We start from the raw sequence: 214,232 nt of genomic DNA on the forward strand, positions 1-214,232 counted from the left end.
ATCCCCTGAGTCTTGTCTGGGGAGCCCAGGACCTCCAGACACACTGACCAGGCTTGCCCTCCAGGGAGGTCACTTCGATGCTGCAAATCCATTTGACTTCAGCCAAGCAGGCACACTCCATTGTCTCGAGACAAGCGGATGCCAATAATTCGAAACCCCGGGCACAGTTAGAAACTTGGATATATCAGCAAGGGGCCAAATAACTCCTTAAACCAAGGTTGCAGTTGCCAAAACAAAATGTCTAGTTGCCATTATGTGCTTTGCCACCTGGGGCTCCCAGCGATCAGCTTGCCCAGTGGTCAGGGCTGGTGATAATGGGAGCCCCAATAAAGGACATGCGGACAGAAGCAAGTGTTTAAAAAAGCTGTGTCGCCCTTTTAAAAGGTGGGTCCCTGGGTCTTGTGCAAGGCAGTCTCTCTCCTTTGACCTTTGGACTGCCAAATAGTTCCCTTTTGCCTATGGGGTGGGCTGTGTGGGAAAGCGGCTGGCGAGGCGTCGCTGGAGCTGCGAGAGGAACGGCTGCGTGTCAGGCTGGCTGGCCGGCCGCTTAACCCTCCAACTTTTTTCCCAGTGCATTCCCACGACCTTGCACTCCCAGCCGGCTGAGCCACGTGGAACTTTTTTTCTTACCATGAAACCGCATCCACTCTTTTTGACCGTCGCCTTGTTCCTCTTTGCCTTCCCCTTCTACATGATGGGCGGCCTGGCTGTCCTGGACAAGTGAGTATCATGTGAAGGCGTCGTCGGGGGGCGGGGGGGAGAGAAATAATAACAACCCTGACCATTTCTGAATCTCCTCTCCGGTGATCACCCCCACCTGGCCATCTGACCCTGGCCCTCTTGGGAGCAGCCAAAGCAATCATGCAGGTAAAACATACATTCTGGGTCCTGCCAACATACCCTCCAACATTTCTCCAATGAAAACGGGGACATCCTATTCCATACCCTCCAACATTTCTCTGATGAAAATAGAGGCGTCCCCTCCAATCTTTCTCCGATGAAAACGGGGACGTCAGCTTATTGGAAATTTCCCCCATTGGAGCACGGCCATTCAAAGGGACTGTGGGGTGACTCTGCTGATTTTATTTCTTTATTGCTTTAAGAAAGGAATTCTTAGTTACGTATTAAGGCCAAGGAGGTGGTTTGGGGGTTTTGCAGGCCGATCTTGCAACTTGTCAAGAAGGCAATTTTAGTGCCATTTTGGTGCATTGTTTTACTGGACTGTTTTGCTTTATTACTTGTTAAGGACCTAAGAAAAGCCTCCTGGATGAGACCAGTGACCCACAGTTGTCACTCAGATGCCACAATGGGAAACCTGAATGCGCAGAGCCAGGATTTGTGTTGTGGGGGTGGGCATGGCACCCACCCGTCCCCATCCTCTGCCTGGCTCTGTCTAGCAGATTCGGAATGAAATGTTTCAGCAGCAGTTGTTCCAAATTACTTTCTTTTGACCCCAAATGCTCAGAAAAATCCGTCAAAATCTTCATTCATTTGAAAGCTAGGAAGTCAAATAGAGAATTAACATCAGGGAGTACCTTTCATGCAATTGGCGAGTATATTTCGCAAAATTACAAAGAACACGCCTTTTTCATATTGTTTTTTAAAGGTTTTTTGGATTTGCTGAAAACCTTTTCAGCACTTCCTTCTCAAATCCCTCCTTTTCCCCAATGCAGTTTTTCTAGTAAGCACAGCCCAGGGAGATGCTCTCTTGCCCTTGTCAGCCCTAGCCAGGTCTTTGCTCTCCGCAAGGTACAGAATGACATCTGCCTGGCACAAGTGGTGCCTGGCTGAGCAAGAAAGATGCTGTAGTATCCTGAATTCTGATGTTCTGCAGAGAATAGCTTGCACATTGCAATGAAGGATGACATGATATGCTGCCTGCAAAAAGCAGGCACTGACTTTTTCTAGGGAAATGCTCGCTAGGGAGGGAGATGGTGGCATCTCAGCAAGCATTTCAATTTCAAATATTCAGATTATTTCTACTTTTAGTTAAGCTTTTTTTTTTAAAAAAAAAAAATCTTGCAAGCAGGATTTGAGCCCATGAGCCCTCTCCTGTCCTGCAGCAACTGGAATCCAGAAGCATTGCTGCCTCTGACTTTGTTTAATCCTGTGGCAGGGAGTTCCACAGTTTAACCATGCCACGCTTCTTCAATATTGCCATCTGAAGGAATGGGCATGCTCTATAGGGCAACAGCCTCCCCTATTAATGTAGAGCGATTCCTGCCGCACACAGGGGGGTTGGGGGTCCGCTTCAACTCCACAATCCTATGGTTCTACCTGAGGATCGACAAACATAAGAATTGGGGCGCAGATCCCCAGCATTTTCAGTGTCCCCAGTCTGAAATCCCAGACCCAGTCCCTATTTTCCAGGGACGGTCCCGGATTTACAGAAGCCGCCCGGTTTCTGATTTGATCCTGGAATGTCCCGCTTTTCCTTAGGACATCCCTATTTTCATCAGAGAAATGTTGGAGGGTCTGGAGTTATGCGACCCCCAAGCCAAGGAGATAAGTAACTGTACACCTTTAGAAGGCATCTGAAGGCAGCCCTGGATAGAGAAGATTTTTGATATTTAATGTTTTAATATTTATTGGAAGCCGCCCAGAATGGCTGGGGCAACCCAGCCAGATGAGTGGGGTATAAATAATAAAATTATTGCTGTTATTATTAGTAGCAGTAAACAGGACACCCCTATTTTCATTGGAGAAATGTTGGAGGGTATGTAATCCTGGAGTTGCTGCTACAGGTCAGAGCAGGCGATGCACCTATTTAAAACTGCCCTTTTCAGAAATGTGTGGATGGGGAAGAGCCGTTTAAGGAAGAAGCAGCTCAGTGGTTGCAGCATCTGCTTTGCACAAAGAGAACCAGGTTCAGTCCAACTTCAGGTAGGGATGGAAAAGACTCCTTGCTTGAAACCCTGGGGAGCTTCTGCCAGTCAGTGCAGACACTACTGAGACAGATGAACCAACAGCCATAAAGGCAGCTTTATTTGTTCCTGTTCAGTTTTGCCAGTTTATGAACAAAGTCTGCATTACTTCCAACCAAACCTTCCCACTATTGTTGCTTTGACCTTGTAATAAACAAAAATCTGCCCTTCTTCCCTTATGGGGGACACAAGAGCCCTTATAGAGTCATTTGTGGATTCTCCATCAGTCAGAGAAAATAACAGAGGCCAACCAGAGAATATTGAGAAGCAAAGCAGCTCATAAGCCTGGTTTTTATTGAACTGTTGCAACAGGGTGCCCCCTTCACACGCAGAAGAAGGAGGACCCCAAACAAAGGTGTGCCCGTCCTTATATAGACATTTTAAATTGCCCGCCCTGGAGCTCAAGACCACCCCTCCATACATCATACATACATCACAGAAGGGGTGTAACCCAAGACCCCCCCCCCCCAGATACATCATCCCTACATCACAGAAAAGGTGGTCTACAACAGAAATCTGAGTGCATTGTTTATCTCCTGTCTGGCAGGTTACCTGTTAATGGTCACTTGGCTGGATATCCTGGGGAGCCTGGCCAGTCTTTTGTAATGACAAACACTTAGTTCCTGAGCCAGGTCACAGGCTCACCCTATTCATACACAGACAGACATACTCTTAAGACAGGATTTGTGAAGGAAAAGACAATGGGGAGGCTTTTCCATTTTCCTTCGACCTTGCAGAGAAATATTTGAGGTCAATTTGGAACGGACAAAATGGTTTCCGGACTTTTTCTGTGGGGTTTCAGACATGTGGTTTATATATGCAGTTTGATATATATATATATATATATATATATATATATATATATATAACCTTAATTTTTTTATTTCAACCTCTACGACTCGAATAGTCAGCAAATGACATAACAACTTTTGGATGAGACCCCCCCCCCCATTATTTCTCACATCTATTTTTTTTTTTTTAATGCATGCATTAATATTCCATGCTGGATTTCTCACTCCTGTTACAAAGCGGACAATTGCCAACTTACCCCTGTTTGGCTATCAGCTTTCTAGCTGCATAGAATTATAGAATTGTAGAGTTGGAGGAGACCTCTGAGGGTCATCTAGTCCAACCCCCTGCAATGCAGGAATCTCAATGAAAGCGTCCATGACAGACGGCTGTTCAACCTCTGCCTAAAAACCTCCAAGGAAGAAGAGGCCACAAGCAGAGGAGTGGCAGGTGAAGTTTATGGAATATGCTGAATTAGCAAGTTTAGCTAGGAAAATTAAGGAGTGAGATGAGTCAGTCTTTAAGGAAGATTGGAAAATATTTGTAGGCGATATTTTTAAAAAACAACCATTGTAAATATGCTAAAATGCTAACAGGTTTGGAGTAAGGACAGCAGTAATCAAGATACTGAGGAAAAAGTTGGAGGAAAAAAGGCATGATATAATTACAATATGCAGCAGTAATAGAGAAATTGAGGAAATCATGGCGCGGGGTGAGGAAAGTTGAGTTTTGGAAAATCAATTACAGTGGTACCTCGGGTTAAGAACTTAATTTGTTCCGGAGGTCTGTTTTTACCCTGAAACTGTTCTTAACCTGAGGTACCACTGTAGCTAATGGGGCCTCCCACTGCCGCTGCACGATTTCTGTTCTCATCCTGAAGCAAAGTTCTTAACCCGAGGTACTATTTCTGGGTAAGCAGAGTCTGTAACCTGAGGCGTATGTAACCCAAGGTACCACTGTAATTAAACAAACAAACAAACAACTGTCAAACTGCTGCAGAGAACATATTTACTGCAGTTTCCCCCTACTATTTTAGTAAGGGTCGCATTGGGTCCATTTGCAAACACCCCCCCCCCCCCCCGCTTGGCCTGGTCTGGCAGCTGCCGGACTTGTGTCCTAAAGACTCTGCTGGCTGACGCCTGATGCACTCTGGACAGGTGGCCGAACTTTGATCTTTTCCCTGCGCTATCTGGGAAACAGGGACCTGCTATCTGGCCCAGCAGCCTGGTGAATCATAGCTAGGCTTACCCTTGAGCGGGGATGGGCAGGTTGGCGACATGCAAGCAGCCTTCCTATTAGCCACATCAGCTAATGAATAGCTTGCAAGGTTGTTGTTTTTAAAGGAATAAATTGAAACCCCAAGTTCAGGTGCAGTCTATCTCTAAATATCCATTAAATATATACAGTGGTACCTCGGGTTAAGAACTTAATTCGTTCCGGAGGTCCGTTCTTAACCTGAAACTGTTCTTAACCTGAAGCACCACTTTAGCTAATGGGGCCTCCTGCTGCTGCCGCACCGCCGGAGCCTGATTTCTGTTCCATCCTGAAGCAAAGTTCTTAACCCGAGGTACTATTTCTGGGTTAGCGGAGTCTGTAACCTGAAGCGTATGTAACCTGAGGTACCACTATATATATATTCAAGTAGTATAAGTAATGGTAAAGGTGAAGGACCCCTGGACAGTTAAGTCCAGTCAAACTTGACTATTGGGTTGCTGCACTCATCTCGCTTCAGGCCGAGTGAGCCGGCATTTGTCCACAGACAGCTTTCCGGTCATGTGGCCAGAATGACTAAACCACTTCTAGCGCACCGTGACGAGTGCAAGAGCGCATGGAAACGCTGTTTACCTTCCTGCCAGAGTGGTACCTATTTATCTACTTGCACTGGTGTGCTTTCAAACTGCTAGAGTGGCAGAAGCTGGGACTGAGCAACGGGAGCTCACCCCGTCGTGGGGATTCGAACCTCTGACCTTCCGATCGGCAAACCCAAGAGGCTCAGTGGTTTAGACCACAGCGCCACCACGTCCTATAACTAATGGAGGATAGCTCAGTCAGTAGAGCATGAGACTTTTAATCTCAGAGTTGTGGGTTAGAGAATCACACTGGGCAAAATATTCCAGCGTTGCCGGGGGTTGGACTAGATGACCCTCGGGATCCCTTCCAACTCTGCAGTTCTATGATTCTATATACCACTCAATCACACACAAACAGAGAGAGAAATTGCATTTATATCCCACCCTTTGCCCCAAGGAGCCCAGGGTGGCATATATGTATTTCACAGAATCATATAACTGTAGAGTTTCCTAAAGAAAAGTGGGACATTCCGGGATCAAATCAGAAACCAGGATGGCTTCTGTAAATCCGGGACTGTCCTTGGAAAACAGGGACACTTGAAGGGTCTGAAACTTCCTGGGTTCCTTGTAATTCAGCCCTTTGTTCATGAGGACCAGAATCCTGCTCTCCTCTTCCAGGGAAGGGACCCTAATCCACGCATGGAGTTTTATCGCTTGTGCATCTGCTGAAAGAGCCCTTTAAAAAAATCTGAACCGGGATAAATCTTCTTCCTCCGTGATCCACTTGTCCTCTGCCAGCTTCCACTGCAGGCAGCAATTGATCTGGAAAGACCCCCTGTGCAGCTCTGCGGATGCTGAGTGGCACTTTTTCTAGAGCCATATATATATAATCTGCTGCAAGGAGGTTTCTGAGTTTGGTCTGGATCTGCATTGCAGCTGTGTGGCTGATGCACAGTGGCTGCTTCTGAGCTGCCTCTCTCTCTCTCTCACACACACACACACACACAGAGAAAACCACCTTTCAATTTGCAGCCCAGGGGCTCTCCCTACCCCTTCCCAGCTGACATCTGCAGGTGCTGGAACTGCAGGTTTGCAGAGGAAAGGGGTTTTTTGTGTGACCTGAATGTCAATTCCGGTTTCAGACCAGGGTTGCAGCAGAACAGCTCCTGTGCATGCAGATGGTTGCAGCCTTGATCTCCAGCCTTGATCTGCACACAGACTTTCTGCCTGGAAGCCTGGAGAGCTATGGCCCTTCCTCAAACCCAAAGTTCTAGTCCTCAGGGTTTGGAATAAAGAGCTGAAATGATACCCTCTAACATGCCTCAGATGAAAGCGGGGGTGCTTCCCTCCCCCTGCGCAACTGACCCTCCTGGCCCCGCCAGGTTTTGTTGTTCCCCACCCCACAGCGCACTCCCTACCAGAAGGAAGGTGACTCCCTGCACCACTGCTCTATTAGGACACACAACACACAACCTCCACCTAGCTGAGAAAAGCCCTTAATCCCAGTTTTATGTTATTTTATTTTTCAGTAGGTTGCCAAAAAGAAAAGCACAAACCAAGGAATAAATTTGATAAAAGGGCAAGATTAGATGTGGACTCACAAAGCATTTTCATGGCATCCAACATTTCTCCAATGAAAATAGGGAAATCCTATATAATACTACTACTAGTACTAAATAATAATAATAATAATAATAATAATAATAATAATAATAATAATAGTTTATTATCTTTAGAAGACATCTGAAGGCAGCCCCATATAAAGGTAAAGGTAAAGGTACCCCTGCCCGTACGGGCCAGTCTTGACAGACTCTAGGGTTGTGCGCCCATCTCACTCAAGAGGCAGGGGGCCAGCGCTGTCCGGAGACACTTCCGGGTCACGTGGCCAGCGTGACATCGCTGCTCTGGCGAGCCAGAGCCGCACACAGAAACGCCATTTACCTTCCCGCTAGTAAGCGGTCCCTATTTATCTACTTGCACCCGAGAGTGCTTTCGAACTGCTAGGTTGGCAGGCGCTGGGACCGAACGACGGGAGCGCACCCCGCCGCGGGGATTCGAACCGCCGACCTTTCGATCGGCAAGTCCTAGGCGCTGAGGCTTTAACCCACAGCGCCACCCGCGTCCCATTACCAGCCCCATATAGGGAAGCTGTTTTAATGTTTAATGTTTTATTTTGTTTTTATATATGTTGCAAGCCGCCCAGACCGGTTGGAGCAACCCAGGCAGATGGGGTGGGGGGGGTTATAAAAATTGTTGTTGTTGTTAAATAGGCCATCTCCATCCCTAGAGAAATGTTGGAGGGTATGCTGTCGATGTCTCCTAGCTAGGACGGCTGTGCTCTGCCTCCCCCCAGTTGTCGGCAGCAGACTTCCGAATCGAGGCCAGGATGCTAGACTAGGTGGGCCCTGTGGGCTTGATCCAGCAGGATGACTCTTACGTGAAAGTAGCAGGATGTCTGGGCATATGAAGAAATGGTCAAGCCACGCAAAACCAAACATGTTGCTTCTTTTTCATTGTTTTTAACTTTGGATCCATCCTTGTTTTCTTCTCCCCCTTTCACCTTCTCCTCGCTTGCAGCCCCTCGGCCAACCCAGTGACTGCCTTCGGGATCCTCTTACTCTTGTTTGCTCTGGTTTACTCCGCAAGTGACTCTGAGGATGCCCTCTTCTATGGTAAGTCTCTCCTCTCTTTGGGCATCTTCATGCCTGCCCCCCCTCCTTTCCCTGCTTCTCTTTCTCTCTCTGTGTGTTTAATGTATGTGTGTAAACAGCTGACCACCTGGTCACCTTTCAAAAAATATATATGTCGCTATCCCTCATGAAACTCAAAAGTGCATTCAGTGGAAAACACAAATATTTATTTCTCCATATCCCTGCAGTGTTCGTTGTACTTTCCTTCGTGTCGGGAATCAACGCCGTCATTGTTCTGGAAGAAGATGGCTACATAAGCAGCTTCCTGGAAGGCTACACGAGACAGGCAAGTCCTCGCAGGCAGGAGTGCAACCGGGAGGGCGCGGAGGGTGTGCTACCCATATCAGACTCTTCAAACCTTTCTCTGAGCGGTGGGTGGTTTTATCACATAAAACCTTTCAGCCAGGTTTCCTTTCACCCAGGTCCCCGGAGACACAAGACCTTTCATGAGAAGAGGGTACATCTGTACCTTTCTACAGCTTGGGCATAGGTAGTGACGCCATTAACAGCCGGTGCTCAAAATTAGCCAGGCACTCTTTGCACCTATTGGCCACCTGTGACCAAGTGAGGATGCCCAGTGCCAGGATGGTGCCTGATGTCTTCACCATATGGAGGTGCCTGGGAATCATTGGATCTGGACTGTTTGTGCAAATAATAATAATAATAATAATAATAATAATAATCCCAATAATTTGGATGGTTGAAGGACGGGACAGGTCTCTGGCCGTGACTGACGTCTTGGTTTCTGCTTCCTATAGGGTGAGCCATACCTAAGCACAGCTCACGGTATGATGAGCTGCTATTGGGCTGCCACCACCCACTTCGCCCTCCAGCTGGCCATGATTGCAGCCATCACTCAAAGGTGAGATGGGTCTGTTGTCATAAACTTGTAGAGCTGGAAGGAATATCAAGGGTCATCTGTTTAAAAACCTCCAACAAAAGAGAGTCCAGAGGTCGTCCGTTCTGCTGGGGATTTTGCAGAACCTTTGTAAAGGTGCCAGGCAGAGGATTTTTCAGGCCTGGAGTGAGGGATGGGGGAATAGACCCCAATTGTACTTGGTGGGGCTGAGTAGGCAAGCTGTGCTGACTCTCTGTTTGCTCTCCAGGAAGAGTTACCGGAACCTTGGGCTCTACTGGGTCGGATCCCTCACCATGAACTTTGTCGTCTACCTGCTGGGGAATGTGGTTGGTGAGTTGCTCCCTGACAAACGCTTGCCATAACCCTCCCTTTCGAATGAAAAATGGGAAGAGCAGGAGTTTGGTTCTCCTTATCTCAGCTTTGGCTGAGATTTCGGCACTGCAGGGGGTTGGACTAGATGACCCTTGGGTCCCTTCCAACTATACTATGCTTCTGTTAGGGATTTGTCCAGACTGCTGGGTAGGATTTCTGACACACCGCAACAAGCTGCCTTTCTTCTGAGCCAGACCACATGGTCCACCCAAACCAGTATCATCCACACGGGCTGGCAGCAGCAGCTGGCCAGGGGTTCAGGCAGAGAGTACCTTTCTTTCCCAGTCCTTCTGTGTGCACAGCAGGTGTTCGACCTCTTTGCCCTTTCATTTCAGGGAAAAATAAACCAAGAGTCTAGTCCTCATGGTCTTGAATGAAGAACTAGGTTCAACAGAAAGCTGCCTTCTAATGAGATAGACCCCTGGCCCATCTAGCAAAGTATTGTCAGCACAGGCTGGCAGCAACAGCTCTCCGAGGCTCAAGAGAGGGAGCCTTTCCACAGCTCTCCCTGGAAAGGCCGGGGATGGGACCTGGGACCTGTTGCATTCCTCGGGGTTAGACTAGATGACCCTGGGGTCCCTTCCAGCTCTGTGATTCTATGCATGCGAAGCAAGTGCTCTGTTCATTGAGCTAAAGCCTGAGATTGGTGGCGCAGGGCCTGGAGGTGTCCTAACGCGACCACCTCTCTCTCTCTTAAAGATACATGCACATTCTTTTCTTTTCTTAATAATAATTTTGTATTAGTTTTTTACATAATGGTCAAGAAGACAGTTTCTGCAGAGGGGAGTGAGGGGCAGATGGGGCTCGCCCACCTGGGAAGGGAGCCCATTTAGAAGAAGGGAAACTTCTGCTGCCTTGTGGGGCATCTTTGGGAGAAGAGAAGACTAAGGAGTGAAGCCTACAGAAATCCAGAGTGGAGACCCGAAGGTGGCAAACTCATCCATTCCCTCCACCTCAGCCAAGGGCTGCAGGGGTTTGGAGTCCCGCAATCGCTGGGATGTGGGGGGCAGATTATTCCACCATCCATGTTCTAATAAAGTCCCCCAGGAGACTTGACTGGCGTCCCCAAGATTTAACTTTGTGGCTTAGGGCCCTTTTATTTACGGGACTGCCTCTCCTGGTCTGCCCCACAGAGGACCTTAAGGTCCATGAATAATCACAGTTTAGAGGTCCCGGGTCCTAAGGAAGTCAGACTTTCCTCCACCAGGGCCAGGGCCTTCTCAGTGATGGCTCCGACCTGGTGGAATGCTCTGTCCCAGGAGACCAGGGCCCTGCAGGATTTAACCTCCTTACATTGGGCCTGTAAAACAGAGCTATTCCGCCTGGCCTTTAATTTGAATCCAGCCTGATCTTTTATTTCCCTTCCCTCCCTCTCCCCTTTTATGAAGATCACCTGCTCTGAGACCCCACAGTTAATTCTCCCCTGGCCTCCTCGCTGGCCCAAATAGGACCAATTCAGCCAGCTAGCCCTGGTCATTATCTAATGCTTATTAGATGGATTTCCCCTAAATTGATTTCTGAACTTTGAATTTTATTGTTATTCATGTTTCTATACTGTATTTTATGCTGCTTTTACAATTAAGTGTTTTAAATTTGTTGTTAGCTGCCCTGAGCCTGGCTTTTGAACCGGGACGGGTATAAATAAAAAATTGTTGTTGTTGTTGTTGTTAAACTTGTGGGTGGACTGAGACCAATCCTTGCTTTCCCAGGGAAATACGGTTCTGAGATCCGTCCGGACTTCTTCCTCAATATCCCTTTGCTCCTCGCCCTCATTTGGGCTGCCTCCAGGATCTTTGCCCAGCCCAAGACGTTGTCCCTCGAGACGGCCGATAAGGTAATGGAAGAAATCTCCTTCTAAGCCAAAGCATCCTGTCTCTGGCAGCTAGAAACCCCCCAGCCCAGGAAGGCCTCAGAGGCACCAACCTTCTCTTTCCTCCAGCATTTGGTAGGAGGTAGACTGCCCTTTTGAGTGGAGGTTCTTCTTAGCTGCCCTAAACCACAGTCAGAAGAGCCTTCTTGGATCAGAGCAAAGGTCTGCCCGGTCCAGAATCTTGTTCCCAATTGACCTCCCCAGTGGTTCCTCTCCTTTCTTTCTTTCTTTTTTAATCACACATCAGGAGATTTAAGTACAGCTTTCAGCAGGGATAGCTCAGTTGGTTAGAGCATGGGGTGCCGATAACACAAAAGTTGCGAGTTCAATCCCCATATGATTCTATGATTTTATGGTGGTCAAAGCAATCTATGGTCAGAATAAAACAATAATCAGAAACACGCCCCCTGCAAAAAAACAGCAACAGTGATGGAAAGCATTTGAAAATAAGAATAACTAAAGCCATCTATCAGTTTAAAAGAAAACACGTTGAGACATCTGGCTAGGCTTGCCTAAATGAAAAACAGGAAAAAAGGCTTTTAGCAGCAGCCAATCAGACAGGACTTCCAAAGTTCGGTGCAGTCACACCCAAATGATCGCAGTCATCCTGTGACGGTGGCAGTTCTGCAGATTGAAGTGGCTGAAGGAGCCTGCATGATGTGAGGTGATGTCATAGGTGACCTCATTTCCCATCAGCAAAACAACCACTTTCCGCAAGTGGTTAAGGGGTTTTATTTGCTTGTTTGAACTTGGCCCGGTAGCCAATTGTCAACCAATGAAGATCTCTGAGCACAGAAGTGACACTCAGATGGCGTCTCACTCCTGTCAGCAATCTTGATGCAGCATTCTGCACCAACTGCGGGTTCCAGCTCAAGCGCTAGGAAATTATTATTATTATTATTATTATTAATTCTTCACCCATCTGTCCGGGTTTCCCCAGCCACTCTGGGCGGCTTCCAGCACATATAAAAACATAATAAGACGTCAAACATAAAAAACTTCCTCAAACAGAAAAGCCCCACATGTGGGGTGAGATAGACTGCGAATGTCCGCAGAAGATACAGTCAGTTACTATGGCAACTGATTATAGCCCTGTAGGGCCTATAAGGAACTGCCTTGGTGACTCAGACTGCCCAGCACAGTGCCCTGTTTCCAACAGGGGACAGCAAAATCCCCAGAGCCGGTCAGACCTCCACGCCTGAGTTTCAGAACCAATAATAATAATAATAATAATAATAATAATAATAATAATAATGTTATTATTTATACTCCAGCCACTCCTGGTTTATAGGCTCATGCAACACATATCAAACGCACCATCAACTCAAGACCCGCAGGGGGTTGGACTAGATGGCCCCTGGGGTTCCTTCCAGCTCAACAGTTCTATCATTCTGTCAGCTTACTTTCCTTTTTTCTCCTTTGGGGAAGGTTTCGGAAGAGCAGCGCAAAAGCCTCCTGCAGCGCCCGCTGGACTTGGTCCTGGTGGGCTTCTTCCTATTCGACATCAGCTTCACTCTGTTCCGGGGACTGGTGAGCATATGGTTATCTTCCGGAGGCAGCATTGCTCAGTGGTTAGAGTACCTGCTTTGCAGGCAGAATGTCCCAGTTTGGTCCCCTCCAGGTAGGGGGTTGGGGTGGAGGATGCAATTCCCTGCTTGAAAACCTGGAGACCCGCTGCCAAGTCAGTGAGACAGATGCCCAAACAGAATTCATGAGGACCAGAACCATCTTTTTTTAAAAAAATCATTTTTTTTTTTGGTGCCAAATATATTTCATTAAATTTCCAGAAATTTCACATGTGCATTCCAATACAGAACAGATTCTTCTTTTGCTTGGTCAACGTCCCCTCCCATTTTCCAGGGCGTTTTTTATTTCTCCCCCTGTCTTCCCTCCCTTACATTATGACAATAATTCAATAATCTCTCATTCGTTCTGTTACTCATAGTTCAAATCCTGCTTGTGAATTCATCATACGGTCCTATTTCTTTAAATAGTCCGAAAAAGGCTTCCATTCTTTCATAAAGCAATCATCGTTAAGCTCTCTCCTTTTAGCTATTAGCTTTGCTGATTCAGCATAGTCCACCACTTCACTAATCCATTCTTCTTCTTTCCATTTTTATGCATAGAGAAAATACGTTGCTGTTCACATACATAAACAGCGTAATCTTCTGTCCCTATAATCCCTAGGAGAAGAGCTTGATTTTTGAAAATATATAATCACTTTAAAGATCTGTTTTATCTCATCACATATCATTTCCCCAAATTTCCTTGCTTTATAAAACAAAACCCAAATCCTTATCAGTTCTGCTCTTTCATTGTCGTGCCCCCCAATATGGCCCAACTTTGACAAGTTTGTGGGGTGGGTGGGCAACCCACCTGACAACTGCCCATCATTCAGTGGCGTAGCGTGGGTTGTCAGCACCCGGGGCAAGGCAAGTAATTTGCGCCCCCTAACCTGTGGATTTGCACCCCCTAACCCATGGATTTGCGCCCCCTAACCCTAACCCCCAGATGTTGCGCCCGGTGCGGCCAGCCCCCCCTGCACCCCCCACGCTATGCCACTGCCATCATTGTAGCCATAGCCTGGTGGGTGGCCTCTCCCGTGGCAGCCAGCCAGGAGTTAGGGGCCTGGGAGTCGTTGGCTGGCCAAGTGACCAAGTTCCCCACGAGGAGCTGGCTCTCTCTACCTTGTGCCAACTTCGTCCCCCCAATAAAATATTTGAGGGGGCTGGGACCCTCCATAGTTAATGCACACTGCCATTCAAATGGTGCCCATGCACCGCAACATGTGATCGATGATGCGGGGGTGCCCCTCAATATTTTATCCAAGCTGGCAGCCCTGCCCTAATGTGCCGTACGTAAGACAGGTGGGTGTAGCTTTAGAGGCGGAGAAATGTCCTTGTGGTCCAAACTGGGACCCATGCTAGGCCAGATTTGGCCTGGGGGCCGGAGGCTGCCCACCCCTCCTCCCATTAGGTAAAGGTAAAGGGACCCCTGACCGTTAGGTCCAGTGGCGGACGACTCTGGGGTTGCGGCACTCATCTCACTTTATTGGCCAAGGGAGCCGGCGTACTGCTAGGGTGGGCAGGAGCAGGGACCGAGCAATGGGAGCTCACCCCGTCATGGGATTCGAACCGCCGACCTTCTGATCTGCAATCCCTAGGCTCTGTGGCTTAGACCACAGTGTCACCCGCGTCCTTCCATTAGCTGCTCCTAATTTCTCCTGATAAAAAGCCCCAACAAAATCTGCCCTCCATCCTCTTTGACCTGATCTTGCCTCCAGGTTGTTATGGACTGCAAGGCGGACGTCTGCTTTGACTACATCAACCAGCAGGAGCCGTACCTGCGCGACCCGGTGGCTTATCCCAAAATCCAGGTGAGCAGAGCCTCTTGTTCTTCTGCGGGGGAAAGGGAGCGTCCGTGGAGAGAGAAAGGTTTTCCTCCCTCTCTCGTAGCGCCAGAACTCACCAAAGCCCATACCCTCCAACATTTCTCTGATGAAAATAGGGATGTCCTCAGGGGAATCAGGACATTCTGGGATCAAATCACAATTTTTTTGTGGAAGAAATTGGGACCCATACTTGGCCAGCTGTTAGTCCTGAGCCCTGCTTGGATCCATTGCACACCTCAATCTGCCACAAATTAGACTACGTCACTGAGTGAAAGGAAGAGGTGGTTGCTCCCAGGCAACTTTGAGACAGCCAGACCGGCTCCCTCCTCACTGTCCTTCCACCAGCAGGCAAAGGCTTTTCTATTCCCGCAGGTCTGTGTTTTAAGGAAAGGGCTTTTTGATAGTGCTGTTTTTATTATGTGCATTTTATGATTTTTAAAAAAAATTCTGTCGGAGTTTAATTACATTTGACTCTTTTACATGTTTTAAGCTTTCTGTATTTTATCTGTGGCTGTTTTAATTTGTGCAAGCGTCCTGGCTGCAAGAAAGGCGGGATAGGAATAAGTATAAATATAACGACGACAACAACAACAACAACTGGATAGCTCCGTCAGTTGGAGCTGGGCGCTGAGAACACCAAGGTTGCAGCTTCAATCCCCTTATGGGACAGCTGCCTGTTCCTGCATTGCAGCGGGTTGGACTAGATGATCCTCAGGCTCCCTTCCAATTCTATGATTCTAACAACAAGCCTTTGCAAGCACACGGTTTCTCATTAAAAAAACAAAAAAAGTGGCCTGCTTTTTGTCCTTGTGTCTCAAAGGCAGTCAAGAGTTTCTGCGGTCGCCTTGAGATTCGACCAAACTCTGACTGCCACTCTGCTCTGCCCCCTGACTCTCCTGCCTGCCCTTCTTCCCAGATGCTCGTCTTCCTGTTTTACGGCCTGCCATATTTCTGCCTCTGCCTTTACGGATTGCTCACCCCGGGAAGCTCATGGATGCCCGACTGGGCCCTGATCTCCGCTGGCGCCGTTGCCCAGGTAACGTGGACACGTATGGACTGCAGCAGGGGCTAAGGAGCTTTCTTCTGCTTTGTCACAGGACACCAGTTCCAATTCTGGGATTTCCACAGGGTATTCTAAGCTGAGGGAGGCGAGGGCCGCACTCCGTTCTGGGCAGCTTTGTGGGGGCCACATCCCAATGGTGGGCGGGGCCATGACCAAATGTGGGCGGAGCAACACATGCCAGGTTTCTCTGTGCAGAACAGGCTGGTTCCCAGACTGCCTTTCACACAGCCCTCTCAGTCCTCCTTCCCGGCATGCTCAGATTTCACGGACACCCTGGTGAAAATGTTCAAGGAGGGTGGGAAACAGGGCTGGTGGGGGCTGTGGCTTGAGAGAGTGTGGTGGAATCTACACACATATAAAAAAACGCTGTGAAAATGCTTTTTAAAAAAATGTTTTGAGAAATATGCTGAATTTGCTGTAGCTCATCATCGCCATCTAGTGTTACATTTGAATACTGCACTTTTAAAAAAGGGAAAGGACCCCTGCCAGTTAAGTCCAGTCATGGACAACTCTGGGGTTGCGGCGCTCATCTCACTTTACTGGCCGAGGGAGCCGACATTTTGTCTGCAGACAGTTTTTCCAGGTCATGTGGCCAGCAGGACTAAGCCGCTTCTGGCGAACCAGAGCAGCGCATGGAAACGGCGTTTACCTTCCCACCAGAGCGGTACCTATTTGTCTACTTGCACTTTGACGTGCTTTTGAACTGCTAGGTTGGCAGGAGCAGGGACTGAGCAACGGGAGCTCACCCCTTCACGGGGGTTCGAACCGCCGACCTTCTGATCGGCAAGCCCAAGGCTCAGTGGTATAGCCACCCACTTAAAATGTTTTATTTGCAGCTGTATAGCTGAGTCCTGTGTGCGGTTTGTGGAGAGGGGTGTGGCTTAAGAGAGAGGGCGTGGCTTGGGAAGAGGGGTGGGGCCTGCCTTCAGATGTCTTCTAAATATTGTCTAGTGACTTATCCCTACCCTCCAACATTTCTCTGGTGAAGATAGGGACGTCCTAACAGCCCTCCTCTCTCTGTCTGTTCCTCCTTCCAGGCTCAGTTCTCTCATACTGGCTCTTCGATCCACCAGCACACCCCGTTTCCCTACCGCACCCCCGAAAGTGCCTGGTGGCTGGTCACCCTTTTCAACCTTGTATACGCCGTGGGGCCTCACCTTTTAGTGTACCGCTGCCTTCGCAATCCGGCCTTCTTCTCCCCGGTGGTCTCGCAAGACGACATCAAGAAGAAGCAATGAGGCAGAGGAGCAGGGGGTCGCCTCCCTCCACTGTCCAGCCGCAAACCAGATCGCATTGTGCAAAGCCCAAAAAACAGCAACCCTGCTCACCAGTTTGCCTGTGGGTTTTTGTTTTTTAATATCTCTGTGGCTTCAGGTCCACTCAGGGGTTCTCCAGAAGCTCCCAGCAGCAGCTGCCTTGTCCACTCTAGCACACTTCACAGAATTGTCAAGATGGAAGGGACCTCTGAGGGCCATCTAGTCCACCCCCCTGCAATGCAGGAATCTCGGCTGAAGGATCCCTGGCAGACAGCCACCCAACCTCTGTTTAAAAATCTCCAAGGAAAGAGACTCCATCACCTTCCATTCCACGGTTGAACAGCTCTCGCCATCAGAAAGTTGGAGTCCTCCTTCTTACTGCTTGAATGCGCTGGTTCGGGTCTGCCCAGACTAGCCAGCCAGGGCACCACAGTCAGCAAACATCGCCAGGTGTCTGGACAGAAAGGAGACAAGCCACTCTCTCAAATTTCAGCTGCAGATTGCCTGTTTCTGTGGCACTTGAGTGATGCTCTTGGGTGGTCTTTGGCTAAGGGGTTGGGCAGTTTCTAAAACCTTTAAAAGCTCTTATGCACCCTTGTTCTGCGCCCTCACCTCCTTGCAAAGTGGGAGACAGGAAAAATAAATATCTTCCTTGCTTTCCCTTTCCTGTTCCTGCCCACACTCACTTTCCTCTGACGGAGAACAGATTTAGGGGGACACTGGATCCCTTGATGGAGAGATGGGCTGTAAAAACCAACCCTGATTTTTTTCTAGAACAATGCTGACTTGTAAACGAAAGGTTCTGTTGCGCAAGATAGAAGTGGAAACCTAGAATTGGAACGGACATGGGGACACTCACATATGTCATTGTTTACAAAATAAAAACATTTATAGATGGTTTTTGAACTGCTTGCTTCTTGTTCGGTGTGTGTTTGTGTCTCCTCACCCCAACAAAAAAAAAAATTTATTGAGGTTTCCAGTGTCCCCAAACCACTGTGGCATTCTTTTAACTTGATGCATTTGAAATCTGGTGTTATAACCAGTGCTTTTTCTGGGGTGGGAGGAAAACTCATCCTGATATTTGTTTGCTTGTTTGTTTAACGTGGGCCCAGTCGCAGTGCCATTGCCACCCAAGCAGTGACTAAATGTAAGATGTGATTAATAAACTCAAGCAAACCGATATGCATTAGAAACCACCACAACTACAAATATAGGTGGGTTTTGGTCTCAGGCATTGGGTATTCCAGCCCCCCAGACCAAAAAAAGAAATTACTTAATTTTTTAAAGATGTAAGGGAACTCAGTTTCCTTGAGTTCCTACTCAAAAAACCCTCACCTAGTTATGACTGTTTCCTCTGTTTTACATTATAAAATTAAAAAAAAAATACCAAAAGAACAGGAAGCAGAAGAAAAAGAACACACCGGGAAAATCCCCAAAATTGGCACTGGTGTCTACGCTTGTGTACTTGGCTGGAGTCCTCCAGCTTTGAGGTTGCTTTGGAGAAAAGCGCCCAATAGGTTTGCAGGTTCTCCTTTAAAACATTCCCCCCCCCCCTTGCTCCCCACCCCATTTTTATCCCAAACCCTCCTTTCTTCTGCCCTCATTGCAGGCTGTCCCCTAATGCAGTTGTCCTTCTGCAAAACTTCTCTTTCTCCATCTCTCCCGCCTTCTTTCCCTCTCTCCTCCTCTCTCTCCTTTTCTCCCCCATAGAAGTCTGCTGACTAAGATTTGACAAAACGGAGGAGCCTGCAATACCGTCAGCATAATGCTGATGAACTGGGGTTGGGAAATAGAGGACAAGGAAGGAGGTTGAAAGGTGGGGGGAAACTCAAGGCACTCGGGGTGGGTGGGGCGGGAATCCTCTTTCTCTCTCAGCGCCCCCCCCCCCTCTCCTGCATCATCTCCATCTCAACTTCGGCTGAGCTTCTGAGATTTCTCTCTTTTTGCCCTGGGACGTCCCTCTTCTCAAGGAGAAACAGTGAGTCCTCCTCTTTTTTTTCCTGCAGGGTTGTCCTTTTTATTTTTAAAATCAAGTTCCATCCCCGGGTCCGTTCCTCCCCCCACCTGCCCCACATTTCACCTTGATGAAATGCAGTGCTGGCTCATTTGGGGTTTTGCTGCAGGATGCAGAGAGAGAGAGAGAGAATCATTTTACTGGCTGAGTTGGGTACCACTTTTTTGCAGGGATGCAGAGCTCTGTAGGAGGAAGATGAGCCACATCTTTGTAAAAAAGGGGTTTGTGTCGGATAGATGCAGGGGAGGAGAGAGATCAACCCCCCCCCCATGCAGAAAGTGACCACTTAAATCCTAGAAGTGGGGGGCACTTAATTTGGAAAACTGCTTGTTTGTTTGTTAGTTTGTTTAAAAGAAGACTCTTCTCTCGCCAAATTTTAAGCATTTTAGGAGGGCTCTGTGGGATGCTCAGAGATGTTCATAGATAGGGCATCCTTTCTCCTGGCTGAGTTGGGTACCACTTTTTAAATGATTTTTGTTTGCTTTATTTCTGCAAGGCGTTCTATCGGATGTAGTGGAAAGGAAACTGTATCCCTGGCTGAATGGGGGCGGGGGGGGGGGTTAGCTCTGAAAATTGCCTTTTTAAAAGACTGCTTTTGCCACATCTTGAAGGGAACATAGAAACTGATAATTTATCCTTTTCTCAGAGAACAGGGTTTGGAATCTTCCTTCCTGACCCTGCTTCTTAAAGGGATGGAATAATAATAATAATAATAATAATAATAATAATAATAATAATAATAATTAATAATAATAATTTGTTGGTCACAACAGGAGGTCAGGAGAATTTTGTAAATCCCTTCTGCTTTGTGTCCTTGTGAGGAAAGGATGTTTCTTTATATGGGTTAGGCAGGACAGAATTATTTCTCCTCTCTTGAGCAAAGTCTTGCCTGGCTGCCAGAGACTTCAGTATCATCTGCAACCTGGGTCTTTAACAAGCAAACTCCACCCCCCTGAGGCCCCCTGCTGCTTACCTGCAATCTAATGCCAAAGGATGTAGGAAGTTGTTTTATACCCTTAGAGAGGATGTATATATATACCTGTCTCACCGGAGATGCTGGGGACTGTACCTGTGCACCACCTTTTAAAAATGAAGTCAAGGTCTCAGTCCTCATTGTTCTGGCTTTAAACAGTGACGCTGGAAGGTGGCTTATACTTAATCAGGCCAGTCTTGCTTAGAATCATAGAATCATAGAATCATAGAGTTGGAAGAGACCACAAGGGTCATCGAGTCCAACCCCCTGCCAAGCAGGAAACACCATCAGAGCACTCCTGACATATGGTTGTCAAGCCTCTGCTTAAAGACCTCCAAAGAAGGAGACTCCACAACACTCCTTGGCAGCAAATTCCACTGTCGAACAGCTCTTACTGTCAGGAAGTTCTTCCTAATGTTTAGGTGGAATCTTCTTTCTTGTAGTTTGGATCCATTGCTCCGTGTCCGCTTCTCTGGAGCAGCAGAAAACAACCTTTCTCCCTCCTCTATGTGACATCCTTTTATATATTTGAACATGGCTATCATATCACCCCTTAACCTCCTCTTCTCCAGGCTAAACATGCCCAGCTCCCTTAGCCGTTCCTCATAAGGCATCGTTTCCAGGCCTTTGACCATTTTGGTTGCCCTCCTCTGGACACGTTCCAGTTTGTCAATGTCCTTCTTGAACTGTGGTGCCCAGAACTGGACACAGTACTCCAGGTGAGGTCTGACCAGAGCAGAATACAGTGGCACTATAACTTCCCTTGATCTAGACGCTATACTCCTATTGATGCAGCCCAGAATTGCATTGGCTTTTTTAGCTGCCGCGTCACACTGTTGACTCATGTCAAGTTTGTGGTCAACCAAGACTCCTAGATCCTTTTCACATGTACTGCTCTCAAGCCAGGTGTCACCCATCTTGTATTTGTGCCTCTCATTTTTTTTGCCCAAGTGCAATACTTTACATTTCTCCCTGTTAAAATTCATCTTGTTTGTTTTGGCCCAGTTCTCTAATCTGTCAAGGTCGTTTTGAAGTGTGATCCTGTCCTCTGGGGTGTTAGCCACCCCTCCCAGTTTGGTGTCATCTGCAAATTTGATCAGGATGCCCTTGAGTCCGTCATCCAAGTCGTTGATAAAGATGTTGAATAAGACTGGGCCCAAGACAGAACCCTGTGGCACCCCACTAGTCACTCTTCTCCAGGATGAAGAGGAACCATTGATGAGCACCCTTTGGGTCCGGTCAGTCAGCCAGTTACAAATCCACTGAGTGGTAGCATAGTCAAGACCGCATTTTACCAGCTTCTTTACAAGAATATCATGGGGCACCTTGTCAAATGCCTTGCTGAAATCAAGGTAGACTACATCCACTGCGTTCCCTTCATCTACCAGGCTTGTAATTCTGTCAAAAAATGAGATCAGGTTCGTCTGACATGACTTATTTTTCAGAAATCCATGCTGACTATTGGTGATCACAGCATTCCTTTCTAGGTGCTCACAGATTGTTTGCTTAATGATCTGCTCCAGAATCTTCCCTGGTATTGATGTCAGACTGACTGGACGGTAATTATTTGGGTCCTCTCTTTTCCCCTTTTTGAAAATAGGGACAACATTTGCCCTCCTCCAGTCTGCCGGGACTTCGCCTGTTCTCCAGGAATTCTCAAAGATGATTGCCAGTGGTTCTGAGATCACATCTGCCAGTTCTTTTAATACTCTTGGATGCAGTTCATCTGGCCCTGGAGACTTGAATACATCTAAACTAGCCAAGTATTCTTGTACTATCTCCTTAGTTATTCTGGGCTGTGTTTTCTCTACTGAATCATTTGCTCCAAATTCTTCAGGTCGGGCATTGTTTTCTTTATCGGAGAAGACTGAGGCAAAGAAGGCATTGAGGAGTTCAGCCCTTTCTGTGTCCCCTGTTTGCATTTCACCATCTTCTCCTCTGAGTGACCCCACTGTTTCTTTGTTCATCCTTTTGCTACGAACATACCCATAAAAGCCTTTTTTGTTGCTTTTAACCTCTCTAGCAAGCCTGAGTTCATTCTGTGCTTTAGCTTTTCTGACTTTGTGTCTACACGTGCTGGCTATTTGTTTGAATTCCTCTTTGGTGGTTTCCCCCCTTTTCCATTTTTTGTACACATCCTTTTTTAATCTTAACTCCGTTAAAAGTTCTTTAGATAGCCACCCTGGCTTCTTTAGGCACCTTCCATGTTTCCGTCTCATTGGTATTGCCTGAAGTTGTGCTTTTACTATCTCCCTCTTAACAAACTCCCAGCCATCATGAACTCCCTTTCCTTTTAGTATTACTGTCCATGGGATCTCACCCAGCACTTCCCTAAGTTTTATGAAGTCAGCTTTCTTAAAGTCAAGAAATTGAGTCCTAGTATGCTTGGCTGCTCCTTTCCGCTGTATAGTAAACTTCAGAAGAGCATGATCACTTGCGCCTAATGATCCTTCCACTTCTACCCCATTAACCAGGTCATCGACATTGGTTAGGACCAGATCTAAAATGGCTGTTCCTCTTGTTGCTTCTTCCACTTTCTGGACAATAAAGTTGTCTGCAAGGCCAGTGAGGAATCTCTTTGACCTTATGCTCTTGGCTGAGTTTGACATCCAACATATATCTGGGTAACTGAAGTCTCCCATTACTACTATCTCCCTTCCTTTTGCATGCTTGGCCATCTGTTCCATGAAGGCATCATCTATGTCCTCTGTTTGGCTTGGGGATCTATAGTAAACTCCCACAATGAGGTCACTGTTATTCTTCTCTCCCTTAATTTTGACCCAAATGCTTTCACTTTGGCTTTGAGGTTCTAAATCTTGGATTAGTATTAGTATCTATAGCTTAGTATTGTTTATTATTATTATTATTATTATTCTGCCCATGATGGATAGCTCAGTCCAATCCAAATCCAAATAACTTTATTGTACTAGCCATTGGCCAGACAAATCTCAATCAAAAATAAATGCAAGCAAAAGGGGTGTCACGCCACAAAGAATGGTCTCTGCTTAGATCTGTGTGTCTCCCTTACAGTTCACGGCTATATTGTCTTCTTTCTGATCTTTTGGGCTGCCAAAGCAAATGGCAACATAAAGAGCCACTGAAGTGTTTACATCGCCAAGAAACCATAGGACCTTTTCTGCTGAGCAGAGGATAGCCCAGTTGGTAGATGATGAGACTCTTAATCTCAGGTTTGTGGGTTCGAGCCTCATGTTGGGCAAAGGAATCCTGAATTGCAGGGGGTCAGACTGGATGACCCTCGTGGTCCCTTCCAGTTCTATGATTCTATTAAATTTATTCCCACCCACCTTGGGGGATAGCTTAGTTGGCTAGAGCGTGGTGCTGATAACACCAAGGTTGCAGGTTCACTCCCCATATGGGGCAGCGACATATTCCTTTCCAATTCTACAATTCTATGATTCTATGATCTATAGGTGTCTGTGGAGGGGATATATTGACTGAAAATGTCTAGCAAACCAGAGGATATTAGTAGACAGGATTATGACTTGGTTTTATATGCAACAACAGCAGCAAGAATATTATTGGCACAAAAATGGAAGCAAGAAGAATTGCCGACGAAAGAAGAATGGCAAATGAAATTAATGGACTATGCAGAATTAGATAAATTAACAGGAAGGATTTGAAACCTGCGGGGCCAGAGATTCTTAGAGGACTGGAGTAAACTATGAACTATTTGAAAAGCGATTATGATAAACAGATTGCGGTAGTAGGACTGCAAGAAGTTCTGTAAGGAGGACTTTGTGAAATATTGCAAGGAAGACTTTGAAAAGAATTATTAGTTAAGGACAAGTAAAAGTAACAGAGAAATTAAGAAATGCAGGACAAGTGATAAAGAACGGAAAATCTTCAGAGGTGCTTGACGGAAGTCTAAAATACTGTATAAGATAAGAAGTTATGTTAAATGATTGTTGGAACTGATGTGTGTGTGTGTGTGTGTGTGAAAATGTCTAGCAAACCGCTTTGGTAGTAGAGGGCATTCAGCAAACCCACATGACAGTGATGTGGGATTGAGGATTGGAGTGGTCATTTTGTGATATTATGGCCATGGACAAAGCTGTATTGTCACTTTTGAATAAATGTTACTTTATTATAATGATAATAATTTTAAGAAAACCTCCTCCCTACGGTCCCAGGGTGGGTTGCGGCAACATTAAAAGCAATTTTAAAAACTCACAGCCATGAAAGGTGACGTTTGATAAAAATAACAAGAGCATCTAGTGAAAAGGAACAAATGTCCGTAAAACTGCTTATATTATATTTAGATTTCCAATCTTTCAGTGTTATAAATCTATGCTAACGGGCAGCGGCTCCCTAGGAGATGCTGCAGATTGGAGCTTGGATGTCTTGCGTGCAAGGAGGGACTCTGCAAAAGAGTAAAGGTTGCAGGCTGTGTGCCTCTGAATAAAGGGCTGCCAGAGTTGGAAGGAACCTCAAGGGTCATCTAGTCCAACCCCCTGCAATGCAGGATGCCAGACTAGATAGGCCCCTGGCAGACTCTTTTATTCTCTCGAGGCTGCCTCCAAAAACTCCGGCAGTCTCCTGCCAGCCCAGGGGTGGATCTGCTATGAAACCAGTGAAGTTTTAGCTTCAGGGCTCCTAATCCCACAGGGGGGGCCCAAAAGCAACTTTAGTCCACATTGCTTAAGATTTTTGGGACTTTGATGCCTGTATATAATGTTTCCCTAATTTCCATCCCTAACTTGAAAACTATAAAGCATAGGAACTTTGTTTGCACACTGGTGACTTTGAAATCATCCAGTCCAGCAATTTTAATCAAAATCTGAGATGTAGTAGTTAATGTTTTTCACAAAATTGTGCTGATCTGTCCTGAACCCCACTGAAGAAGACGACACTGGTTGCCCAAACCTCATTGCCAAGGGGCCCCCATGACAGTTCAGGCTTCAGGGGCCCCACAAATGTAGGCCCGCCAGTGTTCCAGCCCCAGAGCTCAGCCGACTTGTTTGCAGACTTCAGAGTTGGTTCTACAAGCCCAGGCTCCTTGCCCATCACCCGCCTCTTCCTTGCTCTCCAGATGCTCCCTGCGAGGGCTGTGACAGGCACCTGCCTCCACCTTGCTGTCTTGATCCTCTGCTTCCGACTCGCGGCTCCTCAGAAAGGACGGAAGAAAGTCGTGCATGTCTCAGGTACGTGATGTGGAAGCTCAGCCCCCTCTCCCCTGGGATTGCATTCGGCAGATTCATGCAATAGGCTCCAAAGCACTTTGGCCTTGTACAACTGTTCAGCAGTTGCCAAAGTGGTGCCTGGGGGCACAGGGTGCCCTCGAGGTCTTTCTCTGGTGCCCACGAAGGCTCCACACACACTTCCTTGTTTGTAAAGCAGTGAAGGCGGTTATGCTACTCTCCCTCGAAAAGGAAATAGAGTTGAAGGGGACAGTGATCTCTCTGGGCTTCTCAGGGCGTGGCCTGGGGGAGAGGGCTGTGGTCTGTGAGAGGGGGCGTGGCCTGGGGAGAGTGGGCGTGGCTCCATAAATTGACATATTTGCCCATCCCTAACCTGGATCAGCTAACCTTGGATAGCTCAGTTGGGTAGATTGTGGTGCTGGTAATGCCAAGGTTGCAGGTTCGATCCCCTTTTGGGACAGCTGCATAGTCCTGCATGGCAGGGGGTTGGACTAGATGATCCTCAGGGTCCCTTCCAACTTGACGATCCTATGATTCTAACCCAGACTTTTTATTTCGCCTGCCAATCATGGGGCTTGTGGAGTATAGTTGTACCTTGGTTCTCGAACGCCTTGGTACTCATATGTTTTGCCTCCCAAATGCCAAAAACCTGGAAGCAAGTGTTCCGCTTTTCGAAGCCGAATGTCCAACGCGGCTTCCACTTGAGGGCAGGAAGCTCCTGCAGCCAATCGGAAGCCGTGCCTTGGTTTTGAACGAACTTCCGGAAACGATTAGGTTCGAGAAACAAGGTACGACTGTATTCCCATTCCGTTCAGCTGCAATTCCCCTTCCATCTCTACAATTCTATGATTCTATGACTTGCTGTTTTTAAAACATCTATTGTCACTACCATGTATTATTTCATTGCAAGGTGTGTTTGACTAACCTGCAGAAAACTGGGGCAGAAATTATAAAAAGAAGCAGCTGATTTGTAAATGATTAAGTGCATTATCATTTTTATTTATTCAGTACTGCTTTTTCTTAAGAAAGGGGAGCGGGAGAGATCCCAAATCTATTTAAAACCCCCACATATGAACCCAGTTTCAGTATGACGCAGCTCACAGCCCCATCTTGCATCCACCTGTCCTGGGTTCGAAATCCGGGATGCATAAAAAAACCGACAGCAAAACCCTTCTCTTTTCTGCTTGCAGAGGATGACAGTGGTGCCGTCGTGGTGCAGACGGCGCCGGGGAAAGTGGTCACCCACCGGGGTGGCACCATCATCCTGCCCTGCCGCTTCCACTACGATGTCTCGGCCCACGACCCGGACGAGATCCGCCTGAAGTGGACCAAGCTGGTGGAGCCCATGTCCTTTGAGGACGTCTTTGTGGCGATGGGCGTGGAGCGCAGGGCTTTCGGGAGCTACAGGGGCCGCACGGCGCTGCAGGAGGACGGCTCCGGGGACGCCTCCCTCATCATCCGGAACGTGACCCTCCAGGACTACGGGCGCTACGAATGCGAGGTGACCAATGAGCTGGAGGACGATGCCGGGATGGTGAACCTGGACTTGGAAGGTGAGGGGAGACGGGCGGGTTGGGTGGGGTGGTGCCCACTGGCTGTAGGAGGAAACTAGTGGGAGATAATAGAATCCTAGATTGTAGAGCTGGAAGGGATCCTGAGGGTCATCTAGTCCAACCCCCTGCAATTCAGGAATTTCAGCTAAAGTATCCCTGACAGATGACAGTCCAACCTCTGCTTAAAAACCTCCAGGGAAGGAGAGTCCACCACCTCCCAAGGGAAACCGTTCCACTGCCAAACAGCTCTTAACACCAGAAAGTTCCTCCTGATGTTGAGTCGGAATCTCCTTTCTTGTAACTTGAAGCCATGGGTTCGAGTCCAGAGCAGGAGAAAACAAGCTCGTTCCCTCTTTCATGTGACAATCCTTCAGATATTGGAAGGTGGCTATCATATCTCCTCTTAGTCTCCTCTTCTCCAGCTCCTTCAACCATTCCTCATCAGGCTTGGTTTCCAGACCCCTGATCACCTTGTTCGCCCTCCTCTGCACACTTTCCAGCTTGTCAACATCCTTCTTAAATTGTGGCACCCAGAACTGGACACAGGACTCCAGGTGTGGTCTGACCAGGGCAGAACAGAGTGGTACTTTTACTTCCCTTGATCTGGACACTAGACTTCTGTTGAATAGCATTAGCTGTTTTTGCTGCTGCATCACCCTGTTGGCTCATGTTCGGCTCATGGTCTGCCAAGACCCCCAGATCCTTTCCACAGGTACCGCTAATAAGCCATCTTATATTTGTGTGAAAGTGGTGTGGGAATGCCTCTCCTAAGATGGCATCATTCTGTCCTATATCAGCATGGCCAGGGAATGCCTCTTGACATAACAGCCTGATCCAGCAAGACTCAGAACCACAGAATTGTAGATTCAGAGGGGACCATGAGGATCATCTAGTCCAACCCCCTGCAATGCCTTGGCATTATCAACACCATCCTCTAACCAAATGAGTTATCTAGGCTGACTCTTCTTGCACTCTCACAGGAGATAAGAATGGATCCTCCTTGTCCGCAGGCAGTCCACCTCCTTGGAGGGTGTGGCGAGCAGCTGTTGCCTTTACCCCTCCTCCTTATCAATTTCCTAGAGGCCCCCGGCTGACCACTGTCAGAGGCAGGATACTGGGGAGGCTGGAACATCTCTGAAATTCTCATCTATCCACCTTTGCCTCCTTCAAGCCAGAAAGAGTGGAGGGAGCACCTCCAAAAGGAGAATCTCTTTCCTGTTCAGGATCTTCATAGCCAAATAAGTTGGAAGTGTGTGAGAGCAAGAGAGAGAGAGAGAGAGAGAAGGAAAGCTGGAATTCTACAAAACCCTCAATGCTATAATTCACCCCACCTCGCGGCAGCAAAAGCAACCCAATTCTCTCTCTTGTTGGGATGTTTTACGAATCCGCCAGCTGCTATCATTCTTCCTGGTTTTTATTAGCTTCTGACACCGAAACCTGCAGCGACAATGAAAGTCAATAAAAGCAGCAATAAAGCCCCCCAGAGACTCTCAAGCCGGGGAGGCGGAGGGAAGAGGAGAAGGAAATTGAGGGGGGGGGGAGAGACAGGACCCTGCATGCTCTCCGTGAGGGTGGGAGCTGCAAACAGAGGCTACTAGCTGTCTTTCATCCTGCATTCCTGTGGGGTTGGGGTGCCTTTTTAACCCGAGGGCTGCATTTTCTCCTTGAGGATCTTCTGGGGGCCACATCCCATAGCAGCGGGCAGAGCCAGAGGCGAAAGTGGTTGGAGCAACTGGTCTCAATTAGTTAATCACTGAATCTCTTGCAAAAATGTGGTTTCCACAGACTTGGTAGAGTGCCAGGCATAATGAGCAGAGCAGCTCATTCCCTTTCGTCTTCCTCCATGGAAATCAGTTGCCGATAATCCCCACCTCCCCACAGACATCTATGTCCTCATCTCTCCTGGTCCCCAGCCCCCAAGTAATTGGTGCTTGTGCCTTCATGAAACCAACCTCTCCTCTGCACTTTTCATGCCTCTCCTGGCCCTGGGAGACAAGGAGGGAGGGGGAGACACCGGTGACTCTGCACCATCTCTGCCTCCTGGCCTCCCTCCTCTCCCGCTTCAGCTTCTGCCTCTGAGTCTAGACTGCTCTCTGCCACAGACTCTCCCAGCCCACCAAGCCCTGTTGTCCCTTCAGCTTCCGACATCTCCCCTTCCCAGTCTTCTCCCTCTGACCACTCATCGTTGTCCCACCACCACTCCCCAGGCGGATCCTTCTGCCCTCAGTGGCTCCCCAGCTGGTTCCTCCCACCCTCCCTCTACATCCAAGCAGTCCCTGACACTCTTAGCAAGGCAATCACTCTCAGTAAAGAAGAAAAATAGAAGGTTTACTCGCATCCGAAAGACTGACAGGGTTCAAGAGATGTAGAGATGAAAATCAGGAAAGGATCCTAAAAAGTTGCAGAAGTCCATAAAAAGGTAAAGGGACCCCTGACCATTAGGTCCAGTCGTGGCCCACTCTGGGGTTGCGACGATCATCTCGCTTTATTGGCCAAGGGAGCTGGTGTACAGCTTCCGGGTCACGTGGCCAGCATGACTAAGCCGCTTCTGGCGAACAGAGCAGCGCACGGAAACGCCATTTACCTTCCTGCCAGAGTGGTACCTATTTATCTACTTGCACTTTGATGTGCTTTTGAACTGCTAGGTTGGCAGGAGCTGGGACCGAGCCTTCTGATCAGCAAGTCCTAGGCTCTGTGGTCTATCCCACAGCGCCACCCACGTCGCAGAAGTCCATAGTCCTTCTCAAAATGGAGAAGCGTCTGTGTGTGACTCTCTAGCAATTGTGTGTTTGTGATTCGGCTGCAGATTCTCCTGCACAGAAAAGGCATTCCAGCTGGTCAACATCCTTTTTTAACTGTGGTGTCCAGAACTGGACAGAGGACTTCAGGTGTGGTCTGGCAAAGGCCGAATTGAGTACTGCTATTTACTTCCCTTGACTTGGACGCTAGACTTCTGTTGATGCAGCCTCGAATAGGGAGCTGGGCATGTTTAGCCTGGAGAAGAGGAGGTTAAAGGGTGATATGATAGCCATGTTCAAATATAGAAAAGGATGTCACCTAGAGGAGGGAGAAAGGTGGTTTTCTGCTGCTCCAGAGAAGCGGACACGGAGCAATGGATCCAAACTACAAGAAAGAAGATTCCACCTAAACATTAGGAAGAACTTCCTGACAGTAAGAGCCGTTCGACAGTGGAATTTGCTGCTAAGGAGTGTGGTGGAGTCTCCTTCTTTGGAGGTCTTTAAGCAGAGGCTTGACAACCATATGTCAGGAGTGCTCTGGTGGTGTTTCCTGCTTGGCAGGGGGTTGGACTCAATGGCCCTTGTGGTCTCTTCCAACTCTATGATTCTATGAATAGCATTAGCTTTTTTTGCTGCTGCATCACCCTGTGGACCCATGTGCAGCTTGTGGTCCACCAAGACCCCTTGATCCTTTTCGCATGCACTGCTAGTAAGCCAATACTATTCCCTCCTGAGAATGCCTCTCCTTTGATCAGGGAGGGGGAACCAGCATGCTTCAGCAATGTTAACGGAGAAATCTGAGGGCTCCCTTGGACAAAAAACAAGGACACCAGCCAGGAATAGCAGAGCAAAACAGCAGCCAGGAGGCTTGGTCTTTATTGAAGACTGTCGCAACAGCACTCCCACCTGCCACCAGGTGGAACAAGATGGAAGCCCCAAACAAAAGAGCACCCAAACTTTTATTAGCTGCTAATCCCCATGTTACACCCCCCCAAACTACATCATGATTACATCATGAAAGGGGAGGTCTGGTGGCAGTAATATGAGCACCCTGGACCCTGCCCCATGGTTCCCCTTGCCCTCCACCAAACACCCATCAAGTGTAAGAAAAGAGATATTTACATTTCCCTGTTTCCCAGCCAAGTTAATCCCACCCTTTGGTCTTCCTCTGGGTTTGTTCTTTCTGGAATGGCTACCTGTCTGGCACTCAGGTATCAGGATGCCAGGGATTATCACTCAAGCAGAGGGGCTGCTCAGTAGCTGAGCTCACATGTCTGTATGAATTTCTGAAGTTTCCCCAGTGAGCCAGTACATAGAGACATTTGTCAGTGAATTCTTACATTTGGTATCATGCAGCTGAGGCCCTTTGAATAGATAGGAAGAAACTGTGATGTAGTGTTTTGTGGGGACAAATCACAAAAGTCACAAAAGTGATGGTGCTGGTTTTGGTAGTGGGCTGCATGTGCCTGAGATCTGCTGGAGGGGCAACCCGCCCCCAACCTATATTGTAAATTCCTGCAACAAGCAGTCCGGGTGATGATGGGGGCCGCAGTCCAAGAATGCCCGGAAGGCCCTGATCCGCTCTCGAGGTCTGTTTTTCCTCCTCCTCCTCTTCGCCTGCTTCTCTTTAGGGGTGATCTTCCCTTACCACCCGCGCCTGGGGCGCTACAGCCTGAACTTCCACGACGCCCAGCAGGCCTGCCTGGATCAGGACGGGATCCTGGCTTCCTACGACCAGCTCCACGAAGCCTGGCTGGAGGGCATGGACTGGTGCAACGCTGGCTGGCTGCAGGACGGCTCGGTCCAGTACCCCATCTCCAAGCCGCGGGACGAGTGCGGCCGGAAGGAGACCCCCGTCGGGGTGCGCAACTACGGCTACCGCCACAAGGACGACGAGCGCTACGACGCCTTCTGCTTCACTTCGAATCTGAACGGTGAGTCTAGAACCCTAGAATCACAGAATGGTAGAGGCGGAGGGGTCCCCTAAGGTCATCTAGCCCAACCCCCTGCAATGCGGGACTTGCAGCTAAAGGATCCCTGCTTAGGTGCCCAAGCAACCTCTGCTTAAAACTCCCCCCGTGATCATTCGTCCCACTGTCAAAGGACTCTTCCTGCCGAGCGTCAGGAGAGAGGGGGGGGACACACACACATTTCCCCAGTCTGCTTTCTTCGAGCCATGCATCATTTTATAGACTTCTAGGCTTCCTCGCTCCTCCTCGCACCCTCCGGAAAAATCTCAGAGCAACATTTAACCGATTGCTGGCCTTTTCCGCGTCCCACAGGACCAGGCAAGGAGGCAGTAATTCAGCTCAGCATGATGGATGAGCCTGCGGGGGTTTGTCCAAAGGCGTAAATTACTCTTTGCTGGGAGGGTCTGCGGGGGGGGGGGGGGGAGTTGGCAGGAGGGGGGCTTCATTTGTGTAATCAGGGGCAGGATAAATAGCCCTGGATCAACTCGGAAATGGAGTGCCTTTTGCTGCCTCATCCATCTTCCTGAAGGCAGGTGTTTAATTCTCCTCTCATTGGGCTTGGCAGCGTAAAAATGGAGGGGGTTTTTTGTGGGGAAGATGGGAAGAGTCAAGATCAGGGGTCAGCAAACTTTTTCAGCAGGGGGCTGGTCCACCGTCCCTCCGACCTTGTGGGGGGCTGGACTATATTTTTTTTTAGGGGGGGTGAACGAATTCCTATGCCCCACAAATAACCCAGATACATTTTAAATAAAAGGACACATTCTACTCATGTAAAAACAGGCTGATTCCTGGACTGTCCGTGGGCTGGATTTAGAAGGCGATTGGGCCGGATCCGTCCCCCGGGCCTTAGGTTGCCTACTCACGGTCAAGATATATCCCCCACATGTGTTTGGCTTTTGTTTTTTTAAGGGGGAAAGGGGATCTAGGAAGCAAACCCCGATAGCTCAGCTGGTAGAGCATGAGGCTCTTAATCTCAGGTCGTGGGTTTGAGCCCCACAGGGGGGGGGAAAGTTTCCCACCTTGCAGGGGGTTGGGCCAGATGACCCTCAGGGTCCCTTCCAACTCTTATGACTGGTGGGCACTAAGGTTTTTCTCCCACTCATTGTTGGCATCCATCCATCTGGAGGCACAATGGAGTGCACATCCGGGGGTGAAGTCAAACCGTTGCTTTGCAGCACTGAAATGTGCTCTTTTTGCTCTGTCAGGAAAGTGAGAACACCTGCTAAATCTGAGCTCCAGACTACATTTTAAGGACGCGGGTGGCGCTGTGGGTTAAACCAACTTGGGAATCGCTGCTTTAACCACTGCACCACATTGCCTCTTCCCCTCTTCTCCCTCCCAGGCAAAGTCTACTTCCTCAAGACCTACCGCAAGCTGAGCTTCCCGGAAGCCGTCCAGGCGTGCAAGAAGAACGGAGGCGCCGTGGCCAAAGTCGGCCAGCTCTACGCGGCCTGGAAGATCCAGCTCTTGGACAAGTGTGAGGCCGGCTGGGTGGGCGACGGCAGCATCCGCTACCCCATCGTCAACCCCAGATCCCGCTGCGGGGGCCGCGAGCCTGGCGTCCGCAACCTGGGCTTCCCCAACAAGAAATACAAGCTCTTTGGAGTCTATTGCTACAGAAGCGCCACCAGTGGAGGGTCCAAGGCGGCCGCCAAGGAGGGAGCAGGCAAGTGGAAACCTTTGCAGGTGTAAACAAGGTCGGCTTTGAACGGACACGAATCCTTGCATCTCCCTCCATCTTCCAGCCTTGAGGGACTGGGAGGATTTTCCCTTGACCTTCCTCTGGAGAAGGAAACAAGTCTGCTGTGAAAGATGCATTAGCTGGTCGAAGAAAAACCAGAAGAGAAGGGCCGTTCCAAATTCAGTTGATTCTTTGCGGACTTCCAGAAAGCCTGGGAGTCCAAGTTGCACCCAGCTTCTCACAAACCATGACTTACGATGCCCGCCCCCCGCTCTGCTTGAGTCTTCTTTTCCAAGAAGCCCTGGCTGTTTGCAATTTGCTATTATATTAACGCTTCAGATATAGCTTTTACAAGGTGTGTGGGGGGATCTCCCCTGCCTTTTGCAAAGGGAGGAGGCACACAGGGATTTGTCGCCACTGAGAATTCGCGAGGCATCTGCTCCCCCCCCCCTTATAAACTGCAAAATGAAGACAAATATTTCTTCTTTTATGCATGGTATTTGGGAGCGCCACAGTTAATTGGACAGCATTGCGTTGCACTGAAGGGCATTGCAGTCGTGCTGAGCTTCTTTTCTCTCTTCATCCTGCAACCTGAAAGACGGGGAGGCACACCCCCATTACCATTTCCGCTCTCCATGCTCCTCCAGAGGTCATTTTGCCCAGACAACCAAATCCTACAAGTTTCTGTTGTCGTCTAGAAAACTGGAAGCGCATGTTCATCAGTGTGTGGCTTGTTGGCAGAGACTGTAGGCTCCTTGGAGCACAGCTCCGGTCATTTTGTTATTTTATCTATCTATCTGTTATAGGGGGTTTGAATAGATGACTCTGTGGGGTCCCTTCTAACTCTACAGTTCTACAATTTATTGTCCTTTTTGCTTACGTTTACTCTGCGTAAGGCATTGTATACATGGACGACACTGTATACCTGTTAATAAAATTGTGCAGGGTGGTGTCAGTTCTGTGTTCTCGGCTCTGACATGTGACTCCTAGAAGCTGCCAGCGTGTGACAGCGGCCGCAATCCCAGGAAACAACTTTGACTGGCCAGCTGAACCAGGTGAAGGGAGCTGATGGGTCTCAAACCCTCAGTGAGTCAGGGGTTTCCCCTTCATGCAAAGACTGGCTCTGCCAGATGGAGCAGACAAGACCAAGAGGGGGGGTCCAGCGGTAAAGAAGGTGGTTTCTCTGTGTGCTATGGAGGGAAGTGAGGGGTAGGTGAGGAAACTTGTCTCCCATCTGGGAGAAGAAAAACTCTGGCCCTAAACTTCTGCTGTCCAGAACAAGAGGTGGAAGCTGAAGCAGGGAAGGAGTCATTGTGGCTAGAAGCCATTGATAAGCTTTACTCTCCATGAATTTGCCCAGCCCTCTTGTAATGGCAAGCTGGTCGCCACGCTGGTCAACTCCACAAACTCAGACCTGATTACAAAAACTTCATTTAAAGGGGAGAAAGAGACTGCCTTGAATTGCATGCTGCAAATGTGCCATGGAGGCGCATAACCCAGAGTAGTGCACCACCCGTGCGCAAGGTTTCTGCAAGCTTCGACCCCGGAGCGAAAGGAAGAAAGACAGACAGTGGTCTTAGGAACTGTTAAAAAAATTTATTAAAATGTCCAGCAGTACAGAGACCGCAAAGGGATTCCTCCCCACACTTCTCCCCCCTTTTTTTTGCACACAGGGGGCGGGGGAGAGAATGCCACAGGCGGAGGGGGCATAGAAGGGGAAACACACAGAGGAATACCGGACACTGCAGTTAACAAGGAAACAGCAGAGATCAGGGATGCATCCGCCACACGCCCAGCACTCTTGTGCGTGCGCACACTCACACAAACACATTTCACCACCCACCCCCTTTCCAAATTTTTGCATGGAAGGCTGTTTTCTGTTGCAAACATGGGCACTCACTTCACATGTGGCGGAAGAGAGCGGCTTGGGGTCGCCTCCTGCCATCCCTGGAAATTGGACTCCTTGTACACAGTTGCAAACCCTCCAAGTGCTCCTATTTTCCAGGGACATTCCCAGATTTACAGAAGCCGTCCTGGTTTCTGATTTGATCACAGAATGTCCTGCTTTTCCTTGGGACGTCCCTATTTTCACTGGAGAAATGTTGGAGGGTCTGGAGTTCTGCGACTCCCAAGCCAATAAAATAAGTAACTATGCAACCTTTAGAAGACATCTGAAGAAAACCCTGGATAGGGAAGTAAGTTCATGTTTCACTTTTATTATGTTTCTATATCTGTTGGAAGTCACCCAGAGTGGCGGGAGCTAACCCAGTCAGATGGGCAGGGTAGAAATAATAAAATTATTATATAGAATAGGACGTCCCTCGTTCCATTGGAGAAATGTTGGAGGGTATGGAGGTGGAGCACAGCAGCACCTTGGAGTGTGTGGGTCGGTTTCAGGCCCCCCAAGTGGGTGGGCTGAGTGACACAGCACAGTTGCACCATGCTCTCTCTCACCTGCCCACCCTCCATGCCATCTCTGCAGGCTGCATTGAGCGAGGGCCGCATGGAATGAGACAGAGGGCCGTGAGCTACGATGTCAAGGAGCAGAGAAGCCCCCAGGGTGTCCTGTGCTAATGGAGCCCAGGCAGGGTTAAGAGTTGCACAAAGCACTTTCCATGTGGTTACCTGCCTGCCCACCCCCCCGAAACACACACACACACACACACACACACACACACACACACACACACTCCTCACAATTGTGACATTTGTGGAAATCATTTTCTGGTGGGGAAAAGAGGGTCACACCCAAAGGTCAAAACAGGAAAGACTCTGTAAACAAACAAACAAACAACAAAACCTGGGGGGGGGGTGTTGGGTAAATCTGGGCTCCATCCTGACCAACCCCTCTTCCTGTGCAGGCTATCAAAAGGAACTTTGATAGAGCACTTTGGTAGGCATGTTTGCAGCACCTCCTCTGCAACGGCCCTGACGACGGCCCTGTGAGGCAGGCTGATGGTTCTGATCCCCCTGCTGCTGCGGAGGGGCAAGTAGCAAGGAGGAAAGGGATAGTTCCCTGCAGGTGATTAGCTGGGGTAATAAAGGGCCTCTCCTTCTCCTCCTCCTCCTCCTCCTCCTCCTCTGAAGCCACCTGGAGAGGGAGGAGAGGCTTTCAGAAAGAGAAAGTGAGCTTGAGAGAAGCAGATGTCAGGGAAAGAGAGAGAAGTGGATGTAAAAAAGACCTGTGGATGAGAGAGGAAGAGGGAGAAAGAGGGAAAGATGCTGACAGACTGCCTTCAACAGAATAAAGGTTTGCACAGCGGAGCTGCCTCAGGTAGCCTGAACTCAAGAAAACCTGTTTTCTGCAACCCCTGCAGATCCTTAGAAAAGGTGCAAATCATCTTCTGGCATTGTAAACTTGCACACGACAGCCAGCCAGCCACCCCTGTGAGGAGAAGGCTGACAGAAGAGATTTATCCACAGGGGAAGGAAGACGTGGGGGCATCAACGATTCCCATCTTTTCCTCGCTCACACACGCGCGCAAACCCATTGCATCTGTGGGGGGGGGGGAGGAAGGTCAAGGGGGGGGGGAATGGGGCGGGGAAGCGGAATTGGGAGCTTGTGCTTTCTTTCCCAGGCCCGTCATTAAAAGTAGTTCCCGTCTTCCTCCGTCCAGTCCAGCTTTGGGCGCTGCTTGGAGTGTTTCCTGCGGTCCTTGCGGGATTTATGCTGGTGGTGCTTGTGGTGGCGGCGATGGTGGCGGCGGATTCGGTGGGAGCGTCTGGCTGGAAGGCGAAGGGGGCGGGAAAAGAGATTCAGTTGCTAAGCTTTGCTAGGTTGCACTCCTAATGCAAATCCTTCCCTCCTCCCCCGGCCCACCCTGGTCCATCTAAGTTTCTCTCCTTCCTGCAAAGTAAAGGAAGATGCCAACATGTTTTCTCTCCTGCTGCTGACAGAAACACAGGCCAAACAGCTCCCTCTCACCCTTCAGTCCTGATGGGACTTTATGGAGGACAAGAAGTAATGAGCAGTCTCTTCTGAGCAGGTCAAGTCAAGCTTGGGCAAAGCCCAAGAGCTTTATTAACTACAAACCCTGGAATTTGGGGTCCCCTCCAAAGCTTGTTTTGCACCATTTTGTGCCACAAACCCTGAGGTTCATACCAACCCGGGTTCCTGCATTGCAGCGGGTTGGACTGGATGACCCTCAGGGTCCCTTCCAACTCTACAATTCTAAGAGTCCCAAAATCCTCTGGTGATGGTGACCCTCAAACAAACCATGCTGAACACACAGCCTCAGGTCGGATGCGCGGTGGCCCCACCGGTGCCGCTTCCCTGGGGACTCACGTTTTGTGCAAACGATTCTGGGCCTGTCCCACGTCCCGTTGACGTGGCATTTGATGGTGGGCACGTGCCTCTGCAGGAAGCCTTCCTGGCACTGGTAGCGGACGGTGGCGTGGACGCTGTACTTCTCTCGCTTCTTGCCGATGGGGAAGGCGTTCTCCACCGCGGGGGGAGGACCACACAGCACTGGAGGGGAGAGTGCAAAAGGGCGGAGGAGGAGGAGGCCGTGAGAAATGCCCTTCCTTTCACTTTTAATTTGTATGCTGCCTTTCCACATTACTAGGCACAAGGCGGCTTACAAACCGAAGAAATAACAAAATCGAGAGAGGATATGTTCCTGTGGTTTGGTTTGTCAGGAACATAAGAAGAGACCTGCAGGATGAGGCCAAAGGTCTGTCTGGCCAATCACAGGCCTCCAGGAACCCATAAGCAGGGATAAAAGACACCAGACCTCTTTTGAGAGGCAGTGTGGTGTAGTGGTTAAAGTGTTGAGCCAGGACCAGGGAGGGATGAGGGTTGGAATCCCTGCTGAGTCTTGAGGCTCATGCTAGGTGACCCTGGGGGCTAGTTGCTGCCTCTCAGCCTAACCTAACTACTACTACTACTAAATAATATGCTGCCCATCCGACTGAGTTGCCTCAGCCACTCTGGGCAGTTTCCAGCAAAATATAAAAACAAAGTAAACCTTAAAACCTTCAGATGTCTTCTAAAAGTCAGGTGTCAAGGAGATAAAGATCTCCTTGACATCTGATGGGAGGACATTCCACAGGGAGGGAGCCACCACTGAGAAGGCCAGGATGAATGGCAGGGGTGGAGATGCTCCTTTGGGGACACAGTGTGTTGGGGGGGGGACAGCCCTCTGGCCTGTGGATTAGACCTTGGCGCTGGATATTTTGCCAGGAACAGATGCACTGATAATGATTTACCGCAACTGTTGAGAGTGAATTTCCGACCAATTATTATTTGCTGATATTCTGACAGTTAATTTTATTGTGCTATTATATTCTAACAGATTATTGAATACGTATTACTTTATTGGATATGCTACTGATATATATTTATTGTGGGTATATATGACTTATTTTAAAGTCATAGATAAGTAGATAGCAAATTTATCCTACCAATCCTACCACAAACATATCTGTGGAGAGCCTATAATGACTATTAACGCGCTAAGATACATACAAATGAAATGAAATTGCCAGCTCTCAGCCACCAACACCCCACAGAATCGGAAGCTTGTATTTCTTGGGTGAACAGCTTGTGGTTAATGCAATTTCTCAGATAAGGAATGGGGTGGGCCGGGGCTTCCACCCTCCTAACGGCTTCATTTCCGAACACATTAATAAAGAGGAAATTGAGGTTGTCTGGGGAGAGGGCTTGAAGAGGGAAATGTTTCACCGCTGATGTCTTCCGTGGGTCGGGAAGCAAGGCAAATTAAGATCCCAGAGGGCTTGATTATGTGAAACTCCGCTTTAATTCTCTGCATTACAAAAAAAATCAACAGCAGCAAATAGTCCCAAGACAGAAAAGGTGATGGGATTGCTCAGCTGGTTAGAGCACTGTGCTGATAATGTGAAGGTTGCAGGTTCGATCCCCATGCAGGACAGCTGCATATTCTTGCATTGCAGGAGGTTGGACTAGATGACCCTCAGGGTCCCTTCCAACTCCACAATTCAATGTTTCTACGCTTCTAATATTCTCATATCCTCATTCCTGACCATTGAGCAGCGCTGCCTGCTGGGGTGGAGGTTGGAGTGGGATGGAGCCAGAGACATGACAGGCAGGACAAAGAGTCAATAACAGACAGGGGCCAGGCAGAAGCAATCCTAGAGAGGCAGTGTTGCATAGTGGTTAGAGTGCCAGACTAGGAGTTGGAAGAGACCAGAGTTCAAATCCCGACCCTCTTTCGGCCACGAAGCTCATATGTGCCATTCCCTGCCTCGCAGCCTAACCAGTGTTCCCCAAACTTGGATCTCTGCCTGTTTTTGGACTACAATGCCCATCATCCTAGTGGGTCAGGGATGATGGGAATTGTAGTCTGAAAACAGCCGGAGACCCAAGTTTGGGAAACACTGGCCTAACCTACTTCGCAGGGTTGCTGTGGGTGTTAAATGAGTAGGGGAAGAACGTGATGCATTAGACCTGAGCTGCTTGGAGAAAAAACTGGAAACTTTGCCTTCCTCCCCTTACCTAATAAGAGACCGGGGGCGGGGCCTATCCACACGCCAATGGCCAATCAGGGAAAGGGGAGCGAGTTTACCTGTATCCTTTTTGCAGACGTAGGGCAGGTTGTAATTGCAAGGGACATCATTCCACTTCCCGGTCTCATGGGACACCAGCACCACGCAGTCCTCACCGCCAGCGAAAAAGTTGTCCGGCTGGTTCTGGCGCCAGTTCTCGTATTGCTAGCCAACAGCAGAGGGCGACAAGGAGTTAGAAGCAGACAGAACAGGGGGTTGGGCTGGAGGACCCTTTAGGTCTCTTCCAACTCTGTGATTCTCTAATTCTAGAATACAAAGCGGCACTCAGGGCGGGTGTCGCCGTCACCACCGGGTAGGAGCCAATCTCTCTGTTTCATTTTTGCTCGGCTTCTCTCTCTTTTTGTAAAATCTGAAGTGCCAGTTGCAAATTTAACAAGGAAAGGACAAAAGAGAAAGAGATAAAACAAAATGAAAGAGAATTTTGTGTGTTGTTTTTAAATAATAATAATGTAATGTAACCTTGGAACTCCCTGCCAATTGACACCAGGCAGCCGACTTGGCTGTACCCTTTTCAAGCAACTGCTAAAAACATGTTTGCTTAGCAAAGCCGAAATGCTGACATGTGTTTTAATCCTTTTTTTAAAAAAAAGCTTATGGTTGATTTTATTTTTTTCAAAGGTTTTAAATAGTTGCCTTTAACCAGTCCGTCCAGCTCAGTATTGCTCAGGGACCGCTGGTCCGGCTCCCCTGCCCTGTCCACCCACCCGCCGGGCTCACCAGTCCGGTGTTGTCTGTCCACTGGAAATCCTGCTCCACAATGCGGTCGTTCAGGCCAATCCATGTGTTCTCCTGTCCAAAGCCTGCGTGGAAAAGAAGGGGTGAGTGGACACGGGGAGCAGAGGAGGAGGAGATCACGGCTGCTACATATGACGGCTACTTTCCACACCTGTAGGGAGTCAGTCTCCAAAGTGCCACTGACTGGGAATTGCAAGAGGGGTGCAATTGCTGCTGTCGTGCTCAGGATCTATTCGGGGGGGGGGGGTCCCCATTGGGGTGAATCTGGCTGACGACCAGCGGCCGGCCTTCATTCTGGGGGTTCTGGAGCTTGACCTGCCATGGCGCACCTTTGCATCCAGCAACGAGGTCTAGGCAACTGCGAGGGCTGGGTGATATATCAGCCCAAACAGGTTTGAAGTCCATTTTGTGATACCAGTTCCGTAATCTTTGACCTGGCAATATATCACGAATCATGATGTGTGTCCAATGCAAAAAGCTACTTGTTGCTTACTGTCGTAACCATTGTTTTCTCAAACTTATCTTCTGCACCATGAAAATAATAAAAAAACAGTACTGAAAATAAAAAATCACGATGCGGGAAAAACCGTGAAGCCAGCCTACGCCACCTCTCAATAGTTCTGTGGCAGAGGCCTTGGGATCCAACTCTACGATTTTGTCATGATCCTGATGTTTGCTAGAGAGCAACGCAGCAGAGAAGGTCTGTTTCCTCACATGCCCTGCCTGTGAGATTCCCATTGGTACACTGCTTGGAGATTGATTGGTTGATTGATTGTTGAGTGATCCATTTTTTAAAAAAAGTAAATTGATTAAGCGATCTTAGAAATTTAGATTCTATGTGCTCTTAGGACATCAATTTAGGAAAGAGACCTAGCTGGGCACCATATAAGAGGGGCTGTAGATTTTGCTTCAAATAATTTCAATGGTAGAACAGTCTCTTTTCGATCTAAAGAATTTTTGTATAGCCAATGAGTTCCTCTGAGCATTGCTAGAAACATGGTCCCCATGCGCTTTTCTGCAATTGGTGTCCTTTGCTTTGATACTGGTCATTGACTGTAATAAAATGACTAGTACAGCGGTACCTCTGGTTGTGAATGGGATCCGTTCTGGAGCCCCGTTCGCAACATGAGCAGAACGCAACCCGTGTCTGCGCGTGTGTGGGTCACGATCCGCCACTTCTGCGCATGTGTGTAATGTCATTTTGAGCATCAGCGCATGCGCGAGCGGCGAAACCCAGAAGTAACCCTTTCCAGTACTTCTGGGTCGCCGCAAAATGCAACCTGAAAAGATTTAACCTGAAGCGAACATAACAAGGTATTACTGTACTTGATGAAGCGATTTATACATTCTTTTGAAAATAATTAAAGCAGGCTTTTATATGGGATTCTTCCCCCTGCCCGCCAGCCGTGGGGCACCTCCTTCTCTCCCACCCCTGGACTGCCAACCTACTATTGATGAAGTTGTGCTCCTCCCATGAATGGATGCTGGTCAGGTGACCCGACCGATGGCGGCAGTCCCTCTCGGCGTCCTCCCAGGAGCGTCGGTGGGCGAAGTAGCGGTAGCAGTGGCCCTGGAACTTGTTCCAGTTGTGCTCGCAGCCCTCCGTGTCTGAGCGGGAGAGAAAGGAGCGTGAGAATTGGCAGAGGAGCCCTGAGAGTTGACACTCGTCTAAGGCGAAGCATGGGCACCCTGTGGGAGATTAGCAATTGGCAATGCTACACCCTGTGGAGGAGGGAGCGTGGGAAGGGGGGGGGGGAAACTTCTTCTTCTTCTTCTTCTTTATTAAAATATGTATTATTATTAAATAAATTTAGCCGCGCTGATAAAAAGACAGTTGGAAAAATATATATTAACAAAGCTGTATTCGACGGATGAAAGTATGAGATGTTTCACATAATTGAGAATTGTGGACTCAGGGACAAAGAATTATGAAGCATTAAAATTGAGATGTGGAAAATATGGAAACAACGAGGAGAGGCACGACTAAGATGTGGAGATTCGCTTCAGAGATCCAGACTGTGGGGAGCTCCGAAAAATTAATAAATATATTTTGGACTATAATTTGGTCTTTTTTATTTTAGTTTTTTATTTTAATTGGAGTATTATGATTGGATATATTAACTGGATTTTTTTTATTGGAAAATCAATAAAAATGATTTTTAAAAAATATCAATTACATTTGACATTTGCAACAAATGTCAATTTCACCTCTTTATACTGTAGGCTGGCTTCTGATGCTCAAGGAAGGCGAGAAGCAGGGCAGGTGAGGGGGCGTGGCTTAGGGAGAAGGGGTGTGGCCTGTGGCCAGGAAGTATGGCCTGGAGGGAGGGGCTGGGGGCCATGTGCTTATCCTGAAAACAACATTTCTGCACCAAATGAAGTGAACAGTGAAGCTGGCGTGCGAAGCCCTTCCTATAATTTTGAAGGAAAATGTCACCGATCCACTTTAACTGCAATGCTCCGCAGCCAGCCATTTCTTAGGAAATGCAGGGGGTGTCGATTCCTTTATTGCCCTGTCTACTCAGAAGTAAGTCCCACTGTATTCAATAGAACTTACTCCCAGGTAACTGCGTCAAGACTGGGCAGCCTTACACTGCGACCCTAAGCATTTTTACACATAACCAAGTACCATTAAGATCAATAGGATTTACTGTCTCATCATTCTCACAGTTTCCAGTATTATTATTATTATTATTACTACTACTACTACTACTACTACTATTCTGCCTTTTTCCCTGAAAGGGCCCCAAGGCAGCCTGCCAAAATGTTATTTCATTCCATTTATCTGTCTTCCCTCGCACATTTTCCCTGTACAACGCAAGGGGACCAGTGTCGATGTGCACATGACGTCTATGTGTGCAGCAAGATCAGACCATAGCTGTCAACTTTTTCCTTTTTTTAAGGGAAATTCCCTTATTCCGAATAGGATTCCTCGCAAGAAAAGGGAAAATTTGACAGCTATGGATCAAACGAAGACAGGAGTGCCTGGCGTGCTCTGGTCCATGGGGTCACGAAGAGTCGGACACGACTGAACGACTAAACAACAACAACATGGATCAAACGCGGGAGAAGCTTCCTGTTGTAGAATAGGATGCCCCTATTTTCATGGAAGGGACGCTGGGGCACAGGGAAGGGTCTCCCCGCTCTCACCTCGGTCGCAGAGGCTGCCTCCGTAGCTGGGCAGGCAAAGGCAGACGAAGGAATTGATTTCATCAATGCAGGTCCCTCCGTTCTGGCAGGGGCTGGACAAGCAGTCGTCAATATCTGTATGGGAAGGAGGAAAGAGGAGACCAATATTGGAGGGGGGCTGGCCTTGAGAGAAGGGGCAGAGCCCCAGTGGCCATGCGTTTCTGGGTCCCACCTCTGGTCTAACTGCAACTTGAAAAACAAAGCTAAGGTCCTAGTCCTCATTATTGTGATTTTGAACAGCAACGCAGGGAGCTGCCTTCTACTGAGCGAGAGGGGGTGCAGCCTGTGAGGGCCACTCGGTGAGGCTGTGAGGGCCGCAATTGGGATCCTGGCCCTGAGGCACTCCACCCCTGATGTAAACCTCTGCCACCCTGAAGCTGCCTTTTGACTCTGACCATTGGTCCAGCCAGCCTGTGGCCATACAGATGGCCATCTGTCATGGATGCTTCAGTTTGGATTCCTGCATTGCAGGGGGGTGGCCTAGATGACCTCTGGAGTCCCTCCCAACTCTACAATTCTATGATTCTAAGACTCTAACAGATCCCACTGGTCTCGGGGAGAGGTCGCTTCCTATCTTCTTGACATAGAATTGTAGAGGGACAGCGAGGGTCATTGAGCCCAACCCCCTGCAAGGCAGAAATCTTTTGACCAACTGGGGCTCGAACCAGCTCGAGATTCAGAGTCTCATGCTCTGCTACCCCAGAGATCCTGTGAGCCTCAGCAGCCTGGCAGGAGGGGTGTGTGTGTGTGTGTGTGTGGCCCTCCACACCTCTCTATCTGGCCCTTGAGGCCTCTCCCAGGCCACCCCCCTGCGGTTGCCCCCTCCATGGACCGGGTTCCCTTTAGCCCTGGAAAGAGGCAGACCTCCTGGATAGTAGGGAATGAAATTAGTAGGAAAGATGTGAAACTGTTTAGATATGCAGTGACAGCAGCAAGAATTTTGATGGCCCAGAAATGGAAGCAGGAAGAAATGCCGACCAAGGAAGAATGGAGAATGAAATTGATGGAGTATGCAGAGATGGACAAACTGACTGGAAAAATAAGGAACTAACGCGATCAGAGATTTTCCGAGGACTGGAGTAAATTTACAGAATATATCAAAAATGAATGTGAGGAGCAACTAACGCTTGTTGGCTTCCAAGAAGCTTTGTGAAAAAGATTGATAGAAATGTTGCTTAAAAGAAAGGTTAAGACTAAGAGAGATAAAGTGCAATATAAATGTAAGAAATGTGAGATGTAGTGAGATTATGGAGAATTGTCAGATAGGCTGATGGAAGTCCAAAAGATGTTTTTGTTAAAGCAAATGTTAAATTTGGATAAAATACTTATTGGAAATTGAATAAAAATTATTTATAAAAAAAAAAAAGGGAAAGAGGCAGACCTCCTGCCCCTGTCTCGTGCGAAGTGTGTGAGCTCTCGCACGTCCGTCAGGTGTGCGTGGGTGGCCCTGGATGTGCTGGTGCATCAGAAAAGCGGCATTGTGAGAGCCTTAATTCTCCTCTTTGGATGCAGCTGGCTGCCTCCTGTCAAAGCTCAGATGGGCTCTGAGCTCAAAGCTGCTGCCCTTCAGATGCACAGCCTTTCTTGTGTTCACAGCCTCACACGGCATTTGATGAGGACATCAGGAGAGCCTGCAGGATCAGGCCAATGGCCCATCTGGTCCAGCAGCCTCTTCTCGCAGTGGTCAGTGAATTATCTGTCCTGAATTTTCCAGCATGCAGCTTCAAAATCATGGAATTATAGAATTGTTGGAAGGGGCCACGAGGGTCATCTAGCCCACCCCCCTGCTATGCAGGAATCTTCCACCCTGACGCCTTTTCCCTCTGAAGGGACACCCTCCCTCAGAGCGGACCCACCGAAATTTAGCAGCATCAGCTGGGTGTTGCCTGGAAGATGGTGCAAGTTGGTTTACTCCTGCTCCACAGGGTAGGACTCGAACCCAGGACTTCAAGTTACAAGAAAGGAGATTCTAGCTAAGCATCAGAAAAAACTTTCTGACAGTAAGAGCCCTTTGAGGAAGGGTATTCCTCAGGCGTACCGTTAAGCAGAGGTTGGAGGGCCACCTGTCAGGGATGCTTTAGCTGAGATTCCTGCACTGCAAAGGGTTGGACTAGATGACTCTTGGGGTCCCTTCCAGCCAGTACCAGATTTACATATAAGCTAAACAAGCTATAGCTTAGCTCCCCACTCTCTTTGCCCACCCCTAAAAAAAACTAAATGGAAAAAAAACCTGGATGTACATTTCCAAAATATAAAATAAAAAACAAATAAAATAAAACCTACATACAGAAAGAGTGTTTTGTGTTGTGTAGGCTCCTATTTGTTGTGTGCAAATGGCTTTAGATACCTATTAGGACCATAAATTATCACATAGCATATATTCAACACCAAAAACAGCGACAATTTGTTGTTGACAGAGGACAGCTGGACATATAAAGGGCCCCTTTACCTTCAGGAGCTGAGGGCCGCATCAATCCTAAATCTGGCCCTGATTCCAACTCTCCAATTCTATGATTTCTTTTGTACCCACTTATCCCTACTGAAAAGCCCTCTTTTATCCATCTTTTGAGAGAGATGGGTCTTTCCTCCAGTGGTTAGAAAGTTGTCAGCCCGCAGCACCCGAGTTTGCTATTAGAGGAAGGTGCCAATCACACACACAAACACACACGGTGGCTAAATGTGAGCAGATTTCGGGTTTGAGTCTCACATTGGGCAAAAGATTTCTGGGATGTGAAACACAAGAGCAGTCAAGTACAACCTTCCTAGAGTCAACATGTTTACACATGGGGAGGAATGTTTGTCCAGCCAGCAGGTCAACTTCCTGTTTCCTCCTGGGCTGGGACAGACTTCCTCTGCATGTGACTAGAGGTGGGCGTGGCCTCACCTGTGCAGGTAGCGACGAAAGCACAGGGCAGGGCAGCCATCTCTCTCTCTCTGTGACTACATGCATTGAAGAAGCAACATCTGCTTAGCCAAAGATGCTCTCTTGGCTTCCAGTCAAGAGAGGACAAAGGGATAGTTTCCAGGTGTATGTTACTTTTCTGAGCTAAGTCTGCCTTCTAGGATCCGATTCTGAACAGAATGTGAGTAAACTCCTGCATCCCTGAACATTCCCACAAGATTCATGCATTTCAGGGGGCTGGACCAGATGACCCTCCTGGTCCCCTTCCAGCTCTTCTATGATTCTAGATCCTCCCTCCCCTAGCACCCCTTCACCTATTTCGCAGTTCTCTCCCGTGAATCCCCGGGGGCAGCTGCAGGTGGAGAGGTTTCCGCTGGACTGGCAGGTGCCGCCATGCAAACAGGGGTCGTTGTCGCAGGGGTCAGTTTCAGCTGCAAGGGAGGGGAGGAAGAAGAGACAGGGAGGAAAGCAGTAAGATCAGACAATCCCAAATTCTGCGCCTCTGTAAAATTAGGATGCAAAAGGAGAAACATCTCTGCGTAATCTCGCTTTGCATAATCCACTCTGCTTCTGCTAATCGCCAAACAGGGGGGAAAGCTGCATATTATTACTCTGAACACTGAGATTCCGCATACGGAGCCCAGTATTCACCAGGCATTGTCTTTACAAGCAAAGCTTAAGGAGACTGGAATTTCTCAGTAGGATCATACGAAAGGCACTCTCCCAGTGTCCCTGTTTTCCAGGGAGTCCCTATTTCCATCTGAGAAGGGTTCGAAGCTATGGAGTTATGTGACCTCCGAACCAAGGAGCTGAGTTAACTAAACAACCTTTCAAAGACACCTGAAAGCAGCCCTGGATAGGGAAGTTTTTAATGTTTGCTTTTTAATGTTTTTATATATACTGGAAGCTGCGCAGAGTGGGGTAGGGTACACAGGCAGGGTATATTATTATTATTATTATTATTATTATTATTATTATTATTAACATCCTTTTTTTTCATTGGAGGCATGTTGGAGGGTATGCCATTAGCCTGACCTGGCAGACTCTTCTTAGGTCTGTAAATCAGCCGGTCATAATGACCCGTTCTAACGAGGCAGCTTGCACCGTTTAATCCCCATTTAACGATTTCCACACTCCTCGCTTGGCTCGGAAATCGTGGGACTCAGCCAATAAATCAGGGGTCCTGGAAGCCGACCGAGAGTCCCCGGCATCTCCCCTTGTGCTGGAAACATGTTCGGGGGGCCCAAGACGGGTCTCCCCTCCCTCCTACAATTGGCGAGGCCCCTCTTTCAAACGGTCTCCGGGGAAACAGGTCAGCAATCCTCTTTTTCAACAAAGCTGGAGAGGAGGACCCGTGTGGGTGTTTGTGCGGTTGGCAGGAATCGCAGGCGTCGTGATCACCTCTCAGAAGCTAAGGCTGCGTGTTGAAAGCACCTTTCATCTTCCGAGTGGCACTTAAACAGCTGGAGAGACCAGGCTCCCTCTCTGCACATTCCAGCACAAGAAATAACCATTAAAAAGCCATCTGCGCAGGAGCCGCACTCTTATCTGAAGAAGATGCCTTCAGTAGAGCCAGCCTATCGATTCCCAGGCAGCCCACAGTGGGGGCGAGGGGGCACCTTTTCATGCCTGGGCACCACATTCTCTCCAGGCTCCCAGGATCTTTCCCAGCACAATCCAAAGTGTTGGTGCTGACATTTGAAGCCTTCAACAGCCTCGGCCCTGTAGGCCTGAAGGAGCGTCTCCACCCCCATCGTTCAGCCCGGACACTGAGGTCCATCTCCGAGGGCCTTCTGGCCGTTCCCTCACTGCAAGAAGTGAAGCTACCGGGAACCAGGCAGAGGGCCTTCTCGGTGGTGGCGCCCTCCCTATGGAATGCCCTCCCATCAGATGTCAAGGAAATAAGCAACTTTCTGACTTTTAGAAGACATCAGAAGGCAGCCCTGTATTGGGAAGGGTTTGAGGTTTTATTATGCTTTTGCATATGCTGGAAGCCAACCAGTCAGCAATGCTTCTTCAGCCCTGTTTCTGGAAACTGTAGGAGGAGAGAAGAGAGAGGACTCCTGTCCTCAGATCCTGATTCCCACAGGCATCTGGTCAGTCACTGAGAGAACAGGAAGCTGGACTAAATGAGCCACTGGCCTCGTCTAGCTCATTCTTCTCTTCTTATGTGATGAATGCAGCAGGGGCTCTGCCACTCAGCTACAGCCATTTCCTTCAAAAATAAATCAAGATTCCAGCCCTCATTGTTCTGAATCACAGGCTGTGTGCTCTTGTGCTCAGGCCCTGCTTGGGGATTTCCTGTGAGGACAGGATGCCACTGGCCTGATCCATACTTTCCAACATTTTCCCGATGAAAATCAGGGAAATTGTATTCCATGCCTTCCAACATTTTTCTGATGGCAATAAGGATGTCCGAAGGGACGTGGATGGCTCTGTGGGTTAAACCACAGAGCCTAGGACTTGCCGATCAGAAGGTCGGTGGTTCGAATCCCCGTGATGGGGTGAGCCCCCATTGCTCTGTTCCAGCTCCTGCCAACCTAGCAGTTCGAAAGCACCTCAAAGTGCAAGTAGATAAATAGGTACCGCTCTGGTGGGAAGGTAAACGGCGTTTCTGTGCGCTGCTCTGGTTCGCCAGAAGCGGCTTAGTCCTGCTGGCCACATGACCCAGAAGCTGGACGCCGGCTCTCTCAGCCAATAAAGCGAGATGAGTGCCGCAACCCCAGAGTCGGCCACGACTGGACCTAATGGGGTCTCTTTACCTTTAAGGAAAAAGAGGCCCCTCCAGAATCAGAAAGCAGGACACCTTCTGTAAATCTGGGACTGTCCCTGGGAGAGAGGGGCACTTGGAGGGTCTGGGATCCAGTAGGGCTCTCCTCATGTTCTCACATTAATAATTCTCCTTTGCTGTTACTGAACTTTGTCTGTGTCTCTGGGTGCGCCAGTGTGCTGAGGATATAATTTTCGCTGGAGATATTATTTTTCCACGTCCATTTGTAGCCCTGGGAGCACTGTTTAATATTAACTCGGTTGGTTTTTAAATTCCTGCCTCTGTGTTCTTCCCCCACCCCTCCAAAAGTCTATTTGCTTTCCCCATTCCTTCGCGAAAGACTTCAAAGGCTGCGCAGCAAAGCCTTTGCCGCCAGGACTCTTCCACGCCGACTAGTCTGATGAGCGAAGGCGAGTGATGAATATTGGATTGGAAGCTTCCCTGAGGGGTGTGTGGAGAGCGTGGGGTGGCAGGAAGGGAGGAAATAAAGAAATCAAAGGTGGTTCCTGACAGCCCATACAGACCCTCCAAGTGCCCCCATTTTCCAGGGACAGTCCTGGACTTACAGAAGCCGCCCCTCTTTCTGATTTGAAAAGGTCCCGCTTTTCCTTAGGACGACCCTAGTTTCATCCAAGAAATGTTGGCGGGTCTGGAGTTATGTGACCCCCGAGCCAAGGAGGTAAGTAACTAGACAACCTTTAGGAGACATCTGAAGGCAGCCCTGCATAGGGAAGTTTTTAAATGTTTAATGTTTTGTTATGTTTTTATATACGTTGGAAGCTGCCCAGAGTGGCTGGGGCAACCCAGTCAGATGGACAGGGTATAAATAATAAAATTATTGCGATTATTATTATAGAATAGAATGTCCGTATTTTCATTGGAGAAATGTTGGAGAAATGTTCTCCCCCCCCCCCACTCCATCTCGTCCTCACAACAGCCCTGTGAGGTAGGTTTGGAAGAGCAGCAGCAACTGGCTCTCAGGGTTACTCAGGGGGCTTCTTGGCTGGGCAGGGACTTGAACCCGGGTCTCTCCCAGGTCTAACCACTACTGCACATTACTGTCTTTTATGTGAACTGCTTGGGGGTTTTGCAGGGGGTTGGACTAGATGACCCTTGTGGCCCCACCCATCACTATGATTCTATGATATTTGCCAGGCTTAAAAAGGTAAAGGGACCCCTCCCTGACCGTTAGGGTCCAGTCGGGTCCGACTCTGAGGTTGCGGCGCTCATCTTGCTTTATTGGCCGAGGGAGCCGGCATACAGCTTCCAGGTCATGTGGCCAGCAGGACTAAGCCACTTCTGGCGAATTAGAGCAGCGCACGGAAACGCTGTTTAGCTTCCCGCCAGAGTGGTACCTATTTATCTACTTGCACTCTGATGTGCTTTCGAACTGCTAGGTTGGCAGGAGCAGGGACCGAGCAACGGAAGCTCACCCCATCGCGGGGATTCGAACCGCCGACCTTCTGAGCAGCAAGCCCAAGTCTCAGTGGTTTAGACCACAGCGCCACCCGTGTGCCAGGCTTACCAGCTTTCAAAAGCCCCAGCACCTCCCTCACCTGCCCAAATGTTTTCTGGGTAGCAAGAAACTCACCAAGCACGGTGGCATTGACCTCCCCGATCCACGCCAGGCCCTCCACCTCCTTGGCCGCAGACACGTCGCCTTCTTTCTCCTCTCCACTCCCGCCATCAGACTCCATCGGAAGGATCTGCCCCGGGACAGTGGGGAGGTAGCTCTCGCTCTCTTTCCCAGTTATCACGCCATCGCTGGGATAAACAGGCAGCTCAGAGGTGTCGAAATTGTGGCGCGCAGGTTCTGATGTGCTCCAGGGAGGTGAGGGAGACTCAGGCGTCCCCCGAGATGTCAAGTCCTCGCCGTCTTCTGATCCTTTCGGCAGGAACCCAGGAGGGATCAAATCACGGGTTGTACTGTGGCTGGGAGTTCCAGTGGTGCCTTTGCCTTGCTGGGGGCCAGAGCTACTCCCTACCAAGCTGACGGCTTCTGGGACTGGGGACCGGCCTGCCACGCTGTCATCAAAGTGACCACTCATGCTCGGAGTTATGACCTCCCAGCGGTCTTCCGCTTTGGATAGATTGAGGACCTCCGTGACGGCAGGTCCGTCCACCAGCCCTGAGCTCGCCCTCCCTTTGATTTCCATTGTGGTGGCTTCCTCGCCCCCCACCGCCCCCCAAGCATCAGCCTCCCCGGAAATCAGCCGCGCCACTAGCGGGTAGTCATTGGCGGCCATTGGGGAAGGGATGTCCTCTGCCGAGAGGGTGACGGCTTCTTCTCCTCTCAGCTCAGCCAGTGCCACCTCCGGACGCTGGGTGGTTTCATGCAAGATGGGGTCTTCTCCTGCTGTGCCTTCCTGTCTCTCCGCTCGTTCTGGAACCACCCTGGGCAAGTGTTGCTGAGCTTCCTCCAAGCCAGGGAGCTCCTCCGCAAAACTCACAGCCCTGGCATGGCTTTCTCGGAAGTCGTAATCAGACTCTCCACTCGCCTCATTGGCCTGGGACTCATTCTTCAGAGGAGCGGTTGGCGTGACATCGCCGTTTCCAGAGAAGATCTCCTCGTTCTCCCCAGGCTGAGTGATCCCTTGAGGGTAGTCTCCCCGGATGCTGGTACCCATGAGAGAGCCTTCCAGAGCATCGTCTGTTGTCATGGCAACTGCCTCCAGACGGTGCAATGGCCCGTTGGGTGTGGCTGGCGAGGATGCATCAGGGTGCTCATTATGAGTTGGCCGGTCCTGGCTCTCTGGCACAGAGGCTTCCTCGTGTCCCTGGGTGGTCTTTTCAGCACTGGGGTCCTCCAGGAAGTCCGAGGCGGGGGAGAAGGTCATTTCTGGGTGGCCTCGATGCTCAGGTGGTGCTAGCCCTGCGAGCAAAGAGAAGGGATAGAAGTTTATAAAATTATGCATTGATAGAGGAAAGCTAAGGGTTTCTGGGAAATGATATACAATGAATTGAAAAAGATCTTTAAATTGACCATTCCCGAAAAACCCCAAAGCCTTTTTATTGGGGATAATAGAACGGAGGTTCGCAAAAAGCTGACCAACCTTTTTATGTATGCGACAACTGCAGCTAGAACTTTACATGCACAGAAATGGAAAGGCGAAGAGATTCCAACTAAGGAAGAATGATTTATAAAACTGGTGGACTGTGCAGAAATGGTGAAACCGACTGCTAAAATAAAAGAACAAAAGGATGATATTTTCATAGAAGAATGAAGGCCATTGGTGGACTACCTATCAAATTATCTTCCTTATATGAAATCATATGCAGGATTTGGCATATGAGCAATGGAAAAATAGAGAATGGATTTGGGGGGCTTAGAAAATAAATGCAGGTGTGTTCTAATGCAGCTGTTAAGGGGGAATAAAAAAACTAGGGAAGGAGGGGTGGGAAGTCAAGAAGAAAATGTGCAGCAAAAAACCACAATATATGTGATTGCAGTTATGTAATAATTTGGAAGATTTAATTAAAAAATTATAAAAAAGAGGAAAGTTTTCCTCTATCTCTCATAACACTAGAACCTCAATGAATGAGGCTGAATGTTTGGACCCCATCAGTGAGGCTGAGAGGGGCTCTTTTTCTGGGCAGCCCAGGACCTCCAGACACACTGCCCCGGGGAGGTTTGACTTCACCCCTGGAGGCACACTCCATTGTCTCTCAAGAAATGGATGCCAGCAACAGCAGTGTATTATGTCTATTATTATTATTATTAAATTATGTCCTTAATGTTTCACACCACCATGGGATCTTTGGATAAAGGGTGGTATATAAATTGAATAAATAAATAAATTCTTAAGACATATGCATAATTAAAAAAAGGAGAATAAATAGAACACACCAAATTTCCCCCACTGAATATGGCCTCTTCCTTTTTGACCTTCTCTGCTCCCCCCTGCCACACGCCAGCCACCCGTTTGTCCGTGGTACAGTCACAAAAGGCTCCCGCCACGATTGATGCAAGGGAGCGTTCTGGAGTGGTTGCCGTGGCAACTGCCTCCTCATTAGCAGGCTGCTCCTGGCTGCTGAGGTCCTCTTCTGCTCCAGGGGGCGGGGGATTAAGAGATAGCATCCTTAGAGGGAGTTTTTTTGCTTGTTGTTCCTATGCACCACAGGTGCAGGTGATGGAGCCCTCAGACCCAGGGGTCCAACGCGGCCCTCCAATTCTCTCTTTTGGGCTCACACACCCTGCCGGCCTTGCTTTGCAGCTTCAGACCACCCCCCCCTCCAAGTGCCCCTATTTTCTGGATTGCCCAGAGTAGCTGGGGCAGCCCAGTCAGTGGGTGGGGTATTTATTATTATTATTATTATTATTATTATTATTATTATTATTATGGAATAGAACAGGGATCAGCAACCTTTTTCAGCAGGGAGCCGGTCCACTGTCCCTCAGACCTTGTGGAGGGCCGGACTATATTTTGAAAAAAAAATATGAACAAATTCCTATGCCCCACAAATAACCCAGAGATGAAATAATAAAAGCACACATTCTACTCATGTAAAAACACCAGGCAGGCCCCACAAATAACCCAGAGATGCATTTTAAATAAAAGGACACATTCTACTCATGTAAAAGCACGCTGATTCCTGGACCGTCTGCGGGCCGGATTGAGAATAGAATGTCCCTCTTTTCATCAGAGAAATTGGGGGGGGGGGGGCGGTTATGCAGCTGCCCTGACAGCTTCTGCCTTACTGGGTAAGTGTCCTCAAACTCTGATGATGCCTTTTGCTCGTGAACAGAGAAGTGTGTGTGTGTGTGTGTGTGTGTGCATGGCTGAAACAGTTACCAAAAAAAAAAAAAAAAGTCTGATTGTTGCACGGCTGGAATCAAATAATCCTAGAGTTGGCAAGTCCCCTGATGTTCATCTAGTCCCCCAGCAAAAGCGGCCGACTTCACAAAGGTAAAAATGAGCCCCCAGTTGCCAAGCCTGCTTCTTATGCCTCTGGCTCCTCCATCAATCACCTGGCCCTCAGAAGGTTTCGGAGAAAGAGAGAGCAGCAGCCTCTGGAGTGGAAACACTTCTGCTGAATGGTGGGAGATAAGCCCTATGGAACCTCCTTCCACAGTATGGCCACCAACAGCTTTAAAAGAGGGTTAAAACAATTCCTGGAGGAGAGGGCCTGATGGCTAGACTCCACCTCCACAGCTGCAGGCAGAAATGTTTCCGAAGTCCCAGTTGCGGAAACTGAAGGGGTGGGAGAGAGTCTTGTGCTGGGTCCTGCTGGGGGGGGGGGCTTCCCATTTGGGATATCTGGCTGGACAGGATGCTGCACTAGATAAGTCTCCTTTGCAGATGTGTCTCACCCCTTTTTCAAGCCACCAATAACAATAATCAGTTCTGAAACAATCACACAGGCAGCTGGAGCAATATCCCCTCCTGCATGCAGCTTGCCCAGCAAAGGACTTGAATCCAGGGAATCTTTCATACCCCTGACTTGGAAGGGCTGTAAAACCTCCTGGCTGGAGCTGTGTTTGGAGACAGACAACCTCACTGGTCTCTAAGGTGCTACTGAACAATTTTTTATTTTTAAAATTCATTTCGACTGCATCAGACCACCTACATATGCGAATCTAGAATCATTGCAAGGTGTGAGATTTTCCTGAATGCTCCCTGCTTGATTTCTCTTTCCCTTTCTGATCCTAGAGAATTTCGCCCTTCTCACCTAGACCATTTCCCACACATCTTGACTTCCCACCCTGACTTCTCGCCGCCTGGCTACCTTCTCTTAATTTGAGTGCCATCGCCTGGGACAATCTGGCAAATTCTCCACATAACCCTGAGTGTCAAAATTATGCATATTTGCAAAATAACTCCGCCTGCAGAGACCACACACACATACACATACGCTTCCTCCTTAATTGGCTTTAAGGCTTTTTTTCTGAGCGGAAATTATGCATAAGTGCATCCCATCAAGATGCAAACATGCTCTAATTGGCATAGAATGCCCACTTTGTGCCTGTGGATTGCGGGCGTTTTGAAGGTGATGGCAGGTCTTTTGGGGAGGGGGGAGAGAGAGAGGGAGGAGGAAATGACAGGCCCAGCACTGGGAGCTTCTGGGGTGATAAAGGGTAGGCAGAGGGCAAGGCGGATGAAGGGGAGTCTTGACTATTATGGGATGCCTCCGCAGAAGCTAATAACATTTCAGCCCTGCGAAATTGAACATGGGGGATTCATCAGGTGGACGTATTATGAGCAGTCTTCCTGAATTACTATAAATGAGCGCAGTGCCACAAATGTTTCGTTTAAGGATGTCAGAAGAGCCCCGCAGTGGCAGGATAAGGCCAGTAGCCCACCCAGCTGTAGAATCATAGAATTGTTGAGTTGGAAGGGACACTGAGGGTCACCCCGGAAATGATCTCTTTCAGCTTCTGCCTTCTGGAAGAAGGTCCAGGGTTATAAAGACCAGGACCAGCCGCCTGAGAAACAGTTTCTATCCAAATGCAATTTTGGTTTTAAACGCAGTGTAAGGTAGTCTCTGTGGGAGTATATTGTATTTAATTACGGGGTACCAGAGTTTTTAATGGGTTAACCAGGGTGGGACAGCTGGGATAGCAGGCTTGTTGGTTTTGGAATGTCTAATGTAGATTTTTCAATTTCCTTGTTCTGTATGGGACAATGACAATAAAGATTAACGTATCGTATCCATGCAGGAATCTCAGCTAAAGCGTCCATGACAGGCGGCCTTCCAACGTCTAGCATCCTGTCCTCATGGTGGCTGACCAGTTGCCCCAAAGGGAAGCCCACAAATAGGATGTGAGAGCAAATAGTCTTCACCCATTCTTGTTCTCCACTGCTCTGCGGTAGACCAGCTCTGCCCATGGAGGCTCCATTTAGGAATCGTAAGAAACTAAGAAGAGCCCTGCAGCCAAAGGGGGCTCATCTGTGGTGTAGTGGTTAAGAGTGGTGGACTCATAATCTGGTGAACCGGGTTCGAGTCTCTGCTCCTCCACCTGCAGCTGCTGGGTGACCTTGGGCTAGTCACATTTCTCTGAAGTCTCTCAGCCCCACTCACCTCACAGAGTGTTTGTTGTGGGGAGGAAGGGAAAGGAGAATGTTAGCCGCTTTGAGACTCCTTAAAGGGAGTGAAAGGCGGGATATCAAATCCAAACTCTTCTTCTTCTTATTCTTCATCTAGTCCAGCATCCTGTTATCATAGCAGCCACCAAATGCTCCAGTAGGAAATCCCCCAGGACCCAGCACAAGAGCCCTTTGCCCTCCCGCAGCTTCCGCTTTTGCAGGAGAAAGGGACTGTGGTGAAAGGGGATGACAGATTTTAGGCATCCATTGGCATTATCACAGGTTCTTCCTGCCCTGGGGGTCAAGGCGGCACAGGTTTACCCCTGGGGTAGATCAGGCCAAGAGAGCAACAGAGAGAGGATAACCTGGTGAGAGACAGAGTGGGATAGCAGCTAGGGGGGCGGGCTAGGACCCCCTCAGCCACGGAAGCTCCCTGGGCAATATTGAGAGATAATAATAATAATAATAATAATAATAATAATAATAATAATAATTTATACCCCACCCCCCCGCGCCAGAGCCGGGCTCAGGGCAGCTAACTCCAGTAAAATTACAGTAAAAACATAATAGGAAAAAAACACCAATTTAAAATACAGGTTAAAATGCAATTTAAAATGCAGCCCATTGATCGAAACCATAAGAGGAGGGAAACATAAGGGTCAGACTGAGCCAAACCAAAGGCCAGGCGGAACAGCTCTGTCTTGCAGGCTCTGTGGGAAGATGTCAAGTCCCGCAGGGCCCTAGTCTCTTGTGACAGAGCGTTCCACCAAGTCGGGGCCAGTACTGAAAAGGCCCTGGCTCTGGTTGAGACCAATCTAACCACCTTGCAACCTCCAAGGTGTTGTCATTTGTGGACCTTAAGGTCCTCTGCGGGGCATACCAGGAGAGGAGGTCCCGTAGGTAAGTGGGTATGTGATGATGATTTGTACCCCACCTATCTGACTGGGTTGCCCCAGCCACCCTGGTCAGCTTCCTCACAGGGCTGCTGTGAGGTGGCAAGGATGAACCATGCACACGTCACCTTGAATGTGACTCATTGCACCTTCAGCGCACAAGCTCTGGGTTTGACTGAAATGAAAACAAATCTGGAGATTCGCTTACCATTCCCTTCCACTTCGTTGGAGAAGGCGTAGATTACCCCGCCCCGTAGAGCAGAGGCAGGGCTCGGTGCCTCTCTTGCGGTGGCCTCAATGGAGTTGTCTGCCATTGTGCGCACTGCCAGCGCCAGGACAGAGAGCGTCGTGGGCACCGCGGTGCCGTCTCCCCCGTCGATGCTCGGCTGGCTGCCGCCACTGTCTCCTTCTTCCTCTCGCCGTCTCTGGAAGTAGCGCCCGTTCAGCCCAGAGTAAATGCTCTTTCGGGTAGATTCGGGGAGGCCAGCAGGAGCCGGAGGAGCCTTGGTGCCAAAGGGGTGGCCTCCGTGAGGCACCGGGGGGAGGGCTGAGGTCGGACGCCCCTTGGGGCTGTGGGTCCGGAACGGGGGCTGGGGGCTGAGTGAGCTGCTCCCTTCTGCGGTTCCATGCAGCCAAGTTGGAGAGGTTGGACGGGCAACGTCCTCAGGTGGTAAGCCATCGTCAGAGTCTTCCGGAGGAGGGGACTTGGTGATGGTTTGACCGGCTTTGGCCGACTCTTTGCCAATGGTCACCTCGCCATTGCCATGTTCCTTCATCTCACCAACCGGAGTCTGGTCAGCTGTATCCAACGGATGTACCCCGTCCGCCCCACCCGGGATGGAGATGGTGAATGGTCTTGTAGACGCAGGACCTTCCAAATCCAAGGGGGTTGCCTTTGGGGCTGGTGCCGCCCTCTCCTCCCACGGATCCACAGACCCAGCCGGGAAAGCCGTCACCAGCTGGAGTTGCTCATCTTCCTCCAGGAACGGGACGGCGGCCTTCTGCGAGGGAGCGTAGGGATCCTTTGAGAGCTCTTTCGAGTCTCCGGACATGACGGCGTCGTCGTTCTCCTTGGGGAAAAGCTCATTCAGGAGCGGTAAGTGGGAATCGTGCTCCACCAAGACGTTCTCGATGCCTGGATCCTGGCTCCCCTCAGAGTCCTGATCCATGGGCTCCCGAGCCACCTGGCCGTGGTCGACCCCCAATGTGGCTGGGCCTGGTTTCGTGGGCGGCTGCCAAGCTGGAAGGAGAAGTAGAGAGGTATTAGACCGCTTGGGTTTGAGACTGACCTTTACGCAGAGCTTTTTTTTTCCTGGAAAAAAGGTGGGGGAACTCATCAGTGCCACCCCCAACCCCCAGGCAGAGGCTAAATGTAAGATGTGATTAATGACCTCAGCAGACAAATACAGTGGTACCTCGGTTGAAGAACATTCAGTTTACGAACTATTCGGTTTACGAACTCTGCAAAACCAGAAGTGGTGTCCCAGTTTGCGAACTTTATCTTGGTCTAAGAACGGAAACTGAACGGTGGAAGGGCACCGGTGGCAGGAGGCCTCATTAGGGATACTGTGCCTCAGTTTAAGAACGGACTTCCGGAACGGATTAAGTTCGTAAACCACGGTACCACTGTATATGGATTAGAAATGGCCACAACTCAGTAGATTACAGATGGATTTTGGGATCAGGTATTGGGTGTATATCCATCCCAGCCCCCCCCCCCCCCCGACAAATAATAATACTTACTTTATTTTTAAAATGTAAGGGAAGTCAGTTCCCCTGAGTTCCTGCTCAAGAAAACTCCATTCTAACTTTCCCAGAGCCTTAAAAAAGTTTCATCTTCCTAGCCATAATCTCCTGCCCTCTGAGGCATTTAGTGCATAAGAATTGCTATCAGGCCCCAAGACCAGTGGCCCATCTCATGCTCCAATGGGAAGCCCACAAGTGGGGATGGAGGCGACAGCCACCTCAGAACCCCTCCGGTAACAGAGGTAGATTGCTCCTGAACGTGGAGGTTTTGTGTGAGAACAGAGGGATGTAAGGAAAGCCTGTTGGACCAGGCCATCGGCCCATCTAGTCCAGCGGCCTCTTCTCTCAGCGGCCAACCGGATGCCTGTGGGGAACCAGCAAGCAGGATCTGACCACAAGAGCAGGACTCTCCCTTCCTGCAGTTCCAGAAACTCGTATTCAGAAGCATTCCGGCCTCCAGTTGTGGAGGCAGAGCCGGGCCGCTGTGGCTGGTAGCCATCGATAGCCCTCTGCTTCTCCAGTCCTCTTTTAAAGCCATCCAAATTGGTGGCCATCGCTGCCTACTGTGGGAGGGAGTTCCACAGTCTAACTCTGCGCTGTGTGAATAAACCTTTCCTTTTATCTGCCCTGAAACTTTCAACATTCAGCTTCAGTGGATGCCCATGAGTTCGAGTGCTAGGAGAGAGGGAGGAAAGTTCTCTACTTTCTCCAGGCCATGCAGAATTCTCACTCTCCAAATTGATTCTTGCGTTGCAGAGGGTTGGACTAGATGACGCTTGGGGGTCCCTTTCAACTCTACGATTCTGATTCTATACCGCCTGTTAATTAGCTGTGAGTACAGGCAAGGAGAGATGTGGAGAATAGGAAAGACCTGGATTTACGGCGCTCACGCACTCCTGCCCCCCCCTCCAGCCCCCCCCCCCCCCCCCGATACTGCTGCTATACAAGTACAGGCACTTTGTTTTATTAAAAGGAAGGGAGTTTGGAAATGCCATTTTATGCTCTGCCTCATGCCAAGGGTGTGCTCATAAATCAGCCGGCATCGCCAAAGGCAACCTCTGCAGTCGCTTGGGCCGACGAGAAGAAAATTGCATCCCACCGTCCCCTGACCACTTCCCAGCTCCAAACGCGTCCGGAATGATTGCACCTTAAATTGTGTCACCTCAGAGAGGAGGGGCTGCAGGGAGCGGGGAGGCGGTGGGCTGCGGGAGGGGCCCGGCAACTCCATTGCAGCACACAGGATTTGAGCGTGGGAATAAAAATAAATAAATTTTAATTTATACCCTTCCTGGTTCAGGAAACCGGGCTCAGGGCGGCTAACAACAAATTTAAAACACTTAACTGATGCAACAAAAAACAGCATAAAATATGGTATAAAACAAAAATAACAATAAAATCAGAATTCAAAAATCAATTTAGGGGGAAAATCCATCCAATAAACATTAGATGATCACCAAGGCTAGCTGGCTAAATTAGTCCTATCTGAGCCAGCGAGGAGACCAGGAAGAATTAGCTGTGGGATCCCAGAGCGGTGAATCTTCATAAAAGGGGAGGGGGAGGGAAGGAAGGGGAATAAAAGATCAGGCTAAGTTCAAGTTGAAAGCCAGGCAGAATAGCTCTGTCTTACAGGCCCTGAGGAAGGAAGTTAAATCCTGCAGGGCCCTGGTCTCATGGGACAGAGCATTCCACCAGGTCGGAGCCATCACTGAGAAGGCCCTGGCCCTGGTGGAGGATAGTCTGACTTCCTTAGGGCCCGGGACCTCTAAACTCTGGTTATTCATGGACCTTAAGGTCCTCTGTGGGGCAGACCAGGAGAGGTGATCCTGTAAGTATGGGAAGTCTCTGCCTTCTCCCATCCCCTGTCTAACAAAAGGGTTTTCATAAAATTACTCCACTGGGAGCAGTTTGGCCTGGGGGTTCACTGATATGCGGATGATACCTAGCTCTACCTCTCCTTTAAATCAGAACCAGTGAAGGTCCTGTGTGAGTGTCTGGAGGTGGTTGAAGGATGGATGGTGGTCAACAGATTGAGGTTGAATCCCAGCAAGACAGAAGTTCTGTTTCTGGGGGACAGGGGGTGGGCAGGTGTTCCTGAATGGGGTAACTGTGCCTCTAAAGGACCAGGTGCACAGCCTGGGGGTCATTTTTGACTCACAGCTGTCCATAGAGGCGCAGGTCAATTCTGTGTCCAAGGCAGCTGTTTACCAGCTCCATCTGAGACCCTGCATACCTGCTCCCTGTTTTGCCAGAGTTGTGAGTGCCCTGGTTATCTCCTGCCTGGACTACTGCGATGTGCTCTATGTGGGGCTACCTTGGAAGGTGACTTGGAAACGACAACTAATCCAGAAGGCAGCAGCCAGACTGGTGACTAAGAGTGGCTGCTGGGACCATAAAACACCGGTCCTGAAAGACCTACATTGGCTCCCAGTATGTTTCTGGGCACAATTCAGAGTGTTGGTGCTGACCTTGAAAGCCTTAAATGGCCTCAGCCCTGTATACTTGAAGGAACATCTCCACCCCCATCGTCCAGCCCAGACACTGCTGCATCTTGTGGGAGTGAGAAGTGTGTGGTCAAGGGCCAGCTTCCGTCTGCCATGAATATCCTTCAAGCACCATCATTTCATCAGAAGGAGGGAAATGAAACAATGCCGAAATGACGACAGAGTTTTCAACAAAGAGCAACTCCTCTGTGCTGTATTTTACATATAGTATTTGCTTTTCCACTGCTCTGTGTTTTGATTTGGTCACAGCTTGCTGCGGGCAAAGCGCCATAAAACTTAAACTCAACCAATCGACCCAACCTTTGTAGCAGTAGGCATCGAACTTGGAAGTAGGATCTGGGAAGCCCGTCCGGTTTGAGAACTGGTAGACCGTCCGGACGCCAGGCTCGTCCCCTCCGCACTTCTTCCGCGGGATCCGGATAGGGTAGCGGACGCTTCCGTCAGCCAGCCATCCTGGGTCGCACTGGTCCAGCCCTTCTCTCCAAGCGAGGTACAGCTGCCCTGCAGTCGCCAGCCGAGCACCTCGGCTCAGGCAGTGCTTTTGAGCCGTCTGAAACGTCAGCCGTCCGGGGCTGGAGGCATAGAACACCTTTCCTGAAAGCAGGGAATGAAAAAAAAGTTCAAATTGCATTGCTATTTCGTATGCACACCACTTGATTGCCCCCAAAATCCCTTCAAACAAACCACTCAAAGCAGTTTGCAGAAACTTAAAGTAATAAAGGTATAAGGAAAACAGTTTGAAACATACTATTATTATACAATGCAGAGGAATTATGATGAGAATTAGTGGAGGTAAAGCTAATTACTATTAACAACAACAATTTGAGGTTCCCTCTTGGACTTTTTGTTGGGAGAAGAAGTAAATGATGCAGCGACACTTTGACTAAAAAGAAATGTGGTTTAACAGAAATTGGAGAAGTTGAACTGAGTCCTTTTTCTAATGTAAAGTAGCAGGAGGAGAACAGAAGCAGCCCCTTTTTGTCTTTGGTGTTTCTTATCTCTCTCTCTCTCTCTCGTCTCCCCTCCTCTTTTTTCCTTTCTTTTCTTGTTCTCTTTCTCTCTTCTTGTCTTTTCGATTCTATTTGTCCTAGGTATTACTTGAGTGTGTTGTGAAAACTTCAGTAAAAATCAGTTTGAAATACGATGATGATGATGATGATGAAGAAGAATAAACATACAAAAAGTTGAAATTCCCAGACAGATTAAAGTCCACATCAATTTTCTAAAGCATCTGGGCAGACTTGTCCAAACAAGAATGCTTTTAGCAGGCACCCAAAAGAATACAGGGAAGGCACCTGTCTCAATGGGCAATGAGTGCGGGTGCTGCCACACTAAATGATCTGAGTTGATGCATTTATATCACAGAATCATAGAGTTGGAAGAGACCCTGAGCATCACCGAGTCCAGCTCCCAGCAATGTAGGAACATGAAGCTGTCCAATGTGGGGATCAAACCCACGACCCTGGTGTTACCAGCACCATGCTCTAACCGAGTGGTTACTGGCAGGTTTGCTGCTCTGGTCTCCTTTGGGAATCATAGAATCACAGAAGTGTAGAGTTGGAAGGGACACCCAGCATCATCTAGCCCATCCCTCTGCAAGGCAGGAATGAATGAATTTTATTATTACGGTCACAGACCAGTTCCGGCTCACTTACAATATCAGGAAAATCATAAAACACAACAGGAATACATTGAATTGCAATTGGGTGTAACAGAGACAATACAGCAGCAGTTAAAAATATATATTAAATCTTGATCACTAAAATACAACATAAAATTGTCATTTTAAAACCTTAATCATTTTGGTAGAACAGCTTGTTCCCTAAGTTTTATGTCGCACAGAATTTGGCCACCCTTAGCGTGATCTCTAGATCCTTGTCCTCTACCAGGAGTTTTAGACATTGAAGTTTTGGACCCATTTGGAGATTTTTGTATAACAGGAATGATAAATACCGAGCATATATCCCCGTAGAAACGGCAGTGTAACAAGACATGAGAGACAGGTTCTACCTCCATCAAGCCTGATCTCATTTTTTGACAGAATTACAAGCCTGGTAGATGAAGGGAACGCAGTGGATGTAGCCTACCTTGATTTCAGCAAGGCATTTGACAAGGTGCCCCATGATATTCTTGTAAAGAAGCTGGTAAAATGCGGTCTTGACTATGCTACCACTCAGTGGATTTGTAACTGGCTGACTGACCGGACCCAAAGGGTGCTCATCAATGGTTCCTATTCATCCTGGAGAAGAGTGACTAGTGGGGTGCCACAGGGTTCTGTCTTGGGCCCGGTCTTATTCAACATCTTTATCAACGACTTGGATGATGGACTCAAGGGCATCCTGATCAAATTTGCAGATGACACCAAACTGGGAGGGGTGGCTAACACCCCAGAAGACAGGATCACACTTCAAAACGACCTTGACAGATTAGAGAACTGGGCCAAAACAAACAAGATGAATTTTAACAGGGAGAAATGTAAAGTATTGCACTTGGGCAAAAAAAATGAGAGGCACAAATACAAGATGGGTGACACCTGGCTTGAGAGCAGTACATGTGAAAAGGATCTAGGAGTCTTGGTTGACCACAAACTTAACATGAGCCAACAGTGTGACGCGGCAGCTAAAAAAGCCAATGCAATTCTGGGCTGCATCAATAGGAGTATAGCATCTAGATCAAGGGAAGTTATAGTGCCACTGTATTCTGCTCTGGTCAGACCTCACCTGGAGTACTGTGTCCAGTTCTGGGCACCACAGTTCAAGAAGGACACTGACAAACTAGAACGTGTACAGAGGAGGGCAACCAAAATGGTCAAAGGCCTGGAAACAATGCCTTATGAGGATCGGCTAAGGGAGCTGGGCATGTTTAGCCTGGAGAAGAGGAGGTTAAGGGGTGATATGATAGCCATGTTCAAATATATAAAAGGATGTCACATAGAGGAGGGAGAAAGGTTGTTTTCTGCTGCTCCAGAGAAGCGGACACGGAACAATGGATACAAACTACAAGAAAGAAGATTCCACCTAAACATTAGGAAGAACTTCCTGACAGTAAGAGCTGTTCGACAGTGGAATTTGCTGCCAAGGAGTGTGGTGGAGTCTCCTTCTTTGGAGGTCTTTAAGCAGAGGCTTGACAACCATATGTCAGGAGTGCTCTGATGGTGTTTCCTGCTTGGCAGGGGGTTGGACTCGATGACCCTTGTGGTCTCTTCCAACTCTATGATTCTATGATTCTATGATTCTATGATTCTATTCTAAGCCACAGGGGCAGACTCATTCCACGTATGGTTTACCCTCGAATCTGCCCTGCAATAAGGCAGATGGCAGCACATTGAATCTAGAGAGAGTAAATGACCGTCTGTATTTGGGTATTTGTAATTTTGATAAATAATTTGCTGGGGTAAATCCTCTCCCATTATCTTTTATTGCTGGGTGTTTATTCACCTTGCTCATGTGGCTTTGCGGTTCCACATCCCAAATTCGTTGGGGGATTATTGCTCTAGCTTTCTCATAACTTACAGCTATCAGGGCCTGTGGGGAAGCAATGCAGGAAGCACAGCTAATGGAGACAGCTTTCTCCTCCCTGCATAGGTCCAATCCTCTGTTAAAGCCATCCAGGTTGGTGGCCACGACTGCTTCCTGTGGCAGGGAGTTCCAGAGTTTAACTCTGTATTGCATGAAGAAGTCCTTTCTTTTCATCTGTCTGGAATCTCACAATATTCAGCTTCATTGGATTCCCACGAGTTCTTCAGGCCACGGGGGAGGGAAAAGAAGCCCCTCTCCATCTACTCTCTCTCACTCATCATTTTACAAACTTCTCCCCTGTCTCTCTCGTTCACTTTTCTTGGAACTTAAAAGTCCCAAACACTGCAGCCTTCCCAGAGCCTTTCCATCCCCTTGACCATTCTGGCTGGCAGCAAAGTTGCCCAGGGTGGGGGTCCAGGGTGACCCCCGCCTTCCCCCTCGGCCTTGACTGAGCTTCAGAGAGTCTTCTGCCAGACTCTGAGGTTCCTGTGTTTCTTAAACAACCATCATTACTTAAGGAACAAAGCCAAGACAGGATAAGTTACCCTTTTGTTCGATTGTTCCCTTTCTCCAGCGGAGACAAAGAGGAACTCGAGCGTGGCCGATTTATCAAAGCGATGCCTGCTTGCGATTCCCCCTCCGGGATCTCGGGAGAAGCCTGCGATGGTTTTTTGATGGTGCCTTTCATTTCATTAGCAAAGCTGTCTGGGGCTGTTGAAATGGGCCGTTTCTGCTCATCGTGACTGAGGATCCACCCCAGGCAACGATCCATCAGCGCTCCCTCGGGTTTGCGTGTGTGTTTTATTTCTAAACAGGCTGAGGATTAAAATCTTCTCGGGCTGTTTTCAGAAACACAGCTTGGCTGTCTGGGAACCTTTCTTCTTGACATCCAAAAGGCAGAAAATGTCCCAAAACAGAGCAAAACTGGGCTTCGGTGTTTGATAAAGGGGGCTGCAGGTTACGGCCTCTTGGCAAATGCTGGATTAAGGGGTAGTGGTGAATCCAGACCCTCCAACATTTCTCCAATGAAAATAGGGACGCCCTAAGGAAAAGCATGACATTCTGGGATCAAATAAGATATATGGACGGCTTCTGTAAATCCGGGGCTGCCCCTGGAAAACAGGGACACTGGGAGGGTCTGTGAATCAGAAGGTGGAATCTGCAGGTAAGTCTGGGGTTTGCATTGCAATCACTGGGGCGGTGGACTGGAGTTGCGGGGTGCTACTTCCTATTGCTATACTTGCTTGTGATGAGGACGTAGGAGAAACCTGCTGGATCAGGCCCAAAGGGGGCCCCTCAGGTCCATGCATGCTTGTTTTTGAATTATTATTGTTATGCAAGAATCTTTTGCCCAATGTGGGGCTTGAACCCACGACCCTGATTTTAAGAGTCACATGATCTATCAACTGAGCTATCCCAGGAATAGCCTGCTTCCCTTTAGGAAGGTTATTTGGCATAATCATAGAACTGTAGAGTTGGAAGGGACCCTGAGGGTCATCCAGTCCAACCCCCTGCAATGCAGGAATATGCATCTGTCCCATACAGGGATTGAACCTGCAACCTTGGCGTTATCAGCACCATGGTCTAATGCTTTGGCTCTCTCTTTCTTTCTCTTTCACACATTTCTTCTTGAAGGAGAAATCTGGACCCATAAATTTATTTCTCTTGCATGATGCTGGAAATTAGCACTGAAGAGGCAGCGGTGGTCTAGTGGTTAGAATGTCAGACTAGTAACTCAGCACCTGAAGCTCAGTAGGTGACCTTGGGCCTGCCACTGCCTCTCAGCCTAACCTACCTGACTGGGTTGTTGTTGTGGCGAGAGATCTACATATGCCACTTTGAGCTGGTAGGAGAAAAGGTATGTTATAAACGCACAAAAGAAACAATGGTAAACGAATAAGGTGTCAACCCACTGAAAACAATGAGCACGACTGCTCTGATCAGGATTAGCTGGGAGCAACCCAAACTAATATTCTAGGCCTCAATGGTTTGCAAGCATAATGGGCATGGTTCTCTTAGAGGTCCATTAACTTCAATGGGGCTTGCTCCGGGGAGAACTCGCTTGGCGACAATGCTCTGCACCCATTGCTTGACCAAGAAACTGCATTGCAAAATTCAGAGAGGTTCTGATTTCAAAGGACGGCTGTGGTTCTGTTTCCAAAGTGCTGGCTGCGTATATTTCACCCTCTGCCCCGTTTGCATGGGCCGTACTCACCCCGAAGCTCCTTCGAGTAGCAGTAGACATCGTAGGCCTCCCAGGCATCCCGCTCCCCATAGCTCCGGACTCCCGGGAGAGTGTTGCGATCCCCGTAGCAGCCAGGCCTTGAGAGGGTGATGGGGTACCTGTGCCAGGAAGGAGCAGGGGGAGCGTTGGATGGGAGGGAAGACGGAGGGGGAGCACTGCAAGCCAGGATTCTCCCAGAATCCTTTGCCAAAGGAAAAGAGCTGGTTGGATGGAGGTCCAGCAGCTGGAATGCCTTTGAAGGGAGGGGGGAAGAACAGAGCAGGGGGGGGCAACCCAGGGAGAGGAGGGGGAGGGGGAAATGGGGGTGGGAGGCAGGACAGGGAGCCCACCTTGGTATCAGCACGTATCACAATTACTCAGCAAAGGGTCCCTATTTGTTTTCCCCAGCCTCCCTCTTGGAAGCTACGAAAGAAAGGCAGACTCTCCAATGTTTCTCGGATGAAAATAGGGACACCCTATTTTCCTGTTCAGGGAAGTTTTTAATGTGTGATGTTGTGTTGTGGTTTTACTTCTTCTTTTTTTGTGGGGAGCTGCTCAGAGTGGCTGGGGCAACCCAGTCAGATGGGTGGCATAATATGTTGGAGGCTTCCAACATATATAAAAACATAATAAAACATTAAACAAATTCCCTATACAGTGGACTCTCGGGTTGCGAATGTGATCCATGCAGGATGCACGTTCGCAAACCACATCTGCACACATGCGGGTTGCGAATTGGTGCTTCTGTGCATGCGCAAAGTGCAATTTAGTGCTTCTGCGCATGCACAACCGCCGAAACCCGGAAGTAACCCATTCTGGTACTTCCAGGTTTTGGAGGTCTGCAACCCAAAAAAACGCAACCTGAAGCATCTGTAACCTGAGGTATGACTGTAAAAGGTTTGCCTTCAGATGTCTTCTAAAGGTTGTGATTTACTTATCTCCTTGGCTCGGGGGTCGCATAACTCCAGACCCTCCAACATTTCTCGGATGAAAATAGGGACGTCGTAAGGAAAAGAGGGACATTCCGGGATCAAATCAGAAACCGAAACAGCTTCTTTAAATCCAGGACTGTCCATGGAATATAGGCACCCTTGGAGGGTCTGGAAAGGTTGCATCTTGATTAGACTGTTTCTCACTTTATTAGACTGCTGTAAGAAAACGAGAAGAGCATTTGCTGGACCAGAGGGCCACCTTGTCCTGCTTGCTGCTCTCCCAGGGGCCAACCAGGGGTCCCAATGGGAGCGCCATAAGCAGGGTCTGAGAAGAGCAGTGAAACTCCCCTCTTGCCGTTTCCAGGAACAGGGATTCAAAGATAGACTGCCTCTGATGCTGGAGGTGATGTAGCTGCCTTGTTTATTTTCATTTTTAAATTTATTAATCCATTTATTTAATGGACCTATTTATTAAATGGATCTACCGCTTGGGGGTTTTTTCTGTTAAAAAGTAACAACCTCAAAGCGGTTTACAAAAAGAATGATGCAATCAGAAAAAAACGAAACCCCCAAAAAACTAAAGCACATCAGCGGCCGAGATATCTGGGCAGACTTGCGTAACCAAAAATGTTTTAAGCAAAAAGGCGCCTGCCAAGAGCCAGCGAGTTCCAAAGTGTAAGAAGCCACTTGCAGGTAGCTACTGACAACCTAGGAATTTTTATATTCCTTCCCCCCTTTAAAGCTGTCCAAAATTGGGGGACAAACTGACGTATTAACCGGGGGCAGTTTTGAGACAGAAAATCAGGGTTGCTCCTTATAAATCAGAGAACAGTGGCAGATGCCTTCTCCATGTACCTGACGGTGCGGTCAGAGAGCCACCCTGCGTCGCAGTTGTCATAGCCATCCTCGAAGGCCACTTGGAGGTGGTCAGGGGAAGCGATGACGGCCGAGTTCTCCTCGCATGCCTTCTGGGCCTCTGGGAAGGTCAGCGCATAGCGGTTGCTGGCAGCTCGGTAGTGGAAAACCACACCTGGGCGGGCAAGGAAATGGGCACAAGAGGGTGTAAAATTCCTAGGCACCTATCCTGAGGACCTTGCTTGCTTTATATTTTTCACTTCCTTCTAAGAGCTGGTTTCAATACCCTTTAGCAGGCAGGCAGAGCAAGAGCCAGCAGTAAATCACACTGTTCAAGTTGGAGTTAACCCTTTATTAGTAAAACACACGATCTGCACAGACTTGGCTGAGCTTCAGGCCTAATCAGCACAGGCGCTCATCCCCAGTAGGTCTTGCTCCCATGAAGCAGTTGGCGAGACTGAAGGTCCCTGCCCCCCACAGCCCTCTAAGTCCTCTCCTTTCCAGCACTTTCCCCAAGCAATCAGAGACTGGGCCTGCATGCAGCCAACCTCCCCTCCTCTCTTTTCATGCCTCTCCTCATTCAGAGGGGGGAGGAGAGCTTGTTGCAGCAGGAGGGGGAGACACCCGTGACTCTTCACCAGCCTAACCCATCTCTGCCTCTTGGCCTCTCCCCTCTTCTCCCGCTTCAGCCTCTCCCCACTCACTAAGTCCTGTTACCTCTTCAGTTCCTGACACCTCCTTCTCCCAGGCTTCTCCTTCTTCTCCCTCTGACCACTCATCGCTGTCCCACCACCCCTCCCAGGGCTCTGAGCCGTCTTCCCTTGGGGGTTCCCCAGCTGGTTCTTCCCACCATGAGTCTGCATCCAACCAGTCCATGACATCAGATCCCTTGAGGAACTGTGGAGGTGCCACTACTGAAAAGGCCCTGTTCGCTGAAGAGACCAGCCTCATTTCAAACAAGCAAGACCAGGACCAAAACTCCCTCTTAAGAATCTGCTGCTACTGGAAAAAGTTGCCGTATTTTTCACTCTATAAGATGCACCCGACCATAAGACGCACCTAGTTTTAGAGGAGGAGAACAATAAAAAAAATATTCTCTCCCTCTCTGCTGAGCACCTCTCCAGCAAAGCGGGAGGAGAAATGGAAGGGACTCCGTTTCTCCTGCCACTTCGCTGAAGGGGCGCTGCGCAGAGAGGGAAAGCTGTGCAGCACCTCTCCAGCGAAGCAAAGCCAGGAGAACAAGAGGGATTGATCCCTCTTGCTCTCCTGGCTTCAGCGAAAGCAACGCGAAGGCTCCGGAGCACAATGGGAGTGCTCCCGCTGCGCTCAGGAGGCTTCAGGCGGCTATCCCTGAAGCCAGGAGAGCAAGAGGAATCGGTTTGCACCAGCGAAACCTTTCAGCGATAGCTGCGCAGCCTGCATTCACACCATAAGAGGCACACACATTTCCCCTTACTTTTTAGGAGGAGGAAAGTGCGTCTTATAGAGCAAAAAATACGGTAAATCTTTCAGCAGAGAATATTCATTTGAACAATACACCTGTTGTATGGAAATTAACAATGGGACAATGGAAATGGATTCTATGCGCCCTAATGGTGGCCAAGAGACTGAAACTGATGAATTGGAAAAATAAAGATAGGATACTGCTTAATCAATGGACCGACAATATGACAACACTTGAAACTTATGAATGGACTGCTTACAGATGTAGACTTTGTTTGGACAAATGTGACAACATTTGGAATAAGCTTTTACAGAATGTAGTAGGGTATTAACATCTAACATAGGTATTAGGATAATAACACCATATCAATTTATATAAAAATCTATGGGAGTTCTATTACTTTGCATTCTTGTTTCTCTCTTTTTCTTATATTTGTTCTCCCCCCTCACTTTCCGCCCTTTGCATCACTTTATTTCCTCATAATTGAAATTCTTTCAATACAAGTATTATTATTATTTCAAAGAATGCTCTACTGTTGCAGATGCTTCTCACCTGTGACTTCCAGGGGCACCAGGTCCTGCTCGTCGTGGATCCCGGCCACCACCTCACAGCGGTAGAGCCCGGCGTCGCTGGCTCGGGCGGCTGAGAGCAGCAGGGTGGCGTTGTGGCGCCAGGAGGGGTACCCAGGCAGAGAGACCCTCCCCTCGTAGCCTTTGGAAACCTTCACCACGTTGTCCTTGGCCACCAGGATGGAGACATCCTCCGGCTGCCCCGAGGCTGACTGGACCTTGCTCCACTTGATCCGAGGGGGGTCAGGAGGCGCGTTGGGCCCAAGGGAGGCGGGCAGCTGCAGGAGGAAGAGGCAGGGCATGGCGACGGGCTCCGCCAGGCCAACCCGGAGAGGCTGGTGGTGGACTTTGTTGATGTGGATCACCTTCGCATTGTCTTGGGAGCCTGCAAGGAAAAGATGGGTTTGTTTTGTGGTACCCGACAATAGCCCTGAAAGGAAGGTGAGGCTGGGAGAGGCAGTGACCGGTCCCCAAGGCCACCCTGCAGGCTGAGTGGGCATTCAAACCCTGCTCTCTCCCAGCTCTTGGTCCTCATCTAGTCCCTACAACAACCCTGAGAGGTAGGTTGGGCTGGGAGAGGCAGGTCACCCTAAGCCCAAGCTTCATGGGACAGTGGAGATTCGAACCCTGGTCTCCCAGTTCCTAGTCCAATGCTCTAACCATTATACCTTGCTGGCTCCAGTTAAGTCAGACTTGGAACAGGTCAGCTAAAATCAATAGGTTTTTGGACTCCCATTTGAAAACCAATTTGGAAATTACAAAAGAACTCAAAATTTAAATAAAGGTAGAAAATTTCTCATTACAACCCTGCCAGTGATGTTAATTGCTTACAATTTTGTAATGAGTGTAATTAGAATTGGAAAATGTACAAATGCAATGATATAAAGGTTAATTTTGAAAGCCATGAGGCGGGAGGGAAGGAAGTCGATAGGCTCTAAAGAGCCAGGTATGTAAAGTGGGTCGTAATGATGTGAACGTATATTATTAAATGGAAATAAATAAAATTTATATATAAAAAAGAAAAGAAAAAGAAAACCAATTTGGTATTTTGTAAATAATTTTGTGGGTAAAAGCCTCAGCGCCTAGGGCTTGCCAATCGAAAGGTCGGCGGTTCGAATCCCCACGGCGGGGTGCGCTCCCGCTGTTCAGTTCCAGCGCCTGCCAACCTAGCAGTTCGAAAGCACTCCCGGGTGCAAGTAGATAAATAGAGACCGCTTTCTAGCGCGAAGGTAAACGGCGTTTCCGTGTGCGGCTCTGGCTCGCCAGAGCAGCGATGTCACACTGGCCACGTGACCCGGAAGTGTCTTCGGACAGCGCTGGCCCCCGGCCTCTTGAGTGAGATGGGCGCACAACCCTAGAGTCTGGCAAGACTGGCCCGTACGGGCAGGGGTACCTTTACCTTTACCTTTTAACAAAAAGATATTTTCACCTGCATGGTACTTTGATGTATTTGCTGCCTGCATTGAAATGTAAGTAAAGCTTCTTCGCTTTTCGTTACTAAAACGTGTGGTGCATTCTTAGCAACTGGGACAGAGAAGAGAAGGTGAGCAGTCCACAGATAGAGGGGTAAAAAGGCACAATTGTCTAAGTCCTTGCTTCCAGCAAGCTGCAAAAGCACACAAGTGTTTTTACTGTGCTAAAAGGGCTTCACAGCCTGTCTCACTCATTTGGTTAGAGCATGATGCTGATAACGCCAAGGTTGCAGGTTCAGTCCCTGTATGGGACAGCTGCATATTTCTGCATTGCAGAGGTTTGGACTGGATGATCCTCAGGGTCCCTTTCCAGCTCAGCAGTTCTATTCTAGTCTCATATTTCTCCCACCCAGGCGGGACAGGAGGTTTAAATTTTAATTTGCAGATTTAATCCTCAATCCATCCCCATCAATCTGGAGGGACGCTGGCTTTCACCCTCCCAAGAAAAGGCATTCCCCACACCGCCTGGAGGACAGTGGGCCAGAGAAGGCTGCCTTAACTGGTCACAGAAGGGAATTTTTTGCAGCAATGAAAAGCACCGCTCTGTGGACTTTGCAACCGGTGAAATTAATCATCTCCGTGGCTGCGACGGACACCCTTGCTCCTTCTGAGCATTGATTTTCTGCTGCAGCCAGCTGGACCCAATTATAGGATGAGGGGGAGGGTAGCCAGAAAGGGTGGAGGGAGTTAAAAAAGAGGGAGGAGAAGAAACAAAAGGAAATTGAATGGATAGTCCTGAAGCCAAGATGAACCAGAGAGCTTGGCTCTCTGGGACCATCCCGCTCCCTGCTGCCCTTTTACAAGCAATAAGGGCAGCTCAGTACCCTGTTTTCCAAAGTCCAGGCTAGGAAGCTGAAACTGCACTCCAGGGATTCTCACATGCATCCTGACACTCGGCTGCTAGGTGCCCCATCCAGGAAAGGCAGGGCTGTGCTGTGCAATGGTTAGCACGGCTCCAGATCTGCCGCAAATTTCCTCCATGGCAATTAAGGATGCGTCATTCCACAATGTGGTTAATTGATCTTAACTTTTTGATGGTTTTATTGTCTGGGGGTTTTATTGCTGTAAACAGTTTGTGTGTGTGTGTGTGTGTGTGTGTGTGAGAGAGAGAGAGAGAGAGAGCAGTATACAAACACTTTTATAAACAAAAACATAGTAGGTGGCCTCCTATGAGAATGCAAGAAGAGCGCTGCTGGATCAGGCCTAAGGGGGCCCATCTAACCCAGCATCCCATCACAGAAACATAGAATTGTGCAGTTGGAAGGGACCCCTGAGGGTCATCTAGTCCAACCCCCTGCAATGCAGGAATCACAACAGCAAGACAGGTAGGGCTGAAAGAGACCCATGTGGTTTTCCGCAAGCCAGACCATTCCTTACCCTCCAAGTGCCCCAATTTTCCAGGGACAGTCCCGGAATTACAGAAGCCATCCCGGTTTCTGATTTGATCCAGGAATGTCTCGGCTTCCCTTTTCCTCCATGTCTCGGAAAACAATTAAAAGTGGTTTGTGTGTAGGTGCAGAAAGAGAGTGCTGTTTATAAAGAAAATGAAATCACTGCGCCAAATGAAGGAAACAGTGAAGCTGGCATACGAAGCCCTTTCTATATTTTTGGAAGAAAATGTCACCAATCCACTTTAAATTCTTTAATTGCAATGCTTCCGCAGCCAGCCATTTCCTAGGAAACGTGGGGAATGTTGATTCCTTTATTGCATATGGAGCCTTGCCCTGTCTACTCAGAAGCCCCATTGTATTCAGCAGAGCTTACTCCCAGGTAACTTGGTCAAGACTGGGCTGCCTTACACTGTGATCATTTTCAATCAGAATTAAGTCCCACTGAGTTTAATAGGGTTTTCTGTCTAGCATGTTCCTGATCATTCTCAGTTTCTTCTCCTTCTTCTTCTATTATTATGATTATGATTGTGATTATTTCCTGTTTTTTCCCCTGACAGGAACTCAAGGCAGCTCAAACCGTATATCCTATTTCCTTCCATTTATCTGTGGAAGGTGTTACACACAATCACTTCCTTCGCACATTTTTCCTTCACAACAACCTTGTGAGGCAGGTTCAGCAGAGAGGTTGGAGTTGGCTCAAGGTAACAAATGTGGGTGTGCCCACGAGGTCTATGTTTGCAGGAGAAGCTTCCTGATGTAGAATGTTGTTGTTGTTTAGTTATTTAGTCGTGTCCGATTCTTCGTGACCCCCTGGACCAGAGCATGCCAGGCACTCCTGTCTTCCACTGCCTCCTGCAGTTGGGTCAAACTCATGCTGGTCACTTCGAGAACACTGTCCCACCATCTCGTCCTCTGTCGTCCCCTTCTCCTTGCACCCTCCATCTTTCCCAACATCAGGGTCTTTTCCAGGGAGTCTTCTCTTCTCATGAGGTGGCCAAAGTATTGGAGCCTCAGCTTCACGATCTGTCCTTCCAGTGAGCACTCAGGGTTGATTTCCTTCAGAATGGAGAGGTTGGATCTTCTTGCAGTCCGTGGGACTCTCAAGAGTCTCCTCCAGCACCAGAATTCAAAAGCATCCATTCTTCGGCTATCAGCCTTCTTGATGGTCCAGCTCTCACTTCCATACATCACTACTGGGAAAACCAGAGCTTTAACTATACGGACCTTTGTTGGCAAGATGATGTCTCTGCTTTTTAAGATGCTGTCTAAGTTTATCATTGCTTTTCTCCTGAGAAGCAGGTGTCTTTTAATTTTGTGACTGCTGTCCCTATTTTCATCGGAGAAATGTTGGAGGGCATTTCCTTTCATTCATCTGGCTCACTGCCCCGTCTGCCCTGCCCTGAGATGCTGTGAGCTACTCGCCTTCCCCAAGTCCTGACTGCTCAGAGAGGCATCACAACATAACCCTGTTGTCTTTAGGGTGGGGAGGATAAATGTCAAACCAGGAAGTCAGAATTGTGGCCCAGATATTGGATCTGTGCAGCCACAGAATGGCAGGAATGGGGGTGGGGGGAGGTGAAACACCCTGCCTGACACAACTTGGCAGAGGAATTGAGATTCTTTTCCCCCTATTCTCCTGTGCATCATTCCTTATTCATGCCTGTCTTCCAGTTACCATTAATACTTAATTACCCGTGCATTATTTGATGCTTATGGCTGGCAGGTCGTTTGCAGCTTGTTTGTTTACAGTGGGTTGCGGGGGGGGGGGGGGGGGAGGGAGGGAGGTTAGGAGGGGACAGAAAACAGATCCCAGTCTCTTCCCTGCAACTACAAGGTTTTTCCAAACCCAGACATGCTGAGGCGAAAAGTTGCAGCAGCATTTGGTACTTTTTGGCTTAGGCTTGTAAGAGGCGACTTGATAGAAATTTATAAAATTGTGCAAGGCATAGAGGAAGTGGACAGAGGAACTCATAACACTAGAACCAGGCTGTGCCATGGTCCCTATTTTTACTGGAGAAATGTTGGAGGGTCTGGAGTTATGCAACCCACAAAGCAAGGAGATAAGTAACTAGACAACCTGAAGGCAGCCCTGAAGAGGGAAGTTTTTAACGGTTAATGTTTCATTGTGTTTTTATATATGTTGGGAGCCACTCAGAGTGTCTGGGGCAACCCCGTCAGATGAGCAGGGTATAATAAAATTATTGTTATATCGAATTATTATTATTATTATTATTATTATTATTAAATACGACATTTGTATCATGGATGTTTTAGCTGAGATTCCTGCATTGCAGGGGGTTGGACTAGATGACTCTCGGGTCCCTTCCAACTCTACAATTCTACTATTGTACGATTCTGTTTTCATCAGAGAAATGTTGGAGGGTATATAAGATCTCTCCTTAGGAGGAAAAGCTTCTGCAGTGTTTGGGGCTTTTTAGCTTAAAGTAAAGGTGTGTAAGGGGCGCTAGGATAGAAATTTATAAAATTCTGCATAGCAGTCGTAGAAGAAACTATAACTCGTAATCTTAGAAGTGGTGGACATCCAATGAAGGCGAATGTTGGAAGATTCAGGGCAGAGGAAACAAAGCAGCCGAGAGTTGCATTGTGCATGGCAGGGAGAGAGCGGGTGGAGAAAAGCCTTTCTCCCTCTCTCTAAGAGTGGAACTTGAAAGCTGAACGTTGGAAGAGTCAGGAGGGATAAAGAAAGAACTTCTTCATTCGGCACAACTATGGAACTCCCTGTCGCAGGAGGGGGCGAGGGCCAGCACCAACTGGGATGGCTTTAAAAGAGGAGGGGATAAACTCAGGTAGCAGAGGGCTATTGGTGGCTCGGCTTTGCCTCCACTGTTGGGGCAGCCGTGCTTCTGAATCCCAGTTGCTGCAAACCATGGGACGGGGGGAGTGGTCTCCTGTGCCCTGGATCCTGTTTGTGGGCTTCCCTTTGGGGCACTTGCTTGGCCACTGCGAGAGCCGGAGGCTGGGCGAGATGGACCATTGCGCTGATCCAGCAGGCAGGCTCTTCTCATGCTCTCGTGGAGCCTCCAAGCCCAGAGGCAGTCTATCTCTATCCCCAGGTTCTTAAGGGTATTTAGCCTGATCTGGCTGCCACTCCTTATTTTCTAGTCTTACAGACTAGAAGGAGCAAGGTGCATGTATTGCAGCCCACGAACAGCCTTCCGTCTAGGTCAGGGGTCAGCAACCTTTTTCAGCAGGGGGCCGGTCTGCCGTCCCTCAGACCATGTTGCGGGCTGGACTATATTTTTGGGGGGGAATGAACGAATTCCTATGCCCCACAAATAACCCAGAGATGCATTTTAAATAAAAGGACACATTCTACTCATGTAAAAACATGCTGATTCCCAGACCTTCCGCGAGCCGGGTTGAGAAGGCGATTGGGCCGCATCCGGCCCACGGGCCTTAGGTTGCCTACCCGCTTGGACTACTGCAACGCGCTCTACGTGGGGCTACCTTTGAAGGTGACCCAGAAACTGCAATTAATCCAGAATGCAGCAGCTAGACTGGTGACTGGGAGTGGCACCCGAGACCACATAACTTCTGAGAGATCTGCATTGGCTCCCAGTACGTTTCCAAGCTCAATTCAAAGTGTTGGTGCTGACCTTTAAAGCCCTAAACGGCCTTGGTCCTGTATACCTGAAGGAGCGTCTCCACCCCCATCGTTCAGCCCGGACACTGAGGTCCAGCACCAAGGGCCTTCTGGCGGTTCCCTCATTGCAAAAAGTAAGGTTACAGGGAACCAGGCAGAGGGCCTTCTCGGTAGTGGCACCCACCCTGTGGAACACTCTCCCTTCAGATGTGAAGGAAATAAGTGGCTATCCTATCTTTAAAAGACATCTGAAGGCAGCCCTGTTCAGGAAAGTTTTTTAATATTTAACGCTGTATTGTTTTTAATACTTGATTGGGAGCCTCCCAGAGTGGCTGGGGAAACTCAGCCAGATGGGCAGGGTATAAATAATAAATTAATTATTATTATTATTATTATTAACAATAGGTGCTCAGAGGAAGCTGGCAAGCAATGCCTGAAGGAAGCAGCTTCCATTTCTTCTTCTTTTTGGGCACAGATCCCTGATTTGGAGGGAGGGGGAAGCCTTCCTACTTGTTGCCAGAAGCCTGCCCCCCCCCTGCAGGTGGCATTTGGCAATAGGCTTCTCCTGGAAATGGAAGTTCCATTTAGCTGCCCTGATTAAGTCAACAGGTGAGAAACAGAGTCGGACTCTTACAAGAGCAGTTTTTGATTGTGCAAATGAATGCCACATCTAATAAATGCATTTTTAGGGCAGTGGGAAGAGGAAGAGAAATGAAATTGTCCGATTTTATTTTATTTTTTAAAAAATACTGCTTAATGGATCCCAACTACAAGAAAGAAGATTCCACCTCAACATGAGGAAGAACTTCCTGACAGTAAGAGCTGTTCGACAGTGGAATTTGCTGCCAAGGAGTGTGGTGGAGTCTCCTTCTTTGGAGGTCTTTAAGCAGAGGCTTGACAACCATATGTCAGGAGTGCTCTGATGGTGTTTCCTGCTTGGCAGGGGGTTGGACTCGATGGCCCTTGGGGTCTCTTCCAACTCTAGGATTCTATGAATGTCCTGTTCCTCACCACAGAACTTACCCACAACAGAGAAAGGCATGAGCAGATATCCAAGCAGGAGCCAACAGCCAGCACCATCCATTAAATGGACCATCCTTAATCTGGAATAACAACAACAACAAATCTTATTGATCATCATCATTTATTATTATTATTACATTTACACCCCACCTTCTCTCGCAGGAGCTCAAGGGGCTGTACAGATGGGCAGGGTATAAATGATAAAATTATTGTTATTATTATTACATTGTTCTCCTGCTCCCTGTTTTATTCTCGCAACGACCCGGTGAGCTGGGCCAGGCTGGGAGACTGTGGCTGGATGCTCACTGACTGGGGAGCTCTCCGATAGAAGTGAATGTGGTCACTCTCCCCAACCCCTTTGATTTCATCCTCATGCTAACCCCACGAGGTAGGCCAGATGGAGAGACAGTGATATCCCTCCCCAAGTTCCACATGGTGAGTTGGGGTTTTAAAAACTGGTCTCCCAGGTCCTGATCTAACTACTAGGCCACACTCCCCCCCCCAAGGCATGTCACTATGCCTGTTAGCGCACAGGGGAGTAGAGTCAGCAGAGGCCTAAGCTCAGCCTCTGCCTGCCTGCCTGCCGTCCTACCAAAAACCACTCTATGGGGTGACCCTCGCTGCCATCTTCTGCCTCTGTTTACCCTAAGCAGAACCCAGCAGGTACCTATCTCAGATCCACCTACCTCTGTGTTGCTTTTTGAGGTCCCTCCCTCTCTCTAAATATATCTCACATCCATTTCTCTATATAGCTGCCCAAGATCTATCTATCTAGAGTGGTATATAATTTAATAAATCATCATCATCATGCATTGCAGAGGGTTGGACTAGATGACCCTCAGGGTCTCCTCCAACTCTACAATTCTATTCTGCCTGTCTATTTCCCTCCCTATCTCTCCATCAATCGACTTATTTATCTAATCGCTCTCTCTCTCAATGTCTCTCTCTCTCTACCTAATCTACCAGCTAGCTAGCTAGTATCAGAGCTGATCACAGGAGCCAACTCCCAGAGCAGGCATAGGCAAACTCAGCCCTCCAGATGTCTTGGGACTACAACTCCCATCATCCCTAGCTAACAGGACCAGTGGTCAGGGATGATGGGAGTTGTAGTCCCAAAATATCTGGAGGGCCGAGTTGGCCTATGCCTGTCCTAGAGGCTGAGATCCCTTCACACACACACACACACACCAATGAAATATTTTCGGGGGCCTCGCCATTCACATGGTGTGTGTGGACCACATCATGTGAACGATTGTGTGGAGCAGGGCTTACCTGCTCCTCGGCCCCCAATATTTTATTTAAGTTGGCACCCCTGGGGCTGACTCAGGGCGCTACAATCCTGAGCTATGGTTCTGAAGGATGGCAAGCAACCTTTTCTCACCCAAAATGTTTTGATCCACCTTCCTTTTCTTAAAAAAAAAGGCTTGGATCATTCTGATTCCAGCAGCATCTGACAGCCTTTTTTTCTTTTCTGGAGAGGAATTGCGAAGAGGGAGAGGGAGCGAGAGACAGCAAGATGCGCGGTCTAGTGAGGAGGGGACCCTCCTTTCATGTCAAGGCAAGTTTTCCTCTCCAGCTGCAAATCCCCCCCCCCCCGATCACAGCGCCCTCCGCCGCGACTCCGCCTCACCTCCTGCGAGTTCAAAGCGCAGCGAGGCGGCGGCGGCGCTTGGCAAACGGGGCGCGTCTCCGAGCCCCCCCCCCCTGCCGAGAATTTGCTTTGAGGGCTTCTCAAAGGAGACAGCTCCCTCCCTGGGGGAATACGAGGTGCTTGTTGTGGGTTACAGGAGGCCACAGAATTGCGTGTGCGTGTGAACGCTTCTCCCTTGAGCTCGGAGGCCCAAGGCCCTCTGGACGCCACTTGCTGGGAATCGAATACATATTTTAAGACACTTTCTTTTATATTGTCGACTCCCCCTCCCATTTTCCGCGATGTTTTTGTTACCACCACCACCCTTTTGCTATTCCCTCTTTTTTAACATAGTCATAAGACAAAAACCTTTAATTCTTTCTGTTCCTCATCGTTCGAAACATTGGAATTGCAAGGTTGTTGCCGTGCCTGGGGGGGGACTTCCCTTTGGGGGCTTGTGGCTGGCCACTGTGGTGACAGGAGGCTGGGATATGACGCACCCCCTTGGGCCTGGCCCAGCTGAAGGGATCTCCCTAGTTTCTTGTGATTCCTAAGTGGAACCGGGAGCATCTCCACCCCCATCGTCCAGCCCAGAGACTGAGGTCCAGCTCTGAGGGCCTTCCAGTGGTTCCCTCCCTGCCAGAAGTGAGGCTACAGGGGACCAGGCAGAGGGCCTTCTCGGTGGTGGCGCCCACCCTGTGGAACACCCTCCTGTCAGATGTCAAAGAAATAAAGAACTTATCTGACTTTTAGAAGACATCTGAAGGCAGCCCCATGCAGGGAAATTTTTAATGTTTGGTGTTTTATTGTGTTTTTATATATACTGGAAGCCACCCAGAGTGGTTGGGGCCACCCAGTCAGATGGGTGGGGTTGTTGTTTAGTTGTTTCTGACTCTTCGTGACCCCCTGGACCAGAGCACGCCAAGCACTCCTGTCTTCCACTGCCTCCCGCAGTTTGGTCAAACTCATGCTGGTAGCTTCAAGAACACTGTCCAACCATCTCGTCCTCTGTCGTCCCCTTCTCCTTGTGCCCTCCATCTTTCCCAGCATCAGGGTCTTTTCCACGTAGTCTTCTCTTCTCATGAGGTGGCCAAAGTCTTGGAGCCTCAGCTTCACGATCTGTCCTTCCAGGGAGCACTCAGAATGGATTGGTTTGATCTTATTGCAGTCCATGGGACTCTCAAGAATCTCCACCAGCACCCAAATAATAAAATTATTATTAATTATTTTATTTATTATTATTATTATTATTATTATTATTATTATTATTATTATGGAAGGAGCGAGTCAGTGTGGTTAATGTGTCAGACAATGATCTGTGAGATACTGGGGTTCAAATCCTGCACTCAGTTTTGAAACTCACTGGGTGACCCAGGGGACCTGTCACAATCTCTCCGCCTGACCTACCTTGCAAGGTTGTTGTGGGGCTTCAGAGAGGAGGTGGAGAAAGAAGCATCTCTAGGAGCTCCTTGGAGGGAAAGGTGGGAGATAAAGGCAGGCCATAAAAGAGCCCCTCAGGGGAGAGACATTAAGCAGCGCCTTCCTCTTCGGGCCCCATCAACGCTAATTATTTGTGATGGAAAAGCGGAGCCTGTCTCCCTTGTCTCCAAGAAAGTCAGAATTTGCATTTCAATGGGGATTGGGAGGGGGCACCCAGGCGCACTGAGTGAGTGATAATGCAGCCCTTCCGCGTGTGGTTTTCCCCTGGGGAGGGAAGGGGTGGGATGGTCGGTGGTGAAATTCATTTCTTTCCTCCTCTCCCTGCAAGCGGCTTCCGAATCAAAGCCACGTCGCTCTCAGAGCCTGGAGAATCAATAATAGCAATCAACAGCAATTAAAAAAACAAAGGCTGGGCTATAGATCAGTGGCAGGACCAGAAATAGCCCCCCCCCCCAATTTTCTATGTGTGCCACTTGAAGATACGGCGGTTGAGGCTGCAGACAACCCAAAAGGTTGAAGGAACATTTAAAAGATGCCAGGCTCGCTCGGAGCACAGTTCCCTCCCCCTCCAAACAGTCCCGGGAACTGTAGTCTATCCTCTCGCCAAGCTACAATTCCCAGCACCCTTAACAAAGGACAGTTCACAGGATTCTTATTTTGGGGGGGGTGGGAGAGCGGGACTCACCTATTTATTTCATGAAATGTATAAACAAACAAACCTCAAAGCAGTTTACAACTTGAAAAATCATCAAGAAGAGAAATCAACAACAAAAATGATTTAATGAGGCTGGGGTATTGTTCAGTGTGGGGTTGCTGTTATTGATACTATCTTTATTTTAGTTCTCGCTACGATTTGTGTTCAAATTGCTCAATTTGGCTGTGTATTTTTTAATGATTTATTTATTGTTTATGTGCTTTTTCATGTAGTAAGCCACAATGAGCATGGCTTGAGCTATGGGAAGGCATCATACTACTAATACTTATTAATGCTAATACTACTAATAATTTTATGATTTATTCCCTGCCCATCTGACTGGGTTGCCCCAGCTAATAAACCATCAAACAATAAAAACTTCCCTATACAGGGCTGCCTTTTGGATGTGTTCTGAAAGTCAGGCAGTTGTTTATCTCCTTGACATCTGACTGGAGGGCATTCCACAGGGAGGGCGCTACTACCGAGAAGGCCCTCTTGCCTGGTTCCCTCGGAGCTGGACCTCCGTGTCCAGGATGAGTGATGGGGGTGGAGACGCTCCTTCAGGCCTACGGGGCTGAGGCCGTTTGGGGCTTTAAAGGTCAGCAGCAACACTCTGCTGGTTTCCCATTGGGGCACGTGCTTGGCCACTGTGTGAGAGCAGGATACTGGACTAGATGCTGGGCCACTGGCCTGATCCTGCTGCCATGTTGTTCTGCTGTTCTTTCCCTCCTTTTGCACAAGGCAGAAATTGAGATGGTTCCCTTTAAGCATGACTGCTGTGGAAATATTTCCAATCGCCTGTCCCAATAGAGGGCTTGCCGGTGAACTGACTTCCTCCCATATTGCTTAGGGGGAAGCGGGAGGTTTTTATTCCAAGCCAGCCACAAAATAAGATGAGTCATTGAAAGGGGAAGGTGGGAGACATACAGACAACGGTGCTTTCAGGCTTTGCTCCCTTTGGAAAAGAGAGGCTAGGAAGCGGCAAGGCTAGAGAGGAGGACTGGCAAACCTGCAGCCTTCTGGATGTTGGTTGGACTCGAACCCACAGCAGCCCGGCTGGCCAATGGTCAGGGGTGGCAAAATTTGGAGGCTTGTCCCTGATCTAAGAGGTAGCACCTCCCTCCTCCATGGGCTAATGTTCTGACCTGGCATGAGGCGGTTTCCTATGTTCCTGCTTACAGCAGCCGTTTATTCAAATCCATGAGGACTAGCACCTTATTTTGTCTTTAGGGGAGCCGAGTGGTGGAGAAAGCTGCTTTCGGTCCAGGCCCCAACACCCCCAAAGGTCAGTCTGGGAGGGACTCCTGTCCGAAACCTTGGAGAGCTGCTGCCAGCCTGTGTAGACAGTACTGAGCCAGATGGGCTTAGTGGACTGACCCTGCATCAGCACAAGAGTTCCTGGCAATGAGAAGGCAGCAGAGAGAGGAAACAAGAATTAGCCATGAATCCTGCATTGCAGGGGGTTGGACTAGATGACCCTGGGGTGCCTTCCAACTCGACAGTTCCATGATTCCTCCGTTCAGATCCCTCAAATGGCTTGTTCCTCTCCTCCTCCTCCTTTTTTCCTCCTATGCTTGAGCCGGCCATTCCAGGAGCATCTGCCCAGCTTCGCGCAGAGCAAATTAAGCCACTCAGCCCTCCCTCCGCTGCCCATCCCTGGAAGACTCTCAGCCTGGCAAAGAGCAGCTAAGTCCTTCCCCGAGCAGTTTCTGCTGTGCGTCCCTGAACACAAAGGGAAGGGGAGGGTGCCCAGTGCCTTATTAATCACGAAGACAGCCAGGGAGTCTTTTAAAACAGACACGTTGGAGGGGTCTCTTGTCTTGATAAATGCAGCGAGGCGTCCGCTGCTCTCCAGAGAGGTGGCAATATCAGGCATTTGCAGCTGGCTGCGGGAGAGGGGGGCAACACACACAGACAGTGTTGCGTTTTCAAAGGAAGCCCCCTGCCCTGCCCCCCTCTTGGCCAACCCCAGTGGCCCTCTTTGGGAGACGAGCCCACTTTCAAAGAAGCATAGAATTTTGGTGTTGGAAAGGGACCCCCAAGAGTCATCTAGTCCAGCCTCTCCAGCTTGTCATCAACCTTCTTAAATTGTGGTGCCCAGAACTGGACACAGGATTCCTGGTGTGGTCTGACCAGGGCAGAATAGGGTGGCATGATTACTTCCCTTGATCTGGACACTAGACATCTCCGGATGCAGCCTAGAAGTGCATTAGCTTTTTTTGTTGCTGCATCCTTGCAAGGTGTCGACTTGGGAAATCTTTTCTGAGGCCTCAATATTTTCCTCCAGCAAAATGTTTTCCCTCTCTATTTCTTCCTGGGTTGTTGCTGTTTTACAGCTCCAAACACCACAGAGAAGCTGACCTTAGGGATAACTCAGCAGAGCATGAGACTCTTAATCTCAACATCACGAGTTTGAGCCTAGCATTGGGCAAAAGATTCCTGCATTGCAGGGGGTTGGACTAGATGACCCTCGAGGTCCCTTTCAACTTACAATTCTTTGGTTCTGTGGATCCTTCATGATTTTGGTGGGTGCATTGCACAGGTTTTGCCACAGATTTTTGATCTCGTGGGTGCCTTGATTCCGCCCCCTTCATTCACAGTTTGCCCACTAAAAATACTGAGAAAAACAGTGGGAGGGGAGGAATTATATTGACAAAATTGTAAACATGTATCCTGTTTTGCTGGGGCCAGTAGGGAAAGGATTAGAAAGTACCTGATCAGGACCTGGGAGAGCTCCCAGGTCTGCGGCTGATCAGGACCCCGGACAGCTCCCAGTGGGCTTTGCTCTCTGAGCTTGCGGAGATGTTGTCTCAGCAAAGGCTTCGTCATCTGAGGTCTTGAAAGCGCTGGCAGGGCATGACCTTCCAGTGACTCTGCCCTCTCGGGAGAGCTGCTTGCAATATTTATCTTCTCTTGTAGTTGCATGTGCTAGCACACAGAGCTGATACGCAGCGGCAGAAGTTAACTTGAGTTGTTAAGCTGGAATGTAAGAAGGGGTTTAAGAAGGATGTTGACAACCTGGAAAGTGTGCCGAAGCAGGCAACCAAGATGGTGAAAGGATCTGGAAGCAGAGTCTTATGAGGGATAGCTGAAGAAGCTGGGGATGTTTCGCTTGGAGAAGAGGAGGCTGAGAGGCGATACAAGAGCCATCTTCAAATACGTGAGGGGCTGTCACATGGAGGATGGAGCGATATTCTTTTCTGCTGCTTCTAGGAGGGGGGAATCCAAACTAATGGATTCGAATGGCAAGAAAGGGGATTCCGACTAATCATTAGGGCACTGTTTCCCAGAGTGGGCAATACCACCCCCTGGGGGGCACTGGAATGATCTAGGGGGCAGTAGTAGCCTCAGGTGCAATTGAGGGATGTTGAATAAAATAAGGGGATGGTGGAAGCGTAAAGAAAGAAGAAAATTTTGAAAAACACGTTTCATCTGTTGTACAATGAATAAGGTGTCTTATTTACAACAACGTATTTCTTTATGATGTTGTAGGTAGAAATATAAATATACAGAAGAACACATATTTGTCCCTGCATCTTTCTGTTCGTATGTTTAAAGAAGGTAGATTTCCAGGGGGGCACTGAGTATTTTTTTTTCCTGAAAAGGGGGCGATAGGTCAAATAATTTTGGGAATTAGAGAGAACTTTTGGATGGAAATAGATATTTGACAGTGGAGCAGACCGACTTCCTCAGAAGATGGTGGACTGTCCTTCTTTGGAGGTTTTCAAGCAGAGGTTGGGTGGCCATCTGTCATGGATTCCTTAGCTGTGATTTCTGCATTTCAGGGGGTTCGATTCCAGAGGTTGATAGACCTCTCCTGTATGAATTTGTCTAAATTTGTATGAATTTGTTGGTGGCCCTCAAACCCCATGTGGGAGTGAGTTCCATGGTTTAACTATGGAACTATGTTTTCTTGCGACCCTCTGGTTGGTTCGGATGCAGTTCTTTGGCACCAATAAATCTGATTTTACCAGGGACCAACCAGCAGGTTACATAAGAGTGAGGAAGTTTTTGGATTCTCAAGGACTTGTCACCAGGCTGGATGGGGCAGGGCAAAGCTGGCTTGATGTTGAAGAGGTGGAAGTGGGGGTTTATTGGGCTGTTCTTGTTTTTATTCTGGTTATGTATTTTGTGTTTTTATATAGTGATTTTATGTTGTGAGCCACCCTGAGCGTATAGGGTGGAATAATAATAATAATTTAGACTGAAGATGGAGGAGACCAGTGCAATAGGCAACTCTCCATCCCATCCTCAGTCTATGCACATAGGCACTCAGCACACAATGGATACTGAACATGCACAGACTTCATAGAGCTGTTTTGGGGTCCTCCCCTCTGCTTCTTCTCTAGAGCTTTATCCTAAATATTTTTGTGCTTCCACAAATATCAAGGCTCCCTCAAGCCTCCTGCACTTCACGGGGTTGGTCTTGATGACCCTTGGGGTCCCTTCCAGCCCTGCAGTTCTCTGTTTCCATGATAAGCCTCCACATCCTTTCCTCTTAGGGAATTGATCTCTTCTGGGAGTTTTTCAGGTAACACCTAGGACTTCTGCAGAATCAAGAGAGACTCCTAATGTTGGGTAATTCTGAACTCCAGGGAGAAATCGGGGAAGAATTTCAGTATTTTCTTTGCACAGAAAGCCAAGCTAAGACAGGCAGGGTGTGCCACAGGGAGATCTTGTCAAATGTCTCTCTGAGACAGGAAAGTGGGGGTGGGGTGGGGGAGAGGTCCCCTAAACACGCACACCCCCAGACCCACCACTGAGAGTGACGTGTCCCTTTCTGCGACATCCATTAGCTCTCCATTTAGGGAGGAAAAACTGAAAGCGCGATTAAAATAAAACCTCCTCTCTTGCCTGTTTTCCCTCGACACACACGATCTCAGCAGCTTGTCAAAAATTGTCACTTTTACGGAGGGGGGGGGGGAGGAAAAGAGGCCAGAATGCGTGATGCTCTGCCCGCCTTGCAGAGCGGGCCAGATCCCGACTTGCCGCGTGGATTTTTCGCAATTAGAGAGGTGCTCATGGGATGCTGTTTGGCACCAGGCGCATAAAGGCTTTCCCTCTATTTGTGCTCTTGCTCCAGCACACCCCCCCTTTGCCCCCCCCATCCCGAGGAAAGGATTTGCCATTTTGGCATGTTTTTGGCACAAAATCACATTGAAAAGCCAGATTAGCCTTTGGGCTAGGTCAGAAAGAGCATATCCATTAGATAAAAAATGATGATAGCGCATGCCCATGCTTTAGCAAAATTGACAAGAGGGGAGATCACACACACACACACACACACACACACCACCCTCACATCTGCTACAGCTTGAATAATTCATAGCACTCATGAATATGCCAATCTGGTGATTGGTGATTAGGTTCACATAAAATGCAATTTAAATCTTGGCAGGATACCGGATATATCCCCCTCCCCTTCTCTCCAGACCCTATGCTTTGCTGCAACTTCCCTTCTCTTTGTGGAGCAGTTGCAGAGCCCTTTCGACCGAGATTCGCACCAGGGTCCAGAGAATGCTGGGGGGGGGGGGGAATGACACAACCATAAGAAGCACCTGCAGGATGGGGCCAGTGCCCCCACCTAGACCAGCATCTTATTCTTGTGGCGTCCCAGACGCCCCAATTGAGAAACCCACAAGCAGGAGCTGAGCACTAGAGGACTCTCTCCCAGGGTTAGAAATTCAGATGTGTAAGCCAGGCGCCAACTGGCTCATTAAACCGAGGTTGCATCACCAAAACAGAATGTCTAGTTGCCATTTTGAGACAAGACGCCTCTAAAAGTCTTATTTTTCAAAGGATGGACTGACTGTGATTGACTCTCAGTTAAACATCTGGCCAGTGCAGATGACAACCTTGAGGTTGGATAAGAGATTTGGGAACTTAAAGGCCCAAGATTAGAACCTGTTTGGCCTAGTGGTTAGCGGCAGGGGTCAGCAAACTTTTTCAGCAGGGGGCCGGTCCACTGTCCCTCAGACCTTGTCAGGGGCCGGACTATATTTTGGAAAGGGGAAAAAAAGAACAAATTCCTATGCCCCACAAATAACCCAGAGATGCATTTTAAATAAAAGGACACATTCTACTCATGTAAAAACACGCTGATTCCAGGACCATCCACGGGCCGGATTTAGAAGGCGATTGGGCCACATCCGACCCCCGGACCTTAGTTTGCCTACCCATGCTCTAACCACTGACCTGCTGGCCTCACCACACCCACACCCCACCCCGCAAATATGCAGCCAGCCACAATTTTGCATCCGAACCTAGATTCATTTTTGGATCCCCTGTTTCTTTTGATGATATTTACATTTTTGGCTCGGACGGTTGCCATGTGCTACCTTTCCTCGCCTCGATTCCAAAATGCCAAACTTGTCCCCTCCCCCCAAAAGGCAGATGGTCCAAATTCACACCATATTGAAGGGAAATTGAGAAGCAGAAAAGTTACACCCACTCTGCAGAGAAGGAGAGAGAGGGGGGCGGGGGGAGAGATTCTGGCTCAGCTGGGAATTTCAGGCCGGCCCAATGAGACAATTCTTATTATCGCAGGGCCAATGGACCATTTCGTTTATTTGTTGATATTTATTGCACTGATATTTATTGCTAGTTGACCAAGGGGTCATCTAGCCCAACCCGCTGCAAATCAGGAATCGCAGCTGAAGAAATCACAGCTATTCTCCAAGGCTCACGCGACTCTCCATTTAACAGTGAGATAGGTTAGACCAGCCTTTCTCAACCTGTGGGTCCCCAGATGTTGTTGAACTACAACTCCCATCACCCCTAGCTAGGAAGGCCAGAGCTCAGGGATGATGGGAGTTGTAGTCCAACAACATCTGGGGACCCACAGGTTGAGAACCGCTGGTTAGCCTGAGAGAGGCAGTGCCTGGCCCCCACCCAGTGAGTGTCCTGGCCCCGTGGGGATTCAGACACTGGTCTCTCCGAGGTCCTGACCAGTCTTCCTCAACCTCAGCCCTCCAGATGTTTTTGGCCTACAGCTCCCATGATCCCTAGCTAGCAGGACCAGTGGTCAGGGATGATGGGAATTGTAGTCTCAAAACATCTGGAGGGCCGAGGTTGAGGAAGTCTGCTCTATCCCATGGGTACCCTAGGTTAGAGCATTGTCTCTGCATGCAAAAGGGCCCAGTTTCATTCCCCACCAGATCTGTCTTAGGGCCAGAGACAGATCCCTTGCCTGAAAACCTCAGAGTGCTGCTGCCAGTCAGTGTCTAAGCTAATTGGACCAGTGATGTGACCAATAAGGCTCCTTCCTCCAACGAGCTCAAGGTGGTGTACCTGCAGTCCCCACAACAACCCTGTGAGGTAGGTTAGGCTGAGACTCACAGATGCTTTAGTTGAGATTCCTGCATTGCAGGGGGTTGGACTAGATGAACCTTGGGGGTCCCAACTCTATGATTCTTTGGTTCTATGGGAGGCAGGGACTGGTCCAAAGCCACCACCCAGTGAGCTTCATGGCAGAGTGGGGAGATTTGAACCCTGGTCTCTCCCAAGTCCTAGTCTAATGCTCTAACCCAGGCATCCCCAACCTTCAGCCCTCCAAATGTTTTGGACTACAATTCCCATCATCCCTGACCACTGGTCCTGTTAGCTAGGGAGCATGGGAGTTGTAGGCCAAAACATATAGAGGGCCACAGGTTGGGATTGCTCTAACCACTATGCTACACTGGTAGGTGCCTTCACTGCTTTGTTTTCAGTGCCTGATAGAAACTTTTTTTCCTTTAGCAAGGATACTCAGGCAAGTACACCTGACATGCCTTTTAAAAGATAGCTTTATTCTGTTCAGTATATGTGTGTGTGTGTGTGTGTGTGTGTGTATAAATAAATTCTGGCTACTTTTTTGGGTGAAGCTAACTTGTATTTAATATCTCGTTTTTATTGGTCATTTCAATGTATATTTTATGTAAATCACCTGGAGGTTTTGACAAGCGATTCTCTCTCTCTCTCTCTCTCTCTGTATTTAATGTGCTTATACCCTGCCTTTCTCTGAAGTTGGGATTCAAGGCAGCTTCCAACACTTAGAAACATCATTACAAACTTCAAATTAATAAAAGGAAACTGCTTTCCTTCCCTGGAGGATTTTAAGCAGAGTTTGGGTGGTCATCTGCCATGAATGCTTTAGTTGAGGACCCTGCATTGCAGGGGGTTGGACTAGATGACCCCAGGGGTCCCTTCCAACTCTACCATTCTATGATTCGTTGATTCTATGAAAGCAATAGTTAAAAGACATCAGGGCACATTTAGAACCAACAATTAAAATCCAGTTCGTCCTCGCAGCAGCTGAATGGTCAGCATTGCCTGGACCTTAGTGTTCCTAGAATCCTATCATAAAGCTGGAAGGGACCCCCAGAGGTCATCCAGCCCAACCCCCTGCAATACAGGAATCACAGCTAAAAGTTTCCGAAGGCTTGTCTGAACAGGGAGGTCTTAGCCTTGTGGCGGAGTCTCTTGGGAGTGAATCCCCATGAGAAGTCACAGAAGACAGATAGAGATTATTGGCATCTGCCTGTCTCAAGAGACAGGAGTGAAGTCAAAGCACTGTATTTGCAGCACTGAAATGGCCTCCCCACGGTGCAAATCTGGGCAAAGTGTCTGGAGGTCCTGGGCTGCCCAGAGGTCAAGATCCCCCTTCCGGCCTCACTGAGGGGGTCGGAAGGAAAGCAGAGCAAGACGTTTGGCACCAGCTTGGCTGCAGGAGTTGCCAGAAGGCGCCATCCAACTGCCTTAGGGACTCCACTCCAGATTTGTGTAGGGTTCACTCCTGAGCGAAAAGTTGGGGCGCGGAAGTTGCATTTTGCCAAAAAGAAAAGATGAGTGTTTTAAGGGGCTTACTCCCAGGTAAACGGGGACATGATTGCTGTCTTGCAGAATCCATTGAGGGAGAGCTTGTTTCATAAAGCTCTGAATCTCGGTCACTGGAGTGGATTGGCATAAGGCAGGGAGGGAGGGAACCACTAGACAACATTCCATTGATGAATTGTCACAATTAGCCAATGAACACTTTGATTGCAAATTAAAGAGAGTTCCAAAGTTAATTGCCGCTGGCCATCTGGACGTTTTCCCCCTGGCACATCCGACCGGCTGAATTAGTGCAAAGATTTCACCCCATCGCCGGTTATCAAGCCTTGGGCTCCAATTATACGTCGACTCCAGAGATCTCAAAGACTCCCCACAACCTGCCCAGGGACCCACCAGTGACCCATAGGCAGAACTCTTTGGAAAACCCTCCGAATGGAAAACCACCGCCTTATGTACAAATCAGCCTACTAGAGAGGCAGCGTGGTGTAGTGGCTAGAGGGTTGGATTAGGACCTGGGAGAGACCCGGGTTTGAATCCCCGACTTGGCCATGAAGCTGGCTGGGTGTGACGTTGGGTGGGGGCAGTTGCTGCCTATCTTGGCTTAACCTACCTCGCAAGGTTGTTGTGGGAACTAAGAGAGGAGCAGTGGTGAGCTATCTATGCCACCTTGAGCCCTTTGGGGGACAAAAGTGGGATTTGACCTCAAGAAATAAGTAGATGTCTCTGTCAGCAGAGCATGGAACTCTTAATCTCAAGGTTGTGGGTTTAAGCCCCACATTGGACAAAAGACTTCTGCATTGCAGGGGGTTGGACTGGATGACCCTCATGGACCCTTCCAACTCTATAATTCTATGAAATAAAATGTTCTCTGAGGGATATAAAGGCCCAGCTCAGCAAAGGCCTGAAAGAATCCATGAGGAGCTGTCCCAGGTGCTGAACAGTTTTGGAGCTTGTCCTGCCTTGAAACCCTGTACTTTTTGTAGACCACATTTATATCCCACAATTTTCTCTGTGGATCTCAGAATCATAGAATGGTAGAGCTGGAAGGGACCCCAAGGGTCATCTAGTCCAACCCCCCACAATTTAAGAAGGGTACTGACAAACAGGAAGAGGAGATCAGCCAAAATGATCAAGGCTGCTGATGGATGTAATGTCTTCCATTAATCTGTCCAGCATTTTATTACACTTTTAAAAAATAATATCAGCCTTCATCTAAGCTACACAGGTCCCTCCCCTGTTTTTATCCGTAAAACTGTGAAGTAGTTTCGGCTGCGCAAGGCTGCGTGAGCTTCAGGGCTGCCTGGAGGTTGGAACAGGAGACCTGGTCCAGCAATCTAACCACAACACACCAGATCTCATATCCTGCAGCAGGGAGTTCCACAGACTAACAGAGTGAAAGGGGGGGGAGCACTGTGCTTTTGCAAACATGAAACCTGACGGCCACAAAAAGTAAGACGAAAAGCATATTTAAAAATTTCAAACAGCGGAAAGGCAGCCCTGATTGCTGCAAAAACCCCATTTTGCAACCGTGATTCACATCGAACCAAAGACAGAGGCTTCAGTCTCCTCAGCATGCTTACTAGGGAGCACATCCCACAGAGCTCAGTCAAAGTTACTTCTGCGTAGGCAGCTGAGATAAAACTGCAACATAAACCCAGCTGATCTCAATGAGCTGGGATCAGAACAGCAATTTCTTGCGAGCAACATAGATATTACATAACACTTTACCCTGAAGCCTTAATTAGAAAGCTCAGCTCTGCAGCCATTTCCCAACTCAGGTCTTGCAGTGCAACCACCGGAGACATGTTCCTCTGGGCATGTGCAGAGGACAGTTCCCTTTGCACTGGCTTGGCCCCACATCTTTCTTGTACACTGTGGAATAAGGGTGTTCAGGGGACCCTTTTCCACCAGCACCGGAATCCTTCGTCCGTGAGGTTTTGAGAGTGGCTGCTTTCAACAAAGGCAATCTGTAGGTCCCTGGAAACCCCTGCAGCCTGAAACCTCTGGCTAGGACTGGGGAGAAGAGTGAGATTTAAGAAATAAGAAAGCAAATGAACAGAAGATTAGAAGAGCCTTCTGGATCAGGGCAAAAGCGGCCAAGCTTTGCAGTATCCTGTTGTCACAGTGACCCATAAGAACCTGGGAATCTAGACAGGCTGCCTCTGGACTGGGAGGTTCCTTAAGATCATCATCATCATCATCCAAGATTCTTAATCTCAGGGTCATGAGTTCAAGTCCCATATAGGGCAAAATATTCCTGCATTGCAGGGGGTTGGACTAAATGGCTCTTGGGGTCCCTTCCGACGCTACAATTCCATGGTTCCAAGGCTTTCAGAGCCTGCCTGCTGGATAAGGCCACTGGCCCACCTAGTCCAGCCTCCTCTTCTCGAAGAGGCCAACCAGATGCCTCTTCTGGGAAATCCTCAAGCACAAGAGCTGCTCTCCCCTCCTGCAGCTTCCAGCAACTGGTGTTCAGAAGCATTGCTTCCTCTGGCCCTGGAGGCAGAGCAGAGCCATTGTGTCTGGCAGCCAGCCTTAGCCTTCTCTTCCATGAATGCACCTAATCCGCTTTTAAAGTCATCCTAGTTGGCAGCTGCCTCTACCTCCTGTGGGAGGGAGTTCCATAGATGAACTCTGCAATTGCACGAAGAAGTCCTTCCCTTCCACCTTTCTTCCAAGAAGTCCTTTCTTCCAAGTTCACAGTGTCCGTTTCAATGGGTCTACTCTCCATGGGGCAAAGAGTAGGTTTAAACGCCTTTATCCTCCTGGTTTTATTTCTTCCACAAAACTCATATACCACTTGTAATGCAATAAAATAATATGCAAGGGCTGCTCCATGGAAGAGGGAGCGAGCTTGGTTTCCCCTGCTCCTGAGGGTGGGACTCGAACCCGTGGCTTCAAGTTACAAGAAAGGAGATTCCAACTAAACATCAGGAAGAACTTTCTAGAGCTGTTTGACAGTGGAAGGGACTCCTTCCGAAGGTGGTGGACTCTCCTTCCTTGGAGGTTTTTAAGCAGAGGTTGGGTGGCCATCTGCCATGGATAATTCAGCTGAGATTCCTGCCTTGCAGGGGGTTGGACTAGATGACCCTTGGGTCCCTTCCAACTCCGCAATTCTATGGGTCTAGGAAATACTCCACTTTCCCCTCTCCCATATCAGGGAATGGTTGGCATTTGCAGGGAAGATAATGGATGATAAGGATAGTCCACCCACCAGGTGCTTTTTCCTGACTGCTCCCCCCACAGTGCCCTCTCCCCTCTTGGGATCTGTGAAACATACAAGGACCCCAACACCAAGTTCAGGTCATTGGATCCATGCTTACGGTATCACTTACACTGACCAGCAGCAGCTCTCCAGAATTTTGGGTGGGGGTCTCCCACATTCCTCCTTGGGGATGGAACCTGGGACCTCGGCATACACGGAGGCTAGTCTCGCATGCTTGTGAACAAAGGGCTGATTTAATGGGAACTTATGGACTTGCTTTATACCAAGTCCATCTAGCCCAATATCGTCTGCACTGACTGGCAGCAGCTCTTTGGGGCTTCCGGCAAGGAACTTCTTCTCCAGCTCCACCCATGAGCTGTGGTCGTCCTTTCCTTCTCATCAAAGTATGACCCCAGTCCTCCTGATTCAGAACGAACAGGAAGCTGCCTTATTCTGAGCCAGACCGCTGGGTCCATCTAGCTAAATATCGTCAGCACAGACTGGCAGCAGCTCTCTAGCGTTTCAGGCAGTGGGTCTTGTGGTCTCACCTAGATGACCCAACCCGCTGGGCTGCTGTCCTTTCCTTTTAAAAAACAAAGCAAATTTCCAGTAGAACCATAAAATTGTAGAGTTGGGATCTTTTGCCCAAGGCGGGGCGAACCCATGACCCCGAGGTTTTGAATCTCATGCTCTGCCAACTCTTTGTGGGTCTGCATACAGGGGCTAAAGGAAGCTGGGGGGGGGGGGAGAGAGACTCTCCCAGGTGCCAGACCCTTCCCAGCCCTATCTAGAAGTCCGGGTGCATCTGAACCTTCTGCCAACCTCCCACTGAACAACAAAGCCATCTATCTCCACACATAGCTCACCCGTCATGCTGCATTTCGGATCAGCAGCTCATGAGTCGCAAGCACGATCTCCTGTTATCGCTGCTGCTGCTGCTGCTTATATTATTATTATTGCTATTACTACTACTACCGTGGTCATCTTCATCTCTTCCACGCCAGCCTCTCCTCGCCCCTTTCCCAGACCTGTTGGTCCCCTTCTGCACAGCCCCCTGGAAACAAGGCACCCCCCTCTTTCTCCCTGTTCACACAACACCCAGATGTCAGCAGGTTTTCACCCCTGTGCAATTCCTCTCCTCCCTTTCTCACAAGCGTAAAGCTGTATTATTCAAGAGCTTACCCATCTCATTATCACACAACTCCTTCCTTCACACTTCGCCTTTCCCTGGGTTTAGATTCCCAAAGGATGTTGGTGTGTGTGTGTGTGTGTTTTAAAAACAGACCTGCTCTCTGGCAACCCCTTCTTCTGCCAAGTGTTCCCTTTTTCTTTCATTTAGCTTGTTCTTACACTTACACACCAACACACTTTAAACGGGAAGGGCTCCACCGCCCTCCCTTTTCCTTCCCATTCACCAGAGCTAACACCATGCCAAGCCCTGAACTCCCCAAATTCTCTCTAATTCTTTCCCTGCCTTTCTTTGGATTAGCTTATTCCCCCCCCTACACCCCTCAAAATAAGTCCCTTTTCACTCCGTGCTGGAGACAACACACAGAGGGAAAAGGCAGCCTACATTTCCAAACACTTCTATCCTCTTAGCGGATTGCAACAAAAAGAGAGAGAGAGAGGACTCGTTTGCTTAGGGGACTGCAAATTTTTGCAGCTGGTCAGTTTCCAGGTTCTTGAAGTGGACAAGCAGGAATCTCCCTCCCCTCCCTCCCCCCAAAAGAAACAGGGAGGACTCCTTCGCCCAAGGATCTCCCATATTCCCTCTCAGATCGCAAAAAAAGGGAAAAAATGGTTCATTTCCTTCGGGGACTGGCAGATTTTGGAGATTTGCAGCTGGCCGGTTTCCCCCCAAATCAAATGGAAACAAACGCTTCTCCCCAGAAGCTCCCCAAAGGGGCGAGTTATTACACACAGAGAGAGACTCCCCCGTACACACACTTTCTCTGCCATCAGTGCCCCCTCCCCATCCTTCAACCCCCGAGCGATCCTGCCCCCAAGTGAAATGAAATGACATCCCTGCAGGAAAAGAGACAGAGGTCTCCAGGACAGAATCAGAGAATAACGTGTTTTAAATTCAGCTGATCCTAATATTTGCAAAACAAGATTTTCAATGAAGTTAGGGCTGGTTTTTGGGGAGGGGTTGGGTGCTATTTTTAAAAAATGCAAACAAACAAACAAACAAACACGCCCCTACCTGACTCTCTCACTCCTGTGCCTCCTTTTTTTTTCAGAGTCTGCAGGAATGCATCGCAGCGAAAGAGGAGACTTCTCCCTCGCCCTCTCTCGCTTCTCCGAGCAGCGGCGGAGGAGGCGACGGTGCCACCGGCTTCCGAGGCGGAGGGCGATTTTTCAAAGGTGGGGTGTGCGGGGTGGGAGATGGACCCACTCAGAGGGGGCTGAGCCCCACCAGCAGCATCCCCTGCAAAGGAGAGGATGGAGGGGGGAGGAGGAGAGGGGCAGGGTGGGTGAGTGGGTTTGTAGAAGGGGGGTTCCCTACAGCCAATCCTCGCTTCAGCTCTGGAAACAAAGGGGGCAGGCAGCCCAGATCAGCCTGGGGGGAAACTGCAGAGAGGCTGGTGTCGAAGGGACCCTTGCGTGGCGCCCCGCTGGTTCTCCATGGGGGGGGGGGTGATGGTTGTGGGGTGGGGGTCTCGCCTCTCCCCTCTCGCCTCCTCGACCTGCCTGGGCTCCCGCTCTCTCTCTCTCTCTTCCACCTGCACGCCCAGTTAGAGAGGAATAGCAGCTGCTGGTGGGACTGATGGTAATGCAAGGCAGAACTGGGAAAGCGGGGGGGGGGGGGGATGAAGAAAGAGAGTATCAGGTGCGCATGCGCTTGGGTTCCTATAAAGACTCTCTCTCTCTCTCTCTCTCTCTCTCTCTCTCTCTCTCTCTCTCTCTCACACACACACACACACACACACATTCTCTATCTCTCTTACAATTACACTTACACTTTTTCCAGCTATCAAAGCACCGAAGGGCAGCTCTCGGGCATGCAACTTTTGCAAAACAAATATGAAATAAGTTCGTGGGGGTTTGGAGAGAGGTTTGCAGGAGTTGCTTGCCTGCCCAGATCTGGGTGTATTGATTTTTTATTAGGGTTAGGCTTGCCATAAACAGCCTCGATACGATTCTGCAGTGGGGAGTTTTTAAAACAACAACAACAACATAAGAAACGATGAAAGGCAATTCAGTATTTGGGGAAAAAAAATTGAAAACACTTCCACTCCTATCTTTCTATATAGCATATAGGTAACGATTGCATAGGTGAAAAGGGTATTTCAAAGGGTATTGACTTGCATGTCTTGCTGAAAAAGGGAGAGAGAATGGAATAGACACCCGAAAGCACAATGGGGTCACAGCCAGTGCAGGGGTGACAACTTGAATAAAACGTTGCGGGAGGCCAGGTAAGCCCCGCCCTGCATAATCGATCACATGACTCAGTGCGCACACACCATTTGAAAGGCAAAGCCCATTCACTTTGGGGGACCCCTCAACTATTTTCTTTAGGGGCAAAGGGACCTCAGCCCCAAGGAGTTTGGCTCTGATGAGCCAGTGTTAGCCCAGCTTAGGGTGGACCCACTGAGATCCCTGCATTGCAGGGGTTGGGCTAGATGACCACTGGGGTCCCTTCCAACTCTACAGTTCTATGGTTCTTTTAAAACAGGGAAAATTGACTCGCTTGGGGCCATTAATTTCAATGGGCCCGCTCTGCTTTTGTTGGTTACAACTTACAGTTTTAACTAGGAGGGAGGGCAGCAGTTAATTTCTGTGGGGAGTTCTCATTAAGGAGGTGCAAGGTCTAGGTCAGGGGTCAGCAAACTTTTTCAGCCGTGGGCTGGTCCACCGTCCCTCAGACCTTGGGGGGGGGCGGACTATATGGGGGGGGGTGAACGAATTCCTATGCCCCGCAAATAACCCAGAGATGCATTTTAAATAAAAGGACACATTCTACTCATGTAAAAACATGTCCGCGGGCCGGATTGAGAAGGCGGGCCTTAGGTCGCCCACCCCTGGTCTAGGTGAACGTTCTCCAATAGATCAAGCTCTCTCACTGAAGAGAGGTTTGGGGGCAAAAAGACCAGAATAGCAACTCTGCCTTCCCGGGAACTGATGGGGTGGAATGATGGGGCGGCCGTCTGTCATGGATGCTTTCCTTGAGATTCCTGCTTTGCAGAGGCTGCGCTAGATGGCCCTCTGTTTAGTATACTATAATTCTACTTCTATTCAGAGTTGGCCCATTGGAATTAACTAAGCCAATGAAGTCAAAAGTCTGTGGATATCAGTGGGCCTGTTCTAAGTGGTAATTAGATGGCTGCAACATTTAAGGGCAACACTGTTACGCAAGCCCTTAGCTTGAGATCAGTCGAGTTTCCTGCATTGTAGGGGGTTGGACTAGATGACCCTCAGGTTCCCTTCCAACTGCTGGTTCTATTACTTGCCTCATATGTGCCTGTTTGGCTACGTGCATCTGCACGCCTTGCACTTTTACAAAATGGCACATGATATTTGTTCTGCTTTGGTGAGGAGCAGACATTTCAGCCTGGTGTGCCCATCCTTTGGAACTCCCTGCTGCTTGATATCCAGAAGGCATCTTTGCTTCTTTGTAGCTTTAGACCCCTGCTGAAAACTTTTCTGGGTCTATAAATTAGCTACCTACATTTGTTTTAAATGTTCCTCTGTAATGACAATTAAAATTGAAAGGGGTGATTTTGACAGTTCAGAAGAAAAATCTGAGAGGACACCTTGAGGAATCAGTTCCCCAGGGGCGAGCAGGTGGGCGGGAAGGCAAACACCCTGAGAAGCTGGAAGAGGAGGGGGTTGCTGGGTGACAGGATATAGGATATAGGCACCCTCTTCCTTCCCCTGCCAACGACCCTCAGCCACCAGCTTGCACAGAAAGAGCACTTTTTCTCTCGCCCTACAAAGCTGGGTGTGGAATAATGGAGAAAGGGGAGCCTTCTTCCTTGCCTTTGGCAGCGTCCTCGTGAAAGAAGAAGTCCCCTATTCATTTCCATAGGATGTGCGGGGCGCCCTCTCTGAAATCCTATAGAGTGGAGGTCTCTCATTTCCTATCTGATTGTATAGGCCTCCTTTGCATAGCGAAAGCCACTGACTCTGTTTCCTGCCATTTATGAATTGACAGACGGGGCAGGGGATCATTGTTCTGTTGTGACATATATATACAGGGGTCTCTGTCTCTAGCTAAGCCGGTGCAGCTGTGTGGTGTATATCTGTGTGTTAAGCTGGCGGGGGGAGCCTGCTAAGAGACCCCCTACCCTCTACTGAATAGAGAAAAGGATAAAAAAAAAATGATGCCAAGTTTCAGAGGCTTCTTCCCTTGCAAGGAAGAAGCTTTTGCAGCATTTAGCTCTCATCCCTACCTGGGGATCGGACACAGAATCCTAGAATTATAGAGTTGGAAGGGACCCCTGAGGATCATCCAGCCCAACCCCTTGCAATGCAGAAATCTCAAGTAAATCATCCATGACAGATGGCCACCCAACCTCTGCTTTAAAACCTCCAAGGAAGGAGAGGAAGACTGTTCCCCTGTTGAACAGCTCTTACTGTCAGAAAGTTCTTCCTGATGTTAAGTCCGAATCTCCTTTCCTGTAACTTGAATCCATTGGTTCAGGTCCTGCCCTCCGAACCAGCAGAAAACAAGCTTGCTCCATCCTCCATGTGACAGACCTTAAGATGTATGGAAGTGAGAGCTGGACCATCAAGAAGGCTGATTGCCGAAGAATGGATGCTTTTGAATTCTGGTGCTGGAGGAGACTCTTGAGAGTCCCGTGGACTGCAAGAAGATCAAACCGATCCATTCTGAAGGAAATCAACCCTGAGTGCTCACTGGAAGGACAGATCCTGAAGCTGAGGCTCCAGTACTTTGGCCATGAGAAGAGAAGACTCCCTGGAAAAGACCCTGATGTTGGGAAAGATGGAGGGCACAAGGAGAAGGGGACGACAGAGGACGAGATGGTTGGACAGTGTTCTCAAAGCTGCCAGCATGAGTTTGACCAAACTGCGAGAGGCAGTGGAAGACAGGAGGGTCTGGTGTGCTCTGGTCCAGGGGGTCACAAAGAGGCGGACACGTCTAAACGACTAAAGGACTAAACAACAAAATTGAGTTGATCAAGTCTATTTCCAGATTTGCTTGTAACCAGAGTTGTCTTGAAAATGATGGTTTCGCTGTACAGTGGTACCTCGGGTTACATATGCTTCAAGTTACATATGTGTCAGGTTACAGACTCTGCTAACCCAGAAATAGTACCTCGGGTTAAGAACTTTGCTTCAGGATGAGAACAGAAATCGTGCGGCAGCAGCGGGAGGCCCCATTAGCTAAAGTGGTGCTTCAGGTTAAGAACAGTTTCAGGTTACGAACAGACTTCCAGAACGAATTAAGTACTTAACCCGAGGTACCACTGTATAGGTTATAAAGACAGGCCAAATCTTATTAAAATTGTTTGGATGTTCTAATACTTGTCAAAATATCAAATTATGCATCCTTTTCTCCATGATAGCACCCAGTGTGAGATTTTGGGTTGTTTTCCTTTGGGTTCCAATTACTATGTTAGGTGCCAAAATCATGTATAAGACCAATTCTTCTATCTACATTGGTATCATCAGAAACATTCAGTTAACATTAATTTTGGACAACAAACTTGCCCTAAATTTACCAAGCTTATCAGAAGCACTCCAACAATTAGGTGATACGGAAGAAAACATTTTTGACATTTTGCAAAGGACCGACCCCTTCTTCCGAATGCTCTGATCAAGTGGTGGGAGCATCTTTGGAAAATAGTTCTCTTTCCTGTTACCAGGGATCAAATATTAGTCGTATCCATGCTGGGCTAGTGATGGCATTTTTTTATTTTAGGCTGCAAGAAAGAGCAAAATTGCCATCAAACTAGGTCACATTTCTTTTTGTAGAAAAGAAAGATGTATGATTCAGTCTATAAAGACGATGGAAGACAGAAAACCTGCAGGAATTGGGGGAAGGGGGGGCAGAAGGAGCAAAGAACCAGGTCGCGGGTGTCTTTTCATTCCCTTCTGGTGGAAAGTTTCCAAAAGAGTTATTTCGGAAGGTACAATTTCACATCAGAAGGGAATCCCTGCAGGGCTCTGTCCTGCGCAGCTGGGCCGGGAGTGAAGCTGCGATGGATGGTCTGCCGCGCAGCGCTGCCGTAAAGGCATTGGATGGCAAAATTCATCGAATCGTAGAGTTGCAAGGGAACCTGAGGATCATCTAGTCCATCCCTCTGCCATGCAGGAATATGCAGCCGTCCCCAGGGATTGAACCTGCAACCTTGGTGTTATCAGCACCAGGCTCTAACCAACTGAGCTATCCAATTTCATCCATTAAAAGCAGTGATGACTTCTCCATTAGAGTGAACGGGGTGGGTGCTGGGTGCCCCATGAGCCAATGATAGGCAGAGCTAATCAATGCCTCCGTTGCCCCAGTCTTCCTCTTCCCTGCAAGAGTCATATTTTGTATTCTCATTTTCTATTTTTTTCTGTTGTGAATCACCCTTGGATCTTCGGATGAAGGGCTATATACAAATTTAATTGATTATTATTATTATTATTAACAACAACCACAACAACAACAACAACAACAACATCCATGCCACACATTTAAAGCACATTTCATAGAATCACAGCATTGTAGAGCTGAAAGGGACCATGAGGGTCATCTAGTCCAACCCCCTGCAATGCAGGAATCTTTTGCCTGACATGGGGTTCGAACCTACAACCTGGTGGGTTCTTTTGCCCAGGAATCTTTTGCCTGCCCTGTGGGCTCAAACCCACAAACCTGAGATCAAGAGTCTCATGCTCTACCGATTGAGATATCCCACCAACCTGAATTTTCTCCTCAAGGAATCCTGGGAACGGTATTGCCAATGGTGGCATAGCAGGTGAAGAGTCGGACTAGGACTTGGGCGGCCTCTGGGTTCAAATTCCACACTTCTCCATGAAGCTCACTGGTCGACCTTGGAAGGCATTTGCTGCCGCCTTACTCGAACCAACCTTACAGGGATGTTGTGTGGATTAAACAAACAGGAAGAAAGAACCAGGTACACCCCATTGAGCTCCTTGGCGGGAGGGGGGGGAGGTGGCTCATAAATGCAATAAATAGAATAACAGATGACCCAGCAAGGTGCTACAATTCCCAGCACCCTTGGCAAACTATAGTTCCCGGGCTTTAAATGTGTGTTGTGCATGTGACCAGGGCACCGCTGAGCCCGGTTTTCTGAACTGGGATGGGGGGTATAAATAAATTATTATTATTATTATTATTATTATTATTATTATTATTATTACCAGCCTCCACTGCTCAGAGCAGCAAGAGACTCCAGGGGTTCCGAGCATTTGCCCGGAGTTTGATTCCTTGGAATGAAGGTCAGCAGAGACTGTGCTGTCTTAGGATATAGAATCATAGAATTGTAGAGTTGGAAGGGATCCTTTTTTAAAAAAATAATCTTTATTAAGTTTTCCATTTAACAATCCAATCATATCACATTAATTATTCCAGATTATGAAGTCCAAATATTTTGCCGAATTTTAAATTTTGTTGTGGGTTCCCATGTTTCGAGTTCAGCGAGGGTCCAATCATCTCATATTTATGCTGCTTTTGATGTTCACAAATCCCATCTTCCGGTCTTCTTGTTGTTATCATTTTTCATTGGAAGGGATCCTAAGGATCATTTAGTCCAACCCCCTGCGATGCTGGAATATGCAGCTGTCCTGCATGGGGATTGAACCTGCAACCTTTGCATTATCAGCACCATGCTCTAAGCAGCTGAGCACATATACACAACCTGAGCATAAGACGGGGAGTCTTGCCACATTAGCACCCGGACAGATCTTGCTTCTCCATTAGTCACAGCTTTGGGTCCAGCACAGAGCAAGCAAGTCCTCAGTGTCTCCCGCTTCCAGCTGAGCTCTCACCCACCACAACTCTGGCTCTTGTTTTTCTACCTAGCAGCTAGGTGAGGGGGCTGGAGGAAATGCCCACCCATTAGTCCTGAGGGCAGCCTCACAACTCGTGCGACCATAGCTCATTTTGGGGAGGGGGGGGTTCTGGTAGGAACTCTCAAGTGGCCAGCCAAGATCATTGTCTTACAAAGAAACCCGTCCGGCCTTTTTCAGAGTATTTAAAGAAATATTATGGTACAATGAATTTGAAAGCAGGATTTGAACTATGAGCAACAAAAAGAATTAGAGAGTATCATATTACGGTTAGGATATAAAAAACTGTAGATATGGCTCAGCATAGGGATAGAATTAAAAAAACACTGTGGAAAATGGGGTGGGAAGCTGGGGGGGGGGAACCACACCAAATTATTATGTATTGGAATTTTATGTGAAATTTATGAAAATTTTATGAAATCTATATTTTTAAAAAACAAACCTGTCTGGCTATTTCAGCAGCAGAATCTTCTATTAGATTCTAAGCCATGCTAGGTATAGGACTCTGAGAATTAGAAGGGACCCAGGGCATCATCCAGACTGACCCCCCCCCCTCCAACACACAGCACCATTCTTATATGGGAGCTCGATGCATTTATCAGTCTCTCTGCCTATCACACCCAAGCCCCATGCGAATATATGCAGCACAATTGTATCTTGCAAGTATGTTCTAGGATGGCCCTACATGCAAAACCCTGTGCACTCCAACTGCTTTCTCCCAAGTAGCCCTACCTTCAGGAGCTGAATGGGGCTTGCCCAGCAAGCAAGGCAGGAAAAGCTTGCGCAAAAAAATGAGCTTTTAAGCTCTCCACTTTGCATGCAATTAATTTGCATGGTTTTAAGCAGCTGGCTTTTGACCTTGAAATCGTGCAAATTAATTTGGTGCAAGATGCAATTGTACTGCACATGCACACACCCTGCTGGCAACGGTGTCCCCTTCCCACAAAAAATTCTGCTGGTGCCTGCTCCCTGAGTCAGGAAGGGGCAGCAGCCTGGAATCTGTGTGCATTACTCCTCTTTGTTCTTTCCCTTTCCATTTCTCATCTCCCCCTCCTTTCTCTCTCTCTCTCTCTCTCTCTTGATTTTTCTAAGCTGTGGAAGAGAAGCCAGAGGCTACGATATAGCAGATCTGATCTCCCAGATGTGCGAGGCAGTAAAATGCATTCGGTTGGGGGGCCGGGGGAGGAGGGAGAATAGTTAATATACCAAAACAAAACACAACCCTTCCTAACGCACAGAAGAAAATAACAATAGATCACGCTCCTGTCACATTTATCTGGAAGCAGAAGGCGTTCCAGCAAATTGGCAGCTCTGTGGGATGTGTAGGAAGACAAGAAGACTCAGCCTTATGCTGAGTCTGACCCCACAGGGGGCCTCAGTATCGCCTACACAGGCTGGCAGCAGCTCCCCAGGGTTCCTCCTACCTGGAGATGCCAGCAGGGATTGAACCTGGGACCAAAACACCTCTGCTGAGCTACTGCGCTTCCCCCAAAGAAATTATAAGATACTAGTCCCCATTGTTCTGATTCAGAATGGGATATAGGAAGCCAGTTTATACCAAGTAACACTGTCAGGCCTTCATGTTATAGAAACTCAGATACAGTGGTACCTCGGGTTAAGAACTTAATTCGTTCTGAAGGTCTGTTCTTAACCTGAAGCACCACTTTAGCTAATGGGGCCTCCCACTGCCGCTGCACCACCGGAGCAAGATTTCTGTCCTCGTCCTGAAGCAAAGTTCTTAACCCGAGGTAATATTTCTGGGTTAGCGGAGTCTGTAACCTGAAGCATCTGTAATCCGAGGTATCACTGTATATCAGCTAATTGCCAAATGGCACCTTAAACTTTGGTTACGGTTGCCACAATGGAATGTCTCCAAGCACTTTTTATTTTCTTTTGCAGTGGAGTTTACAGTGCATGAAAACACCAAATAAAACAAATTCAAGCTTCCAGGAAAATATTTCAGGTCCTTCTCTAAGTGGCATTTTGCTTTCCTCCTATTTATTTGCCTACTCAGTTTATGGAGCTGTCCCATAGCAGAAGGACTCTAGTGAGCCAGTGGGGTGCAGTGGTGAGAGGGTCCGACTAAGACCTGGGAGATCAGGGTTCGAATCCCCACTCAGCCCTGAAGGACACTGGGGGGCCTTGGGGGCTGGTTGCCATCTCTGAACCGAGTCTCAGGGTTGTAAAGGTAAAGGTACCCCTGCCCGTACGGGCCAGTCTTGGCGGACTCTAGGGTTGCACGCTCATCTCACTCAAGAGGCCAGGGGCCAGCACTGTCCGGAGACACTTCCAGGTCATGTGGCCAGCGTGACAAGCTGCATCTGGGGAGCCAGAGCCGCACATGGAAATGCCGTTTACCTTCCCACTAGTAAGCTGTCCCTATTTATCTACTTGCACCCGAGGGTGCTTTCGAACTGCTAGGTTGGCAGGCGCTGGGACCGAGCAACGGGAGCGCACCCCGCCGCGGGGATTTGAACTGCCGACCTGACGATCGGCAAGTCCTAGGCACTGAGGTTTTACCCACAGCGCCACCCGCGTCCCTTTCCTCAGGGTTGTAGTGAGGGTGAAATAGGGAGAAGGAGAACCATGGACACCACCAGGAGCTCCTTGGAAGGTAAAGGTGGTATAGAAATGTTTTAAAAAGAAAAAAGAAAGAACCACCATGATGCCACATGAAACAGACGTGGCCTTCCTCCAAAGAATTCTGGGAGCTGTAGTTTATGAAGGGAGCTGAGAGGGGTCAGGAGACACCCCACCCACCCCCTATTCCCCATTCCACAATATATTGTTTCCAAGTCACCTTCCAAGGTAGCCCCACGGAGAGCGTATGGCAGTAGTCCACGTGGGAGATAACCAGAGCACAGACCACTCTGGCAAGACACTCTACAGGCAGGTAGGGTCTCAGATGGAGCTGGTAGACAGCTGCCCTGGACACAGAATTGGCCTGTGCCTCCATGGACAGCTGTGAGTCCAAAATGACCCCCAGGCTGTGCACCTGGTCCTTCGGGGGCACAGTTACCCCATTCAGGACCAGGGAGTCCCCCACACCTGCCTGCCCCCTGTTCCCTAGAAACAGAACTTCTGTCTTGTCAGGATTCAACCTCAATCCGTTAGCCATCCTCCAAACACCTCTGGACACTCACACAGGACATTCACAGACCTTCCAAGTGTCCCTGTTTTCCAGGGAAAGTCCCAGATTTACAGAAGCCATTCCGGTTTCTGATTTGATCCCAGAATGTCCCACTTTTCCTTAGGAGGTCCCTGTTTTCATCAGAGAAATGTTGGAGGGTCTGGATTCACTGCCTTTGCTGGTTCCAATTTAAAGAAGAGGTAGAAGCCACGGATGTCATCAGTCTTCCTGAAGAGGTAGGGGTGTGTGTGTGTGTGTGTGTGTGTGTGTGTACACTCTTCCTCCTCCTGAAAGAAGATTTGCCCTTTTGAGCACCCCCTCGCCATCATGTTGGGGAGAGCAAGACGAAGAGAGCAATGACTTTACACTGCCGGGGTGTCCCTGACACACGTACAGCCTCCCCGGTCCCGATCCCCTGTCCAGGTGTGCCTTGTTCCCCGCTAGAAGCAGCAGAGAGAAAATGGGGGGTGGGGGGAGCAGGAAAGAGTCGTCTGCATTGTGAGCCCCCCCTGCCCAAGACCCCAGCTGCAAAGGAGATCATTAAGGGATGAATGTGATCCCTTCTTCGGCAACCGGGTTCATTAGCAACCGGGACCTGAGAGGAATAGTAATTAATTGTGGGGGGTGGGCACTGGGTGTGTGTAAGGAGGCCAGGGGGAAGTCTGCCATCACACAATTGGCTGCCTGTTTTGCACCGGGGAGAAGGGCAGTATCCTGTCATCTGCACAGTCCCTGGCTCGAAGTCGGCTCGACCATAACCACTAGGCAATGGTGCCTTTATGGAGGCGATGGGCTGTTGGGCGGTCAATCCACCGCTCACATTGATTCGCTTGCCTGTTTCCCCCCACCCTCAAAAGATGAATGTCAGAAATTTGGAGAGGTGGCTGGCTCCACCTAAGAGATTCTTGAAATATTCAGCCCCATAGAGCTGCTTTCCACTACACAAAGCCAGGTCCCATAAAACGAGCTGCCCTAGTGAGAAGGTTGATGGTAGTAGCATATAACGCATTCGGCTTGGTGTGGACCTATCAAAAATGCATATGCAGCATATAGCATGTGATATTACATGTGATAATAGGTCAGGACTAGGTGTTAACTTGAATAAAATATGGGAGGGAGGCAGGTAAGCCTCACACCACATAATCGATCCCATGACATGGCACACACACAACATTTGAGGGGGTCTGGCCTCAAGTGGCAGCGAGTTCCGCAGTTTAACTCTGCATTGCCCGAAAAAAAGTCCTTTTATCTGCCCTGAATCTTCCCTGGATGTCAATGGATTCTGGTGTCGTGAGAGAGGGAGGGAGACTTTTCTTCTTCGCCCACCTTCCCCATGCCATGTGCAAACTTCTATCCTTTGGCTTGCCCTTTCTGAAGCCTGGGGCGAGGGAAACGGTGCCCTCCTTGGTGGACTGGCCAGCGGTCTGATCAAGGCCGGCTCTCCTTGCAAAATGACCCCAACCTGGGAGCAGGAATGAGGCAGAGAATCTCCAAGCCGGCGGGCTGCCGTTTCGCCTCGCCCTCCTGTCCTTGCAGCGAGGCACTCTGGGCGACGCATGTGGGTCCAGCAGTGCTTTCCTGCCCCCTCGCCCCCCCTCCTCAGTGAGAGGTGGGGGCACTCTCCCTCCCTCTCAGCCGGCCCAGGAGAGGGGCACATGCGGGCGGCGTCATCCCAGCCCCGCAGCCCTGGCCCAGGCACGGCTCCAGCCTCAACGAGGGAGCCTGTCGTGGGGGCGCCTGGGTGCCCCCCTCGGAAATCCGCCCCCCAAACCGTGTCACTGAACTCTACAATAGGTGTGGAGACCAGTTCAGTAGCCTTCTCTTCTTCTTTCGAACCCTCTCTGGGTGCAGGAGCACAGGTCTGGGAGGGACACCAGGAAATCATCCAGACTGACCCCCACAAACGGAGAGCAATAGTCATTTCCCACACAGCACACTAAGAACCCCATTCCTCAGCACACAAATGCAGAGATGAGTTTTGCCAGGGTGCCGGTCTTAAGGAACCCCGGGCGCGTTTCTCGGCCCCAAAAAGGCCATTCCATCGCTACGGCGGCGTCTCTTCTAGACAGAGCTGCCTGGAAATCCAATCCCGTGAATTAAATTGACATTTTCAGATAATTCCCCACCGCCGGATTATTCCAACCAAATGTCAACTGAATCATAAACGCCTCAGATCCCTGGTGTGGAAAGTTCACTCCCCAAATGTTGCTCTGATCCCGCAACACTTTTGCCATCAGACCTGGGGGAGGGGGGGCGCTGGTGGGACATCAAAGAATCATGGAGCTAGAAGGGACCCCGAGGGTCATCTAGTCCCGCCCTCTGCAATGCAGGAATCTCCGCTAAAGCATCCAGGGCTTTCCTTTAGATCAAGTGTCAGCAGGGTTAACTTGCGTAGTGCAAAAAGCCTGATCTCCAAGGTGGGCGTCTCAGAGCTGACATTCTGCCGGTGGCAAAGCACTGGGGAAACTCCGAGGGACCCCGCCCCCTCCCCATAAAACTCAAGCAGAGGGGGAAAGGGACAGCTCTCTCCTGGAGGGCGGGGGCAGATTGGGAGGTCACCGTCCAATAACATTGTCCTGGAAAAAGTGAATTTCTTTTATTCGAAATTTAGGGCATTTTGCCTCGTTCTTTAAAAAAGCAATTTTATTAAAGGTTTTCAACATATTATACAATAAAAGCCAAACAGAGCTAAGACCTAAAGAAAGCGCGGGGGGGGGGGGGAGAAAACACACCCCATTTTATATTCTATCAAGCTTCTATCTTAATCTTCAGAGATCCACGACTTCCCAGTTCCCACCTGAGACAGCTCCCATCTGGATCCCTGCGTGGCAGGGGGTTAGTCCAGACGACCCTCGGGGTCCCTTCCAACTTTATGATCCTATGATTCTATGAAATAGGCACCCTGGGGGCCGCAGCAGCCCCCACCACGGGCGTAGCCGGGTTTTTGTCGGGGGTGGGATAGGCTTTATGTCGTGGGGGCCCGACCCGCAGTTAGGTGTTATTATTTTTTGATTTACGCCCATGCCGCCCACCCTGATCGTTCCGCGCATCCCCTCTCCCTCTCTGGACCTGCTTGGACTTGCAGACCCCCCCCCCCCCAACACACGCCCGAAGCTCTGCCGAACTCATCTCCTCGGGGCCATTCGTCTTCATGAGCGTGAGTTATGGTCTTTTCCCTCTCTCGAGGAATGTCATGGCACCCACCAGCCCTTGCGCAGTTTATAGATGGGGATATAATGGGTGCCCCTTGCCCCCCCTCCACACGCCCCCCTCTCCTGGCTGGACGGGAGGGAAATTGGCAAGGAGGGGGGTCCGACGCGTTGCCAGGCAAAGAGGCGGAGACCAGAATGCGGAGTCGCGCCTCTCGCCTCGCCTTTCTCTGGCTTGGGCACCACGCAGCCGGAGCCAGGTTGAGGGGCTCATCCGCCCCCTCTCAAAACCCACCTCGTTGAGAACGGAGGCCTTTTGCGGACTCTTTAAACAAAGATTACAGCCGAGTGAAATCGCGGGCAGGATTCGATACAAGAGCGGCGGAAGAAAAACGATAAAATAATTGTCTTGGGGGGGAATTGGCGATACAATGCGGTAGAAAAGGTTTGAGTAAAAACACTGTGGAGGTGAGAACTTATGGAGTTAAGTGTTTGATTTGAAGGGTATTGTGATATGTCTGCTCCATCTGTTTTTATTTTATGAACCATGTGATGGTTCTACTGATCGGGTGATGTGCCGATTTCTGGTTCCTCACCTCAAAAAAGCGCATTGCACAGCTGGAAATGGTTCGTACCAGGGACATGGCACGGAGAAAGTGGACACAGAAGGCATTTCCGCTCTCTCTCAAAGAACAGTCGGGAGGGACCCTGAGGATCATCTAGTCCACCCCCCTGCAATGCAGGAATAGGCAGCTTGACCACACGGGAATCAAACCTGCAGCCTTGGTGTTATCAGCCCCAGGCTCTAGCCAGACTATCATAACACTGGGGTGCGTGGAGAGGGCTGGATTAAGACCTTCAGAGGCCCAGAGCACTTAAAAGATGTTTATATTTAAATCAAAATATAAGCAGTAATAAACCGTAAAATATAATTTTATTTTTCTAAATGAAGCAAAACCTACAGTAAGATGAAAAATAATGTTTATTTTTGTATGCTTCTATTTTATTTATATTTGACTTTTCTCCCCATCCTACTTTTTCTGCTGGCAAAGTCTTTGGTCAGATCCTACAACGAATCCAGAACGTGGCAGCCAGACTGGTGACTGGGAGCGGCCGCTGGGACCATATAACTTCGGCCCTAAAGGATCTTCTCTGGCTCCCAGTACGTCTCTGACAATAATTCAAAGTGTTGGTGCTGACCTTCAAAGCCCTAAACTGCCTTGGCCCTGTAGACCTGAAGGAGCATGTCCAGCCCTATTGTCCAGCCCAGACATGGAGGTCCAGATCCGAGCCTCCCTGCACAGGGCTAAAACCAGGCTTTCTGTCACCCGGGTCAAAGATTCAGTTTGGCACCCCACCCCCTGGATGTGTTTGCATACATACTTACAAACAAACAAACAAACAAACACACACGCCTCAACACATTTATTCATAAAGGGCATAAAAAGTAGGCAGTATATCATTTGAAGACAAATAAATCCTTAGAAGTATTATGACTATATGACCAAAGGGAAAATGAGCATCCCTTGCAATAAAAGCAAATTGTTTGTCAAAAGTAGAACTTCCACATGCAGTAATTGTCTATCTGCGGTCAGGTTTTGAATTGGATTTATTTGGACGCAGGATCATTCAAAGACTGCATTTCCATAAGATCAGCCAAGACCCTCTGGTTTCCTTTTAAAATGGTCCCCCCCCCCCTTTGTGTCTTTTTGCCACGCACCCCTCTTCTTGGTTCTGTGCAAACCCTTTCAAAGAGTTTTGACGTGTAAATTTACTCCTGAGTAAGCTTCAACAAGTTTCCTTCCAATTTTATTTTTGTTTAATTGCTCGTTTTAGGACATGATAATTTTGTAGTCATTGACGGTTCCATGGAAGGGGAAGAAATGCTTTTCTGTGAGTCTAAAGTAGAAAGTGCCCTCCCGTTACCATTATGCAGCTGGGCTGACCAGCGATTGCCAGGGTCCAGGGATCCGCCTCTGGCAGGGAAAGTGCTCACACACCCCTTACTTTCCTGTGTGTAGATCATGTTTAGTCTGTAAAATGAACCGACCATAGCTATTTAAACACATTCAAAGTTCTGAAGGGATCGTAGAATTGTATAGTTGGAAGGGACCCCAAGGATCATCTAGTCCAGCTGATTCTCTCCCTCAGCTTCCCTCCAGAATTTCTCTCTCAAACTAGCAAACCCACAGGGGATCCGACCTTCTGCCTCACTGGGGCAGCCTCTCCAGATTTCCCAATTCTCATTCTCCCAGCATTGCATTGTAAATGGGCCTTCCTCAGCTTCATGGGGAAAAGGGAAGGATGGAGTTCACGGCTGCCAATCACTTGTTCATCTTTCTCTCCATCTAAAGCCCAGACATGCTGGGAGCCTCAATGGCGCCTCCCTGGAGGCTTCACCCGGGGAGGAAACCCTGGCTAGCCCCCCCCCCCCTTGCTATGGCTCGGCCCTGCAAGAAGTGAAGTTACAGGGAACCAGGCAGACGGCCTTCTTGGTAGTGGCACCTGCCCTGTGGACAGCCCTCCCTTCAGATGTCAAGGAGATGAAGAACTACCGGTATGTGACTTTTAGAAGACATCTGAAGGCAGCCCTATATGGGGGAGTTTTTAATGTTTGGTATTATATGATGTTTTTATATGATGATGATGATGATGATGCAGGATGGTTATGATCTACCCTCCAGTTCTTGAAAGCCACAGGAGGGGAGATGTACTTTGAGAATAAAATGTTGGCCTAGGTGGGCCCCCTTTGGGGCTCTGCTTCTCCCCCCCCCCCCCCCCGTCTTCTTTGATTCCCAAATGCTGCCTGGCTGGTTTGCAGTCTTGGAGAGCACTCATGGGATTTGTCCAGGGATGCTCAACGGTGGCCTTGCGTTCCCAGCACACTGCTAAGTCATCCCTGTAAATCTTTACAAGACGGCATCCTTGTTTCTGTGTTATTGTCCATATCAAGCGATCTCCGCACCAGAGGCAGAGATGACAGATTTATATCCCAAGAGAGGGGAGGGAGGGGCGCAGAGCTCGGAGGATTTTTTCCCCATCATAAAATATGAGAGGGAGCCACTGGAGTCTATTGAGGAGTTGGAGGGGGACGGCGGCAGCTTGGACTCGGGAAATGGATAACGGCCCAGTGATGGGATTTTATATCCCAAATTGCACTGTAACTCAAAATACTGATAAATGCTCCTTACAGAGAAGCATGAATGCTTTGATGGGCAATCTGCGGGGGAGCTTTCTCCCTCCCATGTTGTGGGCAGTAAATGCCTCTGCAGACCAGCTGCAGGGAACCGCAAAGTAGAATCAAAGAACTTTTGAGTTGGGAGGGGTCCCAAGGGTCATCTAGTCCAACCCCCTGCAATGCAGGGATCCCAGTGACAGAATCCCAGGCAGACAGTCATCCAATCTTCCTGTGGGGGGGGGGGGACAAACCTCTTTTCCCAGAAGCAAAAGGAGTTTTAGCTCACATCTCTTGCACAAATGACTCTTTAACCCCTTATCTCCCAGTGTCAACAGGACACAAAGGAGCCCGAGCTGGCCTGAACCCGAGTTGCTAGCTCCCACGCCCCCAAGAGGAAGCTGAGATGGGTGGGGAAGGTTTTCACCTCAAAGGCTGCACAGAGTCTTCTGGGGGGCACATGCCTGAGGCAAAATTGGATGGAGCAAGAAATATAAAATTTACCTTTCTATAATAGGTCAGTCTCCACACAGACACCCCTCTCTGTCCTCCATCTAAGCATCTTCAGAGTTCAAGAAGCTAGGCAGGACCAGTGATGGGAGAATTGAAAGGGCCACTTCATGAGGCTTAGAGGGCCGCATCGGGCCTCCAGGCCTAATGTTCCACATTCCTGACTTAGGGATACAGCCATCCACAGTTGAGGCGGCCAGACTGAAAGCTTGGATGATGCCTTCCTAGAGCTGAATGCCAAACATTCAAAAAGGAGAGATATAATAGTTATGGGAGACTTCAATTTCCCCGATAACTGTTGGGACTCAAACCCTGCCAAGTATGTAATGTCCAACAAACTCCTCCATTGCCTCACTGGAAATTTCATTTCCCAGAAGATAGAAGAACCAACAAGGGGGTGCTCTGTCTTGGGTCTGGTCCTCACCAATAGGGAGGAACTGATTGAAGAAATGGAAGTGCTCAGAAACGTGGGAGGAAATGAACATGGAAGTGATCTCCTGGGTTTCAGGTAAGGGAAACTGAGTGCAGTTGGACTATAAGGGCAATTTCAAAAAGTTGAAGGAGCTCCTGGGTGTGATCCCAGGGTCAGAAATACTCAGAGAAGGGAGTCCAAGAAGGATGGGAGTTTCTGAAAGGAGAAATTTTGAAGGCCCGAATGCAGACAATTCCAACAAGAAAGAAAAGTGGGAGTTCTAAGGAAACCGGTGTGGCTGCATAATGAGCTTACAGATGAGCTGAGAGTTAAGAAGGGCATGGATAATAATAATAATAATAATAATAATAATAATAATAATAATAATTTATTTATACACTGCCCTCCTCAGCCAAGGCTGGGCTCAGGGCTGCTAACTCCAGATATAAAAACAATTGATTAAAATACAACTTAAAATACAAGATTAAAATACAACATTAAAATGCAGCCTCATTTCAAATAAGAAATGGAAGAAAGGGGAAACCACAAAGGAGGAATATACACAAGTAGCCAATAGCTGGAGGGTGAAGGTCAGGCTGACCAAAGCTCAGAATTACGGTAGCTCAGGCTTGCAAGAAAGGTTGCTATGTCCGAAACAAGAGGAAGAACAAGCAAGTGAGAGGTCCTCTTTGTGGAGAAGACATAGAAATGCTACTGGGTGAGTGGGAGAAGGCAGAACTGCTCAACACCTCCTTTGTCTCTGTCTTCACCCAAAAGGGAAGCGATGCTCAACCTGCTGATAAGAGGAGTTGACTGGGATGTGGACAGACAGCGCAGAGCACTTTCAGCCGGTTTCAAGCCACCGCTACCTGACTGTTGACCAGGATATCCATGGAGTGTTTGATCCCTGTTAAAAAATTTAGCTCCTTCCTCCCCAGAAAGCTTCCAGGTTTCACCTCGACATCCGCTGCGGCGACACCTGCCCTCCCAGGTGCCCTGAGCGAAGGACGTGCAGACTCCTAATTGGGCCTCTGTCTCCCTGAGCCCCTGGCCTTTCCTCTCCAAGAGTTAATTCCTGAGTCTGGAACTGTCACCACGGCAAGGCGGAGGCACGTCCTGGCTGAAGGCGCAGCTGCAGAATTTGTTAGGCGAGCGGCCGGTCGCTTGGGGAGGAAGAACTTTGCTCTTCTCAAACTCTCCGCTGCTTCCCAGCAGTTTCTCTGGATTGCTCCCTTTTGGGGGTGTTACTGGAAAAATCTGAGGGCTCCCTTGGACAAAAAGTAAAGACACCAACCAGAGTAAATTGGAGCAAATCAGCAGCCTGTCGGCTTGACCTTTATTGAACTGTTGCAGCAGGGTGTTCCCCTCACTCGCAGGAGAGAGGAAAGGCCCAGAACAATGGTGTGCAAGACCTTATAAAAACTTTTGAAATTCCCCTCCTCTAGGTCAAGCCCACCCCCAGAAACATCATGCATACATTACAGAAAGGAGGGGTTGAGGGAGGAGTTGTGGTGGTAACCTGAGTGTCCTGTCACCTGGCTGGTTCCCCTCTCCCCCCCCCCATGAGTCATTTTCTGAAGACAAAGGTAGTCGCAGTTTCCTGCCCCCTGAGGGGAAATCCAATCACTGTTCTTTTGTTATAGTCCGTGTTGAATCCACTTGTGTATGCAGTCTGTTGTGTAGTTGATGGCCTTCTGTCTAGGACCATCAGGGTTGGCATAGAAATTGGGCAGGGCTCCTGTGGATGTGCTGCTATGCTCAAGGGATTATGGTGGCCTGTATCAAACCTTCCCCATTTTGTAGTCCTTCCTTCATGGAGTAAAATAAAAGTGGAACAATGCAAATCTGATGTATGGTTGATTTTCTATGAATTTATAACAGAAGTGTAGCGTATGTAGTGTGTGAGTGTGAGTGTGTGTGAAGTCTGTACAAACTGAATGATGGGGGGGAGGGTTTCCTGCTACAGGGGGCTGAGGGCCTTTGGGGTATCCATGGGAAGTCTTTGGATCAGACTGCAGGACAGGGCTTTTTGTCAGCCAGAACTCAGTTCCAGAACCTCCAGGGGTCAGCAAACTTTTTCAGCCGTGGGCCGGTCCTCTCTCCCTCAGGCCTTGTGAGGGGCTGGACTATATTTTTGAGAGAGAAAAGAACAAATTCCTATGCCCCACAAATACCCCTGAGATGCATTTTAAATAAAAGGACACATTCTACTCATGTAAAAACACACTGATTCCCAGACTGTCCGCAGGCCGGATTTAGAAGGTGATTGGGCCAGATCTGGCCCCCAGGCCTTAGTTTGCCTACCTCTAGGAGCATGTCCTCCAACACAGGGATGCCCAATATAATAATAATAATAATAATAATAATAATAATAATAATAATCTATACTCTGCCAATCTGATTGGGTTTCCCCAGACACTCTGGGCAGTTTCCAACATACTGTATATAAAAACATTAAACATTAAAAAAACTTCCCTATCCAGGGCTGCCTTCAGTTGTTTTCTAAAGCTTGTCTAGTTACTTATCTTCTTGGCTCGGGGGTCACATAACTCCATACTTTCCAACATTTCTCCAGTGAAAAAAGGGACATCCTAAGGAAAAACGTGACGCTCCAGGGTGAAATCAAAAACCAGGATGGTTTCTGTAAATCTGGCACTGTCCCTAGAAAAAAGGGATGCTTGGAGGATCTAGCTTTTGAGCCTCATGCTAAGGAAAAGCGGGACATTCCAGGTTCAAATCTTTCTGTAAATCCAGAACTGTCCCAGGAAAATAGGGACACTGGAGCTTAAATGCTCCTGGTTGCAGATGGGGCCCCAAAGTGTTTGGGACTGCGGAGGTGCCTGCAGAGATGGCAGGTCCTTTTGGGAGGGAGGCGGAGAAGAGAGGCAGAATAAACAAGCAGGAATTGTAATTATCCTATTAGGACGGCGCAGCGAAAAGTCTCCAGGCAGCCGACTGCCTTTAATGGGTGCAAACCGTGACCTCCTCCTCTGCTGAGCTGCATCGCTGCTCTTTGAAGACGCTGCGCGGGGCAAGGGCTGCTTCCCTCCGACCCCAGGTTTATTTATTCGTACCTTTATTAAGCCCACCTTTGCTCCAGGGAGCTCAAGGCCGGTGTGTTGGATGGTTCAGGACAGACAGAGCCGGATTAAGACCTGTAGAGGCCCTAAGCACTTAAAAGATTTTGGTGCACCCATAGATATCCAATTTAAAATATCTACAATAATAAACTGTAAGATAGCAATTCATTTTTCAAAATGAAACACAAACCTACAGCAGATGAATGCAGAAGCTGTTGAAAATAATGAAGGATTAACATCAGAATGTAATAAGGGAATTAATGCAATATTTTGAAATGCGGTAGAACTGTGAGATGATTAGGATTCCCTCTGATCTTGAAGCATGGAAAGCCCAGCTAAATAATAACAATAATTTATAATTAAGCATAACATTGGGATTTGTTTGATTATTGGATAATTTGTATAATTTGGAATATATAATCTGGTTTGGCTGGAAATTTTTACTAAATATTATTTTTAAAAAGAAGAAGAACGAAACATAAACCTACAGCAGACCCTCCAAGTGCCCCTATTTCCCAGAGACAGACCCGGATTCACAGAAGCCATCCCAGTTTCTAATTTGATCCCGGAATGTCCTGCTTTTCCTTAGGGCATCCCTATTTTCATCAGAGAAATTTTGGAGTTATGTGACCCTCGATCCAAGGAGATAAGTAACTAGACAACCTTTAGGAGACATCGGAAGGCAGCCCTGGATAGGGAAGTTTTTAAATGTTTCATGTTTTATTATGTTTTTATAGGTGCTGGAAACTGCCCAGAGTGGCTGGGGCAATGCAGTCAGATAGGTGAAGTACTATCATCATCATCATCATCATCATTGGCTAGGATGTCCCTATTTTCATCGGAGAAATGTCGGAGGGTATGCTCTTATTCTGTTCTTTGGGATGTGAAGTTCCCTGGTTGCCAAGCCTCCTCTCTCAAAAACAAAAACAAAAAACCAAGGCTGTTTGGCTGGCAAACTTATTTACCACCCAGATGCTGATTAATTAAATTATCCTTCTCTGAAGAGTGCAAAAAGCCCCACCTGGAATTAAGCCTCAAACCCTCTGCCTTTCGAGAAGACCTGGTGATGCATCTGCCAAAAGAAGGCCTGAGTTGCTATGGTGATGTTGCGGGGGGGGGCAGGGGGAGAGAAAATCGATTCATTTTTCTTCCCTCTCTCTCTTTCTCTCTCTCTCCCCAGTCCACCCACAAACCCCCCAACCTGCCCTCTCAGGGCAGGAGTCAGATCCATTGCTCTCCGAGTCGCTTCTGACTGCCCCAGCAATATGGACAGCCCTTTGCCCCCCCCCCACCACCACCACCGCACCCCAAGATGGCAGAACAAAAGCACTAGGTTCCTGGCTGCAGCCCCCACCCACCCAGCAGCCGTCTCCTTTCCACGCAGCCTGGAACATATTGATTTCTGAAAATATATATAAAAGGGCCTTTCTCTCTCCCCCCCCCTTTTTTCCTTAGAGGGTAGCATGCATCATTTCTTACTTACTTAAAAAATGTATTTTGTCTTTATTAATCAATGTTATATACTGCTGTGTCATACATCCTGCTGGTTTGCAACAATATACAAATGTAAAACTATAACGTAAAGATTAAAAGCTATGTGTTCTTAGCTGCCTGCATGGACAGAATAGAAAAGTTTTGAGCAGGTGTTGGCACAGAAGGTGCCTGCGGAGTCTCCAGTGGCGGGGTGTTCCACAGCGCTGGGATGATGACAGCAAAGAAGCGATTTCTCCTAACTAGACAGCCCTGCTGGCTTCTTCTCCCCCAGGGGAGGCGGTGGAGGGTCCCAAAATCGGAGACTATAAGTGAAATTTTCAGGGGGAAGCCTCATAGACTCCTACTCTGGGCACATCTCCCCACTTGCTGGTTGTTCCCATGTACCCCCCCCAACTGTCCAAAGCAAGGGTTCCCAAAGCGGGGGGTACTGCCCCCTGGGGTGATGGGATTATCTAGGGGGTCTAAGAGGCAAGGGGGCAGCAGGGGGCTGCTTGAGCTGGGCCCCTCCTAGTGCACTTAGAATAACTTATTTACAATTGGCGAGGCAAACGCGAAACACCTTCCTCGCTTCATATAGTTCAGTTAGAGCATTGTGCTGACCATGCCAAGGTTGCAGGTTCAGTCCCTGCATGGGGCAGCTGCCTGTTCCTGCTTTGCCCGGGGTGGGACTAGATGACCCTCAGGATCCCTTCCAACGCTACAGTTCTATGATTCTATGATGCCATATTCAAGCCATATGGACTTCACACTGGTTTTGGACAATATATCAATATAATGCCTGGCCCTACAAGTGACGAGAAAGTTCAGATAATGACAGTGATTGCCCCAATTACATACCCTCCAATGTTTCTCTAATGGAAATAGGGACATCCTTAGGAAAAGTGGGACGTTCTGGGATGAAATCAGAAACTGGGACGGTTTCTCTAAATCAGGGGTGTCCCTGGAAAATAGGGACCCTTGGAGGGTCTGTAATTAGATAATGCAAGAGAAGCGATTTGAGCATTTGGGTGATTATTCTCATGGAAGGGTGGCCTTGGGTACATTGCAATGGACTAGTGGCAAGGTTTATAGCAGGGGTCAGCAAACTTTTTCAGCAGGGGGCCGCTCCACTGTCCCTCAGACCTTGTGGGGGGGCGGACTATATTTTTGGGGAGGGAATGAACGAATTCCTATGCCCCACAAATAACCCACAGATGCGTTTTAAATAAAAGGACACATTCTACTCACCAGGCAGGCCCCACAAATAACCCAGAGATGCATTTTAAATAAAATAGGGATGTTTGGAGGGTCTGGCCACGGAGGCTTTAGTTGAAATTCCTGCATGGTACAGGGTTGGACCAGATGACTGGATCGCAGCACATGCGCGCACATTCTCTTGGCGCAGGGCGCTCAGCACAGGACAGGCCTGCCTCTGTTCAGCCCTGCTCTGCCTCCGCCCGGAAACGAGCCATCCATCAATTGCCAAAGCTAATTAGCTCCAGGGAGGCACAAAATGCTCACTTCTTGCTGAGCAGCGTTCCCTGGAATGGGTGCATTCAGGATGCATAAAGCAAGCTGATGTTGTCGCTGCCAGAGGAATAAATCGGCTCATCAGCTCAGTGGTGGCTGGGGTGTGTGTGAGTGCCTTTTTGGAGAGAGAGCCCCCCCCCCCCCCATCTCGATGAGGAAATCAGGAAAACAACTGAGATTAGTGGAGGGATAACACTGAGGAAATGGTTCCTGGCTTCATAAAAAAAGCTTGTGAGGTGTGTGTCTCATACCCTCCAACATTTCTTCAATGAATATAAGGTAAAGGGACCCCTGACCATTAGGTCCAGTCGGGGACAACTCTGGGGTTGCGGCGCTCATCTCGCTTTATTGGCCGAGGGAGCCGGCGTCCAGCTTCCGCGTCATGTGGCCAGCAGGACTAAGCCGCTTCTGGCAAACCAGAGCAGCACACGGAAATGCCGTTTACCTTCCTGCCTGAGCAGTACCTATTTATCTACTTGCACTTTGACGTGCTGCATCAATGAATATAGGGACATCCTATCCCATCATCATCATCATCACCATACCCTGCCCATCTGACTGGGTTGCCCCAGCCACTCTGGCAGCTTTCAACATATATAGAAACAGAACAAAACATTAAGCATTAAAAAAGTCCCTCTGCAGAGTTGCCTTAAGATGGTTTGGGGGTCACATAACTCCATGCATATTTCTCTGATGAAAATAGGGATGTCCTAAGGAGAAGCAGGACATTCGGGGAACAAATCAGAAACTGTGACAGCTTCTGTAAATCCAGGACTATCCCTGGAAAATAGGGACCCTTGGAGGGTCTGGTGTCCCCCCTGCCCAGCACCCCAGAAAGCTGCTGCCATTCCGTGCTAACAATAATGAGTGAGGCTCCTATTAATTCTTCTTCTGTTGCTGGCACCCATTTGGAGAGACAATAGAGTGCGCTTCAGGGGGGAAGCCAAACTGATTTCAGTGGGTCTTCTCTCTAAGCATTGCTGAGTCTGGATCCAGCTGAGCTCTTGGCCTGTTCAAAACTGCCAGCCCCACTCCCCAAAGAAAGAGGGAATCTTAACGAAAACAATAAGATCCGTGCATTATTTTGGAAAATCTTATTTGAACGCATTACCCAATCAAGGGAATTATGTAAATTGTTTACAACAGTTGTCTCTTTTTTCAGCAAACGTGCTTTCACGGGGGAAGGCTCTGATTAAAATCCAATTAGAAGTCCCCGTTTTAAACCTGCAATTTAATTCATTAAGCGGCTAATAAGGGCTGCTTATAATTCTCTCGGTCTTGCTCCTTGCCAAAGCCCCCACTCCGGCTTCGCACAGCTCAGCCTTCCCCAGCTGGGCACTCTCAAGATATTTCAGTCTACTGTTCCCATCAGACTCGGGTTCGAATCCCCCCCCCCCACCTGGCGGTGAAACTCCTTGGGAGAACCTGGGGGGTCATTCGCTGCCTCTCAGCCCCATCCTGACTCACGGGGCTGTTGTGAGGATTAAATGAGAAGCACGGGAAGAAGAATCATGGGTGTCCCCCATGAACTCCTTGGAGAAAAAGCTGGGATGGAAATGCAATCATAAACATATCTACTATATATTTAGAAAATGACTTGTCAGCTAGGGATGGGAAATATATATTGTCCAAAGCCGGTTTGACGTCCATATCATGATATTGGTTTCATAATTTTTGACTTGGCAATATATCACGAATCGTGATGTGTCTGTGTGTGTGCTATGCAAAATTCACAATGTGGGGAAAACCGGGAAGCCAGTCAGCTCCATCCTTATTTCAGACATCGTGATATAGTGGTATATCCCATATGTCCGTTTCCTCTTTTTCATGGGAAGAGTCGTCATAGCGATCCACAGTTAAAAGTAGAAGTCAGCAATTGTGTCCCCGTTTTTGCTCTTCAAAACATGGCAACCCTACTCAGGGTGATATATTGCAACGTTGAAAACCCACCCTGGTCAGTTGTCACGCACAAAGGTCTCCAAGAGACTCACGACATGGTTTAGGAGTGCAAGCATGAGTGTAAAAATGCTTTGTTTATTGCTTTTCCACCCCTCATTGTCCGCAAAGGAGCTCAAGCTCTCCCCACCTCCTGGCTGAACCCCACAACAACCCTGTGAGTGGGGACTTGAACCCTGGTCTCTCCCAGGCCCTGCTCTAACCACTATACCACGCTGGCTCTAAAAATGCACCTCTAAAAATGCTCAGAGGCACCTGATCTGGAGGCTGGTGGAGGCCTCCCTCCCCGTAGACTTTCTCCTGCGAGGAAGAAAGAGGAAGCAGGAGACAGACCAGCCATGGAGGAAGAGTCATGAAAGGTCAGGGGGCTCCTCAGCAACTGCCCTGCTTGCAGAAGGCTGAAGCCGCAATGTTGCTGAGGTGCGCAATGGCGGTGGTGGCAGCATAGCCCCTCCCCCAGTGTTGCCCCCTCCAATGCTGCGGCGAAGGCCAAGCAGCTCGCAGACAGCTGTCGCCACACTGTAGTCCACAGCGCCACCTGCCTGTGGGCCAAATGAACTGCAGCAAGACAACACTCTTACATTCTTATTATATAGTACAATCTTGGGTTGTGTCCTGGACCCCTGGCCTACCTGGCAGCAATTCAGTATGCCTAGTGCAAAGTTCCAAGTCCAAGGGTCAATCCACACCACCAAAGTCCAAAGGTCAGGAAACGCAGTCCAGGATTAATCCAAGTCTGAAGTCCAGCAGTCAGGATACTATCTAGAGTCAAACCCAACGCACAGTTCCGTAGATGTCCAGGAGCATCCAAGCCAAGGTCCACCAACATGGGCAGTTGACCAGACCCAGCATCTCCGCTCTGCTGCCCTTTTGCACTTTGCATGCCAGTTGTAGCGTCTGAGCTTGATGAGGCATTCCTGCATTGCAGGGGGTTGGACTAGATGACCCTTAGGGTCCCTTCCAACTCTACAAGTCTTTGATTCTATGACAGTCCTCTGCTCCAAGCCTACTCCAGCTGAGGACCCACACCCCTCCTGCCAGAGCAAGCGAGCCACACCTGGCCAGGTAGGGAGCTGGGCTGTGGGCCTTGCCTGCCTCTGCCTCCTACAGCAGTGGTTCTCAACCTGTGGGTCCCCGGATGTTGTTGGACTACAACTCCCATCATCCCTGAGCTCTGGCCTTGCTAGCTAGGGGTGATGGGAGTTGTGGTTCAACAACATCTGGGGACCCACAGCTTGAGAAAGGCTGTCCTAGAGCGTCCCTCCTGTTGCTCCCTATGCCTCAGAGCCCGCCATGTTCGTGGGATAGGGGCCCCTCTGACTGGTGATGGGTCCACTGCTCTGGTACCTGTGCCCCGACCCCCATCCCCTCACCATCCTCCATCACCCTGGGAGTACCTCCTTCTCCATCCCCTGCTGCCCCAGTGCGTCCCAGTCCCCTTGCTCGGATCCTCTTCGTCCTCTCCCTCCTTCTCTCATCCTGCCAGTACATGACAGGTTGCATCCCATGTGAGTCCGGCAGACGTTAGACCCATTGGCATTTATGAAAGTCCTTCTTCACGCAAGATGTAGTTAACCTACGGAACCCTCTCCCACAGGAAGCAGTTATGGTCACCAACCTAGGCAAACTTGTGGAGGAAAAAGATTATCAGTGGCCACTTGCCACCATGGCTACACCATGACTCCAACTTCAGAGGCAGCTCTTCAGGCATTCCTATGGGTCCAGAAACTTTTCGGAATCCCCAGTTGAAATCCCCTTTTCCCTCCCTCCCTCTGATGGTTCTGCAAAACAAGATGCTTATTATTGTTTTTCAGAGTTCTGCCACCCCCAACCACTCCACCCACCGCATTTAAACAGCATGAGATTTAAATGTTTGCGGTTTTTTTTGTTCCGTCATTTTCCTCCCTTTCATTAATGTTTTGCCTGACCCTGGCAGAAACAGAACAGCGGCAGGCTCTGGAGATAAATGACAGCCTGACAAAACAATGGGAGAAAAAGGATGCAATGTTTTGTTTTCAAAGAAAAATGAAATTAAATAAACCGAGTGGATGGAATTCCCCCCTCCCTTTTGTTTGGATTCAGTTGTATTCCATGGAGGCAGCTCAGAGAGACAGGAAGTCTCCAGGTTCTTTTCCCAAACAGCCACAAACACACCCCAAAGGTGGGATTTGAACAGAGAGCATAGCCCCTCCAACATTTCTCCAAGGAAAATAGGGATGTCCTATTTCATTAAAAAAGGGACACAGGTGGCGCTGTGGGTTAAACCACAGAGCCTAGGGCTTGCCAATCGGAAGGTTGGCGGTTCGAATCCCCATGACGGGGTGAGCTCCCGTTGCTCAGTCCCTGCTCCTGCCAACCTAGCACTTTGAAAGCACGTCAAAGTGCAAGTAGATAAATAGGTACCACTCCGGCGGGAAGGTCAACGGCGTTTCCGTGCGCTGCTCTGGTTCGCCAGAAGCGGCTTAGTCCTGCTGGCCACTTGACCCGGAAGCTGTACGCTGGCTCCCTCGGCCAGTAAAGCGAGATGAGGGCCACAACCCCAGAGTTGTCCGTGACTCGACCTAATGGTCAGGGGTCCCTTTACTTTTACCTTTATTTCATAAAAATAGTAATGATAATAATTTTATTATTTATACTATTTATACCCCACCCATCTGACTAGGTTGCCCCAGGCACTCTGGGCAGCTTCCAACATATATAAAAACAGAATAAAATATTAAGCTTTAAAAATCTTCCCCATAGCTCCATACCCTCCACCATTTCTCTGATGAAAATAGGAATGTCCTAAGGAAAAACTAGGTCAGGTCAAAACTGGGGCAGCTTCTGTAAATCTGGGACTGTCCCTGGAAAATAGGGACAGTTGGAGGGTCTGAGAGAGGCTCCCGGGTTCAGTTCATAGTGCGTGGTACAAAGTGCCCAGCATCAGATTTGGGGCTGCTTTCAGCTGAATTGCAATCGCTATTTGAGCCGCTGAGATCCTAAGACCCTAAAATCCTAAGAGGAGCCTTTTGGAACAGCCCAATGGTTCCTTTGGTCCAGCCTCCTGTTCTCACAGAGGCCAACCAGATGCCTCGATGTGAAACCCTCACACAGGATCCGACCCAAGAGCCCCAGGAGACAGCAATGGCCACTGACCTGGATGGCTTTAAAAGAGGACTGAGCAAATTCACGGAGCAGGAGAGAGGGATTGATGGCTACTAGGCAGGAAGACTGCAGTCTGCTTCTACAGTCAGGCAGAGCTGCTTCTGAATGCCAGTTTCTGGAAACCACAGGAGGGCAGAGTTGCTCTTTTGTTCAAATCCCGCTTGTTTTTGGCCACCGTGAGAACAGGATGCTGTACAAGATGGGCCACTGGCCTCATCTGGCAGGCTCCTCTCATGTAATAATAATAATAATAATAATAATAATAATAATAATAAATTTGTACCCTGCCCATCTGGCTGGGTTTCCCCAGCCACTCTGGGCGGCTTCCAACAAAGATTAAAAATACATTAAAATGTCACACATTAAAAGCTTCCCTAAAGAGGGCTGCCTTCAGATGTTTTCTAAATGTCAGGTAGTTGTTTATCTCTTTGACATCTGGTGGGAGGGCGTTCCACAGGGCGGGTGCCACCACCGAGAAGGCCCTCTGCCTGTAACTTGGCTTCTTGCAGGGCGGGAACTACAAGAAGGCCCTTGGCACTGGCATCAGGGCAGAATGAGGGGGGTGGAGACGCTCCTTCAGGTATACTGGGCCGAGGCCATTCTTATGATTCAAGGAACATTTCAGAAGCCTTTGGACATCACCAGATGAAGTCCTTCATTTCTCCTGTCCCTAAATTAATCTAGTCTAGGGACAGGAGTAATTCCTGTTCTAGAGTAATAAGGTCATCAACTGAAGTCTAGTGTCCAGATCAAGGAAAGTCATAGTCCCGCTGTGTTCTGCCTTGGTCAGACCACACCTGGAATACGGTTTCTGGGCACCAGAATTTAAGAAGGATGTTGACAAGCTGGAATGTGGGGAGAAGAGGGCAGCCAAGATGATCCAGGGTCTGGAAACCAAGCCTGATGAGGAATGGTTGAAGGAGCTGGGGATGTTTAGCCTGGGAAAGAGGAGACTGAGAGGAGATAAGAGAGCCACCTTCAAATATCTCAAGAGCTGTCATATGGAAGATGGACCAATCTTGGTTTCTCCTGCTCTGGAGGGTAGGACTCGAACCCACGGCTTCAAATTACAAGCAAGGAGATTCTGAATCAACATCAGGAAAAACTTTCTGACAGGAAGAACTGTTCAACAGTGAAATGGGCTCCCTCAGAAGGTGGGGGGGTCTCCTTCCTTGGAGGTTTTTAAGCAGAAGTTGGGTGTCCGTCTGTCATGGCTGCTTTAGCATTTCAGGGGGTTAGACTAGATGACTCTTGGGGTACCTTGCAACTCTACAGTTCTATGATTCTAAGGTACAGAAGAACTCAAATCTATTTGTGCTACATGGAACTTAATTTATGGCATTCAATTCTGGTACGGAAACCTGTTCCTACGAGCTGTTGCTGTATTTTTGTTCAGATCTTATAGTTGGCTACATCTTCCTATAAGTAAATCTGTGAGAAATGGAATGGTAGAGTATGAAGTAAATTACCGTACTTTTTGCTCTATAAGACTCACTTTTTCCCTCCTAAAAAGTAAGGGGAAATATGTGTGCGTCTTATGGAGTGAATGCAGGCTGCACAGCTATCCCAGAAGCCAGAACAGCAAGAGAGATTGCTGCTTTCACTGCGCAGCGATCCCTCTTGCTGTTCTGGCTTCCGAGATTCAGAATATTTTTTTTCTTGTTTTCCTCCTCCAAAAACTAGGTGCGTCTTGTGGTCTGGTGCGTCCTATAGAGCGAAAAATATGGTATTCCCTATTCTGCATGCCTCACAGACCGTTCAGCTTGAGACGGAGGTGGCCGGCGCCAGACAGAGAGAAACGGTAACCTGAGCAGCGAGGCGGCCGGAGGGCGGCAGGTATCGCTTACTCACACGGTGTGAGGCTTGAAGTGGGACAAAGGGGTGATATGGGCCACTGACAGGTGAGCTGGGCCTGGCAGGGATGATGGGCGTGGAGAGCTCAGGGCAGGCAGAAGGGAATCACCACAAACTTTTATTGCACCAGCTGAAGGCCACGGCATCGTCCAAATACAAGGCAGGCAAAAGGTGAAATGGGGGAAATCCTACATCCAGCAACTGGATCCTATCTTATCTTACCTTATTTTATTATTTGTATACCACCGTACTATTACCATTGTTATTATTCAAACTGATGGAAGCCTTAGCTGAGATTCCTGCATTGAAGGGGGCTGGAGAAACCCAGCCCGATGAGTAAAAATATTATTATTATTATTATTATTATTATTAATCATGATGACAGCGAACTGGAGTCAAGAACAGAGAAAGTGGATTCCAAAGCAGTATACCAACTTTTTGGCCACCCTGTAGAAGTTGGTGGCCGTCCTTGCCTCCTGTGGCGGAGAGTTCCGCAGTATAACGATGCGGTGCCGCATGCAGACTGCATCTAAATAAGTGCATCTCATAGACCCGCTTGGGAACACCAGCAGGCGCCTCGCAGGATCGGTCTGTAGAACCCCAGCACCCTCCGTAAGAAGGAACCCCCAGAATCAAGACCTCCAATTTTATATTTTTATAAAAAAAAACCCACACAGCAACATTTTGCCTTAAATCCGCTTCCCCGCCTTCCTTTAGAGCCGCGCTCTTCTACCGCCACCTAGTGGCCAAGATGAGATTAGGTCAAATTTGGATATTTCTTTATTTTTCCGTTTTTCACTGAGCTTGCAAACTGGTCCCTTTAAGAATTGCCCCCGGGCGCAGGAAGCAGGAAGCACGTGGAGCCAGAGAGGAATTTCCTCCTCTGTTTTCTTCCAGTCGCTTTTCAATCCCAGTTGCGCTTTTTCTTCTTCTGTGACAGAGACGAAGAACATTTGCAAGAAGCGGCGCGGATGGCTTCTTAGATCGCGGCATCGACAGCTTCTCTCCCACATCTTTCGCAGGTTGGTACAGGGGAGGAAGGTTGCCAATGTCTGCTTTACCCCCTGCTCCTCTGCCTTGCCTTTCTGCCTTTTTCTTGCACCAGTTTTCTCCGCTGCAAAACGGGCAGCGCGCGGTGGATCTGGCAGATTCCTGCAAATTCAGCGGCTGTTATATAGGCCACAGGAACAGATCCAGGGCGTGTGTCTGTTTTTGTGCGTTTGTGCTTTTTTCCTGGTACGTTGGCAACCTCTTTCAGCGGTTCTCAACCTGTGGGTCCCCAGATGTTGTTGGAGTACAACTCCCATCATCCCTGAGCTCTGGCCTTGCTAGGTAGGGGTGATGGGAGTTGTAGTTCAACAACATCTGGGGACCCACAGGTTGAGAAAGGCTGCTAGATTGAGGAGAGGTTGCAAAAACGAGCTGTCTCTAGTCTTGGCCCCCTCGGTTTGCTTTTCTGGGAGTAAACCCCATTAATCACAGGTTTGCGTGTGCGGGTGTAGTTTTGAAGCGACGTTTGCGAAGAGAGGTTTACAGGATAGTTTCATAAGTTGTGTGGCTTTGTTTCTCAATTTGATCCTATTTTTATATGTATCGCGGTATTTTACTCATTGTGACTTGCAGTTATTTTTATTGATCATAGTTGAGTAATTATTTATTGCAATTGTTCAGAGTGAATTTCTATTTAATTATCATTTGCTGATGTTTTGAGGGTAAATTTTATTGGGTACTATTACAATCTAATCAATTCTTGAACAACTATGAGTTGTATTTTAAAGTTACGCTTTATTATGACTTCTGTACTGGATCGGATTATTATAAGGCGTGTGTTCTTTGTGGTATACAGTATTTTGTTGCTGTAAACTGCAATATAGAATAATAATAATAATAAATAATAGATTTTTATTTATACCCCGCCCTTCCCGGTTCAGAAAGGGGGTGTACAAAATAAAAGTGAAATGAAATACCGGAACCTGCCTTATTGATGATCCTACTAGTTCAGTATTGTCTGTATGGAGAGCAGATGCTAAACCAGGGTTTCCCCAAACCAGGGTCTCCAGCTGTTTTGGAACTACAACTCCCATCATCCCTAGCTAGCAGGACCAGTCGTCAGGGATGATGGGAATTGTAGTGCCAAAAAAAACACCATCCTGAGACCCAAGTTTGGGAAACAGTGCTGGTGCTAAGGAGCTGGGAAAGAGGCACAGATTGCAAAAGGGGACATGTTGTTGGCATCTGCCTCTCTCAAGAGACAATGGAGTGCGCCTCCTGGGGTGAAGCCAAACCACTGTGTGAGCAACACCCAAGTGACCTCCTTCAGGTGCAGGCCTGGGCTGTGTTTCTGGAGGCCCAGATGTGGTCCAAAGGAAATCGGAGCAAGGCGTTTGGCACCAGCTGGGCTGCAGGAGTTGCTGGAAGGAGGCGGACAAGACGCCACCCAACCGCCTTAGGGACGCCACTCTGGATTCGTCTTGGGTTTACTCCTGAGCCTTTTCTCTCTCAGAGATGTCCCACAAGGCAGTGGAGGTTTAGGATCAGAGTCTTCCTTCTCCCCGATGGGCCCCCTTCCCAGGTGGACAAGCTCCACTGGGCCCTCACCTCTCTCTGCAAGGGCTTCTTGACCGTTGGACCCCCTCTGCTCACCTGGTTTAGCCAGCCAGTGGCGACAAGGAAAAAGAAAATACAAGTTTTTGTTTTTATTTAACATTATTTATATGCTGCTCTAGGGACGCAGGTGGCGCTGTGGGCTAAACCACAGAGCCTAGGACTTGCCGATCAGAAGGTCGGTGGTTCGAATCCCCGTGACGGAGTGAGCTCCCGTTGCTCAGTCCCTGCTCCTGCCAACCTAGCAGTTCGAAAGCACATCAGAGTGCAAGTAGATAAATAGGTACCGCTCCGGCGGGAAGGTAAATGGAGTTTCCGTGCGCTGCTCTGGTTCGCCAGAAGTGGCTTAGTCATGCTGGCCACATGACCCGGAAGCTGTACGCCGGCTCCCTCTGCCAATAAAGCGAGATGAGCGCCGCAACCCCAGAGTCGTCCGCAACTGGACCTAATGGCCAGGGGTCCCTTTAGCTTTATATGCTGCTCTCAGGTGGGACGTTCTCTTCCAAATAAAAGCATCATCTGGTGGGCAGCCCCCCCTCTCCCATGCCTCTTCTTTGATCAGGGATTGCAAATACCTGCAGGGGCTCCTCCCGATGTTGCTCTGGACTCCAGCAGCCACCATTATCACTGACCATTGGACACACTGGTCTCTGGGAGTCGGAGGTTGGCGGTTTCATTCCCAAAATGATTAATTTAATTCCATCCTGTTCCATCTTGGTCCTCCTTTAACAGGTAGCGATGGTTGGAAGAACATAGTCACACACCTGTTGGATTTCTGCCTGCATCTCGGTCTGTACATTTCTTCACTTGAGTGGCCAACTGGCTGGTGTCACAATGGCAGCGACATCCTTGATTTGCTCCGGGACGGTGAGCAGGTGAGAGATTTTTTTGCTGTCCTCTGAAGATGCAAATTAAAGAACTGAATTGGAATGATCATTGTAGCAGAAGTAATTGTCAGTAATAGCAACATGATAGTGATAGTAATTTCTATAGTGCGGCTTCAGATCACTCAGTTAGTAAAGCATTGGATTCTTAATCTTGGGGTCATGGGTTCAAGTTCCAGAGTTCAAGTCCCAATGTGCTTGTCAGGGACCTGCAAGGCCTGGGTTCAAATCTCTCACCCTCTACTCAGCCATAAAGTTCACTGGGTGGCCTTGTGAGCCAGTCACAGGCAGCTTGACCTACCTCACAGGGTTATTGTGAAGATAGAATAATGCGAGGGCAACCTCGTGTGCCCCTTGAACTCTGCGAAGGAAAGTTTGGATGCTAATGTACTAATAAATAAACTTTTAAAATGTCTTATCTTTTCATCCCATTTTACTTCCAGATGTGTTTGAGGTGGCTTATGGGATAGATGTTTTATTATAAAAATCATAAACATGCGTAGTTTACTCCCTCCTCCTAAGCGGGTTGGGCTTGATGACCTTGTGGGGTCCCTCCCATCTCCTAATGGCTTCTGAGAAAGCCCGACTGCAGTGCTTTTGTGCATTTTTGCAGGGTCAGCTCCGTGCTCAACCGAGACGCGAAGCAGTTTGGGAAGAAGTTTATGTTTGATGGGAATGAGGAGACTTGCTGGAACTCAGATCAGGTGAGATGCAAGAGAAAAACTGCAGTGCTGGCAAAATAATCCATTTTTTTTTAATTGATTGGAGATCAATTTTATTGCACTTCCAGCAGTGACGGAGCTGGAGTACTTGCAAGACTTTCCATCCATTGAGATCTTGGTCTTCCTCAACAACGCTACTGCAAGACAGGCTGGTCTTCACATTGTCCCTGTTATTATTTTTTGAGTCAGGGGATTTTTTACTGAAGTTTCCAAAATACAATAAAAGAAACAAACTAATCTACAAGAAATAACGAGTAGAAAGAAGCTGAAGAAAGAAGAAACAGAAAAAAAGAAACTGCAAGCCCCTCTCTACTCACTGTTTCTTAACTTTCATCCCTTCGCTTCCTCTGTAGAAAGCAATTATTTTTAAAGGTTTTAATGTTTTTCACTGATAATTTCATTTTTCTTTTTTCGCATGGTTTTTCTTTTTTGGTTAAATAATCAAGCTGTATATAATTTTTAGGAAATAAAAGACATAAATAATTCCATCTCGTCCCAGCTCAGACTCACTCATCCATCAAGCCCAGTACTAAAGGAAGGAGCTAGTCCTCATGGTTCAAAATAAAAGGGCTGGCTTTAGTCAGGTATATAGGAACTCATCTTATCCTAGCTCAGACTAAGATCACCCGTCAAGCCCAGTGCTGTTCTTTAGGGCCCTGTGCAGAGGGAAGCCATTCACAGAATCATAGAGCCGCAGAGTTGGAAGGGACCCCGAGGGTCATCTAGTCCAACCCCCTGCAATGCAGGAATCTTTTGCCCAACATGGGGTTCCAACACATGACTTTGAGATTAAGAGTCTCGTGCTCACCTTATCTCATGACGCAAAGCAGGGGCTGAGCCTGGCGATTTCACTTGCAAGCTGAACTCCAGCTTCATTCACATGTGATCTTGAAATTCTGGATTCCTTCCCCCAAACTGATACCGAAGTTTAGTGCTAGTTTTGTGCTGTGAACAAATTCCTCCAAACCAAGGAATTAACACAACAAATTGGGGTCACAAGTTAATGCCAAAAAAATCCAACCTTGTCTGATTGACTCCAAACAGGGGTCAAAGTTTGGCGCTCGTTTGGTGCCCCAATAATTGACGCTCAAACCGGGAGCTATAGGGCAATTACTCAGTTGGGGGGGGGCATGAAACGAGGGGTTCGTGGCACAAAACAAGCACTAAACTTTGGCTTCCGTTTGGGAGGGTCCAGAGCAGGCATAGGCAAACTCCAGCCCTCCAGATGTTTAGGACTACAATTCCCATCCTCTCTAGCTAACAGGATCAGTGGTCAGGGATGATGGGAATTGTAGTCCCAAACATCTGGAGGGCCGGAGTTTGCCTATGCCTGCTCCAGAGTTTTAGGGTCACATGTTGCTGAAGCTCTGAACTCCTTGTTTCCCCCGGGGAAGGGCTCCTTGTAGTATTTTTTACATTGCCTGGGGGAGGGGGTGGGAATAAAATATTGCAATTTTGGGTTGAAATTCCTCTCCTTGAGCTAAAAGGTTTGTCCCTAATTGACGGCTGCTGTTGGTCTTAGGGTGCCACCCAGTGGTTGACGCTGGAATTTCCACAGGCTGTCCGGGCGTCCCAGATCCGGATCCAATTCCAGGGAGGATTTGCAAGCCGCAAGTGTGTTGTGCAAGGTAAGGACAGTGGCAGAGGCGGAGGCAGCAGTTGGAAGACTCCTTCACGGCTTGCTAGTAAAACAGAATGGCTGTGTTGCGAAACGGTGCGTGTCTAAAAAGTGTGTCACCAACATGGAAAGTTTGGAAAGCTCTCTTGTGGACCGGATGAGGTTGGGGGAGATAGTAAACTTTTATTTTTTCACATCGTGTGCATGCAAGGTTTTTGTATCAGCGTCAGGCAAGTAGGTCCTTCTTCCATTCATTTATCAGTTTTCGTTGGCCGAGGGACATGGCAAGAAAGTGGTATCTGCAATACACAAAAAAACGACTCCAGAACCCCACCACCCGCCTTGCCTCAATCAAAGAACCCTGTTTTACCCCCGTTAAATATTGCCCTTTCCACATCTCCTTTCAAATTTCTCATAGGCTGCCAGAACGGAGGCGATCTTTCCCCGGTGGCGGAATTCTACCCTGAGGATACAAATTCCCTGCAAATATCCTTTTTTCCCTTCCCTCCCAGTTCTCTGGGCTGTGGGGGCGGAGGTGGAGTCCAGAACTTAGTTTTCCTTAACTGTTCTTCCCTCTACCATTTCTCCCTCGAGGAAACTCCTCTTGACAAACTCAAGATCACCTTTGAAAACAGCACGGATTTCTTCGGACGGGTGATTGTCTACCAGCTGGATGTCCATGGGGTGAAACTTTGACCCTGGAAGTCCTCATGTGACTGTTTTTTTTTATTTTGTGCCTTTTTCACAACAGCCAAAACCTCACAAATCTGTTTCTGCAGTTGTTCTGCGTTGCTTCTGAAATGGAAGTGTCTCTTTGCAATTTGAGGACATCCCATAAGTTTACTTACGGCGGGAATACAAGTTGTAGCAATAAAAAAAAATGAATTTTATTTTGACTGAGATGATAAATATTATTAAAGAAACAATTGTTTGTTATCCAAATTCATGCCTTTGATGATTCCAATGTAAACATAACGCCCAAAGAACTGGTCTTACATACGATCTTGGCGGCTCAATTGGTAATTGCATCTCAGTGGGAAACACCCCAAAATCTTACACCTGGAGGCTTAGTGCTACTCGCTCTGGAAAATGGAGGAAATTTGAGATTTCCATGAGGACTAGAACCTCCAGGTGCTTTTTATGCAGTTTGGTGTCCGTTTGTCACATGGCCATCTGCACTGCAGCGGGTTGGACTAGATGACCCCTGGGACCCCTTCCAACTCTACAATCCCGTGATTCTATGTACGATGGGACAGTCATTTTCAAGACGACTCTTGTAACAAGTCTGGCAAATCTGAAACTAAACTTTCACGTGGACTTTTGTCATTCTAACCCGTGTGCAACTGGGCTCATTCTGAGTGTCTGTCAGATACTTTTCTTTTTCGCCTTTCCGTTGTTGTTCATTGTTCTCTCTGTTTCATATGCATCACAAAATGAAATAAAAATATCTTTGCAACAAGAGGAGTCTAGATAGCTCAGTCGGTTGGAGCGTGGCACTGATAATTGCCAAGGCTGCAGGCTCGATCCTTGTGTGGGACAGCTGCATATTCTGCCTTGCAGGAGGTTGGACTAAATCAGGCATTTTCAAACTTGGCCCTCCAGATGTTTTGGGACTACAACTCCCATCATCCCTTGCTAACAGGACCAGTGGTCAGGGATGATGGGAATTGTAGTCCCAAAACATCTGGAGGAGTGAGTTTGGGGGTGCCTGGACAAAATGATCTTCAGGGTTCCTTCCAACTCTGATTCTGTGAAGACAGTCCATAATTTCAAAAGGTGTCTCCCCGTCCCAGGAGTGGCTGGCAGACTCCAAAAGCCAAACCAGGGCACGTTTTCCACCCAGTTGGCTACCACTCCCTCCATTTGGGTGTTGCTGCTGATCTTAGGGCTATAAGCTCTGTGCACTCAGCTCTCACCTGCGGCTCCTAGATGCGGCCGGCATGTGACAGCGGCCACAATCCCGGGAACGGCTTTGGCCAGCTAAGCCAGGGGAGGGGAGCCGATGGACCTCAAACCCAGGGGCTTCCCTTGCAGGTGCAGTCAGGCTCCGGGGGATGGAGTGACTGAGACCAAGAGGGGGTCCAACGGTCAAGAAGGCGGCTCAGGACCGCAACACCTCAAGGGCTACCTCTCCCCATATGAACTGAACCGGACCCTGAGATCATCCTCTGAGGCCTTTCTTTGTGGCAACACGAGAACAGGGCCTTTTTCAGTGGTGGCTCCCCATTTGTGGGATGCTCTCCCCAGGGAGGCTCACCTGGCCCCTTTAGGAGCCAAGCAAAAGCATTTCCCTAGAACCACCTGATTTTAGATGTTTGTGGGAGGGAGGAGTTACTGGTTTCTTTGTTATAGCGTTATATATTTTTGTGTTTTTATACTGTAAACTGCTCTATGATCCTGAGACATAGGGTGGCAAAGACATATAATGAATTGTGAACAATAATTTATTTTGTATTTTTATGCCGAGATATTCATTCCTTTATTTAAAAAGAAAGCTCTCACAGCTGCTCACCTGGAGTCCTGGTTCGCCCTAGGCGAGCGGAAATAAGCAAGCCTGCTGTTTAAGACAAGCGCAGCGTAGCAGAGTCGCCTGCTTAGCAGTTTCAGCAAGTTTTCTAGGGACAGAATAGTTTCTTCCATTAATCGGGGATGTTCAGTTGTTGCCATTTCAAATTTTAAAAGTACGGTACGCAGTACTTTTTTTTTAGCTCGGGAACCAGCAAAATTCTCTCTCCCATCGCACGCATCCCAGCTCAGAATAGTTTGCAAATGGCAGCGGGGAAAACATCAAGTGCCTTCTGATTTGCAGCTTGGCTTGCTTCTGCGAGCCACCTGGAGTTCCTTTGCCTCCGGAAACTTCTCCTCTGGCTGGAGTCTGGATTTCAGGGGTTCCAGAGCAGTTGTGGTGCTTAGTGGTCATCAAGTTGATAAATGAGACCTTCGGGCGGTATAGGGCGGTATAAAAATTCAATAAATAAATAAAAAATAGTAAGCTGATGGCAGCAAGCAGGTTGGGGGCGGGGGTCGTGTCTTGCCGTCAAACCTAACCCCTCCATTGCCCCCTCTTTCCACGAGGGCTGTAGCGAACTTTTTAAAGCCCGGTGACTCTCAAATATCCAACCCTGTCTCACGTGCCTCAGGTCAGCTGGTCAGTGCAGAAGGCTTTCTCATGATTCCACCTTCAAAGCAGAGAGAGAAATGGTGGGGGGGCAGGGAGAAGGTCCCCCCCCCCAGTCTGAGAAGAAGTCCTGTTTCACTCAGGTTCTTTGCTCCGCAATAACTTGAGGATATGTTTTTCCATCACGTGTTGCACTAGGGAAGGGAGAGGGAAAGCAAAGAATGAATTGATTGGCTTGTTTTTTTAAAAAATAAATACAGAATTCCAGTTTACATTTATCTACTTCATTAAATTTATGCACCTGTTGATTTATTTCTTAAAAAAAAGAAAGAATTTCAACTTATATTTATTTATGTCATTAAATTTATGCACTGCTTGATTTTTCCCCTTAAGTCCCCTCAAAGTGGTTTTAAAAAGGTAAAGGGACCCCTGACCATTAGGTCCAGTCGTGGCCGACTCTGGGGTTGCGGCTCTCATCTCACTTTATTGGCCGAGGGAGCCGGCGTACAGCTTCCGGGTCATGTGGCCAGCAGGACTAAGCTGCTTCTGGCGAACCAGAGCAGCGCATGGAAACGCCGTTTACCTTCCCGCTGGAGTGGTACCTATTTATCTACTTGAACTTGAAGTGCTTTCGAACTGCTAGGTTGGCAGGAGCAGGGACAGAGCAACGGGGGCTCACCCCATCACAGAGATTCGAACCACCTTCTGATTGGCAAGTCCTAGGCTCTGTGGTTTAACCCACAGCACCACCTGCATCCCTCAAAGTGGTTTTACAAGTAGCTTAAAAGAATAAAGACAAGAAAGCGGAAAAACAACTCTTGCTGATTTTATCTTTGGAATGCTTTAAAGCAGGGTTTCCCAAGCTTGGGTCTCCAGCTGTTTTGGGATGGGAACTGCAGTCCAAAAGCAGCTGGAAACCCAAGTTTGGGAGACACTGGTTTAAACTAAAAACAGTTCAAAACAGACATCAGCATTCCTTGCACTTATATACACTTTCATTTTCCCGAAAGTGGTGACCGTGTTTCTCTCTCCTGCCACCACATTTAATCCTCACACAACAACCCTGCTAGGGAGGTCAGGCTGGGAGAGGCCATGACTGGCCCCCAAGGTCACCAGCCAGCAAGCTTCACGGCCAGTGGATTAGAGCCCTGTTTCTCCCAGGTCCTTGTCCCACTCTCTAACCACTACGCCCCGCTGCCTCTTTTACACGCTTGGTGTGTGGGTGAGGGCCATAAAGGGCCTCCTCGCGAGCATGCAAGCCCTGAAATGCTTTCCCAACCCACTCTTGTTTTCTGCCATTCTAAGGTAGCTGGCTCTGTCCATGGAGGCTCCATTGAGGAATTGGAAGAAACTAAGAAGGCTTGGGGGACGCGGGTGGCGCTGTGGGTTAAACCACAGAGCCTAAGACTTGCCGATCAGAAGGTCGGCGGTTCGAATCCCTACGACGGGGTGAGCTCTCGTTGCTCGGTCCCTGCTCCTGCCCACCTAAAAAAGCCAATGCAATTCTGGGCTGCATCAATAGGAGTATAGCATCTAGATCAAGGGAAGTAATAGTGCCACTGTATTCTGCTCTGGTCAGACCTCGCCTGGAGTACTGTGTCCAGTTCTGGGCACCACAGTTCAAGGAGGACACTGACAAACTAGAACGTGTACAGAGGAGGGCAACCAAAATGGTCAAAGGCCTGGAAACAATGCCTTATGAGGAGCGGCTAAGGGAGCTGGGCATGTTTAGCCTGGAGAAGAGGAGGCTAAGGGGTGATATGATAGCCATGTTCAAATATATAAAAGGATGTCACCTAGAGGAGGGAGAAAGGTTGTTTTCTGCTGCTCCAGAGAAGCGGACACGGAGCAATGGATCCAAACAACAAGAAAGAAGATTCCACCTAAACATTAGGAAGAACTTCCTGACAGTAAGAGCTGTTTGACAGTGGAATTTGCTGCCAAGGAGTGTGGTGGAGTCTCCTTCTTTGGAGGTCTTTAAGCAGAGGCTTGACAACCATATGTCAGGAGTGCTCTGATGGTGTTTCCTGCTTGGCAGGGGGTTGGACTCGATGGCCCTTGTGGTCTCTTCCAACTCTATGATTTTATGATTCACCTAGCAGTTCAAAAGCCCATCAAAGTGCAAATAGATAAATAGGTACCACTCCGGCGGGAAGGTAAACGGTGTTTCCGTGTGCTGCTCTGGTTCGCCAGAAGCGGCTTAGTCCTGCTGGCCACATGACCCGGAAGCTGTACGCCGGCTCCCTCGGCCAGTAAAGCGAGATGAGCGCCACAACCCCAGAGTCGATCACGACTGGACCTAATGGTCAGGGGTCCCTTTAGCTTTTTTAAGAAGGCTTGGATGAGGTCAAAGGGGACGCTCACCTTGCCCAGTCTCCTGGATGCCCCAACAAGAAGCCCCCCCCCACAAGCAGAAGGCCCTCATGAGCACCACGGCCCCTTGATGTGTGACCCTCTGGCCCCTCCCATGTTCCCGAACCCACCTTTCTTGTGTCCCAGAGCGACTGCCAGGTCCATGGGGGTGTATCCTGAATCTGCCTCGGTTGTGAGATCAGCACCATGGGCTGAGAAGAGGGAAGGGAGACAAATATTTTATGCATTTTATTTTAGTGCTATGGTCCTTTTTTTTTTTTTACTTTACACACACATTCTTTATTAAAGTCCAAAGACCCACAAAAGCAATTTCAAAAGCAAATACAGCAGAAATACATTCCTAGGCAGCCATTGTGTTTTATCCAGAGTGTGTTGGTTTCTATTTCATATTGCCCCGGAGAGAAATTTTGCCACGGCCAGGGTCATATCATTTGCCTTACCCTCAAGGCGATACTTGAGATAGAAGGTTTCAGGATTTCCAGGCAAGTTTGCCGATAAGGGTTTAATTAACTGGTTTCTGCCTTGTTTATACAGCCCACAATGTAGTAAGAGATGTCCACAGGTTGCATGTGATCACTGTATGAAATATCCCATAGTCTGTGCCTCAAGGATTTAAGGGCAGTATCTTAAAAAGCAGAGACATCACTTTGCCAACAAAGGTCCATATAGTTAAAGCTATGGTTTTCCCAGTAGTGATGTATGGAAGTGAGAGCTGGACCATAAAGAAGGCTGATCGCCAAAGAATGGATGCTTTTGAATTCTGGTGCTGGAGGAGACTCTTGAGAGTCCCATGGACTGCAAGAAGATCAAACCGATCCATTCTGAAGCAAATCAGCCCTGAGTGCTCACTGGAAGGACGGATCCTGAAGCTGAGGCTCCAAGACTTTGGCCACCTCATGAGAAGAGAAGACTGCCTGGAAAAGACCCTAATGCTAGGAAAGATGGAGGGCACAAGGAGAAGGGGACGACAGAGGACGAGATGGTTAGACAGTGTTCTCAAAGCTACGAACATGAGTTTGACCAAACTGCGGGTGGCAGTGGAAGACAGGAGTGCCTGGTGTGCTCTGGTCCAGGGGGTCACGAAGAGTCGGACATGACTGAACGACTGAACAACAACAATCATAACCCAAGATATGTTTCATACAACAGCATGAGAACACAGGCAGAGTCTATTTTGATACGATCTACCAGTCAGTCTGCCATTTAGGGCTTCAGATGGGAATACATTTAATCTGGGTTTGTTCACCAGTATGCGGATGATACCAGCCTTAAATCAAGCACTGCTAGGAGTCGTTTCTTTCCGTTTTCCAATGTATTTCTTATCGATAAAAAAATCCAGACCGGCACGAACAAATTTTCCTTCTGAAAGTGTAGCCCAGAGGAAAAAGTTGGGAGAACCATGGCCCTAACCACTGCACCACACTGCCTCAGAGATGTTTAAGTTGCCACCAAGAGAGAAATATGCCCTACAGCATATTTCGCCACATCAAAGTCTATTGCAGGCAAAACAGGGAGCTTCGTGGCAACTCCGAAAAGCCAGCAGAGGCATTGTGGCAAAACCCAAAAATGCTTCCATGAACTTACAAAGAGCTGGCAGCAAACTACTGCACTCGCAGTAGAGGTAAAGGGACCCCTGACCATTAGGTCCAGTCGCGGACGACTCTGGGGTTGCAGCGCTCATCTCGCTTTACTGGCCGAGGGAGCCGGCGTACAGCTTCCAGGTCATGTGGCCAGCATGACTAAGCCGCTTCTGGCAAACCAGAGCAGCGCACGGAAACGCCGTTTACCTTCCCGCCGGAGCGGTACCTATTTATCTACTTGCACTTTGATGTGCTTTCAAACTGCTAGATTGGCAGGAGCAGGGACTGAGCAACGGGAGCTCACTCCGTCGCTGGAATTCAAACCACTGACCTTCTGATCGGCAAGTCCTAGGCTCTGTGGTTTAACCCACAGCACCACCCTACTCGCAGTAGACCTGCTGAAATTAATGGACCCAAGTTATTATCGCTCAGGGGGAAGGCACCATTGGTTGACCCCCTCGTTCTCAGATGTGGCCGAAGAGAGGCAAGCTTGGCTTCTCCATCGAAAAAGGAGATTGTCACTCAGGTACGGAAGCACATTCCCCCACACCACTTACCTAGCAAGGCCTCAATGCATTTGACGTGGTTCCCGCGGACGGCATAGAGGAGAGGGGTCCCGCCGTTCTGCGGAGACAACCGAAAAGCATCAGCACAAGGAGGAAAAAACACCCACACACCCCACACACTTTCTTAGGCAAACAGGCAAAAAACTGAAAATCCTTTGTTAAAAGATATCATTGAGATTTAGTCGGAATATAAAAGAAAAGAGAAGATAGTTATAAAAGGGGAAACCAGTGAAATTTACAAAATATTAGTAGAATTGGAGAAAGCCTGCACCCCCCCCCCCACATGGCCTGGCTCAGAGGGCTGGCACTCCAAGCAGGTTGCTGGCATTCGCCCGTCTTGAAAGCCCTTCCTCTAAAAATAAATCAAGGTTCTAGTCCTCAGCTTTCTGGAGAGATTCTTTCCCTGTCTTCCCTAGAGATGCCCTCTGTATGCACAGAGCGACATCTGAGCTGCAGCCCTTGCCCTTAACAACAAAACAGGTTTCCAGACCTCATGGTTCTGAGTACAGGCTGATTTATATAGGAAACTCTCTTTTACTGAGTCCCTCTCATTCAGGGCTGTCTACACAGACTGGCAGCTGCCCTCCAGGGTTTCAGGGGATGCCCCCAGCCTTCTCAGGGTCTTCTGAATGCAAATCAGATGCTCAGCCTTCCCCTAGAAATAAATCAAGATTCTAGTCCTCAAGTTTCTGAAGCAGCAGCAGAGCAGAATTGGACAGGAAGCTGCCTTATACCAAATTAGACCACCGACCTGCCTAGCTTAGCGCTGTCCACACTGGCTGGCAGCATCTCTCCGCGTGTTCACTTTCCTAGCCCTGACTGGAGATGCCACCAGGAATTGAAACTGGAACCTTCTGCATGTAAAGTCTCAGACCTTGTTGGGGGCCGGACTATATTTTTTGGGGGGGGGAGAACGAATTCCTATGCCCCACAAATAACCCAGAGATGCATTTTAAATAAAAGGACACATTCTACTTATGTAAAAACATGCTGATTCCCAGACCATCTGCGGGCCGGATTTAGAAGGCGATTGGGCTGGATCCGGCCCCCGGGCCTTTGTTTGCCTACCCATGGACTTTCAGCCTGTGGGTCCCCAGACGTTGTTGAACTACAACTCCCATCACCCCTAGCTAGCAAGGGCTGAGGGATGATGGGAGTTGTAGTCCAACAACATCTGGGGATCCACAGGTTGAGAACCGCTGGACTAGATGATCCTCAGGGTCTCTTCCAACTATAAAAATGCTGCAACCCTTTCTCATTGGGAAGTCGTCCCATCCTCTGGATTGCTGCGGCTGCCTTTTCCCAAACCTTTCCCAACTCTGCAGTATCCTTGTTGAGACAAGGCAGATCTGTCTAGGTGCTTTGCTGCTTGAACTCAGGCCCAAATAATCCTGGTTTCTGCATCAGGCAGATGCAGCGTTCCTGTTAAATCAGCCCTTCCTTTGCCTTCATGAGGACTGGAATCCTGGGTGATGTATGTATTCCCATTTACAGCCAAGAGGTGGCAGAGGAGGGCAACCAAGATGATCAAGGGCCTGGAAACCAAGCCAGATGAGGAACGGTTGAAGGAGCTGAGGATGTTTAACCTGGGAAAGAGGAGATAAGATAGCCATCTTCAAATATTTCAAGGGCTGTCAGAAGGAAGAGGGAACAAGCTTGTTTTCTCCTGCTCTGGAGGGCAGGACTCGAACCCATGGCTTCAAGGAAGACATTTAGCAAGAAGTTTTGACAGTAAGAGTTGTTAGACCATGGGATGGAAGCTGGTGGCCTCTCCTTCCTTGGAGATTTTCCAGCAGAGGTTGGGTGGCCCTCTGTCCTGGATGTTTGAGCTGAGATTCCTGCCTTGCAGGGGGTTGGACTAGATGACCCCTGGTGGCCCCTTCCAACTCTACAATCCTATGGTTCTCTGAATGCGGGGCCTGCCGAAAGCTGATTCAGGTCGGCAGGGCCATACCTGCCCCCCTTCCACCCACCGATGCAAAAGTTACCCAGTCGTAAGTGTTGATGTCCACGTCCTTCTCCAGGAGCAAGGTGACGATGTCCGTGTAGCCCCCCATGCTGGCAAGAGACAGGGCGCTCTCCCTCTCCTTGGCAAGGACGTGGGGGTCTGCGCCCTGGGGAGAGAGGACACACAGGGCTGCAGCCGCGGCAGGGAAAATGCGGGGGACCCCTGCGCTTCGCCCTCCCCACCGCACGTTCCTTACCCATTCCAGCATGCTGCGGATGGTCTCGATCTCTCCAAAAGCCGCGGCCCACATCAGAGGCGTGAAGCCCCGCTCGTCGGGCTTGTTCAAAAGGTTCTCGCCTGTCAACATTTCCAAAATTAGGGAGTTTATTGACACAGAGGTAGGAAAGTTCAGGGGTCTTCATGTAGTCCGCACAACGGTCTTTCCCGGCTAAGTGAATTAAGTTATGGTAGCATTTGGTCAGGGGTCAGCAAGCTTACCACGCCTCGGGCCAGTGTCTCCAGCGCCGATCGCGCAGTGGGCCAGAGGGAGCGCGCGCCCACACGCTATTTCCGGCGCACTTCCAGGTCGGAGGAGCACCAGAAATAGCTTGTACGCATGTGCACGGGCCTCCTCCAACCCAGATGTGCACCAGAAATAACGCTTGCGCATGCATGCGCAAATAACACCTTTGCATGTGCAAATAACGCTTGCGCATGTGCACAAGCTATTTCCAGTGCTCCTCTTCCCCGGAAGTGGGCAGCCGTGCAGCGCAGCGCCAGTAAGAGCGGGCGGCGGCAGCAGGTGGCAGGGGTCGCCGCGGGCCGGATAAACGAGTCCCTTGGGCCTTATCTGGCCCGCGGACCTTAGTTTGGGGACCCCTACATTTGGTTTTACAACAGATTTCTCTCATTCTCTGCACGGTTTGTTTTTAATTTTTGTGATTTTCCTGAGCGCTGGCTTGAACAGCTAATGATTTAAGCGGTGCAATTGGGGCGGGTGATTAATAAAACTAAAGGGGCAGTGGAAGCATAAAAAAAGAAGGGAATGAAATTTTGAAAAACCATGTTTCATCTGTTGTGTAATAACAAGTAGGTTTTGAGAAGGGTTATTTCAAAGAAGAAATATTGCACTGATATGTTAAGTGTTGCAGAATAATGATTTGATATAACCTTGTCTGGAGGAGAATTTTGCTGATCATTGTAAATAGCTGTCAAATGACTAAATAAAAGTTTTAAAAACACCTTAAATGAATAAACCGACCCTGTGAGGCACACTCTAGCTAGTGGGCAGGAGGTCAGAAGCGGGTGGAGGGGGGGGCTGAGTGTTCCTATCTCACCTTTCCTCAGATTTTCTTTCAACAGGGCCAGTTCTCCCTGGGCTGCCAGCTGATGAATAGAAAGAGCTGGAAAAGTAAAAAACAAACAAACAGGATTTCATTGAGAACTAAAATGGGGAACAGAATGCAATCTTACAGTAAGGGGCTGCACAGAACCCAAATTCCAAGCCAGTTTTTGAAAAATGATTGACCTGTTTTATGCAATGGTATTCTAACCATTCTTGTCTTTGCATAATTAATCCTCAGAGGGAGGCGGGAAGCAGACGCCTTTCATGATCGCTAGAAATGTTATTCACTGGCAATCATGAGGGATGGAAACTTGACTTCTGGATTAATACCTTTAAAAAGAAATGAAATAATATGGCCTGAGGAGTGGAGGGCAGATTTGCTCTTGAGCCCTCTGTTCATGAAGGGAAAAGGAACGGCTTGGTGGGTGTCAGAGACCATTGGGAAGTCGATTAAGAGAGAAAGCAGCCCAACAGAATCATAGAACCCACAACCCTGCGATTAAGACTCCTGTGCTCTACCAACTCAGCTAATCCTGAACCTTGACTGATTTTTAACAAAAAACAAATTGATTTCCCCCTTCAAGGCGCTAGTCCTCTTGAACAACAACAAAAGTGTATAGCCCGTCAGTTTACCAAGTGGTTTGGGAAGTCAGTTCAGAGGAAAAGCAGCATAACAGGATCATGAACTTGGGCTGATCTTAACAAGGGGCTAGACCTCTAGAGCAACAGGGAAAAAATGTATAAATGGGGGAGAATTGAAAACACCTTGCCTTCAACTGATTCACAGCCCATTCCCCAGCTAATGAAAAGCAAAAACGTTTTGTGGCACAACAACTCACTGTCCAGAGTGGCCGGCAAGGCAGATGCCTCGTTGCCACGCTGCCGGTTGGTCAGGGTGGTCGCCAGCTTCAGACTGCTTCCATCTGCATTTTTGAAGAAAGACAAAAGATGTCAAAACTGGAACCTTCATTTTTCCAGGACCGCTTCTCTCCATGTGAACCAACCTGGACCCAGCAATCACCACCTGAGGCCCTTCTACATGTGCCTCCTCTGTGAAAAGTCCAGAGGGTGGCCACACAAGAACGGGGCCTTTTCTGCGGTGGCTCCCTATATGTGGGATGCTCTCCCCAGGGAGGCTCGCCTGGCGCCTTCGTTACATATCTCTAGGCACCTGGGGAAAACATTCCTCTTTTCCCAGGCCTTTGGCTAATTAAACAAATTAAAAGGTATACACATTGAAAGTGAAATGCAATGAAATGTCCTTTTTGCGGAGAGGCGACCGGGTTTGAAGACTTGCCATTTGGTGCAGGAGCAGCTTGGTTTGGCTCGTCTTTCTCCTCTGAGTACGGATACAGCCGCAAGATGACTGATGCCTGATCGTCCTCCGGGTCGCTGGCGGGCATCTCTGGGTCCTTTGAGGGGGCATTGTGGGTCATTTCGGCGACAGGAGCTTCTGGAGAAATTGTGAAGGTGTCTATGGCGGCGGCAGGTCTACAGCACCCTGAGAGCTTTGACACAGCAAAGAAACAGGAACACAAGAAACTTCCCTCAGACAGAGTCAGACCACTAGTCGACCTGCTTCTGGCCGACCCTGACTGGCAGCTGCTCTCCAGAATCCAGGCACGTCTGTGTCATTGGGCATCGCACCAGGGATGCAAAGCAAGGTGCTCTGCCACTTCTTCAAAATTAAAAAGATTCTAGTCCTCATTATTCTTCTGAAAGCTGCCGTGTACTGAGTCAGGTGGGGGGCATTCCCAACCTCACCAGCAGATGCCCAGGACTGAAACTGGGGCCGTCTTCAGACAAATCGTGCATTCTGTGGGAAGGGCCATAGCTCAGGGGTTAAGGATGAGGCGCTAGTCCTCATGGTTCCAAGTAAAAGCAAAGGAAGGTTTATAGACAGTCAGGCCACTGGTCCACCAAGCTCAGGGCTTCCAATACTGCATACAAAGGCCTACTGCATACAAAGTATTAGTATTATTATTATTATTATTATTATTATTATTATTTACCCTGCCCAACTCTACTCTGATCTGTTTACAACCCTTCTGACGTCACCCCCGGGCCAAGTCTTGGAGGGGTTTCCTGCCTCCAACATGTGACGTAAAAACTCACCAGCCTCTCCCATAAGAAGGGCGATGACGTCAAGTTTACACATAGCCCTTTAGAAAAGGTTGACGATCATGGTGCCGCCAGATCCACTTTGACGCATCTTCGCCTCTCTTTGCTCTCTCTGCCCGTCCGCGCAAAACTGAAAGTAACTTTCTCTTCCCACAATGCATTTGCAGCAGCTCCCGCGGGGTGGCGGCGGCCGCGGCCTGGCCCTTTAAGAGCTTCTGAATGAGGTTGCGGAAGCCGGTATTGTTATGAATGAGCGGCGCAGCTCAGCCTCCGCCCCGCCCTCCAGCTCCGCCAATCACCGGCCACTAACTAAGAGGAAGCGCTTCCCCCAAAGGGCGGTTTAAAGGGCCAGCCGTTCAATTGTTTTCTTTTTAAAAACCCTCCAGAAAATTTGGTTTTGATTATGCTTTAATGCATTGTGTTTATTTAACGTATTTATTAGACCGCTCTTCTGAGCCAACGCCCGTCCAAAGCAGCTTCTAATTGACAACAATAAAATATTGTTTTTATTACCCCATAAAACTGTTTTAAAAAAATATTTTATTTTTTACAAAATACTACAAAATTTAAAAAGTTAAGACTCCACATAAACTTTAACAGCTGTCATCCTCAGAACCAGTGAGCACTGAAGATGACCCAGAGGCATTACATGTTTTAACAGCAGGCAGATATTAAACTGGTCCAGCCCCCTGCAGGCTGTAGGGATAATCTCTTCCATCCTTTGTCACCCTAGTGCCTCCCAGATGGTTTGGACTACAACTCCCATTAGCCTCAACCAGCATGAGGGTCTACGCTGAGTAGAACCTCAATGGTCTAAATCATACCCAGAGTAGACCCATTAAAAGGAATGGCTTATATCGAGCTGAGTCCTACTCAAAAATTAGACCCACTGAAAGCAATGGACCTAAACTGGTCACTTCTATTCATTTTAGTGGATCTACTCAGTGGCGTATCACAGAATCATAGAATTGTAGAGCTGGAAGGCAGACCCTCCAAGCATCCCTATTTTCCAGGGACAAACCCGGATGTACAGAAGCTGTTCTGGTTTCTCATATGAACCTGGAATGTCCCGCTTTTCCTTAGGAAGCCCCTATTTTCACTGAAGAAATGTTGAATGGTATGGAATTATGCAACCCCTGAGCCAATGAGAAAGGTAACTATATAAGGCAGCCCTGTATAGGGTTTTTTTGTTAATGTTTAATGTTTAATTCTGTTTTTATATATGTTGGAAGTCACCCAGAGTGGCTGGGGCAACCCAGTCAGATGGGTGGGATACAAATAATAAAATTATTACTATTTTAAGGGAATAGGATGTCCCTTTTTTCATCAGAGAAATGTTGGAGGATATGGGAAGGGACCTTCAGAATCATCTAGTCCAACCCCCCGCAATGCAGGGATACACAGCTGTCCCTTATGGGGCTCGAACTTGCAACCTTGGCGTTATCAGCGCCACGCTCTAACCAACTGAGTAATCCATTTGACCTATAGTTTGAAAACTTTCCAGGGGGAAATGAAAGAGAGGTCATTTGCAAAGGCACCCGTTTCTGTGCCAGACAAATCTAAGGTCAGCTGAAATTCTAAAGGCGCATATTAGGGACTAAGCCCCGTTGAACCCTGGTGGCCTCACTTTTGAGCAGCCATGCATTTATTGGCCAGAATGGGGAAACTCCTGCATTCGGCCAGGAGGGACCTCCAAGGCCCTTATGGCTGGTCTGTCTCTAAAGACAATGGAGTGCGCCTCCAGGGGTGAAGCCAGCCAACCGCCTTAGGGACTCCATTCCGGATTTATGGGGGATATCCGGTACTCCTGAGCCTGCTCTCCCCCCGAAGGAACCCCCCAGTGGAGAGTTGGGGGTCAGAGTTTCCCTTCTCCCCCGTGGTCGAGCCCCGTCCGCCCCTCACTTCCCTCGACAGCGCCCAGTGGGAACCTTTCTCACCGGACGGTGTTTCCGAGCGGCTCCCCTTTCGGCGCTGCACGCGGCCCGTCGGAAGTGGCCCGGCAGCTGTCCTCCTTGTCCGGTGCCGCCGCCCGCTTCCCCTCCCGCCGCTTCGGGCTCTCGCCGGGATCATGGAGGAGCCGGAGATGCAGCTCAAAGTGAAGAAAGGTAGCGGCGGAGGAGCCACTTCCGGTGGTGTCGCGCCCAAAGGCGTCCGGGCAGGAATGGGGAGGGAGGGAGGGAGGGGGCGTGCAATGATTCGCAGGAGCGCAAAACCGCAGCCCAGATGTGTGGGTTTGTTTTAGGGAAGCGCCCAAATAGCGGCCCCAGCCCCTCATGCCTTTAAACTGAACGCCATGCGTCAAAGTGCCTCTGAGCCTGTGCAGATAGCATTCCCCTGGCACCTTCTCTCCTGGACACGCTGGAGCCCCGGAATGTCCTGCATGAGCAGGGAAACGATGTTGTTGTTGTTTATTACATATTTAATCCACAGAAAGAATAATAACATTATTAATATTAAAGGTAAAGGGACCCCTGACCATTAGGTCCAGTCGTGACTGACTCTGGGGTTGCAGTGCTCATCTCGCTTTATTGGCCGAGGGAGCCGACGTTTGTCCTCAGACAGTTTCCGGGTGGCCAGCATGACTAAGCCGCTTCTGGCAAACCAGAGCAGCGCACGGAAACGCCGTTTACCTTCCCGCCGGAGCGGTACCTATTTATCTACTTGCACTTTGACGTGCTTTCGAACTGCTAGGTTGGCAGGAGCAGGGATCAAGCAAAGGGAGCTCACCCCGTCGCGGGGATTCGAACCGCCAACCTTCTAGCAGGGGGGAACAGAGTCATAGCCATTCCCACCTGTGTTAATTGTGGGGGGTGGCACAGTTGTGTTGCATTGGAAATGGCTTGCATTAGACCCATTGAAAGCAATGGCCCTGTGAGGTGGGTGAAGAGGTCACCCAGTGGGTTTCATAATGGAGTGGGGATTCGAACCCTGATCTCCCAGGTCCTTGCCTGACACTCTCACCGCTACACCCCACTGGCTAGACCTTCTGCAATGATGCAGCTCTATAAATTAAGTAGGTAACTAAATATGGGGAAAGCAAAATGTCACTTAGAGAAGGATCTGAAAAAAATTCCTGGAAGCCTGAATCTGTTTTATTCTGGATTGTTTTATCTCAACCGCATTGTGATTTTTTCCTTTAAAATACAATTTTTCCTTTAAAAAAGGCACCTAGAGACATTCCATTGTGACCGCAGGCTAGGTTTAATGTACCATTTGGTAATTAGCTTATATATCTGAGTTTTTAACACTGGTAATGGTGGTAGTAGTAATAGCGATGATGATGATAATGATGATGATAGCTCTCTGGAAAGGATTTCCTGGCTTGGCAATGAAGCTGCAATTAAAATTAACATCTCCCCATTCTTCCTAGTGACAGACAAGTTTACGGAGAGCATGTATGTCTTGGCCAACGAACCTTCTGTGGCTCTGTATCGGCTTCAGGAGCACGTCAGGCGCTCCCTCCCGGAGTTGGCCCAGCATAAGGTATGCCACCTTCGAGCACAAGAATTAAAAAACTCAAATGCGCCCCACGCTTAATCATGGACCCTGCATTGCAGGGGGTTGGGCTACGTGGCCCTTGGGATTCCGTCAAATTCTGTGATTCACCAGCACCAGATCAGCTAGCTGAACCTGCCCCACTTCAGTGTCTCTTTAGGGGTTGTGGGGGTTACTGCTTTAAACAGTCCTGCCTTTCTCCAAAGAATCCTGGGACCTGTGGGTTGCTGAATATAGGGAGGCCCCTGTATTCCCCTCTCAGAGCCAGTGTTCGCAATTTGGCAAGCACATTTTGTACCTGTCGGCCCTCTGCAACCGAGTGATTAGCTTATCTGGTGCAGCTGTATAAATTAAGTAGGTAAATAAATATGGGGATAGCAAAATGGAAGGCGCCTGATGTCTCCACCATCTGGAGGTTCATGCCTGGGGATCATTGGATCTGGACTGTTTTCATACACTAATGCAAAGTCCTATAGAATCTATCAGTTCTATTTTATCTGCACAAATGGAATGAATTTCAGGAACCAAAACGCCAAATGCCTGAGCCGAGTGGTGAACAATTTATAGTTAATTGTTGTCGCTTGTCTTCAATTTCCCCACTGCCCTACTTACAGTTGGGAAGAATATTCCTATGTTATGAATCGTCCTTGTCACCATTAAGAAAAAGAGGTTGGAATAGGCCAATAGATATCTGGATTGTCTCTGTATCAAGTGACTTTCCTTATTTTAAGTTCTCAAAGCTCTTAACCAGGCTCAGGGTTGTCCTCTGAACTAGCCAGATGTTTAACTGAGAATCAATCAGTCCGGTCCGTCGTTTGAAAAATTTGAAAAATAAAAATAGAGGTGTCTTGCCTCAAAATGGTAACTGGATATTCCTTTCTGGCAGCTGCAACATTGGTTTCAGGAGCCATTTGGTGCCTAGCTCATATATCTGAGTTTTGAACACAGCCCAAAGCTCCAGTTCCCAGAGAAGAGGAATTGATTGTTAAATCATCTTGGGAATTGTAGGTCTGGGAGGGAGAAGATGGGTCTCCTAACAGCTCCCAGTACCATGAATCCACAGTGGTACCTCAGGTTACAAACACCTCAGGTTACAAACACCTCGGGTTACAGACTCCGCTAACCTAGAAGTAGTAGAACAGAAATCGTGCGGTGGCAGCGGGAGGCCCCAAAAGGCCCCTAAAGTGGTACCTCAGGTTAACGGTTTCAGGTTAAGAACGGACCTCCGGAACGAATTAAGTTCATAACCAGAGGTACCACTGTAGTAAAATCCTATACCAGAGAACCTGCCAGCCTCCAAATGTTGTCTCCTCCCAGTGTTCCAGCGGAGAGTCAGATAGGATGGATGAGTGTAGAAACATGTGCAAGCCCACAGTTGATGCTTGAAGTTTTATAGTGCTTTTATGTTTTGCTGGAAACAGCCCAGAGTGGCTAGAGCAATCCAGTCAGAATTATAAAGCTGCTGTTGTTGTTGTTGTTGTTGTTGTTGTTGTTGTTGTTGTTACTACTACTACAGTATCGCCAACCCTGCCCTCCATCAGGAGAGGGCCATTTGCCTCATCTCATTATATTTTGTCTTTATTGATTACATTTCTTTCTCACCCTCTTTCCTCCAAGAAGCTCCAGGCCGCGTGTATTGTTCTCCCTCTCCCCATTTTAGCCCACAACAACCCTGTGAGGGAGGCAGTTGTTGTCATCGTTGTCATTATGGTACAGATTTGCGGGCTTCTTCATACAGCAAAGCAAAGCCCCCTTCATACAGCACAGAAACAGAGCTTTGTGCACAAATGCAAGCCCTGAAAACAAGAAAATCAGCCAACTCTAAAGCAACACAACCATCCATGCAAACTCCTGAAAACGACAAAACCATTTCACCACATATAAAGCTTATTTTTCCATAAATAACTGGGTTACAGGAGCTGCTGGTGGTGAACACAAGTCTCTCCTCCGCCCCACCCATCTAATCCTCACAACCCTCCTGCGAGGTAGGCTAGGCTGAGGGGCAGTTACCCTCCCCCAAGGTCACCCAGCGAGCTTCCTGGCCCAGTGGGAGGATTTGAACCTCGGCCTCCCAGGTCCTACGTGCGCAGATCATTCTCTGGAGGGAGGGGGTTGGTTCTTACTGGGAGGGGGAGACGTTGGAGGAGAGGGTATTTCGGTTTTTTTGAAAAGGGATAGAGAGTCAATACAGCAGGGATGGGAGATGTTATCCGGGCTGCTTGTTCCCAAACTTATTTAAAAAGTCCCTTGTTTAATTTAGGGGCTTGCATTAATAGTGGTGCCGTAGGGAGAGCAGGGTTTTGGAAGAGAATGCTAGCGAAATGGAGAAGGTCACCCTGCTGTCTTTCTTCCTTAAAAAAGAAAAAATTCATCGAGGATTTATTCATCTTTTCCAACTAGGCAACATCTCGTGGATAAGCTGTCCTGGCGAGAGAGAGGGATTTGTTATTCCCCAGTTCCGAGTTAAAGAAAGCAACCTCCTCCCTGTTTCCCCCACCCCTTAGCTATCTTTTGGGGACTGGGATCTGCTGTTTGTTCCTCCCCTGCCCCATTAATGGGCCGTTAATTCCATTGTCTGGAGCATTAGCCAGCTTAAGCTAATGCAAGTCATCCAAGGGAGGCGATCTGAGATTTTTTGAATTTTCTGGACTTGGGGGGCATGAGTGTGTTTTGCATTAAGCCACAGCTGCCTTTCATTCACCCCTTTAGCTTTTTAAAAAAGAAGTTAGTGGGCCTTTGGGGTGGGTATCCGTCTATCTCGGGAGGCAATGGAGTGCACCTTTGAGGGTGAAGTCCAGCTGTTGGAAGGTTGCAGCACCTGAGACCAATGCGGGAGAGACATATTGCATTGCAGCTGGGGCAGATGAAGGCGTCTGGTTGTGCTCCTGGCACAGTCACTCCTCCTCTGATCACTGCTATGGATGCAAACCAGACTGCAGACATCTTTGTAACACAGGGTCTGCCAACGGGCCCACAGAGCACCTCCTTGGGGCCATCTTCCATTCTGTGCACTTGCCAAGCCAGAGTAGACATCGCTGAGATAGGAGTGCGAACAAGCTGGGAATGTGGGCTTGGGGGAGCACATTTTGGTTTGAGACTCTGTCCTTCCATGCGATGCCCAAAACCTTCCTTGTGCAGCACCTGTGACCCAGTGTTAGAAACTCAGATATATAAGCTCAGCGCCAAATGGCTCCTTAAGCCAAGGTTACAGTCGCCAAAACAGAAGGCCTTGTAGCCATTTGGAGGGCAGTTGGCTCTAAAGTTGTATTTTTCAGTACGACTTTTTGATTCTTTACATTTATTCTGATTGTGTGGATAAAATATAACGGATAGAATTCTACAGGATGGGGCCTTAGTGTGTGAAAACAGTCCAGATGGGGGAGACGTCAGGCACCATCCTGGCTCCCAGGCATCTTCATTTGGTTGCAAGTGGCTGATAGCCAGGTGCAAAATGCGCCTGGCAATTTTCAAGTGCTGCTGTGACCGTATAATAAATGTTTGATTGACTAAGGAGTTTGTTTTCTCTGCAAAGGAGGTGACCCATTTTGTCTCTGTACCTTGGCTTCTGTGGCTAAATCTGCTGTCCATCTGCAGGACTATCTTGCAGATAAGTTCAGATATTTAAGCATAACAGGCCAGCCTTATATTTTGGAGAGGTAGGAGGCTGCCCATTGCCCCTCTGAATGACTCATGCAATTGCAGAGTTGGAAGAGACCCCCCGAGGGTCGTTGCAGCCTTTTCTCCTTGGGCAGTTTGTGACCGGAACCCCCACCCCAAAAGTACTAGGGTTGGTCTTTGGATGTGCTGCATGGCAGTGTTTAGCGCATCAAGCTAGAACTGAGGAGACCCAGGTTGCTTCTTGGAGATCATCACCCCGTCACCTTTCCTCCTTGCAGGCCGACATGCAGAGCTGGGAGGAGCAAAGTCAAGGGGCCATCTACACCGTGGAGTACGCTTGCAGGTACCTGGGGGAACCCTGCAGGGCTGCATCCCTTTCCCAAAGATGCTTCCCAAGCGCCCATAGATAGGCTGCGGGTGGGGGGGAAGGCAGCAGAGGGCCTCCGGCATTGATCCCCATTTCCATGGTTAACTGTACTAAACTGAAACCAAAATCCACACTGCTTAAAATTAGAATTCAGACTTCCAGGCATCTCATTGCAGCGATGAGGACTCGGAACTTGGCATGCAATTCAAAAGTCTAGTGATAGTCCCGCTCTGTTCTGCCTTGGTCAGAAACCACCTGGAGTCCTGTGTCCTGTTCTGGGCTCCACAATTTGAGAAGGATATTGACAAGCTGGAAGTGTGGAGAGGAGGGCAACTAAGATCTGGTAAGGGTAAAGGGACCCCTGACCATGAGGTCCAGTCGTGGCCGACTCTGGGGTTGCGGCGCTCATCTCGCTTTATTGGCTGAGGGAGCCGGCGTACAGCTTCCGGGTCATGTGGCCAGCAGGACTAAGCCACTTCTGGCAAACCAGAGCAGTGCATGGAAACGCCGTTTACCTTCCCCCCGGAGCGGTACTTACTTATCTACTTGCACTTTGATGTGCTTTCAAACTGCTAGGTTGGCAGGAGCAGGGACCAAGCAACGGGAGCTCACCCCGTCGCAGGGATTCGAACCGCCAACCTTCCGATCGGCAAGTCCTAGGCTCTGTGGTTTAACCCACAGCGCCACCCGCGTCCCTTAAGATCTGGTACCCATGCCTTATGAGGAACGGTTGAGGGAGCTGGGTATGTTTAGCCTGGAAAAAAGGAGACTGAGAGGAGATATGAAAGCCACCTACAAATATCTCAAGGGCTGTCACATGGAGGAGGGAGCAAGCTTGCTTTCTGCTGCCCCCAGAGGGGAGGCTCCAAATCAATGGCTTCAGGTTACAAGAAAGGAGATTCCAACTAAACATCAGGAAGAACTTTCTGACAGCAAAATAAAAATAAATAGTAACAATGCTGCCTCAAGTGCTCTCTCTCTCTCTTTTCCAGTGCCATCAAAAACATGAAAGACAGCAGCGTTTATTTCAGGAGCATTGAGGGTCTGCTCAGGCACACCATTGCGGTGAAAGACCGCCTGAATGCTGCCCGCAGGTAGCTCCAGGAGCCCCAAGAAGCCCCCCAAGAAGCCCCAGAGGAGTCCCAGGGTCTGGTCGGCGCAAGAGGCCAAGACAGCAGCAGTGTGCACTGTGTTGACTGTGGCTGACTTTTTAAGTTAAATCTTGTTAATATTAAAGCTCAGCAAGCTGATAACAGAATGATGTTTATTGCAGTCTGTGTGTGTCTCTGTGTGTGTGTGTGTGTGTGAGAGAGAGAGAGAGAGAGAGAGAGAGGGAGAGAGAGGGGGGGGGACTTCCTGTGTGCTGAGAGTGAGGGTTTTTCCTACATTCCTTGTGCTTGGGAAAGGTGTGTTAGGAATATGTGAACTGACCTTATCCCAAGTCGGGACTTTTGGCTAGTACTTCCTACTCTGACTGGCAGCAGGTCTCCAGGATTTGAGACTCGCGTAGTGGGCAGGGCAGGGGTCTTTTTCCCAGCCTGGGAACCTGGGACCTTCTGTGCACAAAGCAGATGATGGGCAACCCAGTCAGATGGGCAGGGTACAAATAATAAAAATGTTGTTGTTGTTGTTGTTGTTATTTGTAGTATTATTATTTGTATTATTACAGCTGAGTTGCAGCTCTTCTGTTTTTTAAAAAAACAATCAAGTTAAGATCCTAGTCCTCATGATCAGTGCTTTTTTCTATATACTAACCATGAAGTTGTTACAGGAAGTGCCACACTTCTTAGCAACAACAAAGGAGGTGCCGGTACTCCCTACTCTTGAGGACCCCCTGAAAGAAAGCACTGCTCATGATTCTGACTTAAAATCAGAGCCTGGGAAGGTGCCGTAAACCAGGTGGAACCATTGGCCCATGTAACTCAGCACGGTCTACACTGATTGGCAGCAGATCCCCAGAGTTTCAGGCAGGGAGTCTTTCTGAGCAGGTGCCGGCGATGCCTGGGATTACTTGGGAGCAAATCTGTAGAATAATAGAATTGTGCATTTGGAAGGGGGCCCAGTGGTCATCTAGTCCAACCCCTGCAATGTGGGAATCACAGCTAATTTGGACACTGCTTTCCAGCCTCTGTAGCTGGAGGTTCCATTACTAGTGGCTTGCTGATACAGTAAGATTGCATCTTATGTGGGGGTTCGGGTGCAAGGGAAATTGTGGGGGGGGGGGGGAGAATACGCCATACTCCCAGAGCCCATGCAGTCCAAGTGCAATAAGCTTTTAAACTCTCCACCTTGTTTGGATTTAACCCGCGCAATTTCACCCAGCCTGCCCTCAACCACAAAAGGTAGGAATTGCACAAGTGTAATCATGCATAAGATGCAATGCGTCTGCCCTCACCAGACTCCCTAATCCCCTTCCACATGCCTGGAGGCGGTTGGAGGATGGATGGTGGTTAACGGCTTGAGGTTGAATCCTAACAAGGCAGAAGTTCTGTTTCTGGGTGTGGGCAGGTGTGGGGGACTCCCTGGTCCTGAATGGGGCAACTGTGCCCCTGAAGGACCAGGTGCACAGCCTGGGAGTCATTTTGGACTCACAGCTGTCCATGGAGGCGCAGGTCCATTCTACGTCCAAGGCAGCTGTCTGCCAGCTCCATCTGAGACTCTACCTGCCTGTAGACTGTCTTGCCAGAGTGGGGCATGCCCTGGTTATCTCCCGCTTGTACTACTGCCATGCGCTCTCCGTGGGGCCACCTTGGAAGGTGAATTGGAAACAACAACTAATCTAGAATGTGGAAGCCAGACTGGTGACTGGGAGCACCTGCCAGGACCATATAACACCGGTCCTTAAAGGATCTACATTGGCTCCCAGTACGTTTCCAAGCACAATTCAAAGTGTTGGTGCTGACCTTTAAAACCTTAAACAGGCTCATCCCTGTATGCCTGAAGGAGTGTCTCCACCCCCATCGTTCAGCCCGGTCCAGCTGAGGTCCAGCTCCAAGGGCCTTCTGGTGGTTCCCTCACTACGAGATGGGAAGCTACAGGGAACCAGGCAGAGGGCCTTCTTGGTTGTGGCGCCCACCCTGTGGAACACCCTCCCTTCAGGTGTCAAGGAGATAAGTAACTATCCACCTTTTAGGCGACATCTGTAGGCAGCCCTGTATAGGGAAGTTTGTAAGTGGTTGATGTTTTACTGTGTTTCTGTATATGCTGGAAGCGGCCCAGAGTGGCTGGGGCAACCTGGTCAGATGGGCGGGGTACACTTATTATTATTATTATTATTATTATTATTATTATTATTTCAAAACCTTCTATGTGAGCGGCCACACCTTGTGGCAGGGAGTTCCACCAATTAACCAGGCTGCGGGAATAAGGAAGAGTAAACGTCTTTAATAGCTGAGAGGCCTCCAGAGAACCAGCTGGCTCCCATACACCTCTGCAGAGACGGGTTACCCACGTTTTCTACACCAAGGTCGAATCTTTCCCCGTGCCTGCCGCTTTGCGGGAGAGCACATTCCTCATTTCCTGTGTGACGCCGTTCCATGGCTTCCCGTGGGTCTGCAGGAGGCCGGACTCCACCGAGAGGGTCCGGTGCATCCGGGGAGCACTGTAGCAATCCTTTTCCAGGGTTAGCTCAGCGCTTCCCGAAGAGGTGACGTTGCTGCTGGCTGGTGTGGTGAGGTGGGACTTCTGTTCAAGGAACGGCGGGTAGGAGAACTCCCGGTGAATCTCTGGGCGTGGCCGGGGAGCAGGCATGCCCTTGGTGTTGTTGAGGGGGGCAGCGGGCAGCTCCCCACCACGGGCCGAGTCGTTCTCGTAGAGGGTGTGTGAGAGCTCGCCCTGGCTGAGCCCCGTGGCTTTGGCAGCGCGGATCAGGGCGTGCGTCACGGTGATGAAGAGGACCAAGATGCCCGACGAAAGGACGCAGGCGCTGGTGATCCCGGTTTCAGTCTCAAACTGCACCAGCATGTACATGGAGAGAGCTGGAATCGAGGGAGAGAGGATGCAATTTAATCCACAGCAGTGGTTTTTCATACAGGTAAAAAAGAGAATGCCTACACAGTAAATCACGGTTTGCTTGAACCAGGTTTGACTTGTGTTTGGACAGCACAGGAGGCCACTGCGGTTTGTTCAACTAGGGTTGCTATATATCCTCTTTTTCCTAGGCACAACCTCTTTTTCATGGGTATGTAAAATGAGAGCTGTCATAGCGATCCAAAGTTAAAGTCGACAAATGTGTCCTCTTTTTGCTCTTCAAAATATGGCAACCCATTTCAACAAATCTGCAGCAGTGATTTTTTTATATGTATAAAAAAAAGATAATGCTTGCACAGTAAACCATGGTTTGCTTTAACAACATTTGACTGCCGCCGCGCCGCCGGAGCATGATTTCTGTTCTCGTCCTGAAACAAAGTTCTTAACCCGAGGTACTATTTCTGGGTTAGCGGAGTCTGTAAACTGAAGCGTATGTAACCCTAAGTACCACTGTATACACCAGTGATAAAAAAGAAGTCTCTACAGTAAACTGTACAGCCCGCCCTGTGGAACGCCCGAGGAAATAAACAACCAACTGACTTTTAGAAGACATCAGAAGGCAGCCCTGTCCAGGTGTGACATTTTAATGTATTTTTAATCTTTGTTGGAAGCCGCCCAGAGTGGCTGGGGAGACCCAGCCAGATGGGCGGGGTACAAATAATAAATTATTATTATTATTATTATTATTATTATTATTATTATTATTATTACTGCACTGCAGGGGGTGGGACTAGATGACTCTCGGGGTCCCTTCCAATTCTAGGGTTCCTGAATCAGAGCCAGCTTTCTTTGAATGCACTTTTGCACTGGTCTCACCAGCAGAGGGCGGGCAAGAGCTAGTCTCAGGAGAGGGCAGGGGGAGGAGCCAAACTCACCTGCCAGGTAGGCTGAGACCCCGCAGCAAAACAGGCCCACAGCCACGTGACGCACCTTCCGGCTGTCCACGAGGAACCAGTCGCCCCTGCGGCAGGAGGAAGGAACAGAAACCCGTGGTTAATTCATTTTCATGTATTTATATGCAACGCCTCCATGAGATCACCTCGAGCTTTAGGGAGTTACATCAGCGAAGCAGGGGGTGGGGGTCTCTGCCCCAAAGAGATTACACACTGCACCGAGCTAAGCAGTGGGTTCCTTGGCTGGGATTCCTGCACTGCAGTGGGCTGGACTAGATGACTCTTGGGGGTCCCTTCCCTATGATTCTAATGCATGGTGTGCTTTGTGTGTTGCCCCTCCCAAATCCTTTGTAGCCTCTCGTTCCTTCTCCCTCCCTCTGACCTGGCAGTGCTCTTCTTAGACCACTGAGCAGACTTGCCAAACTCATGGGGAACATTGGCTCCTTGATTTCAACGTGTCTCCTTTGAGTAAGACCCCTTACTCCCCTCCGGGTCCGGCTAAAGCTTCGAGAAATATTTGTCCTAAAAGTGTTTCCTCAGGACATGGGGTGTTTCTTTTCTGGAAGGAGTGTGATGTTAACCCCCAGCGTCCCCCAAGAATAAATCAAATATTTGCACCTCAATCGGTAACTGTGGAGATGAGGATGGGGGGAGGACGACAGACGCCCCCACGTGAATGGTGTTTTTAAAAAACGCAATGTTGCAAAGGGACGGTGTCTTGGGAACAGAGAGAAAATATTGGACGCCCTGCCTGCTCCTTCCTCGGCTGCCATTGTCCCCAAGAATAGAGAGAGCTTTGTTTTGACCGTCCCCTACTTTCCGAAAAAGAAGGAGGGGGGTTCGCTGCAGGCCTGGACAGACTTTGTTTGCAAAACTCTGAGAAAAAAAAGGAAAATGAAACAGGGAGAGAAAGCATGGAGGGGGGGCGGAAACCTCAGAAAAGAAAACCTCAAAGTGGTAATTCAGAATGACAGCGGCAATGTGGGAAACGTTGGCGGACGTGAGCTGGAGGGATAATGAGCAGAGTTTCTCATACGGCAGGAATTTTTGGACGGGTGCGGATGGGGGGCCCCAGCACTCTGCGGAGTAACGTAAAAGCCAGCATCATGCAATGGCTGATTAAGTACAGAAATTGCAGCAGCGGCTGTCAAATCTGTCCTTCCTGCAAATGCGTTGTTGCTGTTTTTAAAAAACCAAGTTTCTAGACCACATGACAGAAGGTGTGCCTGAAAGTGCTCCAGTATTTTTAAATTATGGATGGTTCGCCAGCTATGGCTCTTCTTAAGAAAAAAGGCAAAAAAATCCCTAAGTTTTTAGGCCTTATTGACTGTACTCGACATTGCAGTGCCCACTTCAGTCTGGTTCAACTTCTGGACCTTACAGTGTGCTTGAAAATGTGTGGGCAATGCTTGCTTGAATCTGGCTGTGTGAGCGAATGCTTTTTTTAAAAAAATAAAAAGTTTCTGGATCTTTTGATCACAGACATGGCAACGCCTGCTTGAATCTGGGGTATGTGTGGCTTTTAAATCAAGTCTTTATCACTATGGAGATGTGAGTGTTTAAACCTTGTTTCTAGACCTTGTTGTGACACAAGATGTGCAAGCAAGTTTCTAGACCTGTGTGTATGTGTGTTTAAAAACCCATGTTTCTGACCTCATGACACTACACCACATTCATTAAAGCATGCCCTCCAATATTTCGCCAATGAAAATAGGGGCATCCTATTGCATAATAATAATAATAATAATCATCATCATCATCATCATCATCATCATCTTATTATTTATACCCTGCCCATCTAACTGGGTTGCTGCCACCACTCTGTGTGGGTTCCAACACATATAAAAACATAATAAAACATTAAACATTAAACAACTTCCCTCTACAGGACTGTCTTCAGATGTCTTCTAAAGGTTGTCTAGTTACTTATCTCCTTGGCTCGGGGCAGGGGGGTCATATAACTCCAGCCCTCCAACATTTCTCCGATGAAATGTCCTAAGGTGAAGCGGGAAATTCCAGGGTCAAATCAGAAACTGGAATGGCTTCTGTAAGTCCTGGGCTGTCCCTGGAAAATAGGGGCACTTAGAAGGTCTATGGTAGTTTGTAGAACTTAGGTGTGTGTGTGTATATGTTTAAAACATGTTTCTAGACTTCATGACACTTGACATGCATGAAAAGTTTCTAGTCCCTATGACTGTGGGTGTCTGTGTGTTTAAAAAACCAAGTACCTAGATCTCATGATGTTGGACCTACACTGATGTGTCTCATGCTTCTAGGACATCTCAGTCGGTACTGCATGAGACTCTTAATCCCAGGGCTGTGAGTTTGGGCCCCGTGTTGGGCAAACAGATCCCTGCATTGCAGGGGCTGGACTAGATAACCCTCGAGATCCGTTCCAATTCTACAGTGCTGTGAATCTATATTGATTTTTATCCTTTGAATATATAAAAATACCTGTTAATTTCAACGAATTGCTGTACATCCCTGTGAGCCAGAGGTTAGCTTACAATCAAGCAGTACGTACATTTCGTAAATTTAAAAATAACAATTAATCTGGCATGAGACTCTTAATATCTGGGTTTGAGCCGCACATTGGGCAAAATATTCCTGCCTTGCAGGGGTTGGACTAGATGGCCCTCAGGGTCCCTTCCAACTCTACAATTCTATGATTCTATGTTTCTGAGTCTAGGCATTATGACTGGATGTGTGCGTGTTTAGAAATCCAAGTTTCTAGACCTTATGACGACCTTCAGGGAAGTGCCAAGGCAATGCCCGCTTGAATCTTAAACACCTGCAGTTGTGGCACCAGCTCAGCCAACCTGCTCTCTGCCTTCTGCTTCCAGCAATTTAACCCTGACCTTCTGACATCCCAGCGTGTCGTTTCTGAGCCGTGCTCACGCATGTCATGCATGGCAGATGCCGTCGTTTCTTTCGTGTTCGGAGACAATTTGGACATGCTTTTGGTTAATGATTTGGAGGAGGGCTGCAAGGGGCAAGGAGAGGCGGGGGCATGAAGAGCCACCTTTGACGAAGGTGAGCCAGACCCCGGCCTCTGAGTCGCGGGTTCAGAAGAAGGCCTTTCTTCTGGAAGACCTGTAATGAACTTGGGCGATACAAGACCCCGGAAGCCCATGGCGAGTTAATTACGGCAAGTTCCTTGGATGGCTGGACGGATTTCATTTATATCTCATTTATATCCCGAGACCCCTTAATCTCAGGGTTGTGGGTTCAAGCTCCAAGTGGGCCAAAGAGTTCTGCCTTGCAGCGGGTTGGACTAGATGACCCTCGTGGTCCCTTCCAACTCTGCCATTCTATGATTGTATCTCACTTTTCTTCCAAACCAGCTCAGGATAGGAAAACAACAGATTGAGGTTGAATCCTGACAAGACAGAAGTACTGTTCTTGGGGGACAGGAGGCGGGCTGGCGTGGGGGACTCCCTGGTCCTTTGTGGGGTAACTGTGCCCCTGAAGGAGCAGGTGCGCAGCCTGGGGGTCATTTTGGACTCACAGCTGTCCATGGAGGCACAGGTCAGTTCTGTGTCCAGGGCAGCTGTCTCCCAGCTCCATCTGGTACGCAGGCTGAGACCCTCCTGCCCACAGACTGTGTCGCCAGAGTGGTGCATGCTCTGGTTATCTCCCGCTTGAACTACTGCAATGCACTCTCCCTGGGGCTGCCTTGGAAGGTGACCCAGAAACTGCAATTAATCCAGAATGTGGCAGCTAGACTGGTGACTGGGGGCGGCCGCTGAGACCACATAACACTGGTCCTGAAAGACCTACATTGACTCCCAGGACGTTTCCAAGCACAATTCAAAGTTTTGTTGCTGACCTTTAAAGCCCTGAATGGCCTTGGTCCTGTATACCCGAAGGAGCGTCTCCACCCCCATCGTCCATCCTGGACCCTGAGGTCCAGCTCCAAGGGCCTTCTGGCGGTTCCCTCCCTGCGAGAAGTGAGGTTACAGGGAACCAGGCAGAGGGCCTTCTCGGTGGTGGCGCCCGCCCTGTGGAACGCCCTCCCATCAGATGTCAAAGAGAACAACAACTACCAGACTTTTAGAAGACATCTGAAGGCAGCCCTGTTCAGGGAAGCTTTTAATGTTTGGTGCATTATTGTATTTTAATATTTTGTTGGAAGCGCCCAGAGTGGCTGGGGAAGCCCAGCCAGATGCGCGGGGTATAAGTAATAAATTATTCTTACTATTCGAGCCTGCTTAAGAGCCCCCTCCCGCCCAGAGAAGCAAACTTCAGGTCGATGTCCCCCCGCCCGTCCCAGGAGAGCCCCCTTCACCCCTTGTCCGGGGAGTACGCACCTGTCGGGCCCCAGAGCGCCCCCCGAGGGCGCGCACCGCTCGGCGCCGCAGTAGCCGTGCAGGAGGCTGAGCAGGAGGCAGCTGAGGCTCAGCACCAGGCAGAGCGAGGCCAGCACCGCCGACAGCGGCAGCAGCACCCGCCGCGCCCCCTCGGGGAGACCCGCCGCGCCCGCCGCCCCGGCCCGGCTGCCCGCCTGGATCTGGAAGATCAGCATGGACGCCAGGACGGCCATCAGCCCGGACACGGTGCCGAAGAGCAGCAGGGCGCCCAGGGCGCGCGGCCCGTAGGGGGACGGAGGGGGCGCCGGCATGGGGCCGGATCGGGGCCGCGGCGAGAGCGAGAGACGGGAGAAGCTCCCTGTGCGCCGTCGAGGGAGCGCACGGAGGGAGGCGGAGGCGGAGGCGAGCGGGCGAGCGAGCGAGGGAACGGGGAGGCGCCTCGAAGGGGTGGGCCGGTCATGCCGCCCCCCGGTCACCCGTCGCGGCGCCGCCGCCTGCGAAGCTCGCGCGCCTAAGGGACTAGCGCCTTGAAATCGGTCAGCTGCAGCGGGGAGGGAGAGCAGAGATCGGGAGACAGGGGACCTGCGGCGGAGGATGGAGGCGCTGGAACCATCGCCGCCGCCCGCGATTGCCTTCGCAGCGCCGCCTTCGCTGCTTCCGCGGCTTAGGGACTAGCGCCTTGAAATTGACCTACCCCATGGTTTTCTGGCAGACCTGCAACTAGACTTGGTAACCAAAAACAACGCTGATCTTATGGACTTTTTGTCATTTCAACACCTGTGCAACCACTCATTCTGCCTGCCTCTTACAGTTTGGTTTTAATTTCCTCCAGCTGTTATCCTTCTTCCTTCTGGAGTTGTTTGTGAAAATGTAAAAATGCCTAAAGAAACAACAACCCTGTGAAGAAAGTTAGGCAGAGAATCAGCGACTGGCACCCAAGGCCCAGGGCAACGCTGGGCCCAAGCAGCTGGCAGACCTCTTAACCAGGCGGCAAACCACGTTGGGGAAAAGATTCCTGCCTTGCAGGGGTTGGACTAGATGACCCCTAGGGTCCCTTCCAACTCCACAATTCTATGATTCTGCCTTTTCCTCTCCCTGAAACAGGGCAAGAGCCTGCCAGCCAGATGCATAGGTTCAGGTGGTGGCCGTGTTGGTCTGACACAGTCGAAGTATATATAAAAATAAAAAAAACTGTCCAGTAGCACCTTAGAGACCAACCACGTGAAAACTAGCGCTAATACACCCAGGAACCTCACCAAAATGCTGGAGAGGGTGCACCTCCACAGGCACATACCTCCACATGTGGTGGGAGTGCCCCAAAATCCAACTATTCTGGACAACAACCATATGAGAAATAAATAAAATAACCAAGCAATTATTAGAAATCACCGCAGAATTGGCCCTACTAAACATCTTCCAAGACAACAATGCCCATTTACACCACAAAGAACTCCTAACCCACCTACTTTCAGCAGCCAGAAACGCCATAGCCAGACACTGGAGAGACCTGTCAGGAGTAAGCATGGACCAATGGTACCAAATAGTATGAGAAACAGCCCTACTAGAAAAATTAACCAATAAACTGAAACTGACACGGGGACAAACAGAAAAAGACGCCTTTACCCCGGTATGGCTCCCCTTTATCACGTACACAGCCCAACAAGACAACGACAATAATCCACCAACAGCATACAACTCAATATGGCTAACCTGATCCAAAACACCCACCCACCCCACTCACACGTGAAAACAAAGATCACCACAGCCAGCCACAAACAAACAGCCACACCCTGGGCCAACCCCAACCTCTCTCACCACCAAAGGAACACAAGTGAACAGCAGAGAACCTGCACAAGCAACGCTGACACCAAACCCCACATATAGTAAGCAAAATAGAAACATCGCCACCCGACCCCCCCATCTCCCCCCCTTTCTTCCTAATGTCTAAACAAATGAAACTGATTTGTAAAAATGTTACATGGAAAAGAAAAAATACGAGAGAGAGGCACTGCACACACTTTTGTAAATCAAGAAAATCTTTAATAAAAGAGAGAGAGAGAGACCAACTACGTTTGTTCTTGGTATAAGCTTTCGTGTGCTGCCATCTGAAGGCAGTGCCCAAAACAGCCTTTCTCCCCAGCGTGGGAGAGAAGCCCGTGAGCGTCCGACCCAGACAAAAGGGTCAGCGGCGAGGCCTGCTTTCCGTGGGCGGCTTCTTCCGCCACAGAGCTCTGTTGGGGGGAAATGGGAGCCAGCCTCTAATTTTGCGGGGAAGGGATTGTTGACTTTGGCAGGAGAGGCCGTCTGGGCTCCTGGTGCCACGCAGCCCCCGGGATTTTCCAGGTCCCACGTCGCCAGGGGTGCAGATGCCAGCCAGGATCAGAGATGATGCTCTGAAGAGGCCTGAATCTGGCTTGGGAAAGAAGATTTGTTGCCCATTTCAACAGGTCCAGTAGGCTTGCAAAGAGCACCACAGAAACCTGCGCCACCTGTTTGGCAGGGCGCCGTTTCCCCTTTCAACGCACGCTTAGTACTTTTTATCGCTTTTTGACATTTTATTTCACTTTACAGCAACAAAACAGACAACAAAGAACACACGCCTTATAATAACCTGATCCAATACAAAATGTCATGATAAAACATAACTTTAAATTGGAACGACTTATATTAAATAAAGTAATATTCAATTATCTATTAGAATATAACAGCACACAGTGAAATGGACTCTCAAAACAACAGCAAATAACAATTAAACAGAAATTCACTCTTAGCAATTACAATAAATAATTACTGAACTATGATTAGTAAAAAATAACGGCAAGTCACAATGCATAAAATACCACAATACTTACTAAACCACGTAAAAGGGTCAAATTGAGAACATAGAAAATTATGTTTTATGAACTGTAGCCTGAACTCAGTCCACACCCTGGTGAAATGGGTTGACAGAAGACTCCGACCCAAACAAAGATGATGCCTTTCTTTGCAGAGCACATAGCCTATGAAACTTTTAGCCTCAAGATGTGGAATCACAGAAACATAGAGCTGGAAGGGACCATGAGGGTCATCCAGACCAACCCCCTCCGGTGCAGGAATCTTGCCCGACATGGACTCGAACCCGTGGCCCTGAGAACAAGAGCCTCATGCTCTACCAAGTGAGCTGTCCTTCACTCTGAAAAGCATTGGAGGCTCTTAAAAACACATTTAAAGTACATCTCCCCCCCCCCAGGAATCCTGGGAACCGTAGTTTACCCCCTCACAGAGCTATAACTCCCAGCACCTTTCACAAACTACGATCGCCAGGAATCTTTGTGCTTTACATGTCTGACGCGAGGTTACGCTGAGTGAATTATAGCGCCTGAAGAGGGCGCCAGGCCTTCTCCAGAGTCAATGGCAGGGAAAGAGCCAGCAAACTCAGCAGGAAGAAACAGTCAGAACTTTTAAGATCAGAAATATTCCCTACAGTTGGTTTTTAAGAAAATCTACAGTAGATCATTCACAATATTGGCATATTAAAGAATCATAGAATTGTAGAGTTGAAAGGGACCGCCAGGGTCATTTTCCCCAACCACCTGCAATGCAAGAATTGGCCAAGAACCTGGAGGAAAAGAAGATAGGACGCCATCTACCTCAATATTGCCTGCACTGACTGGCAGCAGCTCCCCAGGATTTCAGACTCGGGACATGGCCAGCCGTACCTGGAGATGCCGGGAACTGAACCCGGGACCTTCTGAGTGCAGAAATGTGTTACAGAGCTACAGCCGTTCCCCAAACAAAGTGAGGTGGCTATTATTATTATTGAATTTATATACCGTCCTATACCCAGAGGTCTCAGGGCAGTTCACAGAATAAAATCAAAATGTAAAACCACAAAATACATAATCAAAATAAAAACAACAACCCAATAGGTAAAGGTAAAGGGACCCCTGACCATTAGGTCCAGTTGCAGACGACTCTGGGGTTGCGGTGCTCATCTCGCTTTATTGACCGAGGGAGCCGGCGTTTGTCCGCAGACAGCTTCTGGGTCATGTGGCCAGCAGGACTAAACCGCTTCTGACAAACCAGAGCAGCGCACGGAAACGCCGTTTACCTTCCCGCCAGAGCGGTACCTATTGATCTACTTGCACTTTGACATGCTTTTGAACTGCTAGATTGGCAGGAGCAAGGACCGAGCAACGGGAGCTCACCCTGTCATGGGGATTCGAACCACCGACCTCCTAGGCTCTGTGGTTTAACCCACAGCGCCACCCGTGTCCCTAACAACCTAATAACCCCCCCCCCCATAAAATAAAACAAAACACATTTTAATTATTATTATAGGATGTCAAACAGATCAACCAAGGGCCTGGTTAAAAAGGAACGTTTTTGCCTGGCGCCTAAAGGTGTATAATGAAGGCACCAGGCAAACCTCCCTGGGGAGAGCATTCCATGAATGGGGAGCCACTGCAGAGAAGGCCCTGTTCTCGTGCTGCCGCCCTCTTGACCTCTTGAGGAGGAGGCACATGAAAGAGGATCTCAGAAGATGATCTCAGGGTCCAGGTGGGTTCATATGGAAAGAGGCGGTCCTTGAGGTCTTGCGGTCCTGAGCCGTTTAAGGCTTTATAGGTCAAAACCAGCACTTTGGATTGGGCCCGGAAATTAATTGGCAGCCAGTGCAGTTGGACCAGGATTGGTGCAATATGCTCAAACAGTCTTGCTCCAGTGAGCAACCTGGCCGCTGAATTCTGCACCGGCTGAAGTTTCCAAACCATTCTAATCCTCATGATTTTAAGTGGTTATTTTAAACAGGAAATTTATTGTTAGCCGCCCTGAGCCCGGCTTCGGCTGGGGAGGGCGGGATATAAATAAAATTTATTATTATTAATTTATTATTATTATTATTATTATTATTATTATTATTATTATTATTCTACATAGTCAAATACAGCTGGTCCATGTAACTCTGTACTGTCCACACAGACTGGCAGCAGCTCTCAAAGGTTTTCGGGGGGGGGCATACCCAGTCTCTATCTGGCAGTGAGAGGAATCAATGCCTGCATTTTGTCTCTGGAACTGCAGACCCCCCAAGTGACCCCATTTTCCAGGGACAGTCCTAGATTGACAGAAGTCGTCCTGGCTTCTGATTTGATCCCAGAATGTCCCGCTTTTCCTTAGGACGTCCCTACAGTGGTACCTCTGGTTAAGTACTTAATTCGTTCCAGAGGTCCATTCTTAACCTGAAACTGTTCTTAACCTGAAGCACCACTTTAGCTAATGGGGCCTCCTGCTGCTGCTGCGCCGCCAGAGCACGATTTCTGTTCTCATCCTGAAGCAAAGTTCTTAACCCGAGGTACTATTTCTGGGTTAGCGGAGTCTGTAACCTGAAGCGTATGTAACCTGAAGCATATGTAACCCAAGGTACCACTGTATTATCATCAGACAAATGTGGGAGGGTGGGGAGTTTTGTGACCCCTGAACCAAGGAGATAAGCTACAACGTTTAGAAGACACTTGAAGGCAGTTTTTAAGGTTTAATGTTCTGCTATGTTTTATATACAGTGTCTATTGGAAGCTGCCCAGAGTGGCTGGGGCAACCCAGTCAGATGGGTGTGGTATAAATAATATAATTTCGATGATGATGATGATGATGATAATGATGATGATGATGGAATAGGACATCCCTCTTTTCACTGGAGAAATGTTGGAGGGTATGTCAGCGTACAGAATGGCTTTGACTGGCCAGCTAAACCAGGGGAGGGCAGCTCAAATCCTTGGTGACTTAGGGACATCCCTGCCTGCAAAGACAGCCTCTGGCGGACAGAGTGGATGAGGTCAAGAGGGGGTCCAACGGTCAAGAAGGCTGCAGAGGGAAGTGAGGGGCAGGTGGGGCTCGTCCACCTGGGAAGGGAGTCCACCTACGAGAAGGAAAGCTCTGATCCTAAATCTCCACTGCCTTGCAGGATACACAAATTCATAAGTCCCTAAGGCCCTGGGGCCAAACATCTTGCTCTTGCTGGGGCCAAACACCTTGCTCTGCTTTCCTTTGGACCCCCTTAGTGAGGCCGAGAGGGAGGTCCTGTCGTCTGGGCAGCCCAGGACCCCCAGACCCACAGCCCAGGCTTGCACCCCGGGGAGACAGACAGATGCCAACCATGTTCTGCCTTTAAGCCTAGAATGAGGATGCTGCAACATGGGGTGCCCTCCAAGGCAGTAAACATGCATCTTTCTAGGGACTGTGGTTAAATCTTCCAATTCTGCAGAGATGGGCAGGCAATTAACCGGGGTGTTAATGAACTAATCCTAATGGTTTAATTGCTAATCTTAATTGCTCCCAGAGATAGTGGGGGGAGAATCACTTCTGATGCATTTGTCCTCTGCAGACCCGGCTCCCCAAAAGCAGTGTGCGTATGTGCTTCTTCTGGACCTCCCCCCCCCCCCAAAATCAGTTTACTTTGCAAGTAAACTGGCCCTGAGGATAGATAACGACTGTGGCCAACGCCATGTGTGCAGTGGTACCTCGGTTTACAGGTGCTTCAGGTTACAGACGCTTCAGGTTACAGACTCCGCTAACCCAGAAATAGTACCTCAGGTTAAGAACTTTGCTTCAGGATGAGAACAGAAATCGTGCTCCAGTGGCGCGGCAGCAGCAGGAGGCCCCATTAGCTAAAGTGGTACCTCAGGTTAAGAACAGTTTCAGGTTAAGAACGGACCTCCAGAACGAATTAAGTTTTTAACCTGAGGTACCACTGTACAATGGGACGCAGGTGGCGCTGTGGGTTAAACCACAAAGCCTAGGCCTTGCCGATCAGAAGGTCAGAGGTTCGAATCCCCGCGACGGGGTGAGCTCCCGTTGCTCGGTCCCTGCTCCTGTCAACTTAGCAGTTTGAAAGCACATCAAAGTGCAAGTAGATCAATAGGTACCACTCCGGCGGGAAGGTAAACGGCATTTCCGTGCGCTGCTCTGGTTTGCCAGAAGCGGCTTAGTCCTGCTGGCCACATGACCCGGAAGCTGTACGCCGGCTCCCTCGGCTAATAAAGCGAGATGAGCGCCGCAACCCCAGAGTAGTCCGTGACTGGACCTAACGGTCAGGGGTCCCTTTACCTTTACCACTGTACACTGCTTCCCAAACCATCAGTCAATGGGAGTGTGTGCAGAGCCCACAGGTCCAGTCCTCATGCAGGTGAAGAAAGGGCTAATGGAATTGAATCTTGACAGCTGCCTAATCCCAAACCAGAGTTAGGGGGGCCTAGGTTTGCACAGCTGAAGCCCATAGAGGGCTCTGCTCTGGCCACATCTCAAACAACGATGTTGTAGGGTTGGAAAAGGTTCAGAAAAAACCCCCAAAATTGATTTCTACTGTGAGGAAAAGCTGCAGCATGTGGGCCTTTTTACTTTAGAGAAAAGGTGAGGAAGAGAGGACATGATAGAATTTTTTAAAAATATGCATGGAATGGAGAAAGTGGGTAAGGGGGGGGGACTCCTTGCTGTTCACTTTCTCTGCACCACACCAATTTTTTTAAAAAAACATTACTGTTTATAGAAGTTCTGCAAGTTTTTCTCATAACATTATAACGTGTAGACGTCCCATAAACTCAATGTCTGATGATTCATGAAGTGGAGAGTTAAAACTACAGAACTCCCTCCCACAGGAGACAAAAATGGCAAACCAGCTTAAATGGCTTTAAAAGAGGACTGGGCAAGTTAGTGGAGGAATCAGAGAAATGTCAAGTTGGAAGGGACCCTGAGGGTCATCTAGCCCAACCCCGTGCAATGCAGGAATATGCAGCTATCATCCCATACGGGGATCGAACCTGCAACCTTGGCATTATCAGCACCACACTCTAACCAACTGAGCTATCCAGACTTATTGATGGCAGTGGGCCTTGCTGGCTCTGCTCTGCCTTTATGATCAGAGGCAGTATAAAGGCTTCTGAATCTCCGCTGCTGGAAGAAGGGCTCTTGCGCTCTGATCCTGCTTGTGGGTTTCCTATTGAAGAGGGTGCTGGACGAGATGGCACCTTTGGCCCTCATCCGGCAGGCTCCTCTTAACTTTTTATTTTATTTTGTTTGATTGGTTTCATTTTACCTTCCAGAGTCTGTCATAGAATACTTAAAAAGTGGGACTGAGTTCCCTTACCTTTTTAAAAATTACAGAGATAGATAGATAGATGATAGAGATAGATAGATGATAGATAGATAGATAGATAGATAGATAGATAGATAGATAGATAGATAGATGATAGATAGATAGATAGAGATAGATAGATAGATAGATAGATAGATAGATAGATAGATAGATGATAGATATAGATCAGGGGTCAGCAACCTTTTTCAGCAGGGGGCCGGTCCACCGTCCCTCAGACCAAGTGGGGGGCTGGACTATATTTTTGGGGGGAAATGAACAAATTCCTTATTTATTTATTTTTATTGATTTCAATTCATTATACAACACCAAACATTTAGACAACAGAAAAGACAAACCAAACACCAAAAAAGAAGAAAAATAGAGACAAACAACGAAAAAAAAAAGAAACATCACATAACCATAAAACCCTAACAAATTAAACTTACATTAACATATAACAACTAACTAGATCACACAACATTGAATGACTTCCCTTCGTCCCGGCTTCGGAATGTGCTACAATGGATTTTCTATCTGCAGTTTCATTTTCATAGAACTCTTTACGTCGCAAGCGTTATATCAAGCCTACTGTGATTTTTAAGTTTTTTACGTCGGTTTCAATGTACGTCATAAATTTATTCCATTCATTATTAAACCTTGTGTCTTTTTGGTTTCTTATTTTCTGTGTCATTTTTGCCAATTCTATATAATCAAATAGTTTAACTTGCCACTCATTAATAGTTGGGATTTTTGAAGTTTTCCAATTTTGTGCTATTAATGTTCTGGCAGCCACTGTTGCATATTGGAAGAGAGTTTGGAAATGAACGAATTCCGATGCCCCACAAATAACCCAGAGATGCATTTTAAAGAAAAGAACACATTCTACTCATGTAAAAACATGCTGATTCCCGGACCGTCCGTGGGCCGGATTGAGAAGGCGATTGGGCCGCATCCAGGCTCCCGGGCCTTAGGTTGCCTACCCCTGTGATAGTCTGGGGGGTTGGGATGGATATACAGTCATACCTCAGGTTATAGACGCTTCAGGTTGTGCGATTTTGGGTTGCGCACCACGCCGAACCCAGAAGTACCGGAATGGGTTACTTCCGGGTTTTGGCGCTTGCGCATGCGCAAAGCACTAAATCGTTCTTTGCGCATGAGCAGAAGCGCCGATTCGCAACCCGCGCATGTGCAGACGCGGCGCTGCGGGTTGCGGACGCTGTGGGTTGTGAACGTGCCTCCCGCACATATCACATTCACAACCCACGCGTCCACTGTATGCCCAATGCCTGGGTGCAAAACCCACCTATATCTGTGATCAATAAAGTTGCGGCCATTTCTAATCCAGATCTTTGTTGGCTTGAGTTTATTAATCACATCTTACATTTAGCCATCTCTCTAGTGTGTTTGTGTGTGTGACACTGCGACTGGGCCCACAGTGAACAAAGAAAGAAACTTCGTGGTGAGTTCTCCCACTCCCCCCCCCCCTGAAAAAAAGCACTGCTTTAAGAGGAAAGGGAGTGCTGAAAAAAGGAGAGAAAGGAACAAGCTCATCATCTGTCTTTCGAAGGATGCAGGGTACCAGATCAGCCCTTTCCTGGGCTGTTGCATCTCCGCTACACTCCCTCCTGCTCTCCTGGCCTCCTGCCAACCGGGCGCATGTAACCGGAGGCTCTGGGTTGCATCAGTTTCCCCTCCAGCGCTTGTAAACACAAAACTTTCTCTGGGGACTCTCTGGCTGTCTCTCGTTCTCCAAGGATGGGGGATTCAGCAACCAGAGAGACCGCTCTTATCAGAGAGAGAAAGAGGTTTGCGAGGTTCACGATGGAAAGAGGAGCAAGCTCTCTAGTCTTGCACAGACACTGTTAAAATCAGAGAATTATAGGATTGCGGAGTTGGGACCCCCAAGGGCTTTCTAGTCCAGCCCCCTGCAATGCAGCAATCTTTTGGCCAATGTGGGGCTTGAACCCACAACTCTAAGATTAAGAGTCTCGTGCTCTACCAGTTGAGCTATCCATGTGTGTCAATTTGGAGTTCCAGTATGAGGTTGTTAGAAGTGAAGCATGGGGGAAATGGGGCAATCTTTATTCTGGATTAATCCACCTGGGACACAGTTGTCCCTGTTTGATAAGATTGCAGGCCTTTCAAGTGTGAGCTCAGTAAATGTGAACCAGATTTTAAAGGGCTAAAATGGGGCTGCAAACTTGAACTGGTGTATCTCTACAAAATGAGAAGTGGGGAATCCTGTCACTTGTACTAAATCAGCAGCTTGGGGGGGGTAATACCAAGAAATACCCTTCACACACTGCATAGTTAAACTATGGAACTCGCTGCCACTGGAAGCAGCTATGGAAGCCACCCTAGATGGCATGAAAGAGGATTAGAGAAATTCATGGAGGAGGAAGAGGTTGCCAATAGCTTTCAGCCATGATGCCTAGGCATCTCTTTGGCCTGATCCGGCACATTCCTGCTATGTTCTTACTCTGGGGCAGAATCTCCTGCAGGGCTTCAGATTTTCGTTTTCCGCATTTCTGGTGCCTTTAGACGTGTGTCTCTGAGAACGCTAAGAGTGCTTGACTGCTTGAGGAAGACAACCACACCTGTCTCTGTGTGACATTGCCTCATTGTCCTCCTTGCCAGTCTTTTAAAGGGAGGCAGCATATCTACATTTGCCTGGTTTTTCTCCTGTTGGCTTTTCTTTGTAAGCTCCTCCAAGCGCGGAGAAATCTGTTGGTTTAAATGATTTTTAATGCCACTTTGCCTAAAAACCACATCAAGGCACCCTCCCCTCAGGCTTGCAAATGACAAGCTGAAAAGATAACAGCACAAAAGGAAAACGGATTGGGAGGGAGAAAGAAACAAGCAAGCTCAGAGCCAAGTTCTTAGCTACCTGTTATCAGTGTAACTCTGTAAACTGCATCCCCCATACTCTGAAATCAATGGCACAGCTATCTTAATTCCAGTGGGTCCATTCTGAGTGGAGCTGAGTTGGAAGGGACCTCAGGGGCCATCTAGTCCAGCCCCCTGAAATGCAGGAATCTTTTGCCCAACCCACGACCCTGAGATTAAGAGTCTCATGCTCTACTGACTGACTATCCCAGGGTTCCATTTACCTATTTATTCCATTAATTAAATTCGCATACCCACCCACGCCATCCAACCAAGTTTTCTGTGTGGTGTACGCAGATAATAAAATACAATTCACATTTAAAAAACAAAAAGCCAAATACAACAAACGAGCTAAATCAGAAAACACAGAATACAACTCTTTAAACGCAGTGGTTGCTGCCCTTTGTCTTTGCTTTACAAAAGGAACATCTTTAAGCGCATCGCGTGTCTGACTCACGTGTGAAAGCGGCCTTTCAGAAGCGTGTCTGAAACCACGTGGTGGGCGGGCCCAGCAGGCTGTGTACCTTTCTGCCCGCCCCGCCCCTCTCTCTCTGTCAGCCAATCGAGCCCGCATATGCAAACGACCCGGCCGAATTCGGCCCAATCAGGAGCGAGGGGGGCGCGGCTATGCCAAAGAGGAGCCTTCCCATTCTGAGCCCCGATGCTGGAGGCGAGCGAGGCGGGCGAGCTTCGGGCAAGAAGGACGCTTCGCAACAACACTCACCATATTTCAGTTTTTGCAATTCATGCCATGCTCTTTGCAAGAGGAGGACCCCACCGGGCAGCGGCGCCGGGACAGAGGATCTGCTACTGAGGCGGAGAGCTTGGCTTTTCCCCCGGCAGAGGGATAGCAGGACCGCACACCTGAGCACAGGTGCGTCAGGTAAGCCCCAGGGGAGGCGAGGACTCCAAAGAATGAATGAGCTGGCGAAGCTTAGAGAGAGAGGTGTGTTGGTTGGGGTGGGGGACACCTGGAAGGCTGGGAAGGCGCTCTGCACATGCTCAGAGGTCTCCAAGCCTGCCATCCTTGCAGGAAACGGGCCCTCCTGATGTTCCGCCCTTGCATCTCGGTATTGTCTACACTACGGGAGTTTCAGAATGGGAGTTCAACTTGGGGTCGAACCTGGGATTCCTGCATTGCAGGGGGCTGGACTAGATGACCCTTGGAGTCCCTTCCAACTCTATAATTCTATGATTGCATATACAGTATATAATATCATCATTATCATTATTTATAAAGTGCTGGAGATTTGCTGGGGGCTGTAGAGAGATTCAAATCTTTGGACCGTTTCTGCGGGAAGCCTTGTCCTCTTGATAGTTGCGGCACTAAAGGAAAACGGAATGGGGAGGGGAAAGGAAAGCAAGTGAGAGCAGGTGCAAATCGAAAGACGAAAAGCAAAATAACCTTTCGGAGTTACATGTTCCTCGCACCTGGTGTGGTAACCCCAGTTTGCAGACGGGCTCTGAATTTCCTTCTGAAATGTTCTTATTTATGGTGTCCGGCATGGGAGGCACAAGAGAGTTATCTAGTCTGGTCCCACCACAAAGCCATCTCTCCAGATTCTTCTTGCAAGGACAAAACGGGGAAATTAAAGGATGTTAGATAAGTGATCCAGCCTTCTGCTTAATGGGGGTGAGGGAAGATTAAACATATTAATTCTCCCCTCTCCTCCAATCTCCCAATCTCCTCCATCTTTCCCTAGAGGTGGTAGACTCAGTTGTTAAGCTTGGGTCTTCTTTCTAAAATCTAATCCCACTCTCTTTAACAAAAAAAGGGGAGGATTCTTGGGGATTTGTGGGAAGTTCTAAATAGCAACTCAGCGTTGCAATCTGCTTTTTCTTCATAAGGATTTTTTATTTCATTTTATAATGTATATAAAACAGAGAGAGCAGTTATAACCACAGATGCAAATTGAAAGATGAGGAGCAAAACTTTGAAACAGGTGTGTTGAATGAGCACAGTTGCACGTGAGCTAAAATAGCAAGGTCCAAGTAAATAATATTGGCGTTACCTGATGATCAAGTAGAGGTCTGGATTTGCCAGATGTGGTTTGTCTTCCAAATGATGCTTCCACTATATACGTCATGGAGAAATGTCAAATAATAAAAGAATGTCTGGAGGTTCTAGTCCTTGCCAATATCTCAAATTTTCATGTAATTTTCTCCATTCTTCCAAGGTGAGTGGCACCAAGCATCCAGTGTCAGATTATGGGCTGTTTTTCACTGAGTTTCAATTACTATTTCATTTCATTTCACTTTTAATTTGTGTAGTGCCTTTCTATACACAAGTCGGGCATCTGAGTACACACACATTATTTATTTCTATCTTTCTAAAGGTGTCATATTTTTCTAAAATACAGTATACAAACTGAGTTTTTGACTCACACCGTGGTTTTTACATTGTAATTTTTATGTTGTGAACTACCATGAGATATGCAGATAAATGGTGGTATACAAATTTAATAAATAAAAATAAAATTTGCAAGCTGAAGAAACAACAAAATAGACAGCAAAGATCACTCACCTAATAACAATCTGATCCAATACAAAAAAGCCACAATGAAAGCATAACTTTAAAATAAACTACATATCAAATAAAGCAATATTCAATAATCCATGGGAATATAATAGTAAACGGTAAAATTAAATAATTATTAAATAGTTTACACTTACCGGTAACAATTACAACAAAGATTTACCAAACTTTAATCAATAAAAATAATAGCAAGTCACAACGCATAAAATACCACAAAACATACAAACCATGGGAAAGGGTCAGATTGAGAAACAAGGACACACAATTTGCAAAACTGTTTTTTAAAATATCCCTGAACTCCTCTCTTCCCAACTGCTTCTGCCGTTCCTAAAGTCAAGGTCTGCAAAGTTTTTGTGATGCCTTCATTCTCTTGTCCTTGCAATGAGAAGAGTGATATTTTTGAAAAATTTAAAGCGATTCCACGACCACCGTGAACCGTACTTTCCCTCCACATCTACAGTCTTCCATCGCATCAGTAATGTGTCTGGAACTGCACGAGTTTGGGATGTCTCACGGCGAAATGCAGACTTTCCCTAAAACCGGCTAAGAATAGGGTTTTTTTAAGAAATGACACAAAGTACAAACAAAGATTGTTTTAAAATAAACGGCAGGTACACATTTTCGTAAGGTGGAAAAGCTCATCGAAACAAAAATGGCTTTCAGGAAAGAGAAAGTACTGAGAGTGGGCCCTTGATAAATCTCAGCGCTTACTTATTTATTTCATAAAATTTATACACCGTTTGATTGGAAACAAACAAACAAACAAACCTCAAAGTGATTTACAAAGAGAATGAGAAGAATAAGGTAAAAACTACTCTTTAAAACGTTCAAATGATAAAATCAACAAGAAACTAAAAATGTATTAAAAGATACAGCAACATTTGAGGTGTCCGGTTCGGCTTTGCCTAACAAACATGTTTTAGCAGGTGCTGGAAAAAAAGATACCTTCTGCACTGATGTCAAAGGGCAGGGAATTCCGGAGTGTAGATGCTGCCACGATAAAAGATTGATTTCTTGCAAAAGGGGAACGGGTATTATGCCGGCACCTGTGTAAGCCATCCCAATGCCACGGTTCCAAACTATTGAGAGGGCATGTAAGGGGTTGGACGATCACACAGGTAAACTGGTCCCAAGTTTTTAAGGCCTTTCTTGAACTCAGTTCAGTAGCAAACCGGCAACCAGTGCAGATCTCTGAGCCTTATATTGGAGTTACTGTGGAGAGAGCATCTGATATTTTAGGCACCTGCCGGAGTAACTCTTGAGCAGGGGTCAGCAAACTTTTTCAGCTGGGGGCCGGTCCACTGTCCTTGAGACCTTGTGGGGGGCCGGACTATATTTTGAAAAAATAATAATGAATTAATTCCTATGCCCCACAAATAACCCAGAGATGCATTTGAAATAAAAGCACACATTCTGCTCATGTAAAAACATGCTGATTCCCGGACCATCTGCGGGCCGGATTTAGAAGGCGATTGGGCCGGATCCGGCCCCCGGGCCTTAGTTTGCCTACCCATGCTCTTGAATCCTACTTCCTGAGCTCTCTAGAGCTTGATATAGTTGTGCCCAAGCCTTGAACTTTGTAGCGGGCATGGGCATAGCCAATATATTGGGGGGGGGGAAGCTTTTGTGAGGGGGGTAGAACCTCAGGTTTGTATTGATTTTGATTTAATGGGGGGCAGCTGCCCCCCTCAGCTACGCCCATGGTAGCAGATGGGCAGCGAGTGCGATTTCCGCAAGAAAGGTGTGTATTTATTTTTCATACCCCGTCCATCTGACTGGGTTGCCCCAGCCACTCTGGGCGGCTTTCAGCTTATATAAAAACATAATAAAACATTAAAGATTAGGAAGCTTCCCTATACAGGGCTGCCTTCAGCTGTTTTCTAAAAGTCAGATAGTTCTTCATCTCCTTGACATCTGATGGGAGCGCGTGCTACTAATGATCCTATTATTTTATGCTGGAGGATATTATTATTATTATTATTATTATTATTATTATTATTATTATTATTATCCCACCCATCTAGCTGGGTTGCCCCAGCCACACTAGGTGGCTTCCAACATCAAACATTAAAAACTTCCCAATACAGGGTTGCCTTCAGATGTCTTTTAAAAGTTGCATAGTTCTTTATCTCCTTGATATCTGACGGGAGGGCGTTGTTCCACAGGGCGGGTGCCACCACTGAGAAGGCCCTCTGCCTGGCTCCCTCTAATCTCACTTCTTGCAGTAAGGACTGCTTTAGGCAGCACAGAGAATTCAGACTCTGAGAGGGCTCCTCTTTTCCAGGGACAGTCCTGGATTTACAGAAGCCGTCCCAGTTTCTGATTTGATCCCAGAATGTCCTGCTTTTCCTTAGGATGTCACTGTTTCCATCTGAGAAGTGTTGGAGGGTCTGGAGTTATGTGACCTCCGAGCCAAGGAGATAAGTAACTAGACAATACGATAATCTTTATTGCCATCGTCCCATGCAGAACAATGAAATTGAAAATCCACACCAGACATTCAGAGACCAACAAGCCTGCTATCCCAGCCTGGTTAGCCCCCTAAAAACTCTGATACCCCATAATTTAATACAATACAACCTGAAGGCAGCCCTTTCCGGGGTTGGGATCTGATTGGTCACTTATTTTGACCGGAGACTGGACTAGATGGGGCAGGCTCTTTGACCTGCTGCAGAGACCTTCGTAAGTGGGGGAAACCCGAAATCGTGCTCCTTCCCCACAAGGGAGCATTAAGCAGTAAATGCTCCTCCAGCTTCTCTCCTCCCCACCTGAAATTAATTTCTGGAAAGGACTCTCTCCCCAGAGATCTGTCACTTTTGGCAGTGGAAACTTTCCCAGGCATTTCAATTGTAGAGAGAATTAATTTGTGATTATTGTTGTTACTCCTCTTCCTCTGTAGCCACTGTTTCAGAACTTGGTATCGGTTAGTGAAATGACAGCGAGGCCTAGATCAGAGGAGGGCTATAAACCTTGATTTTTCCCCAGCCCCTAAAAAATGTGCCCAAGCTGGTGAACATCCCTGTGGGAGGGAGTTCCATAGTTTAACTCTGCAATGTGTGAAGAAAGACTTTGTTTTCTGAACCTTCCTTGGATTTTCACGAGTTCAAATGTTAGGAAAGAGGGAGAAAAACTTTTCTCCGTCCATATTCTCCATGTCTAGCATAATTTTATAAACTGCTGTCATTTTTCGATCTAAGCTTCTCATTTTTTGAATTTAAATTCTATTCCGTGCATTTCTGTAGCAATTTGTCTTTAAAATTTTTGGGGGGAAATCTCCAATAATTTAGTGCAGATTTCTCTAGTTTGTTGCAGTGGCTAGAATATTGAACCAGGAATTTCTGCTTGGGCATGAAGCTCAGTGGTGTGACTCTGGGCTAGTTACTGCTTCTGAGCTTCTAACCTACCTCACAGGGATGTTGTGGAGATTAGAGAAAAACCGGGATATAAATGCAACAAATAAAAAAACCAAAGATAATAAACACATTTTTGTAGGCCGTTTCAACTAGGAAATATCTCCTCATGCAAAGTATTTTTGTAGGTTGTCTTTCCTTTTAGGTACTAAGATATTCGTGTTTGGAAAACTGCATTGCAAAGTTTGGATAAGTGCGAACCTCCAAGAATGCCTGCGTCCTCCTCCTTGCATTATTATTTTTTGGATACTGCAGATTTGATCGATTTAAAAGTGAACTGGATCAAAATTCTCCCCCATGCCTTAGATGCCGGAACAAAACCCACTCTGCATAACCAGGGATCTGATTCTAGAATCTTAAATTTGGGCGGCGGAGCCTTGGAGGCCAGACTGTGGGATTCTCTGAGCAGGGTACACAATGTCTCTGTTACACAGGCTAAACAGGTCTACTTGGAAGTAGAATTTAATAGGGCTTGCTCCCTGGTAAGTAGGGTTAGGCTTGCAGTCTTAGGTGGCCCTCACCCTCACTGGATTCAGACGACAGGTCCACCTAAGGTCCTTTCTCCAGCGGTGGTCAGCCCACAAGCCTGATGAAACTGGATAGCTCAGCTGGTTAAAGTGTGGTGCTGATAGCGCCAAGGTTGCAGGATTGATCCCCTTATGGGACAGCTGCTTATTCCTGCATTGCAGAGGGTTGGACTAGATGCTCCTCAGGGTCCCTTCCAATTCTATGAAACAGCCCTCATTGAATTCCTGGTGTCCAGCATTGAGCAACTTGTTGTAGACTGCCCCTGTACATGGAGGTTCATTCCCAATAGAATATCATATAACAAGTCTTGTTGGGTGTCAAAGCAAACACACATATATTCTGACATCCTTTCACCCACCACTCTTGGCCAAACAGATGCTTGTCAATATTATTATTATTAATAATAATAATAATTATATGCTGCCCATCGGACTGGGTTTCCCCAGCCAGTCTGGGAGGCTTCCAGCAAAACATAAAATCACAAGAAAACATCAAACATGAAAAGCTTCCCTATACAGGGCTGTCTTCTGATGTCTTCTAAAACTCAGTCCTTTATCTCCTTGACATCTGACAGGAGGTTGTTCCACAAGGCAGGCGCCACCACCGAGAAGGCCCTCTGCCTGGTTCCCTGTAACTTCACTTCTCACAGGGAGGGAACTATCAGAAGACCCTTGGAGCTGGACCTCCATGTCTGGGCTGGACGATGGGGGTGGAGACGAACCTTCAGGGATACAGGACCTGAAGATGTAAACACTCCCGCAATATTTTCTCTCTCACCCCACTCTGATGTCCAGAGGTAGATTTTCCCTGCCTGAGGAGGCTCCATCTCACTTTGGGATTTAGGTCATTTTTCTTTCTTCAGGCTGGGTGGGATTCCCACCCCCTCCGCCCCCTGTCTCAGTATAAACCCCCTTCCCACCCCCCACCCCGACCACTTTGCAGAGGAGGCTTGTGACCGGAACAGCGAATGGGGAACTGCTACCCCCCCAAAATAAACTGCGACTTTCACTCTGTGTCACTCCAGAAATTAGCCAGAATCAGCAGGGCCAGGTGGCATTTCTCTGCGTGACGCAGAAGCCAGGACTTTAAAAATAAAAATAAAAAGGACTATTTCTGTAGAGGCCAAGAAAAAAACCCCAACCTGATGTATTATGGTGAGCCTGATAATCTCTAGATGAGTTTTTAAGTTCGGAATCCCAATACGTTGCTGAGCGTTTTGCTGCCAAACACCCAAGTATCAAACTCTTGAGCCTTAGGCCTCTGAACCGACCGTTTTTCGGATCGTAAATCATTCTTAAAAATAAGGAATGCAGCTGTTAATGTGCTTGGAGGGACTTCATATATATCGCATTTAAGCCCCACCCCCCCCCCGAGCTCAGAGCGGCATACCTGGTTTTCTCCATCCTCATTTAATCCCCACTGCAACCCTGCAAGGTTGGCCAAGGCAACAACAGCTCCAGAATCACTCACCGAGTTTTGTGGCTGAGTGGAATTTGAACCTGGCTCCCAGGTCCTGCGTATTCCTCTATTACATCGCGCATGTCATCTAAGATACATTCCTCTATTTCACATATTATCGTTTCTCTGCATTGCTCAGATTTCAAATCCCGCCCGTGATTTCATTTAATTGCTATATTAAAATAAATAAATAAACCCCAAACGCTGCCATAAACTGTCCATCGTGCAGATCTCTTCTTCACGCTGTTAGCTTTGCCAGTTCTGCAGAGAGCGCTGATTTGTAGGAGCCGTTCTTCTTTCTTTTCCTTTCCAGTTCTTCGCAGATAAGATTCTGGCTGCTGTTGGATATTTGGCAATCTGGAATTTGGCATTCCAGACGAGCAGTTTGTGGGGAAAGTCACTTTGACCAGTGGGGAGGGTGGAGGAGTCTGTTAGACGTGAGACAGGGAGCCGACCTCATGAGCATTTTCAAAATGAATTTTCTCAACTCTTGGGATGCTCTTGAGAAGATTGAAATCATGTGTGCTTCCTAAATGGAGCTTCCATGGACAGAGCCAGTCTTCCTTGGAACGGCCGAGGCTGTTGATCTCACATCCTGCTTGGCGTTTGGGGCAGCTGTCTGGCTACTGTGAGAACAGGACAGCTCTTGGGTAGCTCAGTCCGTAGAGCACCAGACTCTTAATTCCGGGGGCCGTAGGTTTGAGCCCTGCACTGGGTGAAAGATTCTATTAACAAAGATTCTCACACTATTAACAAAACAACTTTAAAAGCACATTAAACAGCACAACCACGAGAAAAATCAAATTATAAAATTCACAAGAAGCTGCAAAGGATTCGGGAAGGGGTGGCTGGCCAGGTGGAGTTACCAGGTGCCCCTCTTTATATCCACTTTGTGGGCATCTTTGTAAAGCAGGAATGGAGATTTGGGGGGGTGGAATGTGGGTGGCCCCAGAGTCTTCTCTATGCGGCCCTTGAACCTATCCTGAAGCTCCCTCACCAGCCCTTTTTGCACCCTCATCAATAGCCCAGAGGGTAGAGCACAAGTTTCTTAATCTCAGGGTTGTGGGTTCAATACTGGGCAAAAGATTCTTGCATTGCAGGGGGTTGGACTAGATGACCCTTGTGGCCCCTTCCAACTTGACAATGAAATGAATCTGTGATTCTAAGACGCTTGGCTTAGAGGAGCCCCTTTGCCCTGATCCAGCAGAGCTCTCTCTATGTTCTAAGGAGAGGATGCAATCTTTATTTGCAGCGCAGCTGTTCTATTTGTGGGGAGAGCTTTGTTGGGGGGGGGGTTCCCCCAAGCATTTTGGAACCGGTCAAATCTTGGCCGTTCTGTTCAAGGCAGAGAGGGACTTTTTGCTCTCTGACACACGGTCCTGACTGGCGCTTCCGAAAGGCAAGACACCCCCCCGGCCCCCCGCTCTTCCTGGCTACCTATTTTTGTGGTCACGGCCAGCCTCATCCCCCGGTTTCCTGTCGTCTGTTTTATTTTGGGACCTTGGCTCAGCCTTCCATTCTTATTTTCAGCGCTCTCTTTTTTTTTGCATTCTTGTTTCCACATTATCTTCTTCCCATGCTTAAGCGTTTGGAAGCAGGCAGGCGCAAACAAACAAACAGCAAAATCCAGGAAAATGATCCGCACTTGCGGAAGCAACCTGTAAACTGGAACGCAAACCACCCTCTGGCATTCACACGTTGCCGAATCTTGCAGGTACAGCTCTCCAGCCGAATAATTTCCCTAAATATTCAAACAGTAGGGTGAAGATTCCACACAAAAATCACACTCAAATCCATGCAATATGTTATTCATGTATCATGTATCCTTTACCGTAAGGTTCCCTAGTGGATTGCAATGTTAAAACACCATACAGTGGTACCTCGGGTTACATACACTTCAGGTTGCATACGCTTCAGTTTACAGACCCAGAAATAGTGCTTCAGGTTAAGAACTTTGCTTCGGGATGAGAACAGAAATCATGCTCCAGCAGCGCTAAAGTGGTGCTTCAGGTTAAGAACAGTTTCAGGTTAAGAATGGACCTCTGGAATGAATTAAGTACTTAACCTGAGGTACCACTGTATTGAAAACTATTGAAAACAACTTACACAAGAGTAAGGTACAATCACACACACACACCCACTGAGGGTCAAAAGAGGAAACGGCTTTGCAAAAAACATTTCCGCTAGGCAAAATTCACATCCAAAGACGTGTGTGTTCGGTGTAATTTGTACTAATATGCTGATTAGTTTTCACGGGGTGATTTTAAAGTATAATAATGTCAAGCCAATTTTGGGAAAAGTGGGTCCCTGAATTGAACATGGAAAAGCGAGAAACCAAGTGAAATCGACAGGCTGTCCCATCGCTACTGTGAGAGAAGCAAGCAGCTCTGTTAACTTTCCAACTGGGGCGGATGGGAGAGAGGGAGCTGGACGCGGCTTGGAAGCAAAAGTAAATAAAGTGCCCTTCTCTCAGATTCAGCCTCCAAATTCCAAACCTAGAAACATTTACTGGGGAAATTAGCAGCAGGGGTGATGAGGGACACCTGTGCGGCCCAGATCCTGGGATCTAAGCCCTGAGAGACCGTTGGATCCTAAGGAGGGAGGAGGAGCAGAAGGCCCAGGGAGGAGGCCAGGTCTGCACTGAGAGGAGCTGAGCTCCAGTCAGCATGTGGAACCTTCACAGTGAGGGGCAGTCTATCTTGGAATGGAACAAGCCGCAAAGGTGGGCTTCCTCTTTCTCCCCATTGCCCTCCACCTTGAATTGCTTGGGCAGAAATGTTGGCTGCCCAGCGTTGAAATCAGGATACATCCCCTCCATCATTTCTCTGATGACAGTAGGGATGTCCTTTTCAATAATAATAATAATAATAATAATAATAAAATTTATAATATATACCCCACCCATCTGACTGGGTGGCTCCCAGCATATATAAAAATATAATGAAACATTAAACATTAAAAAATGTCTCCCTACAGGGCTGCCTTCAGATGTCCTCTAAAGGTTGTATAGTTATCTCCTTGGCTCAGGGGTCGCATAACTCCAGACCCTCCAACTTTTCTCCAGTGAAAATAGGGACATTCTAAAGACGAACGTGACATTCCAGGATCAAATCAGAAACCATGACAGCTTATGTAAATCCAGCACTGTCCCTAGAAAATAGGGGCGCTTGGAAGATCCTCATCTATTGAGGATTGAGGCTATTGAACCTCATCATAGTAGAGTTGGAAGAGACCACAAGGGTCATCGAGTCCAACCCCGTCCTCCTGGCCTCACTGTGTTGGTAGCTTGTGTGTGGGCTGTACTACTAAACTGAGTGGATTCACCGGATATTTTTTAAAAATCCCTGCACATAGAAATCTAGCTTTTCAGGGAAAAGGCTAGGCTAGAGTTAGGGCTGGGCCAAAATGCCGTTCTCACATACACCTTTTTTTCCTGCCCTTGTTGTGAGTGGTGAAATGGAGGGGGGTATTTTTCCTGCTGGAGGGATTTAGGTGAGGGATGTGTGCGAAACAACACCGCGCTGCTGGTGTTCTCCCTGGAAACCCCCAATCCCAGGAAGACAATACTTGTTGATGGTGCCGTGCAGATATCCTAGTGGACTTTGAAGAGGAAAATGGTCACCACTAGGAAGTCTCCCTACACGGGGGGTGGGGGGTGGATTTCTGCCCTTCACCCTCAAAATTTGCAAGAGACCGGGGATCCATATATATATAGATGCTGAGACACAAAGTGCGCACTTCTGAAACTTTCAGTGCGCTGTAGCCCTTCATCCTATAGATTTGTGTGTGCGTCCATCTGGAGGCAGACCCAGCCATGTGACCCATAGAATTGTAGCGCTGGAAGGCACCCACGGGGTCATCTAACCCACCCCCCTTAACCCCACCTCCCGGGGCAAACAATGGCCGCCTATCCCTCGACACCCATGTGCCGTGCTGAGACGCATGGGAAAAATAACAGAAAGTACCTCTGGGGAGTTTTGCCCTCCCTCATCTCACAGCTCTCATTACGGCTCCGAGGACAAAGTTTGCAGACTCTGCCGCGATGCAACAGAGCCATAAATGTCTTCATCATATGGCAGGGAGGTTCAGCCAGTGCTTAAGGCTAATTTTCTGGGCCTGGGAAGTTGCTTGGAAAGTTCAAAACTAAACCATGTACACGCTGAGAGACAATTCAAATTTTATTTCTGCCATAAAAAAGTGGACTGCCCTTCCTTGGAAGTTTTGAAGTGGAGCTTGGATGGCCACCTGTCCTGAATGTGTGAGCTGAGATTCCTGCTTTGCAGGGGGTTGGGCTGGATGACCCTTGGGGGTCCCCTGCAAGTCTATGATTCTGGACTAGATGGGCCCCTTTGGCCTGGAACAGCTGCAAGGTTCTTCTTATGTACTTCAGCACAGAATCATAGAATTGTAGAGTCGATGAAACCCACCTCAGTAGTGGGGTAGGAGAGCTGGGGAAAAATCCACGCGTGGAAACCCTTGTGCCCCTTGGGTTTTGGATAGTACATAGGTAAAGGGACCCCTGACAATTAAAAACAGTCGCGAACGACTCTGGGGTTGCAGCGCTCATCTCGCTTTACTGGCTGAGGGAGCCAGCGTTTTTCGCTTCTGCAGACAGTTTTTCCAGGTCATGTGGCCAGCATGACTAAGCCGCTTCTGGAGAAACCAGAGCAGTGCGCGGAAACGCTGTTTACCTTCCCGCCGGAGTGGTACCTATTTATCTACTTGCACTTTGACATGCTTTCGAACTGCTAGGTGGGCAGGAGCTGGGACCGAAAGACTGGAGCTCACCCCGTCGCGGGGATTCGAACCGCCGACCTTCTGATCGGCAAGCCCAAGAGGCTCAGTGGTTTAACCCACAGCCCCACCCGCGTCCCTAGTACATAGGTAGACAAATCTAAAAATCCTGGAACACAATTTTTCATGGCCCTCTAGCGACTCTGGTGGCTCATTTACCAGAAGTAATGTTGTTGTTGTTTAGTCGTGTCCGCCTCTTCGTGACCCCCTGGACCAGAGCACGCCAGGCACTCCTGTCTTCCACTGCCTCCCGCAATTTGGTCAAACTCATGCTGGTAGCTTCGAGAACACTGTCCAACCTTCTCGTCCTCTGTCGTCCCCTTCTCCTTGTGCCCTCCATCTTTCCCAACATCAGGGTCTTTTCCAGGGAGTCTTCTCTTCTCATGAGGTGGCCAAAGTATTGGAGCCTCAGCTTCAGGATCTGTCCTTCCAGTGAGCACTCAGGGCTGATTTCCTTCAGAATGCAGAGGTTTGATCTTCTTGCAGTCCATGGGACTCTCAAGAGTCTCCTCCAGCACCAGAATTCAAAGCATCCATTCTTCGGCGATCAGCCTCCTTTATGGTCCAGCTCTCACTTCCATACATCACTACTGGGAAAACCATAGCTTTAACTATATGGACCTTTCTTGGCAAAGTGATGTCTCTGCTTTTTAAGATGCTGTCTAGGTTTGTCATCACTTTTCTCCCAAGAAGCAGGTGTCTTTTAATTTCGTGACTGCTGTCCCCATCTGCAGTGATCATGGAGCCCAAGAAAGTAAAATCTCTCACTGCCTCCATTTCTCCCCCTTCTATTTGCCAGGAGGTGATGGGACCAGTGGCCATGATCTTAGTTTTTTTGATGTTGAGCTTCAGCCCATATTTTGCGCTCTCCTCTTTCACCCTCAATAAAAGGTTCTTTAATTCCTCCTCACTTTCTGCCATCAATGTTGTGTTATCTGCATATCTGAGGTTGTTGATATTTCTTCTGGCAATCTTAATTCTGGCTAGGGATTCATCCAGCCCAGCCTTTCACATGATGAGTTCTGCATATAAGTTAAATAAGCAGGGAGACAATATACAGCCTTGTCATACTCCTTTCCCAATTTTGAACCATTTAGTAATGTAGGTAAAGGGACCCCTGACCATTAGGTCCGGTCATGGCCGACTCTGGGGTTGCGGCACTCATCTCACTTTATTGGCCGAGGGAGCCGGCGTACAGCTTCCGGGTCATGTGGCCAGCATGACTAACCCGCTCCTGGCAAACCTGAGCAGTGCACGGAAACGCCGTTTACCTTCCCGCCGGAGCGGTACCTATTCATCTACTTGCACTTTGACATGCTTTCGAACTGCTAGGTTGGCAGGAGCAACGGGAGCTCACCCCGTCGGGCGGATTCGAACCGCCGACCTTCTGATCGGCAAGTCCTAGGCTCTGGGGTTTAACCCACAGCGCCACCCGCGTCCCACTATTTAGTAATGTAATTAGCGCTAACTCTGGAAGTGTAAACTCAATTCTGACCAAACAGCCTCCTAGAACAAAAGATGCATAACTTTAAAATGAACAGTTTATATCAAATAAAGTAATATTCAATAATCCATTAGAATACCATATAATAGTACACAATGAAATTAAAGATCAACAAATAATAATTGAACAGAAATTCACTCTTACTTACATTGATTTATAAGTTGTAATCAATAAAAGTCACAGGACATAAAATAACACAATGCATTTTGAAAAGCAAAGACACAGGCCGAAGGAACAACAAAATAGGAGTGGATTTCTGTTTAATAGTTATTTGCTGGTATTTTGAGAATCAGTTTTGTTGTGTGCTATAATATTTTAATGGATTGCTGAATATTACTTTATTTGATATAAAAAAATTATTTAAAGTCATATCTTTTACATACCCGCCTACATTTCTCTGATGAAAATAGGGACGTCCTAAGGAAAAGCGGGACATTCTGGGATCAAATCAAAAGCTGGGATGGTTTCTGTAAACCCAGGACTGTCCATGGAAAATACGGACACTTGGAGGGTCTGAGACTCATCTTATGTTCTTAGATGGCTGCGTGTTTCACACATCCTCAGAGAGGGAGAAGGTTTCAAATAGAAGCAAGAGAAGTGAAAATCGTCACTAACTGCATATACAGCCCCTCTGTCCGGTTTGGAAAACAGGGAGGAAAATCCATTGCCCTCACACGATGTCAATCAACTCATTTCTTTACCCTCATGAGGACTAGGAGCTTAACTTCTGTATAAATACCAAGAGGAGGGTCATCTAGACCAGGGGCCAGCAAACTTTTTCAGCAGGGGGGACCACTGTCCTTAAGACCTTGTGGGGGGCTGGACTATATATATATATTTGAAGGGGAGGATGAATGAATTCCTATGCCCCACAAATAACCCAGAGATGCATTTTAAATAAAAGGACACATTCTACTCATGTAAAAACACGCTGATTCCCGGACAGTCCGCAGGCTGGATTGAGAAGGCGATTGGGCTGGATCCGCCCCCTGGGCCTTAGTTTGCCTACCCATGGTCTAGAGCAGGGGTCAGCAAACTTACCGCACCTCAGGCCGGGGTCTCCAGTGCCGATCGCACGGAGAGCGGGGGGACAGGGGACGTGTGCCCATACGCATGTGCCCACCCTATTTCTGGCACACTTCCGGGTTGGAGGAGCACTGGGAATACGTAACTTGTGCACATATGCACGGGCCTCCTCCGACCCGGATGTGCACCGGAAAGAATACTTGTGCATGCGCAAATAAACTTGCGCATGCGCACAAGCTATTTCTGGTGCTCCTCTGACCTGGAAGTGGGCAGCCATGCAGCGCAGTGCCAGTAACAGCAGGCAGCGGGGGTCACCGCGGGCCAAATAAATGCAGGCCTTAGTTTGGGGACCCCTGGTCCAGAGGCTGTCTTCTGTGCCTGAGAGGATGTTCCGTGCTTTTATGTTGAAGGGGATCTCAGATTATGAACTTCCCCTTTTCTGGTAGTTCTATTGAGCCTAGAGGGATAATTTTATCTCCAAATAATGGATTTCATTTCACTTTTCATTTCCATACCTTCCAACATTTCTCAAACCATCTCTTGAGGACTAGAATCTTATGGAGTTCCCATGGCACGTAGATCAAGGGACCATAGCTCAGGGACAGAGTTTTGCACACCAATCGGTGTAGGATGCACTGACCAAGCTCAGTCGGGAGACCACAAGACTCCTAATTTCAGGGTTGTGGGTTCGAGCCTCACCTTGCACAGAATATTCCTGTGTCGCAGAAGGTTGGACTAGATGACTCTGAGTGGCCCCTTCCAGCTCTTCAATTCTATGATTGTAAGGCAGTTTCCGAGGCTCTTAGTAACCCTTATAGGAAAATGATTGGGGAGGTGGGTTGCATTTGTGGATTACTGATTTATAACTAAGGCTTTATGTAGACGGACTAAAAGTCAAGAGTAACTCTTCGTGATATTTGGGGCTGCGCTACCGCAAAGTAAAAGTCTAGCAGGAGTTTTAAAAAGAGCAGTCAATGGGAAATGAATAAGAAGAAAATAGAAAAAAAAATAAGGACAAAATGCTGAAATATTTAAAGTTTTTGAAATCTAAATTGGAAATGGATGTAATATTGAGCAGCAAATAAAGGATGAAAAGTGAAACATCAATCTGGTGGGGAGGGAAGTCAACTTATAAATTGACTATTATTTGATGTTCATTTGTTAGAAATTTTGAAATGTAGTAAAAATTAATTGACAAACGGGGGGAATGATTGGGGAGACCGTCCTGGCCTTTCCCTCTCCCTCACACAAGCAACCCCCCCCCCTCCTCTTTCCTGCCTCCTCTAATGAGTTTCCCAGGGAGGAAGCAGCTGATGAAACTGGCCAGCTCCTTACATAAGCTTTTCCTGCCTGCGTAATGGAGGTTGAATCCTGACACGACAGAAGTGCTGTTTCTGGGGGACGGGTTGGGGAGTTGGGAATCCCTGGTCCTTCGTGGGGTAATGGTGCCCTTGAAGGACCAGGTGCGCAGCCTGGGGGTCATTTTGGACCCACCGCTGTCCATGGAGGCGCAGGTTAGTTCTGCATCCAGGGCAGCTGTCTACCAGCTCCAACTGAGACCCTCCCTGCCTGCAGACTGTCTTGCCAGAGTATTGCATGCTCTAGTTATCTCCCGCTTGGACTACTGCCATGCGCTCTACCTGGGGCTACCTTGGAAGGTGACCCGGAAGCTACAATTAATCCAGAATGCAGCAGCTAGACTGGTGGCTGGGAGCGGCCGCCAGGACTGTACAACACCCATCCTAAAGGATCTATGCAGGCTCCCAGTATGTTTCTGAGCACCAGTCAAAGTGTTGCTACAGTGGTACCTCTGGTTGCAAACGGGATCCGTTCCGGAGGCCCGTTCGCAACATGAAAAGAGTGCAACCTGAAGCGCCGTATCTGCGCAGGTGTGCGGCACGATTTAGATGCGCAAATGGCGAAACCCAGAAGTAACCCTTTCCGGTACTTCCAGGTTGCCGCGGGACATAACCTGAAAAAATGTAATATGAAGCAAACGTAACATGAGGTATGACTGTACAGTGGTACCTCGGGTTACAGACGCTTCAGGTTACAGACTCCGCTAACCCAGAAATAGTACCTCGGGTTAAGAACTTTGCTTCAGAATGAGAACAGAACTTGCATGGCTGCGGCGTGGCAGCAGCGGGAGGCCCCATTAGCTAAAGTGGTACCTCAGGTTAAGAACAGTTTCAGGTTAAGAATGGACCTCCACAACGAATTAAGTTCTTAACCCAAGGTACCACTGTACTGAGCTTTAAAGACCTAAACGGCCAAAGATTGGAAAATGTTTATTGAATATATGGGGGGAGGGAATTGTGTACACTTGAAAATGTTGGCAGCATTAAGATAAATTCAGCAGTGTAAATAAGTTTTGATGGGTGTAATAATGGAATACTGAATGGTTTAGTTTATGTAAAATATGCAAGGATTTATGACATGCAAAATGAATCAGGGAAAGAGAAGAAGGGGAAGTCACTGGTATTTTAAGGGTGTTTGAATGAATATTCTAAATTGTAAAACAGAAAATGTAATAAAAATTACCGGTGTATAAAAAACCTAAACGGCCTCGGTCCTGTATGCTTGAAGGAGCATCTCTGCCCCCATTGTTCAGCCTGGACACTGAGGTCCAGCACTGAGGGCCTTCTGCCGTACAAATAATAAAAAATTAACTGTTAATACGTTAGCCGTATGCCCTACAGAGCGACTGGTGATCCGGATCACTTTGGCCGACTCTTCCATTTAAAAGACAGCAGGTGCCTCGCTGCTCCTTCGTCGTTCAACCTGATTGCACGTTGTTCTCTCAGTGTTCCTTTGTTCATTCATTTATCTATTTCATAAAATGTACACAACACTTGATTGTAAAAAGAAAAAAAAGGAAAGAAACCTTAAAGTTTAGATAAACCAATAAGGGGAAATGGAGAACAGCGAAGAGCACATGAGAGAGGGCACAGCTGGTCAACTCGGCTGTGACCCGAAGTGCCGCATGCGCTGCAACATTCGGTTGCAGCATCGACTGGATTGTGCTTAATGCCATTGTCAGCCTGCATAATTGAACCTTAAAGAAAAGTCTTCTAAGTGGATATATTATATACTAGAGCTGGGCCAACCCCCTGCAGTGCAGGGATCTTTTGCCCAAAGTGGGACTCGAACCCACAACCCCAAGATTAAGAGTCTCATGCTCTACCAGCAAAGCTGTGTTAGCAACCACATTTTATTATTATATTTATTTATATCCCACCTGCTTCCCAGACAGGGGCTCAAGGTGTCTTACAAATAAAACAGAAGCAGCTAAAAACCTGGAGAGAGAGAAACAATAATTAAAAAGCCATTAAGTCCTAATTAGAATTAAAACTCTGTGTGTGTGTGTGTGTGTGTGTGTGTGTATTATTAAAACATACAGGTAATTAAAATGAAACTAGCATAGCACCAGCTCCCTCATTAAAAACAGTCAGTTCCCCAAAGTCTTCACCCACCAGCGGAAGGAGAGCAAGGAGGGAGCCAGTCTGGCTTCCCCAGGGAGGGAGTTCCTAGGTTGCCTGGGAGGAGCCGCCACCGAGAAGGCCCTGTCTGAGAGTGTGGTGGGACTGGGAGAAGGGCCTCCCCACAAGATCTCGGAGCCTGGGCAGGTTCTTTCTCCAACGTAGCATTTTTATTCCTGCTTTACCCTGGCAGGCGCCTTTTTGTAAAAAGCGGTTTGGTTTTTCGTTCGAAATTCAGAGGAGTGTGAATCTCAAAGGGCAGCTGTGCTTCATTGGGCGCGTTGTTTTGGAAGGTACAGATCGGCTAGATTCGGGTTCAAATGCCAACGGAATTGGATTTCCCCAGTGTCCCGGGTCTGGCAGGAGACCCATCCTTGATTGATCGCTGTTGCTAAAGATTCCGACTGCACCTTGGGAAGAACTTCCTAGTGGTGAGAGCCTCCAGCAGGGGGTTAAGCTAGATGACCCCTGGGGGTCCCTCCCAACTCTACAGTTCTATGATTCTATTGGAAAATTCTATTGGAAACTTAAACAAGCACTTTTCCCAATGTTTGAGGTCTGGAGAGGAGAACGGGGGTGGGCTTCCCTGCAGGAATGTTTCCAGAGTTCTCTGTTACCAAACTGAGGGTCCCGTGCGTATTTTTCTGGGAATTTTTTTTTTTTTAAATTACCTTTTGGCGCCCTGTGTGGGTGGTGACCTAAACGTCCGCTGTCGTGGGAACGGCGTCACTGCTTCCTCCCATCTACTTAAAATTAGTTCTGATTGGCTATATTTAGTCCCCAGCGCTCAATAAGACAGAAGAGGACTTCTTTTAAAAGCAGTGATTCGGAACCCACCGCCGGAAATGGAGCTGTTTGATTTGCAACAGATTTGTATATTTCAGGTCATGGAATTGTAGACCTGGACTGGATACCCAGGGCTCATCTAGTCCAGCCCCCCGCGATGCGGGAATGACACCCAAGGGAGAGATGTTGTGTGCCAGTTGCCCTGAGGTGCTGTGTTTCTACTTCCGATGAGTTCCCCCCACTTTGGCGATCATGGAAGAAGAAAAGTCACTCACCCCCTGCTGTGGTACAGACCCTTCTTGTCACCCTAAGGCTGTACCAGGACACAACAGATGTTTGTTTGTTTGTGATACTCTTGATGTTTATTTTCTTTCTAATTGCTTTGCTCATTTGCTGCCTTGGGTCAGCTTTGGGAGGAAGGGAAAGAGAGAAATTTAAAATAATAATTTTCAGATTTTGCAAAGGCTCCACCACAAATGCTGCAAGAGGGGCTGTTAACTGCAAGTCAGGAAAAAACACACCCTTTATTCAAGGTTTATAACTGCTACGTGTCAGGCCCTGAGTGCAGATCTCCACAGGCAGGGCTAGAGGACAACGATCAGAAGTCTAGGTGGCAGCTGCAGAGATGTTCTGCTGAAAGAATCACAACAGATAAAGGAAAGCAATTTTCCACACAGTCAGCGTTAAACTGTGGAACTTACTGCTGCAGGAAGCAGCGACAGCCAACTTGGTTGGCTTTTAAGGAGGATTGGGCTAATACATGGAGGAGACAGCTATTGATGGCTACTAGCCACAGTGGTGATGGTCTGTCTTCAGCCAGTCTCTTTGCATGTTCCTATGGAACCTCCCAGTCCAGGGGCAGTCTATCTGGCTCCCCAGGTTCTTTGGGGTATTTGGCCACTGCGAGAACAGGATGCTGGGCTGGGTGGGCCATTGGCCTGATCCAACGGGCTCTTCTTACGTTATTTTAATGCTCTGACAAACGGCCCTGCCCCATGAGCTTTTAAAGGCAAAATGCCACCCCACGCTTTCCGTTTTCACTAAAAGTCCGCTTTTGGGGAAGGAAGTGTCTTTGGAAGAAGTCCATGTTAAATTGGGCAACCTGATTTTGCAGTACGTGATTGAAACTTGCAAAAAAAAACCCCAAAGGCAATCTGGAAGTTCCCTCTTTATTAGGGCTGGGCAGTATCCAGTAACATCATGATATCTCAGCAGCTTAAATACCTCCATATACTGAGAAAACACAATGTCTGGACTGCATCTCGGCTGCTTCTTCCTCCCTATCTCAAATTGTCTGAAACCGGCATCTCGATCTGAACGCCATATTGGTTTCAGACAATTTGTCAATATATCAAAATGTAAAATCATACATTTTTATTTTCTTTACCCTACAAAGCTGCCTCCATCTGCCCCGAATTGCAATGGGCCGGAAAAAGATCCAGATAAGTCGGATTTTGGACCAAAGGAATCGGCAGGTAAGCACTTTTTAAAAAACAAAAGCCAAAAACAGTCTCTGTGGAGACTGGACCAAGGAGAGGAAGCCTCAGGCACATGGTCTGAATGTGGGCCCCCAAAGCTCTCTGCCCGGCCCTCATGAATCTCCTTAGGCCACACCTCCTCCCATGGCCACACCCCCTCTCCCAGCAGGGCTTCTTCAGCTGCAGCTCCTGCATTGTGTGGGGTTGGGATGGATGACCCCTGGGTGCCCCTTCCGACTCTGCGGTTCCCCTTCCACTCTCCCCTTCCAGGTCACGTTCACCAAGAGGAAGTTTGGGCTCATGAAGAAGGCGTATGAGCTCAGCGTCCTGTGCGACTGCGAGATCGCCCTCATCATCTTCAACAGCGCCAACCGGCTCTTCCAGTACGCCAGCACGGACATGGACAAAGTGCTTCTCAAATACACAGAGTATAGCGAGCCCCATGAAAGCCGGACCAACGCCGACATCCTGGAGGTAAAATGCAAGTTTGTCTATTCGCTTTTCATGGAATCCTAGAATTGCAGAGCTGCAAGGGCCCCCCAAGGGTCATCTAGTCCAACCCCCTGCAACGCAGGAATTTGAAAGGTGTTCTAAATGTTTTTCTGCCATTGTGTTTTAATGCTGTAGCCCACCCTGCGTGCTGTGTTCACTAACACCATCCACTTCAGTGCACCCTTTCCCCCGAAATATATGCATTTTTGCATTGGTTGCAAGATCTCAAGGGGTGGCTGCGTTTTGGGTTTTTGTACCATACCGGAAAGGCCAAATTTGGTAGGTTTCGGCTTTAAATGCAAACTGAACCGCTCACATTCCCTAGACTTAATGGAGAGAACAAACGGAGATATTGGAACGTTGCCAAACAGCGACGTTCTGGGACCTTTTCCCTTTATATCTCTTTGCATTTAATATATTATGTTATAACCTTGGAGGTCAGTTGGATGGGCCCCTTCCTAATTACTTAAGCCTGCATTGATTAAGGCACTGCAAAAAATCAAATAAAAGCAACATCATTCATTGCATTCTATTGTTACGGTAAAATCTGGGTGCGAGGCTGCTCTGCCACCCAGCTCGTCGGACTAAGTCCGCGGGTCCCTGTGGAGGAAAATGAGTTCAGCCGGAGACAGGAGCAAGCTGCCGAAGATCCAAGTTTATTGCGCAACAGGTTCAAGGCGAGATTGAACAGCGAGAAAGGGGTGACATGAACTTTTGAAACTTCCCTCCATGTCCCAGAATACAGTGCAAAATACTGTACAGTGCAAAATACATCCCAGTTACATCATGAATACATTAAGAAGAGGTTGGGTTACACAGGATTAACATATGGAGGAGGGAGGGGGGAATATGCAGAGCTGGAGATATGCGTAGATAAGCGCATCCTGAGTACCGGTGATGAGAAAACAATGGTCCATGTATGCATAGTCTGCCACCTGGCATTGCCCAGAGGAAAGGCTTGGCAGAGTGATTTGACAGGATTAGGGTCTTGACACCTTGCTTGAGGGATTATGGAGGACAGGGAAGGTGTCATGGAGTCCTAGAGAAATTGAGCAAATTGGCACGTTGATTTTCTATGAATTTTATAGATTTTAGTCCCTTTTGACATTGACAATTGGAAATAAATGGATATATTGTAGCGAAGAAGGAGGTGAAGAAGACATGCCCCCCCCCCTCCGTATCACTATCGAGATACTTTTCCTGTTCTTGCTGTCTTATCCTTCTTGCACATTTGTGGGATGTGAACATCGTTTGCAGTTGGGGTCAGTATTGTTTATCGGGGGGGGGGATTGTTGCTGATTGTTTGCCCCCCAACCCCCAAACTCCTTCTCTGTCGCCTGCACTCCGTAGACCCTGAAAAGGAAGGGCTTGGGTATTGAAGGTCCGGACCTGGACCTGGAAGAAGCTCTGGAGCCAGCGAGGAAATTGAGGCGACTCGGCGAGGGTGTGGACCTCACTCTGGCCCAGCCCAAGCTCTGTGTGAGTAACAGCTTTTAGGGAGAGAATGAGCACAGGATTCAGACCATTGATATTGCCTGCACTATCAGCTGCCTTCTGGGTTTCGGGCAACAGGCAATTCCAGCTCTGCTTGGAAATATTTATTTTAAAGCATTTCTGAACCACTACATGCTTTAAATACTAGGTGCTAAGTTATACTCAGAGTAGAGCCCTTGAAATCAATAGACTCCTGTTCATCATTTGCTTCATTTTACTCTATTCCCCATCACGCATAAACCACTTGATTGTAAAGACAAACTCTAAGCAGTTTACAAAAGCAAAGCGAAACATTAAAATGACCCCAAGCAAGAGGCTTTTAAACTCAGGGTCAAAAAAGGAGCTCGGAATGGGCCAATATATATGTGGACTGGAGCAAGTGGCTTTTCTTCTTTAAGTCTTCAAAGTTCTTAACCAAGCTCAAGGTTCTCCTCTGAACCAGCCAGATGTGTAACTGAGAATCAATCACAGCCAGTGCATTATTTGAAAAATAAGGGGGTTGGACTCGATGGCCCTTGTGGTCTCTTCCAACTCTATGATTCTATGATCTGGCCCCAAAATGGCAAGTAGACTTTCTGTTTTCACGACTGCAACCTTGCTTTGAGGAGTCATTTGGCACTTAGCTTATATATCTGAGTTTCTAACAGTGCATGCAACAGTATTTATGGGTTTGTGAAAGCTGGACCATGCCTGGCTCCTTAAACCCAGAGCGCAGACTTCCTTGGCCTCCAGAGCTGGCTGGTTGCAGGTGTCCAGATATTCCCCGGGTTCCGAGTTCAAGAGGCAGCCACAATTCTCAGCACCACACCTTTCCTTGGCTAAAGCTCTTTGTTGCTCCATCTTCCTTTCAGTCTGCTCCTTCCTTCTCCAGCCTGGAAGGGGGGTCGATGAGGACTCCCCCCTCTGGGAGCGAAGGTGGGGCGGGCGGCCCCCGGGAGTCCCCTCACCAGCAGAGCCACCTGCCAGCCCTCCCTAAGCACGCCACCCCTCCAGTGCGGTCTCCAACGCCCCTGGGAGCAGGTATGTTGCGACCGCAGCAAGAGACCTTCATGGGCTGGGATTGGGGTCTGGGGCGGGTGCTTCCGAAACTCACCTGGGCGCACCAGGACCTGGGTTCGAATTCTCAGTCAACCATGAATCTCACGGGTTGGTTGGTTGTTGTTGGGATTGAAGGAAGGAGAGAACCATGTAAAGGGGGGATATGAATGCAATAAACCGACAAACAAACATTTCTAAATGTTTTAAATAGCTGTTCAACTGTTTTCACTAATGGTCTTGCTCTTTTTGTTTTGCACACTGCTTCAAGTTGCTGGGTTTTTTTATTTTTATTTTATTCTGTGAACTACCCTGAGATCTTTTGATGAAGGGCAATATGTTGTTGTTGTTGTTGTTGTTGTTGTTTTTAGTTACCGTATTTTTTGCACCATAACACTCACTTTTTTTCTCCCAGAAAGTAAGGGGAAATGTCTCTGCGTGTTATGGAGGGAATGCCTACGGGTGGCGGGGGGGGGGGATCTGCTGCAGTCGTGAGCAGAGGATCCATGGTTCCCCTTCCTTCCCTCCTCCGTGGCTCGCTTTGAAATGGAGAAGAGCCGCTGAGTGGCAAGGAGAGAGGGACAGAGAGCCTGCTTCTTTAAAGGAGCAAAGCGGGAGACGAGAGGAGACACTTACATGAGTGTAAGTGGCTCCTGTCCAGTTGGTTCCTTTAAAGCAAGCAGGCTCTCTGTCCCTCTCTCCTCCCCACTCAGCTCGCTAAATAGCAGCAAAGTTTTTCAGCTTGCTAAGCTGGGGGTGAGCGGGGAGGAGGGAGAAAAGCAGAGCCTGCTTGCTTCAAAGGAGCAAAGTGGGAGAGGAGAGGAGCCTTCTCCCCTTATACCCCTCTTCTTCATTATTAACAGCATCCTTCTCCACCCACCCCACACGTGTTCCTTCTCCCCTTAAACCCCTCTTCTGCATTATTAGCAGCATCCTTCTCCATCCACCCCACGCGTGCTCCTTGTCCCTTGAGTGCTTTTCCTTCCCTCCCCACTTAAAACGTGGTTACAAAGCATGGATCCACATGGATCCTCAGGATTTTTGCACTGGGTCACCCCAAATTCACCATCAGATCACATAGCATGTCCATGGCTACATCTTGCACCAAAAAAATCACGCACCCACTGTTGCCTGGGGCCGCAGTGGTGCAAAAACGTGGTTACAAAGCATGGATCCTCAGGATTTTTGCATTGGGCTACTCCAAACTCACTGTCAGATCATGTGTCTGTGGCCACAGCATGAACCACAAAAATCATACATCCACTGTTTCGTTTAGAATATTTTTTTTCTTGTTTTCCTCCTCTAAAAACTATGTGCGTGTTATGGTCGGGTGCGTGTTATAGAGCGAAAAATACGGTAATTAAAATCAAGCAGCATATAAATTCCATGAGATAAAAAAAAAGAATGTGGCTCATGTGCTTTGATTTGTTATTACAGTCATACCTCAGGTTACAGACGCTTCAGGTTGCGTTTTTTCAGGTTACGGACCACCGAAACCTGGAAGTACTGGAACGAGTTACTTCCGGGTTTGGGCGGTTGCGTATGTGCAGAAGCACCGAATCGCAACCCGCGTGTGTGCAGACGCACGGCTGCGGTTTGTGAACTCTGCAGGTTGCAAACATTGCATCCCGCACGGATCATGTTCACAACCCGAGCATCCACTGTATTATTATTTTAGCTAATTTTAATTATTTCCCCCCAATATTTTAAATTGTTGTTCTTCCTAGTCTTTTCTTATTTTTTTTGTAAACTGTTCATTTAGAAATAAATTAAAAAATTGTCCAGTAGCACCTTAGAGACCAACTAAGTTTGTTCTGAGTATAAGCTTTTGTGTGCATGCACACTTCTTCAGATACACATGCTCATTTAGAGTTCCTTTCCACAACCAAGCGGTATATGAGCTTTACGAAATAAATAAAAAATGAAGCATGAAGGTTCTTGGGATTGGGAGCCCCTCACCTGTCTGCTTTTCTGCCCCTCCAGGAATGGGCTACCCTATCTTCTCCCACGGCAACCTGGGCCGGGCGTTGTCCAGCAAGCCCCCTCCTCCGCTTTACCTGGGGGCCGACCCCCGTCGAGGGGAAGGAGCCCTGTCTGCTGGCAGGAGCCACGTGGTGTCGGCCGTGAGTAGATCGTGGCTCGTGAAGCCCCCGTCTCCTGGGTGGGGCGCTTTCTGGGGGTGCCAAGGTTGGGCATCTGCCTGCAGTGGGGTGGGGGAGAGGCAAGATAAGAATAATAGAATTGTAGACTTGGGAGGGACCCTCTGTTGAAAATCCCCAAGCAGAGTCCACAACCTCCCAAGTGTGTGTTGTGCTGTTGAACAGCTCTTACTAAACAATTAAACCCCTGTGTTGCAAACAATTATCAGTAATATCCAAGGCAACACCAAGTACAACAATGCAATATCAATATAAACTATTTATATAATCTACCCAGAACATTGAACAATATGAAAAACCAAATAAACAGAAATCTTATAAATCTTTGAAAGTCACAAAATGTGTACCCTTGAAAACGTAGAACCAAATAAACCGAAGTCTTATAAGTCTCTGAAAGTCTTTGTAGACTATGCAAGTCTCTGAAAGAAGTAATGGGTCAGATTCTTATCTGATGAAAACAAGCCGTAAAGCTTTGTTTTATGTTATCCAATGCTGCCACAGTGGTCCACAAACAGAGGTGGTGAACAGTGATTCCGGACATACCCACTGTTTTGTAGAATTCTTCTTCAGCACAGCAGAAGGGTACAGAAATGCTTCGTAAACCCATCTCTATGGTGAATGGATATATATATCTATGGAACAGTGGTCACAAAGTTATGTAACCACTGAATCTCCTTTCATGTAACTTGAAGCCATGGGTTCGAGTCCTCCCCTCCAGAGCAGGAGAAAACAAGCTTGCTCCCTCTTCTCAGTCTCCTCTTTCCCAGGCTAAACGTACCCAGCTCCTTCAACTGTTCCTCATCAGGCTTGGTTTCAACCCTTGATCATCTTGGTTGCCCTCCTCTGCACACCTTCCAGCTTGTCAACATCCTTCTTAAACTGACCTGCCCAGAACTGGACACAGGACTCCAGGTGGGGTCTGACCAGGGCAGAAGAGAACAGGGCTGTTACTTCCCTTAATCTGGTCACTAGATTTCTGTGGATGCCTCACCCTTTTGACAAGTGCAAACTCTTACATTTGTTCCTATTGATAAGCAAGGGGGCCACCACCTAATGAGTGCAGCCATTCGACATTTTCCACCTAGCCTCGCATTGTGTACACTAAGCTGCCTGTCCTCATGATTCCACACTGCACGGGGTCAGACTAGATGACCCTCGGGTCCCTTCCAGCTCTACGGTTCTAGGGCCCTCATATTTACAAGACCGCCTCTCCTGGTCTGACCCGCAGAGGACCTTAAGGTCCATGAATAATCATAGTTTAGAGGTCCCGGGCCCTAAGGAAGTCAGACTATCCTCCACCAGGGCCAGGGCCTTTTCAGTGATGGCTCCAACGTGGTGGAATACTCTGTCCCAGGAGACCAGGGCCCTGCAGGATTTAACTTCCTTCTGCCGGGCCTGTAAGACACAGCTATTCCGCCTGGCTTTCAATTTGAACTTAGCCTGATCTTTTAATCCCCTTCCTTCCCTCCCCTTTTTATGAAGATTCCCCGCTCTGGGATCCCACAGCTATTTCTCCCCTGGTCTCCTCGCTGGCCCAAATAGGAATAATTTAGCCAGCTAGCCCTGGTGATCATCTAATGTTTATTGGATGGATTTCCCCCCTAAATTGATTTTTGAATTCTGAATTTATTGTTGTTCACATTTTATACTGTTTTTTGTTGCATCAATTAAGTCTTTTAAATTTGTTGTTAGCCGCCCTGAGCCTGGTTTTCTGAACCAGGAAGGGCGGGGTATAAATAATTTATTATTATTATTATTATTACTACTGATTTAATCTGAACCTAGGAAATTGTGTGCTGGTGTTTCAGGCAGGGGGTGTTCCCAGCCCTGCCTGGAAGGGCATGTTCCACCCAACTCTTCTATGGTCCTTTCCCCAGTGGGGGACTTTGGTCTAACATTTCAGTGGTGCTCTGTGAGAGGCCCTGCTCCAACTTTGACTGGCGTGACCACTGAGTGGCCCACCCCTGTGACCCTGGATTATCTCCCCGCACAGCGTTCCTTGTACCCTGGACTTCAGAGCACGAGTCCCGCCTTGTCTGCAGGAAGCACCTGTCTCCCAGGGCACGGGCTGCCGGGCTACTACTCCCTCTCCTCTAGCCACCCAGGTAGGCTTTTGGTCAGCCAATCAGCTGTCATCTTGCTGAGGGCACTAGGGTGGGAACTGTGGAACTCCTGTCCTCAAGCTCAGACCCCTAGTGAACTTCTGGGAACTGTAGTTTGCCACCTCCTTCCTGAGCCCTGTTGGAGTGCACAGCAGAGTAAGCCGCCTTAAATCTCTCACCCAGCTAGCTCAGTATTGCTGACACAGACTGGCAGCGTCTCTCTGGGGTTTCAGACCTTCCCTGCCTCACCTGAAGAGACTGCCGGAAACAGAGCCCAGGACTCTGTGTGCAAAGCGACTGAACGGCAACTCTTCCCTTAAAAGTTCCCAGGGCTCATTGTTCTAAATCATGGGGAGGCAACCTAAGGCCCAGGGGCCTGATCCGGCCCAATCGCATTCTAAATCCGGGCCACGGACAGTCCGGGAATCAGTGTGTTTTTACATGAGTAGAATGTGTCCTTTTGTTTAAAATGCATCTCTGGGTTATTTGTGGGGCATAGGAATTTGTTCATATTTCCCCCCAAAAAATATATTCCAGCCCCCCACAAGGTCTGCGGGACGGTGGACTGGCCCCCTGCTGAAAAAGTTTACTGACCCCTGTTCTAAATAAAGACTGGAACAGAGGAAGAGGGAGAGGAAGGAAGGAAGATTCACAGCCAATTTGGAGAAAGGGGTTGGCCTGTAATTGTGGATATAATGGAGAAAACTCTATTCCAAAAGTTTTTAACGTGAGGGAAGCCCCACCAAACATGAATAAATGAACTCAACTTTCCTCAGCCCTCCCAACATAAAGGGGAAAGGGAGGGATTAATTTTTGCCGGCCTGACTGCTAATGACCAAAATCAAGATCTTTTTTTACCAGCCACTCAATATTCTCCGTGGAGGGGCTGCGTTACGTAATACGCTTGAATGTTGAATGTGTTAAGTGTATGTCTAGAGTCAGTGGATAAAACAAACACCATTAGATGTTCTGCTGGATGCATGTTTAATCGTTATTGGATTTGGACTTGTTTAAAAACCAGTAACAGACCCTCCAAGTGTCCCTGTTTTCCAGGGACGGTCCCGGATTTACAGAAGCCATCGCGGTTTCTGATTTGATCCTGGAATGTCCCACTTTTCCTTAGGACGTCCCTATTTCCAATGGCAAAATGTTGGCGGCAATCGTAGGATGTCCCTGTTTTCCTCAGAGAAATGTTGGTGGGCATGGAATAGGGCACCTGTATTTTCATCAGATAAATGTTGGAGAATGTCCCTATTTTAATTGGATAAATGTTGGGGTGTATGCAATAAAAATTGGGTTTTGTTTTTTTTAAAAAAAAGATTTCAGAGCAGATAATAGGAAGAGCCTTATTCGCACATTTCATAGTTAAACTGTGGAACTCCCTGCCACAGGAGGCAGTGATGGGCACCAAGCTGGATGGCTTTAAAAGAGGATTGGGCAGATTCATGGATGGGGAGAGAGCTAGGTAAAGGTAAAGGGACCCCTGACCATTAGGTCCAGTCGTGACCGACTCTGGGGTTGCGGCGCTCATCTCGCTTTATTGGCTGAGGGAGCCGGCATACAGCTTCCGGGTCATGTGGCCAGCATGACTAAGCCGCTTCTGGCAAACCAGAGCAGCGCATGGAAACGCCGTTTACCTTCCGCCGGGGCGGTACCTATTTATCTACTTGCACTTTGACGTGCTTTCGAACTGCTAGGTTGGCAGGAGCAGGGACAGAACAACGGGAGCTCACCCCGTCACGGGGATTCGAACCGCCGACCTTCTGATCGGCATGTCCTAGGCTGTGTGGTTTAACCCACAGCACCACCCGTGTCCCAGGGGAGAGAGATACTGAGAGCTAATAGCCACAATGGCAATGCTCTACCCCCGCGGCAGTGATGCTTCCAAACCCCAGTTGCTGGAAACCTCAAAGGAGAATACTCTGGTGCTCAAGCCCCGGTTTTCCTTTGGAGGCTCTGGCTGGCTGCTGTGAGGACAGGGTGCTGGGGCACTTCTGGTTGAAATTGAAATTGAATTGAAATACCTTATTGTCACTTCTACAACTTGTCTAAAGTGAGATTCACGAGCACCCCCCACTCAGCTCTCTTAGTCTTAATTCCCCCCGTTTACTGACACACACACACCAAACCCCAAAGTCAGTTGCCCTGTTGTGATCTTTTAGGGATAGAAGCTGTTCTTCACCCTGTTGGTGCGACTAATCGTGCTTCTATATCTTCTGCCCGAGGGCAGGAGATCAAGAAAGTGCCGGCCAGGGTGTGAATCATCCCTGAGAATTTTCCTCACTCTCCTGAGGCAACGTTCTTCCGCTATTTTATCCAGCGGATTCACGGGACAGCCCATAATATCTTGTGCTGTATTCACCACCCTCTGTAGGCACTTCCTATCAGATGTTGTCAAACCAGCATCCCACACTGTGATGCAGTAGGAAAGGACACTTTCTATTGTTGACCGGTAGAAGATCATCGAATGTTGATTGACATCCTTCTGGTGGTCTTAAGGAGAGAAAGGCAGGGGTGCGCCTGCAGCAGCAGCCCACAGCCCGAAATATTACCCCCTCTGCTAGCCCACAGGAGAGTTCATGTCCCAGCTGAGATCACAGCTGCTTCCATCTCCAGAGATCCTCAGATCCTCACGGTCTTCTTCTTTCCCAAACATCTGTCCTGCAGAGTTCGCCCCTGGGGATGGACCTTCTTCGCACGCCTTCGGCCTGCAGGCGAGTGCAGGGTCCACTTGGCCGCACCGAGAGATGTCTGTTGCCTCCCACCCAGCGCTGGGGTAAGAGAGAACTGGGGACTGGGTGGGGGGTCCTCAGCCTGGGAGAAAGGGCCTAGGCAGCGACCTACAACTTCCAAACATGCCTGGAAGTGTGAGTGTGTGTAACAGAGATACCCATATAAGCCGTGGGGTTATAGCCTGCTGAAGAGTCATTTACAGTGGTGCCTCGCAAGACGAAAAGAATCCGTTCCACGAGTCTCTTCATCTTGCGGTTTTTTTCGTCTTGCGAAGCAAGCCCATTAGCGGATTAGCGCTATTAGCGGTTTAGCGGCTATTAGCGGCTATTAAAGGCTTAAGGGATTAGCGGATTAGCTGCTAAAAGGCTATTAGCAGCTATTAAAGGTTTAAGGGATTAGCGGATTAGCTGCTAAAAGGCTATTAGCGGCTTAGATCAGCTGATAAACGGCTTAGATCAGCTGCTAAGCGGCTTAGCGATCAGCTGTTAAGCGGCTTAGGGGCTTGGGGAAAAGGGGGTGGGGAGCGGGGAAAAAACCCCAGGAATCGCAAGACATTTTCGTCTTGCGAAGCAAGCCCATAGCAAATTCGTTTTGCGAAGCACCTCCAAAACGGAAAACCCTTTCGTCTAGCGGGTTTTCCGTCTTGCGAGGCATTCGTCTTGCAGGGCACCACTGTACTTCATTCATTTATTGAAGATATTTATACATACTGCTACTCATAACAAGAAATCAGAGTGCCGCCCTCGGCGATGTGTTTTTAAATTTCCTTTTTGTAACGTATATAAAGCAGAGAGAACGATGACAACAGCAAACAAAAATCAAGAGGGTGAAGGCAAACGTAAAGGATATTAGTGTTGACTGATCATAGAATTATCAAGTTGGAAGGGACCCCCAGGGGCCATCTAGTCCAACCCCACTAGGCTCTGATGACCATTGGGTCATAAGAGGGCACACAACTGTTTGTATGTTTCTCCTATTTACTGTTAATGAGACAGGAGTAGTGTTCATTTGAGTTACAATGTCCTGGTAAATGGATGTTCAGCCAGCCTAGGTCAGAAACAAGGAGGTGTAAAAAGTGGGACCTGCAAGTCAATGTTGCTGTTCAGGGTGCCAGCCAGCCATGCTTTTCCCCAGGATAATTCCTCCATGGTATTTCGTTGTGCCAAGCCACCCCTACCCTAACAGATGCTCAGTGTTCTGTAGTAGCTTCATTGGGCTTTTGCGAGAAAAAGGCTTTTTTTTTTTTTCTTCTGCAGACCCCAAGACTGCTTGATACCTCTGTGTTTTGGTGTTGCATTGGTTTGAAGTTAGTGTATAGGATTACAGTATTTATCCTTTGGAAGCATGGTCCAGTTACTCTCCATCACTGGCGGAGGAAGGGGGGGGCAGTCTGCCATGGGTGCCATCAGTGAGTGGGGTGACGAAATGCAATTCACCGCCGCCTGTGTAACCAATCAGGGTGGAGTTGCATCGTGACGCGCCCCCTTCCCAGTGATTGGCCAGGCTCCCCTGCCCGTCCAGTCCATGTCCCGCCCTTGGGGGGGCCCTGCCTTGCCCCATGAGCAGAAATATCCAAGGCACTCTCTGCAAAACCAAATAAACAGAAATCTTATCAATCTATGGAAGTCACAGTGTTGGACGTCATAAAAAACAAAGCTTTATAGCTTGTTTTCACCAGAACAGAATCTGACTCGTTGCTTCTTTCAGAGACTTGCGTAAGTCTACAAAGACTTTCAGAGACTTATTATAAGACTTATGTTTATTTGGTTCTCTGTTTTCAAGAGAATCCACCAAGAGTCCACCTTTTGTGACTTTCATAGATTTAGAAGATTTGGTTTTGCACAGAGTGCATATTTAGTTTATATTGACATCGCATTGTTGTATTTGGTCATCGTGTTGCCTTGGATATTATTGACGATTGTTTGCAACACGGGGGTTTAATTCTTTGGTTACTTATTGCCTCATGAGCAGCAGCACATCTTCAAGCGCAGCCACACACACACACACACACACACACACACACACTGGGGGGGGGGGAGACATTCCCCCCCCCCCCGTGATTCCCAAGCCTTCCCCAAGCCGCCGGGGTAAGGGGGGGGGAGCTGTGCTTCTTTGACTCATGGTCTAGTTGTACATTTTCCAAGAAAAAAACTTTTCAGAAATTCACCGAAGTTTCCAGGTGGACTATTTCCCATAGGAGAAACAGATACAGAGTTATCAGCACAACTTGCTCCCCCCCCCCTTCTTTATTTTTTTCGGTTCTAGCAGACATGTTTACACAAAATTCCCCTTTTAAGTTAGTGATTCATACTTCCTGCAATAAACTATTTTAAGGAGCCGCTTTGGCAAATAATGGAATGCAACAACCAATAATAATAATAAAAACAAAGCCAAATATATACCACAATCACAGCTGATTTTCAAACCAACACATTTCACCAAAATTGGGAGATGAAAAGGAAAAAAATCCACCAAGTCGTCATTTTCTCAGTGCTTCAAAAAGTGACCTATCTTCACCATCCCTTTTCAAGTCTGTGCAGGTGCCAGAACGAGTTGTCTTGCTAGAGAACAGAGAGCCAGATTTACATGCTCCGCAGCCCCTGGATCGAGGACTCTAATGTCTTGAAGTCCCAGATGGTCATTGCTCCATCAATACCAGTGGTGCAGAACTTGCGGCAATCTCGTTGTCCACCTCATAAATAGACACTTGGGTGATGCTGTTCTGATGCAGCGTCTCCAGAGTAGTGTTGAGATCCTCCTTAGTGGCTCTCTTGTCCATGTTGCGGAAACGTTCCATGGCCGAAATATTGTGTTGTACGCTCTGCTTGGGAATGTCCAGCTTGGAGACAAAGGTGAAGGTACCACGGTCGTCACAGTTGAAGAGCATCGGGCAGCAATCATGGCCAGCAGCAACCCCACTGTTCTCCGAGATGAACGACACACTCAGCAATGGGAGGAATTCTGTTTTCAGTTGCGAGATCATCATGTTTTTGGAGGCATCTGCAACCGACACAGTGCTATCATGGCTGACCCAGGCCAGGCGGTTGCCACTGGCGGAAAAACTGACGCTGTGGACCCAACCACCATTTCCTGCGCCACCAAATTCAGCCATCAGCTGCCCAAAGGGCATTTTGGATCCCCAGGGTGTGCTGGCTGGTTTCTCATCCACTTCCTTAATATAAGCTGAAAACACTCTGCATTTGAAGTCACAGGATCCAGCTGCAAGCAAAACATTGTTGGGGTGCCAATCCAGGCTAAGGACAGTGGAGCGAATGGGCTTCTTAATGTGCTTGCTCACCCACCAGTCATTTTCAGACTCAAAGTAGCACCCAGAGATGAGTCGAGCGCCACTTCCAACAGCAAATTTGTTCTCCAAAGGAGACCACTTCACAAAGGCGGCTGCTCGGTTGATCCTCAGAATCACCAGTGTTGGCTTCCACACTCCATCCTTCTGACTCCAGACGTAAGCGTTACGGTCAGCACCACAAGTGACAATGCGGTCGCTCTTGGGGGCCCAGTCAATGCCTGTGATGTGTCCATTGTGCTCTTTGAGCTCATGACCTTTCACCCACTGGTTCCCACTCTTCTTATAGATGTGAACTTTATGATTATTAGGGCTAATGGCAATCTGAGTTCGGTCCCTGTTCCAGGCGTGACAGGTTATTGGCTCTAGTAAGAACTGGTGTAGAGACATTCTGAACAAGGAATGATCTTAAAGCGTCAAGAGGGATGAAGCGTCCGGGCCTGAGGAAAGCGGTGGGGTGCGGGGGCCGGGGGTGGCTTGCGGACTCTGGCCAGCCAACACGACTCCCCTTCGAGCGGCGCTCTCTGAGGGCAGCACGACTGGCCTGTGGGAGAAGAAGACTTGCTTTAGCCCAGGTCTGTCCTCCTTGCCCAAACCTTGAGCACTGCATTCCTTATCAGCCATAGCTCCGCCTTATCCATTTCTGTACTGCTTCCATGTTATTTTGATACCAACTCTCGTAGGAACGCCATGATTTTAAGTCAGAGAGTTGGTCTGGCAGTCTGGAGCAGGGTGTTCTCCCCGCTCCATGCAAATTCTCCCTTCTTCCTCTTACCTGTATTATTTGCGGGGAGGGGGCTTCAGCAGCAGCCACAGCGGTGCAGAAGACATACCCTGCAAGAAAGAAGGAATCCCTGAATGTGTGAATGGTCTGTCACAGACCAAACGACCAGGGACGGGGCTCCAAGAAGTCGTTGCAGGAAGTCCCAGGTGAGCAGAAGGCTCTTGGGCTTGAATCCTGTTTGTGGCCAGGGGCGTACCGATGGGGGGCAGGGGGCAGGCTGCCCCAAGTGCCATCCTGAAGGGGGGTGACATTCTGACGCGCCACCTGCCCACGCCCCCCAAACCCGCAAATCATGAGTGGCAAAGCAATGAAATCCCCCTGTCCCCTTACCTGTGAGGCGAGAGGCCGTTGTCTCGGCTCCGGACCCTCCCAGGATGCGGCGGCTCCCAGGCTGAACCTTCTCCTCGCTGCAAAACAAAGGGAGACATCAGCCAGTGCCCGGTTCCCAGCTACGCGAGCCCCAGTCTGGGGCAGGAGGGTGGGGACCTAGAAAGGGGGCATTTCCTCCTACCTGATCTTATTAACTGCCCCACCCTGAACTCCTCCGTACGGGCGTCTGGGCTCCGTCCCGACCGGCCTGGCACAGAGGCAGCAGCCAAAGTCTCCCCCGGCTCCGGAATCACCCTTGAGGCATTTTTGATGGGGGGAAACCTTGGCTGCTGCTTCTGCGCCAAGTACGGCCAGGAAGGAGCCATGCCCGTACGGGGAACTGACGGAGGGTGAGACAGGCGAGGATCAGGGGCCGGGAACCACCGCGATGGTTTGTTGTTCTTCGTCCCAGGAGCAGGCGCTGGAGCCTCATCCCTGGAGGCGTGGTCCTGTGGAGGAAGCAGAAAGCATCTGCTGAGAAGGGGCTGGGGCGGATGAAAAACTCCTGCCCCATTTTTGATGACCCCCCCAAAGAAGTTCCACAAGGACCCCTTCCTTCTGTCCCAGTACCTGATGTTCGCCACGTCCCTCCAGGGATTTCGCCAGCACAAAGTAGATGTTGGGGAAAGGCTCCCTCCCTGCAAAGGAAATGGAGGAATCAGCAAGCGCCTGGATCCCAGATGATAGCACCAGTCTGGCGCATGAGGGAGGGGGGGCACAGGAAGGAAGCATTCCTAAAATATGGGGCACTCAGTTGGCATTTCCACTTATCTGAAGTGGGAGCCTTTCCCCCCTCGTACGGGCGGGCCTCTCGCCTAAGGAAGAAACAAGTTCTGTTAGTCTGATTGCTTGGAGGAGTTGGAACCAAATAAATATACAGATGATAATATTCATTATTATCACCTCTATACTTAGACATATTTCTGGACATCTTTTTGAGGCAATTTTGTGCCCCACCCCTCACCTGCGCCCCTGGCGGGGGCCCACCTCACCACCCCCTATCTAGGGCCCTGCCTGGACCACAGAGAAACCCTCTCCATAAAACTATAGGGATCTCTAAATCAGGCCTACCTCCTGCACCCCCAAGACCACTGGGAAACACTTCCCCTGCCACACAAGGTCACAACGTACCTCCAGATTTTGCTGGGTTTCCCTGCACCGCTGGGCTGCTGCTGGTTCCCCAAACCACGGCCCTGCAAAGGAAGAAGGACATTGTACTCTCTCGGGAGGCAGAACAAGCACCCCTGCCAGGCTGCCCATGCCCACGTCACCACAGGCTGCCAGCCGGCTCCTGCCTGGGCGCCTGACCCCTGGCTTGGAAGGAGGGGGGCGAGCAGTTGGGGCGAGACGGGACTGCAACCCCCCAACCCAGCCCTGTTTCACTCAGGTCAGCGCCATGACCTCCCTGCACATGTGGGGAATGGATTCCCCATGGAATTAACTTACCACAATCTCCAATGGTTGACTCCAGTTCACTCCAGCCTCCTTCATGGTTTGGTGTCTCAGGAGCCTTTTTTGTCCTAGGAGACAGAAAGGAAAATAAAAAACCGAGGAAGAGGTTACAGGTGGGAAATGTCCGGGAATCCCAAAGTCTAAACTCAGAGACCTAGACTCAGGATCCAGCCTGGATCTCAACCTTTCCCTGTTCCCTCCCTGTGTCCTATTAAAGATTGTAAGCCCCTCGGGGCAGGGACCTTTTGATCAAGGGTCACGCGCAGCGATGGTGCAAAGAAATAATAGGAAAGTAATTTCACCAGGCTCCTGCCCCGCGCAAGCTGAAGCCTGCTAGGCGCCTTTCCCTGAATACTCCAAATCTTCCACATCCTACCATTTCTTTCTTTCTAGGGTTTAGAGGTGTCCCCTACAAATTCAGAACAGTCTTTTGCCAACGCATGATAATAGAGTGAATAAGTTTGGAATAGAGTAGTTGCTTTGGGCTCCTTCATGGATCACTGCCTTGCCATGGCGAAGGGGCTTGAATAACTCAGAGAAGCTATGAGCCATGCCATGCAGGGCCACCCAAGATGGACAGGTTATAGTGGAGAGTTTTGAACAAACGTGATCCACCTGGAGCAGGAACCGGCAAGCCACTCCAATATCCCTGCCAAGAAAACTCCATGGACAAAGACAACAGGCATATAAAAGTTATGACTCTGGAAGATGAGCCCCTCAGGTCGGAAGGCGTCCAACATGCTACTGGGGAAGAGCGGAGGACAAGGACAATTAGATTCAGAGCTGATGAAGCGGCTGAGCCAAAGCCAAAAGGACGCTCAGTTGCGGATATGCATGGAAGCGAAAGGAAAGTCCAATGCTGTAAAGAAAAATATTGCATAGGAACCTGGAATGTAAGAACCATGAACCTGGGTAAGTTGGATGTGGTCAAAAATGAGATGGCAAGAATAAATATTGACATCCTGGGCATCAGTGAACTAAAATGGATGGGAATGGGCGAATTCAGTTCGGATGACCATTGTATCTACTACTGCGGGCAAGAATCCCGTAAAAGAAATGGAGTGGCCCTCATAGTCAACAAAAGAGTGGCGAAAGCTGTACTGGGATGCAATCTCAAAAATGATAGAATGATCTCGATACGAATCCAAGGCAGACCTTTTAACATAACAATAGTCCAAGTTTATGCACCAACTACTGGTGCTGAAGAAACTGAAATTGACCAATTCTATGAAGACTTACAACACCTTCTAGAAATGACACCAAAGAAGGATGTTCTTCTCATTATAGGGGATTGGAATGCTAAAGTAGGGAGTCAAGAGATAAAAGGAACAACTGGCAAGTTTGGCCTTGGAGTTCAAAATGAAGCAGAGCAAAGGCTAATAGAGTTCTGCCAAGAGAACAAGCTGGTCATCACAAACACTCTTTTCCAACAACACAAGAGACGACTCTACACATGAACATCACCAGATGGGCAGCATCGAAATCAGATTGATTATATTCTCTGCAGCCAAAGATGGAGAAGCTCTATACAGTCAGCAAAAACAAGACCTGGAGCTGACTGTGGCTCAGATCATCAGCTTCTTATAGCAAAATTCAAGCTTAAACTGAAGAAAGTAGGAAAAACCACTGGGCCGGTAAGATACAATCTAAATCAAATCCCTTATGAATACACAGTGGAAGTGAGGAACAGGTTCAAGGATTTAGATTTGCTGGACAGAGTGCCTGAAGAACTATGGATGGAGGCTCGTAACATTATACAGGAGGCAGCAACGAAAACCATCCCAATGAAAAGGAAATGCAAGAAAGCAAAGTGGCTGTCCAACGAGGCCTTACAAATAGCGGGGGAGAGAAGGCAAGAAAAATGCGAAGGAGATAGTGAAAGATACAGGAAATTGAATGCAGATTTCCAAAGAATAGCAAGGAGAGACAAGAGTGCCTTCTTAAACGAGCAATGCAAAGAAATAGAGGGAAACAATAGAATGGGAAAAACCAGAGATCTGTTCAAGAAAATGGGAGATATGAAAGGAACATTTCGTTCAAAGATTACCAAGGACAAAAGTGGTAAGAACCAAACAGAAGCAGAAAACATCAAGAAGAGGTGGCAAGAATACACAGAGGAATTATACCAGAAAGAAATGGATGTCTCGTACACCCCAGGTAGTGGGGTTGCTGACCTTGAGCCAGACATCCTGGAGAGTGAAGTCAAATGGGCCTTAGAAAGCACTGCTAATAACAAGGCCAGTGGAAGTGATGATATTCCAGCTGAACTATTTTTAAAAGAAGCTTCTCTTAAGGTTCTACACTCAATATGCCAGCAAGTTTGGAAAACTCAGCAGTGGCCAGAGGATTGGAGAAAATCAGTCTACATCCCAATCCCAAAGAAGGGCAGTGCCAAAGAATGCTCCAACTACCGCACAATTGCACTCATTTCACACGCTAGCAAGGTTATGCTTAAAATTCTACAAGGCAGGCTTAACCAGTATGTGGACTGAGAACTCCCAGAAGTGCAAGCTGGATTTCGAAGGGGCAGAGGAACCAGAGACCAGAGATATGCAGATGACACAACCTTGATGGCAGAAAGTGAGGAGGAATTAAAGAACCTTTTAATGAAGGTGAAAGAGGAGAGCGCAAAATATGGTCTGAAGCTCAACATCAAAAAAACTAAGATCATGGCCACTGGTCCCATCACCTCCTGACAAATAGAAGGGGGAGAAATGGAGGCAGTGAGAGATTTTACTTTCTTGGGCTCCATGATCACTGAAGATGGTGACAGCAGTCACGAAATTAAAAGACGCCTGCTTCTTGGGAGAAAAGTGATGACAAACCTGGACAGCATCTTAAAAAGCAGTGACATCACCTTGCCAACAAAGGTCCATATAGTTCAAGCTATGGTTTTCCCAGTAGTGATGTATGGAAGTGAGAGCTGGACCATAAAGAAGCCGAAAAATGGATGCTTTTGAATTATGGTGCTGGAGGAGACTCTTGAGAGTCTCATGGACTGCAAGAAGATCAAACCTATCCATTCTGAAGGAAATCAGCCCTGAGTGCTCACTGGAAGGACAGATCCTGAAGCTGAGGCTCCAATACTTTGGCCACCTCATGAGAAGAAAAGACTCCCTGGAAAAGACCCTGATGCTGGGAAAGATGGAGGGCACAAGGAGAAGGGGACGACAGAGGACGAGATGGTGGGACAGCATTTTTGAAGCTACAAACATGAGTTTGACCCAACTGCGGGAGGCAGTGGAAGACAGGAGTGCCTGGCGTGCTCTGGTCCAGGGGGTCACGAAGAGTCGGACATGACTGAATGACTAAACAACAACAAGAAGTTGCTTTGGGAGACGATAATCAGGCATAGCCAGTTCTGTGAAGCTTGGAGGTGGGGTGTGAGGCATCTGGGTTTTAGCAGTACAGTGGTATCTTGGGTTAAGAACTTAATTCGTTCTGGAGGTCCGTTCTTAACCTGAAACTGTTCTTAACCTGAGGTACCACTTTAGCTAATGGGACCTCCCGCTGTCGCCGTGCCACCGTTGCGCAATTTCTGTCCTCATCCTGAAGCATCCTGAGGTACCATTTCTGTAGAAGCCAAGCCCTGGCTCCGTGGCTCACCTGAATAAAGGGAATCCTCCTGCCGCCCCCTTCTTTCATCACTGAACCGTCACATCCTGACAGGGATGGTGGCTGTTCTGCTGCTTCTCAGTCCAGCTCAGCTTCAGCCCCCCCCCCCTCGGGCCCCCTTCTAGAACCCACCGCTCTCAACCGACTCTCACCTGCCCCCCCCCTTCAAACTCCCTTTCCAAGCCTCCTTCCATCTTCCGTCTTTATATATCTACATAAAGAGAGAGATGGAGGAGGGAGATAACTATAAATAACGAGAGGCTATCTATCTATCTATTTATTTATTTATTTTCAGGTTTATACATTTCAATAATGTTACAGTCATTTTAACATTTCAAAACTTGACTTCCTTCCCCCTCTTTCTGCCGTTCCTTAAATTTATTTTTTAATATTTCCTGTACATCCAGATTAACTTAAATTTGTTCATTTATTCATCTACTTTAAATATACACTCCTATGAAACTGCAGGTTGTTACAATAATGTTCCTGCCCATGCTCTTATCTGTTTGC

The 214,232-nt window shown here is 48.4% G+C and overlaps 10 protein-coding genes and 1 long non-coding RNA gene across 28 annotated transcripts in view; 5 read left to right on the forward strand and 6 right to left on the reverse strand.

Moving 5' to 3' along the window:
- The first annotated feature begins 445 nt into the window (after window positions 1-445).
- On the forward strand, window positions 446-17,915 carry TM6SF2 (transmembrane 6 superfamily member 2). The gene is made up of 10 exons (XM_083421303.1): window positions 446-720; window positions 8,081-8,175; window positions 8,382-8,479; window positions 8,952-9,055; window positions 9,300-9,382; window positions 11,134-11,258; window positions 12,723-12,824; window positions 14,578-14,670; window positions 15,602-15,721; window positions 16,786-17,915. Exons 1-10 carry the CDS (start codon window positions 632-634, stop codon window positions 16,984-16,986), a joined length of 1,110 nt encoding a protein of 369 aa, XP_083277429.1. The 5' UTR covers window positions 446-631; the 3' UTR covers window positions 16,987-17,915.
- Window positions 17,916-18,493: 578 nt separating this feature from the next.
- HAPLN4 (hyaluronan and proteoglycan link protein 4) lies at window positions 18,494-33,911 on the forward strand. The gene is made up of 5 exons (XM_083421803.1): window positions 18,494-18,982; window positions 25,042-25,153; window positions 26,341-26,703; window positions 31,073-31,375; window positions 32,754-33,911. Exons 2-5 carry the CDS (start codon window positions 25,042-25,044, stop codon window positions 33,101-33,103), a joined length of 1,128 nt encoding a protein of 375 aa, XP_083277929.1. The 5' UTR covers window positions 18,494-18,982; the 3' UTR covers window positions 33,104-33,911.
- Window positions 33,912-34,673: 762 nt separating this feature from the next.
- Window positions 34,674-96,997, reverse strand: NCAN (neurocan). The gene is made up of 15 exons (XM_083421361.1): window positions 96,415-96,997; window positions 78,432-78,511; window positions 70,925-71,326; window positions 68,929-69,103; window positions 67,133-67,260; window positions 61,700-61,993; window positions 57,361-58,392; window positions 50,826-52,106; window positions 46,779-46,895; window positions 43,524-43,637; window positions 41,823-41,981; window positions 40,356-40,438; window positions 39,638-39,782; window positions 37,378-37,560; window positions 34,674-36,818 (listed from the first exon to the last, which is right to left on the reverse strand). The coding sequence occupies exons 2-15, from the start codon at window positions 78,502-78,504 to the stop codon at window positions 36,679-36,681; spliced, it is 4,326 nt and encodes a 1,441-aa protein (XP_083277487.1). The 5' UTR covers window positions 78,505-78,511; window positions 96,415-96,997; the 3' UTR covers window positions 34,674-36,678.
- On the reverse strand, window positions 34,674-110,875 carry LOC310668667. Of its 3 annotated transcripts, none has more exons than XR_014506773.1 (2): window positions 110,865-110,875; window positions 34,674-35,892 (listed from the first exon to the last, which is right to left on the reverse strand). It is a non-coding gene; the product is annotated as an uncharacterized lncRNA (long non-coding RNA). The 3 variants fall into 3 exon arrangements; XR_014506774.1 differs by lacking the exon at window positions 110,865-110,875 and adding an exon at window positions 96,393-96,405; XR_014506775.1 differs by lacking the exon at window positions 110,865-110,875 and adding an exon at window positions 96,389-96,404.
- A 16,674-nt stretch (window positions 110,876-127,549) lies between these two features.
- On the forward strand, window positions 127,550-133,890 carry NR2C2AP (nuclear receptor 2C2 associated protein). Of its 2 annotated transcripts, XM_083421989.1 has the most exons (5): window positions 127,550-127,625; window positions 129,940-130,082; window positions 130,705-130,795; window positions 132,336-132,441; window positions 132,850-133,890. In XM_083421989.1, the coding sequence occupies exons 2-5, from the start codon at window positions 130,042-130,044 to the stop codon at window positions 133,125-133,127; spliced, it is 516 nt and encodes a 171-aa protein (XP_083278115.1). In that variant the 5' UTR covers window positions 127,550-127,625; window positions 129,940-130,041; the 3' UTR covers window positions 133,128-133,890. The 2 variants fall into 2 exon arrangements, with proteins under 2 accessions (XP_083278115.1, XP_083278116.1); XM_083421990.1 differs by lacking the exon at window positions 127,550-127,625 and having other exon boundaries at window positions 129,826-130,082.
- A 969-nt stretch (window positions 133,891-134,859) lies between these two features.
- Window positions 134,860-147,547, reverse strand: RFXANK (regulatory factor X associated ankyrin containing protein). 3 transcript variants are annotated; one of them, XM_083421914.1, is made up of 9 exons: window positions 147,420-147,547; window positions 144,659-144,869; window positions 144,201-144,284; window positions 143,354-143,419; window positions 142,273-142,373; window positions 142,057-142,182; window positions 140,060-140,126; window positions 138,033-138,113; window positions 134,860-135,743 (listed from the first exon to the last, which is right to left on the reverse strand). In XM_083421914.1, exons 2-9 carry the CDS (start codon window positions 144,795-144,797, stop codon window positions 135,685-135,687), a joined length of 723 nt encoding a protein of 240 aa, XP_083278040.1. In that variant the 5' UTR covers window positions 144,798-144,869; window positions 147,420-147,547; the 3' UTR covers window positions 134,860-135,684. The 3 variants fall into 3 exon arrangements, with proteins under 3 accessions (XP_083278040.1, XP_083278038.1, XP_083278039.1); XM_083421912.1 differs by lacking the exon at window positions 147,420-147,547 and adding an exon at window positions 145,477-145,698 and having other exon boundaries at window positions 144,659-144,814; XM_083421913.1 differs by lacking the exon at window positions 147,420-147,547 and adding an exon at window positions 145,477-145,624.
- BORCS8 (BLOC-1 related complex subunit 8) lies at window positions 146,495-154,594 on the forward strand. 2 transcript variants are annotated; one of them, XM_083422015.1, is made up of 5 exons: window positions 146,495-146,635; window positions 148,853-148,965; window positions 152,874-152,938; window positions 153,955-154,238; window positions 154,278-154,594. In XM_083422015.1, the coding sequence occupies exons 2-4, from the start codon at window positions 148,876-148,878 to the stop codon at window positions 154,058-154,060; spliced, it is 261 nt and encodes an 86-aa protein (XP_083278141.1). In that variant the 5' UTR covers window positions 146,495-146,635; window positions 148,853-148,875; the 3' UTR covers window positions 154,061-154,238; window positions 154,278-154,594. The 2 variants fall into 2 exon arrangements, with proteins under 2 accessions (XP_083278141.1, XP_083278140.1); XM_083422014.1 differs by lacking the exon at window positions 146,495-146,635 and adding an exon at window positions 147,455-147,587.
- A 1,732-nt stretch (window positions 154,595-156,326) lies between these two features.
- On the reverse strand, window positions 156,327-162,572 carry TMEM221 (transmembrane protein 221). Its single transcript, XM_083421873.1, has 3 exons — window positions 162,195-162,572; window positions 157,867-157,952; window positions 156,327-156,939 (listed from the first exon to the last, which is right to left on the reverse strand). Exons 1-3 carry the CDS (start codon window positions 162,503-162,505, stop codon window positions 156,419-156,421), a joined length of 918 nt encoding a protein of 305 aa, XP_083277999.1. The 5' UTR covers window positions 162,506-162,572; the 3' UTR covers window positions 156,327-156,418.
- Window positions 162,573-173,844: 11,272 nt separating this feature from the next.
- The window catches only part of MEF2B (myocyte enhancer factor 2B), a 43,074-nt gene continuing 2,686 nt past the window's right edge, over window positions 173,845-214,232 (forward strand). The window contains exons 1-8 of one of the 3 annotated variants that reach the window (XM_083421773.1): window positions 173,845-174,058; window positions 194,102-194,180; window positions 194,454-194,657; window positions 196,026-196,154; window positions 197,021-197,189; window positions 199,188-199,327; window positions 201,357-201,468; window positions 204,133-204,241. In XM_083421773.1, coding sequence (XP_083277899.1) covers window positions 194,127-194,180; window positions 194,454-194,657; window positions 196,026-196,154; window positions 197,021-197,189; window positions 199,188-199,327; window positions 201,357-201,468; window positions 204,133-204,241 — 917 coding nt within the window. In that variant the 5' untranslated portion in view covers window positions 173,845-174,058; window positions 194,102-194,126. Of the gene's footprint in view, window positions 174,068-194,101; window positions 194,181-194,453; window positions 194,658-196,025; window positions 196,155-197,020; window positions 197,190-199,187; window positions 199,328-201,356; window positions 201,469-204,132; window positions 204,242-214,232 lie in introns of all 3 variants that reach the window. The other 2 variants (XM_083421772.1, XM_083421774.1) reach the window with 2 other exon arrangements.
- Window positions 206,600-214,232, reverse strand: part of LOC310668492 (uncharacterized protein) — a 150,941-nt gene continuing 143,308 nt past the window's right edge. For 4 of the 10 annotated variants that reach the window (XM_083421854.1, XM_083421855.1, XM_083421849.1 and 1 more), the window contains 6 exons: window positions 209,787-209,848; window positions 209,423-209,470; window positions 209,226-209,289; window positions 208,798-209,104; window positions 208,617-208,693; window positions 208,053-208,336 (listed from right to left, as the gene is read on the reverse strand). In XM_083421854.1, the coding sequence (XP_083277980.1) occupies window positions 208,283-208,336; window positions 208,617-208,693; window positions 208,798-209,104; window positions 209,226-209,289; window positions 209,423-209,470; window positions 209,787-209,848 (612 nt within the window). In that variant the 3' untranslated portion in view covers window positions 208,053-208,282. The other 6 variants (XM_083421853.1, XM_083421852.1, XM_083421851.1 and 3 more) reach the window with 4 other exon arrangements.
- On the reverse strand, window positions 206,605-208,008 carry LOC310668480 (actin-related protein 2/3 complex subunit 1A-like). The gene has a single exon (XM_083421826.1). It carries the CDS (start codon window positions 207,890-207,892, stop codon window positions 206,837-206,839), a length of 1,056 nt encoding a protein of 351 aa, XP_083277952.1. The 5' UTR covers window positions 207,893-208,008; the 3' UTR covers window positions 206,605-206,836.

The sequence above is a fragment of the Podarcis tiliguerta genome (genome assembly GCF_965153285.1).
Source record: "Podarcis tiliguerta genome assembly, chromosome: 18".
In the NCBI taxonomy this organism is placed as follows: domain Eukaryota; kingdom Metazoa; phylum Chordata; class Lepidosauria; order Squamata; family Lacertidae; genus Podarcis; species Podarcis tiliguerta.

What these genes read in the sequence shown, in the direction of transcription:
- TM6SF2 (XM_083421303.1), top strand. Translation starts at nt 632, where the DNA reads ATGAAACCGCATCCACTCTTTTTGACCGTCGCCTTGTTCCTCTTTGCC. An exon ending in GGCCTGGCTGTCCTGGACAA is followed by an intron (nt 721 to 8,080) that starts GTGAGTATCATG and finishes CCTCGCTTGCAG; the next exon opens with CCCCTCGGCCAACCCAGTGA. An exon ending in TCACTCTGTTCCGGGGACTG is followed by an intron (nt 12,825 to 14,577) that starts GTGAGCATATGG and finishes TCTTGCCTCCAG; the next exon opens with GTTGTTATGGACTGCAAGGC.
- RFXANK (XM_083421912.1), bottom strand. Translation starts at nt 145,519, where the DNA reads ATGTGTAAACTTGACGTCATCGCCCTTCTTATGGGAGAGGCTG. An exon ending in AGCTGCTCCTGCACCAAATG is followed by an intron (nt 144,285 to 144,658) that starts GCAAGTCTTCAA and finishes TCAAAAATGCAG; the next exon opens with ATGGAAGCAGTCTGAAGCTG. An exon ending in TCCGCAGCATGCTGGAATGG is followed by an intron (nt 142,183 to 142,272) that starts GTAAGGAACGTG and finishes CTCTCTCCCCAG; the next exon opens with GGCGCAGACCCCCACGTCCT.
- NR2C2AP (XM_083421989.1), top strand. Translation starts at nt 130,042, where the DNA reads ATGGCAGCGACATCCTTGATTTGCTCCGGGACGGTGAGCAG. An exon ending in CTTGCTGGAACTCAGATCAG is followed by an intron (nt 130,796 to 132,335) that starts GTGAGATGCAAG and finishes TGTTGGTCTTAG; the next exon opens with GGTGCCACCCAGTGGTTGAC. An exon ending in CCGCAAGTGTGTTGTGCAAG is followed by an intron (nt 132,442 to 132,849) that starts GTAAGGACAGTG and finishes AATTTCTCATAG; the next exon opens with GCTGCCAGAACGGAGGCGAT.
- TMEM221 (XM_083421873.1), bottom strand. Translation starts at nt 162,505, where the DNA reads ATGCCGGCGCCCCCTCCGTCCCCCTACGGGCCGCGCGCCCTGGGCGCC. An exon ending in GGCGCTCTGGGGCCCGACAG is followed by an intron (nt 157,953 to 162,194) that starts GTGCGTACTCCC and finishes CTCCTGCCGCAG; the next exon opens with GGGCGACTGGTTCCTCGTGG. An exon ending in GGTCTCAGCCTACCTGGCAG is followed by an intron (nt 156,940 to 157,866) that starts GTGAGTTTGGCT and finishes CCTCGATTCCAG; the next exon opens with CTCTCTCCATGTACATGCTG.
- LOC310668480 (XM_083421826.1), bottom strand. Translation starts at nt 207,892, where the DNA reads ATGTCTCTACACCAGTTCTTACTAGAGCCAATAACCTGTCACGCCTGG.
- NCAN (XM_083421361.1), bottom strand. Translation starts at nt 78,504, where the DNA reads ATGGTCCATTTAATGGATGGTGCTGGCTGTTGGCTCCTGCTTGGATAT. An exon ending in CTCTCTGACCGCACCGTCAG is followed by an intron (nt 67,261 to 68,928) that starts GTACATGGAGAA and finishes TTCCTGGCACAG; the next exon opens with GTACCCCATCACCCTCTCAA. An exon ending in CAGAATCGTTTGCACAAAAC is followed by an intron (nt 36,819 to 37,377) that starts GTGAGTCCCCAG and finishes TTCGCCTTCCAG; the next exon opens with CCAGACGCTCCCACCGAATC.
- BORCS8 (XM_083422014.1), top strand. Translation starts at nt 147,551, where the DNA reads ATGGAGGAGCCGGAGATGCAGCTCAAAGTGAAGAAAG. An exon ending in GCAGCTCAAAGTGAAGAAAG is followed by an intron (nt 147,588 to 148,852) that starts GTAGCGGCGGAG and finishes CATTCTTCCTAG; the next exon opens with TGACAGACAAGTTTACGGAG. An exon ending in CGGAGTTGGCCCAGCATAAG is followed by an intron (nt 148,966 to 152,873) that starts GTATGCCACCTT and finishes TCCTCCTTGCAG; the next exon opens with GCCGACATGCAGAGCTGGGA.
- HAPLN4 (XM_083421803.1), top strand. Translation starts at nt 25,042, where the DNA reads ATGCTCCCTGCGAGGGCTGTGACAGGCACCTGCCTCCACCTTGCTGTC. An exon ending in GGTGAACCTGGACTTGGAAG is followed by an intron (nt 26,704 to 31,072) that starts GTGAGGGGAGAC and finishes GCTTCTCTTTAG; the next exon opens with GGGTGATCTTCCCTTACCAC. An exon ending in CTTCACTTCGAATCTGAACG is followed by an intron (nt 31,376 to 32,753) that starts GTGAGTCTAGAA and finishes TCTCCCTCCCAG; the next exon opens with GCAAAGTCTACTTCCTCAAG.